This window comes from Marmota monax, unplaced genomic scaffold, assembly GCF_021218885.2.
Source record: "Marmota monax isolate L192 unplaced genomic scaffold, Marmota_monax_Labrador192_F-V1.1 WCK01_AAM20220418_F8-fsc00042, whole genome shotgun sequence".
Classification (NCBI taxonomy): Eukaryota; Metazoa; Chordata; class Mammalia; order Rodentia; family Sciuridae; genus Marmota; species Marmota monax.
Window position 1 is genome coordinate 7994371 of NW_026693008.1, and position 288358 is coordinate 8282728.

Here is a 288358-nt window from a genome sequence, read left to right on the forward strand (position 1 = left end):
TTGATGGGGCTGGGGGTGTGGCTCAGTGGCGGAGCACAAGGTTTTGGTTTTGTTTTTTTTTTTTGTGTGTGTGTGTGTGTGTGTGTTTGGCTTTGGTTTTTGCCTTAATGGGGATTGAACCCAGAGCCTCCCATATGCTAGGCAAGGGCTCTACTACTGAAACTACATCCCCAGTCCCTCTTATTTCATTTTGATATAGGGTCTCACTAGATTGCCAAGGCTGGCCCTGAATTTGTGATCCGCCTGCCTCAGCCTATAGAGAAGATGGGATTAAATGTAGGACGACAGATTTGCACCACCATCCCTTGCCACCAGGACATCCCCATTACCAAAAGACAAAAAAAAAAAAAAAAAAAAAAACTTGCATAAAGGACTTTCTGAGGAGTGACTAAAGAATCTAGAGTGACTTGAGGATAAAAGTTCCCTCTGTAACTCTGCAGATACAATTCTGAGAGAGGCCTAGTTGACCAATTTATACTTCCCAATCCCTTTTGGGAAAATCTAGTGAGCATAGTCCACAGTTTGGTTTTGAGCATATTACGGAGTTGTAAATCTAATATTTTCATCTTTGGGTCTTTTATTATTGAACAGAAAATTGTGTCCGGCCTTTCCAAAAGGTCAGTTTGAAAGGAAAGCACAGGTACCAATGAACACCAGTGAATATACCCATGTGTCTAAAATGTCCAGCATTACTTCAAAAGCAACCTCTCCACTGGGGCCTGTGATTGCGCTGCCTTCCTGGCTGGGCTGGCCAGAGTGGCTGTACAGATTCACTCTTCCTTTTGGGTTATCTGTGCATATGAGGCCCAAGAATACTGTCCTTTGTTTAGGTCCCCACCATCCAAATTCTGGTTTCTCTTTGTGTCATTGTTCCTTCACCTGGATATCACCTTTGGCTTTGTAATTCTGACCCTGAAATCTGAAGGTTTTCAGGGCTGAGTGCTGGGGGAAAGGGAACCCATTCAAATCTTTATTCAGAGCAGGGATACAGGAATCCCTGGAGACTGACCTCTCAAATTCATGGGTTTCACAGGGATTCTGGGGCTGTCAGGGAAGTGCTCGGCATTCCTGGACTTTGCTAGCAGGAAATAGATCTCAACAGCAGGTGAGGGAAACTTGCGGGGTGCCCACTCCATACCTTGGGAACCATCTCTCCATTTTCAAGATAATGAGACAGAGGCCCAGAGAGTAGAGTCCATCTCTAGGCAGCAGTCCCCAAATTTATGACTCTACCTAGCCTTTAGGTTCCAGGTTCCTATTCCTTTCCTGGGTGTCAGCTCCATTTGAACAACCAACAATAAAAATTAAAAAATAAATAAATAAATAAAAGATAAAGCCAGCTCCATTAGAATGGACTGACTTCCCTGCCTCTATACAACAGCCTTGCCCCAGGCTCCTCCTCTGCCCCATCCAAAACCTTCACAGCAATTCTATTGATTCCAGCCCCAAACAGATCTCATTCCTGTCCCCTCCTCTAATTCAGGGCTCTTTCAGTCAGACTCCTGCAGACTCCCAGGTGTCTGTTTCTGCCTTAGCTATCCCATCTCCTATTCTCCCTTAGCAGCCATACCGATCCCTTCTGATCTAGTGATTTCCATACCACAACTGGCTCCCCCAGAACCCTTAGATTTAACACAGCTTCCTCCTCACAGCCCACAAAGCCCTGACTCAGAGATGGCTGACTGGTCTACAAAACGGAATGTTTGGAATGTCTTGGGAAAGGACAGAGACTTGAGTCCCCACCCAAGAGCCAGACTAATGAGCTTCAAGAGATTGCCCTTGTTAGGCCTTTGGTACATTCCCATTAGGTTTGCTATCAATTCACGCTGTTGTCACCTCCTTCTTGGCAAGACCTCCAACTTCTACCTTAGGAAGCAGTGAGGAAAGATTGCCCTTTAAAATCTGACTGTCCTGCCAGGTGTGGTGGCACATGCCTGTAATCACAGCGATTCAGGAGGATCTCAAGTTGGGGGCCAGCCTTGGCAATTTAGTGAGACCCTGTCTCAAAATCTTAAAAAAAAAAAGGGAGGGAGGGGCTGGGGATTGTAGCTCAGTGGTGGAGCGCACCCCCCCACACTTTCATCCTCAGCAAGGAAACAAATAAAAAATAAATAAATGAATAAAATCAGTTCTAAATTTAAACTGCAGTTCACACACCTGAAAATGGAGACAGTAACCCTTTGGAATCACCAGAGGGTTATTGTGCCCAGTGAGCTATAAAGCACACATCACAAAACTTGGCACACATTAGGCGGGCTTACTATGTCAATGAAAGCTATTGTTTTCACTTTAAGGAACCAACAGCTGGGCGTGGTGATTCATCCCTGTAATCCGGAGGCAGGAGGATCAAGAGTTCAAAGCCAGCTTCAGCCAAAGTGAGGTGCTAAACAACTCAGTGAGACCCTGAGCAAGCACAATCAAGATTGGTGGCCGGTCGCGGGGTGCACGCCTGCAATCCTAGCTGCTCGGGAGGCTGAGGCAGGAGGATCGCGAATTCAAAGCCAGCCTCAGCAACATCGAGGCCCCAAGCCAACTCAGTGAGACCCCGTCTCTAAATAAAATACAAAATAGGGCTGGGGATGTGGATCAGTGTTCGAGTGCCCCTGGGTTCAATTCCCAGTACTCTCCGCCCCCCCAAAAAAGAACCAACATCGCTGTCCAGAGTCCAGGCTCACTCTACAGCCTTAAGTCCCCCATCACTAGTGTGTGTGCAAGCACTACTTGGTGCCCAAAGGATCCCAGCACCCGCAAGGGGCGGCCTCTTAAAATCCCTTCAGCCTCACGCCATTGCGCTCCTCACAGGGTGACTCCCAGTCTGCTCAAGCACCAGCAGTCAGAGGCGTGTGCCCTGCGTGCATCCTGCGTGTGCGCGGCCAACCCGGGCGGATAAAAGTTGAGCCAGCCGCAGAGGGAAGACAGCGCATCCTACTCCACCCCCGCCGGGGGCTCGGCCCCGCGGCCGGTGGGCGGAGGGGCGGGCCACGCAGGCGCCGCGCCCTGCCATTGGCCGCGCCAGCGGGGGCGTGGCCTACCTCGTCTGCGGCCGCTCTGTGTTGTCATTAGGCGACGGCTAGAGGACACGGTCAAGATGGCGGCGGTATCGGGGCTGGTGCGGAGACCCCTTCAGCAGGTAGGCAGCGGCTCGCGGCCCCCGCGACCCTGCGCGACCCATGCCCACCCAGCGACCTCTCTGAGTGTCCTTCTCTCCCCCGCCCCAGGTCTCCGGGATGCTGAGGAGGCGCTTTCATCGGACCACGCCGGCCGCCCTGCAGGTAACTCGCGCGGGAGCTCCGCAGGGCCTGGAGGGAATCCTTGACCCGGGACCGGGTCTGGAGACGCCGGGGTCGCGCCTGCGCCCTAGCTGGTCCGCGTCTCGGAGATAAGTGGCCTTCGCAGGCTCTGGGGGCCGCGGAAGGACGCATCCTGCGTGGGGCTCCTGCTGCCTCTATCGTCGCCGGGCACTAATCACACTGGCTTGTCGCCCTGCGAGGCTGGTTGGGATCAGATGAGCCATCGAAGAAAACTAGTGGCTTCCTCTATCAACCCCACCCCCATCTTTCTTTTTTTTTCTTTTTCATGTGACAAAATATGCTTGACATTTACTCCTTTAAAGTGATAATTGAGTGGCATCAAGTACATTCATCAAAAAAAAAAATATGCAACCATCACCACCATACATTTCCAGAACTTTTTTTTCATTGTCTATTTAGAAACACCATCCACTCCCCGATAATACCTTAACCACCACCACCCCCTTGTAACCTCTGTTGTACTCTGGGTTTGCCTCTTCTAGAACCTCACGTAAGTGGAATTCATTTGACCTTTTTGCGCCCGGCTTATTTCTCTTAGCACAGTATCTTCAGGGTTAATACATGTAGGATACAACAGAATGTGTTTCCTTACACAGTCTGAATAGTATCTGTTGTGTGTATACACTTATTTCATTCATTTATGCAAAGATAGGCATTTGAGTTTCCACCTTTTGGATTTGTGAGTAATGCTGCTATGAATGTTGTTGTGCAGGTATATATTTGAATCTTCCTCTCAGTTCTTTAGGGTATGTACCTAGCAGCAGAATTGCTAGAGTGTATGATAATATCCACCACCACCCCCTTTTTTTCTTTACTAGAAGTTTCTGCCATGCTTTGTATTAAAATAACACCTTAATTCAAAGTGTTTGGCAGTGCCTGGCACCTAGTGAGTGCTCAATACTTAGCCTTAGTTAAGCTTCCCTGATTTTCTCTGCCCCTTAGCCCTCTTAACTGCAAACAACATGTACATCAAGAAAAGTATTAAGGCTGGGCATAGTGTCATACACCTGTAATCTCAGCCACTCAAGAAACTGAGGCAGGAGGATCACAAGTTTGAGGCCAGCCTGGGCAACTTGGCAAGACCTGTCTCAAAACATAAAAGGGCTGGTGATATAGCTTACTGATAGAGCACCCCTGGGTTCAATTGCCAGTATGGCAAAAAAAAAAAAAAAAAAAAAGTTCAGTAAGCTTATAACTGACATATCCAGTTTAAGATAGCAATATAACTTATTTAAGAATTCTTGGAACTTTTAAGGAGAAGCCTGTTTTAATTTTATGTTTCGTACCGTGTACAGCCTAGGTAAGTGTAAAGGAAGAGAATCTCAATGGTATTCTAAATAATCCTCTAGTATATTGATAGTTTTTCTATTCCTGTGACAGATGACAGTTCGCGATGCTATCAATCAAGGTATGGATGAGGAACTGGAAAGAGATGAGAAGGTATTTCTTCTTGGGGAAGAAGTTGCCCAGTATGACGGGGCATACAAGGTAACCAAAATCAGTGAAAGTTATTCAGAACTGAAGTGACCCTTCACCCCAACATGTGCTTAAAAGTAATGGGTTCATCTCTTAATTGTAGGTTAGCCGAGGCCTGTGGAAGAAATATGGAGACAAAAGGATTATAGATACTCCCATATCTGAGGTAAGCCCTCCTGTAGGAAGTTGATCTTTGAAGGGCATATCTATCTGTGTTTCCTATCCTGATTTTTTAAATCTTTGTCTTAGGCTTGTGTTTTACTTTACAGATGGGCTTTGCTGGAATTGCTGTTGGTGCAGCTATGGTATGTAATAGGCTTATCCAAAGAGACTTCTTTTATTAGGATCTTTTAAAAACATTGCATGTTGGAGGAAGGGAGAGGTTGTTTGCCACTCTTCATTGCTGTTTCTATTCTTTTTTAACATCAATGTTTTTGATTTGACAGGCTGGTTTGCGACCCATTTGTGAATTTATGACCTTTAATTTCTCCATGCAAGCCATTGACCAGGTTATAAATTCAGCTGCCAAGACCTACTATATGTCAGGGGGCCTCCAGTGTGTGCCCATAGTCTTCAGGGGGCCCAATGGTGCCTCAGCAGGTGTAGCTGCCCAGCACTCACAGTGCTTTGCTGCGTGGTATGGGCACTGCCCAGGCTTGAAGGTGGTCAGCCCCTGGAATTCAGAAGATGCGAAAGGACTCATCAAATCAGCCATTCGAGATAACAATCCAGGTCAGCAGAGTGACCCCTGTGTCTCTTTTTGAACTTTAAAAAAAGAAAATGAAAGCTGGGGACAGTGGCACACATCTGAAATCCTAACGACTTGGGAGGCTGAAGTAGGAGGATTGCAATTTGCAGGCTAGCCTCAGAGACATAGTATAGCTTTAAGCAACTTAGTGAGGCTCTTTCTCAAGATAAAAAAAAAAAAATTGAAAAAGTTGGGATATAGTTCAGTGGTGAGGTACCCTTGGGTTAATTCCCCAGTATGAAAAAAACTAAAAACTCCTTGCATCGAAGGAATCATTAAAGGCCTCTACTTAGGATTAGATATATCAAATACTAATGATTTATAGATAATAGATATGGTAAAGATAGTAAAGAATGTAGTTGTTTTTTTAGTTCCAACTAAAATGGGAGCAGTTAGGTAAAGGTGACATTTACTGCACACTCCACAATACTGTCTTAACCGCAGCAGATAAAATTATATTGACCAAACTACAACTGTAATGACATAGACCATCCTTAAGTTATTGGACATAATAGAAACAAGGCTTCCTAATAAACACAGTGAAACTTTTCACATGATAAATGATGTTGTCCATGCATTTTTAGTCATTATGTAGTTAGTTAATTTTTGCTTAAATATTTATATTTTGCAGTGGTGGTACTAGAGAATGAATTGATGTACGGAGTTCCTTTTGAATTTCCTACAGAAGCTCAATCAAAAGATTTTCTGATTCCTATCGGAAAAGCCAAAGTAGAAAGGCAAGGTAAGACTATGCATTTAATATACATTTAAACATTATTTTTAATCCAGCCCCTTTATTTTTTTTAAGTCAAATGAAGTCTAGAAGGTATTGCCATGTATTTTGACTAAAAAGTAAAGGTGAGCTTAGGTTAAGAATGTGTGGAGCTGGGGACGTAGCTTGGTCGTGGAGCACTTGTCTAGCCCGCACAAGGCCCTGGGTTCATTCTCCAGTACCACAAAGGGGGGAAAAGGTATGATGTGTGATGCCTGATTTTTCATACAGTTATGCTTCTCAAATCTCAGTCCAGTAGGTGTGTATTTCATTTTTAGGAAGGCGGCCACATTCCTTGGCTCACTGGAATGAAATTGAGGACTTGACAGATGAACAAGAGCCACAGCTAACTGCAGACTGGTACCGCATCTTTATTCTCAACCTGACCTCTGACCTGTGACCATTCTGTTTCAGGGACACATATAACGGTGGTTTCCCACTCCAGACCTGTGGGCCACTGCTTAGAAGCTGCTACGGTGCTATCTAAAGAGGGAATTGAATGTGAGGTGAGTGGACATTCATTTGCTCTTAAGAAATCAGAAAGCCTCTTTAAATATAAGACCTAGAAATGGGAGTTTGAGTTCTGTAATAGGTTAGTTGGTTGTAAAATCTTGCTTTGCCACTTAGTTCTGTCTCTCCTTAGACCTAAGAACCAGCTTGCTTATCACATAACTTAGCTTTTTACCACTCAGGTTCTAGGTCTTTTAGAATAGTACTTGCTTTCTCAAGACTTAGCCTTTGGGGCTGGTCTTAGGCACAAACTCAGAAATTAATGATTCTAACTTTCTCTGTAGGACCTGTGCTTACTATTTACACTTGGGCAAGATACATACTCCACTTCTCATCAGCTATAAAATGAGGATAATGTAAATACTACTCCATCGTGGGATGGCTGTAAGCATTATACTGAGTGTAGGGCCTGGTGCATGCTAAGCTCTCCGTGCAAGTTGGCTATTATTTATTTTGCCAAGATAGAAGTTAGAGCTGAGGAGGAAAAATGAATTCTATATGTGAACAGAGCTGCTGAGAGAAGAGATTTTTGCTTTAATTACAATTTTCCTTTTACATTTTGTACATTCATTAACAAGAAACAAAAAAAGGAAGTTGTTATTATAGGGTCCAGGCTATCTTTGTGCTGCAGTGCTTCCATAAAGCGTATTTATTATACTGTCTGTTTAGGTGATAAATATGCGTACCATCAGACCAATGGACATTGACACCATAGAAGCCAGTGTCATGAAGACAAATCATCTCATAACTGTGGAAGGAGGCTGGCCACAATTCGGAGTAGGAGCTGAAATTTGTGCCAGGATCATGGAAGGTATTTCAGAGAAACTGGTTCTAGAATGTAGTCAAGCTATAATAAAATTAAAGCCTTAATTCGTACTGGATAAAGAAAGAAAAAAAACTAGGGATGGCCAAAAGACTTGGCGATTCAATTTGTCATTTTGGCATTTTTTCCTTTGGGTAAGTGTTTTAAAAAGCAAAGCCAGAAACAGTTCCCCACAACTAGAAATTCTTCACCTATGTTTTCTTTTCCTGGGTAACCACATCTCTGTGTTAAAGTGGGTAGTAGTCAGCTGGCTTCTGTCGCCTCTCTCAGGAAAGCCTGCCTTCTCTCCTAGGCCCTGCATTCAATTTCCTGGATGCTCCTGCTGTTCGAGTCACTGGTGCTGACGTCCCTATGCCTTATGCAAAGATTCTAGAAGACAACTCTGTACCTCAGGTCAAGGACATCATATTTGCCATAAAGAAAACATTAAATATCTAGTTTGTACATGAATATCAAGTCACTGAGATTTACTTAAAATACTTGTTGGGACTTCACCTGGATTGTACTGTAAGACCTTACAATTCAACAAGTTCTCTCTAAGGCAGCAACAGGTGTTTTGTACTGGTGGGATGTTTGAATGTGTTTGAATGGGGAAGACTCCACTCTTCTGCCCTAGACTCCATGCTTTCACTGTTACGGTTGTCCTGTTCTTTGAATGCATTAATGTAAAATTTTACCTCTTTTGCTAGAAGGACAAGGTATGAATGTGGCATAGTACTGATGAAAGTTATATCCAAAAAAGATAACTTATATGTATAAATAAAGTGTATAATCTACATTTACTGTTTGATTGTTTTGATAAGGAATAAAGGAATTCCTGATTATATTTTTTATATTCATGAAATGATTAACGTGGGTGGAAAATTCAAAATTCTTTACGAAATTAGCCATGCATATTGCATTGCCTATAATCCCAGCAACCCAGGAGGCAGAGTCAGGAGGATAGCAAGTTTGAGACCAGCCTCAGCAGCTTGAACCTTAAGCAACTTTGTGAGATCATGTCTCAAAATTAAAAATAAATAAAAAGGGCCAGGGATGTAACTCAGTGGTAAAGGGCCCCTGGGTTCCACCCCCAATACCCAAAACAAAACCCAATGCTGCCTCTTGTGGTGGCACATGTTTGTAATCCCAGCTACTCAGGAGGCTGGGGCTGGAAGATTACAAGTTCAAGGCTAGCCCGGGCAATTTAATGTCTCAATTTAAAAATTAATAAAAGGTCTGGATATATAGCTCATATGTAAGAGTGCCCCTGGTGTCAATTCCTAGTACTGCAAAAAAGAAGAAATTGATGCCAAATGGAAACAAAGCTGGTGTACAAAATCATTTTCATTTTTGGCAGTGGTGTTCCTCTGGTGCTGGGGATCAAACCCTGGGCCCTGTGCATACTAGAAGCTCTGCCACTGAGCTCTGGCCCAGCTCCACATTGCTTGTTTTTATTCAGTATATTTAAAACTTTATGTAAAACAACAAAGCTGACTTTAGAAGGCCCACAGCTACCATCAGGAACAGATCACCTAGACTCCATCACACTTGGAATGGGATCTTGTCCACACACTCTTCAAATACCTGATTCTAACAGGTTCCTTTTAAAATGAAGACAAAATTTATGTCAGGTGTTTTTCTCACTACCAAAAAGACATTGTCATACATTACCCTCATAAGTTGAGATGGAGAAGATAGGTTTAAGTCAGTTAGTGAAGAATATTTAAATTATCTAATGTCGAATTTAAATACTAAGATGTAAATAATGATTGTTAGTTCTTATTAACAAATGATAGGACACAAAAGAATAAAGGCCGGATAGGTAGGAAGGAAACTTTAGATATACTGTGTTAATGTAAGCTTTATATTTACAAAAGATGCTGTAAAAAGTTCTCATTTGAAACATGTAGCCAAGCTCCAGACAACATGTTTTTCTTGACTTGGTTTATTTTAATAAAAAATACAGCTGAACATTTATCACAGATTACATGAAACTATACACAATGACATTCTCTCTGCATAGTAACCAACACTGATGTGTGTACTTGAATTTTAAAATGGATTATTTATAATCCTTTAAAGTGCAATTTATTTAAAGGTTTAAGCAAATCAGGATAAAAGATTTCTAATAAATGAGTAACATTAAAAAAGATGATATGTTCAATAAGTCTTTCAAAAATCAGAATTGATTTATATAGATGCCAAATTTGCTTGTGTTATAATAACAACCACCCAGATGACTTTGCTGTTGAGGACTACGCAGATCCTCTAACTAGCTAGCAAGAGCTTTTTTGTGTCTGTTTCAGTACATTCTAACTAAAATGAACTAGGAATCCACAGAGTAGTTGTTCTCACAGCCCCAAGTTCTACAGCCAAAATGGGATTCCTGGTGGAGCCTGAGACTGTTAGGAACTCCCCCATTTTATTTGAGGGAAGAAAAAAATGTGAAGAACTCAGTGGCTTCTCTGACTCAACAACATAACTGTGCTTTGGGCCACAGTATTAATGTCTGAGGTGAAATAAAAGTAGCAGAAATGGGAATTAGCTAAGAAATAATGAGACAATGCTTCAGAGAAAATAAGCTATGAGAGGAACATTTCTGATGGGGTAGGAGGGATTGCAACAGAAAGGCCATTCACTATGGTGACGGAACATTGTCATTGCTTCTGTCTCTGTCCATTTCCTTTAAATAGTGAAAATATTGATTCCAATATGTGGCTGCCCCCAAAAGATGTCCATTAGCAGACTACCAGACTCCTTCACAATGCTGACAAAGGAACAACACATTTCTTAAGGCAGCAACGCCAGCTCCACTTTATTCTATTTGGAGGACGGCTCCCTCCTAACAGGCCTCTTAGCCGAGCATCTGCAGAACAGTGTGCGGCTGTACTGATTCCTCAAGGGCTCATCCAGGAAGAAGGGTCTTTAGTGGGTAGGAGTGGGGCAGACATGAATTCTTCCCTCAGTGTAAACAGGAAGCCTCAGCCAATCTTAGGAGCACTGTGGTCACAGGTTTCGGTTTTTCTCAAAGTTCCCTTTTGGAAATTCTGGATGGAGCTGAGCAAGGCCCCTCGGCTCACACCATTCACAGCCTGGGATGAGAGCTGTGCAGGCACCTCTGTGCTCACAGGAGGCAAGGGAGCTGCTGGCGGTGGAGGTGGAGGCGGAGGAGGTGGAGGTAATGCAGATAGCCCTGTGGAGGCAAGGGGACAGTCAGTATCCACCTCCCCCCCAGCCCTGGGCACTGCTGCTGCTCAGACCTGGGTGGAAAGGACTGAGGGGAGACTGCAAATGTTCTCCTCAGAGGGATCAAGATACCCAGTACTGTACCACTCTCTAAAACACTGAACAGAAAAGCTGAAGCATCAAAGGGGAATTAAGATTGTCATTTGCCTCAAATATCAGATGAGAAGACTGTTGGAACAAATATCACAGATTACATGGCAACATACACAATGACATTCTTTTTTCCTTTTTTTAAATTTGAGAGTGGGTCTTGATGTTGCTGAGCATCTCACTAAATTGCCAAGGCTGGCCTCAGACTTTCAATCTGCCTCAGCCCTACTGAGTTGCTGGGATGACGGGCATTGGCTACCATGCCAGGCCACAGTGATCCTTTGTCTACATAAATACGGTGCTGATCTCATTTTCCAAATTTAAGTAATGGTACCAAAAGAAGAGTTCCATCAGCCACTTTAGCCAGGTATGGGGCAGCCCCACCCATTCTGAGTTAGATGTGTGATGCAGACATCTTTCTGCACAGCACTGAGCTACCTGAATGCCAATTACTCAAAGGGATGACTAGTTCAGTGGTTCTAACGTGCAGTATTTTGACGGATGTGATTTAAAATAAAATGATAAACCACTGAGGATTCTCAGCAAGGAACCAGCACCTGCTGGGTTATGCATTCCCCGAAGGAGTCTGTCTTGAAGAGTCATTTTCTACTGGGTTGGGTTAAAGAAATATAAAACACTAGTGATTGTGAGCAGTGTAAAGCAAGCACTTAAAGGGGTCTCTCCTTGGCAATGACATTCTCAGGGAGAAGTCTCTTGTCAAGTGCTGTTCTTTCCACGGTAGTCCAACTGAGGAACTGAATGGAACTGTACCTAGACATGCATCTCTGTGGTGCATCAGGAGGGGCCAGAATGCTGAGCTCTACTTGGCAAGGAGGGGAAGCTAGACAGGTATCTAAAACATGCCCACCTCTAAGGCACATGGATATTTGCAACTTGAATTTCATATTTTTGAATCAATGAGTGAATTGTTCTCTCGGGACAAAATAAATACTAAGTACAGAAATAGCACTACCTTACAGAACTTTCCTATGCACAGGGTTAGTGGGTTTATGTCCTGTGAACCTGTGTCTCCCTGGAACTCTACTATTTATTGCTGCCCTGTCCTCTACCCCTGCTAGGGCTACAGCAGGGAGACATTCTGCTGGATGGCTCCCCACACTGTGGTGAGCTACAGTGAGAACAGGAAAGACACCTGTATGGATGAATTTGTATGGATGAATGGCTTGGGGTGACCCAGAAAATATTCAAGTTAGCATATCCTTCCCACCAACTGTGACAGGCAACAGCTGAAATCTTGTAATTCATAGAAAACCACTTACCTTCCTTTATATCTTTTACCCCAACCTAAGACAGTTAAAATTGAAGAATGACACAAATACATACACCCATGCTCTGCAGCCTTGGGATTCTCAGTGATCAATACAAATAAAGATTAAATACAGACAAATGAACAAAATGTAACTTTCATTGATCTATTGGATAACAACTAATGCATGAAGGGCAATTACGTTCTGTGCTGGCGTCCATTGTGGGAAGATGTTCCTGACTTTATGTCACAGGGTTATAAAAAGGGCTTTAAACCTGAAGTGACTGTTGAGATGAAAAACCCAGGTGGAATGAGAGTGTGATGGAAGTGTTCCTCTGAAGAGGACTTCTGGACGTGACCAGTGAAATGCCAGGAGAAGGGAGCCCTGCCCGCTTAGGTGCCAATGCCCCCTACCAGACACTCTCACCCAGTGGCCAGAAGAGAGGACTCCAGGGTTTCTTCCTTTCAGCTTTGTGCTCTGACCCCTGGCAGAAGAATCACTGCAGGGTTAAGAATGAGAAGACAGAGTCCGGCAGTCCAGAACTGGCCACCCAGAGACTGGTTATTCCTGAAGCCCAGGATTCTGGAGGGCTAGAGACGGGACTTGGGGAATGGGCTTATAGGTATGGCTGGCCATCCTGGCACAGAACAGAAGTGCCTGGCCTCACAGGGAACCAACCCTTAACTTTGGCCTCTTTGTCCAACATTGACATTAAGAGTGTAAATTACTACCAGAGTTTGGGAGTTGTGGGGGGAGTTCAGTAAATATATCTTCATTTTCCCAGGAAAGGCTGAAACTTGCCATTTTGATCACTTTGAAAAGGTAGATATTGGAAATAAACAGACTGTTGAAAGTGCTGTGGGGTGATTTGTGCCTGTAGCAAGGATGCTAAGGGCTGTGTGAAAGGAGAGCTGCCCACCCACCCCTATGTCTGCTCACAGAGGGTCAGACCGGCATCAAAGGGCCACTCTTCCTCACTAGGCCTGCAAGAACTAGGTCTTGATGTATACAGTCACATTCACGGAAGGCCAGAGCCCACATTACCAGCTCAGAACCCCCTCTGCAAGGGGAGGGGAGGCCTAGGAGTCAGAGGTCAAAACAGAAGGAGGCAAACTGCACTCCAGGGATTGAGTCTTGACAACAAGTTACATCTATTGTCCCTGGTCTTTTCTTCTTGCCTTTTTAAGGTCACAAGCTTCCTTTAAAGGTCTGTTGGGACTTAAGCTACAATATACTGGTAACAATGGCAGGGGTGAGGTGTGGATGGGGTTCAGGAACTATGAGGCCTGTGACAAACCTAGGAACAACTGCCTGATGTGTGCTCCATGTCTCAAATGCAAAAGCTCCTCCTGCAAAAGGTCCCAGATAGTCCTTTCCCCAGGTGACAGAGTAGGCTGGCCTCACGTTATGCATCTAGGATGGGAGATAGTCAGTCCTGATCTCTCCCAGCTCCCTTTCTCTTAGAAAAAATCTCCAAGACCAGTTACTCTACCCTTCCTGAAATCCCCTCCATCAAACTCAATGGGAACCAGGCCGTCCAGTAGAGGAAAGTACAGGCTGCTGCCCCAAGAAAGTAGGTGAGACGTAGGGAGGAATGCCATTCCAGAAACACCCTAGACAGCCTCATGGAAAGGACATCTAAATCCTCTGTCCTCAGGCCAATTTTAGCAGAGGGTAATTTACAGGTCTCTGTGGCTGAGTTCCTTTCTGGTCCACACACATAGGTGGGAGGCCAAGTGGCCACCAGACCACTCTAAAGCCTTACCAGACTACCTACCACTCTCAGGAGAGAGTGGAGAGCCCCAACTCCTGGTCCCCAGGTCTTGGGAACCACCTTCACTTTGACCTCAGGCAAAGAAGGAGGCTATTCCTAGGTCCCGACTAGAGAATTTTTAAGGATGCTTTAAAAAGAACTGTTCCCGACCATCATCAGTTACGCAAGCCAGTAAGCTGTCTCCCTGGAACCCCAAAACCCTACATCCTTTTCCTAACACCTTTTCCTCTAGATCAGAGTGAGAAGGGACCAATATTTCTGTAACAATAGGACTTTGAGAGTCATGGTTTCCAAAATTAAAATACATCAAAATGCCATGCAGTCAATTAGCAGGTTTTAGAGCTGTATTTTATAACGAAAATCAGAGTGAAAATGAAGACTTTTGAAGGTCGTGATGGAAATGAAATGAATATAGATGAAGTCATTTGGGTGCTTTTTAAAGATGCTGTATTTCATTGAAATGTTCCAGTAAGGACACAGTCTCAAATCTGCTCTCCCACGTGCTCATCACCTTAGTGATCTAGATACTTTGGGTTCTAGTCACATACAGAAACAGAGCATCTTTAAAGTTAGAGAAATTAGCATAGCTTACTTTACCGAAAATTCACGTTCAAAATGGTGCATGCTCTACTGAAAACAGCAAAGAGAAAGAAAGAGAGAGAGGACACAAGTCATTATTCAGGTTTTAGTGTCATTTAATCAAACAGTAACAGACAGTAAAATCAGACAGTCTGAATCACATGCTAATTAATCTCACTGCAAAACTAGGAGATGCTCAAATTAACCACAAAATGCCCTGGTTTTTAAACCTGATTGTGACCCTTTTAGGACATGGGAAATCTAGTAATAGAGCAATCAATGAGTCACTTTCCTCTTCAGAGTCTTTCTCTCCTGAGCCAGTTAGGTGCTATTTTTATTTCTTTATAAGCACAGTGCTCACTTCAAAAGAGCCAGGGAGGTTCCCGGCCCTGAAGAGCATCAGCAGTGTACTTCATTCTATTTCCAAACAAAGACCGAGGGGAGGAAAGGAAAACTCTGCACTTTTTTATTTTATTTTATTTTTTTGCAAGCAAGACTTGAAGTGTCTAAAATAGAGACTTTCTGAAGTTGGGAAGAGAAAAAGCATAGGGCAGGTCCAAGGTGAATCGCCTGGGTGGGAGGCCTCCCAGGCAGAGATACGGGTCACCTTCCCTTGGTAAAGCATGAATAAGGCAAGAAAGGAAGGAAAGAAGGAAGGGAGGAAAGGAAGAAGAAAGGCAAATATTTTTCTTGTCTTCTTTTCAACTGATAAGTTTCCAGTTTAATGTGAAGGATAATGGTTTTCCAGAGAGGGAATCCCAGAGTTCCTAAGGAACAAATTCCATACACTGCCTGGAGGAAAAATCCCCTCCCTGGAGGTGGACCAGGAACTAGCACCCCCTGGGCGGTACAGGCTGACCACTCACACCAGGATGGTCTGGAAGACACAAAGGATGCTGGGAACACCTGCCCACCTCTCCTCCCCATTCTAGGAGAGTACTCTAAGGAGGAGGTCATATACTAGGAGCTGGACTTGCAAGAGGAGGAGGAGAGCTGAGAATGGCCACAGCAGGTGGCAGCAGTGGGCAGGAGAACAGAGTCAACACGTGCTTCAGAGTTTGGCTGCAGGGCAGCCCTGCTCATCCCAGAGAGTGCGCCTTTGTGTATGTGTGGTTTCTGAGAGACAGACAGACCATTCTTATGGCCAGACACAGCAATTTTGAGTCTACAATGAGGTTTTAGGCTTTGATTTGATTAAGTAAATTTTAGAAATTTCAACATTCTAAATAAAGTCATCTCTTTCTTTGTGCCTTAAGTCTTCTTTTCCTCCTTATTAGTCCTTCACTTTCTGTCCCATTCTTTAAACCCCTAATCACTCTTCATGCCCACGAGGCTCTGCTTTGCTACCTCCAGCTCTCTGGAGTCAAAACTTCTCTTTTTCTCCACTCATTCTTATAGACTGGGTTTTCTACAAACTGTCAGATCTCCTTCCTCAAAACGATTGCTTAAAATTAAACTGTAAGCAACAAGGGCTAAAATTCTCTGATGACAGACACTTAGCTATGGCACTTCATTGCTTATAGCTTTGCTGTGTACAGCATCTACCTAATAAGGTGCAGGAGTTCTTTTAAAAGACAGTTTCAACCGGGCGCAGTGGCACACACCTATAATCCCATAGTTCAGGAGGCTGAGACAGGAGGACCACAAGTTCAAAGCCAGCCTCAGCAACTTAGCAAGGCCTTAAGCAACTCAGCGAGACCTTGTCTGTAAATAAAATATTTTTTAAAAAGGGCTGGTGATGTGGCTTAGTGGTAAAGTGCCCCTGGTTCAATTCCTGGTATTAAAAAACAAAAACAAAACAAAAAAAAAACAAAAACAAAAAAAACCAGCTTCAAAGAGTGGAAATTATTTGCCCAAGATCACAGCAGGCAAGTGATAGAGCTAGGACTCAGGACTCACTTCAGGTTTCCTGATTCTATATTTGGGATTCTTTCTTATTTATCAATCACACAGGAGTGCTTTACCACTGAGTCCTTTTTATTTTTTATTTTGATATAGGGTCTTGCTAAGTTGCCCAGACTGGCCTCAAACTTGGGCTCCTCCTGCCTTAGCCTCCTGAGTGGCTGGATTATAGGTGTGTACCACTGTGCCTGGCTTGGGGGTCCTTCTACACAAGCTGAGAAGTGTTTAACAGCATAGGCCCAGCAGTGCACCCTGAAAAAAGCAGGCACTCAATAAATCAGTGGGGCAAATGAACAAAGGTAGAACCAAGCTCCAATCCTGACCCTAGCACTCCCTACTGTCTGACCTTAGCCAAGTTCTCTCAGCCCTACTATAGCCTCAGTTTCTTTTTCTGTAAAATGGAACTCAACTGGAGTCAACTCTCATTGGAAAATATTCATGGAGAATAAATGAAACAGTGGTTACAAATCATTTAGAATAGTACCTGACACAAAATAAGTGCCCCAAATATGTTAGGTGAGATTATTAAAAACAACAGCTTAGGATCTCCTGCTTATTTAGGTTTCCTAAAACACTCGTTTACTAATCTACTTAAAATAATTTAAAAAAAAAATTGATAGCAAAGTAACAGAACTTTCTGCTCCCTAAGTGGGGTGGAAGTGAGAACTTTTAACCCGCTCAGCTCTATGAAAACAGAGTATAAACACTAGTTGGTGGCATTCACTATGACACAAGTCAGGATAAAGAATTTTAAAGTTCTTGAAAGACTGACCTTCCTAGGGCAAGAAAAAAAAAAAAATCTTTAGAAGAACAAAAAAATGTTAGGAATGTTCTCACTGAAAAAAATAGGATCATAGTAAAAGTATTAGAGAATGCCACCCTGCCCAATGGAACTGCCAGCCTTAGGGAAATTATATTCCTCCACCAATTTGTTAAGGAACTCAATAGACCCCAAGGCAGGAGCTACAGAGAAAAGGGAGTAGCCCCTCCATTTAGAAACATCTGCCCCATCCAGAAAGTAACCGAAAATTAGGTCACACTTAGCTACCTTAAATGTACCCGTAAAACTGAGGCTTTCCAGAAGAGAAGCACTGCTGCCTGCTCAGCTCACCTAAGCTGACCTATTGCTGTTGGTCTCTAGCTGAGTGAAGTGCCAGAGGGCAGAGTCCACACTGGGTTTAGAGTATGCAGATTAGAAGGAACTGTGACATGGTCTCTTCTAACTTTTGCTTTTCTGTCATTTACCGAGGAGGTAACCAAAACCCAGCAGTGGAAACTGACTGGTTCCAGGCCTTGGTAACTAACAGTGAACAGAGGAACGCATTTGCCTAAACTAGATCTGCCAATCTAGAGCTCCTGAGATGCTGAAAAGGTGACTCCATGAGGGCTGGGACCTTGTCTGCCTGTCACACAGCCCCTGGAAATCACACGCTCCCTAAAATGCATCTTGAATGAAGAAACTCCCTGTGGGAACCCCATTTGGGGCCTGCAATGCTAGGTTGCTAGGCAAATGCTAAATATTATTTTTTTATGAGATGTATTACAAGAAATGCCCAGCAGAGGTCAGAGTACTGTATTTGGGGTGACATCAATAATTTGATCAACCCTGAAAAATAGGAGTCCCTACTTGCTGGGGACTTCCCATCTCTGTCAGTTATTGTGCTTAGACCTCAATATTTTCCCTCTAAATCCTCAAGATTCCCCTTCAGGGTAGGTACTGTCAAATTCACCGTATTGCCTCCTGCCATTTCCACTCACCTTAGAGGAAGTTTTCCCAGTACCAACTCTAATGACAAAAGATTCCCCTTTTTCTTCTCACATTCTAAGTTACCTCATCTCATGCAAACATACTACTGTGTTAAATAGCTCCCATGTAAAGCAGAGGTAAATTAGAGACTTCTTCCCCCCAATCCAAACAAATTGCACATTTTCTATGTCATTTAAAGATGAGAATTAGCGATGAACTGTCCAGACACATCTAACACACATGGTGAGGTGCTCTGTGCAGTAAAGAGACACCTCGCTTGTTAAAGGAGAGCTCATAGAATCTCCAAGTTAATGTTCTTCATATGTCCAAGTGGTATAAAATTAATATTCTAACTTTTAGAAATTAGCTCAACAATGTGGTCTGGACAGCGAATCTCCAGAAGTCTGTGATCAACCTAAACAGATCACCTCATAAAAGACACATCAACCTGGATCAGTATTTGGGAGTTTCTTTAAAAAACAATCTGCTGATAAAGACAAAGACAAGAATATCCTGCTATGAGCCAGGTTCTTCATTACTCCAGAAAAGTCCTGGCCCAGAATATTCTACATAAGCCTCTGGTAACTACTCTTAGCCATCAGGAAGGCACATACCAGCCTGAAGCAGGGGGTTCAAATTAGCTCCCTTGTATTTGCTTGTTGTCATTTCCTCAGGAGGGTCAGGAAGAAGTATTTGAGAACAACCGGAAAATGCTCTTGGTAGCTCCTGGATACTACCCTAAACAGTAATGAATGTGGTATTGTCAACTCCTGTATCAACCTTCTTTCAGAAAGTTGTAGGAACCTTTCCAAGAATCGTTGATGAGCTCTGAGTGAAGAGCCAGCTCCTCAGACATCTAGAACAGCTGGTTCATTTAAGAAGTGAAAGGATATATGCTGCTCCAGAGTGTTTCCACTGGGCTTGCAAAATGCTTAGAAAGATCTTTGTTCAAAGGGAAGAAAGCCAAGAAAGTATTATGAGACCATTCTGCAGAATCAGAGTTCTGTAAGTAAGCTCCCAAGCTAAACTCTCTCTCTCTCTCTCTTTTTTTTTTTTTTTTAGTTGTAGATGGACCTTTATTTTATTTATTTATCTTTATGTGGTGCTGAGGATCAAACCCAGTGCCTCACACATGCTAGGCAAGTGCTCTACCACTGAGCCACAACCCCAGCCCCCAAGCTAAATTCTTTTTAAAATTTTCAAACAAAATTCACAGTATCTGATTTAATTCACATAGGTGAAACAAAGGCTAATGATAAATTACTATCAGAATAATTAAATGCATTACAGAGTAGAATAGAGTGCAAGTAGTTATCTGGAAACCAGAAGACAGTGGTGGGATTTCGCACCTCACCTAGACAGCTCACCATTTCTGCTCTGACACAAAACTCAGATCATGAATGGGCTCCCTAAGGAGAAAGCTCCCGTAGGACAGGGCCCTGGGCAGTAGTGCATTTGTTTTGTCCCAAGACAAACTCTGACCCAAGGATCCTTTTGTGAGGCTTTGTAGCCAAGAGAGCAAGCTTGAGCCAGAGTGGTAAGTGGCCCCGAAACCAGTCCATTTCCTATGAACTCAAGCTTGGAAATGAAAACCCTGAGCTCTCCTGGAAGACACAGCTAATCTGCATTCCCACTGGTCTTCCCAGGAGAAGGCAGTGCTACCTAATATTGAAATGCCTGGGCCAAGGCACGAGAGAAAGAGCCCGCTTCTCCCATGGGTGGAGAGGAGGGAGTCACATGACCTTACCCCATTACTGACCTGCTGTAGAGGGTGGAGTCGGCGACGATGGGGATGTGAGAGGTGAGCTGGCCCCAGATCCTGCTAAGATAAAACACAGGGAAATCCTCATGGGGGACCAAAAACAGACATTTGGAATTTGGAATAAGCAGAAACCCATCGCTGCCTTGTGGGCCTTGTAGAACAATGTGATAAAGGACAGAAAATTCACAAACTGGACTCAAGGGCAACAGACTTTCATCCCAGTCCAAGGTCTGCTTTCTTCCCCAGGTCCTCAAACGCCTGTTGAGTCCCGCTGCCCCCAGCAGCTTGACTAGTTTGAAACCAACTTTGTTTAATCAAAATAGCTTTGGAAGTTGGCAATAACTTCTCTTCCGGACCCAACCTCATCTCTGGGTAATGACAAATGACAGTGGTCAGAGCAATACAGGGAACAGGGAGGTACAGAACAGCCTGATGGGAGCTTCTCCAAGGAAAACAAGAGCTCCTCACAGAATCCACCTAGCATTGCTTTCTATAGAAAGGTACATTTCTGAGTGGGTACGATCAATTAGACAGGGTCCAGCCTGCAACCTATGGATTTTCCATGTTTTTTCTTACATGACATTCAGTAAATACAGTAAAACAGTATTTACAGTAAAACAATGTGCAAAATTCCACACATTGCATGCTTTTCCTGGGTCAAGTAGCCTTGTTATATTTCAAACACTCCCAAGTTCTCAGCATCTCCCTGTAGCTTAGACATCCCTAAAAAATAATCGCACTGGATGGACAGGGACGCAGCCCTAGAAGCAGATGGCAGTTCCTACATAAGCCTCTTCTATAAAGACAAGAAGCCCCACCTCCCTTGCACATGGAGTTCCTAACCAAGAGCCTCCAGGGCTGATGGGCACACACCCCAAAAAGGAGGGCCATCACCTTTTGCTGTTGTGGTTAAGCTCACAGCCATGACCACACTCCCAATCCCCTCCCTCATGGATACTGCATGCTGAGAGACATCCTAATTAAGCCATGCCTTCCTCTAGCTTCCCTTATTCGCAATATTCCTTTAGCTCCCTATAAAATATGAGCTTTCTACTGAAATAGGAGGTAAAACTCTGGGCTGGGGATAGAGCTCAGTTGGTAGAGTGCTTGCCTTGCACAGAAGGTAAAATTCACACTGTTTGTAGTGCTGACAGATTTTCACCGAAAGAAGACCAAACTTGGGTCCCAGTAGTGTCTCCCGGTAATCTGTACATTTCCTTCAACAACCCTTACTTCACTTTTCTCTCAGTTTTTTCTCCAGCCCAGGCAGATATCCTCTTGGCTGACTTCACCCAGGAGAATGAGGCATGACCTGTAAAGATCCTCACTTTCCTCCACCATTTTCTTTTTTTTTTGGTGCTGGGAACTGAATCCAGGGCACTCAACCACTGGACCACATCCCCAGCCCTCCCCCCCCCCCAGGAGAAAGCATATTAATTTTATTTGATGTTAATTCTTTTAAGTGGCATGGAGTTTCCATAGAAAATAAATGATAAGCCCAAGAAAGCTCTTAGACTTAGGGATTTATATACCATTTTAACCAAGGGCAATAAATCGTGGAGAAATGACTAGACAAAAGAAAGGAATTTCAACTTGTAGAGATGGCACACCAAGAGAAAGTGACTCAGAAATACATGGGGGAATTAATGAAAGATAAGTGTTGTTTCAATATGGTTTTTTTCCAGCTGCTTTTGTATTTTATTTAGAGACAGTCTCACTGAGTTGCTTATGTCCTTGCTAAGTTGCTGAGGTTGGCTTTGAACTCAGCCTCAGCCTCCCGAGCAGCTGGCATTACAGGTGTGTACCACCGCACCTGGCAAGGCCTACCCCTTTGAATCATCTTGGGCTTTCTGGAATGATGCTCTTGCCATCCTCACACACCACTGAGTCCTTTCCTTAATCTATGCAGAGAAGCCCATCCTTCCACCATGTGGGGTGCAGAGCAGAGGGCAGGATTAAGGGTTCTTTCAGTTAATGAAGCCTCTACGGAAAGATAGGATTCCTTGCATTTTAAGTAGGGTCTGTTTTACTTCCATGGCGAATGCTCCTGTGTAGGTGGCTGATTAGCCAATGACAATGAAGAAGCAGAGCTACCTAATAACCTCTGAGATCCTCTAGCACTTGAGTTCTGAAGCCATGAATGCTGTCACAATCCTTCAACAGGATCAGAGTTCTTCTGTTTTCTGTATGGGTGCCCAGTCTACGCCCACAAGAATCCAAAACCTCTGGATCAACCACAGGCACCTGACCTTGACCTCTGACTCTTGGGCCCCACTAAAATCTATAGCCAGTTACCTGAATTATTAGAGTTGCTGTACTTTGCTGAATGCTCTTCACTATTTTCAATAGCAGATTGTTTCGACTTCTTTAAAAGAAAGAAGGGAGCAAAGAATAAACATGCTGAAGCTGAGAGTTAGAATAAAAAATTTTCCAGACATACAGTTAAACTAGCTACAAACAAGGTCATATTTGGCTTCATAACTTAGCACAGTGAAGAAGCCACAAGCCAAAACTAAAGAGGGAAATAAAACCCAGAATGCTGACTTCACTATCTCAGGCCGATCATTTCCACCAATTACATTTTGCCATAACAACCTCAGTAAGCCAGGAAACTATATGGTCCATTACACTGCTGATGTTATGTGGCTTTTAAAAAGCTCCAAACCAGTCATCTGGAAGTACTTTCAGCTTTCAAGGAGATACAGCACAAAGTCATTAAATGTTCACCTAGAACTTTCCTCACACTAGTCGAGCATTCACCAGGAACTCAGAGATGCCAGGCTTACCTTCCGAGCTAAGATCTTTCTCTTTTTTCTTTCTTCTTCAGATCCATGATGTGACTGAGCTCTTGTCAGTCTTCGATGCTGGTGAATCTTTAAGAGATCACAATCCACCACAATGTAAGCACATCCTACATAAGGCATTTTCCTAAAGAAAATCTTCTCCAATATGCTTTGCTAAATCAAATTATTTGGGTAAAACAATCAACAATCTTGTTTTTTTTTTTGTTTGTTTGTTTGTTTTTACTCAGCCTGCCTGTCTCCTGGCTTGGGTCTGAATGTCTGGGAGGAGAGTATGCCAGGTGATGCACAACTTCTCACTCCCCAGGTTCCTCCCTGCATCTTAGTTTTATTAATTTATTTATTGGTATTGGAGACTGAATCCAGGGCTTCATGCAGCTAGGCAAACACTCTTTCAACTGCGCCACAGCCACAATCCTTTTCATTTTATTTTGAGACAGGGCTTCACTAAGTTGCTGAGGCCAGCCTCAAACTTGTGATCCTTCTGCCTCAGCTTCCCGAGTCACTGGGATTACCAGTATGCACCATCACAGCTGGCCAGTTCCTGGTATCTTTAGGGCATGGACTACACATACCCCTAACCACCTAGCATGCCCTGATCATAAAGAATGACCACCCTTTGTGCCATGTGTTTTCCCCCCATAGACTGAGCTGCTTGTGGGTAGGATTGTGAATATTTGGCCCTTTGTCCCAGTAGCCAGCTTGGAATGTGGTTGAGAGCAACCAAGCACAAAATGTGTAGGGCATGAAAAATCAGTCAAAACTCAACCCCTGGCCAGGTGTGGTGGTGCACACCTGTAATCCCAGAGGCTAGGAAGGCTGAGGCAGGAGAATCCCGAGTTCTAACGCATCCTCAGCAACAGTGAGGCCTTAAGCAACTCAGTGAGACCCTGTCTCTAAATAAAATACAAAGATACAAAGCCAGGCTGGGGATGTGGCTCAGTGGTCCAGTGCCCCTGAGTTCAATCCCCAGAACCCAATAAATAAATAAGTAAATAAATTAAAAAAAAAACTCAACCCCCTGGCGAATACCATGGCAGAGGATGCAGACACTAAAGACCAAAAGGTGATGAAGAACTGTGACCAACTTACCTGTTTCTGTTCTTCAATTAGTCTCTTTTCTATACATTCTTTGGCAATTCTCAATGCCTCTTTTAACTTTGTGGGAATCTGAAAGAAGAAAAAGTACATAATTTATTGAATGAAGGGGCTGGAGAGTCTCCTGAATCCTGGAGTCCATGAGGAGTACCTGATTACCCAGAGGAGTCTCTCTGGAATAAAACCAGTTCGAGCTGTCCACTTGAATGCTATCCCAGCCACATTTAGTGTCCCTAACACACTCACCTCTTGGGCATTTTTTAGCAATGAAAAATAAAAACATAAAACTAAAACAGAAGCATAATCTACAGTTCAAGTAATTCAAGTGGATCTCAAACTGCCAAAATAATCTTGAAGAAGAAAAACAAAGTTGGAAAGCTCAAACATCTTGAGTCTGAAAATAATGACATAGCTACAGTAATCAAAACAGTGTGATGCCAGGTGAGGTGGCACATGCCTGTAATCCCAGCAACTCAGGAGGCTGAGGCAGGAGGATCATGAGTTCAAAGCCAATCTCAGCAACTTAGTGAGGCCCCAAACAACTCAGAGACCCTGTCTCTAAATAAAAAAGGCTATGGGGCTGGGGATGTGGCTCAAGTGGTAGCGTGCTCGCTTGGCATGCGTGCGGCCCGGGTTCGATCCTCAGCACCACATACAAACAAAGATGTTGTGTCCGCCGCAAACTGAAAAATAAATATTGAAATTCTCTCTCTCTCTCTCCCTCTCTTAAAAAAAAGGGGGGAGGGCTAGGGACGTGGCTCAGTGGTTAAGCACCCCTGGGTTCAATCCCTAGAGCAAAACAAAAAACAAAAAAACCCTAGAGTGATAGTGATGTAAAAACAGACACCTAGAATAATGGAACAGTACAGAGAACCTAAGAAAAAACCCTCATATGCAGTCAAATGATCTTTGACAAGGGTGCTAAGAACATCCAATGAGCAAAGAACTGTCTTCAATAAATGGTGCTGGGAAAATTGGAAATCTACATGCAAAGGAGTGAAGCTGAACCCTACACCATTCATAAAACTAATTCAAAATGGATTCAAGACCTAAATGTAAGTCCTAAAACCATAAAACTAAAAGAAAACACTGGATAAAAGCTTCATGACATTAGATTTGGCAATGACCCCCCCCACACACACCCAGTACTAGGGATTGAACCCAGGGACTTTTTTCCACTATGCAAATCCCCAGCCCTTTTTAATATTTTTTTCTAGAGACAGGGTTGCTGAGAGCCATAGCTGAGTAGGAATGACGCATGGCATTTTTAGTTGAAAGGTGACGCCAGCAAGCCATTGAGATGATAATGGTTATGTTAAGATGTATATTCAATTGGATATCAGACCCCTGCTGTCCGCCTCGGCCTGCTACTTTGGAGCTCTGCGGGGACTCCCAGAGAGTTCCCATTGGTTGGGGAAGTGTGGTAGGAGGGATTTCCGGAGGAGGGATTTCCTGTTGGTGTGGTGTGTCCCAGGAGAAGGCCGGGTGCGTGGCATTCGCGGGAGTTTTGGAAACAAAGTTTGTTCCTGCTTGAGTGGCTCATGATTTTGTGCCCAGCCAGACTGCGGCACAGGGTCTTGATAAGTTGCTCAGAGCCTCATTAAGTTGCTGAGGTGACTTGGAACTTGCAATCCTCCTGCCTCAGCCTCCCAAGCCACTGGGATTATAGGTGTGTGCTACCATGCCCGGCCCTGTTATTTCTTAATTTATTAGCTTTTCAAACCAGGAGGAGTCCAGACCTGGAAAAGAGATACCCAGAGCATGTTGAACTTTTTGTCTTTTGTTATTGTTTTAAAAATTAAAATTTAATTTTTTTTTAGTAGGTCATATAGTTAGTTCAAAATCCAAAAGGTGTAAAAAGGTACATACACAGTGAAAAGTCTCCTACCTCACTGCCCTCCTTGGGGTCAGCGAGTGTCACCAGTTTCCTGGTTAACCTCCACAGTCAATACATCTACAGGAACTTAGTTCTGCTTTTTAAAATCATATTGTTTTTATGGAAAGGGTTGCTGGCTTAGAGAAGGAGTGAAATCTAACACTAATCCCCAAATCCTAGGGACTAGAAAGTCTGGCTGGGAGAGAGTATATTTATTGAAAGCCTGAATTAATACATTTCCTAAGAGATTTCAGTGAAGGAGGTGAATTTATTTTTATTTCTTCCTACCTCAGAATCCAAAGAAACCATTTACTCTGTGGGGACTGCTCTGACTAGCTGTAAGGATGGCCTTAGGCCTGAGCCTAAGTGACTCCATTTTAAAACTCCAGTTTGAAACCTGCAGTCTCTCTTGGCACACCTACGGAGCCCTCCAATATGATCATCAGGAATAGCCCTGACATAAACAAGTCACTTCTCCCCACCCTGACAAGCTCAAAGTGAAGTCTCTGCCATGTTGTCCTCACCCCATAAAGGGAAGAGGCAAGAAAATCAGGGTGGGGATCACCAGACCAGATGCTTTAACCCCAGGGCAAATGATGTCACTGAGAAATCTGATGGCCGCTGACAGGGATTGGAAGGGTGGTCAGAAGCCCCCCAACTTAGTATAAGTGATGGAGCAAAGGAACAGACATTCAGCCAGACACTGATGCACTCACGCTGAGAGCCTGATGACGGCCTGGACTGACAGCTCAGCTCTTCTCATCGTTTGCCTGGTCCTCTGCATCTTCCTCACCTCTTTCAAACTCTACAGTCATATCTTGACGGGGTGAGAGGGGTGACTTGTCTCTACGACCCTCTCCTCAACTGGCTGTCAGCTCCACCCCAGGAGAAGCCTGCCTTGGTTCCTCACCTGATCACCACGGTCTGAGTGAATGTGCATCTGCTGGACTTAAAACCTAAGGCTGGAGACTTTTGTTCTGACGCTTGAGCTTAACATGCAGAGGGAATGTTTGTCTGTCGTGAGCCTGTCATGATTGTGTTTGCAGTGCTTAGAATTAATCTAGAATTGTTTGCTGTGAATTGATCATGTCTATTGCAGTGCCTAGCATTAAGGATTGTCATTTTCTTGAGTAAGAACCTATAGAGTGAAATTGTATTGAGCGATTTGAGTGAATAAAGCATTGAAAAGGGCAAAAGCATGTGGACATTCTTTATTTCTCCCCCTCGACTGCATAAGTTGCACCTTTTGACCATCACAACACTAGCAAACAGAGAAGAGGGAAACATTTCTCACTTATACAATCTAGCTTCACCTTGGTTTTCTTTTCTTTGCTTTGTTCGTTTTCATCATAATAGCATGACATGTTTTTTTGGAAAACAGAGAGAAGACACAAAATTACATGTCAGCCTCCCGCCCAAATCTGCACGCAGGTGAGAGATGGGACCTGAATGAGGAGTGTGCGAAAGTAGTCTCAGTTGACCAATGATGACAGGCTGGTATTACTCCCCAGTGGGACACGCAAGTAGACAGCAACTAGAAGGTTAGATACTTGCCAGTGGCCACTTGTCAGTGGCTCTCAACTGGGTGCAGTTTTGTAGACCCTTATCTGGAATGTCTGGAGACACTGTCATGGTATTTTTGTTTTTGTTTTGACTTTCTTTCTTGTTCTTTTTTTTTTTTTTTTTTGTGTGTGTGTGTGTGTGTGTTTGTGTGTGTGTGGTGCTGGGGATCAAACCCAGGGCCTTACACATGCCAGGCAAGTGCTCTACCACTGAGCTACATCCCCAGTTCTTGCCTGGAGACATTTCTGGTTGCCACATGAAGGAAGGGCCTCTGCTTCACACCCTGAAGTGCACGAGCCGGGAGCTCCCACATTAAGGAATTATCCAGCCCAAAAATCAAATGCCACAGTTGAGAAGCCCCGCTGTGGGTAATGGCTGGTATCCTATAAGCAAAGCATTACTCTGGTTTTTCATGCTCTTCCCATGACACCACACCACTGCTTCCCCCGCGACTTCCTTCCAGACTTTTCTCTAGACACAGATATGTGGTTTTACACAGTATATTTCATACCCAGCTTAAAAAAACAAAACAAAACAAAAAAAAAACAGCCCAAATCATAATTGCTTTACATACTATTACAATGCCTTAATACATTTCATTTTTATTGGATTTACTCTTTTTTTTTTTTCAAATGAATGTACTGGAGATGATAAAACTAGTTCCTAATTATAGAGTATTTAGATTACTTTCAATTTTTCCCTATTGTCTACCGTTTCTTATATGACTGAACAAAAAGGTAACTTTCAAGGCTAACTTATTTGTGTTACAAACAAAAAAAAGATATAATCGCTCGCTTTACCTTAAACTGTGGCTTTTCAGAAGTGGTTAGTAAAACATCACTGAATAATCTGTAAAGAAAAGAAAGAAACAAAAATCCTTTTTAAACTAGGTATATTCCCAGAGTAGGATCAAGGCATATTAAGACACCTATAATACCTGAGGTCTCCCTTCTCCCACCACATACTCAGCCCCAGCCAAGCTACCACTCCAAGTTTACCCACAAAGGCAAAGCAATTTACAGGCCACCCAGTGTGATCTCAGGAACTCCCTCCCCAATGGCTCAGGGGTATTAGGGAGCACTGGACCAGCTGTGTGGGGGAGATGGTTTCCCCACCATGGGGCAATATAGTATTTGGAAAAAAAAAAAAAGTATTTTTGCAAAAATATGACAAATAATACATGCAGTAGATATTTCTAAACAAAATATCTGTTATTCTTTTTATTTATTTATTTATGCCTCAGAAAAGGACAAAATTTATTCTAGAGCCCAGCAAAATAAAGAGGAAGTGGAAAAGAATTGCCCTGATTGGAATCTAAGAGAAATATATGTTTTTTCTAATGTTTCTCATGCATAATTTTAAAAAACAGCAGCTTTTGGAGAATAGCAATTCTCTCTTCCAAAGCCAGTCATTAAGAATGATAGCATGGGGGAGCTGGGGTTGTGGCTCAGAGGTAGAGTGCCTGCCTAGCATGCATGAGGCACTGGGTTCAAGCCTCAGCACTACATAAAAATATTATGTCCACCTATAACTAAATAAATATTAAAAACAAAAACAATAGCATGAGGAATTCTGAACTGCTTTGATGAAAATGGCTGCTTGGATAGTGCCCATTTGACCATTCCCTGCTTTGTAAAGACAGGAAATTCATCCCAAGCAGAAGCCACAGGACTGCCTTTTCCTCAGAGGACTCCCCAACCTCCTGACCCTCCCCTGCCAGGCCTCTATTTACTTCCAAAAAACACATTTAATTGAACATATATTACCCCTCGCCCTGGGCTCTTGTCAAGGCTGAAGCCCACAGGATGGAGACTTGGGTGAAGAAAAATATATTTGGATTCACTTTAGAACTAGAAGCCTGGGAGGAAAATGGAAGTGCTTTGGAGAAGAGAGTACAAATGCAAAATCAAGTAAATGAACAGGCTGCCTCCTCCCTACAAATGCATTTTGTTATAAAACTTTGGGTGGAAATTACTTGGGTTTTTTGTTTGTTTTTCTCTTGATACTGGGGATTGAATCCTGGGGTACTTAACCACTTCGCTATATACCCAAACCTTTTTATCTTTATTTTGAGATAGGGTCTTGCTAAGTTGCTGAGGCTAGCCTCAAACTTGAGATCCTCCTGCCTCTGCCTCCCAAGTTGCTAGGATTATAGGCATGTACCACCATGCCCAGGTGGAAATTACTTTGCTTTCTCAACTGGATCCATTTTTCCATATGCATGCATATTTTTATTAATGGCTGTGGGTCTGGACATAGATGCTCCTGGATCTGTGGAATATTCCAATGTCACATCCACAGGGCAGGTTTGTTTCTACCATTCATCTGTCTCCCCAGGGACCAGGACTGCTCCTGGCCTACAGAAGATCCTTTCTAAACACTCATGAGAATAATGAACAAGGAATCTGAAGTTATACACCTTCTTTGAACTTTGCTGCACACTCTTCAAATTGTCCCTTGCCTCCTTTGCCTCTGTTATTGTTTCTGAATCTATCTGTTACACAACAAGCTGGTACAGACAAAGCAATGGGCCTGGGAAACTCCACTCCCACAGTTTCCCAGGTGGAAGTGGCAAAGCTGGGATCCACCTTAGGTCTGTCTGACTCCAGCCACATCCTCCTTAACCTTAGCTCAGCTTCTTCTCCATAAAGGAATAGAAAACGTACCTAAAAGAAAGGCCCCAGAGCACTACATCAACTGCTTTGATGAAGTAATCTCTCAGGAGGTTGAGGCAGGAGGATCGCGAGTTCAAAGTAGACTCAGCAACTTAGCGAGGTCCTAAACAACTCAGTGAAACCCTGTCTCTAAATAAAATATAAAAAGGGCTGGGGATGTGGCTCAGTAGTTAAGTGCCCCTGGGTTCAATCCCTGGTACCAAAAAAAAAAAAAAAAAGTATTGTTAACTCTGTTTAAAGGAGAACGTCTTCTGAATGCACAGCCCTTAGCACAGTGCCTGATACAGGCTAGAAGTTCAACAAATAGTACCCAGTGAGGAAATGAGCAAACAAAGCTCAGAAGCCCAGAAATACATTGCCTTCTCCTAAAGGGCAAACCTCCCAAGGCCCTGTGCTTGCGAACTACCCACAGCTGGGTGCTAACTGACACGCTCAAACAGGTTAGCAAGGAGAGGGGCTTGAGAAGGCCCTCCTTTGGCATTCCTAAATTTGGGGCTTCACATGTATACACACACACACACACACACACAATGCTAATGTTGACAGAGGAGAGACACACATAAAAGAACATTAATGTTCAAGGGCAACATGAGAGAGTGGGGAGGTCATGGTATCATGCTGCAAGTGACCATCAGCAAGCAGGTCACTTCAACTCCACCGGGACCACAATTCAGTCCTTAGTACAGTACCAGGCACAGCAGTCTGGTGTTCAACAGTTATCAAGGTGACAAGCAATGCATATAATTGACTTACGGCATCTGTAAGAGCCGGGAGACGGTAGGCATGCCATTTTTACAGGCGTCACAAGACAGCGTAGACTCCAACACGGCCACTTGAAATGAACAGATACACATTTTAGTTCCACAGAACACGTTGGCAAATCCACTTGGTGATGAAAAGTTTGACACCGCTTTGTAATAACTGTCTGCAGGCTGATCAGGACAGTGTCAAAACTCTTCACACACAGACAGATGGCATACATGGGGGGAGGGGGGATGCTGGCAACACTCGTGTTCCCAATGATTCAAAAGAAATGCCTCAGGAGCCACACGCTGACAGAAAGCCAAGTGTATTCCAAAGATAATTGGGACTCATTCATAAAAAGTGTTTATTCTCTCAGAAAAGAAGTAAACCCTACACAGAAGCACAATTTGGAACTTGAAAGTCATTTTGCTGCTTGCCTGATTTAAATCAAAACCAGCACACGAAATGCCAGCTGTTGATACCTCATTATCCAACACCTTGGGTGGCATCAAAAACAGCAGAGACTTTCTACCTGAAGGTCACTGTTCAGTTTTGGCTGTTCAAACTCAACACAAAATAGTCTTGGGGGCCTGTTCTCTCCACATTTTTGGAGTGTTGACTTGTATATTCCTGGATGATGGTCCAAGAGCCACCCTGCTCTCCTCTCTCCGCTCCAGCTGAGTTCTCAGCTGGCTGTGGAGAGAACAGGAGGGCCCCTGGGTGAGTCGGCTTCAGTTCCTGTAGAAGGGAACTCCCACCTACCCTTTGGCTCTCCTGGGCCTCCTCAGGTAATGCTGGAAGAGCTCCTGGATCCAGAATGTTTGTGACCCTGCACCCCTGGCTGGGCCTGCTGGGCTCTTCTCTGACAGGCTTCTAACCCATGGCTCTCGTGTTCCAGTCCTGCTCCAGCCTTGTTCTGACTCCTGACACCTGCCAGTGTCCCCAAGACTGGCTTCAAGTTGCTGGGCCCTGGCTTTTGCTTCTGATTAAGATTCATGCTGGCTATACTTCTCTTTATGTCCCTCTACTTCAAAAATGCTAATGCATGGCTGGGGCTGTAGCTCAGTGGTAGAACACTTGCCTCACATGTGTGAGGCACTGGGTTCGATCCTTGGCACCACATAAAAATAAAGATATTTTTTTTAAAATGTTAATGCATTTTACAAGAAGTTTCCTGAAGGTTTCAGATGGCCTCACCAATTGTCAAGCCATCTGAATGTTTGCTGAAGTGTATTTCTGGTTGTGGAGGATAGTAACGTCCTCTAGGTCCTTCCTGGACTCTGGAAACAGAGTGAGTGGCTCTGCCTGAGCCCGGGAGATCCCTCCAAACCCTATACTGACCCACAGCCATGGATGGTGCAGGAGGAAAGGAATCCACAGGCACTGAGTCTGGCGGTCGTCCATAGGTCATTTCATACAGTAAGTGGCCAAAGCAGTGGACGTCCACACTTTCCAACGTCTGTGGAAGAAAGAGAGCAGTGCCACATTCATCCTCCATCTAGACCCCCTGTTCCTGCCCAAAGCTTTCACTGAGAAACCAGGCCCAGGGGCAGCCCTACTCCCAATTGGCAGTAAAAATGCAATTCCAAAGCCTTTCATGAAAGCTCACAAGGTATCATTCTGACCAAACGTCATGGTCCTACCTCTGTGATTTTCCAATTAATGATTTCACCCCCTTCCTTGCCCTATCCAGCAACGCTCCCTAGGAGAAACAGGGCCAATGAGTAAGGCCCACCTCAGCTCTGCCTTTCCCTGCTTAGCACTATTTCCTACATGGGAAGATCAGGGGTCCTGCTACTGCTTCATTGCTTTAGTGACTTACATTGATTTTCCTGAACTGTGTGAAGTAGGACCGGTAGAAGGAAGGAAGGCCCAGTAAGGAATTCTCGAGGTCTAGCAGCCGGCAAGTGTCCCCATCTAACATCACGTTGGAGGCATGAAGGTGCCCATAAGGGAATCCTTTGTCATGTAGAAACTTTAATACCTATTAAAAAATATGCATAGGTTACATTTTCCTCCCAACTCACTTGGATATAAGAGAGGTTATACTGTGTGTGTGTGTATGTGTGTGTGTGTGTGTGTTTTATTTTTGGCTGGGGGTATAGCTTAGTGGTAGAGCACATGTTTAATATGTACAAGGTCCTAGGTTCAATCCCCAGCACTGAAAAAAACAAACAAAAAATCAAAAACAACCTGGTTTTTCTTTTAAAGTCAATATGTTTTGAAACAATATCAAACAGGTCACTGGGGCGATTCCTAAAGAAAAATGTGACCTCTGTCCGTTCCTTTGGAGTCATGCTGAATGCTCTCAGGCTGTGAGTCTGAGAGGCAACATCAAGTTCCCTTTTCCAAAGAATAGAGAAGGGTTGGGCATGGTGGCACACTACTGTAATCCCAGCAGCTTGGGAGGCTGAGGCAGGAGAATCTCGAGTTCAAAGCCAGCCTCAGAAACTTAGTGACACCCTAAGCAACTCAGTGAGACCCTGTCCCAAAATAAAATGTAAAAAAGGCTGGGGATGTGGCTCAGTGGTTAAATGCCCCTGGGTTCAATCCCGGTACCAAAAATAAACAAAAAAGAATAGAGAAGAGTTTTGAGCAAATAGCTTTGAAGCCAAGAGACTTTGATTTAAGTGGTTTCTGATCCCAACAGTCCAGCTCTCTCCAGGGCAGTCCCGATTCCTTCTGCATTAATGAATGAAGCTGTTTTCTCAGCACTTCTGACAGGTACTTCAGAAAAGGGACTGACTTGCAAACGTCTTTAGTCCAATCTCTTCTCAGGACACATGTGACTGTTTATTAACAGAAACATACAACAGGCTCCCATAAAAAGAAGCAAACTTTTCAGCTGCCATTTAAAAAAAGTGGCTTGCCCCTAGAATAGAGATGCCACAATACAGCCCTGCAAAGACCTGGCGAGTCACAGCGACAGCGGTTAAAGGGGGCTGCCCAGGTCAGTCTACTGAGGACTGAAAGAAAATATCACAACTTCCCCACTGTTGACTTTATTTATTTATTTATTTATTTTCAGTTGTAGATGGACACAATACCTTTATTTATTTTTTTAATGTGGTGCTGAGGTTTGAACCCAGTGCCTCATACATGCCAGGCAAGCACTTACCACTGAACCACAACCCCAGCCCCCTACTGTTGACTTTTAAACTCTTCACCTTTTTTAACTTACAGTGTGTAAAATATATTATGAGTAGTACATGTATGTAATATATATAGTTAAATATACACAATGGAGGTTTATGCTCAAGTCTTTTTTACTGATAGGGCTGCACAGGTCAGGAAGTCTAGAATAGAGAAGGGTTGGGCATGGTGGCACACTACTGTAATCCCAGCACACTACTGTAATCTATTCTATTCTTCTCTATTCCATCTAGAGGATGATATGGGAAAAGGCTTTCCTTTCCTTTCTTCTTTCTTTCTTTCTTTTTTCTTTTTGGTGCTAGGGATTGAACCTCAGTCTTGTGATGCTAAGTACACACTTTACCACTGAGCTATATACCTCCAGCCCAAATGGGAAAGGCTTTCAATACTGATTATACTTCTGTAAGGGAGCCACATGGGTATATATCCCATATAACAAAACAAAAGTCTTGGCACAGAGATGAAGGTCAACCAAACACAAAACCAGGCATCCTCATACCAAAGTTCTTAAAAGTCAGACACCAAAGTTATTAATAGCTAACACTTTTAGAATTTTATAAATGTAAATTACGGCCACCTTCATCACAAATATTTGCTTTTGGGGGTAAAATATAGCAATGCCATTAGTTTATAAATATTCAGACAATGTCAGCAGTTTTGGATATTGCCTGAAAACTTTTCCATAAGAAGAATATAATTGTGAACAAAACTCCAGCACCACTTAAACAAAAACTGAATACCTCTTACCTCTAAAATCTGCCGTCCATATGTTTTTATTTGCTGGAGTTCAAGGCCCTGAATCTTCTTAGGGTTGCAATATTTTTTTAAGAATGGGTCCTTTGGTTTTGCCTTTTGAAAAGAACAAAGTGCACATTAGAAAGTGTCAGAGGAGCCTATATCTGCACCTGAGCTTCCTGAACACGGAATAGCCTACAGACACTGGAGGTTCCAGAGACGGCCAGCCCACAGGATGTGGGTTTAAAAATACAAGAGTCTGTGAAGTGGATAGAAAGAGAATGACCTGGGTTCTGTCCCTTCTCTTTCCCAGGGATGATGTGCCTAGTCAAGGCCTTGGTAGTCCCCTGAACCCTGCATACTGTCAGGACTCTTCAGAACTGCTTGGTTACGTTCTAGACACTTTAAAATTGACCCAAGCCTACAATGAAATGGATACAATCATTAAATGTCCTATCTTTCCTCATGTGTGAAAAGAAATGCTCTTGGGGCTGGGGCTGGGGTTCTGTAGTAGAACACTTGCCCTGCACATGTGAGGCACTGGGTTCAATCCCCAGCACCACATAAAATAAATAAATTAGTAAAACAAAGGTATTGTGTCCATGTTCAACTAAAATAAAAAAGAAAAGAAAAAAAAAAAAAGAAATACTCTTTAACCACACTGTGTAGTCTTTCCAAATAAAAGGAAAACTAAAATAAAATCCTCAAGGACTAGCTTCTGGAACCTTAGGTATCGAATATTAATAATGAGATCTAAAGGAACTCAAAAGAACTTTGTAACCATGATCATGTACATTTACCTTGTAAATCAGATCCTTCAAAGTTCCTTTTTCATTAAATGTCCTGATTAGCAATGCAGAGGATTCATTAGCAGTGGCAAAGGTAACCCGATAGATGTAAGGGTGCTGCCAAAACAAAAAAGAAATTCATGTTGATTGGCATGAGAATCAGGGTCCAGGGCCTGCTTATGCAGAGTCAAGAGCCACCTTGGTAGTTTGGTTGCATATAAATGTGAGGATATTCCTGAACGGTGGTAGTTTCAAGTTATTTAGATGATCAACTAGTTCCTGTTCCTTCCAATGGGGGAAGGGAAAGAGATGTTATTGACAAGAGGAAAGTGGATAATGAACATGGTGAACTCCACCTTGAAGGTATCTGCACTCTCTTAGTTCAGGCAAAAGCCTGGTGGAAGACAGGAAATGTGAGTTTGGGGAATATGGTTTTGATATTCTGCCTCTATAAATGGACAAAGAATACAGCCAAATCTCAGCACAACCAAGTGGGACCAGGATCAATGTGCCTCTGCTCGCAGGTTGGCCTGGTATTCCACGCTGCTGTTAGGGTGCCGAGCCAGGGAGCACGGCAGCCAGGAAATAAGCAAAAGCAGTATAGTTTGGCATCTTTGTTCCCTTCCAAAGCTGCTGGCATGGGTCACCCTGCTGTTCCATAGACATTTGCAATATGATGATTCACAGTGTCCTCCTCAGATGGGGACACTGACGTCAACCAAGTAGGGTGGGGAAAGGACAAATTATTTAATGACTGAGAAGAAAGTCCTCAAATAACCTCAAATTTTGGTTGCATGAACAAACTGGCTCCAGATTGGCATGACAATGCCCAACAGCTCACAGGAATTCCATGAAAATTTAAGACAGCAGAAGCTGAGCTGCCCAGGGCTAGACGGTGGAGAGGCTGGGGGAGGGTGGAAGGTTATGCCCAGAAAAATACAGTAATCAATCCTGAAAGTTTCTCCTGATCATCACATCAGCATGGTGGCTGCTGACTTTTTAACAGCTTTATTGATACATAATTCACATGTCATTACATTCACCCTAACCATTCAATGGTTTTCAATATATTCAATGGTAAGATATCACAATCTAATTATAGAACATATCCATCACCCCAAAAAGAAATTCAATGAAATAGACAAAGGGGAATGGGGGGAGAGTGAGGGGGCGGGAATGGGAAAGATATAGAATGAATTAGACATAACTCTTCTATGTTCATATGTGAATACATGATCAGTGCAATTTCACACCATGTACAACCTCAAGAATGGGATCCTAATTAGAATATTAGACTCCATGCATGTATGATATGTCAAAATACACTCTACTGTCATGTATAGCTAAAAAGAATTTAGCCAGCGCATGGTGTATGCCTGTAATCCCAGCGGCTCAGGAGGCTGAGACAGGAGGATCAAAGCCAGCCTCAGCAATGGTGAGTCCCTAAGTAACTCAGTGAGACTCTGTCTCTAAATAAAACACAAAATAGGGCTGGGGAAGTGGCTCAATGGCCCAAGGCCCCTGAATTCAATCCATGGTACAAAAATAAAAAATTAAAAAAAAAGAAGTTATAATAACTTGTTTCTGAATAAAAATAAAAGTTATTACTAATATTAAAAAAAATTCAATGAGAAAGGCTGGGGATATAGCTCAGCTGGTAAGACTGTTTGCCTCACATGTACAAGGCCCTAGGTTCAATCCCCAGCACCACCAAAAAAAAATTAAAAAAAAATTCAATGAGTAAAATAAAAACCCTCGAGTCCACACTGATATGACTAAAAGGGCTGGAATATAGCTCAGTGGTAGGATGCTTGCTTAGCATGCATGAGGCCCTGGGTTTGATCCCCAGCACGGAAAGATTAAAAAAAAAAAAAGGAAAGCTCTTTCTTATGATCTAATAAATACAAAAGGAATGATGAATTAGAAATCACACTGAAAGCTAAAACTAGTAGATTTGATAAAGAACAGGATATTTCATGTAGTCTCAAACTATCTCCCAAAACATTATTTATTAATTCTAGGTATTTATCTTAAGAAAACAGTTAAGGATGGGCACAAATGTTTAGCTAAAATTGCTCATTGTGACTTCTTTTCTGTTTTTCTTAATCTAATAAGAGAAAAAAAAATTAAATACCTAAATGCCTGATTAGTTGAGTAAACTAGCCAATTAAAATTCTATGCTACCATTAATAATAATGTTGCATTGTATTTATTTATATGATCATGTTTACATGACTAAGGGAAGTTTTCAAACAGCATGTAGATGGTAAAGTGGTGCATGCCTGTAATTCTAGTGACGCAGGAGGCTGAGGCAGGAGGATCTCAAGTTTAAGACCATCCTGGGCAACTTAATGAGACCCTGATTCATAATAAAAAATAAAAAGGGCTGGGGATGTTGCCCAGTGGTATAGCACTCCTGGGTTCAATCCCCAGTACCAAAAACAAAACAAAACAAAAAAAGCAGTATGTATAAAATTTCAAAAAGTCAAATAAAGTTCTAAAACTGTAACAACTCAACATTTTGGTTCCTCCTTCTGGTTAGTTGGGATTACAGGTGAGTTTTATTTTCTTATTTTTGCTCATCTGGGTCTTATGGCTTCTCTACAATTAACATGTACCTCTTATATATGCTACTTTAAAAACAGAAAAAGTACAGCCCATTAAAATAAATTTAAAACTGAACGCAGACAGCATACCGTACAACCTGCCAAACTCAAGGCCACACCATTTTTCTTGGTCACACATGATACCTTGTAAAAAGCCTGGCCTTTTATAGCATGACAAGCCACTCTGTCTTTAAAAACGAATGTGTTAACTCAACTGGACAAGTCAGCATAATTTTGCTCAGCCATTAAGGAACTCCTACAACCTCATGCAGACAACAGATAAAGAACATCAACATTTACTCAAATTTCTGGCCAGATTAGTCTTTACTGAAGATATTCTCCACCTAGCTTGAAATATATCATTGTGATCCTTTCCAACAAAGGCCTTATATTAAACCTGTGCATTGCATAAGTAGTGCTAATGAAGGTCAACTAGTAAGCCTGTGAGAGTAGTAACAGACAACAAAATGGATATTCTGCCTTCTCTTTACCCAGCTTATTGAAATTCTGTCTTCTGGACTAGAAAGAGATCTTCCAATTCCACTGATACATACACCCTCACCAAGAAAAAGAGACTCAGAAGAGTAGTTGCTTTCCTAATCTAGTATCTGTTTAAAATACAAGAGCTAACCTGAGCATGGTGGCACACACCTGTAACCTCAGCCACTCGGGAGGCTGAGCCAGGAGGATTGCAAGTGTGAGGCCAGCCTCAGCAACTTAGCAAGGCCATATCTCAAAATAAAGTGAAAAGGACTCAGGATGTAACCCAGTGATAAAATGCTCACTTCACATGTGTGGAGCCTAGATCTAATTCCCAGCACTACAAAACCCAAAAAACTAATATAATTTAAGGTTATATTTAAATTATCACATTTCATGGGTTGTGCAGATGTCATGAGTGTCATTTCAAATGGTCTGTGATCCTTGGGAGGAGCCCTGCACAGTTTCTGTCAGGTCTGAAATCCACCTCTCTCTCCATTCTCGAGCATTTCTGCTCTTCTCCTCATGTTCACACTCAACACTATGAATCTGGGATCAGCCCTAAGAATAACAGAAGGACATGTACTCACCAAACAGGAAGGCAGGAGTTTGATTAGACATTGAAAATCTTTATCTGACAAGTACTTGTCTGGGCCAAGGTCAGCCTGAAAACATGGGAGGAAATATCAGTGTACAGTCTTGGTCATCAAAAGAAAAATTCCTTAAAAGTCTTTCCCTTTCATTTTATTTGTCCAAATAAATGGTAAATCAAAGATGACAATCACGCTAACTCTTGTTGCCTCAAGGTCTTTCTGTCAAGGCAGTGTATAAACATACAAAAACCAGGATTTAACTGTGATCACATCTAATTCTACTGATCAAATGTATCACTTGAATGCCCAAAGTGAAAGACTCTAAGTAACCAGGTGTCTGGAGGCTGAGGAAGGAGGACAGCAAGTTCAAGGACAGCCTCAACAACTTAGCAAGACCATCTCAAAAAATTTTAAAAAATTTTTAAAAAGAAAAGCAAGCACTGGGGATGTAGCTCACTGGTAAAGTGCCCTGGGTTCTGGATTCAATGCCCCATATTAAAAAAAAAAAAAAAAGATAAAGTACTAAAACTGTTAAGATTATTTTAAGGTGTAGATATTTCTTTCCAAATGTTTACTAGGTGACTAAATATAATTACACCTATATAACCAAACACACTGCAAAGAGAACTTAAAATGACTCTCCTTTGATATGGGACTGCAGAAGCCCTGACATCAACATTAATAGTGCAGTACGATTTTGTAATTCTCTTGTCAAATCTGCTTTCAGAAATCTATCTAAATTTCCTGAAATAAAATTGATGCAATAAAAACACTAAAAAGGAAAAAAATATGTGAAGCAAAAAAATTAGCTTACCCAGCTTAAGACTAGCCGTTCCTTTGGTTGATTTTTAATCTTCATCAAAAAATATTTCTTCCTTATCCTCCAGCCTGTCATCAAAGCAGAAATGTGTTTAGAGCTGCATCATTTTTACAATTGCTCTAAGCTTCACTGACTAAAAGTAATTGATCAAAATTAAGCTTGGCAAAATTACCCATAGTAAGCACCAGTAAAAAAGCCACTTGATTATGTTCACATGGTAAAGGGTATACCAGAGAGCAAGCAAGCAAGGTGGAGGGGAGGAAAAAGGGAGGGAAGGAAGGAAGAAAGGAAGGAAGACAACAGGGTGGCTGGGAGGCTGAGGCAGGAGGATGGCGTTCAAAGCCAGCCTCAGCAACTTAGGGAGGCCCTTAGCAACCCAGGGAGACCTCATTTATAAATAAAATATAAAAAAGGGCTGGGGATGTGGCTCAGTGGTTAAGCACACCTGAGTTCAATCCCCAGTACCAAAAAAAAAAAAAAAAGAAGAAGAAGGAGGAGGAGGAGGAGGAGGAGGAGGAGGAGGAGGAGGAGGAGGAGGAAAGAAAAAAGAAATTATTCATGGAAGTAGTAAGAGAATGGATTAAGTGAAAAAGACAGATGAAAACTGGATGGTAGCTGGGGATATAGCTCAGGTGGTAGAGTGATTGCCTCGAATGCACAAGGCCCTGGGTTCAAACCCCAGCACCAAACCAAACAAAACAAAAAACCTGAATGGCGGGGGCTAAGGTTGTAGCTCATGAGGAGACTGGTTACCTAGAGCATGTGAGGCACTGGGTTTGATCCTCCACACCACATAAAAATAAATAAATAAAATAAAGGTATTGCATCTATCTACAACTAAAGTTTTTTTTTTTTTTAATTAAAATAAAGAAAAAGAGTGATGGGTGCAAAAAGTTACTACCATCCAAATCCTAAGATGCGTTAAGTAGTAAAAGTTAAAGACCGCATCCTCAAGCATTAGGAATGCAAAAAGAAAAAGGAGTCCCAGAACCTAAGAAGAGTCCTAGGACATCTGGGGATATCTGACAGAAAGAGGACCAAGAATGCAGGTCTGGGACCTGTCTCCTTAATGGATCGAGCTGCCGATTTCTCACCTATGTCTTTCAGTGGCTCCACCACCTCCCACTTTGGCTCTGATCGGAAGAACATGGAGACCTGTTGTAAGGCAATCTCTGCAAAGACATGTGGAAACTCATTAGTCAAACACATTAGGAAAAGGGCCATATGCTCCAGATATTATTCTCACAAATGAAAAAATTACAAAAAGAACAGGAAGAAGAAGGAGAGGAGGAGGAGGAAGAAGAGGACAACCAAAAGCAATGTGGGATTTTAGACTGGACCCTAAAACAGCCAAAGCACATTAGTGGAAATACTGGTGAAATCTGTGTAACACATGTGTTTAATAGCAATAAGAGAGCTGGGCTCAGTGGAGTATGCCTGTAATTCCAGCGGCTCGGGAGGCTAAGGCAAGAGGATGACAAGTTTGAAGCCAGCCTCAGCAACTTATTGAGGCCCTGAGCAACTCAGTGAGACCCTGTTCCAAATAAAAAATAAGTAAAAAAGGGCTGGGAATGTGGCTCAGTGGTTAAGTGCCCCCGAGTTAAATCCTCAGTTAAAAAAAAAAAAAAAGTAATATGATAATATTAATATATTTTGACAAGTGTGTCATCAGATATTAACACTGAAGGACAGGAATATACGGAAACTCTTTGTAATACCATTGCAACATCTCTGTAAATCTAAACTCATTCCCAAATTAAAAGTTTATCAAGCAGCAAAAACAAAATGTAATTATTAATGATATAAAAAAATAAATGCGTATATATTTTTTAACTGGAAAATCTAAAACATGTGAACTAGCTGACCTAAACCCTGAATTTGATATATGCCCCAGACCACAACCAAAGCACAAGACTCAAAACACATTCTAAGGTCAGACTGGAACAGCACTGAATGTTGTTCCAAGTGATATTTATCCCATCTTCATTCCTCATGGAATTATAGCTTTCACCAACAAAGAAGTGATTAGCCTTAAATAAATACTGGAAATAAAAGCCAGTGTTTTAGAAAACATCTATGTTCAGTAACAACATGGTTCTATTGTGGGAAGTCACTGAGTGCCTGTTTACGGGAAAATTAAAAAAAAAAAAAATCCATCCTTTCTCCCCTCCTCTGGTGTTCACTTATCATGACAATGTTTTCCCCCTTGAAGAAGACAATGAGAACAGGAAGTTCTTTAAAGTCCACTGTATTAAGAAACCATCAGAATAACTGCTTTTTACATTTCCTGCAAAAAAGCAACATCTGTAAGTTGCCATTTCCTCTCAATGCAGGGAGTAAATGAAAGTAGTTCAGATCCCTGAAAGCTAACAGCCATCATCTCAATGCACCGTGGAATTCCACCTCTGCTGAGCACTAACTGCTGTCCAAGGAGACTGGTGAGGCCTGAGGGATTCGCCAGAAATACTCTCCGTATGTCAAAATGACCCCATCTCCAATTATGCAGAGAGCTTGACAAACAGCATTCTACTGATATGTTTTACTGTACATTATGAGTTAAGAGAGACAGGGAAGAAAACAATTTCCTAGCTATTTGTTTATTAACTCAATATGTAAAGTGTCAATGACATCCACTCAGAAGAAAACACGGGGTGCCCAAATCAAAATTGGCTCGATTTACATTTGTTGTAACTACCCCAATGCACAATGAACCGTTTACAAGCAGAAGCATATAAATTTTTATTATCAACTCTGGGAACCTTGCACCTTTTCTATAATTAATGTTGCTATAAAGCGTTTTTAGTATTTCCAAAATAACTTGCAAATAAGCAAGCATAAAAGGAAATTAAGTGAAAATTATTCATATCAACTTTGAGAAGGATCATGAGAAATAATTTTCCAACACAGTACCATGTCATCCCAAAGACTGGAAAGGACAGTTGTGCAAAGCTAACAGTGACTCATAACTCCCTATAACATCATTAGTCAACAATATTTATTTATGCTACTGCATACCATATGTTGTTTAAGGAGTGGGGACATAGGCGGGAACAAATAGAACATGCTGGATTTGTTAATGATAAATTGAGGACTAGGGAACAGATTCTCTTTTTACCTTAGGAGCAGAAAGGACACTTTCCTCTCACTGAACTGTGATGTATTGTCCAATAAACCCCATGGCTACCATGCTCCCAATCTTAACACCTTCTCTCCCCAGACTCAGGCAACATGTTTCAATCCTAAATAGCACTCCTCTGTTTAGAAGCCTTTACTGGCCCCCACTTCCTTACCAAATCTAGCCCAAGCTGCTAAACATCGTGTTTAGCCTACCTCTGGCTTACCTCATCTTTCTGGTCTTTTCCCCCACTATGTTCGAGGTCTCCTACTCTGCACCCCGAGGTCTGCCTCCTGTGGCCACTAAAGGCTGGCCTTCCCATGGTGCCTCCCCATTTTTTACCTGGCCCATCTATTCCTCAAGGCTCAGCTCAAATTTGCTGTCCCTAGCCAGGACTTGTCTGCACGCTCCCAGTGCGCTCTCTGTCCCTTTCTTATGGAATTATCCATAGTCTGTCCTATATTAGGGTGACTCTCTTCCACCAGACTGTAAACTGGCTGGAAGGGAACTCTTAATCTGGGTAAAATCCAGAGCCATTTACTACTTCTCTTCCCCTTGGGGGGCTCTGCCTGAAACAGCGGCCACTGCCTCTCAGCCTGGCTCACTTCCATTAGCCCTCAGGTCTCACTGCAGGTAACAGCTGCTCTGGAAAGCCCCCTTCCATCACCAGGTCTGGACTATCTGCTCTTCCCAACCTTCACCCCATCCTTCCCTCAAGGTGCTGCCCAGTGTTCACCTGCCAAGATCTTCACCTGTCAATCTCCCTATGTAAGTGCCTTGGGTTTATGGATGAGTATAGGTGGAGGGACTACTCCTTTCTCCTTGCTGAATGCTTAGCACCTGGCATATAATAGGTGCTCAGTAAGTAGTTGATGACATACAAATAATGGTTCATTATATGGTTGATAGATGTGAACCATGGAAAGGAAGGCATCTGTCCTCTATTTCCTTAGTACTGACATGTGGGAAGCCACATGCTCACTGAGTGCTGATGAACAAGCCCAATATAGGAAATGCAGAGCCAGACCTCTGAGTCTATCCTGGGCTTCCCATGAAGCTCAGATGTACCAGGTGCCCCCACTGTGTGCAGTCTTTGAACTCTAGATCCAGCCCTGTGGGATGACAGCAGGGAACAAACACGAGCTCTTCTAGCCCTGCTACTGAGCTTCAAATCTCCAGTCTACCAGGCCGGCAGTGTCATGTCTCAGAGAAGCTTGTGGCCTCTCCCAGACACTCTGCTTTTGTCCTGAACATCATAGCCCAGCCCCAGCCCCCAGTCCCCACTCCTTGTACCCTCCTATTCAAGGGATTCCTGGGGTCTTAGGACTGGACGGACTTCAGCGCTGCCTGCCCTCCTCAGGCCTGTAGTTTTGCAGGTCAGGATCCAGAGCACAGAGAGGGGAAATGCTGCCCGCAACAAAAGTGGCACCGGGGCCCAGGTCTCCTGATTTCTGGTTCAAGTGACTCTTATGTGGACATTAAAGTCTTCTCTGGGGGCTGAGGATGTAGCTCGGGGGTAGGGCACTTGCCTAGCATGCACAAGGCCATGAGCTCAATCCCCAGCACCATTAAAAAAAGCAACAGCATTTCTTATTGTGAGGAGATGAGCAGGTTTGAGATGGGAAGATGGCTACAGCTCAGAGGCTTCTAAATGACAGAAGGGGCTTGTCAACAAGATGGATACAAGCGTGTGTGTGTGCGCGCGCGCGTGTGTGTGTGTGTGTGTGTGTGTGTTCTCAACACAAACTCCTCAGGTCTAGGAGACACCTCTCTTGTACAACAGCTGGCCCAAGCACCTGACAACCCTCCCACGGAGTATTAAGGGCCTACAGTTCCCTTCTGTGGATGTGGTCATTTGGAAAAAGCCAGAAAAGAAAGAAAGTCCCACAATCCCAGGCTGGGGACTCCAGGAGGCCATGAAGCAGCTGCTGGTGTCCTGAGAGCTCCTGAGGAGCCATCCTGGGGAGCTGGGTGGGCAGCACAGCCTCCTCTAATAAGCACTCTCACCCCAGGCAGAGCACTGAACAGGAAGAACGGCCGCGTGGGTCTTTCCACCACTTGAACACAAAACTCAAATCCTGCTGCAGTGAAGTTGGGTGGGGACCACGGACCATTAGAAAACTGAGGAGAGACAGGGCCATTATCCACACTCAGGGGGAGAAGTGGCCCTGAATAGAGAAGTGCCACTGTTGGGTGGTGCTCTGCGCCCTCTGGGAACCACGTCAGACGGTGTATTTCAGGAATGGCTCCGTGGAGCTGGTGTGGGCTTCCTTTTCCCGGTGCCGTTGGTGAGTCAGCCTAGAGCCAAGACAAGTTCTGACATTTCATTCAAAGGCGGAAATTAATCACCATCTTTCTGAAAACAGCACCCCTCACCTATTGCTTCATTATAGGACTCTGCCCTCTATGAAGCAGCTGGACTCTTGAGCTTTTGGATTCTGGTGGGAGTTTCTGGTGGCCTTTTACACCCCTGCCCACATCTGCTTTGAACCCTGACCACCTACCCTGCTGTGGTGTTGGGAAAGATGAAGAACAGTAACAGCATGTGGGGGAGGTTCAGTACAAGGAGAAACCGAGATCAAACAACCTTCCAGAAGCTAAATAGAATTTTAACTTGAAAAAATTCAGATCAGACTTAGTCACACAAATGTACAAGACTGGATCAGGCTGTCCCTCTCTGGTGACCTTAGTTTCCTCATCTATAAATAAAAAGATTAGTCTTGGTGCAACAGCTCTGGGATTCCTGCTGGCACAGCCCCACTGTGACTCAATGCCCCTATAGAACGAGCCCCCTGAGAGCAGAGAGTGCGCCTGCCTCACACCTGCCTCCCCGACACTCGGCTGATACCTGTGGGCTGTGTGGGCTGAATGGCTTCTTTACATGTGCGCTACACCTTGATGCCTGCCTGCAGGACAAGAGCCACAGACACTCAGGAAGTGATGCAGACAAACACACATAGGACAGAGTTGGGGCTGATTTGATGAGCCAATCTAGATGACCGGCTGACCATGGCTGGAACTATCGAGGTGCAGTGTGGAGAAATGAAAGCTGCAAATGATGCTACTCTGACAAAACTGGAGCTGTCTTGAGAGCCCCAGTCCTGCTTGTGATGTCTTTTCTCCTCTGTATGCCAAAAAACAGCAGGGAGAAGAAGGGAATCCTTATAACAACCCAACGCACGATTTTGTAAGTTATAGTAAATGTGAGTTTGAAATAAACTTTCCTTCTCTTGGTTATTCTGAAAAGGCATTTTCCTTAGCCGTGTATAGCACTTCAACTGGAAGATGGCAAGCCTTTTCTAGAGCTAGATGTCTCCCACTTTAATGTGCGCGAGGTGTACCCGGGGACCTGTTCAAGGCAGATCCTGAATCAGCAGGTCTGGGATGGGGCCTGAATTCTGCACTTTTGACAAGCCTGCGTGGTGCTGATGCAGTCAGGGTGGCCAGAGAACCATACTTTGAGTAGCCAGACTCAAGGGCTGTGGTTTTCCAACCAGGCTGGGTACTGGAATCACTCAGACAGCTCTATAAACCACGAGCCCCACCCGCAGGGACTGTGATTTTATTGGCAAGCATGCGGCCTGGGCACTGGAACTTTTTAAAGCCCCCAAGTGATTCCACTACACAGAAGAGTTTGGTGCCCAAGAAATAAGCCTCAATTCCCCCTCTCTGAAATAGGAATAAAAAGTGCCTCCCTCTAATTATTTTTAAAGTAATGTTTTGAAGACCCAATAATCTGACAAAAATCTATTCTTTTAGCAAGGAAATTAACAATACCCAGAGTTCCACACAGAAAGCTTCTAAGCAGGGCTCGGCTTTAATCAATCAGTTGAATTTGGCTCATGGGTTCAGGTCTGCAATGGTTTCTACTGGTCCTTTAAGTCCACACTAGAATGTACTTAATATCTTGTTCCTCCTTCCACTGGCATCAGGCTTGGGCTATTGATACTGCTTTGTGTGTAATCAGTATTGGAAGAGAAGCCATTCAACTCAGACCCCTGGTAACATCCTGATTCAGGTACCCTCTATGCTTTGCACTGGAGGGGCTCAGGAGCATGGAAAAAAATAAAGGACCCTTCTGAATCATTGCTGTGTTTAACATAAATCCCTGGAAAATACAGATACACAATGTATTGTAAATATAAAAACAGAGCCAAACTGCACGTGGTGGCATATACCTGGGATCCCAGTGGCTCAGGAGGCTGAGGCAGGAGGATCAGGAGTTCAAAGTAAACCTCAGCAATTTGGTGAGGCCATAAGAAACTCAGTGAGACCCTATGTCTAAATAAAATACAAAACAGGACTAGGTATATGGCTCAGTGACTAAGCATCCCTGGGATCAACCCCCAGTACCTGAAAAAAAAAAAAAAAAAAACAGAGCCAAATACCAAAAGAAATTGAAATTACTGTATTACTGTGTACATCACTGTGGATTATATACTCTCTGTTCTGTCAGAAAAGATAAGAAAGATTGTGAGTATTAGACATGACAATTTCTCTTCCCTATTTTTCTATGCAAACATTTTACAAGTAAATAAAGTTCTTATAAATCTAAATTATAATCAAGTAAGTCTTTGTAAATAAATAATACCTTATTACAAATGTGCACATTTCCCTGTTTAGAAGTAGAGCTTCCCCCATGTGCTAAGTATAGTGCCCAGAGTGACCACAGCGGACAGATCCCTTGGCTTACCAGTGTAGTTTGCAGAATAGTTGTTTGGATCTAGAAACTTCTTAACCAGTTCACAATTAGACAAAATATGATTTGTGGTGATAACATTGAGATAGTTCTGAAGACCTTTCTGCCTCTCAGCTATGAATTCACGATCCATGTTGCCAATCAATTTTTTGGGAGGAAGAGGTAGACTTAGTCCTGCAATCTTAAAAAAGAAAATAAAAAGGTATTATACTTATGTCATCCACTAGTAAGATTCAATATCAGAATCCTAAGCCATCATAGTTCATTAAATTTCAGATAACATAGATTTTAAGATGCATCCTAATTTTAGTGGTATTATAAAAATGGGGAAAAAAACTATGTATCTTGGAACTGATAAAATTCTGTATGAAGTATAGTAACTTTAAAATTTTAAAAGGGCTGGGGATGAAGCTCAATGGTAGAGTATTTGCCTAACATGCGTGAGGCCCTAGGTTCAATTACACCACAATTAAGTAATTAATTAATAAGTTAATAAATTAACTAATTAAAAAATTTAACCAAAGCTATACATAAACATAATGCAAAGAACCAATAATTTTTTTAAAATTATTACTGGCAGTTCTGTGGTACTTTGTCTCCCACTCTCTCTGCCACCAGGTGAAATCCCTTCTCCACTACCCTGAAACAGCCACATTCAATTCTTTCTGCGAATCTTTTGGCAGTGGGGAATGCTCATATTGCTCGGTCTTCTATGTCTTGACTTCTCATTTTTGGGAAATTTCTGTACTTTCCCATTATGGAAAAATTAAATTTGTTCTTTTTCATAATTCTTACCTTACTCCACACACATCCAATCCCCATCTGTACATATGTGGTTATAATTTTAGTGTATCATTATCATATTTATATTAGGTAAATTATATTCATAATAGTTATATTCATAACAATTGCTAAACCTTTTGGAGGTTCTGTGATGTAAACTAAGACCTTTTAAAATTATCTGCTTCCCATCTCAAAATTGTGCCTTCCCCATCTGCTTCATGAGTGAGCTCTCAGCTATTGGATTTTCGACCTAAAATATTTTGTTGTGGTTTTCTTCTCTGTTATTATATTTGTCCTTGAGATGGTATGTGCGTGTGTGTGTGTGTGTGTGTGCACATGTGTGTTTATAAAACCAATTGACTATTGTCTAGAGTGGTTTGGTGAGGAAAGAAAAGTAAATGCAGGTGCTCAACCTAATATCATTTTCCAGATCATTTAAAATGTTGAGTCTATTTTTCAAACTTAAAAAACAAAGTATCAAATTGGCATTTTAATTCGGGGAGCAAAGTCACTTTCAAAGAGTGGCGCATTCAACGTGAGTGCTTAGATCAGAGCCACGTGGTGTGCATTAATGATGGAGGGTCTGGAGGGCACCTTGAATTCAGAAAAGTAAGTCATCTGGACCACTCGTGTGGGCCAGCCTAACTGCAACTGTGCCACTCTACAGTTTTCAAATAATGATGCAGCCAGATGAAGAGCCTAAAGTTGATACTGGATGAGATGAAAAGGCTGGCTGATTGCCTATTTCTCCAACGTAATTATGAGAATACATCAGAGCAAAATTAGAACGAATTTTCTATCGTGGCACAATTTATTGCCAGAGAACAAACCTATCAGTTTTAGGTTGGTTTCCTCTTTCATACAATTAGCCTTTATTGAATGACAGCTTCTTTATTAGCTAAATAAAAATGCATCCTCATCCAGCTATCCCACATCCAAGGCTCATCACTTCATTTTATTTTCATCAGGGACATGAAGTATTAACCAAGGGTAATACATAACCCAAACGTAGCAGATGTTTCCTCTTATATAGCTATTCTATGAAATTGCAGGATATAATCTTATTTTGAGTGTGTGTGAGCATGTGTGTAAGCCCACAGATAAGTTTATATAGGCACAAAAATTGTCTGGCAGAATTCACACGGTGGCTTAACAATAGCTACCTTTTGGAGCAAGTTAATTATTTTTTTTCAGATAACTACATAAACACAGTTTTATTCATCTTTCAGAGATCATCTTTTAGCTAAGAAAATTATGCAAAACAATGAAAAATAACTATGATTTTTGCTTGAAAAAGTCTATCCTGTTTGCTCGCTAACACAGTTATTAGCTGCAGTACACAGAAGTCCCAGGACACACCACTAACACACAGGCCTTCTTTATGTGCTTGAGGAAGACATGGGAGTATTTGTGGACTTTCCCAATCTCTGTTAAGCTAGCTTTTGCAGTGAATGACTTGGAGAATACAGCACAAAAAGCTGCCGAACCTCTTTTTCTTCCAACTCTCTACTTATCTCTTCAAAATTCCCTTTGTGGCAACAAACGCTCCCAGGGGTCTGTCCCTGCTGAGAGTGGCCTTTCTCAGTGGAGAGAGCGCCATCCTCTCTGTCCATTCCTTCAGCTTAAGCTCTCTCCTTGAGCTTTTGTCTCCATCCTCTGACTTCTTTTTCTTATTTACCTTGTTTTCTAGGTTAAAATGAGCAATCTTATCACTTTTCTCTGTGATACACTTTAGCAGTGAATGACTCCTCCTGGCTGAGAGCTTCCCATCCTCAGTGTTAACTATGCCTCTTTCCCCGCTGCTGCTGCTCCTTGGCCTGGCTTCCTCCTCCATCACACAGTCAGACCCAGGAAGGCGCAAGAGGGCAGAAAGAGGTGGCTGCATCTGGGAGTGATGGTGCATGCCTGTAATCCCAGCTGCTCAGGAGGCTGAGGCAGGAGGATCACAAGTTCCATGTCAGCCTCAGCAACTTATTGAGACTCTAAGCAACTTGGCAAGACCCTGTTTCTTAAAAAAAAAAAAAAAAAAAAAAAAAAAAAATATATATATATATATATATATATATATATATATATATATGTATATATATAAAGGGCTAGGGATGTGGCTCAGTGGTTATGCATCTATGGGTCAATCCCTGGTTGGGGGGGGGAGTTGGGGGGGCGGGTGGCTGCCCATCCGGTCAGATTTCCTGTGACAGTCTTAATTTTTATTTCTTTACTATGATGCTTATAATGCTCATTCACTACTTTTTCCTCCCAATTAAATAACAAGAAAATACCTTTTGCTTCTCAAACTGATTATATGGGAAGCAAGGATTTTTTTTTTTTTTAATTACCATTAACTAGTATTAACCTACTGGCCTGCACCACCGCATACCAGCACCAACTGCATCCTACCACACCCAGAATGGATATATATCTAATGTCATCAGGTTCAAACACCAATATTTTCACCTACGGTGGGGATGTAAGAAGGCATTTGTTAGCTGTCTTGAATTGTTAGGTTTCCAAGCTTCAACCAGTCTATTTTTCTAAGCTTCATTTTACTCTAGGAAAATGTACTGATCTGCCTAAACCTCCCATGACTTTTTCCAAATCATCAGAGTTCTTTTGCCAACAGCTGCAATTACAGTGTCCCTACTATGTCAGATAGGCTGGAGGTAGTTTTTCTGCCCTATGTGAAGATCTCAGGTTAATATTCCTAGAAGTATAAAACTATGCAACATGTGTCATTTTAAAATGCCTTTTGCCCAGTAGGGTGTCATAGGCCTGTCATTCCTGCTATTTGGCAGAGGCAGGAGGATCACAAGTTGGAGGCCAGCCTCAGCAACTTAGCAAGTTTCTGTCTCAAAATGAAAACAAAAAGGGCTGGGGAGTAGTGCAGTGATGAAGTGCCCCTGGGTTCTATCTCCAGTACCAGAAAAAAGATAAAATACTGCCTTTTATAGAAGATTAACATTCAAGAGACATTTATTTTCTCTTACAGCTTTCTCTTAGACTTTCTAGAATGCTTCCCAATCACAGAATATAAAATCTAGAATGCCAATGACTAGAAGGGAGGGGAAATAACACTAGCACAGACAGTGATAAAGTCATGGAGCCCAGATTTCCTAGACACCTCACAGGGCCTCAGCACCTCTCTTTCACTACCTTCCCCTTTAACTAGCCCTCTGAATTGCCCTGAGTTCCTTTCAGAAAGAAAGGAGAACAGCAAAGCCCAGAGATAAGTCCCGAGTTCCATTCACAGTGACAGCCCGAGGTGGGGCCCGGAGCCCACAATCTGACCGATGCCTAGTGAGGCCTCTAAATGACACAACAAACTATACCACAGTGTCAAGAAAACTAGCTTGGATCTGGATGAAAACAAAACATCCAACATTAATCGTTCATCTCTCTCACTTCTATCATCAGTTCTTAATGACCTGCCGACTACCTTCAATCATCTAGTTAGTATTCTAGGAAGTTCTAAGCTCTCAGTGGACCCTTAATTTGTCCCAATTTCCTCCCAGTGCACAGTAAGTCTCTCCAAGGTCAATGATGGGCAGGAATATTCAAATCACAAAACACTGGTGTTATGTGAGACCTTGGAAATCACCAGGTTCAACCCTTTTCAGATGGAGAAAAAGAGGCTAAGAGGAGCTGGGCATGGTGGCCCATGCCTGTAATTCCAGTGACTCAGGAGGCTGGGACAGGAAGATAGCAAGTTCAAAGCCAGCCTCAGCAACTTAGTGAGGCACTTGCAACTCAGTGAGACCCTGTCTCTAAATAAAATATAAAAAAAAAGGGTTGGGGATGTGGCTCAGTGATTAAGCACCCCTGAGTTCAATTCCCAGTACCAAAATAAGACCAAAAAAAAAAAAAAAAGGAGCTAAGAGAAGAAATGACAGACAGAGGTCTTCTCAATGTTAGTAAGGGGCAGTCTGGGTTCCTCCTCAATTCTAAGGGACAAAGTTTGTGTTCCTTCCCTCTTTGCCGGTTCCCATCATCTCAACCACCTGCTCCTTTGTCTTTGTTTTATGCTATTTCCTTAGATGGTTGCTGATTTGATGTTTATTTGCATTTATTTAAGATAAAATGATTCATCTTCATTGTTACCACAAAATATGTTCACTTACAGAATTTTTGGAAAATGCAGACTTTTTCTATTTTTCTCCTTATTACAGCTCACAGGAGCTTATTTATAAGGAAAAGTATAAATAACATAACGCATAATCCCACCACTTGGGGGTCACCATTGGCATATTCCTTCCAATCTTCTTTTCTTGACTTTTCATGTAACCATATTGTGTGGCACGTATAATTCTACTTTGTTAGTTTCACCGAGGTATGTTCCTGTTGGATTCAGACACCACTCCACCAGATTATATTTCTCTTTTTTCAGCAGAAACTCATTTGTCTGTTGAATGAGTAATTGGACACTGAAAATCCTGGTCACAGTTTCATCGTGCGGTTCTGGTGTCTTTTTGGTCTGTTTTATGGAGTTTGTTTTGAAATTATTGTGTTGCCAAGAAGCTGTATGTTCTTTCTTCTGTTTGTTTACTTGGATCAAGAAAAACCTCCCACTGAAAGGCTGTCTGGCTGTGTTCTTCGCCACACAAGCCAACATCAATACATGTGGGTATTTGCATTTGAAATAAGATGCACATTGAAAGTGCCCATTTTAAAAGAAAAAATTACACTGAAACAAAAATAAAATTCTGCTCCATTAAAAAGGCCACAATTGAATATCATGGAGATTCAAACTTATATCCCCAAAGTAAGAGAAATAAGACCTAAAAATCCTCCCCACCACCCCTGTTCTCAGAGGCTAGGTGGAGTCAGTTTCAATTTTTGGAAATATTTCTCCATAATCTTTACTCAGCTGTGACAAAAAGACGCTGTATAAAGATCATTCAATACTGGGCAAAGATTCATTTGTGAATAAAGATGGAAGCACGTGGTAGGACCAGGGTTAACTCCCAAGATGCTCACATTACTGTATGGCTGCAGGGGGGGAACTTGATGGGAAAATCTGCCCCTGGAATCAACTGCACCTTGGTGGCTTATCTGCAAAGTCACCACAGGCCTAGCTTTTATCTAAGCACAAAGAATACGCTATTAAAATCCACAAATGAAACCAATTAAGCCCATCAATGAGGAGAATTCAATCTCTGCCAATATTCTATCAAGAGATTTAAATTAGCCATACTAAAATTAAAATTAAAAAAAAGACAGGGACTGGGGATATGGCTCTGCGATAGAAAGCTTGCCCAGTGTGCCCAAGCTGCTGGTTTGATCCCCAGCACCCCCAACCCCCGGAAAAAAGGACAACATGTGTCAAATGTATGACAAATATGGCAGTTGCTCACAGGTTTGCAGATAGCTGGGCCAATTCTACCAGAAGGAAAATAAGGCACTTCTGCTTTCGGCAGTAAGTGTTGTAAATAACGGTAAAGTTCGGGCTCTTAAAATGCTATTTTCTGAAGTCTAATCAATAAAAGGTGGCCTTTGGAAGGAGAGAAGCACCACGGTCCCTCCCTGCCAGCCAGCCAGCCATTCTCCTGACCTTTGAGAACGGCATCAGCGGTCACTCAGGAAACAGGCTGATGGCCAGCTCGCCCATGAACATAGCAGCCCTTTGCCTCCCAGCTGAGTTGGCCAGACCGTGCTCTCTGGTTCAAGATAGAGTGGCTTGTGTTACCACTCCAATCTGAGGAATGACACAGGCCCCGTGGTCTCCAGTAACCCACCATGCTTAAAGACCACCCTGCCCGGGATGACACAGCTAGTGCTTCTAATGGTGCTCAAGCCCCTGCAGGACCCTGCCTGCAACCACTACAGGCACTGGCTGTTTGCAGACCGAGACTTTGCAGCTTATCCTTTTTTCCATTATGGCCACCAGGTTAGAATATCCACGTCAGAGAGATTTAGAAATACATATTTAAGAGAAAAAAGTTAAACTGAAAAAGGCTGTCTCTGGTGTTAATCTGGGAGGCTAAGGTGTTGATCTGGGAGGCTAACTATACAGCCCAGTCCAGGGGAGACTTTGAGGGTCCCAGCTCAAATAACCAGTCCTGATCTGTGAAATGGGGATGCTACATCAGCACCTATGCTGTATTAAGGATATGGTCTGGCACAAAGAGACTCACTTTCGAGGGGACTATTAATTATAAATCACAAGTCCCTTCTCAAAAGTTTATTTTTAGAGCCACACGTCATCTCTTTAAAGTATGAATTGATTTCCTTTGTCAGGAAAATTTGTTAATTTCTTGTTCCTGATATTGCTGTTTGCTGTAGTTTGGATTGTGAATGTCCCCCAAAGGTCTATGTGTTAAAGGCTTGTCCCCAGGGTGGCACTGCTGAGAGGTGGTAAAACCTTTAAGAGGTGGGGCCTAGTTGAGAGGTCACTAGGGATAGGCTCTTGAAGGGGAGTATGAGACCCTGCCCCCCTGTCATGTTTTCTCTTGTCTCCCGGCAGTAAGGCAGGCCAAAGCAATAGGGCCAACTGATTATGGACTGAAATCCCCCAAACTGAGAGCTACCATAAACCTTTCCTCTTTATAACTGATTATCTCAGGTATTTTGTTATAATGATGGGAAGCTGACAAACACACCATTTCCTACCAGTTTCTAAGATACCCCAAGCAATGTGTGTCACTAGAGTTTCAAAACACTTACCTGCAAGCTGTTGTTCAGTAAATCAAAGTCACTGTATCTTCTAACAATCTGTAAGAGACAAGACAACAGTGTTTTGATTCTGCAAAGACATCTCTTTCCATTGCCTTATGAACTATTTACTGGCATTCCAGTGCTGAGGCCCTTATGCTAAGAGGAGGAGGACCTCCTGGGCTTCCTCTGTTTTATTTGACAGGCTCAGAAAACAAGCCCTGAGTTGGCTGGGCTATGGGAAACTGGTTAATGCCAGGCAAACTTACAAGACATTAACAAGTACATGAATTAATGATTTTCAAAATTAGTAAATAAATGAAGTTTTACTAAGCTTAGTCTCAAAACGAAGGGTACAGTTCTGAGGCCATATTATCCTTCCCCTGGATCAAACTCCCAAGGAGATAGCCTATCACTCTGGAGACTGGATTACACCTGCAGGAAAGACTGCCACATCTCACCTGATTTCTCGGGCTTTCCCTCTTGGCAGACAGTCCACCTTTCATTGTCTACATTCTTTCTTAGTTGTACTGATGCCACTAGTCATTCCAAGGTTCTTGGTAAGGGATTATTTCGCTTTTGAATAGATCCACTCTCAGCCTTTATTGGGGTTGTCAAATGTTGGTATACAGAAGAATTGCCTGGGAAAGCCAGAACCTCTCTCAGGAATAATCTAATTCAGTAGGTGTAGAGTGGGCCTAAGAGTCCATTTTCGCCCAGCTCTCCCAGGCTGCTAATGCTTTGGATCTAGAAAACTGCTTCCCCGCATGATTTTTCTGGTAGGACCTTGCTGTTGGTACTGCTTGCTACATCCACATGAAAAAGTTAAATTTAAGGCCATCTCTGATAAGAGCAAAAAATCAAAAATTGTACAGTGGCTGCCCCCAGAGATTATGCAAAATTCAAACCTATTCTGCCAAACATCTAAGTGTGACCTTGGACAAGTTACTTAAGCTCTCAAACGTAAAAAAGGGGTAATTCTACTACACAGGACTGGTTTTAAAGGATTAAGTGAATATTAAGGCATTTGCACTTGAAGCAGTCCTGAACCCTTAATATGCTCAATAGATGTTAAATGAAATAATTATTTAAAGAAACAGCAATTTAAAATTCTAGGCAAAGGAAAGATTTGAGTGTGGCCACTGTGGTCAGACTGCATGGGAGGAGACAAGAAACTGCATGAGGGGGCCTGGGGTTGTGGCTAGTGGCAGAGCGCTTGCTTAGCACATGCAAGGTGCTGGGTTCAATCCTTAGCACCCATAAAAATAAAATAAAGGTATTAAAAAAAAGAAAGAAAGAAAGTAAGTAACTGCATATGGTGGAAGATCAAGTTCAAGCTGAGCTCTGAAGGACAAGTTTACATTTTTGGAAAGAGGTGGAATGGTACATATAACTATTAAAACAACAGAGGCTGGGGACATAGCTCAGAGGTAGAGCAATTGCCTGGTGTGTCCAAACCCCAACACTGCAAAACCAAGACAGAAGCAAACAGGAAAGAAATGGCCCCATTCAGAACGACAAGTCAACTGGAATGGGAAAGACTTCTAGATCTGTCTAGGAAATGTTTTCTTTCTGAAGCCACCATTGGGGACGGTAGAGCTAGGGGCTCCAAGAAGACCCTCCCTTAGGGACAGTGGGGGAGCTAGCACTAGGAGTGGCCCAGGAGTGGACTTGGCCATCCATAAAATGCAGTGACCTGACTGTACAATAGTCAGGACACTGACTCCCCTTTCTGTGAACTAAACTCCCTCTAACCCCACCCACCTGAATCATGGCTGTAGGGGTCCTGCTTGTTCTGGTTTGAGCCAGAAAACAAATTCCTAGATACTCTTTCTGGCAACACTGTATATAATATAACCAAACAACTGGGAACAGAAAAACTTTTTATAATACTTATTTTAAAGTCAAAGGTTTCCATTAGGGTAGAGGAAGGGTACCTAGGAGACAGGATGGGAGAATAAGGGGGAAGTACTTATTTATATGCATATCTGAATATTCCACCATGAAACTCACTATTCTGTATAATTAATAAGTAGCAATAAAGAAAAAACATTTAAATGAAGGAAAGCTAACAGCTTATAGCTAAAAGAATATGATTTATATTTATAAATGTTCTGCTTTTCTAGTTTTTATTTTTTAATTTTTTTAATATTTATTTTTTAGTTTTCGGCGGACACAACATCTTTGTTTGTATGGTGGTGCTGAGGATCGAACCCGGGCCACACGCATGCCAGGCAAGCGCGCTACCGCTTGAGCCACATCCCCAGCCCCTTTTCTAGTTTTTAGATGGCCTAAGTCAGGGTTTTGGTGACAAGTTCAAACATATTTCTAGTTGATAAAAAGTGCTTACCTGCCAGCTGTTTTCTGCAGAAATTCCTCTTTGCACCCGAATGATATATTCCTAAAGATGGGGGAGAGAGGAAGAGCCTCAGTTATAAAACCATAGAATCAGAAACAAGTAAAAATGTCAAATAAAGTAGACTTCAGAGCAAAGAAAACAACAAGATGAGCTATTGCCTGCAAATCTAATATCCAAAATCTGAAACTTTGTGAGCATCACCATAATGTTCACAATCTTTCCGCTTATTGGACAGGAGATGTAGTTGAGTGGTACAGAGCTGGCCTAGCATGGGCAAGTCCCAAGGTTCAACACCAAGCACTGAAAAAGAGAGCGAGCCAAGTGCAGAAGGGCACGCCTATAATCCCAGTAGCTCAGGAGGCTGAGGCAAGAGGACTGAAAGTTCAAAGCCAGCCTCAGTGACTTAAGGAGGCCCTAAGCAACTTAGTGAGACCTTGTCTCTAAATAAAATATAAAAAATGGTAGGGATGTGGCAGGAATAACTAAACAGAAAACCAGTTAAGATATAGAAAAACCTAAGAATACGGTCAACCAACTGGATTTAATTAGCATTTGTAGTACACTCCATCCAATAACAGAAGAATACACATTCTTTTCTTTCAAGTGACCATGCAGCATATCCAATACAGACCACATCCTGAGCCTTAAAAAAAAAGAAAAACCTCACCAAGCTTAACCAATAACAAAGATAAGGAAAAATCTCCAAACAGTTTAAAACTAAATCACATACTTCTAAATAATCCAGGGGTCAAAGATGAAATCTCAAGAGAAAAACAAACAAACAAAAAAAAACCACTGAACAGAAAAATAACACAATGTTTGGGCTCAGAACAAGACACCCCAAATTATGGTGCCTTGCTCTATTAAATACTTTGAACTGAGGGAAATGACCAGAAGCAAAATCTGTCTCCTGCCCTTTTCCTCCCCGAGAGGAGGCCACAGAAACTAGAGCCCCTCTCCTCCAAAAGCCAGTTATAAAACCTAAAAATATTACACCACCCTTCCCCTAAATGTTTGTGTGGCTGTAAAGAAATTCTTTGATCTACCTTGTCTAATAATAGCTCACAAGATCCTCATGTCAGAAGGGTTCAGCTCTTGACCTGGGAGGGAGGAATGCCACAGAGAAAGGCTAAGAAGGATCTGAACTAAGCCTCGCAGGGCTTTCCCATTTAATCTTTTACTATAGAACATATATGTCCAATCACATGCCTAAATGGCTATTCATTCTTCATTGAACCTAATCATAAAAATAGTTCTGATAGGCACAATGGCCCATGCATGTAGGAGGCTGAGGCAAGAGATTGCAAGTTTGAGGCCAGCCTCAAAGACTTAAAGAGACTCTATCTCAAAATTTTTAAAAAGGGGTGGGGATGTAGCTCAGTGATAGAGCATCTGGTTCTATCCCCTGTCCTAGTGTTGAGGGTAGGGGAAGAGTTTTCCTTGAGACTTTGAGTCTTCATTTTTCCGAAGGCTCCAGTGTCATGTAAAATGATTAAACAAATTTGTTATGTTTTCCTATTAATTTGATTTGTCAGTTTCTTCAGACATAGTCAGGAACTCTAGGAGAGCTGAAGAAACTTTTCCTCTGCTACAACAACAGAGCAAAATTTAGGAGACCCAGCTCAAGTAGTGCTGAAAGGAAAATTTAAGCACTAAATGCTTTTGTAAGAAAAGAGAAAAAGTATCAAATCAATACTCCAAGCTCTGCCCCAAGAGCCTAAAAAAGGATCATAATCAACTCGAAGCAAGGAAAAGGAAGAAAATAAAATACAGATAAAAGCAGAAATCAATGAAATTTGAAAAGAGAAAACCAGTGAAATGAAAAACCAATTCTTTGACAAAACCAAAAACTTGACAAACTTCTAATAAAGCTGACAGGAAAGAAAGAGGTAAGACACAAATGACAGACATCAGGAATGAAACAGGCTGTCACTCAGACTCCAGACTCTGCAAGGATCAGAGGGTGACATGAACACATCTACCCACCGAAATTCGACCACTTAGATGAAACAGACTACTTCCTCGAAACCACTAAGAACCACAACTCACCCAATATGAAGTGGATAAATTTGCTATCTTTATAACTAATAAGAAAGTTGAACTCATAATGTAAAAACTCCACCCAAAGAATTATCTCGGCTTGAAGCTTTCATGGGAGAATTCTGCAAATGTTTAAAAATTCACACCCATTCTACACAAATGCTTCTGGAAAACAGATGTGGAAGAAGTAGTTCCCAATTTATTTGATGAAGCTAGTATTACCCTACCTCAAACTAAAGATGCTACAAAAAAGAACTATAGACCAATATCATTCATGAACATAGGCTCAAAAATCCTTACCAATTTTTTTTTTTTTTTTTTTTGTACCCGAGATTGAACTCAGGAGCACTTTACCACGGAGCCACATCCCCAGCCCTATTTTGTATTTTTTGTTTAGAGACAGAGTCTCACTGAATTGCTTAGAGCCTTGCCCTTGCTGAGGCTCATACTGAACTCATGATACTCCTGTCTCAGCCTCCTGAGCTGCTGGGATTACAGATATGTGCCACCATGCCTGGTCTTATCAAAATATTAGCAAATAGAACTTAACGATATGTAAAAAGAGGTTTGAGGAAGTAGCTCAATGGTAGAGCACTTGCCTAGCATGTAAAGAAAATATATGTGTACATATAGACAGACATACATATATTATACGAGCTTATTCCAGGGATATAAAGCTGATTCATTATTCAAAAATCAATCAATAAAATCTGCCATAATGAGCTGAAGAAAAAAAATCACAACTTAGATGAAACAGACCACTTCCTCGAAACCACTAAGGACTCACCCAATATGAAGTGGATAAATTTGCTATCTTTATAACTAATAAGATGATGCAGAAGCTGGGCATGGTGGCACATGCCTATAATCCCAGCAACTTTGGAGGCTGAAGCAGGAGGGTTGCAAGTTGGAGGTCAGCCTCAGCAATTTAGCAAGGCCCTAAGCAATTCAGAGAGACCCTGTCTCAAAATGAAAAATAAAAAAGGGCTGAGGATGTGGTTCAAGGATTAAACACCCCTGGGTTCAATCCCTGGTACCAAAAAAGAAAAAGAAAGATACAGAAAAACTGTTTGACAAAATTCAGCACCCTTTCATGATAAAAACTTTCAGAAAAATAGGAATAGAGGATAACTTTGTCAATCTGATAAAAAGCTTCTACAAATCTCCTAGAGATAACACACTGGATGGTGAAAGACAACATTTCCCACTAAGATAGGAACAAGGCAAGATGTCTGTGCTCACTGTTCTCATTCAACACAGTTCCAAAAAGTATATGGATCAAATGGAAGAAATAAACAGGTTCTATTTGCAGGTGGCATGATAATCTATGTAGAAAATCTCAAGGAATCTACAAAAAACTTCCTTAAATTAATAATTAATTTTAACAAGGCCTCAAGGTACAAAAGTCCTTTGCATCAATAAGTAAGTATATGCTGGGTATAGTGGCACGCCTGCAATCCCGGTGGCTAGGGAGGATGAGGAAGGAGGATTTTGAGATCAAGGCCAGTCTTAGAAATTTAGTGAGACCCTAAGCAATTCAGTGAGACCCTGTCTTTAAATAAAAAATAAAAATTACTGGGGTTGGGGCTCAATGGTTAAGTATCTCTGGGTTCAATTCCTGGTACCCTCCTCCCCAAAAAAGTAAGTATATGAATATCCATTATATATCTATATTCATAGTAGTTTGACTACTGATAGTGCCCAAGGAGAAACAGACAGACCTTTCTCAATGGGTGGTTAAATTCTGCTATATCCATACCATGGAATACTACACACAAACATGAATGAAATATTGATACACACAACTTGGATGACTCTCCAGAGAATTATGCTGAGTGAAGAAAGCTAATCCCATAATGTTATATTCTGAATGATTCAATTTATATCATTTTCTTGAAATCACAAAATTATAGAGATGAAGAACAGAGTAGTGGTTGCTAAGAGTTAAGGCGAGGATAGGGGCTAGGTGGGTGAGGGAAGTGGATGTGTCTGTAGAAGGACCAAATGAGGGATGGCAATGTTCTCTATTTTGCATCGAGGTCAATATCGTGATTGCGTGTCATACTATAGTTTTTGGAAGATGCTATAATTGGGGGAAATTGAAGTATATGGGTATATGGATCACACTGCATTATTTCTTATAGCTGCACATGAATCTATAATTATCTCAAGTATAAAGTTTAATTTAAAACTAAGCAAAATGCAGACATTCAAAACTAGATGTCTATTAGTCAGAAGACTATGATTTTTAGTGTTCAAAGTATGCATTTCATATCCAGTCAGCTATGAAAGACTATGATTAACAAGTAAAAAGGTATAATAGATATGCATCAAGGCCATTTCCCAAAGAAAACAAATCTCCTGACCCTCAAACCTGCCCAATCATAAAAATCACCAGGCAAGGTGGTGTATTTGAATATATTCCCAGGCCTGCATCAAATCTGTTAGATCAGAATCTCTAGGAAACACACACACACACACACACACACACACAACCTAGGTATTAGAAGTTTTAATAGCCTCCCCAGGTAATTCTTATTAATAAATAAGAAAGAAACCCAGACTCAGTACAACCTCCTACAGAGACAAACAAGGATTTCACAAGGTATGGATTAAATCATATAAAGAATGTTAACATTTTTTGTCTTCAAATGCTCAGAACTGTTATACTAATTTTGGGTGGAATGAATTAGGCATTACTTAGTCACTACTCAACAAATGTTCAATACAGTACTCCACAAATCTTTTCTACTGAATTAATCTCACTGACTTAAGTAGATTATTTAGAAAATAAAGCCAAAGAAGCATTGTTAACCTGGCAACTGGATTTTAGAACTGACCTTATTACACTACCATTCATTTCCATTCTATCAGCAAAGGCTGATAAAGTCCACAGAAGCAGAAACTTCTGCCTATGTGTGAAGGACAGTATAGCCAGGTGCAGTGGCAATCCCAGTGACTTGGGAGGCAGAAGCAGGAGGACTTCGAGTCAAAAAGTCAGCCTCAGCAACTTAATGAGGCCTTAAGCAATTTAGTGAGACCCTGTCTCTAAATAAAAAATAAGAAGGGTTGGGGATGTGGCCTAGTAGTTAAGTGCTGCTAGGTTCAATCCCTGGTACCAAAAAAAAAAAAAAAAAAAAAAGGTATATTCAACAAGATTCACTCAATTATTATGAGTGAAACAACAACTGTGTACCTGGTGCCACACTTAGTGGGTTTCATATGGGGTTATAAAATAATTATTTCAAAACTGATTTGTGTAGTATGGCAAATTTCTTAAGCAACACACTAATGCAATTAATTCTGAATATATAAAAACAAAATGCTAAAAATATCTGACAGTCTTCACTGGGAAATCAGTCCTTTGGCTTTGAACTGTTCTCTGCTCTGGGCTGTTACACTGCCAAATTTTCTGACCTTTTATATTTCTAATAAGTAGAGATCTAAATTAGCACATTTAATTGAGTAATTCCTAACAATACACATAGATTTTTCTTTTGATGTCTAAAGTAGGGGGGGAGATGGTTGGGGTGGCACATGCCTATAATCCCAGCTGCTCATGAGTCTGAAGCAGGAGGATGACAAGTTCAAAGCTAGCTTCTAGCTACTTAGTGAGGCCCTAAGCAACTTAGCAAGACCCTGTCTCAAAGTAATAAATAAAAAATAAAAGGGGCTGAGGATGTGGCTCAGTGGTTGAGTGCCTCTGGGTTTGATCTCAAGGAAGAAAGGAAAAAAGAAAAAAAGAAAAGGAGAGGGAGGGAAGGAAAGAGAGGAGGAGGGAGGGGATAATGGAAGGAGGGAATGAAAGGAAGGAAGGATGGGGGAGGGGGGAAGGAGGGAGGAAGGAAGGAAAAGGGGAAATATTAAATCTCAAAAATTAGTTTGAGCATAACCCAACTGAGTCAAATGTATGAAAGATGATATATCATGAGCTTTGTAATGTTTTGAACAACCAATAAAAAAAAAATTAGTTTGAGCATCCATTGCTTCATTTATCAGAGGAATATGTGAATTTTTAAAATTCCAGCTCAGTGTTGGGCAGTTGGTAGGTGTTGGCTAGGCATTGCTGGCCTGCCTTACTTACTTTTCAGTTCAAAGTTTGGACATGTGTTTTATAAGATGTTGTTACCACCTGTGAACGTGAATAAAGGACTCTCATGTTCACAGTCTGAGCTTGGTTCATGCTGGGGATAGAACTCTCATCAAGAAATGTGTAGTCTATCCAGAAAGGCACTGCAGGCCGCTCCTTCCCTCTCCACACATGTAGTTGAGGTTTTTTAAAAATATAAACTTGGCTGCAAAATAGCCCCCAATAATGATTGGGGCAGTATCTGGCAGAAGGGAAGCCGTAGCTACAAACAGTGCTTGGGTCCTTATGTCATGCTGTGACGTCCCAAAATGACATTCTAGTTACTGTTTCTGCCAAGAGACTCAAAATATGTTTAAGTCAGTGTCCTCAAAAAAAAAGGGAGTAGGGGAAGGGTGGTAAAAAAAAAAAGGGTGATTCTGCTCCTAGGTGACATTTAAAGACTCTTTTTTTTTTTTTTTTTTGTATTGAGGGTTGAAACTAGGGGTGCTTAACCACTGAGCCATATCCCCAGGCCTTTTTATTTCTTATTTTGAGACAGGGTCTCACAAAGTTGCTTAGGGCCTTTCTAAATTGCTGAGGCTGGTCTCCAACTTGTAATCCTCCTGCCTCAGTCTCCCAAGTCACTGGGATTACAGATGTGCTCACCACCACACCTGGTGTCTGGAGAAGTTTTTGATTATCATGGTAGGGGAAGGGAATATAAGCTGAGGCCAAGAATGCTATTATACAAATAGGACAGCCACCATAACAAAGAACTGACCCCAAATGTCAAAGTGCCAAGGTCCAAAATACCAGTTCACCTCAGTCTACAGAGGCCTAGGCCACAGGATGAGGTTAGGAGTCACTTCTGTCATCAGCTGCCCTTGTTCCACAGTCCACAGGCAATACCATCTATAGCACATTCATATCTACCTGTGGAATGCACTTGGCTACTGGTGGTGTATTTTTTTTTTTTTTTCTTTTTGGTACTGGGGATAGGAACAAGGGGCATTTGACCACTGAGCCATATCTGCAGCCCTATTTTATATTTTATTTAAAGACAGGGTCCTGCAGAGTTGGTTAAGGCATGGCTAAATTGATAAAACTGGCTTAAAACCTGGGATCCTCCTGCCTCTGTCTCCCAAGCTGCTGGGATTACAGGCATGTACCACTGTGCTCGGCTACTCAGATATATTTTTATTCCACTTCAAAGGGCAAGTTGGTCCCTAATAATAAAAACATTTGATTTTTTAAGATTGCTTGATACCACTGTCCATACTGGCCAAAAGGAAATACTTTCATCTCAAATTTCTGCTGAAAGAAAACAGCATGACTGTCTACTGCTTGCAAGCAGAGACAACTCTGAGGAAAACTGGAGACCAGTAAAACCTAGTCTTTGAAATCAGGCCTCCATGTCCCAAACTGGAGTCAGCAGCCCAGAATCCTCCAGTGAACCTGCCCATCCTTCCGGCCCTCTTTGATGTGGAACAGAACCTAAGATGTGTGTACAAGAGGACTTAAACCACCAGGGACCAAGACACAGGAAAGGGGAGCTGTCAGCCCCGCAGGGCAGCCCTGAGTCAGAGGTATCTAGGCGTCACCACCACCAACTCTGCCCCATGCTGTCACTTCCCCAAAGGGCCCTCTCCCTCTGGCTCCTCTGACACCACATCCTTGATCTTGGCATGCCAGGGAGGCCTGAGCATGTGGGTCTTTTGACAAGTCATTGTGGTTTGGTGCTGAAGTTTTTCAAATTGGACCTGCACTAGTACCATGTGATTTCTGACTTAGAGGAAGAAAGAGAAGGGAGGATTAATGTCAAAGGAGCACTAACCACACGCTAAGAACTTTGCTAAGCATCTAACCAAAAGCTTCTTATTCAATCCTTCCGCTCCTTATTCAATCCTTCTCAGCAGCCACCCAAGTGGGCAGATCTCTGCTCAGCAAGATATAGTGAGCTGCCCAATGTTGCACAGCTGAAAAGCAGCGGATTGGGAACTGGAATCCAAGTCCTGCTGACTCCCAAGTCCCTCCAACTTTCCAAACAAGGCTGGTGACCCCCCACTGACCTAGGCAGCTGTGAGGCCAGTCTCTTTCTGCAGCCCTAAAAGACAGGGGTCCACACTAGTGCATGGCATTTGGCTGGTTCACCTCTGATGATGCCAACCTATTGACCAACCTGAGGGTGCAGGAGTGGGGGCATCATTTCCACAGCTGATGATAAATGCTTCCAATACAGGCCATTTTCCAAGTAAGTATCCCCATGAGCATTTTGTGTTTCCTGAGCTTCCAAATGGGGATTTCACTGTCTAGTTGCTCAAAGATGCCTTGGTTTGATGAGATTTTTGGAAAACTTTAGTGAAGTTACAAACACAGATCCCTGTGTGTGTGTGTGTGTGTGTGTGTGTTGCTGGGGATCAAACCCAGGGCCTCACACATGTTAGGCAAGGCTCTACCACTGACCCTCACACAACCACTTGGAAAGAAAGGTGTTAGAGAAGCTAGTTCCAACACTTATGTAAACCTACAAATCAGCCTAAATCTCATAATTCTCTCTTCCCTTTCAGCACAGCTATCAGATTTAGCCCAAGACTCAAAATACAGAAATACATGGTATGGCTGTTCTGAGATGTTTTACAGATAATTCTCGTTGTACCCACCTCTACCTAAGCAGGACATCTCAAAACCGGCTGCATTCTACGGAACCCAGACCACACACATACATACACACACACACACACACACACACAAAAATTCCCTACGCTTGGGCCCTGACTCCCAAAGATGCAAGTTTAATTTGTCTGGGGTAGGGCACAGGTATTAATAGGTTTAGAAGTTCCCCAGGTGATTCTGATGTGCAGCTGGGGTAAGAACAACTGTTTTCAAACCTTTCAAAATCGGAAGCAGCTCCACACTATGAAAATAAAAACCCTTGCACAGAAGGAAGGAAACCAATGAACCAAGCACTCGCCACATCTCACCGGACTCCTCCCCACTCACTTCCTTCCCTCCCTGACTCCCACTAGGGCTCAACTCTGCTCTTCTTGGGTACACTATGCACCTAACCTGAGCTTCTCATACTTGACCCCATAGTGGTGGCTCCCACAGCACCACCCACAATATCAAATGATGTTGTTTGAGGTGAACAAGGAAGAACTGCTACTCTCATTTGGCAGCTGGGGGAACCGAGTCTCTGAAGGATGGATGCCTGGACTAGCAATGGTGGATCTGGATAGGGCGGGCCTTTTGGTCTTTAGTACCCACCAGCCACACCACTCCTCTGGGGTTACTCTCAAACCCACTTGTTTCCTGGAACCTCCCCTTCATAGGAAAAGCCCCCAAAGAATGCTAAAAGCAAGTCGGGCATGGTGGCACACACCTGAAATCCCAGTGGCTCAGAGGCTGAGGCAGGAGGATCCCACGTTCAAAGCCAGCCTCAGCAACTTAGTGAGGCCCTAAATAACTTAGCAAGACCCTGTCTCTAAATGAAATATAAAAAGGTCTGGGGATGTGGCTCAGTTAAATCCCTGGTGTGTGTGTGTGTGTGTGTGTGTGTATAAATGCTAAAAACCTTTCTGGACATCCAGCACCATGCCACTTCTTGGCTCTAGAATCTTCCATGACCCTCACTGGCCACAGGACAAACCCAAACTCTTTAGCCTAGCTTCCACATTTTTCTATCTTCTGATAAAACTGACCTAACCCTTCTTTCTATTCAACCCTCCTCTGTCAGACTCTTTAGAACATAAATATTCTTACTCACCTTGCTTTGCTGCTCTACTTATTCAAAACCTGGGAAGCTCTACCTTTTAAACATTATTGCTATTTTTGTCCTATGTCTGTCTACATTTGGGGAGGGGGATCTTTCCAACTGAATTAAGTTTTTCAAGAGCTACAATCACACATTTCTTTGTGTTCTAAATAACACTTGAACACAATGTCAGGCCAATGGCAGAAGCACAGCAAATACCTGCTGATGGGTATTAGCTGACTGACCCCTTGCATTCTCAGGAGGAGGAAGCCTATACACCTACAACAGGTAGAGTCAAATGGCACTCTCGAGAAAACTCCCATGGGCTCTCCCAGCCTCAGACTTACCACTCCTTTATAAGAATTAGTGCTGAGGGCTAGGGATGTTGCTCACTGCTCTAGTGCTTGCCTAGCATGTGTGCATGAGGCAATCCCCAGCAAAAATTTTTAAAAAATAAAAATAGAATTAATGTTCAAAATCAGTGTCACACAGCACAGCAGCTGCACCTCACAAGCAGAAGTCTGCATCATGCCAAAGGACAACAAGGTTTCTGAAGAAATTCTTATAACAGAATCGGCTTATAGAACTTCCGCTCAGCTCACTGGCCACCTGCCTCTCGGCTTACAGTCTTTAATATTTCACTTCGAATTAATGATTACTTCTTGCTTTGCTAAATTGTCATTATTTATCGCAGTTTCATCTGCAGATTTTCAGTGCTGGGACCTACCTTTGTTCTATAGCCATTGCTATGCAAGCCAGTAATATGTAAAAATGGCCCTCAAACAAATGAAAACATTGGGTTTTTAAAGGCATCCAAAGAATCACCACTAATCTTAAAAAATAAATTCTGGCAGATGAGTGAAGCCAAGTGCATCTCCTTTCCCACCATGTGAAATGAATTTCCTTTAAAAATTCAACCAACCGGATCACAGAAACGTGTGCTCTAACCTTATGCAAAGCAAATCTCCCAGTTTCTTCTCTGCTAGCAGAATTGACACAGAACATATCACAAACACACTTTGATCCCTGCAGTGAGATGAGCAACCACGGTCACGCATGCTTCTCCCCTCTGCAGGCCTTTTGAAGTCCAAGCTCTCCTCTGTGGGATGGTCTCCCAGCAGGAGAACTGGTCTCTAGGCTGACTTCAAAGAAAGCTGATGATCCAGCTAAGAGAAATACTGCAAAGAAGCGCTCCAGACTCCCTTGACCTCAGACATAACTATGGAATGGATATGGCATCTTAAACAGCCAGATTCTATAGCATTCTATAGAACAACGACCCTTAAATGATGCCAAAGCAAATTACCTAATTTGCTAAAATGTGAGCCCAATAATTCTATCTTATATCAGAGGAAAGGCGGGGGTGGATTCAAAAAGCCTCAATTAAAACAAAATAAAGATTTCATTTACTTGTGCAATATGCTCTTAAACTGTAGAGATGGATGCAGTATGAATAATGATTAAATATCACCCACTGTATTTAGCTAGAAAAGACTATCAAACATACAATCTCTGTTGCCAATGATGATTTTTAGGTGGGCTCTGGCACCTACAGTGACCAACTCCATTACAACCTTAGCTGGTACTCAAGGGACACCTTCAGGGTCTGGAAGGAGAAGCCAGTCACTGTGTAATGATTAGCCACAATGTGTCACCCCCCCTTCCACACCACAGCCACAGGCTGGGGGGTGGGGGGGGTGGGGAGGAGGACAAAAGCTTTCTATTCACAGAGACCTGGACTTAAAGCCCAACTGCCACTTACTAGATTCCTGGACTAATTTCTCTGGGCCTCAATTTATTCATCTGCAAAATCATCCCTTCCCATTAGGGTTGTGATAAATATTCGATAAGATAGCATATTTAGAGCAGCCAGCATAATGACCAGCTTTGTTAACTGTTAGTTTTCTTCCTAGCTAAGAAAACAGCAAATACAAGCTTTTTTTTTTTTTGTACCAGGGATTGAACCCAGGAGTGCCTAACCACTGAGCCACATCTCCAGCCCTTTTTATATTTTCTTTTGAGACAGGATATCACTGAGTTGCTTAGGGCCTTGCTAAGTTGCTGAGGCTGGCTTTGAACTTGTGATCCTCCTGCCTCAGCCTCCCGAGCTGAGGAATTACAGGCCAACACACCAGGCCAAACACAAACTTTCTGCAGGTGAATGCATTGTGGTTTTAATTGGCAAGCAGGAGGCAGTGGTAACACTAGTAAGTGAGTAAGCTCTATTAAGTAAAAAACAAAAAGTCATTTTCTTAAAACACGGAAACAATGTCCTCAGTCTTTGATTATTCTAGAGTTATTACTCTGTTGTCCCAGGTTCTTGCCCATTTCAGGCTTTTTTTTTTTTTTTCATCCCTACATTTTTCTGGATATCCTCAATGAACATATTACTATTATGATAAGAAAAGACAAATTTTAGTGTTGGTTTGCAGGCTGCAGGCATAGCTCAGTGGCAAGCACTTGCCTAGCATGCATAATAGGCCCTGGGTTCAATTCCCAGCATTGCAAAAAAAAAAAAAAAAAAAAAAACTTTGTCAGTTTGCTGCACATGAAATTTAAAACATGCCACTTGAAGGAATTCTGAGTGATAAGATAAGAATTGAGATTATCTGAGCTTGAATAAGAGCCTGATATGTTATCAATGACATGTGCAATCAATCACTCCTTTTCCTTGGTGAGGAACCTTTTGGTCCTTTTACTGCCCATCAGCACTTTTACTGTTCTGGGAAGACTAGGAAAACAAAAGATGAAAGTCAAGTCAATGAACTCTTCTATTTGTATTAAGGCTGGTAAAACATTTGGTGGGAACAAAGCTTGAAATTCTGGGTGGAAGTCAAGCTGCAGAAGTCCCTACTGGTTTTAATAATGGTTGGTCACCACAGAGTTGATTATACCTAAGTCAATTCTACCAAGCCTCAACATGCCAGTGTCCTCCTGAGTCACTATTCCAATTTCATAACCAACCATGTACGTGATGGCACACTGCACAGGCCATGGGGCCATACATCTCCTGGAAGATACAACTGCTGTGCTTATGGAAGACTTTGCCTTCCGTCCCTCAGCTTCTTTCATCTCCCAACAAAAGACCAAGGCTCAAGAGGGTAGATGCCTCAAGGTTGCAAAGCTTGTATGTGGTGAGAATAGACTGGATTGCAGGCCGACAGGCCTACCTCACACAGGGGTACAGCAGTTCCTACATTCTATGGCCTTGGGCAGAATGCTTTCATGTTATATACAGTCTTGTTCTGATGAATGGAGGTTATCTGGGCAGGCAGAACTGGTCTATCAAGTCAGAAGGAAGCTGAGAATGAAGAGCAGAGTAAGGACATGCAGCCAGGCCCGAGCACAAGAGTTAAGTATAGGGACACAGCTCTCTAAACACCACCTGACCACAGTCTCCTAACTTTAATATCCCCAAACTTTGCAGCCCAGCTCCTTCTTCATGAACACAAACTTCTGGGGTTGATTGGAAACCAGGTAGCACATAGAAATGACAAATGATTTTCTTTCAAATGTTAAGCAAGCCCTGCTATGCAAGAATAAGAAGCAGAGGGGCTGGGGATGTGGCTCAAGCGGTAGCACACTCGCCTGGCATGCGTGCGGCCCGGGTTCGATCCTCAGCACCACATACAAACAAAGATGTTGTGTCCGCCAAAAACTAAAAAATAAATATTAAAAAAAAAAAAAAGAATAAGAAGCAGAAAGGAGCATTTTTATATGAAGATGCCATAAGTGGACACCAGGTTTATGAGGAACTCAACAATTTGAATGGCAGTTAATTTCCGTTGTACAAAAGTGGAACAGGGTCCTTGAGGAGACTGTGTTGTTTCCACACCAAGTTCCTATTAAACTCTCCAAGGTACCAACTGTGGCTGCCCCTTATGGGGCTTCCTTCTTGTGCTTAACTGTTAAAACCATGCTACTCAAGAGACTGAATTTCAAATTCAAGGCCAGACCAGGCAACTTAGCAAGAACCTGTCTTAAAGCAAAAAGGGCTGGGATGTAGCTCAGTAGTAGAGTACTTGCCTAGCATGGCGAGGCCCTGGGTTCAATCCCCAGTGCCACAAACAAGCAAACAACACACACACACAGAAGTTCTAGGACTCAATGCTCACCAACTTGCTGGTCACAGAGCTCACAGGCCTCAGCCCCTCAGGCTTCCTCCACCAGTTTAGCCGTTTGAAGACAGCAGCCATCTAATTTGACATTCAATATGGTAGCCTCTAAGGCCAGGGGACCTCTGAGCTCTTGAAATGTAGCTAGTGAAAGGAAGTGAATTTTTAATTTTATTTAATTTAAAGTAGCCTAGTGGATATAGTATGAGGCAATGTAGTTATAGACTGTTTGCAGGTACTAACAGATATTTATGAAAATGAATGCATACTAAATAGTGTATTATGACTTGCTTTTTTCCCCACTTAATATAACATGGCTCTCTCTCCATATTAGTGCTTTTGAAGATTGTTATTTTTAATGTCTATATCTGTGCTGTCCAGTATACTAGTCATAAGCAATATATGGTTATCAAGTACCTGAAATGTGATTACTTCTGGTTGAAATATACTATAATTATAAAATACACATTACATTTTAAAAAAACTTTGACAAAATGAATGTGAATATAGCATCAATTTTATATTGATTTCATGTTGAAATAATATTTTGGATATACTGAATTAAACAGAATATATTAATTTCATTTTACTTTTTAAATGTGACTACTAGAAAATGCAAATAATATATATGGTTCACAATACCTCTTCACTGGACAGTGATTCTCTAAGGCCGCCACTGTGTGTGATGAATGAACTCCATTCCTATGCAGCCAAGCTGGGAGAATTTAGAAGGCAGCCACCCAAACCATTGTCTGACTCTGTGAGTCAGGGAACACCTCCACCTTGTCTTCTCCTGGGAGTAGGCATCATAGAGCCATTGAACAGGTCCATCAATCTGCAGACCCTGATAACAAATCACTTTGGATGGCTCACAACTTGTATTTTGATTCAAAGTTCACGAGTATAGTATGAACCTTCATCTGCCACTCCCAGCCCTAAGATCTTGAGCAAGTTATCCTTTCTGTACTTTATTTTCTTCAACTGAAAAACAGGGATAATAACAAAACCCAACTCAGAATTGGTATGAGGATCAAATGAAAATCTAAAAAGTCTGACAGTTTCTTACCAAGTTAAACATGTACTTAGCATGTCACCCAGAAACTCCATTTCCAGGTATTTACTTGGGAGAAATGAAAGTTTATGTCCACATGAAGACTTTACCCAAATGTTCATGGCAGCTCTATTCATAATTGTCCCCAACTAGAAACAACCCAAATGTCTACCAATGGATAAATGTCCATTCCACTGTAGTCCATCCCCCCCCAAAATGGAATACTACTTAGCAATAAAAAGAAACATGGATTGGCCTGGGACTATAGCTCAGTGGCAGAGCGCTTGCCTAGCATGCATGAGGCACCGGGTTTGATCCTCAGCACCACATAAAAATAAACAAATAAAATAAAGGCATTCTATCCATCTATAACTACAAAAAAATTTAAAAAGAAAGAAAGAAAGAAACATGGAGTTAGGTGTAGGGGTGCTTGCTTATAGTCCAGCTACTTGGGAGGCAGAGGCTGAAGATGGCTTGAGTCTGAGAGTTCAGGGCAAGACTGGGCAACATAGCAAGATCCTGTCCCTCAATCAATCAAACACAAAAACGTGGGGCTGGGGTTGTGGCTCAGTGGTACTGTACTTGCCTAGCATGTGTGAAGCACTGGGTTCAATTCTCAGCACCGCATATAAATTAATAAAATAAAGGTCCATTGACAACTAAAACAATATTTAAAAAAAAAAAAAACACAAAAACGTACAATATCTTGGAAGAATCTCATAGCTTTATGCTAATTAAAATAAGTCAGACACCAATGATTACATCCTTTAAGATTTCGTTTACTGATGACATTTTAGCAAAGATGAAACAATAGCAATAAAAAGCAGCGTAATAGTTGCCAAGGACCAGAGGAAAGGTACTGACTGCAAAATGATACCCAGAAAATATGTGCAGTTGAGCAAAATGTTACACAATAGGTATATACTTGTCAAAATTTATCAAACTATACACTAAAACTAATAAATTTTATTACATGTAAATTATACTTTGTATTAGTCGTCTTTGAATTGCTATGACAAAATACCTGGGAAAAACAACTTAAAGGAATAGATTCTTTTAGCTCATGGTTTCAGAAGTTTCAGTCTATGTTTGGCTGGCTCCATTATTTTGGATCTGAGGTGAGGTAGAACATCATGGAAGAAGGGTATGACAGGAAAAATTTGCTCACCTCATGACAGCCAGAAAATCAGAGAGAGAGAGAAGGAAGAAGGGGCCCCTGAGACCTACTTCCTCCAACCAGGCCTTACCTCCTACAGTTTGTACCACCTCATAATAATGCTATAAAAATATTAATCCATCCATGGACTAATCCATTGATGAGGTCAAAGCCCTCATGATCCGATCACTTCCTAAAAGCCACACTTCTGAACATTGCTGCACTGGGGACCAAGCCTTTAATACGTCAGACTCTGGGGAACACAACAGATTCAAACCATAACATACTTCAATGAGGCTGACCCAAAAGAGAGAAATAGAGGGAGCGAAAATTAGACTATTGTAACTAGGGCTTGGCACAATAGTAAGAGTTTAAACAATGTTCGCTGTTAGGACAAGTGGCACTCTTTTTTCAGTATTATTCAAAATGTCTAAAGCCAAACTTGGACTCATCATGTTCCTTGCAAGACCAGTTACCATCTTAGTGCCTCTGTGCCCCTCGTGGTCTCTACTTGGCACTTTTCTTCTCTCCCTTCCTTCTCTTTCTCTTGCCATGAACCTGAGATGTGGTCTTTCTAACTCCAGGGCTTCATTATCAGAAGGGACTCTCCTCTTCCCTTCCTCCATCCTTCTAGCCACACCCTATACACCAGCAACAAAGAGCTGTTTAAAACTCTACTTTCACATGCCACACACCTGCTCAACACCCCTCATTGCTGTTTGGGTCCCCTTAGCCTGGCATCCAAGAGGCCCCACAATTGGCCATACTTGCCCTTTTTTCATCTTTTACCCTAGACTAGAATTTTGTAAAATAAACCCTTTTAAAATGAATGAACAAACACAGACAGGGACCAAGTCTATCCTGTTTAGACCTTCATCCCAAGTACTGAATGCCTAGAACCCAAGGCATACTCCCAGCATGTTCTGGAAAAACCCAGTTCTGCTGCATAAGAACAAGCCAAACGTGGAAGGAAATAAGAGACTGAAGAAAGAGGCCAACAGAGCTAAGATTGCATGAAGTGTAATTTATTAGGCACTTATGGACAGAAGTATGTCTTGGGCAGCAGCAAAACAGGAGGATTCCATACCCAAGGCAGGAAGGAGGTGTTTATATATGTAGCTAGATGAAGGTGGGCTGTGGCCAAATGGAAGATCCCTGGCCTTTATCAAAAACTCTTTAAAAAGCTGTAATCCCAGTGACTCAAGAGGCTGAGGCAGGAAGTCTGCAAGTTTAAGGCCAGCCTAGGCAGTTTAACAAGATCTTGTCTCAATATTTAAAAAAAGAAAAAGGACTGGGGATGTAGCTCAGTGGTGGAGCACCCCTGGATTCAATCCCCCATACCATATTAAAAAAAGAAAAGAAACTATTAACATAGGGCTGGGAAGGTGGCTGAGTGGTAAAGAGCTTGCCTTAGCATGCACAAGGCCTTGGGCTTGATCTCCTGCATTGTAAAAAAAAAAAAAAAAAAAAAAAAGAAGAAGAAAGAAAGAAACAAACAAACAAACCTACTAAGATGCCCAAGGTCAGTTAAGAAAGTCTGTGAGTCAGTGGTCAGTCAGCATAGCTAACTATCTCAACAACTTTGTCCTATAGGGTTTGGGACAAGTGCCAGGGTTACCTGGCAGGCAAAATGGCAGTTATAACCAAGATGACTGTAGTCCTGTCAAACTGGATCCCACACAGCAGTGTCTGCTGAAGGAGCTCCTGAAGTCTACAAATACAACCTTGGCTGCAAAGAACAGAATCATTATTCTTCAGTGTTTTTACATTGAGATCCTTCTGGTGAGTTAGTGAATGATGACAAGTACCACTCCTTTTTAGTATCATTCAAAATGTCTAAAGCCAAACTTTAAAGTTTAGAATAGTGTAAACCAGTAGAGGCTTTGCTAGATGTTTCAGGATTGCTGTCTTCTCTGAAATAGCCTTTCCTCATTTCCTAAGCCTTGGGAGGACCTCACCCTTTCTCCCTCTCCCATATGCCCCCCTCATTCTCCCAGGCAGAGCAGCCCTCTCAGTGTCTTACTTGGCCTTTGGTTTATGTGTTCGCTACCTCCACCAGGATGTCAGCCTCCTGCCTCATTCATCTTGATACACAGCACAGTGCCTGGCACCCAGAAGATTCTTGTTTTTGTAAATGTTCCAGAGGTCCAACGTATATGCACCCATGTTGGAACCCCTCCAGGGGTGAGGAAAAGCCAGGAGGGGAAGAGCAGAAACAGGCTAGGAGCTGCCTAGCTTCAGACCAGGCCCCTGGCACCTCACAGCCGCCCACTTGTCCCTTCCACTGCCTCTGAACACTGACAGCCAACTCTGCCTCCAGGCAGGAGAGTAAGGAGACTGTGCTGCATCTCCAGGAGCCTGGCTGTCAAAACGTGTTCCTCCAGGGTAAACAGGTAAAGGCAGGTGTTGGGGGTGGGGGTAGGAGTAGGGTGGGTAGTTGTTCTTTGAGATGTGACTGATCTTTTTTGCCATTTACTAGCAAAGTAGTCACAGGTGATAGTAAGACAAACTTTTAAAAAATTTAACTTCCCCTTTTCCACTCAACATACTTGAGTGCCAAAAAATGCACAAGACACTGAGCCAGTGCCCTGACATGTACAGAGGTAACCGTGGACATGGGCTAGCCTCTCTTCGAATGTTCCAGCTATATGAGCCTATTAATCAGCAACCCTAACATACTCTTACCATCCCGCCTTACAGATGGACAAACTGAGGCTGGAGGGATTAAGCAATATGTCCAAAGTCATTCTGCCTCTCTCCTCATGTTATTTACAGTTTGCACCTGTGGAGGGGGGCATAAATAGAAAACAGGGTAGTAAGAAATAATAGGTATATAAAATGCATGTGTCTATAGAGAGGAAATTTGAGGAAGGAAAATTATGTGTGACTTGATAGGTTAAGAGGTGAAGTAGCAAGACCCAGGAAGGGTGTCCTGAGTTGTATCTTGAATACCTGCATTCATTCAATGACTTCATTTATTCAACATATATTTGTGTTGGATGCTTATTATCCATGTGCCAGGGACTGTTTTAGTTTAAAATTAAATGAAAATAGCAATATGTAAACAAGAAAGGCTGGACTTAGAGTAAAAAAATAACCTTCAAGAGAAAAACATGGAGAGAGGCAGAACGAACTGCCCATGCCCTTTCCCATGGGAAGGGGGAGGGAAGACCTCCAGAGGCACCTCTCTACCCTCAGCAGTAACCTCAGAGCCACCAGAGGAGGGACAGTTCACCACTGCAAGCCTATAGCCAACGCCAGTGCCATCAGAGAGCATGAGCTTCAGAAGTGTCTGCAGAATCCAAGAGGACAACTAGTGAACTTGATCTACAGGGTCACATAGGAATGCTTAGGGCCTGGCGAGGGGCGTCCCAGCTACTCCAGGTACTCTGGTGGGCCAGTGGGCTGCGTGCTGGCCAGACCGTGAGCCTTACACTAGAGGTCGGTGTGAGCGGGGCCCACTTCCAGTTTCATTTCCCTTGGCTTGGGCAAAGAGGAAAAGTGTGTAGGGCTAAAGTGCAATGTGTCCCCTGGGGGAGGGTAGACTCACGAGGAAAAAGGCACTGCATGAACAAGATTGTTTCCCCTTTCACCTCTACAAGTGTTTTGTTTTGTGCTTAACCATTGAGCCACATCCCCAGCCCTTTTTATTTTTTACTTACAGACAGGGTCTCACTGAGTTAAGTTGCTTAGGGCCTTGCTAAGTTGCTAAGGCTGGCTTTGAACTTGTGATAATCAATCCTCCTGCCACAGCCTCCTAAGCCTCTGGGATTACAGGCATGCACCACTGTACCCAGCTCTATGAGTGTTTCTTAGACATTTCGAGATCCAGGATTCTCCTATAACCAATACTCCATTCATTCCCTCCCCTACCCGCAGAAGAAAGCCTCAAATGAAAAAATAAGTAGAGATGACCTATTGCTGATGAGCCACATCAAAGAAATGTGGGCAGACTTGTTTAAATATTATAAACAGAGGTGCTATGACAAGCAGGTGGAGCAAGGAGAGGGCACACATACCCTGTTTCCAGTCCAGAGCCCTTTGCCCTCTCCAGGGCCACTGTAGAAGTCACCAGAGCACACACACTGAAATGAACCAAGCAAGCTGCAAACTAAAGCAATTTGTTTTTTGCCCACAGGACATAATCCATCTATTGTTCTAAGTATATTGTGGTTTCCTTTCTTCCTTTTTTTCCGGCGATACTAGAAATTTGGAAATTGAACCTGGGACGCTCCACTTCTGAGTTGAGTAACATCCTCTTCCCTAGGCTCCCCATCCTTTTATTTGTTTTATTTATTTATTTATTTTTTAATTTTGAGATAGGGTCTACTAAATTGCTGCAACTAGCCTCAAACAAATCCTCCTGCTCCAGTCTCCCAAGTAATTGGGATTACAGGCATGTGCCACTGTACCCAGCTGGTTTTCTTTTCTTTCTTTTTTTTTTCCCTCAGTGCTGGGGACTGAATTCAGGGCCTCACACAAGCTCACCAAGCACTCTACCACTGAGCTACATCCCCAGCCCCAGTGGATTTTCCTAAAGTAGGGTACGTGTGGTAGTTAGCAGAATACTTTTTTTTTTTTTTTTTTTTTTTTGGTGCACGCACCTCACCAACTAAAATAAGTTAATTCTCCAAGTTCACAGTTTTTTAAAAATTTCTAACTGTGATGCTTACCCTAAGATCCATAGGTTGGTGAGGTTCTGAGAAGGTATACAGACAGATATGTGTTTATGGAGAGCAGTTGTCCCTCTGATGAGATTCTTAAAGGAGTTGGACTCAAAGAGTTGAAGAACTTGTTTTGAGATTATATTTTGAGTTTAATTAACATCTTGGAAGGTTATAAAATTTTCCAGGGTGATGGCTGAGGGGTGCTGGGCTTCTTTGGGGATAATGAAAATGTTCTGAGATTGTGGTGATCTATAGCTCTGTTAAATATACTAAAAGCTACTGAATTGTACACTTTGGGTGGATTGTATGGTACATGAATCAGAAAGCTAGTACCAAAAACAAAACAAACACTTTTCCCAGAAGACTCTTGTTACTGCATACATTCCCCAACTTAACAGATAGCTATACTAATAATTAGAAAAGCACCCTCTTAGCCACCAAGAAATAATTACTTAATTATTTGAAGACATCAAAGGCATTTAGGACTTCCTTTAGCTTTCAACTATGCTCTTTCAGGAGGCAGGAGGAAATACTTGATATCTTAATCTTCAGCTAGAAATGGCCAGACTTCCCCCAAGAATGGTCATCAGCAAGGTCAGCCAGAGACTACATGGTCAGTCTCCACAAATGCTTCCCCTCCTGAGGTCTAGGTATTTTCCTGAGATAAAGCACTGTCCCCTAGGACCAGTCAAGTTTCAAAAGGCAAGTGAAGGTTCATTGTCCTCTCCTTTGAAGAGATGTCATATCTTTGTCTCTCCCACTATGTGCCTGGTACTCACAAAAGAAGTCACTAAGAATGACTTTCAGGTTAGGAGAAAAACCATGGAGTTTATTACTCCCTCCCCCATATCCCCCTAACACTTCAGCATTTATGACTTCCAAAACAATCTTCAGGTGCAGCTCCCCCTTTCCCAGGATGCCCAAAGTGGAAACATAAAGAGCTTCAGCCTGCAAGGTGGCGCATGCCTGTAACCCCAGCAGCTTGGGAGGCTGAGACTGGAGTTCAAAGCCAGCCTTAGCAACTGATCTGGAGTTCAAACCAACCTCAGCAACTTATCCAGGCCCTAAGCAACTCAACAAGATCCTGTTTCAAAATAAAATATTTTAAAAGGGCTGGGGAGGGGCTGGAGTGGTGGCTCAGTGGTAGAGTGCACGCCTAGCATGCATGAGGCACTGGGTTCGATCCTTGGCACCACATAAAAACAAGCTAATGTATCCACCTAAAACTAAAGATACATAAATAAATAAATAAATAAATATTTTTTTAAAAAAAAATAAATAAATAAAAGGGCTGGGGATTTGGCTCAGTGGTTAAATGCCCCTGGGTTCAATCCCTTTTACCAAATAAATAAATAAATAGCTTAATTTCATATGAGGCCACTCAAAAATCTCTCAAAGCTTGAGCTGAGCATTTGTTTTACTTGCTTCAAATGAACCCATTTAAACCTTACCAATAATTTATATATTGAACAATCACAATCCATATGGAAGGCATGGCTATTTCTGCAGCTGGAAGGTAGACAAAACACGTTAACTATCTTTTCATCTAAAATAAATTCCAGCCCCAGAATCCTACATTTCCTCCTAGTAACTACAGCAAGTTTCTTATTTGTATTTCTATTATAGGAAAACTTTCTCATGGGATAATCTTCAAAAGAGATGATATATGAGGACTGAGTATCACCAGCCCCTAAATCAGGCGGCAAAACACTGACTTCTTCAAAAGAAAGCAATTACTTATGATCTCTAAATGAACTAATTACCAGTCTCTAAAAGTTTTTAACTAGGGCTTTCTGACTGCATTCATTAAGGTTTCTAGGACAACTAGGCCAAAATACATAACCAGTATGAGTGATTAGAGTCCCAGAAAATAACTGCTATTATTACCTTAGAATAATGGGTAGAAGTGTTGCCAAGTTAGCTGCCATATAGTCTGCAATAGTCTATGCAATCATCTTCAAAGAAAAAAAATCTAAATTGTTCAGTATAACAAGGAATTCTAAAGGAACTGCCCAAAAGGAAGCCCAGATAGATTCTGATACTGAGTTTTGGGTTATCCTAATATTTCAGGCTCTGAAGAAAATGATACCATTTAATTTGGCATCATTTTCGAATAGGTATTTTGGTGCTATATGAATAAAGCTTAAAAGACAATTTCAAAGAAGGGTCACCAATTAAGAAGCCAAACCGCAAAAAAACAAGTCATAAAAAGAATTCCAAATCCACCTGTGTTATGACAGGCAAAGATCCTGGTTGACTTGTATACACCTTGGAAAACAAAAGACCTCCAAATCTTGCCGGTGGCACAGGCCTATAACCCCAACAGCTTGGGAGGCTGAGACAGGAGATCGTTGAGTTCAAAGCCAGCCTCAGCAAAAGGCAAGGCACTAAACAATTCAGTGAGACCCTGTTCTAAATAAAATACAAAATAGGACTGGGGGCTCAGTGGTTGAGTGGCCCTGAGTTCAATCCCTGGTACCAAAAAAAAGAAAAAAAAAAGACCTCCAAATCTGATAGAACAAAAACTCCATGAGAGCAGGTCTATTTCACAGGCCGATTCTCTCTGTTGAATGAATGTTGTTGCATAAATAAACCATGAAGAAATAGTTTCGCAAAAATCAAAAGTTCAAGGACAGATCCATTTCATAAAGATTTTTAACGTGTAATATTATCTTTTCCACGGATTTAAAAACATGTTCTGTTATGCCTCAAATATCCCTAAAATTATCTTTTGTTTCTCAAGAACAAAATGCACCCAATGCAGAGTAAATGGGCCCTGATCCAGATGAACCTCACAGAAGAATATTTAAAGAGAAAAAAACTGAGATGAAAAGCTATCCACATTGTGGAGTGCCAACCAGCAAAAAGCCGATCTGCACATTTGATAACAATCCTCTCCAGAACTGTCAGTTTCCTTTGGTTTCTATTTCAGTGAGGTTAGCATTTTTTGAGGCTATTGACTTAAGTTTTCCCTTTCATGTAGCTAAGAATTCTTATTTCCCTTGTCTTCTCTTATTTCTCCCAAACTTTCTCCTAACTCACCCATATAGCTTTTAACCAGAATTCCTTTTTTTAGAAAACCTTCCCCCTTCTTCTGACTCCAGACAGAAAGCATCCTGTCCCCAAACACTGGCCTTTCTGGTTTTATGGAAGCTTCATTTTCTTGCAGAAGAAGCCTAGTCTATTTCTTATAGCTAAATTCATTGTGCGCCATAAAAAAGAGAATAAAATCATTCAGGCACTGAATCACCTATCAACACGCACTTGGTCAGTTGCTCAACCCAATGTGCTTTTTCTGGTAGTGACCTTGTGTTCCCTTCATCCTTCTGGTGTCTGTATTTTCCCCAGAGAATTTTTCCCTCCCAAGTTCATAAATCCTACATCAGATGTGCTCTAAAATTTTCAGTTAGAAATTGTTTCCTAAGGCAAAACAAGATTGCGAGATGAAAGGAACTATGGCCAGAAAGGAGCTTACTTGGAATAATGTACTCTAAAGTGTTTAACTCTTTGCACATACATTATCAGAGAATGAAGAGATGAAAAAAGGGAGGAAGGCACTTTACAAATACTTCAAGAAGATTATTTCATTTGATCTTCCCACCATAGTCAAGGGCAGCTATGTATTTCTCTCATGACAAAACTAATCACCAAAAATGTTTCAGTGAGTCGGATGCGGTGGCACTCGCCTGTCATCCCTGCGATTCTGGAGGCCTAGACAGGAGGATCACAAGTTCAAAGCCAGCCTCAGCAACTTAGTGAAGCCCTAAGCAACTTAGGGAGACTCTGTCTCAAAATAAAAAATAAAAATAACTAGGGATGTGACTCAGTGGTCAAGAACCCCTGGAATTCAATCTCAGGTACAAAAAAAAAATTTTTTTTTTCAGTGATTTGCCCAACCAATGTCACATGACTAGCAAGTATCATCCCAGCATCCCAGACCTGTACTAAGGCCTTGCCTCTCCCAACCCAAAGGATGTTCACTACTATATATTCCCTCATATATTTCTATCTATGGCCAAGGAGCAATTTCCTAGAGATTCAGTATTTGAAAGAGAAGTTAGACCTCTGACCTTTGAGACATATCTCCCTTCAGCTAACAAGGTGGAAAGCCATTTTCACTCTTTCCAGAAAGCATTGCTTTTCTCTTTTACATACCACTTTTAACTACTGCTTCTTTCCCAATAATTTCCAACTATTCTTGTTTTAAAGGGACTTACTCATAAGACACTAATAGTCCAAAAAGTTTGCATCAGCATATGATTTTCTCAATAAAGTTGAGAGCTGATGCAACATTTCTTAGTCTCAAACTTTATAGCTAAAATGACAAGAACACAGAATAGTCAAAAATTACGCAAGACAATGCTACTTTTTTCTTTTTTAAACTCTACAACATCTGCCTCTATGGGTCTCCTGTGAGTCATTGTCTTTTGTGTTCAGTCATAATTACAAGAACTGCCATTTTCTACCCTAAATTATTTTGTCTTTTAAAGAAAAACTCTGCAATAAAAATGGGGAAAAAAAATTTTTCAATGCCTGGCTAAAGTACTAACTTCTATGTTAACAATTTACACAAATAGGAATAGGCAAGTAAGGTTGCAACTCATTTATTTATTCATTAAAAAGAAAAAACTCACATGTGAAATCCTATCTACATACCAGGGGCTGGGAGTCCAAAGTGAAAAAGAATTGTCCCTCTTACAGCCTGGTGGAAAAGAAAAGCAGTAATCACTGAATAAAATGATGATGTGATGGTGAGCACATAGGGCAGTGCCATCAAGAAATGCTTTCATAGGTGGGGCAGTGGCACCCGCCTATAATCCAATGACTCAGGAGGCTGAGGCAGTGGGATAGAGTTCAAAGCCAGCCTCAGCAACAACGAGGTACTAAGCAACTCAGTGAGACCCTTCTCTAAATAAAATATAAAAACAGGTTGAGGATGTGGCTCAGTGGTTGAGTGCCCCTGGGTTCAATCCTGGGTACCAAAAAAAGAAAAAAGAAAAAGAAATGCTTCCTGAAGGAAGTGGTCAATGAGCATTTACAAGCATCTCTTTATTTTTAATATAAAATAGACTTCAAAGACTCAACTCTATTGAGAGGCTATAAGATTTATTTGCCAATAGTCAAGTCAGAAATGTAATTGAAGAGCAGAATTATTACTGTGACCCTGCCCTAAATTTCAACCCTCAATACTCCCTTACACCAAGTTACAAGTTTCACAAATCCAATTGTCTATGGTGCCTGTCCACATGGCTGGAGAATAGAATTAAAGATAAGCACAATGAAATAAAATGCACTTTTTAAAAAAATTTTTTATATATTTATTTATTTATTTTTAGTTGTTGTAGTTGGAAACAATACCTTTATTTTGTTTATTTATTTTTATGTGGTGCTGGGGTTCGAACCAGGGCCTTGCACATGCTAGGTGAGTGCTCTACTGCTGAGCCACAACCCCAGCCCCAATAAAATGCACTTTTTAGAAAGATAATCATTTTTCCAAACTGGAAATGAACTCTTTGAACAATCCAAGGCCTACAAAGCATGGCTGTCGGAAGAGGAAACTGAGGTTCAAAAAAGTCCCACTTTAATACAAGAGAAATGAAAGGTCTCTTTGAACACCAGAAGAGCTTTGAACAAAAAGAGAAACAGAAGGCTATTGTGGGGCTTTAGCCTCCAGATGATGAACCTCCAAACACACTGCAATAGTAAACAACAAGCCTCTGAGCTGGAATCTGATTTGGTGGCCTGACAAAACATTACAATTTATAGAATCTGTCTCTCCCCATTCATTATTTCCCAAGGTCCCGCTGGCAGGCAACAACTCCCGAGGTTTTTTTTGCTGGTACCTGGGTTTATTGCTTGTAAATCATAATGCATAGTATGACTTTAAAAAAAAAAAAAGGCACAGGCAAATGAAAACAACCATGGCTTTAAAGCCCCATAAAAGACAGTATATGTAACAGAAATGAACAGTGCCTGGGTTTACTACGAGGATCTTACTCTTTCATGCAACTCCAGAGCATCTTAAATGCAAATGAATTCTACCATTGCCCACTGCCGAGCAGGTCCGTGGAGGGAAGGAGCACGTTCCTACACCTGCCTCCGCAGGACCCCTGACTGCTTCCCTCACCATTTCCCTGGCCAAGGCCAAGCAGCTGACCTGCACCTGGGGCTGAGGACCCCAGCCATTTTCTCTCTGCAGTCCCCTAAGTAGGCTTCAGTCCCCTGAAGTCACACTTCCATTGGGCCCGGCATACCCTCATCCCCACCACCCAGACCCCCGGCTGGAAGGAGGGAACCCAGTGGCCCCGACGAGAAGGCTGGCGGCGGGCTGAGAGGGGCCGAACGGTCCCTTCACTATTGCCCCGGGAGGCGTCCCGGGACCGGGGTCCCACCACCTCGCCTGCTCCGAGTCCTTCCCCGGACGCCGCCGGGCTCCTCCCACCCCTCGGCCCGGGCGCCGCGGTCCCCGCCCTCGGCCGCTCCGGCCTCCGCGTCCGCCTGGGCCCGGGGGCCCTGCAGACCCGCCGCCACGCCCGAGCCCTCCGGGCCAGGGCCGCCCGCCGCCCGCCGGCTCCCTCCCAGGCCCGGGGCCGCCCGCCCGCCCGGCGGCCGCGCACCGTGTGGGACTGCAGGCTCTGGCTCGCCTCGATGGCTGCTGTCAGCGGCACCGTGTCGTCCAGCAGCACCTTGCCGGCCGGCGGCTTCTCCATGAAAGCCATCCCGCGCCGCCGGGCCGCCGCCGCCGCCGCCGCCGCCTCGGGTCGCGGGGCAGGAACCAGAGGCGCCACTCCCGCCGCCCGGCCCGCCGCAGCGCCGCTGCTGTCAACACGCGCCGCCCCACGCGCCGCCGCCTCCCGCCGCGCCTGCGGGTCCTAGCGCCGACCTGTCGCGGCGCCGTCGCTGTCATCCCCGGCCACCCTACGCGCCGCCGCCAGCCGCGGGGTCCTAGCGCCGATCTTCCATTGGCCGCCGGCCTGCACTCTGTGCTGCGCGGCGCAGGACTTAGGCTCTCTTTCACCTGACAGCCGCTGTCCACCCCCTGACGACCTCTGTCGTTGCCCTGGGGTTGGGTCTCCCAGCTATTCGTAGCTGCACAGCAGACCCCGGGACACAATATCCGAAGCTAACACCACCAGGGATCCTCAGATGCAAAGATAACTCACTCTATCATGAGCCCTAGAATTCAGGACACTTCAGGCCCAGAGACATCCAAACCAAGCCTGGTAGAATTGGGCTTTTCAGATGAGACCCTCAGAAGCTGGGGCTATCCGGCTTGAGACCCTTACAACTGGGCCTCTCCCAAACTACCATACACAAGAACCACAGGACCTAGAGCCTTCAAGTGAACCCTGTCTGAACCCTGGAGATCCAGAAACTTTATAAAACAAACTGTCTGATTCAGGTTTTACAGAGACCATTGAACCTGGATCTTCAGACAGGAGAACCTTGATTATACATATTGTTTCCTCACCAGATCTCAAACTTAAAAAAAAAAAAATTGTGGGGCAACCTTAAGTAACCAAATGGCCAAAATTGATGGCTTTGGGCACCAAGACCCAGTAGAGGAATATGTGAGAAAAGAAATCATCAGGCTTCATGATTTAGCCTCAAATGAGAACTATTTCCGCATCCCAATCGTGTCTCAATGTGTTTTAAAAGCAGTTTATTGGGCTGGGGTTGTGGCTCAGTGGTGGAGCACTTGCCTAGCATGTGTGAGGCACTGGGTTCAATTCTCAGCACCACCTATAAATAAAATAAAGGTTCTTTAACAACTAAAAATTATTTTTTAAAAAAGCACTTTATTAAAGCAAAACCACATATCATTTAGGGAGGACTCAACTTTTTATTTCCATTTCTTTATTTCAAGGCAAATGGATTATTGCCAGAATCACTGAAATCAAAATCTTGCTTACCATGATGGGATTGACCAAAACAAGTCTCTGCTTACATACTGCTGGTGGGGATATAAAGTGGCCAACCTGGAAGGTATTCATTCATTCAACCATTACTTTCTGAGTATCTACCATCTAATGGGCCCAGTGGCAGGTGTTGAGATTTAATAATACATATCAAGGACTTTAAAATGTTCTCCCTCTGTGACTCAGTATTCTGTGTGTAGGAAGGTCATATTATTTAAAAAAAAAAAAATTAAGGACAAATATCTGATATCCAATAAAGGATGAGACAAATGATGGTATACTCTTAAACTTTTTGCAATTTTAAAAATCATATTGGCGGGGGTGGTGCAGCTCAGTGACAGAGTATATGCACAAGGCCCTGGGTTCAATCCCCAGCACCCTACCCTATAAATCAGATTATTGAAGAAGAATAATCAGAGAAAGTACTCTTCATATATTAAGTAAATAAAGCAATATATGCACCTGTGTGACCCCAATATATTTACAGGAAAAACACTGAAAGGAAACACACAAAAATGTTTCCTCTAGATAGCAGAATCATGAGCTCTTTACACTTCTCCATATTTTCAAAATGTCTCCGATGAAAATATTTTATTTTTATGATTAGGGTCCAGTGCTCTCACAATCCACTGGTTCTGTAAAACAAATTTCTGAGAGTAAGGCTTCTCTGAATCCAGTCAGCTGGAGTTCAGCTCCATTTGCACTATACACTGTGCAAACACCCAATCCAATGCTGCAGTTAAAAAAACCCAACTTGATCACACACAAATAATTTCAGATACCCAAAGAAACTCATTTTGCAATTTTCAAATTAGATGTTTTCCAATTTAAGATTAAATGATTGAAATGTGATACTCTGGGCAGATATTCTTGTCAAATGATGGCAATAGTGCTTTTATTCAAAGTGTTATTTCAGGACTCTGGATGCTCAGTGCAAATGGATGACAAAATGAACAAAATTCTTTTCCTCTAATACTTTTTTAGGAGGATGGAAAGTTTATTACACAAACAATGACTTCAGGGCAATCTATATTGAGTACTGGAACTAAGGTGCCAGTTACCATGGGAGAATAAAGGAGCACAGAGTAATGACAACTAGAGTAGATTGGGGGGCAGTTCATGGAAGAGATGAAGTGTGAGCAGGGTCTTTTTTTTTTTTTTTTTTTGTACCAAGGATTAAACCCAGGGGAACTTAACCACTGAGCCACATCTCCAGCCCTTTTTATATTTATTTAGAGACAGGGTGTCACTGAGTTGCTTAGGGCCTTGCTAAGATGCTGTGGCTGGCTTTGAACTCAAGATCCTTTTTGCCTCAGCCTCCAGAGTCACTGGAATTACAGGTGCGTGCCATTGTACCTAACATAAAACCGGGTCTTTAAGGAGAAAGATCATATCACTTCTTCTTTTAGCAAGCTCCTTGGTGAAAATGCATTACATGCCAGACACTGTTAGGTACAGGGGAGTTAAAGAATGAGACAGATGTCACCTGCTATCAAGCTGCTTAGCCACATAAGGAACTAAAAAAACAAAATTGGATGTGAAGTGATGAGCCAGTCCAGGGGTTTATAGTAGCTCTCAAAAGTAGCAGGGCCCTGTGAACTGGAGGAGCAGACAGTAGGCTCAGCAGGAGATGCCCAGAAGAAGGAAAGAGAAAAAGGAGACTTTCATATGCTGGAATTCTAAGCTATTATACCTTTTCCTGAGAGTGAGTTAAGAACATTCTCAAGAGAACAGATATCCCTAAGTTTGGGGGGAACCATTATGAGATTTCAGGGGCCGCTAATACGCACTTCTTACCTGGGCAGTGCTGTTTCAAAGAGGGAAGCAAGAGGGAGGAGGAGACTGGTATGGGAGTACAGGAGGTAGAGAGGTGGGAAGAGTTTTGCCATGAGAGGAAAAAAAGTCATAATGTTAGATTGGATAACTAGATAAAAGCCAGGCATAGTGCACGTTTGTAATCCCAGCTATTCAGGAGGCTGGAATCACATATTTGAGGTCAGCCTGACGATTTAGGGAAATGCTATCTCAAAGTGAAGAGCACCACTGGGTTCAATCCCCAGTTTTGCACAAACAAAACCCAAAACAAAACAAGAGCCAGGCAAAAAGCTGATTTCTTAAACCTGAGGAGGAAATTACAGATTCCAATTCTGAAGCTACTCCTTGGGTCACACTGCTCCACAGTTTACTGGCAGCCTGATGACTTTGCTTCAGTTCTCCACACCTGTGGAGTGCAGATGAGGACAGGCTCCGCCCCAAAGGATTACTGAGTGGACTGAATGCATTAATGAAGGTAATAGCCTGAAAGAGAGGCTCCTGCTGAGAGAAGGCCCAGCAGGCGGCAGCTCTTACATTAGCAAGGAAATCAGCAGAACCAAATGGGGAAGGAAGCTGTTGGACTGAAGAGCTTTTCTCTCTGGAAAGGAACAGAACTGGAAAGGAATTAAAATTGAAGATCCTAATATAACGACCTCCCCTAAGTCTTCCTTCTAGGGAAAGGAAACTGAAAGCAGAGTCAGAAATCTGGTGTTTGATGGAATAAAGCCAAGGACAAATCCTGCCTGAAACTTCCTCTGTGAATTCTTTCTAAAAGACAGCCCTTTAGAATAACCATCCATATTACTAATTTCTTTTTATCTACCCTGATCAATGCCTATCAACGACCCCCCTAATAATCTTGGACTTACCTAGATTCTAAGATCCAATGGGGACCAGGCCCCAAACACAGGAAAACCTCAACATCCATTTGGTTTTCCTTTTTCTATTTTTATTTATTTATTTTTGAGACAGGGTCTCATTATGTTGGGCAGGCTGGCCCTGAACTCCTGGGCTCACTCAAGCTATCCTCCTGCCTCAGCCTCTTAAATAGCTGGGGAGTACAAGCATGTGTCCATCACTGTGTTGGGCTGTATTTGGCTTTTGAAGTGGCTCCTGATGAATGTGGGGGAACCCTCCCCATGCCAGAGCTGATTTAAATTAGATGTGCTTTGCTTCAAGTCTCAGACTGGGTAAATCTAATGAGGAATAAGGGAACCTTGACTTTTGCCACATACACAACTACTTAGGATCAACAAGAGAAATTTTTAAAAGAAAGAAAAAATAGTTATTTCCAAATATTTAGATGACTATAGGTCGTTTACCTTGCAACCTGACATTTGGCCTGATGACTGAATATGAATTTTAGTGAAGATGCTTCCAGGCGGGGCAACTGCTTTACAAAATCAAGTGACAGAAACCTGTAAAACTGTTTCCTAAGCAGGATGGCCTCCCAACTAAAATGATTTTATTTCTTTAAATATTCATGATCTGGATATTAAACAACAAAATTCAACTCACACTTAAAATTCAACTCCTTATGTCCCTTACATGTTGATATTTTCCATCATACCAAAGAGGACTCTTGCCCAGGGTTATAAGAAGGTCATTCAAGCCACTTTATAGTTAAGAGCCACCTTAGAAATAAACTGTCTCTGGAGTCTACTGTTAATCTTGCTCTGTTTACGTACATATAACTTTTTGCGTTTCTTACAATTCTGAGCTTTAAATGGTTTCTTCTGGATGGTGACTTTGCTTCAACTCCAAATCTCTCTGAAGATATTGTGAATCCATCTCTCTTCTGTGTTTGCAACTCAAATGAAGACAAAGAACAAAGGTAGTAAAACATCTGGAACCCTGGAGACAGTACTCCTGGGTGGCACAATTTGGCTCAGATAAGAGCAATTTAATACATTATGCCAACCTAGGGAGTCACAGTGCCAGTCACTCAGAATGAGTCAACCCTTGGTAGGATATGTTTTAATGAAAACTTAGGCGGTGGCGCATGCCTGTTATCCCAGTGGCTCGGAAGGCGGAGGCAGAGGCAGGAGGATCATGAGCAGGAGGATCCTGAGTTAAGCAACCCTGTCTTAATACAAAATAGGGCTAGGGATGTGGCTCAGTGCCACTGAGTTTAATCCCCAGTAGTTAACCCCCCTCCCCCAAAAAAGCTTAATAGATGTCATTTAATGGCAATTTTCTTTTGAGAGCAAATTGGTCTCTGAAACGTGCTCTAAGAACATGAAAAAAAATGCCTAATAGTTCAGGAGAAAATAAAAGCCTGTGGTTACCTCAGAGGTACTGGTATGCATTTAGCAATTTCTTTTTTCTAGATGCATACAGAAACCAGGTCCACAAGACAATTGGTGGCCGTGGAGAAGCTCTCCCGGACTTGCTGTAAGATTTGCTGCTGGAAAAAAAAAAAAAATGAGTGGCATTCACCAATATAAAAATGTTTCTAATAGAATATAAAAATCTGTTAAGCAATTTTCCAGTACATTAGGCTGAAATTGCTTAAGATGGGTATTTCTGTAGTAATCAAGCATCACATAAATTGCAGTCTTATAATGCCCCTGTGTGGAAAGTGCTAGTACCATTTGGCCTACTTCATTATTTCTGTTCTCCTTCCACATATGACTTGGTATAGTCAAAGCCACCTCTCAATTATCTGGGGGCGCATTTCCTAACTTGAGTGTCATCCAAGTTTTCTTTCTAAGATAGTCATTTTTCAGCAGTTTGCGTGGGGCTCCAAATGAGAAAAACAGCCAATTTTCTTCATAACTAGGTTTAACAAAGCATGAGTGGTTTCAGAATCTTGGCTCTGAGAGAAAATGATGACACCACTTACAGAGAAGTATCAATACCTTCTTGCCTACTTTTCTGTTCCAACTGTAACTGATTTACAGAGATCAAAGACCAGTATTCCTAGGGAACATTAAAAATGTGGAAATGTTCTTGTTGAGAAGCTATTTTTGAAAATTACACAGTGTAGCTAAGAACTGTGGTATACACCTGTAATCCCAGTTACCAGGGAGGCTAAGGAGGAAGGATAACGTGTCTGAGGTCAGCCTGGGCAACTTAATAGGTCCTGTCTTAATTTTTTTTTTTTTTTAAATAAAAAGGGCTGGGAATGCATTTCAGTGCTAAAGAGCCCACGGATTTAATCCCTCATATTGCAGGGGAAAAAGTTAACAATTCAAAACAGTTATCAGCCATATCTGACATCTGCCCCGCCCTGTCGGCCCATACTTGGCTTGCATGTAACTTTTTATTTTTAAGCTAACCCTTTTAGCAATTCTTACTCTGAAGACAATCATTGAGTAACAACTTAGGAAAAGTTGGATTTAAGGTGGATTTGTGTAAGCCACCTAGTATAAAGGGAAACAATAACTGTAGTCAGGAATAAGTTCTAGAACATTCTAAAATGTAAGAATTCCATAGAATGATTTCCATTACTTTAATGGCACACATAATACCAGGAAAAAAAAAAAAACTGATAGTGCTCTAAGAACAGTAATACTGTAAGACCTACAGGGTGACATATGAAAGAAAGTTTTTGGAGCCAGGCAGCCTCAAGCCTGAATCCCAGCTCTACTGCACATTAGCTATACAACATGGCACGAGTCACACAGCCTCAGTCTGTTCCCTTGCCCATAAAGGACATTAGCCTAACTTCAAAAAGTTGTTTCAAGGATTAGAGTAAATGTAGAAAATCAGCTCATTACAAATTTCAAAAATGGCAGCTACTAATATTAATGAACACCTCACAGTCCATTTATGGGCCCACACTTAATAAGACTGCTGTTAAGTCCCAGGGAATGAGTTCAACTTGGTCTCAAGTTCTCTGTTGTTTTGATGTTATCAGAAACTTTCAGTAAGTCTAGTAATTCACCTATAAATGAGTTTTCTTTAGGTGGATCTCGGTCTGCACACGCTGCCTATTCTGTGAATCAGCTTCCTTTGAAGTGAACCTTGGTATTTTCTTCCCAATTTCACAAACCACAGGAAACACTCACTTTCTGTATAACACTGCCCTCTAGTGATTAGAAAAATACTTTTTCTACTTATCTGTTCAACTGCAACCCTTTGTTTAAAAAAATAATAAAGAAGTAAAATAAAAAATTAAAATCTGGTTACTTATCCACCAGCCCAAGAAAAACTTTTCCTGGAAATCTGGTGGAATCAACCAGTTACTCCTGATCTTATCCTCTTAATCAAAGCATCTAACTGTGTCAGAGTTACCATCTAAAACTACAAGAGCACAGGTGGAACACTTGTATGACCAGGGGCTATAATCCCAGTGATTTGGGAGGCACAGATAGGAGGATCACAAGTTCAAAGCAAGTCTTAGCAATTTAGCCACACTCTGTCTCAAAATAAAAAATAAAAAGGACTGGCTCAGTGGTAAAGCAACCCTGGAGTCAATCCACAGTATTGGGGGAAAAAAAGTGTGGGTTGTGTTGGGGATGATCATTTATTTAGTCCGCATTTCCCCTTCAATACCCCAAAACTCTTTGAAGAACTTGGCCTTCTTATACCTTTTATTTCTTCTATTTTTACAATAAAGCATGTATTTGTGTATCTACACAATGTGAACCCACATTTCCAAGGGAGGGAGAAAATAATCTGTCTGGATTGTTAAAATAGAAACTCTGCATTGAAGATTCAATTCCAAGATTAAAATACTAATACAGATTGACTGACAGCCTGAAAGATGGTCTGATGCCTGCTTAATTGTAGGCTACCCTGCTTTAAATGTAAGAAAACTCCTAACCTCACTCACAGAGGAAATGGACAATAGCAGCTACTGTTCACAGCTGAGCCTTATGCTTAACTGTGTATCTGCTGTTCCCAACAATAATCCTGCCCAGTACATGTTATCGCTATTTTCTAGATGAGACACAGTTTACATAATTGAATCCAAGTCTGCCCACAAGCCCTTCTCTGGTAACAGTGACCTGAAAGGCAAGTTCCACAGAAAGATGAGCAAGATGCCATCTTGGTGTAAATAACAAATTACAATAAACTGACCCAGAAACAGAGAGGAAGGTATCTAAGAATATTTACTGGTAAAGGGTAAGTGTTCAAAGATGAGCCAAGTTCCACTGCTGCCTTCAGCAAGCAAATGCTTGACAGTTATAAAAATCCAGTGAGAAACCTATTCTACTCAGATATAGGTAGGTGTTTATCAAACACAAATCTAACTAGGTTTAAATTCTGAAAGTACACCCTTCAGATAAGTAAGCCTCCTGATACTTTCTTTTTCAATTTAAAAAACTTCAACAGCTGGGTGCAGTGGCACAAACCTGTAATCCTAGCAACTCGGGAGACTGAGGCAGGAGGATCTCAAGTTCAAAGCCAGTCTCAGCAACTTAGTGAGGCCCTATGCAATTTAGCAAGATCCTGTCTCAAAAAATAAAAAACCAAAAGGGACGGGGATGTGGCTCAATGGTTAAAAACTCCAAAAAACAACTACAAAAAAATTCTTAACTGATGATGTAGTCATGCATCTACTCAGCTCTGGGTGAAGTTCAAATTGGAAAGTGGACACCCGCTTACCCCTCTAACTGCCCCCCTTCTCTAAGGTAGCTTCTGAGTCTCTTGGCCTTTCCTTGGTGATGAATAGCAAGTGGCCCATTTCCCCAGATGCTCTTAAATAACAATCACATTGGTGTTTGAACTTATAACTTAACACCTATAATTAGGATTTGGGAGCTTCTGGAACCATAACCTTAACCCAGCCTTCCATAACAGTCTTTTTACTTTCTATTACACAACATGACACGGCAATAAAAGCAACAAACCGCTTCAGCTTTTTCACTTCTGCAGAAGCTAAAACCACTTCTCCAATATATAAAGGAGCGGGAAAGTTAATTTCCTGGGAGAGAAATACACAGCCTGGTCCTGGCATTTTCGTACCCAAGAGAGCTGAGATGAGCCCATTGATCAAAACTCCATGTACAATTGTCCTTCCAAACTTAGTGTGTTTAGCGAAATCTTCATTTAAATGCAAAGGATTGACGTCTCCCGTTAATTCTGAGAAGGCAGCCACGTCCCTCTGTGTGAAGGCCCTGCTGAGTTCAGCCCGGTCCCCAACCCTCACGTGCACATGCTGCAGGAGCTGTCTGCTCCACGCTGGTTGACTCAGGCAGAATCTCCTTTGAAGTCCACCCCACGGAAGGCAATAGCTGGATACTACTGGGAACATCTTCAGCATCCTCATATTTCATCCATGGGAGCTTCTAGCCTGCTTCTGTTTTCAAACTATGCAGCCACCAAAAAGTACTTTTGAGAGCAGAGGAAAAGTTTCTGGAATTGAAGACTATTCAATCCAATACTAGTTCCCTACTGTTACCAGATAACGCGAGGAGAAATGGAGAGACCTACAAGAGAATGAAAAAGGTTAATGCGATACCAGGAAGAAAGTGCACTGCCACAGTGCAACACAGAAACACACCCAGTTTTATAGAATGAACAAAGCTGGGGTACTAGCATTTTAATTATCACCTGCAGCACTGGGAGGGAACCCAGGGCCTCACACATGCTAGGCAAGTGACTTGCTCTACCACTGAACTATACCCCAGCCTTTTTTATTTTTAATTTTTATTTTTTGGTAATCAGGGGCACTCAGTCACTAAGCCACATCCCCAGCCTATTTTGTATTTTATTTAGACACAGGGTCTTACTGAGTTGCTTAGGGCCTTGCTAAGTTGCTGAGGCTGGCTTTGAACTCACAATCCTCTCACCTCAGCCTCCCCAGCTGCTGGGATTACAGGCATGGGACACCACACCCAACTATTTTTTGAGTCAGGGACTCACTAAATTGACTAGGCTGGCCTTGAACTTGTGATCCTTTTGCCTCAGCTTCCTGAGTCACTGTCTGGCTGCACTAGCATTTTAAAGAACGACCTTAGTTAAACAAGTAGTCAAAAGCTCTGGATGCGTGTATCAATATAAAACACACTAGGTGTAAACATTATTTTAAAAGCCTTTATCACAAGTGTTCCAACTTTGATTCCCAAACATCTCCCATCCAATCTAAAATCTAAATACTCTGTCTCACATTTTCAGAAGCAATGAAGTCCCACATTTTGCCCTCCTTGCTAGCTGCTAGTAACTGCATGACCTTCATTCAAGCACAGAGTAAAAAAGCAGTTGGTTCACATTCAGTCTCACTTGGAATATGTGAAGGAACAACCTTTACCTGAATCACTCTGAAAGCACATCTTTTGCCTTTGTAGGATCCTAACAGGGTCAAAGAACTCCACAATTTGACTAGACCACTGCAAAAAAATCAAGAAAACAAATGAAGATTTGTCCTTGAATAGTATTTCTGTTTATTAGTACTTTTAAGTCCAGAAAAGTGGGTGGTTTTTATCAGAAAACCTTAATTTAAATGAAAACAAAAAAACAAACAATAACAAAACCTGGGAGTAAAAGCACAGTATATCATAGGCAGAGAATAAAATGAACCCAAGAATATTTCTAAAATATATATTACTGGCTGTCCAACCATGACCATCAATAGGGAATTCTAGCTGTAATCAAACCACGAGTTTTACTCTTTCTAGTGCATAAGCCCCTGATAGATGTTCAGATTCATCTCAGCTTACATTTCCAAAAGTTGCCCAGAGTTCATAATCACAAAACTCTTCTTGTTCTAGAAGCAAACATTTTTGTTGTCTCTCCATCAGTCTCTCTTCCCCGTTATTCTACAATGTTCCTGTTTATCGTACCTGCTACATATTCTCAGGATGGCTGACAAGGTCTTCTCTTCATAGGTCAGGACATCCACAGGTAAGGCAGCACCAACCTACATATGGAATAATGTATTAGCAAACTCTTATCAACATTACCCTTGAACTCATTAGTGAGGTCTAATGAGTTCCCGTCAATGCCTTGTTTTTGAGTTTCTCCTCCTTTGCTGATGCTGGTACTTTCGGGTGCCTGATTAATGCTTCCCTTGCCTGGACTGCTCCCACACCCCTTCATGTGGCTGATCCTCCTCACCCCTTGTTTGAATTGTTCCTTCCTCGATTCCCAAGCTCAGGCTCGATCTGCTTGCTCTGCTCTTTCCATATGGGATTTCCAACTTCCTCTCTCACAATTCTCATCTTGTCACTAATTGACAAATATTCCCATGTAAAAGAACATTAGTCCATGAGACAGAGGCCATGTCTATTTAGAGCTATGTTCCCAGAAACCAGGGTTTTATACCTGACACATAGAAAGTATACAGATCTTCTTTTTTTTTTTTTTTTTTTACTTTTTATTTAGATAAACTATACACTTGGAGGAGATTGCAAAGCAAGCTATATAGGAGGTTCCATGTACCCTACAGCTCCCTCAATGCCAATATCTTGCATTAGTATAATAGGTAATTAGGTAATCTGTATCAGTATAATTTGGAGTTTACTCAGATTTTGCCAATTATACATGTACTCATATTTGGACATGTATCTGTATTTATGTGTAGTTCTATATAATTTTACCACATTAAGTAGCTTCACATAACTACTGCCACAACCAAGATAAAGAACATGACTCCCTGACTCTACCCCTTTATATCACTCCTCCTCACCCCTGACCCCTGGCAACCTCTAATCTTCCTCTATATTATTTAATTATAATTGTTATTTCAAAAGTATTACAGACACAGACTCACACAGTAAGTAATCTTGGGGACTGGTTTTTTCATTCATCTGGTCATTGTGAATATCAACACTTCATTCCTTTTCATTGTTGAGTAAATTCCATGGTATGAATGTACTACAGCTTAACTATTTACCCACTGCAGTACACCTGGGGTGTTTTCAGTTTGGGGTTATTGCAAATGAAACTATAACGAACATTTGTGTATAGGTTGTTTTTTAAAAAAACATTTATTTTTTAGTTATAAGTGGATACAACGTCTTTATTTTATTTTTATGAGGTGCTGAGGATCAAACCTAGTGCTTCACGCATGCTAGGCAAGCGCTCTACCACTGAGCCACAACCCCAGCCAGCCCTGTGTCTGTGTATAGGTTTTTATGTAAATAGAAGACTTCTCTTCTCTGGGACAAATGCCCAAGAGTGCCGCTGCTGGGTCACATGGCAGGTACATGTTCAGTTTATGCTGCAGAGTCCCTGCACCATTTTACACTCCCACAAGCAACGTATGGTGACCCAACTTCTCCACATCCTTGCCAGTGTTTGATGTTATCACTATTTTTTTGTTTCATTCACTCTGTGCTGTATGTAGTAGTATCTGACTGAATCATGTAATTTCCCTAATATCCAATGCTATTGAACTTCTTTTCATGTATTTCTTTGCCAATTATACATCCTCTTTAGTGAAATGTCTGTATGTTTTTGTCCATTTTTTAGATGGACTGTTTGGTTTTGAGAATTCTTTATATATTTTAGACAGTCATGGTGGAGCACACCCATTATCCCAGCTACTTGGGAAGCCAAGGCAGGAGAACTGCAAATTCGAGGCCTGCTTTGGCAACCTAGCAATACCCTGTCTCAAAATAAAATGAAAAGAGCTAGAGAAGTAGCTCAATGGTAGAACATATGCACAGCAAGTACAGGGGCCTGGGTGCAGTCCTCAGTACTGCAAAAATAAAACAAAAAAAGAGGGTTCTTTTTATATATTTAGATATGAGTCTTTTGTCAGATTAGTTTACCAATATTATCCCCCAGTGTGTAACTGACCTTTTTAATCTCTTAACAGTCCTTTGCCAATTAAAGGTTGTTTTTTCAGGGGGTTCTAGGGATTGAACTCAGGAGCGCTTGACCACTGAGACATATCCCCAGCCCTACTCTGTATTTTATGTAGCGACAGGGTCTCACTGAGTTGCTTAGGGCCTCACTTTTGCTGAGGCTGACTCTGAATTCTTGATCCTCCTGCCTCAGTCTCCTGAGCTGCTGGAGTATAAGCATGCACCACTGTGCTTAGCCCAAGTAAAGGTTTTTAATCTCGATAAGGTACATGGCAGACTTTTTAAAATATATATATATATATATATTTTTTTTTTTTTTTCAGTTGGACACATCTCTTTATTTATTTACTCTTATGTGGTGCTGAGGATCGAACCAAGGGCCTCACACGTGCTAGGCGAGCACTCAACCACTGAGCCACAACCCCAGCCCCACATGGCAGATTTGACTTGACAGAATATATGAATCAGGAAATAATATCCTGAGACTCCTTCTTTGCTTTCCCTCTTAACTTCCAAAGCTCTCCTTTGTTCTCAAGTCAATGTCAGGACAAAGAGATGCAAAGTATTGGTCTGTGATAAGACAAGGAGCTGCGCCAGAATGCAAAGCAACAATGTCACTGAGCACATTTTGGTTTTTTTTTTTTTTTTTGGTACCAGGGATTGAACCCAGAGGCCCTTAATTACTGAGCCCTATCCCAAGCTCTTTTTTATATTTTAATTAGAGACAGGGTCTCCCAGAGTTCCTTAAGACCTCATTAAGTTGCTGAGGCTACTTTGAACTTGCAATTCTCCTGCTTTAGCCTCCCAAGCTGCAAATGTTCTACCCCTGAGCTGCACCCCTAGCCCTCACAATGTTTTATAAGGAGACCTTTTCACTAAATGAAGTGATGTGCTGGTTTCTAGTGTGAAGCCCCATCTCTTCAAGATGAGCAAAATAACACTTTGCAGGTTGCCAGCCTAGATCACAGTCTAAGTAACAATGAGCAAATATTTGTCTAACAAGTTTCTTGTCAAATACAAGGCATAGGCCTGGGGTTGTGGCTCAGTGGTGGAGCACCTGCCTCGCACACATGAGGCACTGGGTTCCAAACTTAGCACCACATAAAGTAAGATAAATAATATAAAGGTACTGTGTCCATCTACAACTAAAAAAATATTTAAAAAAAAACACAAGGCATTTTAGGACAAACCTACTGCAATTCATCATCTACAGTTTTCAAATGCTGTCAGAATTCTTTTCTTTTTTTCCCTTTTCTGTGCTAGGGGTCAAATCCAGGGCCTTGCACATACCTGGCAAGCACTCTACCTCTGAGCTATATCCCCATCCCCTACCCCTTTTCTAAATTTCTTACAAAGATCTTAATCTACCAAATAACTTCATACCTCCCCAAACAGGTCCTTTAGGGCAGAAATAAGCAGCTGTTTGAACTGTGCAGCATTCAGACCAACTCCATGATCTTGAAATTCCCTGAAAAAACACATTAAAAAGAAAAAAAGGGACATTAAATTATGTGCTATTCAGATTCATTTTAAAAAGGTAATTTAAAATGTAACTTAGGAAACTGAACTTACAGGCAGACTTTCATGTAGTGGTACTCAGAGGGATTTTTGTAAACTATTCTTTCGTATGTGGTAGCCAGTGCTGGCATCTTTTTCAGTGCTGATCACACCTATAGTAAATCAAAAAGGCTAGTAGTTACAAAGGCACAAGCTATATTTCATTGTTTTGGTGGAGGGGTACTAGGGACTGAACTCAGGGGCTCTCCACCAAGAGCTACATCCTTAACCCTCTCTATTTTGAGATAGGGTCTGCCTAAGTTTCTGAGACTGGCCTTGAACTAGCAATCCTCCTGACTCAGCCTCCTGAGGCTTTCAACTTTTTAATGAGAATTCAACCCATTTGATTTTAAAAAGACCTCTTGACACAGTAACATCTAATTCTGGTCAAAGGTTACCTACAGAGATAGAAAGGAAGTTCCTATGTTTTCAACATGCCAGACCACTGTCCTCTTAATTTTAAGAAGTATGATTTATTCTACATTCTACTAACATAAATCCTGCTTTTTTTTTTTTTTTGGGTACTAAGCCACCCAGCTCTGTGCTAAATATATCACGTGCATTGGTTTCTATGTCTTCAAAATTATCCTATGAAGTAAAAACTATTATTCCTTTTTCCCCCCCAGTGCTAATGAGCTTTACCATGAACCTACATCTCCAGCCTTTTCAATTTTGACACAGGGTCTCACAAAGCTGCCCAGGGTGGCCTAGAACTTGGGATCCTCCTGCCTTAGCCACCCCAAGTACAGAGCAAACATTTACTGGGACTACAGGCATGTGCCACTGTACTCAGCAATTACTCTCACTTTAGACAGCAAGGCTCTTGAGAAGAATAATTCCTGAAACAGCCATTATTATGGTGTGAACCTGACCTGTCCCCCAAAAACTTGTTCTTGACCTTGGATCAGAACTATAAGCCAAAATAAAACTTTTCTTTGTCCAACCAAGGAAAGGGACTTAGCAGAGACTGCATAACAATGTAAATGTACTTAATGACACTAAAATATACACTTAAAAGTGGCTAAAATGACATATATGTTTCATATTTTGTATGTTTTATACTAAGACATAAGAAGGGTTTTTTTTTTTTTTTTTTGGTGGTGTGGGATTGAACACAGAGCCCTGCACAAGCTAGACAAGCACTCTACCATTGAGCTGCATCTCCACTACACAGAGCAAACGTTTTACTGAGCAGTCACTTCTCCACAAGCCAGAGTCCTCAGAGAAGGGGACAGCATTGCCCTCTGCAGGCTGTTCTGAGTTTAAGCGCTCCTGTAGTCATTGCCATCAATGGCCTTTACCTAGGCTTTTAAAAATAATTACAGGGATGCAGGTAAACATCTCTCAGCAGTAGGTTCCATGCCTACTCCCCTCCCCACTCCCGGTGAACCTATTTAAATCTATTCAAGCACATCCCTCCCCTGTTCAAACCCTGCAATGCTTCCTATTTTATCAAGAGCAAGACCAAAGTCCTTGAGTAGCCTGCAAAATCCTAGCTGATCTGTGCTGTTCCTGACCCCCTGTCCACTGGACCCACATCCCAGTTCCTTCTCCTCCACCTGTCTCTCCCGCCTCTGGGCCTCAGCTTCAGCTTTCTTCAAGGAGCCACATGGTTCACTCTTTTGCCTTCTTTCTGGTTTTCTGCTCAATCTGTCTCTGTAGCCTAGTGCCCATCCTAATACTGCATCGCCCCCTCTTTGCCCCGACCCTGTTCTTTTGTCTCAAGGCATTTGCCACCTTCTAACATAATTGTATAATTCACTTATTCTTTATCTTTACTCCCCTAGTAGGTCCACTCCACGAGTCTGGGGTCTGTCTTGTTTGCTGCTGTTTTCCAAAGACCTAAAGCAGTGCGTTGCACCGTGCAGACGTTCCAAGGATAACTCGGGGAATGCTGTAAATCCTCAATACTGCTGAGCACTTAGATTGTTTCCAACTAACAACCACTATTGATTCAGGGCCCTCCTCTGCGCGTGGCACAGGCAGCGCGCCCTGCACAGTGCCACTCACTGCTCGAGGTCACCCTGTGCGGTAGTGACCGCACGCCACGTCGTACAGAGGGCGACCGGGCATTTCTGCCCCCGCGGACCTGTACCTCGGGCTCTCCGGACCACCCGCCAGGTCGCTCTCGCTTTGCACATGCGCACTCGGCGCGCGTGGCGGGCAACAGCAGTGCGGCCGTCTAACACCGATCCCGGAAATAACCACTCTCGTGCGGACTTCCGATTACCCGCTGTCTGTCGGGCTAGCTTGACGCCTCCTCTGACTTCGGTTGGCTGCAAGGATTCGCCAAGGCTTGGCGATCCACGCAGGAGCCAGAACCTGGGTCCGGGAAACTCCTGGTGTGTTTACGTTTGGCTGCTCCCTGACCCCGGATGAGAGGTGGGCAAGCGGATATGAGGTCACCGCGCGGAGTCTCCCACGGAGCCCGATGTGAATCCTGAGCAGGAGCTGAGGACCGCGGAGCTCAGCGCCCTCTGGTGCCGACTCCGGGGAAAGTGCGCGCAATTGTCTGCATAGGATGTTTATTTTGGCGGGTGAAGTTTTAATAGCCATTTGATTTTTCATGGATTCTTTTTTTGGGGGAGCATCCCCAACCTTTTTATTTTTTTTTTGTTTTGTTTTGAGAAAGGGTCTTGCTAAATTGCAGAGGCTGGCCTCAAACTTGTGATCCTTCTGTCTCAGCCTCCTGAGTCGCCAGGATTATAGACGTGTGCCACCGCGCCCAGCTTTATGCATTCATTCTTCAATAAATTTATTTATCTAGAATCTGTTCTTTGTTTATTTCAGTGTTGAGGATCAAATCCAGGGCCTCGTGCATGCAAGGCAACTGGTCTACCACTGAGCTACATCCCCAGCCCTAGCATCTCTTCTGAACATCTCCTGTGTCAAGCACTCTCCAAGGACAGGACCCACTCTGAATGCCCCTTGTGTCTCCCAGCACACTGTAGGTGTTCTATATGGGTGGACCCTGAAAAACCCAGCTTGTCCTATTTCCAAACATAAGCCGTTTCACTTATGCATTTATTTACTAAGTACTTGTTTGAATTAGTTATGTGCTGGAGTTCAAAGCCAGCCTCAGCAACAGAGAGGTGCTAAACAACTCAGTGAGACCCTGTCTGTATTTGCTGGGCACTGTTGTAGGTGCTGGAAACTCAGGAGAATAAGAAGATATGGCCCCTCTCATGAAACATAATGTGTATTTAATAATAACAATAATGGCAGCTAATATTTATCAAGTGCCTACTTTGTGCCAGGCACTGTACAAAAGATTTTACATATGCTTTTATAGGAAATACTTATACAAATCTGTGGTAGCTATTATATAATCAGGCCCATTTTATGCAGGTGCAACTGAGGCATAAAGGCCAAGGTATTTGCCCAAGATCACGCAGTTATAAGTGGTGGAACAGGCTGTCTGATTCTGGCCAGTGCTCTCTACACTGTACTGCATTGGTAACCAAAGTCCAAGGTCAGAGGTCCAGACTCTGGAGATCTCAACAAGTCTGGTCTGGCCATTTGCCCCAAACAATAAATGGGAAAAGTAATAGTGAAAAGGAGGCAAGGAACTTTAATCAGTATTGCTGTATTGGGAAGGCTAAGTAAGCTCAGGAGTCTCAGTTCGGGTGCTGACATGAGTTTTAGGTTTTAAAAGAGGATGAATTGGGGGAGGGCCTGAGACTTGTGCATACTTAAGCAGTCGTGGTCAAGCTGGGGTCTGGTTTATCATTATCTCAGTTCTGGTTCTGCAAGGTGGCTTATCACTTAAGCTCTTATCACTTGAGGAGGCAATTTCCATTTGCTGCTCAGGACATTTATCTAGCAGATATGTGATCATGGAAGGGGACGATTTGGTTTGAATGAGATATTTATTCCTGCAGAAGGACAGGAGGGAGGACATGAAATATTGCCTTTTAGTCCCCTGTGCCTGACACATCTTAGACAAGTGATTTCGCTAGTCTTCCTGCAAGGCTTCATTGTTCCTGAAAAGGTGAGGGGCAATAACTGGAGACTCTCAGGCACCCCTCCAGGGATCTGGAACAGGACGTTGGAAAACCTGGCAGTGGAGTGTTCCTTCAAATCTTGAAAATACCTTAATTATTTTTATCTTAGTGTTGAAGTCTTGGAGGGGGTCAAGATAGGTTAGGTCCGTGTAGGGCTAATAAACCTTGTATTACCAGTTTTTAGACGTACATTCTTTAAATGATTAGCATACTTGTGTGCAAAGCTGAGCAGGGAGTCTGAAGACAGATACAAAATGAAGGCAGAGAGGCCGAACTATCCTGCTTTTAGTTACCCATTGAGTACCTGAAGCCCAAATGATGTTAGTGCTTCAAGCAAAGACAGCTTCTAATTTTGTTATAATATTCCAACCAATTGAGGGGCTGAGGTGGGAAAGGATCCTCAAGTGTAAGTTCTATGAGGACAAGGCCTTGTCTGTGATGATACACCACTGCATTCCAGTCCCCCATCCTGGGCACAGTGGCTCACACTTGTAATCCCAGTGGCTCAGGAGGCTGAGACAGGAGAATCGCGGGTTCAAAGCCAGCCTCAGCAACTACAAGGTACTAAGCAACTCAGTGGAGACCCTGTCTCTAAATAAAATATGAAATAGGACTGGGGATGTGGCTCAGTGGTTGAGTGCCCCTGAGTTCAATCTCTGATACTCAAAAACAAAACAAATTTTTTCTGAATGTGTCAGTTCATACATGAATGTGCTGATTCAGCCTGGTGAGTGGGGGATGGGCAAAGTTGGCCTTTCACAACCAAACCCATGCCCTGAGGGAGCAGAGACCTTCCTTCTCATTCTGTTCTCAAAATGCCACTGTCTGCTGTTTCCTGAAACTTCAGTCCTTGCCCTTGTCCACGCTGTCCAGTTCTGTGGCCCCAGCTTGCCTGCCTTCTCCCTTCATGTCCTCAGAGGGGACATGACTGGTTCCCAGATGGGGAAGTAGGTGGAAGAAATCCACACAGACCGCGGATGCTGCCATTTTCTTTCTCAACAAAGCTTGGATTTTGGAAGCTCCCAGAATGAGCTTCAAATCCATCCTATACCGCCTGCCTGGCTTCCTCCTCACACGGAGAGATCATTAGCCTTCACCCCACAAAGTTATAAGGGAAAATGGTTGATTGTGTAAAGTGTCTGGTGCGTAGGAACCAGTGAATAATGGGGATCTCCCTCAACCAGCCACCGGGCAAACCCATCTATCTTGCCAGCCTGTGCCATATCCCTCCTGCCCCACCCCCCAATAAAAAAGACAAAACCCAGAACAGCTTATGTATTTCAGGGTTCAAAAAAACCTTGGTTAGTTTTCACTCCTTCTGCACCGAACCCTGAAAAGGAAGTGCCTTCCCACCTGCTTGACTTTTCTCAGTGCTGTCTGGTTAATCCAAAGTTGAGGATAAGAGATACCTTGGAGTGGTAAAGATGTTGTTAGTCGACTTTGCTTTTCAACTACACTTTATTTTTTGGATGGGTGCTGTAGGCTTACGGTGTATCATCTCAAAGATATCAATGCAATAAAAAGTAAGACTCCTTCTTACCCCTTCCCAACCAGTGCATCTTCTCTCCAGAGGCAACCACTGGTTTGAGTTGAAGTGTCCTTTCCAATGGGTGGTATGGGGGCTTCTTCCTCTTTCTTCTTCTATTTTTTTAAACCAGGAATTGAATTCAGGGGTGTTTAGCCACTGAGCCACATCCCCAACCCTATTTTGTATTTTATTTAGAGACAGGGTCTCACTGAGTTGCTTAGGCCCTCCCTAAGTTGCTGAGGCTGGCTTTGAACTCTTGATCCTCCTGCCTCAGCCTCCAGAGCCTCTAGAGCCACAGGTGTACGCCACCATGCTCAGCTGGCTTTTCCTTCTCCATGATGCAGTTTAACATCACTCCAAATCAAAGCACACAAAGCTGCCTCAATCTTTATAGAACTGCCCTGAATTTCATTGGGTATAGTCAGTTGGCTCTTTGGGGCTATTTCTGTCATTCAAGGCAAAGTTGTTGGGCAGATCTGGAGGACTGATGTTTCTAGAAGATACGGCAGCTGAGAAGAAGCTAAAGCCACACTTCCTTCCGCTTTGCCGGCCTTAATAACTGATGTCAAGTGGCTTTTGCTAAAGGGGAAGAACTTTCTCAACTTGAAGAAAAGGCAAGAGAGGGGTCCAAGAGGAATTCCAGCCCCACCACTGTCCATCCATCCAAAGGAAATGACGCTCCTTGTGTAAGCAGATTTTGTTAAGATAAGACAAAGGAAGTGAAAATGATCAGAAGCTGAAAGCTATGGAATTGCAGCCACTCCCTGTTTCTGCTGGGGAGAACTGCCAATTTGACAGCTTTTGCTCATACTGTCCCATCGATTGCATTGTCACCGTCATGTCCACCTTTCATAACAGAAGAAAACAAGGCATGACGCCTATAATCCCAGCATCTCCGGAGCCTGAGGCAGGAGGATCGTGAGTTCAAAGCCAACCTCAGCAAAAGCAAGGCCCTAAGCAACTCAGGGAGACCCTGTCTCTAAATAAAATACAAAACAGGGCTGGGGATGTGGCTCAATGGTCAAGTGCCCCTGAGTTCAATTCCCAGTAACCCCTCTCCCCAAACAAAACACACCAAAGCATGAAGGTTAAGTCATGCGTCTTAAGACGCCAGGCTCTGGTGACTAAAAGGCAGTATTCTGTGTCCTCCCGTGTGCACAACTAGGCTGGGAGCTGCTCCCTGACGCCTACCTGAGCATCCTCTCCAAAGCAGCAGCACTGAAAAGCATGCCCCTGCTTCTGGGAAACCGGCTCTAGTGTGAAACCCACGTAGAGAAAAGCAGGGAAGAAGCTAAGCCAATAGGTGGAACCCATAGGTGCCCTGGGGCATAGAGGATGCCAGAAGACTCAGTCTTGTAGGCAAGGGGATGTGGTGGGGCAATCCTTCCTATTCCTCCTCCACCACTGTCACTGGCCAGATTTCATTTGCTAATGAAAACACAGGATGCCCAGTTAAATCAGAGTTTCAAATAAGCAATCAACAGGACATCCTTATACTAAAAATGTATTTATTGATCATCTGAAATAAAATTTTTACTGGGTATCCTGTATTTTATCCAGCAACCCGAGGAGGCAGGAGAAGTTTGGGCAGCTCACCAGGTAAGATCTAACATACCTGAGGCTTTAGCTTAGGTCCAAACCACCTGTGTCATCCAGGGTGATAGTGGGATGCCTGGTTCCTGCGTCAGCACCCACTACCTTGGTTCACTGCCATCTGAGGATGTCTTGGCTCTGTCAGAGACATTTCCTTGCCGTGTGGGCGCTGGGACTGGAGCCAGGCTCTAGATCCTTGCCTCATCCAGGATTTCCAAAATGCATTTAGATGATGGAGACTACCCTTAGAAGTATCTTAGAGACCTCTCCCCTTTCAAATAAAGCCCAGGAAAGGAGAATTTGGGGGGAGAAGATAACCATCCTGGAATAAAGCAGATCACGTCTGGTGGCAGCTCGGATCCTTTCTTAACATTCAGAGATCCTCTGCCAGGCGTTCAGAGGGGTCCCTACACTTTCTCTGCATGCCCGTTAGGGGAACTCAGGAATCTGTGGGTTGGGTCTAGAATAGCCTTAAGGCACAGAAGTCAGAGAAAAGAGCAGGTGGGGTGGACACAGGAATGGCCTGCATGACTCCATTCGTTAAAAAAAAAAATCCACACCACCACCCAGAGGGACCTCTCTGTTCCTAGGTATGCCTGTGTGTATGCACGGCTTTTGCAGCACTGGGGATTGAACCCGGGGCGCTCTATTGCCCAGCCACATCCCCAACCCTTTTTATTTTTCATTTTGAGACAGGGTCTTATTAAGTTGTTCAGGCTGACCTTGAACTTATGATCCTCCTGTCTCCCGAGTCACCAGCCACCATGCCTGCTACATTGTTTTATTTTCAAGTGACAGAACATCATTTTGGTAACACTAATAATTATTATGTAAAATATTGCTACTGACAGGCACAAGAGAGAGCTATGATGCTTACCACATGGAGGTTGCTTCTTTTTAAATGGTAGAGTGCTTGCCTGGCATGCCTGAGGCTTGCTCCCAGGCACCAGTGGGGTGAGGATGAGGGTGTTCTTTCTCAGATAAGCTATTTATTTTTTGTTTTTGTTTTGGTACCGAAGATTGAACTCAGGGGCACTGGACCCCTGAGCCCCATCCCCAGCCCTATTTTGTATTTTATTTAGAGACAGGGTCTCACTGAGTTGCTTAGGGCCTTGCCAGAACTCGTGATCCCCCTGCCTCCAGTCTCCCGAGCTGCTGGAGTTATAGGCAAGCGCCATCCTGCCCAGCTGAAAGAACACTTTTCAAGACAGCTGGAACCTGGACTATACTCTCCCATCCTTTATCAACAATCCTGGGGGGAGGGGGGAATATGGACACCAGATCTCTTGATCTGACACCGACACTTCGTCTGAACTAAGAGTTAGCTCTTTACAGCTCTTGTCCCATTTACTGTGGCTAAGCTTATGTGCATGGCAAAAATACGGATGTGTTTATTTGATCACACATAGAGGTGGGTGTGGGAACATTAAATGGGAACACTTCAAGTCACTTCTGGTCCTGAGAACCTTGGTGAGGGGTTGTGGACCTGGGCTTGTGTTGCTATCTAGACAGATGCAGAAAAGAGCAGGTGGGGTGGTACACACCTATAATCCCAGGAGTTACAGGTCTTCCAGGGACAGTCATCTGCCTCCTGCCCTTCCCCAGCCAGTTTGGCCTTGGATCCGGGGATTGTCAGCATCCTGCCTTCTCCCACGTCCTGCTGTGTGGCAGTGTTCCTATTCATTGCTGTGAGGGTCTAGAGACCAAAGACCCAGGAACCCATAAAGGGAAGTTCCTCCAGGAGCCAAGGGGAAGGGGCTACCCTACTGCTCAAAGGAGAGCCCAGCAGGCAATCATCTTCTCCCTCTCCCAGAGTAGGTGATGATGGTCACTCAAGACCCTTGCGCCCACCAAGGGCTCAGGAAACCCCAGGCTCACACCCTGGTTGTTACCAGCCCACAGGGCAGCAAAACTGGGCCACAGAGCCCTGGGGCATCCGGGAATACCAGAACAGCAGCCCCTGCACCATTGCTCTCTGGTCCTGACCTTGGCAGGTAATTTGAGGACAATGCCCCCTGCCTTAGCCATGACTCCCCTTCACCCTGAAAAAACCACACACACACAAATCTCTACTTTTTTTTTTTTTGGTACTGGGGATTGAACCCTGGGATGCTTAGCCACTGAGCCACATACCCAACCCTTTTTTTTTTTTTTAAATCTGAGACAGGATCTTGCTTAGTCCTTAGGGCCTCAATAAGTTGCTGCTGAAGCTGGCCTCAAACTTGGGATCTTCTTGAGCCACTAGTATTACAGGTATGTGCTACCACACCCAGTTTAGAGATTCCTTCGGATGTGATCCTCAGTGGTATTTAACCCGGAGGACAAGAATTCTTTCACTCAGGAAGGCTGCTGATCTGATACTGATCCCAAATCTGGGGCTTCTTCAGTGATCCCGAGGAAACCATCTCTCACCCACTCAGACCTGCCTAGAAGGACCCCCTCTCCCATGAAATTCTTGGTAACAGTAGGAGATTAGAACAAGTAAAATATCTATGATCTACTTTCTTTTCTAGTCTGTTGATTTTCGTTTTCATCTCTATTATTTCCTTTTTCTTCTGGTTTTGACTTAGTATTTCTTTCCTACCTTCTTCAGATTGAAGTTCAACTTATTAACTTTCTGCCTTTCTTCTTTTTAAATATATGTACTTAAACCTATGAACTTCCCTCTGAATACTGCTTTAGCTGCATCCCACAAGTTTGATGTTACATTATTGTGTCTTCTTAAGATCCATATTCTACTCTTCTCTAAAAAAAATTTAAAATATTCAGACCACTTCCTGAATGCTCATTTAAACTCTAAAGTTCATCTTGCTTTATTTCCAGAACTATTTGGTTGTAGACTCTCTAAAAGGTTTGAAAGACTAGAGCTCCTGAGTTTAGGGTTTCTAAATGCAACAGAAGCGAGTCAAAAGGAATAGTTTGATGATTTCTGTTTTTGATGTAGAATTTTACTTGAATAAAAACTGCAATCATCATTTCTTCCTTTTCTTTTGAGGGACTGGGGATTGAACCCAGAGGTGCTCTACCACTGAGCTACATTCCCAGCCCTTTTTATTTTTTGAGACAGCTTGCCCAGGCTGGTCTTGAACTTGCAATCCTCCTGCCTCAGCAGCCCAAGTAGCTGGGATTACAGGAATGTGTCACCATAGCTGACTGCAAATATGATTTCTTAAAATGAAACTAATCAATCATCCGAGCAAAGGCTTCCAAAGCTTGTAGAACAAGCCTTCCTTTATTGTTATCATTTTTTCCCAGTGTTGGAAATCAAACCCAGGGCCTCATACACCCTAGGCATAGCTATATCCCATAGCTATATCTCATATACCACCACGAAGATATATCCCTATCCCTAATGCCTTATTTTAAAAACATATTCTAAGGTGAACAGAAAATCCACCAACATTGCACTTACTTAGGAGCTCAGAAATAGAAACCACCTGCAAGCAGCTGATCTAGACTTATTTATTTCACATCATTGTGGTCACTTTTACAGCTGTTTAGACTCAATTTTCAATCACGTTACTGTTCACAGAATTCACAGAATTCATTAACAAACTAGTATTTTACATCCAAGGGTTTTCAGTAGCACAGCAAAATAGAAAAGAGGCTCACAAGTCGCTTGTGGGTGGAACTCGGGTCTGATTATTTAGATAGATGTTTAGAACATTATTGCTTTATTAGTCCTATTTTTGGAAATAATAAATTATATCTAAGAAACCCACCCTACCAGGTGCTCTTCCTTCTGCGACTCTTCTGGGTTCACTCCCTGCATACCTGCTCATGGGTGCCAAACAAACCACCCACGTGTTGTTCTGCTGCTCAGGCAGTTCTGAGGGCCGGCCAAGCTAGAGCTGTGGCTCTCTGCACATGCCATTTTCCTCCCTGATCTTGTGGCTCATGGGCACATTCACAGATGGGCCTCTGTGCAACACCTTATCTTAGACCTAGACAAGAGGGTTCGGTGAATGAGGACTAATTCTCCTACAGAAGCCACTGACCATGCAGGGGAATATATCTGAAGCAACAAATCTCTCTCGAGTCCCAGTGTGAGGAACCTCCTAAAGAAAACGTCCTGGATGACAATGGTCCCAGATGGCCTCTTCGAACCTGAAGAATTCTCAGGAGACTTCATGGCTGGGTGTTCTGATTTTGTTCCATGTTAGTTTCCATTTTGGGAAAAAGATCTTGGAGGGTTTCCTTGTGGCCCCTGAAGCTCTGTGGATCCAAGGATACTGGGAAAAGGGGACTGGATTCCTCAGGGACACTGGCGCTCCGACCGCATTTGGGGCAGGATCCCTGAGAGTGGTGGCCGCGTCAGGTTCTGGGGACGGGAGTGGATGCCGAGTGCCGGATGCAGGCTGCAGGCCAGGGCTTCAGTCCAGCTTCTTGTTGTTGTCTGCGTTATGCACAGAAGTGAAAAAGTCGATGATGAGCTTGGCCGTCTTCCTGGGTCTCTCCATCACCACCGAGTGCCCGCAGTTTTCTAGAAGCTCCACTTGGCAGTTGGCGATCGACTTGGCCAACATGTCTGCCCCAGACACATCGAGGACCTGCCCGGAGAGGGAGGGAGAGAGACGGGACACTCTGTGAAGACCATTCCCACTGAGACCTGGCAGGGGTCAGGTTGTTGGGACCAACGGAAGGACCAAGTCACTTCAGGGTGCCATTGATGGCGCCCTGGTGGAAGTGACCAGCATGTCTCCTGTTTGATTCTGCGACCCGGTATCAAGAATTAGCTCACGGCCAATGAGACTTTGGTGGAAGGGACACAGTGCCTTCTGGGAGGAGGTTATGGTCTGGTGGGGAGGCAGACAGGTCAACAAACAAATGCAGAATGATGTGACAGTGGCTCTGCTAGGGGAGGATCCTGGAGGCTGGCAGCCCAGGGGAGGAGCCGAGAAGAGGAAGACATTGTTCTTACTGAATCCTGCAAGAAAGCGGGGGGAGCGGGTTCTTCACGGAATGAGGAGGAGGGCGAGAAGTCATGGAAAGCACAGGGTCAGCCAGGAGCAAGGTGGCAAGACAGAGCATGCAGAAAGTAGGGAGGGGCAGAAGGCAGGCCATCACTCCAGGCACTGAGTTCTGGTTTGGGCACTGTTATGCTGGTTGGGAGCCAGGGGCTGGGTAAAGGGGAGTGACTTGAGCAGCCAGCCTTACAGCTGGAGTAAGGCAGCCCCAACTGCAGGAAGAGGTGAGTGCTTATTACCACGAGCAGGGGGTCCCTCTTTGGAAGAAGCTTCAGGGATCCCCAGGGCTGTGTGACCCAGACCTGAGGTTGATGAATAAGAGGGAGTGCTTTTCCAGCATGAAAGCCAGCACTTTTCCAGGGCTCACGCTTTTCAAACAACTCATTTGCTCTCATTTTCCTCTCCCTTACCTTTATGCCAATCTGGTGATCTCCCTCCCAGCGTCCTTACTTGGAGGATCTGCGTTCACTGCCCCTCTCTTAATGGCCTTCACCTGCAACTCATCCCAGACAAGAGGGCCCCTCCTCTCCAACCTTAATGGCAAAAGCAAAGAGGCCACCCAATTTGAGCACTCTTTTCTTTCTCTGTTACTGGGGATTGAACTCAGGGGCACTCTTAACCACTGAGCCACATCCCCAGCCCTTTTTTATATTTTATTTAGAGACAGGGTCTCACTGAATTGCTTAGGTCCTCACTAAGTTGCCAAGGCTGGCTTTGAACTTTTCGATCCTCTTGCCTCAGCCTCCTGAGCCGCTGGGATTAGGGGTGTGCTCCACCATGCCCAGCTACTCTAGCATTTTTTTGTTTTCGAGCTTTAGTCTCATCCACCCAGATTATTAAATGAAGTTTTTTGTTTTTTTGTATCAGGGACTGAACTCAGGGGCACTCGACCACTGATCCACATCCTCACTCCTTTTAATGTTTTATTTAGAGACAGGGTCTCACTGAGTTGCTGAGGGCCTTGCTAAATTGCTGACGCTGGCCTTGAACTCATGATCCTCCTGCCTCAGCCTCCTGAGTTGTCAGGATTACAGGCCTGAGCCACCACCGTGCCTGGAAATGAAGGTTTTCTACCCACCCAGAAGCAAGGTGGGCAGAAGCCTCAGCCAGGGAAAGGAGCACTACAGAGCACCCAGGGAAAGGATCAGGGAATACAGAGCCCAGGGGGAGGGGAGCAGCCAGTGGAGCTTGGACATTTCTGCTGTGGTCTCACTATTTGGGCAGGAGTGAAGCTCAGTGATATGGAAAAATACTGAAAGGGAATGCAGATGGAGAAGATAGGAACTTGCATCCTGCTGAGAAACCAGAAACCACAACTCAAGGGCAAAATCCCCATGTGAGTTCTGGTTTAGGCACTGTTACGCTAGCTGGCATTACAAAACCAGCATTCTCCACTGCCACCCATGTGAAATTGCTCAATGGGCCCTGATGAGATATGCACAATTGCAGAATCAGAGCAGCAATTTCTCAAACAGATTATTCATATAAATGACAAAGAAAAAAAAAATCTTGCCTCCATTCTATCCTAGGCCAGGGACAGAACGAGGTGAGCCAAATGAGGTATTCACCAGGGGCACAAAATTTAAATGGGCATCAGAATACTCAGCAATCAAGATGAAAAATTTAAAATATTTTATAAAATAAACACATGCAAAAAATGCATGATGAGCAAACTATAGAAATTATAAATATGAGCTGGGAGTGGTGGCACATAACTGTAATCCCAGTGGCTCAGGAGGCTGAGGCAGGAGAATTGTGAGTTCAAAGTGAGCCTCAGCAACTTAGCAAGGCCCTGAATAACTCAACAAGACCCTGTCTCTAAATCAAATATAAAAAAGGGCTGGATGTGGCTCAGTGGTTAAGCACCACTTGGGTTCAATTTCTGGTAAACCCCTCGCCCCCTAAAATTATAATTATAGATAAGATCCAACCCTGGAACTTGCATGATACATCTCTGTCATCTCACCCATGTTCTAACCCTGTCATATATTACAGTGGCTGGTAGATCATAAGCTGCCAGAGGGCAGGGTCCTGTCTTAGTCTCTCCTGGGCCTATATAGTATCAGATATATAGTAGGTGCTCAATAAATATCTGTTAACTGACTTCAGACATGTTGGCAGTTAGCTGATGGGTTTGTCCCTCTGCTAGTTCGTTCACTCACTTTCTTGCTTGCTCACTCACTGTGTACTCTGGGTCTCCTGCCTACTAGGCACGTGCCAGCAGGGAGAAGAGACATAAGGGCGGTCAGGTTCACTTGTGCAGGTTGTCTATTGCCCAAATCCAGGAGGCCCTATTCACACAGATGGCAGTGCACCCAGCTTCCCCTCTGGTTGGGCAGTAGAGCTGCAGGTGATAGGGGTCCAAAAAAGAGAGAGGCTGAATTCAGCCTGACAGGGATGGGTGCTATAACACCAACTATTGATGACAGAGCAGAAGAAGAGCCAGAGAACAAAAAGTTCATGAAATAAAGGGCCCCTGTCCCCTCTGCTGTTTGGCCTCGGTCCTGGGATGGTCCATGAAAAGTAAGGGACTTGATCATATCATTTGTGGCAGACCCATGGAATGCTGGGCTCTTTCCCTGGAGCAAAATGAATCTCGAGAGTCTGGGAGAAAATTCTGGACCATGAGTTGAGGCAAAGGACATGTGTAATAAATCATGTGTTCTTTGATAACTGGAGAAAGACTACTGCAACACACATTAGCTCATGAGAGCCTCACAAAAACCCCAGCAGTGGAAGAGACACCCTCGATTTGGAGGGGCTGGGTGACCTGCTCAAGGTCACAGGCTAATGAAGAGCAAAGGCAGGGCTGGAATGGAGACTTGCTGCCCCCAAGGCCAGCGCTCTGGCTTCTGTAGGACCACGAGTCACAGCTTCTCCCTGCTGGCCCCCCCGAGAGCCCCGATCCACCTTTGAGATTCTCACAATGAAGAAAGGCCTTCATTGTTCTGGTTTTGGTCTCTGATCAAGTGACTCCCTTCTGGCCGAGCCTGGATCCCACTTCTCTAATGAGGCACAAAGCTTCTTTCAGTCCCTTGGCTGCGGCAGAAAGGAGACCCTCCTCCTTTCTCTGCTCCCATTCCTGTGCTGTGCATCTTTGGCAGCACCTGGCTGCCCTGAGACACCATCCCCTGCCTCCTCGCACGCACCATGAGCACACAGCTGACTTCTCCTTCCAGTGTTTTCTGCCTGGGCCATCTGTGCACTCGTGGGCCTCTGGGACTGCAGCCTGACCTCCTATCTTTGCTTTCATAGCCCTGACCGGGCTCACAACGATGGTTTTTATGTCAGAGCCTAATGTGGGTTGAATGTGTCCCCAAAAGTTCATGGGTTGGAAACTTTATCCTGTATCCTCATTAACAAATTAGTATCACTGCCATGGGAGTAAGTTCAGTGCCGTGCGAATAATTTTGTTATAGAGGTGACTTAGGTCCACGTGTGGTGTCACACACCTGAGATTCTAACTACTTGGGAGTCGAAGGCAGGAAGATTGCAAGTTTGAGGCCACCGTGGGCAACTTAGTGAGACTCTGTCTCCAAATCAAATAATAAATAAATAAAAGTGAGCTGTGTCTAGTATGCGTGCTCTGTTCTACCATGTGATACCCTGTACCATGTTATAAAGCAGCAAGAAGACCCTCCCCAGACACTGAGCAGATGCTGGTACCCTGCGTGTGGACTTCCCAGCCTCCAGAATTGAGCCAAATAGACTTTCAGTCTTTATAAACTACCTGGTCTTGGGCAGTTTATTACAGCAACAGAAAACTGACTATAACTTCAATATCCTTTCTCATAATATTCAATAGCATACTGTTGAGCAGACAATATCACTCTGCCTGCATTGTAGACCTTCTAAAGGCTTCATTTCTCATTGCCTCCTCTTGCTTTGCACATTTTGAAGAACTTTCAGTAAGACATGATTTCTAAATAGCAGTTAGAAAAGGAGCTTCTGGAAGTGTCAATCAGAATCTCTTTGCAGAGCCTGTTAATCAGCTGATTGTGCCCCTCACAAACCTATATATTAAAGCCCTAACTCCCAGTACCTTAGAATGTGACCTTATTTGGAAACAGAGACATTACAGATGTAATTAATTAAAATGTGGATACAGGGTGGCCCTAATTCAATAGGACTGGTGGGATTAAACTCAGGGGTGCTTAATCACTGAGCCACATCCCCAGCCCTTTTTTATATTTGATTTAGAGACAGGATCTCACTGAGTTGCTTGGGGCCTCATTAAGTTGTTGAGGCTGGCTTTGAACTCACGATCCTCCTGTCTCAGCCTCCCAAGCTGCTGGATTTACAGGCATGCGTGCCCAGCTACTGGTGTTCTTATAAAGAGGGGAAATTTGGACAGAGAGCCAGCCAGCCACACAGACAGAATCCCATGTGAAGATGAAGGTAGAAATGAGAAGAATGTATGTATAAGCCAAGGAATGCCAAAGAGGCCAGAAAGCAGCAGAAGATTCTCCCTCTGGGCCCACAGAAATTACCAACATGGTTGACACCCTGATCTTGGACTTCTAGCCTCTAGAACTATGAGACAATAAGCTTCTGTTGTTTAAGTTGCTGAGGCTATGGTACTTTGCCTACCAAACTGATAGAACCTATTAAAATTTATTCCCATATTCTCCCCCGCCCTTTTTTTTTTTTTTTTTTTTTTTTTTTTGCAGTAGTGGGGATTGGACTCCTGGGACTGTAGAGCTCCACCCCCAGCCCAGACCTTTTTCACTTTATATTTCAAGTCAGGATCTCGCTAAGTTGCTCAGGCTGGGCTCCAACTCCTAGGTTCAAGGGGTCCCCTGCTTCAGCCTCCCAAGTGGCTGGGACTAGAGGTGATGAAAATAATTTTAAGGAGAGTGAAGGGAGGGGAGGGGGCGAGGGGGTAAGAAGGACAGTAGAAAGAATCAGACATTATTATCCTATGTGCGTATATAACTATAAGACTAGTGGGATTCTACATCATGTACAACCAGAAGAATGAGGAATTATACTCCATTATATATGATGTATCGAAGTGCATTCTACTGTCATATATAACTAATTAAAACAGATTTCAAAAATTTTTAAAAAGAGAATGATTTACAGAAAATAGGTAGAGGTTTAATAAGATTTGTTATTAATAATATAAGTATGATATATAAAAAAAGAAATTTTAAATTGCCTTTTATTTTAAAAATCAAATGTCACTACTCGTGAATCAGGGAACTATGCCCCCTGGCACGTGGCATGGCTATCCGCCGCCTCTCCTGATAGCAGAAAATTGCTTTTCCTCAAGGCAAGTCTTCTGCAGGGCCCTATGACATACCTGGTCCTGTTTCCCCCAGATGATCTGTGTCGGGACCTTGATCTTGTCCATGTTCTGATGAAGAGAATATCTGGACTTTTCATTGACGATTTCTAAAAACACTTGTCAAGACCAAAAGGAAAACGGAGTTAAGTGTATGCCTGGTTGCAAACAAACCAAAGGCTGAATGTTCTCTCTGATATGCAGATGCTGACTCACAAAAGATGGGCTCTGTGTGTGTGTGTGTGTGTGGGGGGGGGGGTGTCACCGTATTGGACAGGGTGGAGTGCGGGTGGGGAGGATGGGAATGGGAAAGACAGGGGAATGAATCAGACATGACTTTCCTATGTTCATATATGGATACACAACCAGTGAAACTCCACATCACGTACCACAAGAATGGGACGTTATATTCTATGTGAGTATAATATGTCAAAATACACTCTACTGTTGTGTCTAACTAAAAAGACCAAATAAAAAACAATTTAAAAAAAATTGTATGCCAGGTTGTGCCTGGGGACACTGCAGTACAGACAAGAGATCATCCAGTCCAGGATACTACCTCCTCTCCTCAGGGGCCCAGGAAACGTTCAAAGTTGCAGAGGTTTAAGAAATGAAAGGCAGCCAGTCATGAAGCGTGACTTCCAGTACGTTCCAAGCTGAAAGCTGGGGCTACTTACACTTTCTGTAGAAGTTGTTATGAGGGATGCGGACATCGACAAGGCCTTGCAGGATCTGAGGATAAAGAGCCCAAAGTTAGATGGCAAGAGAAGACTCAGAGCCGGGGGCGGTGGCACACACCTGTAATCTCAGCTACTAGGGAGGCTGAGGCAGGAGGATCGCAAGTTTAAGGCCATCCTGGGCAACTGAGCGAGACTGGGTCTCAAAATAAAATTAAAATGGGACTGGGGTTGTGGCTCAGCGGTAGTGCACCCACCTAGCATGGGCAAGGCCCTGGGTTCAATCCTCAGCTCCACATAAAAATAAATAAATAAAATAAAGGTATTATGTCCAACTACAACTAAAAAATAAATATTAAAAAATAAACAAATTAAATTAAAAGTGCTGGGGATGCAGCTCGATGGTTGTGTGCTTGCCCAGCACGCACCCTGGGCTCAGTCCCTAGCACTACAAAAGAGGAAGAAAATCTTCACTACAAAAGGGGAAGAAAATTTAGCAATTTACTGCATTGCCAAAGGCAGGTCCTACAAATTCTCATGATGATACAATGCAGTGAGGAGTGGGATATTAAAAGGCTTTTCTTTTAAATTAGGGAGGAACTTGGGTAATACTGTGAAGCCCAAGGTCCCCTGCAGGATAGAAAAGACAGCTAACATGGCCTGACAGCTGCTTTATCTTGAGAAATTCTCTGCTTAGCTCACGATGCAATGAGGATGAATATAATATCAAGGAATTATTCAGTGATATCCAAATATAAAACTTTTTTTAAAAATTGAAACATTGGGGATAAAGGGCTTATATTAACAATGAAGAAATAATCTATTGAGAAAATTCTGGAGAGGGTCTCATACTGCTCTGTTCATCATTTAGCATCATCTTTGCCCTCCTTGCTGAGGACTGGTAAGGGTGGCAGCAAATGTGGACAGGCCAAATCACCTGCACCTAGTCTGCTGACCCAAAGAAGTGGCCATGGCCAGGTTGGGCACAGTGGCACACGCCTGAAATCCCAGGGGCTCAGGAGGCTGAGACAGGGGGATCGCGAGTTCAAAACCAGCCTGAGCAACTTAGCAAGGCGCTAAGCAACTCAGGGAGACCGTCTCTAAATAAAACATAAAAAAGGACTGGGATGTGGCTCAGTGGTTAAGCGCCTCTGGGTTCAATCCCTGGGACCAATAATAATAATATTATTATAGCCAGAAGGAACACAGTCCTCCACTTCCTCTGCCTCAGGAGTCATAGGTAGAGTACAGGGTTCACACGAGCAGCTGCTACTCCTCTCATCTACTTGGGAACATAGCTAGTCCCTCAAATGTATTCTCTCTGGAGTCCTGTGCACTGACTGAAGCTGGAAAGAACCACTCATGGCTGCTTTGACTAAACCGACCTCTTGGAGCATGACTAGAATCTGAATGGTTTTAGAAATAAAAAGGCTGAAGTGAGACCAATGAAAATTTTTTGCACAATACTGTGCTTGGCATCAGACATTTTCTTTGTTCTGCTATTCATCCTGTACCCCTGCCTCTAACCATCCTGCATCCGTCCATCCTTCACCTCTGCTTGCTTGATGGATGAATCCATCCACCCCACTTCCCTGAGTCATATATTCCTGTGTCTATCCCATCCTGGATTCATTAATCCATCCATCTTCCATTCCTGCAGTATCCGCACATCCTGCAACCCATCCAACCAACCATTCAGCCACTAATTCATCTATACGTGCACCTTCAGAGATCATGCACATATAGATCATGCATGAGCTATGTATCCATCATTCCTACATCCACCCATCCACGAATTTTCTATCCCTACATTGTCAAGGCATCCTATGGAAGCATCGGTCAATCCTCTCTATACCCAGGACCTACCTCATGCAAGCACTGTGCTAAGATCTAGGGACAGAACAACCAATTAAGACAAAGTCCCTGATCTTAAGAGCTTAGAGTAGATGACACAGACAAGTGAATACAATCACAAGATGGCACAGCGAGCCATGTTGGGTATTTCTGCTCTCCTGGGAAGGAAAGATTTTGGAAGTGCCATTTATTTTGTCTTAAAAATTTCCCATGCCTGACAACTCATAATAGATTTCTTTTTTTAATTGAGAATCTGATTTAGTCCCCATTTCCCTTTCCAATGTTATCACAACCCATTCTTTCTCAGCTCCAGCCATCTGCTCTCCTTCCCTAGCCCTGAACTTGTATGCCTTTTCCAATACAGCACAAGGGGTTTCCTCACAGAGGATTATTAGAGATATCCATGTCCCTCTGTTTTTAATCAACACACGATCTTCATTTCCTTTCTAAAACTCGTTTAAATTTTTAATTTTTTGTTTACTTGTAGATGAGCAGATGGAGCAGGGAAGCTGGCGTTCACCACCAGAGCCCCACGTAGAGGGCAAGAGCGTCATGCTGAGACCACCTTACCTGCTGGGGCACCTTGAAGCGGACATAGGAGCAGAGCTGGAGCATTTCACTCATCTCTTCTGGGGTAGACGGGATCAAGGGAATCTTCTGCATGGCGGCCGAGTCCTGCAGTTCTTTGAGTCGTTGTACAAACTGATTATCAGTTGAATACTGCAAACCTGTGGGATTTAAACCCAAACAGCTGGACAATACATCTACCTTCTTTTATTTCGGTAGTAGAGATTGATCCCAGGGGTGCAATACTACAGTACTACTGAGTTACATAAACAGCCCCAGTCCTTTTTTTTTTTTCCCTTAATTTTGAGACAAAGTTTTGCTAAGTTGCTTTTTTAAGGCTGGCCTTGAACTTGCAATCCTCTTCCCTCCGCCTCCTGAGTTGCTGGGATTACAGGTATGTGTTACTGCGTCCAGCTCATCCAACCCCCATTTTATGTAGGCAACTTTCAACAGCAGCCAAAAGCTAACACATTTCCAGTTTCTTTCACCAGTAGATTTCTTTTCTTTTCTTTTGCTACAAGGATTGAACCCAGGGGCTCCCTAACTACTGAGCCACATCCCCAGTTCTTTTTATATTTTATCTAGAGAAGGGTCTCGCTGTGTTGCTTAGGACCTCACTAAATTGCTGAGGCTGGCTTTGAACAAGCTATTATCCTGCCTCAGCCTCCCAAGATTTCTTTTTAATTGGCACTGCCATGTGTGTTCAAAGTCAAAACCATGCTCTGAGCAACACAGAAAAAAATAAAAATCCTTCAAGGTATTTTAGGGCTGGTTATTCACACAAGTCCATGCCTCAGGAACATCTGGACCGCCCCCCCCCCCAAAAAAAAATGCAGGAGGCTCAACCTCTTGAAGCAGAATCTGCATTTTAACACTTACATATGACACAATATGAGAACAAGCCTAGAAGCACCTGGCCTGTGCCCTTTGCACACCTGTGTCGTTTAGAGGCTATCTGAGGCACCACAGGTTGGAGGAAAACTCAGGGCTGGAGTGATGGACTGTTCCTTCTTCCCTTGTCCTGGACCCCCTTGGTCCTCTCCCAAAGCATAGGGAGTGTGTGAATCTTCTCTTGAGCTATCCCTGGTTTGGGGCAGAACATAGGCCTTCTGCCTCTAGAAGAGCATTAGGGCACAGCTGAGACTGATTCCCTTTGAGGTTGCCCATTTTTTCCTATAACCCTGAAGCATGACACGAGAGAGTCCACAGTGGCTGGCATTACACAGAAGGGCAACACTTAATCCGGGCACGGTGGCGCACGCCTTAATCCCAGTGGCTCAGGAGGCTAAGGCAGGAGGATCACAAGTTCAAAGCCAGCCTCAGCAAAATCGAGTGCTAAGCCACTCAGTAAGACCCTGTCTCTAAATAAAATACAAAATAGGGCTGGGGATGTGGCTCAGTGGTCGAGTGCCCCTGGATTCAATCCCTGTACCAAAAAAAAAAAAAAAAAAAGATGATCTTAAAAGATGGTCAGAGATTCACCCCACCCTGCTCCAGTCTCTCACAGGGAGGTTCGGCCTCATGACTCACCAGCAGGGCACACGAGACACAGGCTGGAGACATCCGATGGGTAGTAGGCCGCGTACACTCCAGCCACGTGGCCGCCCATGGAGGTGCCTATCAGGTGGAAGGGTTTTTTGTTCAGCTTAAGGCATTCCACAAACTAGGAAGGGAAACGAGAAGGAGGTGGTTATACAGCTGAGACGATGACAAAGGTAATTCCAGTGCAGAGGCCCCCGTCCAACAGAACATGGCTGTGGACAGCTGAGAATGGCTATTGATAAGAGGTCTGACACCCTCCTAGATCCATTATCAAGACAAGCCTGGTGCCTGGATGTACTTCTCTTTACCCAGGGCAAGTGACCATCTAGGTATAAATCTTCAAGGATACCCCTAATTAATAAGCCAGTAAGTTTTTCCATATAGGTCAAGAGAGTAAATATTTTCTGTGTCATGGGACATACAGTCTGTTGTTCCTAGTCTTCAGCTCTGCAGCTACACCACAAAAGCAGTCAGAGACAATCCCTATGCAAATGAACGTGGCTGTGTTCCAGTTTAACTTTGTTTACAAAAACTGTGGTCCTAGGCCAGGAGTGGTAGCACACACGTGTCATCCCAGTGGCTTGGGAATTTGAGGCAGGAGGAATGCAAGTCAAATCCAGCCTCAGCAACTTAGCAAGGCCCTCAGCAACCTAGTAAGATCCTGTCTCTAAATAAAATATAAACAGGGATGAGGATATGCAGCAGTGGTTGAGTGCCTCTGAGTTCAATTCCCAGCCAAAAAAAATTGCAGCCCTAACTTAAAGTCTGTCCTTTCCAACCAACCATCCACCTATTGTCTAAAAACATATTTTGTACAAGGAACTAGGGTCAGGTGCTGGGGATAGAGCAAAGAGTCAAAGAGATAAGGTTCCTGACCTTATTAAAAAAATTTATGGGCTCGGGATGTAGCTCAGTGGCACACAGCTTGACTAGCATGCATAAGGCCTTGGGTTTGATCCCCAATACTGCAGATAATAATAATAAGAACAACAACGCATGGTTTAATAGAGGAGACAGACATTATTAAATCAATATCTTCATCTGGAGAAAATACTTAATGTTAACCTGAAACTTATGAGCTACACAATCCTGAAATGGCTCATGAGACCCCATGACCTTGAGAGCTCAGGGGGAGAAAGCTAGAGACAGATGCTAGGCAGAGGTGCTACTGCTGTTATCATGCAGCTGGTGAGCAGAAAAACAGACCTCCAAACAGGGAAACAGAATTGAAGAATTCTCAACTCCTTTTTCCAAGAGCTGAGAAAATGCTCAGAATGTACTTCTTCACAGACACAGTCCACTTAGAGGAGAACAGCACGTAATTAGCCCAAGCCCTCCACAGCTGACCACGACCTCATCTGTTTGGTTTGTGATCACTTGCAGACAGAATGTTCTGGAGACTGGTCAGGAGTCAGTGTGAAATTCTCTTTCCTGCTCCTAAGGGTTGGGCATGGGATGATGGGCAAGACCCAGTCTTGGAAATTTGGGGGGTGGGGGGTGGGGCGCCTCCTTCTTACCTGATGTATCCTCTTGACTTGCCCATCTATGGACAGGTCATCCAGGGAGGAGCGAGTGGTGCCCTCGTGTCCTGGCATGTCCACGCAGACCAAGTGCAGGTTCTTTGGCAGGAACTAAGGATACAGAGACCCAGAGAATCAGTGTGTGGTGTGTAAAAGGTGTCTGCTCACTTTGCTGGGGAGGTCCCTCTGTCTTGACAAGACCTGGACAGCCTTTCTTGGGCCTGTTTTACCCGACTACTATGAATAAGCATGGTCAGAGCCTCACAGGGAGCAGAGGCCCCCAAGGACTAAGACACAGATGGAAAGGGGCTCGGGGAGGAGTGGGAAGAGGAGACAGAGCTTAGGCCAGCAGGCTCTCTCCCGCTCTTCCTTGACACTGCTGAGCACGTCCACCTTCCTTTCCTTTTCCTTCCACAGTTCACTCTAGCTGTACAGCCACCGAAGGAAACAGGAAGGATGGTTCTATCCTCCCAGAGACCTGACCATCTACAGAGCCAAGAGAAGCAATGTTTTCCCCAAATGATGTCTGGTTACCCTGATGCTGGTTTCAATTTTTTTTTTTTCTTGGCATTAAGGTCTAATACTTTTTTTTTTGGTACTGGGGATTGAACCCAGGGGCACTCAATCACTGAGCCCCATCCCCAGCCCTATTTTGTATTTTATTTAGAGACAGGGTCTCAACCGAGTTCCTTAGTGCCTCACTAAGTTGCTGAGGCTGGCTTTGAACTCGTGATCCTCCTGCCTCAGCCTCCCAAGCCGCAGGGATTACAGATGTGCATCACCGCGCCCAGCTAAGATCTAATTCTTGCGACTATCGTTACCCTAAACCACCTCTTCCATGCAGAGAAGATACCACTTTTAAACAGGAAACTGAGAAACATCAGTTATCAACAATGAACACCCAGTCACATAGAAGATGTTTATCTGAGGTGGGGACAGGAAGTGAGGCTGTCTTCATGGTGGTGTTTGGAACTAGAAGGTACCATTGACCAAGACACTAGAAGCTATGTGAGCCTTTTCCTCTCAGTCCAAATAATACCTGCCGGGGGTGGGAGCCTGGGATGCCGCTGCCCTCCCATGACTTCTGCAAGCTCCAGCCTTCATTAGCTGTTCACTCTTACCAAGTACAGCACGCACCACACCACATACACCTGGGCAAAAAGTGAGTTGGAAAACTATTCCAGGAAGCTGCCAGATCAAGAACATTTCTCTGGCTAAGAAAAAAAAAAAAAAAAAGCAGAAGTAGAAGAAGTGGGGGAGGGGAGGAAGGAGCAAAACCAGCATGAGGCAGGGGGAGAGAGAGGTATCCTGGAGTATAAAATAATAAATGGCTGGGTGCAGTGGTGCACCCCTGTAATCCCAGCGGCTCAGGAGGCTGAGGCAGGAGGATCCGTGAGTTCAAAGACAGCCTCAGCAAAAGCGAGGCCCTAAGCAACTCAGTGAGACCCTGTCTCTAAATAAAATACAAAATAGGTCAGGGGATGTGGCTCAGTGGTCGAGGGCCCCCGAGTTCAATCCCCAGTACCCATTAAAAAAAAAAAAAAAAAAGGAATAAATGGTTTTTTAAATCCCAGCCTGGGTCAGAAACCTTCCTTAACAAATATTCACGAGGTTAAAAGCTTTCTAAGGTTTCACAAATAATATTCAACTCAATCGACTTCTTCTGACAAAAGAGTTTGAAGACGGCACTGTGTTGATTTTGAGACTGAACTTGAACTGCACGGTCCTGGGTTCCCTTTGCTTTCTAGCATTGCCCATGATGTCACATACAAGTGGAAACCCTTTCTATCTGAGAGAGAAGACTTTGGAACTGCACCTTGACCACACTGAGCCACATGTCCTTGTGCGCAGAGAATCCGTGGAGCATGAGGATGGACGGCTTGTGCCCCGGTCTGCCCCGGAAGGAGTAACAGAACTGATAGTCTTCATGGTGCACGTAGCGGACCTGCATGCCCAACGTCCTCCGCCAGTACCTAAGGGGAGATAAAGGTAAACAGAAGGCAGCATGCTCTGGTAAGTGGCTTCAGGTCCTCCCTAGATGTCCTCCTTAGTGGTGGGACAAACTTCTCCCAGATCTTGCTGTCTGGGAGACCACCCAGGACTTCAACCTCAAGGAGCACTAAGAAGGGAAAAGAGGTGTTTTCTTAAGAAACAGGTCACATTTAATAAACCTCTTGCTAAAATACATTTCTGGAGACTCCAGAGGGCTAACTTCTTTCCTGGGAACCGTGTGCACCCCCGTCCTCTGGCTCTGATTCTCACAACATATGGCTGGGGGCTGAAGCTTGGCTTCTGTTGGTTACATAAGACTTGGCAGTGGTGCAGTTTGGCCCCATATCAATTTCAATATGAAATTACCATAGAAACAAACTGAACTCTGTATGTGAAGAAGCTCTCCAAGATCAAAAATAATTAATTCAATCAGAGATTCACTTTGTGATGTACTTTGCACTAAAAAAGAAGCAAAGTCCTGTAAAAGCAAATAACCTTAACCCACTGGTCTTAACATTTGTGTAAAAATAAGGGGAAAGGGGAATAAGGAATTAGAGTCTTATTTACTTGTATCTGCACACAAAAGTGTGGGAACACTAAAAAGGCATCATTAAGACAAGTAGCTAGAGCGGAGGTAGAGAATGAGGTGAGAAGTAAGTGGAACAGAATAGAGGTGGGAGGGAGAGTTTTGTGTTCTTTTTGGTATTTTTCAATGAGTGCATTGCCTACTCAAAAGATTAAAAATGCAATAAAGTTGGCTAGCTTAAAAGCTCTCCTTATCAGGAAGTGAGCATATTTCAAAATTCTAAATCATGGCACCATAATGTGAACATTTCATTCATTCATATCCTGGCTCATTCATTTACTAACTATACATTTTTTTTTCTTTTTCTTTCTTTCTTTCTTTCTTTTTTTTTGTACCAGGGATCGAACTCAAGGGTGCTTAACCATTGAGGCACATCCCGAGCCTTTTTTTATTTTGAGACAGAGTCTAAGTTGCCTGCAGTCTCACTAAATTGAACCTGTGATCCTCCTTCCTCAGCATCCTAAACTGCTGGGATTACAGGCATGTACCACCACACCTGGCTTTAACTATATGATTTTGAACCTCAATTTCTTCATCAACAATATGGGGAAATGTTGCATTGTGCTAAGGATATAGGAAAGGTTAAAAGAGAAAATTCACTGGGTATGGAAGTGCACGCCTGTAATCCTAGGGGCTTGGGAGACTGAGGCAGGAGGATCCCAAGTTCAAAGTCAGCCTCAGCAACTTAGCAAGATTCTGTCCTAAAATAAAAAATAAAAAGGGCTGAGAATGTGGCTCAGTGATTAAGAACCCCTGAGTTCAATCCCTGGTACCAAAAAAAAAAAAAAAAAAAAAAAAATCCCAACAAGATACACCTTTTGTAGCTCAGTGGTAGAGCACCTTCCTAGCATATGCAAGGCCTTGGGTTTGATCCTTAGCACCACCAAAACAAAACAGTCCTCATGCCCTTTGACTTAGTGATTGTACTTCCAGAAATGAGAAAGAAAATGTCTTAAGGAAATAAGCAGAAGTCTTGAGAAAAATAATTTTTTTTAAAGACAGAGAGAGATTTTTTTTAATATTTATTTTTTTTAGTTTTCGGTGGACACAACATCTTTGTTTGTATGTGGTGCTGAGGATCGAACCCGGGCCGCACGCATGCCAGGAGAGCGCGCTACCACTTGAGCCCCGAAAAATAATTTTTTAACATGTTCAAACAGTGTTATTAAAATTAGAAAAGGAATGGGCTGGGGTTGTGGCTCATGGTAGAGCCCTTGCATGTGTGAGGCACTGGGTTTGATTCTCAGCACCACATATAAATAAAGAAATAAAGGTCCATTGACAACTAAAAAAAAATGTAAAAAAAAAAAAATTAGAAAAAGAAGTTGGACATGGTGGCACAGGAGACTAAGGTAGGAGGATTGCAAGTCGGAGGCCAGCCTCAGCAACTTAGTGAAGACCCTCTGCAACTTAGTGAGACCCTGTATTAAAAGAAAAAAAAATACAAAAAGTCTAGGGATGTTGCTCAGTGGTAAAGTGCTCTTGGGTTCAATCTCTAGCATGAAAAAATAAATAAATAAAATAAAGACAGGGGGGCGGGGAAAGGAAACAAAAAAGAAAATAAATAAAATCAGAATGTTAATCAATGTTAATCTTAGTGTCCATTAATAGAAAATGTATTACCTAAATCACTAAATAGCTACACAATGTAGTGTTTTTGTTATTTAAAAAGGTTTTCAAAGAATATTCAATAATATGGAAAAATATCTATGACATCATTTCAAGTAAAAAGCAGGACCCGCTGGGCACAACTGTAATCCTAGTAGCTCAGGAGGCTGAGGCAGGAGGATCAGGAGTTCAAAGACAGGTTGAGCAACCGTGAGGCACTAAACAACTCAGTGAGACCCTGTCTCTAAATAAAATGCAAAATAGGTCTAGAGATGTGGCTCAGTGGTCGAGTGCCCCTGAGTTCAATCCCCAGTACCAAAAACCAAAAACAAAAAAAACAGGACCCAATTTTTTATACTATGGATTCTGATTCTGATTCTGCTAAAACATTTTGAATTATACACTGATAAGGTGGGGGGGGGAGAGGCAGAAAGAACAACAGAGGAATTAAAGAAAATGATTCAAGGGATTATGGGTTCTTTTGTGTTTTCTTCGTTACTTTTTAATAGTCTTCTAATTCTCTAGAACTCATACAGATCAAGGAGGATCTGGGAAGCCCTTCTGGACTAGGCGAGACCTGAGCAAGCTACTGGATACTCAACAAGCATTCGCTGAAGACGTTGGGAAAGGTGTAAACCCGCAGAGGCCAGGGCGTGGCCAGCTAGGCCAACTGAACCCAGGGTGGAGAGAGCCAGGGCTGGCAAGTAAGGACCCCGTCACCAGGTGGAGCTCTCTGGTACTGGAAAACCTGACCTATGGCTCCAGAAACAGGGAGCAGAAGGACAAATATTTTCATTAACTTAAAATGACACCCTCAATGAAAGAACGGCCAAAGGATTCTAAGCGGTTGGTCCAGCTAAAAAATGATGCCAATGGCCCAGAAGGAAAACCCCGTGGCCCAACTTCTTTGGTTGAATGATAATAGTAAATTCTGACTCACAAAGTTGGAGATTAGACTTAGCTGCCACTTTACAGAACAGAAACAACCAGAAGAATTAAGTTGGGATGAATAAATGTCTCAAGATCAAGTTCTTTCCCAGATTTAGTAAAGAAGCCAAACTGCTCCTATTTCAGGGACAGAAGTCATTGAAGACTCTATTGATCTTAATCAAGAAGCCCAAGCTGGGCGCGGTGGCACACACCTGTCATCCCAGCATTTCAGGAGGCTGAGGCAGGAGGATCATGAGTTCAAAGCCAGCCTCAGCAACTTAGCCAGGCCCTAAGTGACTGAGTTGCTTAGGGCCTGGCTAAATTGCTGAGGCTGGCCTGGAATTTGCAATCTTCCTGCTTCAGCCTCCCAAGCCTCTGGGATTACAGGCATGTGCCACCATGCCCAGCCATTTGTTTCCATCTTTTGACTATTTTAAAGATTGCTGTTATGAATATTAGCATATGAATATTGTTTGAGTCCTTACTTTCAGTGCTTTGTGGTATATACCTATGGAGTGGAATAGCTAGATTGTATGTTAATTCTGTTTTCTGTTCTGAGGAAACACTAAATTTGTTCGCAGTCACTATGCCATTTTACAGTCACACCAGCAATGCATAAAGGTTACAATTTCTGCATATCTTCCCACGTTTATTTTTTAAATGTCATGTATATTTTTCCACAATAAAAAGAAAGAAACTCATACTCGATAGCACTCATTTGGGCTGGCCTTGAATTTACCATCCTCCTGCCTTTGGCTTCTGAGTCGCTGGGATTACCGATGTGCACCAACACAACCAGCTTGCGCCCCTCTGCTTTTAAGGGTTAATGTCATTAGATCAGGCCCATGTGGACATCCTCCTGTTTTAAAATCAGCTATATACAACATAACTGTATATAACATAACAACCATGGGAATGGTATGTCATCAGAATCATAGATCCTGGGGATTCGGGAGGGACATCTTTGAGAAACCAACTTAGTAATTCTGCCAACTAAAGGGGTCAAGATTAAGCTGTTTTCCATGGATATCTAGTTAACCCAGTCCACTTACCCCATTGCTACCTTTGTTAGAGATCAAGAGATAGGGCTGGAGCAGGGCGTCCAGGCCTGTAATCCCGTGGTGGCTCAGGAGGCTGAGGCAAGAGGATTGCAAGTTTCAAATCAACCTCAGCAATTTAGTGAGACCCTAAGCAACTCAGCAAGACCCTGTCTCTAAATAAAATATGAAAAAGGGCTGGGGATATGACTCAGTGGTTAAGTGTCTCTGGGTTCCATCCCTGTTACCAAAGACAGAGAGAGAGAGAGAGAGAAAGAGAGAGACAGAGACAGACAGAGACAGACAGGGCTGGAGCACTTTGGTGGAACAGCACTTGACTAGCATGTGTAAGGCCCTGGGTTTGATCCACCATGCAAAAAAAAAAAAAAAAAATCAAAACCCCATATCTCCGTCTCTTGCTAGACTCTCTGGGTCTATCTGCTCCCCTCTGTGCTAATTTCACACGACTTGATTTATTATAACTTTACAAATAGTCTTGATAGCTAGTAATATAAATCATCTAGCTTTGTTCTCCTTCAAAATCATCTTGCTTAATTAGCCCTTTGCTTTTCCTTGTAAACTTAAGAATAAGCTTATTAAAATCCATTAAAAAAAAAAACCTGTTGGGATTTCAAATGCATGTACACGAAATCCACAGATCACTGTAGGGAAATCTGACATCTCTATAATAAGAAGTTTTCCATCCCACAATATAGTCTGTTCTTCTATTCATTTAGGTCATTTTTAAAAATTTTTTTTAAATTGTAGATGGACACAATGCTCTTTGTTTTATTTATTTATTTTTATGGTACTGAGGATCGAACTCAGTGTCTCTCGCATGCTAGGCAAACATTCTACCACTGAGCTATGGCCCCAGCCCTCATTTAGGTCTTTTTAACTTTCTCTCATGAATACATTGTAGTTTTCTGTGTAGAATTCTTCCGTATTGTTCTCTAGACTTAGCCTCAGTATTTTATAATTGTTGATACTATGGTAAATGGTATCATGACACTCTCATTCTCTGTCTGTTGCTGGCCTATGGGAGTGCAACTGATTTGGGGTTACTTATCTTGTATTCAGCAACCTAGCCAAATTTACCTATTAATTCCGATAAATTGTCTACAGATTTTTTTTAGACTTTTTATGCATACAAGCCTGCCACGTGCAAACAGTGTCAGTTTTATTTCTTCATTTCTGACCCTTATCCATTCTTCTCTCTTGTATGTATACAAGCAAATTATTTGCTAAGATTTCTTTATTGCACAAACAAGTTTCTTTGGGAAAGCAAAAAACTTAGAAAAAAATCTCAGTCTTTTTCACCCTGGGAAGCCCTGATATTTTCATTATGCAATGAAAGTCAGTATAGTCTCTGACGGAGCAGAAGCTGCTCATCCACCATAGCTACAGAACCCCCAGTTGTGCTTCTCTGTCAACTCACGGCAAAGCATCTGGCACCTTCTGCAGGAGCAACTACGGTTCACGGTTCCAGTCACTATGGAAACGAGGGACAATTTAATCCAAGGAGAACTGATCTTAAGACTTACTGCGGACTACCAGGGACACCTCTCCCTGTACTCCAATATTCCAGAGGGAGTCAGGAGCGCGTGCTGAGATGACCTCACCAAGCCCTTGTGCTGGGACAGGCAGCAGGGCAGGGTGGGGGTGTGGGGGTGTGTTCGGGTGTGGAGCTACCTCTGCTGCCTGCTGTTCCTGTTTGTCTGGCAATCTTGAAACTTCACCTGACTCACCCAGGTCCGCCAGTTTATTATGGGCAGCTGAGCAGAGGAAGGCCTTTGGGATAGCTGTGATTGAGGGATATAAGGGTAAAGTTGCTCATTCTCTGACAACCACTGCATAAATGTCACCTGTCGTGAGTTTCTTTGGTGGAAACAGGCTGTGCTTTTCGGAACAGCAGAGGAAGCCACTCACAGGACTTCTGACAGCTCTCTGCCATGGCATCCTGGGCGCTATTACTGTCATCATAATCTCCATGTCACAATACCATCTGGCATGATCCGAAAGGTTTTCCAGGATTTTTTCCCCCATCCTTTTCAACCCAGCTGGGACTTCTCGGCCTGTGTGTTTGAGTACACAAGATAACGAGCATTGTGTTTGTCGCTGGGCCACTGCTCTGAGCTGGGTAACCAGAATGGGCAGGCTTTAAGATCACATGCATTGAGCCAGGTATATGCCTATAATACCAGTGACTTGGGAGGCTGAGGCAGGAGGATTGCAAGTTTGAGGCCAGTCTGACTCAAAATAAAACATAAAAAGGGCTGAAGATGCAGTTTAGTGGTGGATTGCCCCCGGGCTCAATAAAAATGAATTTTTTGCTATGCGGTATGATTCACAATAGACAAAACGTGGCAACATCCAAAATGTCCATCAACAGTTGGATGGATAAACAAAATGTGGTAGAATCATATTGTCTTAGTCTGTTTTCTGTTTTTATAACAAAATATCTGACATTGGGTAATTTTCAAAGGTAAGAGGTTTGTGGGGATTTTTTTTTTTTTTTTTTTTTTGGTGATTCATGATTCTGGAGGTGGGCAAGTCCAAGAATATGGTGCTGGCCTCTGCTCAGCTTCTGGTGAGGGCTTTGTCTGCTTCAACTGAGCAAAAAGCAGAAGGGCAAATGGGCATGTACAGAAAAGACAAACATGAGGATCTGCCTTGCTTTATAACAACCCACCGACATGCAATAGCTAATCCAGCTCTTCTAGAACTGCACTAATCCCTCTTAATGACCTAATCACCTCTTAAAGGCTCCACTACCTCTCAGTGCTGTTATGGTGGGAATCAAACCTCAACATGAATTGTGGAGGACAGAAACCACTGCACAGACATTATTCAGCTATAACAGGAATGAACAAACCTTAAAAATACATGCTAAGTGAAAGAAAGAAAGGCCATATAGTGTATGTACATAACAGGCAAATCCCAAAGAGACAAAAATTAGTGATTGCCAGGAGATGGGGAAAGAAAGCAACTGAGCGTGACTGCTAACCAGAATGGGGGTTCCTTTGGGGAGGTGGAAGAGTTCTAGAATTAGATAGTGGCAACAACTGTACAACAACAAAACCACTGAACTATTTACTTCAACATGGTGAATTTTACATTATGCAAATTTGAATTCAACATAAAGATGAAATATTTCCCATGAGTTTATTTTTCCTCTTTAAAAATCAAAATTACTCTGACAGCCTTCTCCTTGAGAGCCTGGGGAGCCTGGGAGTGGAGAGACCAAGGCAGGATGGAGACTGGCCTCCCACGAGGTGGGTGGAATTAGCCTTTTATAATCACACCTCTGTGTGCAGCCATATCCATGGTTACAGTCCACATCAGTGAGCTGCATTCTCAGCTCCAATTAGATTTAACAAAAAAATGGCATTTGTGTGTGGAAGCCCACGGTGCCTTGGAAGGGCCATGAGATGGGGGCACATCCCTGGCCTCCCCATCTGGGGGCCACCCAGAATTCCTGCTACCAGTACTGTAAGGGCACTGCCATTTAAGTAGCTAAAGGCTTTTGCCCATGCAGAAGAGGGTCCTAGATGATCCTCTGAAGAGGTCACCACTCCTTACTCATCCTAAAGACAGTGAAACAGTAAAAGATGAAAAGCTGCCTTCTGTTCAATTAGCTTCTTTTCCAGGATCAGAGCCTGATGGCAGGTGGAAAATTCCACACTCAAACCAAGGGGAGCCAGAAAGAAGGGCTAGTCAACAGCAGTCTTCTGTGCACAGGAGTTACCAAAGCTCCTCTACCTTCCCCAAGTCCCAGTTAAACCCCAGTGGGCTTACCCAGCACAGAGGAACTGTATCCACTTTACCATGGTGGCAGGAGGGGTAGGTTTATTTGATAAATGGACAGGAAGAAAAGAGTCATGAAGAGGTTGCTTCCTTTTCAAGTGCTAACCTGATTCCCCCCAAGGACAAAGGCTCTGTGCAGGGCAGCCCCACCTTTCTGGCCTCTCATTCCAGGTACCAAGGAAAAAAGAGGCTCAGAGCCTTTGGCCCGCAACAGTATCAGGGCTAGAACTTAACAAGGTTCTCTAATGTCACTGTGTTTTTTATTTATTTTTTTTATACTAACTTTCAGCTTATGGTACACAGGGCAAGCTTGCAATTTACAGTGGTGATATTTCTATCACTTTTTTGTTTTGGACCAGGGATTGAACCCAGGAGCACTCTACCTACCACTGAGCTATGTCCTCGGTCCTTTTTCTTTTCTTCTCTTTTTTTGGTACAGGGGATGGAACCCAGGGGTGCTTAGTCACTGAGCTACATCCCCAGCCCTTTTTATTTTTTATTTGGAGACAGGGTCTTACTAAGTTGCTGATCCTGGCCTTGAACTTGTGATCCTCTTGTCTCAGCCTCCCGAGGCGCCAGGATTACAGACTTGTGCCACCATGTCTTGCACATCACTTTTTAAATGAATAAATTTGAGGTTAAAAAAAAAAAAAGGTGACTTACTCTAAAGAAAATACAAAAGAAAAGAACAAGTAGTTCTTTTAGGGCAGAAACAGGTGGAACAAGAATGTCAGACATTTTTGAAATGTCTTTCTTTTTTCTGTCACTTTATAATTTAGAGCAACTCTAAGGCATTCTGCCCTACACATGCCTCTCACTGGTCCTGGAGTTTCTAATACTGTTTTTTTTTTAAGTACCAAGGATTGAACTGACTGAGCCACATCGCCAGAACTTTTTTTTTTTTAATTTAGAGACAGGGTCTCTTTGAGTTGCTTAGTGCCTCATTAAAAGTTACTGAGGCTGGCTTTGAACTCAACAATCCTCCTGTCTCAGCCTCCCAAGCCGCTGGGATTACAGGCATGTACTACCACGCCTGGCTGTAGTTCATTTTTCAGTGACATCGATGCACCTGCCAGGACACTGCTAGGTCAGAATCCAGAGATGAGAAAAACACCAAAGGAGCCTCACAGACATGCACAGTCCTTGCTCATAGCCAGCCAGGGGCTCTGGGGTTGTGATGACCTCAAGAGCAAAGTGTTACCAGAAATCTGTAAGACCAGAAATCTGCAAGAATTAACCTGATGAAAAGCAACTACCAACTCTTCCCAAACCCTCCCAGAATTCAGGAGAGTGCACGTCTTTCAACTTTTCTTCATGCTTGAAATATTTCAGGATCAGATGGTGAACAATGGGACAGGCAGAGGAGATAACATCATGGTACTCTTGAGAACATCAATTACATAATCAACTTACCAATAATAGATTCTTATCAGTGCTGAAGGCCACAGGAGAAAGGAGGCTACAAATGCCAAGATGGGGATGGCCAGCGTCCCGCCCGCGATCACAAACATGTTCACCACATCCAGGTCCATCCTGTTCTTCAAGGTCAGCCAACACCTGCAGGGGCTGGAGAGAGCAATGGTTTTGAAACCTTCTCCGGAGAGGAAAAGTGAAAGATCCACAAGAAAGGAACAGATCAGGAGGAAGCAAAGCAGACAAATGCTTCAGACAGACAAGACAACCAAAGGTAATGAGGAATCCTTCAGAGGGTCTTGTGTATTTTTTTTCTTCTTCTTTTTTTTTTAGGTGCTGGGGATTGAACCCAGGGCTTTGTGCATGCAAGACAAGCACTCTACCAACTGAGCTAGATCCCCAGTCCAGGTCTTGCATTTTTAGAGAAGGAAAATCAAAACTATAAGGTACCTTGTGGGATAACTGGGAAGATCTGAGTAAGGACTAAGTATTAGATAATATTATTCTATCACAGCTACAATTCTGTCTGTGGTACCAGGCATTGAACCCAGGGGTGTGCTACCACTGAACTACATTCCTAGCCTTTTTATTTTGAGACAGGGTCTTGCTAAATTGCTAAGGCTGGCCTTGAACTTGCGATCTTGCCTCACACTCCCAAGTCACTGGGATTACAGGTGTGCGCAGCTACATTGGCTAATGCTGTATTTCTTAAGTATGATAAAGAAACCATGGGGTTGGGGTTATAGCTCAGTGGTAGAGCATTTGCCTCACAAATATGAGGCACTGGGTTCAATCCTTAGCACCATACAAAAAATAAGGTATTATGTCCACCTACAATTAAAAAATAAAATATTTTTAAAAAGAAGCTGTGGCTATATATGTGTGTAGCAAAAAATGACCTCATTCTTCTGTACCTGCTGAAGTTTTAAGTGGCATATGATGGTATCTGCTCCTCACTTTTAAAAGTTCAGAAGAGAAAAGGTAATGTAAATATAAGTGGAGGGGGAGGGAAAGAAATAAAGCAAATACAGGGAATGTTAACCACTAGGGAATCCAGGTGGATGATATGGTATGACTCCTTCTACTCTCAACACACTTGAAATTTTAAAAAATAAAAAGAGGAATTGGGCATGGTGGTACATGCCTGTAATCTCAGCAGCTCAGGAGGCTGCGGTAGGAGGATCACAAGTTCAAAGCCACCCTCAGCAACTTAGTGTGGTCCTAAACAAATCAGTGAGACCCTGTCTCTAAATAAAGTATAAAAGAGGATATGGCTCAGTGGTTAGGCACCTCCGGGTTTCAATCCCTGGTACCAAGATAATAATAATTTTAATAATAAAAAATAAAAAGCACACAGAACCTTAAATAAATAAATGGAATAGACATATAGACATGTGTGCTTATACACACAGAATATCACTGGATGGGTATAAAAGAAACTGGCAATGGTGGTTACATTTAAGGTGGGGAATCATGCAGCTGCATGTCAGGGATAGATATGAGATTTGTTTTTTGCTTTTTAAATCTTTTGAATTATCATATAAATATATAACCTATTGAAAATAATACACCATAAGAAGTTGGGGGAGCAGGGCGCGGTGGCGCATGCCTGTAATCCCAGTGGCTTGGGAGGCTGAGGCAGGAGGATTGTGAGTTCAAACCCAGCCTCAGCAATAGCAAGGCTAAGCAATCCAGCAAACCCTGTCTCTAAATAAAATACAAAATAGGGCTGGAGGTGTGGCTCAGTGGTTAAGTGCCCCTGGATTCATTCCCTGGTATCAAAAAAAAAAAAAAAAAGACCTTCACCAGGCACAAATAAGGCTAGCATGTAGGGTCCACAGGGCAGGGACGATGTCCCCTGAGCTGAGACTAAAGCCTGACATGTAACAGGCCCTTTTGATTGAAATTCAGTTCAATCAAAAGTCCCTATCTAATCCTGTCTCATGAACTCACAACATGGTTCATTCTGATGTGGAATGAAAACTATTGCAAGTCCCATTACCCTCCCTGACACAGAATACAACTCCTGCAAGGACCTGCAAGCCAGGTGTGATGCTCTGCCGTGACACCCAGCTACCTGTGTTAAATCAGAAAGTCCTTAAAAAATGCTGAGGGCCATTGGGAATTCTGACCCAGCTGCCAGAAGTTAATCACACCATGGAACTTTGGACCAGGAATTAGAGCATTTTCTGCCAAAGCCATATATTTCCCCAGAACACACTGCTCCAAGAAAAAGCATTAAGACCCACCAAATCATGGCCTTCCTTATGTTTCCTGTAAAGAGATTTCTCCCACACACCCCTGTCAAGTGATATTTATTTCAATTTTATAATGAACTCACTGACCTCACAACCATCGAACACAAGGTCTGGCAAATGTGTCCCATAAAGGGCCACATGATGCCTGTGTTTGTGCTATGGGCCATGGAGTCTCTGCCACAACTACTCAGCCTGCCATCAGAGTGAGAGAGCAGTAGTGAACAATGTGTGATCAGTGGGTGTGACTGCGTTCCAATAAAACTTTATTTATACAATTAGGCTGTAGACTGCATTAGGCCTACAGGCTGTATTTGCCAATCCTTGATAGATCACACCAACCCTGTCAGAGAGGCCAGGTGGTGTTTCATCACATTTTATAGGCTAGGGAAATCGAGACTCCATAAGGTTAAGTAACCTGCCAGAGGTCATCCAGTTGGTAGATCACAAAATAGGTTTTGAACTTAGGCACATTGCCTTTGCAGGGAGGTCTACTTAATTTTTTTCAAATGGCCTTTCTGCCATCTTTGTAATCACTTTGCTGATAAGAACACATATTCACTGGGCATGGTGGCATATGGTGTAATCCCAGTGGCTGGGGAGGCTGAGGCAGGAGGATCAAGAGTTCAAAGCCAGCCTCAGCAACTTAGTGAGGCCCTAAGCAACTTAGTGAGACCCTGTCTCTAAATAAAATACAAAGTAAGGGAGATGTGGCTCTGTGGCTAAGCTCTCCTGGGTTCAATCCCCAGTACAAAAAAAAAAAAAAAAAAAAAGGAACTCACACTCATCACTCCCAATTTCTCCTGAAGATTTGAACTCTATTTTTCAGACAGGTTTTTTGGCCCCACGAGCCCCTCTCATTTCTGGGATAGACACGAGATTTGTCTTTAACTTTTTAAATCTTTTGTATTATATTGGTATATAAGCTATTAAAAAATAAATAATACCCAGTAAGAAGCAGGGGAAAACAAGCCCATAAGGTGGTATCCTAATGTCTTCCTGAAGACCCAAAAGACCCAGGTGACAGATGCATGGTAGGTGGGTTAGACGGTCCTTTTCCATCTCATGCACATTCTGTCTGGGTCGTGATGACAACTGCCTCCTTCCCAGGGCGCAGCGCCGACTCTGCTTCTCATTCAGCTACCTCTGGGCTTCTTACTATTTGCAATTTTCCCAGCATGCTTAAATTGTTGGCCTATTTCTTCTGGAGCAGAGTTCCATGAGGGTGGGGACAATCATCCCTGCCCTTTCTCAGGGCCAGCTATGGCACAGGACACAAAAACTACAAATGGATTAATGGAAAGTAATTACAAAATGGGCTCCATCCTGTTTAATTTGTTTTAGGAACAACCATTCCCAGTGATACTGCGAGACCTGATGGTTATTTTGTTTTTGTTTTTTTTTGATACCAGGGATTGAACCCAGGGGTACCAATCCACTGATCCATACCCCCAGCCCCTTTTTACATTTTATTCAGAGACAGGGTCTGGCTGAGTTGCTTATAACCTCACTAAGTTGCAGAGGCTGGCTTTGAACTTGTGATCCTCCTGCCTCAGCCTCCCAAGCCGCTGAGATGACAAGCATGGGCCACCATGCCCACCCGGCTCTGATGTTTTATTGCTTTCAATAATCACAAAATTGCCAGAGGAGTCACCTGGTAAATTCTGGGTACAAGAGCTGGGAGCATGGCTGGGTGGTAGAGCACTTATTAGCCTGTGCAAAGCTCTGGGTTCAGACCTCAGCACTGTGAACAGAATAAAAGAACTGCTGGGCATAATTTGTGGCTCTAAGAGGCCTTGCCATCAAGGGGTAAGCAAATTCATCCCGGAGAGAAAGGGATTTGTACAAATCTGAACATCATGGATCTCATGTGAGCTGATGAATGTGGGAAGTGTCGGCTTCGCCAAGACTCTTCCACATCTCAGAAAGTCTTTAAAAAATGCTGAGGGCCATTGCGAATTCTGACCCCAGAGCTGTAGGATGTTAATACACCACTTACCTTTGGACCAGGAATTAGAGTACTTTAGTCCAAAGCCATATATATATAGACTGAAGGACTGAACTGAAGGTAAGATTGGGAAAAGAGAAACCTCCCTGCTTGACAGGTGCCTGCTGTGGATGTCACCCTCAGTTCCAAGGGAAGGTCTACCAGGCTCCTTTTCATTCAATAGCAAAATAAAGTCTTGGGTAGCGCATGATCCCTTTAGTAAAGTTTGGTTTTATTACAGAGAACTGCACACTTTGCCTGATGAAGTCAAATAAAGCCAGGCCCTCACTGAAGAGACCAAAGTGCTTCCTGATGGCAGTGTTTTCATACAGATAAGGAGCAGAGGATCATGCCTATCTCTGCGACATCCTCCATTTGACAAAGGATTGGATCCAGCATTCCTTTAAAAGAGCAGCTCCTCTGCCAGTGGGTATTATTAATAGAGCACTTTATTCTATTAATAAATGACAGTGACCCCCAGGGAAGGCTGAAGACAGAAAGGAACCTGATTCCCTGGGATCCAGGAACCACCAATGACAGAAAAATCAGAAAACCAACTATCGCATGTAACCCAGAGTTTGCCAAACTAGGGGTCTACATAACTGATGGCTTGTGAGATGATTTTAGGGAGTGGGAGAACATTAAGTAATGCTTCAGGGGTACGCTGCATCAGCTCACACTGACATACATTCTAAGACAGCCACCTCTTTTTTATTTTATTTCATTTTATTTTTTGATTCGAGGGATGGAACCCAGTGGCACTTAACCCCTGAGCCACATCCCTAGATCTTTTGATTTTTAGATAAGGGTCTTATTCAATTGTTTAGGACCTTGCTAAATTGCTGAGGCCAGCTTTGAACTTGCAATCCTCCTGCCTCAGCCTCCTGAGCTGCTGGAATGACAGGTGCTTTTCAGTTCAGGTCCTATTTAGGTCAAAGACTAACTCTCAGGATGAGGGTATTACACAGCAATCTGATCCTACAGCCTCTTGGAGGTATTCAGCTAGTTAGTAACATGGTTCCCTTTTATTTATTTTTTATGGATACTTTCAAATATGGTAGACATGCAAATTAATATTAAGGAGAAATTTAAGCCAGGTGCTGTAGCACATGCCTGTAATTCCAGCTGAGGCAGGAGGATCATGAGTTTAAAGCCAGCCTCAGCAACTTAGCAAGGCCCTGTCTCAAAATAAAAAAAAGGGCTGGGGATGTGGCTCAGCGGTTAAGTGGCCCTGGATTCAATTCCCAGCACCCCAAAAAAGGAAAAGAAGAACAACAAGAAGAAGAAATTTAAGTAAAAAGAAAAGAAAGAAAAATGCTAACTAGGTAACACATGGATCTAGGAGAACCATGACCTGGTGTATACAAGGCTGCAGCGGAGGAGCAGATGCACAGGGCCCACTGGGCTGGGGGTTGTTCCAGCCAGCTGTCCCCTACCCGGCTCTTCCACACATCCACTACAAGACCTTGTTTTCCTCATTTATAAAATGAGACCATTCAACCAGATCACCCCTTCTGTTCTTTCCTACTCTTAAAACATTTCTGAAATTATGCCAGACAATTAAAGAGTAGAACCTGGCTTATCCTCTCCAGCATCTTGTCCCCTATATTTTTCACAGAAGCTAAAACAGTACCTAGCAGACATTTGGTGCTTAAATAATGTTCATGCCTGATTTCATAAACTGAAAAAGAAAAACACTCTTTTTTTCCATGGCTATTGTATAAGGTGAGGCCCCCCGGCCCCCCCCCACCCCCCCGCAGCACGGTGTGAAGTGAGGTAATGTCAAGCTGGCCATCGTGGGATGGAAACACGCTGTCACATCCCATGCCAGAGCCTGCCACTCAACCTCCTCTGCCACCTGTTAACATCCAAGCTGTGCATCTGGGGCCTGTAGCTCTGAACACAGGGCCAAAGATTAATTGGACAGGAGATGTTAGTGGATCCTAATAAAACACAGCATGAGAGAAATGGAGTGATTCTGGGGTTAGAAGTCAGGCATGACATTTCACCATTCTCTTTCAATGCTCTCATTGAAAACCGGGGATCTTGAGCTACAATCCCTTAATCTTCAGGGTGTAAAGCAAAACCCAAGAGTAAACACAATGTAGAGCGCTTTCTAGAATCTTGCCCTTCTCTATATGTCTCTGTATAGTCCATCAGATTTGACAAACTGAAGTTTTGCTCCCCCCAAAATAGCAATGGTTGTCATGACAACAACAAAAAACAATAACTGTGACCATCACCAGAGACCTAAGAGCAACAACCTCCGTCTACTGAGGACTCTGTGCTAGGTCCCAGGAAGAGGTTCACATAATCTTCCCCTTTTAAAGATGGGAAAACTGAGACTTAAAGAAGTTAACAAATGTCCTTAGTCTTCCAGTTGGTAAATGCTATGACCTGAATTTTAACCCTCTCCTGTGGATGTCCCCAGTTCATGCTATCTTTGCCTTTGCAAAGCTTGCTGTAGCAGATATTCATTGTGCATCAGTTATGCACAAGGCACAGAGTTCAATGTCCTCATGGGCAATATCCATATTTCTTTAGAACTGTTGCAACAGCAATGAACATGTTAATAACTTTACAATTTACCATTAAGCTTACTCCCTGTTCTTGCTGGTATGTTTTAAAAACTATTGGGTGCAGCTTATAATTTTTTTTTCTTTAATTGTGCAATATAAAAAAAAAATTCTCCCCACAATGTTTTCCACTAGAAAAACAGTATGTTCTTGAAATGAATTTAAGTCCCCAACTGTTAAACAGCACTGCATCTACCCCACACTGATTTCTGGAATGAGTTCTTGGAAGGAAAAACGAATTTCTCAAAACTATCATTGAAGATCAACAGCTAAAAAAGCTGGTGGATCCAGACTGCTGGTTGGTGAATAAAGCTTCCATCTCCCGCTTTAAGATCGACTCGGTGATTTATCGCAATCTTGCCTTAACAATACATCTTCTCCATCATAGACGAAAATCACAGTGAAATTTCCAAACAAGTAAGTTAGTTTGCACCAGTTATGAATGCAAGGGTGACAAAGTCCCCAGGATTACTGTCCACAGGTGCTCACCTCTGCCTTCTTCGTGACCTCATTGTCTCCCTCTCACTCTGGCTGAACCATTTCTCCTGTAATTTGCTGCCCCAGTAACTGCACTGCTGAAGCAAGCCAAGGCTGAGCATGCCTGGCCAGGGTACCACATGCTCTCCTCACTCTCTCCCTTGGATATTCCCATAATGCTCTCCTTAATTCCGCCTCACTTCCATCCTCCAGCTCTCTCCTCTGCAAGATCAGAGCTCCTTCCAGACTTTTCCAAATGCCTGCTTTACCACACCAATGATCCCACGGCCCTGCTATGCTCCAGGCATGTCTCTCCCGGCTCCTCCTGACTCATGGGCCTCCACACCCCCATCACTTCCTCTCACCACTCCAGCTATGCAATAGCGGAGAGGCACTGTCTCTGAAGTCAACTTGTCTGAATCTAGATAAACTGTCATTTAAGTTAAAATTAATCAAATTCAATTAAATCTGAAATTCAGCTCTCATGTCAGATGGAGGACTTCCTAGGAATCTGACAACTCCCCCGGCAGCACATAGGGGCCGGACTCCCATTTCTATAAAAACTATTATTTTACATTTCGCGTTCGTCCACCACCAACTCCAGGATTGGACTGCACTGGTCCAATGTCTACCAGATAAAGTGTGAAGCACCCCTTAGGGTCCCAGCCCCACTGCCCAGTTCTGACTTCCCCATTCTGCCTGCACCAACTAACCAGTTCCTTGCCCCATGCCAGGCCCACACGGCCTCCTGCCAGTGGAGTGCCCTGCCATCCTGTGCATCCAGGGCCAGTTCCAGTACCATATTCCACAGGAAAGCACAGTGGTTCCAGAAGCCTAGGCCTTCTAGAATTCTTTCACATCAGAGCTCTGCTCCAGGTACAGTTTTGGAGAACTGTTTATGGGGCAGGGGTGGATGCTGAAGCTTTTTTTTTTTTTTTGAATTTTAATATTTATTTATTTATTTAGTTTTTGGTGGACACAACATCTTTGTATGTGGTGCTGAGGATCGAACCTGGGCCGCACGCATGCCAGGCGAGCGCGCTACCGCTACCGCTTGAGCCACATCCCCAGCCCAATGCTGAAGCTTTGAAAGCCTCCAGGAGTCCAATCCCCTCCCATCAGACTGAAAGAACCACCCACATAGGTGACCTGTGTAGGGGGGAGGGGGCTCAGAAACAGCCTAGCCTCAGGAAGGGCTACTTTGTTGTCTATGGTGTTAAAAATCCATATTTTCCAGGTGTAGTGGCACACTCCTGTAATCTTGGTGGCTGGGGAGGCTGAGGCAGAAGGATTGCAAGTTTGAGGCCAGCCTCAGCATTTATGAGGCCCTGAGCAACTCAGCAAGACCCTGTCTCTAAATAAAATATAAAAAAGAGTTGGGGATGCGGCTCAGTGGGTAAGTGCTCCTGGGTTCAATCCCCAGTTCAAAACATAAAAATAAAATTAAAAGATCCATACTTACTCTGCAAAGAGCACAGCTTTCTTTCCCAACTGCTACTGGCTTTGACAGGAGCTGAAAATGAGATTCTGGAATCACAAGAAATAAGATGACAAAGCATTAAATCATCTTAGGGAATATGAATGGAGCGCTCAGAGGGGCCAAATGGCTGGCTGAATAGAGCAAAGCTGCTCTGCCTAGCCAGCACAGGGGAGTGCAAACATCCTGTGGCTTTATAGTCTGCCCTAGGTTCAGGTTACCTCCCCAATTAGGCAAAAGCGCATGGAGGGCGGGGCATCTCTGATAAGGAGCCAGGCCTAGGAAGGGTTACAGGTCAAAGAGGAAAGCAGGTGAAGGTCAAGCAGGGAAGGGCCACAGGACAGCCTGGTTCCCTGGGTGGGAAGCACAACAATGGGAAGACCAGATGTACTTGGCTCTAGGCCTACAAACTTAACAAAGAACCTTGGATAAAGATCTCCTTCCCCTTTTGGACCCCGGCTTCCCTAAACATTGCATTCAGGAAGTTATGGAGGAAGGGTGAGAACCAAAGGTCAATAGGGCTATTGGAGTGTTAGGGACAGCACGCACAGGGCTGGCCAGAAGCACAGAGGAACTGGCAAAGGCTCTGTGACAGGAGTGTGAAGCCACAGGTAAGGGAAAATAAAGCCAGAGGATCCGGGGACTGTTTCAGATAGGTGAGTGTTTAACCATGAAACGTCTAGAAGAAATCATGAGAACTCTGTCCTAAAATATCTCCAAGGGGAAGGCCTTTCCAAGAGAGGTATAAAAAACCAGAAGCCATGGGGGGGCTGGGGTTGTGGCTCAGTAGTAGAGGGCTTGCCTCCTGTGTGTGAGGCACTGGGTTCAATGCCCAGTACTGCATATAAATAATAAATGAATAAAATAAAGGTCCATCAATACTAAAAAAAAAAAAAAAAAAAAAAAAACAGAAGCCATGACAAAAACATCACTATTTACAAAATAATTTTTGCATTTTTATTGTCATTACAAAAGAGTAAGAAGCTGATGACATAAAAATGTTTATTGTACTAAGAATCGAGCCCAAGGACTCCCACATGAGATTCTGGGGATCATAAGAAATAAAATGTCAAAGCATTAATCACTGAGGCCAAACTCTGCCAAATGCTCTACCACTGAGCTACATGCTCAGCCCTTCTCATTTCATTTTGAGACGGGGTCTCGGTTGCTCAGGCTGACCTCAGACTTGCAATTTAAATCGTGCAGTACTGCAATGGCTAAAACTGGTTTTTAAACATCCACTCAAAAGTGATATCATCAACAGGATTAAAATATGTCAACACATATCAAAGGTAACAAACTTCCTTAATGTATAAAAGGGTCCTACAAATCAACAAGAACAAAATCCATTAAAGAAAAGATGAGCAAATAATCTGCATAAATAACATACCAGAAAGGAAACTGGAATGACTCTTAAACATAGAAGGTGCTCAATCTTATTTAAAAGAGAGACAGGCAAATCACTTCTACAGGTTTGTGGTGGTCTTTATTCAACAATGCACAAAAAGTTTAGAAACAGACTGTGTATCTGAGGCCATTGTAGAACTAGATGCTCTCATATCATGTACATATTATACTCCCAGCCAGGTGCAGTGGCACATGCCTGTAAACCCAGCAGCTTGGGAGGCTGAGGCAAGAGGATCGAGAGTTCAAAGCCAGCCTCAGCAACTTAGCAAGGCCTTAAGCAAGTTAGTGAGACACTGTCTCAAAGTAAAATTTAAAAGGGCTGAGGATGTGACTCAGTGGTTAAGCACCCCTGGGTTCAATTCCTGATACTAAAAAAAAAAAAAGTACACATCCATCAACAAAGTCCAAATATGTGGCCCTGGGAAATTCACCTGCCTTTGACCTAGTAATATTTTTTCTTCTAAGAATTTACCTATATTTATATCTGAACATGTGTAACAATATATTTGTACAAGGTTATTCATTACAGTTTCATTTATACCATAATAAAAGATAATAAATTCATATGTCCACTTACAGGGAACCTGGTAAGTAAACAATGGTATAGCTTTACAAAAAAAATTACATACAGGCATTAAATACAAATAGAAACTAAATATAAGGCAGTTCAATTTTCCCCATAGGTAATGACCTCCAAGATACATTATTAATTCAAAAAAGTGAGGAACAGAAGACAGTAGATAGAATAACACCATTTGTGCTTAAAAAAAAAGAGATTGTATATGTTATGATTACATATGTATGAAATGATTCTACATGGATACACACACACACACACACAAAAACTGGGACTAGTAGCTGGCTCTGGTGGGAGGGAATGGGATTCTGGAGGCAGAGATGAGAGTAAAATTTTTCACTGATATTCTTTTTGTAAATTTTGAATTGCTACTATACACAGGTATGAAGGGTTTTTTCCTATTTAATTAAAAAATACAATATGAACTCAAATAAAATGGTCTATCTTGAAGCCAGGTATGGAGGTGCACACCTGTAATCCTAGCTACTTAGGAGAATGAAGCAGGAGGATTGCAAATCAACCTGGACAACTTAGTGAGACTTTGTTTCAAAATAATGTTAAAAAGGGCTGGGGATGTAGCTTAGTGGTACTGCACTTGCCTAGCATTGGGTTCAATCTCCAATACTATTAAAAAAAAACAACAACTCTATTCTGTATTGTTCAACACAGTAGCCATTATACATGTGGCTATTTAAATTCATTAAAACTAAATGAAATTTAAAGTTCAGCTCCTCAGCAATATCAGCCACATGTCAAATGCTCAATAGCCACATGTGGCTTGTGGCTACCATATTGGAAAATGAAAATCCAGAACATTTTAATTATCACAGAGAGTCCTACTGGCTAGACATGAATTTTCTTTCCTTTGGTACTAAGGATTGAACCCAGGGACACTTAACCATGGAGCCACATCCTCAGCCCACCCCCACCACCACCACCTTTTTTCTTTGTATTTAGAGACAAGGTCTCGCTGAGTTACTCAGGGCCTCATTAAGTTGCTCAGGCTGGCTTTGAACTCACGATCCTCCTGCCCCAGCCTCTCGAGCCACTGGGATTACAGGTGTGTTCCACGGAACCCAGCCCAGTCCTGAGATTTATATTCATTCAAAAGGCCCATGAGAGGCAGTAATCAAGCCTTAATAATTTCTCATAAGAAGAAATACGAACTTGAATGTGTTACAGTGAAAATTCATCATATCTGAACATGAGCTGGGTGGCCTGAGGCTCGGGACAGACCCTCCTGTCCTATGCCACTTCTGCCTGGCAGGAACTTTAGTCTTTAAGAATCAAAGTCCAGCACTCTAAGATAGCAAATGATAAGAATTTTCCCTTTTGGAACCACATGGCCTGGAATTACACAACCATAAATAGCCATAGATTCCTATCTTCTTTATGGTAGAGAGGGACTGAGGAGAGGGATCACTGTCCTGCTTCACAAAGTACCAGCAACAGGTCCTCTTGGGGTCCTTGCTCAAGAACCAGCTGGCAACTTCTGCCACTAGGGCAGCACTGGGCAAGAGAAGAAGCCCAGCCAGGTTGGGCCTGTGGGTGGAGGATCAGAGAACACCAGCAAGTCCTACTACCCAGTCCTCTGGGAGAAGTCACAGCCAGAGGGGAGAAAAGGCAGATCAATCAGGGGCTCATTTGAAAGGCAGGAGGCTGGCCTATCCTGTGGCCCAGCTTCTAGAAAGTTGTTTTGGAGCCAGGAAGGATGGCACCCATCTGTAATCCCAGCAACCTGGGAGGCTGAGGCAGGAGGATCATGAGTCACAGCCAGTCTCCACAACTGAGCAAGGCCCTAAGCAACTCATTGAGACTCTGTCTCTAAATAAAAATACAAAAAAAGTGCTGGGGATGTGGCTCAGTGGTAAATGCAATGGGTTTAATTCCTGGGACAAAAAAAAAAAAAAAAAAAGACTTATTGGCCACAAAGTAAGACAATAAACCATACTACACTGGCCTGGCTGAGCACCTCAAAAAGTCAGACTCTTGGGCCAAGGTGTGTGGGCTATAACAGTCTGAAAGAACCACCTGCTTGAAATCTTGTCTTCAAGAAGACAGCTGAAATGCAAGCCAACCTGTTGCTGGTTAAAACAGAAGCCAAAGCCACTTGACCCTTTATCTCCAAGGACCCTAAAGTCTTCAGGCTCTAGGGGAGCCCACAAGAGCCTTCATCCCCCGCTCAAAGGAAAGAAACAGCATGATGTAAGAAACTATTTTCCCCATGACTAAAAGGATTAAAATAGCCCTGGATATGCATGGATTATAGCGGAGGCCTAAACTAGAACCTGGGCACCCACAGACATTCTCCCATTGATGCAACTTACTCTCCCAAATAAAAGGAAAAACTAGGAGATGAAGAGTCTTCACTACAGATGGAGCTGGCCTGCAGCCTTTTCTAGCTTTGGAAGCAAAGCTGGTGTTAAAGGAAATCAGGGCTCTGTTAATACAAGGTGGCGAGGTTCAGGGGCAAGATTTCTGGCTTCCTGCAAAAAGTCTAGCATTGGGGGCCCTTTGGGAGTTGGTCCCCACTTTCCTTCAAGCCAGAATCTCCCCCAAGGAGGCTGTCTCAGTTATCCAGGAAAATGGTTAAGAGTGCCACACCCTTTTGTTTGGAACTGTATCAAAATGAATAAAATCAAAAGCAAAATTGCCATTTTAGCAGGGTGCGGTGGTGCACACCTGTAATCCCGGGAGCTCGAGAAGCTGAGGCAGGAGGATTGTGAGTTCGAAGCCAGCCTCAGCAACAGCGAAGCACTAAGCAACTCAGGGAGACCCTGTCTCTAAATAAAATACAAAACAGGGCTGGGGATGTGACTCAGTGGTTGAGTGCTCCTGAGTTCGATCCCAGGTACCCCTTCCTCCCCAGAAAAATCACCATTTTAATAGCAATACTAAACCAAGATCAGGTGGTAATTATCACCCGTGCTAATTGTCAGGAGAGAGAATAGCCTCATGTAGATTAGTTCACTCTATGAAAAATCCTCCCCACTTCAATTTGGCTATGGTGGCCCTACCAGAGAGAGGTCACTTTTACAAACTTATCTCATGGCTTCATTGATTTCTCACAGGTCTGTCAGGTGTCTGTTTTCTGAGTCCCTGTCCCTTCCCTTCCTCAATGGTCGACAGGCCTCACCCTGCTAGGTCCTCTAACGGCCTTGACATGTCCTTCAGGTGACATTTTAGCATCCCCTGCTTTGCGCAGAATCCTGTCTCTTGTAAGAGTCATGATCTCACTTTTCACTGTGTGTCTTCCATTTACAAAACATTCTATGACCTGGGGAAACAGATGCCCCTGGGGTCTGCCTGGCAGGTCCCATGGAGGAGAACAGACAGAGTGGAGCGGAACATAGGACACAGATCCATTAGTAACATCTCCCTGGTGTGAAAACCTGTTTCCGTCTACAACCTGGAAACCCGGGGAATAGGTACTAGACACACTGTTGATCTGACCCTCTTGTGAGTGCCCTGGATGGGCTTTCTGTTTTCCTCCACTGTCCCCACTCTCTTTTGGTGGGGGAGGGTGGTGTACCAGGGATTGAATTCAGGGGCAACTCAACCACTGAGCCACACCCCAGCCCTATTTTGTATTTTATTTAAAGACAGGGTCTCACTGAGTTGCTTAGGACCTTGCTAAGTTGCTGAGACTGGCTTTGAATTCGCGATCCTCCTGTCTCAGCCTCCCAAACTGCAGGATTACGGTGTGTGCCACCTAGCCTGGCTGTCCCCACTCTCTCTACCAGTAAGACACCCTCTCCCTACCCCATCTACTCCTTTAAAACTCTTCTAACAGAGCAATTGGCTCCCTTAGCCTTTCCTGGGTGCCCAGCAACCACCCCCTCATCCTCCTGCCCAGGGTGTTTGCACATCTCGTGACATCTGTGGCTTGTCCCTTGGGGTGGGAACACTGGTTGTGCCCTTCACAGGATGCCAGCTCCTCCAAGTTAAGTCCAACCACATCATTGGATCTGTCTCAGTCCTTAGTATCCACAGTGTCTTGCCCTTGGTGGCATTTGATAAATACCAAAAACCAGGATGGAAAGTCAAAATACCACCAGCTGCTCAGAGTGAGAGGAAACAAGCCATCATCAATGTGGGCTGCTCTATTCTTACAGCCACTGACACAATGAACATTCATCTGAGCAGCATGGTTCGAGACGCCAGTCCTGATGGGGATCTGGGACCCAGAGAGGTTAAGCAAGCTACCCAACATCACACACCTTTTTCCCCTGACCCAACTCACCAGTGGTCCGCCAATGGCCCTCAGCATGAGGTGCAAGGCCACATATGATTTGGTGCCTGTCCATCTTTCAAGTCCCATCTCCCCCCACCTCTTTCCTGGATAGATCTGCAACCCCATACACACTATGCCCTTCTGCACTAGTGCACGGACTCTAATGCACGGGCTCTCCTCTCCAGGCACACAGAATTCCCTCTCACTTAGCAAGCTCCGCGCATCTGCCAGTCCTGGCTGTTAACGTGGCACTACCATCTGCAAATGCTTCTCGGAAGATTCAGTTTTGCACTTCAATAACCTGGGTTCAATCTCTGCTGTGCCACAGGCCAGCCATGGGACCTTGAACCTCTTGGAACATCAGTATGGGGACAAAATGAGACGAGGAGATGGTACAAGGAACCAGTTCAGAGTGGTGACTGGCACATTCTGAGCTCCCTGCTCAGCTGGGGAGATCCCACCTGCCCTCATGGGAGTCAGGCAGCCCTGTCACACCGCAGTCCCCTGCCCTACACTGCTCAGGAACTGTCCAGATGCTTGAGAGCTCTGTGGGCAGCATCTGTGCCACTGTCTCTATAATCAGGAGTCTCACCTATCAAACGCAGTCCCCAGATGTCACTATACCCAGGGCTAGCATCCAAGTCTGGGTACATCATTCCATGCCAACAGTCAAACAGCCAAAGCTTCTGGAAACTGCCTCAGATAAAGGCTGCTATTACTTTAGGTGATGACTTAAGATGAGGATCCCAGCCCGCAGCAGCGTCAGGACCTTGGCCCGCACCCTCCGGAGCCGTCTGCTCCCCTGAGTCAGCAGTTTGCTGGGCACAGCTCCAGAGTACCAGTGGAGCCCAGGACAGACCCAGTGCATTCAGCCACAGGCGGCGATGGCCACCTGGGCTCTGGGACGGGGAAGGTTGGACTGGTCCAGAGGGCTTCTCAGGGATTGATCTGGGGAAACATCTTCATCTACATTCAAGGTCAGAAAGAATGCTGTGGAAAACACACGTGGCACAGGTTTCTCTATTTGGCACAACTGACCATGGGGGCCAGTAATTGTTGTGGGGCTTTCCTGTGCATTGTAGGACATTCAGCAGCATAACTGGCCACTGATGCTATCCACAAGTTATGATAATCAAAAATGTCTCCAGCAGGCACGGTAGTGCATGCCTGTAATCCCAGCAGCTCGGGAGGCTGAGGCAGGAGGATTGTGAGTTCAAAGCCAGCCTCAGCAACTTAGTGAGGCCCTAAGCAACTCAGCAAGACCCTGTCTCTAAATAAATATAATAGGGCTGGGGATGTGGCTCAGTGTTTAAGCGCCCCTGGGTTCAATCCCTGGTACCAAAAACAAACAAACAAACAAAAGTCTCCAGACTTCCAGCCACTAATTCTTTTAGAGGAAACAAAATCGCTCCACTCTGACCTGGTCTCATCACTGTGATAAATGTGACAGACATTATAACCACTCACACCATCTACCCCAAAACACCGTCTTACAGTCCACAAGGATTTTTGTTTAAGTTCACTGTCTTAAGGCAGTTCTTCTCAACCCATTTGAATCCCCTGGGGAGAGCTTTCACAAAATTCTGATCTTTGGGCCTCAGGAGGCTGAGGCAGGAGGATTATGAATTCAAAGCCAGCCTCAGCAACTTAGCAAGGCCCTAAGCAACTCAGTGAGACCCTGTCTCTAAATAAAATATAAAAAAGGGCTGGGGATGTGGCTCAGTGGTCGAGTGCCCCTGAGTTCAATCCCTGGTACAAAAAAAAAAAAAAAGGAACTTAACTCCATCATCCAGCAGCTTGCCCATGGCCTTAGTGAATACAAAATATGATTACTTCTGCTTGGCCTGAACTCCCCTGCCTGCCTCCTAAGTAGGGTCGATGTGAGCCGTTTATTAATGATTTAACAGAGTTCTTGTGATTCAAAGTAGTGGTCAACTACTGCTGCTCTTCATAATAGCTGGCTGGTGTTTATTGAGTGTCTACCACACACTAGGCCCTGTGCATTATTTTAGCTAAGGATTACCACTACCCTCTGAAGTAGGTCCTGTTTCCAAAAGCTGAGGCTCAGAGAAGTTAGGTAACTTGTCCAGGGACACATAGCTATAGCAAGTGGTAAAAGGGAGATATGGGCGCAGCCTGCCTGATTTTGTGGTGGAAATCCTTTGTGTTATAAACAAAAGCAAATATGCAAGGTTACAATGGTAGACGCCAGGCGAAATAACTTTCCCTGAGATCAGACTGAAACTCACTGAGGGGGGTTGGTGATGCAGGGTTCATAAATCCTGGGTCTATTTTTATTTTGGGACCCACTGCACCTGCTGTGGTCCTCCCCCTGCCCCTTCTCTCTCACCCTCTTTCTGTCCTGGGGCTTGACCAGGTAGGTGGAGAGAGGGGCCTTGGGGAGCATTTCTGATCCTGCCAACACAACTGCACCCAAGGGACAAGACAGATGCACACAGCAGAACTTTCCAAGTGCCACCATGGGAGTGGGAGGCAGGAAAAGCTTTTAGTTGGGGACAAGAGAAATCAGGGAAGTGTTCCTGGAGGGATCCGCAGAGCTGCCGAGCTACACCCTAGAGGGCAGTAAGAGTTAGCAGCAGAGATTTCTGGAAGGGCCTAGGCAAAGGCAGCCCGTGGAGAAGTGTGTTCCCCTCTTGGGCCTCAGCAGAGGAAGCCAGGAGGGAGGAAATGGTCTCCAGGAGCCTAGGCAAAGGGACCAGAGCAGCAGAGGGTGCCCAGGAAGCAACCCATGAACCATCCCAGAACCTGTTTGCATTCCAGCCCTGGCACTTTCCAGTTGTGTGGCCTCAAGCAAGTCCCTTCTCTTCTCTGGGCTTCGATGTCCTGGAGGAGGGCATCGAAGACCCCTTGGTCGTCTGAAAAATGAGCTAATTAGCTAATTTATTTATTTATGTAGTACTGGGGATCAGACCCAGGGCCTCAACCGACTAGGCAAGTGCTCTACCACACAGCTACATCCCCAGCCCCAGAACCTAATTTTTGAAAATAAACTGGTGCCAAGAACACAAATTATTTCTAGTTTCCTATGTTATAAAAATACTGAAAACGTACAAAGCCCTGGGTTCAATCCTCAGCATGCAAAATAAATAAACAAACAAACAAACAAACAAACAGGGGGCCTTGGCACAGGAGGCTGAAGCAGGAGGATCACAAGTTCAAAGCCAGCCTCAGCAAAGACAAGGCCCTGAGCAACCCAGGGAGACCCTGTCTTTAAAAAAAAATACAGGGGGCTGGGATTGTGTCTTAGCGGTAGAGCGCTCGCCTAGCATGCACGGGGCCCTGGGTTCGATCCTGAGTACCACATAAAAAAATAAATAAATGAATGGAATAAAGGTATTGTGTCCAACTACAACTAAAAAAATAAATATTGAAAAAAAATACATAAAAGGGCTGAGGGGGCTGGAGTTGTGGCTCAGTGGCAGAGTGCTCACCTAGTACGTGTGAGGCACGGGGTTCGACCCTTAGCACCACCTACAAAAATAAATAAAATAAAGACATAATATAATAAACAAGTACTGAGTGCAGGTAATAATCCCTTTTAAAAGATTACAGGCATCTACAACTACAAAAAAAAGAAAAAAGAAAAAGAATCTAAAAAAAGTTTTTAAAAAGTGGGGGCTGGGAACGTGGATCAGCGATGAAGCACCCCTGGGTTCAATCCCTGGTACCAAAAAACTATAAAATATAAATGAATAATAAAGAGCAAAATGTTGAGAAGGATTGATTAGTTAATACTGGGTAAAAAGTCTAGTGGTTCACAGTGGGGAACTGAGGTCACTCACTGTGTCCTAGGAAAAGACCACCTCTGGAAGCTTCCTATACCTCCCCTGTCAAGTGGGCCTAAAAGTGGCACCCACCTCAAGGGGCTCTTGAAGGGAGTAAGGGCTATAATCTTTTAAAGGGGATTACCACCCGGCACTCAGTACTTGTTTATTCTATGTTAGCTATTATTAATTATAGCAATTTTTATTTTCCTTTTTTGGGGGGTGGGTGGGTATGGGGGGTTGAATTCAGGGGTGCTCTACCACTGAGTTACCTGCCCAGTTCTTTTGTGTGTGTGTGTGAGGTAGCCTCCCTAAGTTGCCCAGGCTGGCTTGCATCCTCCTGCCTCAGCCTCTGGAGCCGCTGGGATGACAGGTTGGGCCACTGCACCCGCTAATTATACACTATTTTTAACTGGCAAGGCAGGTGCAGCCAGCCATGAGGGATTTCTGGGCAGGTAAGAGGGTGACACAACTGCTGGCCTCCAGGTCTCTGCTTGGGCAGGACCTTCCTCTTATTTCCTCTTCTCAGCTTCCAGGGCATCAAAACAGGTTCAAAAGATGTGTCCCCCGGACGCCAAGCCTCTGGCTCCTCCGACACCCTCTTCCTTCCCCATGCCTCCCGGTCAATTGGCCTCCCCAGGCGGCTGCAGGCTGGGGACGAAAATCCTGCACGTGCTCTGCCCTGCAGCCGGCATTACAAAACCCGCACCCGGGAAGCCCGGGTCCGCGCAGGCGGGGTGTCAGGGATGCCGGCGGGCACCGGGCTGTCGGGGTGGGTGGACCAGCACCCCGCGAGTGGGTCTCCGGGAGGGCCAGGGGCAAGGGCGCAAGGGCGAGGGAGTTGGGGCGGGCGGGGGTGAGGGTTGCCGACAGGCTGCAGTGGAGAGGTGTTCAAGGAGAGCGATGTCAGGGGGTATGGATGGACATGGGGGCGACGCGGGGGAAGTGACATGGAACCTGCTGTAGTCTGGGAGGGCGACTGTGACCTTTCTCCAGGCAGGGGAGGAAACTGGAGCGCAGGACCCTAGCCTTCCAGGCACTGGGGTGTCCGGGCTGCTGCGGGCGCGGGAGGTGGGAGGCGGAGTGGCCGGAGGGTACGGGACCGACCCCGACCTCGCCCTGTCCCCGGGCTTCGGGAGGGTGGCAGCTCGACCCGGGAAGCCTGGTGATGGAGATGCACCCGGGTTCGGGAGTCTCGGGCCCTTCCAAGCACCAAGGAGGAGGACAGATGCCACCGCGGGGAAACGGACCAGAAAGGGAGCTGCGGATCCAGGACCCATTTGCACCCAGCGCGTCGCAGGAAGGGGACAGCCTGGACTCGGAAAGTGGGGGCAGGTCACGGGCCACTGGGGCTCCCCCCAGCCCTCTCCTGGGTGCTCCCCCCCACACACACACACTCGCTCCGCTCACCTGACCGGCCTCAGCCGCCTGATCCCGCCGCCCGGCCCGGCCCGGCCCGGCCCTCGGTCCCCAGACCCCGGCTCAGCTCGGCCCCGCCGCGCACGCTCCCGAGCCGCTCTCACTCCCGCCCCTGCCGGCTCGACTCCTTAAAGGTGCAGCGCATCGGCCCTTGTTCGCCGACAGAAAAGCCGGCCCCGCCTCCAACAGCGCTCGGTCTAGGGGATTCCCGGGCGTTAACTCCGGCTTCTCCGCGACCCCGGCTCAAAACGTTAAACCCAGAGAACAAGTTGATATCCTGCACAACCAGACCCCAACAGCCTTTCTGCAAAGACCTAAAGCCAGGGTTGCTGCACAAGCACCTACTATGTTCTGGATGTCAGAACTGAACATTACTCTCCCAGAGGGTGCACAGTGGGGCGGGGTGTAGTCGGAAGGCATTGCAACCCAGGAAGCAGGATTCCACAAAGTGAGGCCAGAAATCGAGGGGCCGAGTTTATTGAACATCTACCATGTACCTGTTGCTACTGAGCGCTGCATTCACCGAAGAGACTCAGCCAGGATCTCTGTCCAAAGAGGGCTCCAGGAGAAAGAAACGGAACTGATATGGGTTCACAGGCCAAAAGAGTAACGCTACTTGAGTTGTCCTATGTCATCCTCTGAAGCAGACACTGGTACTGGCTTCCTTTCTCAGAAGAAACCCAGGCTCCCGCGAACAGCGAGGGCTTGCCCAGGGGCTCTGCCTGGAAAGGACAGAACAGGGAATTCCAATCCAGGACAGCCTGACTCCAAAGCTGGGGAGCATCTGGAAAGGCCTTTAGACAACCACTGGTTAAATCCCCATTATGGTCTTTTCTTTTAGGGACATTTAAATCTCATCTCAGTCTGGCTGCTCCTTTCTGTTTACACATCTTAATTTAATGTCACTTCCACCAGGAAGTCTTCTCTAAGGCCATATTGGGCTCACATTGCACTGTGGGGTTTCTTTCATCAAAGCATTCATTCAGTTAACAAGGAGTAGTGAGCTCCTGCTGTGTGACCTCATCTGGGTCTTCTGGCTGCACCGAGCCTTGCCTCCCACTTGAGAGGGAGCCTCTTGACCACTTAAATCCACCACAAGGGAACCTTCCAGACCTGTGCCCTCCAAGCCCTCCAGACAGGTGGGGTATATCCTGGCTGAGTTAAGCATGTTCCATTAAGAATGTGCCATGGGCAGGAAGCCTCAGAGACACAGCAGAGGGGCATCTCCGAGGCCACTGGTGAACGAACACCCATGCCTGAAAGAAAGCTCACTCTATCAGGGCTTCTGAAATTTATGCTGGCTTTGGGCCAATCTATCTGGTTTGGGCTGGAGCATCTTCCTCCAAGTTCTTGGCCGCCTCTTCACTCACACCTCAAGTTTCAATTCCCAGTCCCCATGATAATTTATTCCTCAAAGTCTGCTTCCTTAGTCCTCCCTCTTGGTTTTATCTCTCCTCACTGCTAAACTTGCACCTTTCCAAGCCAGTTTATCTGCCACAGAGAGGCAAGGAGAAATAAAACTGAGCTGCCCTTTCTTCTCCGTGGGCCACGTATTGGTCCTGCAGTTGTGGCATTATGGTTTAGACATGAGGCATTCCCCCAAAAGTTCATGAGTGAGTCAATGAAAGTAAGTTTAGAGGGGAAATGATTGGGTTATGAGAGCCTTAACCTAATCAGTGCATTAATCCACTGATGTGGATTAACTGGGTTCCGCAGGTAGGGTATGGCTGAAGGAGCCATATTTTGTTGCTGGTGAGCAGACCTCTTTCTTTGCTTCCTGATTGTCTTGTTCTGAGCTGCTTTCCTCCACCACAACCTTCCACCATGATGTTCTGCCTCACTTCGGACTCAGAGAAATGGAGCAGCTATCTATGGATTGAGACCTCTCAAACCATGAGTGCCAAATAAACGTTTTCTCCTTGTTAATTGTTCTTGTCAGGTGTTTTGGTCACAGCAGCAAAAAAAATCTGACCAAAACATGTGGGCTCTGGGAATATTCATCAGGTGAATAAATGAATAAAGGAATTAAATTAACAAATGACTTTCCGGGAGGTCCCAGCCTGAAAGCTGCTTAGGGCCTCCATAAGTTGCTGAGGCTGGCAATGAACTCATGATCCTCCTGCCTCAGCCTCCAGAGCTGCTGGGATTACAGGCATGCGCCACAGCACAGGGCAGTTCATTCTTTCTTGTAACTCACAGTCTGTGGACTCTCCCTACCCCCAGGACTCACAGGGCCTGGAATTTCTTTATCCAGATGAGGTTTTTCCCTGTCACAGTTTTATTATTTAGACATACTTAGGTGATCTCCAGGGATGAATCATATTCTGGGTGACTCTTCTTCACCCAGTGGATGACAAGAAAGAAGTTTTAATTAGCTCCAGTTTCACAGCATAGCCAAGGAGGCAGGAGGAGATGGGGAATTCACCTCCAGCTCTCCCTGAATCAGTGACTCCCCTGAGACAGGTGGGAGGCCAGGGATCCTTCCCAGGTGCACTCTCCTTTCTGGGTGGCAGATAAGAGAGAGAGGAATTCCTTATCATCAGACAAGTCCCAACCCAGCCTTGGCAGAGTTCTGAAGCCTTCTCCTATCAGCCACTGAAGCAGAATGCCTAGGCTTCATCCTGCCCAAGTCTGCAGATATCTCCCAAATGCAACAGCACATCAGCCAGACCTGAATGGTGCCTACAGGGACCACTGTCTAATGTGCACTTGTTACTAAACCCACTTTACAGACAGAAGCACGGAAATGCAGAGAGGCATGATGATCTCATAGCCAGCACATGGTGGAGCTAGCCATCAGAGGTATTCATTCACTTGTTCTTTTATTCATTCACTCATCAAACATGACCCACTATGTGTTTGGTACTGTTTGTGTGAACAAAGACACATTTCTTGCCTCCAAAGACTTAGAGTTTATCTTTTTTGGCGGGGGGGAGCACCAGGGATTGAACCCATGGGCGCTTAGCCACTGAAACACGTCCCCAGCCCTGTTTCACATTTTATTTAGAGACAGGTTCTCCCTAAACTGCTTAGGGTCTCGCTAAGTTTCTGAGGCTGGCTTTGAACTCACGATCCTCCTGCCTCAGCCTCCTGAGCTGCTGGGATTGCAGGCATACGCCATTGCACCTGGCTTAGAGTCTGTTTATAAGAAGAAAATATGAGATACTATTTGATTAGGGAATCCCACACAAACTGTGATAGAATCAGACAAAGGCCGTATCGGCACATGAGAATGTGTATAAGAGAAAAAACGGATAGCACAAGACACCGTGAGTACACAGATGCCGCTGGACAACACCTCAGGGCTTAGAAGCCATTTGCATGATCCATTCCCCAAGCAGACCCCGCAGGACAACTCTAAGCCAGCCACCGAGCCCTCTGCCCAATCTGCAGCTCAGTGGCCACCACCTTGCAGCAGCCTTATCCAGGCAAAATTAATTGTTCCATCACCCACAGCCCTGCAGCCCATGGTACATCATGGGCATTTGTTCTCTTGGGTGGCTCTTGACTCCACCAGGCTGTGACCTTTCCCACCTCCATCACCCCAGGGAATAGGATGACGATGAGTGGCAGGAAACAGGCAAGTATCAGTTAGCTGTTCCTGTGTAGTTCACCTTGCACTCCGTGCTTTATGTCCATCATCTCATTGAAGCCACCCAACAACAACTCTCCAAGATGGAACTCTTAGTCTCCACTTGACAAATGAGGAAATTTTTGTGGCTCAAAGAGGTTAAACGACCCACCTTAGGTCTCACAGCTCATCAGGGATACTGCTGATACCCAAACAAAGTTGTATATATCTGAACAAAAAAAAATCCATGTTCTAGCCAGGCATCTTGACACACGCCTGTAATCATAGCGGCTCAGGAAGCTGTGGCAGGAGGATCATGAGTTCAAAGCCAGCCTCAGCTATGATGAGGCGCTAAGCAACTCAGGGAGACCGTGTCTCTAAATAAAATACAAAATAGGGCTGGGGATGTGGCCCAGTGGTTGAGTGCCCCTGAGTTCAATCCCCAGGACCCCCCCACCCAAATTTATATTCTAATCACTAAACTTCCTGCTTTCGTAACAAGTAACGGAATTAAATGTGTAAGCTATAACAAAGTGGGACCTTAAAAGAGCTTGTACCCAGAAATCTATGAATTATCAATACTTTAGCGCCCCCAAAAAATATCTCTTCAAATGACTCAAAATATTGCTTCTTCATTTATTTGTGAGTTAAATATTTATCAAGCATCTAGTTGTGCCTAGGACTCAAGCTATGGAAGATACAATTTGACTCCTTCCTGCAAGGAGAACAAACTAAATTATAGGATGACTTTCATACACATGAAAAAAAATTACATCAATGCAAGAGTCAAGTAATAAGAATATATTCATGTTGGGCGAGGTGGTGCACGCCTATAATCCCAGCAGCTTTGGAGGATGAGGTAGGAGGATCACGAGTTCAAAGCCAGCCTGGGCAACTTCGGAGACATGAGTTCAAAGCCAGCTCTAAGCAACTCAGTGAGAAGCTGAGGGATGGGGATGTGGCTCAGGGGTTAAGCACCCACCCCTGGGTTTAATCCTAGTTCCAAAAAAATAATATATCACAAGTCAACATATGTCAAAGTGAAGTATATGATCACAGAAAGACGAAATAATAAGGAACTTCTAAACTTGGGATTCTTGCTGTATGGATTCACTTGTTGAAAATGCCAGTTGCGCCCAGCCCTGGGCCTGGGAGTGTCTTGGAGGGGAAGGACAAAGCAGACTTTGAGGGAGTAGTTACTCAGATAAGCTCAGATTTTCCAAGCACCTGCGTGGAAGTTGGAAGGTGATGGAAATTTTCCGACTAACCTGTACCATTAAGGAGAAGCAAAGGAGACTAAGATGCAGAAGGGTTGGCACTCAAACGCTAGACAGAAAAAGGTCAATTGAAACCCAGATTTGGATCGAGATGAATAAAAAGGGATTTCAGCATATGGTATGTTAACAGGCAGCAGAAGGAAAGGAAGACTCCCACTTTCCTATTTTACTTCATCTTCTTAGAACATCACGCAGAGAGAACTTCAGCTCCAGATAGGAAGAAAGATGGGGAAAGAGCACTCAGCAATTTATACTGATCCAAGTTACCAGATCAAGAGAAATTACCAGAGTACCAAAAGCATCTCAGAAGTGTACATAGTGTTGTGTTTTGTTTGTACCAGGGATTGAACCCAGGGGCTCTTGACCACAGAGCCACATCCCTGCCCTTTTTAATATTTTATTTAGAGACAGGGTCTCACCAAGTTGCTTAGGGTCTCTCACTGTGGCTGAGGCTGGCTTTGAATTCACCATCCTCCTGCCTCCGCCTCCAGAGCCACTTGGATGTGCACAGTGATCTTTGAGAATGATGGAATGATGAGTGAGGCTCCCATTTCAAATAGGGGAGATAGACTGATGCACAGATCCAGAAACCAAGAGGTATGGTGTCTATTCCCAGAAAAATTCTGCACCTGATTATTTTTTTAAAAAAATATTTATTTTTTTAGTTGTAGGTGGACACAATACCATTATTTTATTTTTATGTGGTGCTGAGGATCGAACCCAGTGCCTCACGAATGCTAGGCAAGCGCTCTACTTCTGAGCCCCAGCCCCAGCCCTCTGCACCTGATTATTAAACTCAAGCACAAGAGGTGAGTACCCAGAGCTAGTGTTGGTGCCCTGTGAGTAATTACACCACAGAATACTTTACGCAGTGACTGCCATGAGTAGATCTTGGAAGCTTGATATCACATACAGAACTTAGACTGTAGTAGGCTTTGGACAAAGCGTTTTATGATCTGTTTCTGGGCAAAATTAAGACATCTAATCTGCTAAATATCACATTTTGGTGGATTCATAAAAGGCTAAAAACAGTGACTCAATTTTATTTAAAACAACAAGTTCAGGCTAAAAGCAATTTTCTAATGGATGCCCCAATTCTCTGTCCCTAAAATTAAAAAAAAAAAATTAGTTATAGATGTACACAATACCTTTCTTTCTTTTATTTTATGTGGTGCTGAGGATCGAACCCAGTGCCTCACATGTTCTAGGCAAGCTCTCTGCCACTGAGCCACAACCCCAGCCCCTGTCCCTGAAATTAAAAAAAAAAAAAAAATTTCAATGAACATAGATCTGGATGTCTCCTAAATTTTATTTAATTCATTTATTTGGTGCTGGGGATTTAACCCAGGGTCTTGGGTATGCTAAACACATCCTCAACCACTGAGCTCTATTCCCAACCCCTTCATCAAATTTTAAAGCAAACAAAGCTCAGAAGAAAACCGGGGTTCAGTTGGGCATGGTGGCAATCCCAGCAGCTTGGGAGGCTGAAGCAGGGAGGATCATGAGTTCAAAGCCAGCCTCAGCAAATTAGTGAGGCCCTAAGCAACTCAGTGAGATCCTGTCTACAAATAAAATTCAAAATAGGGCTAGGGATGTGGCTCAGTGGTCAGGTGCCCCTGAGTTCAATCCCTGGTACCAAAAAAAAAAGAAAAAAAAGAAAGAAAGAAAAGGGAGTTCCAAAGTGTTCCAGTCATTTGGAATATGCTAAAAACCTGCTGGTGACTTTTAACAGTCTCACCTTTAAGCTTTTAAAATTCAAATTGCATCTCAGCATATGGTGGACCAGATGAACCCTTTTCCAAACACCTCTATCCTGGATAAAACAGGTTTTGCCATGTGTTATTGGACTGAAAGCATGTCAAAATTAAAATAGGGCCCAGTGAGCAACAAATAAATTGGAAATACAGGGTTGTCCTGAGACATAGCACTTATTAATAGCGTCAGGAGACTAAACCTTGGCCAGCTGTAACTTGAAGGAGCTGAACCTAAGAGCCTCATATTTAGCCAAAACCTGCAAATAAGCTATGATGGTCTCAGGTGGACAGCCTTCCTTCAAACCAAGCATGCACAAAGAAGGGTGCTCTGTAAGGAGGAACCCAGGATTCCCATAGATCATGATGAACCACATCTGAGCTTACTGAAAGATGCCACATACAGCAGAAGAGATGAGTTGTATGAGCTCACTACACAAAGTCCCAAAGCAAGAACATTCTACTACCCATATTTAACAAGGCCCTAGTTATCTTCATTCCCTTCCTTAACTCCAATCCCTCCTTGATAATTTATTGTTGTCCAATATTTTATTTCATCCTTCTTCCAAACCCACAAATTTTATGTTAATGTCATTGTTATTATTGTGCACTGACAATTTTGCTTCAATTTACTGTACTTACCAAGTCCCTACTGCTCTCATTGCATGTCTTCTTAATGGGATCATTCCAAAAGGTACTCCTAAAACACAGGAATTTGAACAGGTTGAAAGGAGAGGTGAGGGGAAATGATACACCTAGCAAACACTATGCCAAAGAAAGCCAGTGTAGCCATATTAAATTCTATTTATTTATTTACTTATCGGTTCCAAGGATTGAACTCAGGGGCACTTAACCACTGAGCCACATCCCTAGCCCTGTTTTGTGTTTTATTTAGGGTCAGGGTCTCACTGAGTTGCTTAGTGCCTTGCTTTTGTTGAGGCTGGCTTTGAACTGGAGATCCTCCTGTCTCAGTCTCCTGAGCTGCTGGGATTACAGATGTGCACCACTGTGCCCAGCAACCATATTAATTTTAGATAACACAGGTTAACAAAAAATACTGTTCAAGATGGACAGGATCACTACCTAATGATAAAAAGTTCAATTCCCCAGCAAAATATGTCAGTTTGAAACTAGAGAAAATATGCATTCTAGAATTATTAAGGAAATTGATGAAATTTTGAAGTGGTCCTAGAAGCAAGTTGTACTAAACTTTCAAGCAATTGATTATTCTGTTCCATACCTCTTCTGGTATGGAATATATCACAACTCACTCTATGATGTCTGAACAAACTCGATATCAAAACAAGACCAGGGCTGGAGTTGTGGCTCAGTGATAGAGTGCTCACTTAGCACGTGTGAAGCATTGGGTTCAAAATAAATTTAAAAAAAGAAGTAGTTATTCTTCAAAAAAATTAAAAAAGACAAGATCAATATCACCAAAAACACAGAAAATCCCAAGTTAATATGATTACATGACCTGTGTAACTCTACATCATGTACAACCCGAAGTATGAGAACTTATACTTTATTTATGTAGGATGTGTCAAAATGCATTCTACTGTCATGTATAACTAATTAGAACAAATAAAAAATAAAATAAATAAAATGGAAAAAATTCTAAGTTAAATATTAGTAAATACATTCTATCAAAATATAAAAAGAATGATACATCATAATAAAGTTGGGTTTATCCCAGGAATGCCAGTATAATTTAACATTAGAAAATACATATTCCTATAGTAACCACATTAATATATTAAAGAGCTATAAGACAGTCTCAATAGTTGGAAAAATATTTTTTGATAAAATTCAACAACCTTCACGGTAATAACTCAGGGCAAACTAAAAACAGAAGAGAACTCCCTTATCCGGATAAAAGGCATCTACCAAAAACCTAAAAGAGCCAGGTACAGTGGTGCCGACCTGTAATCCCAGCTGCTCGTGAGGCTGCTTTAAGAGTAGATTGTTCCTATGTGGCAACTCTAAAGGCTGAAAAAACTTCAAGGTGGATCATGAGTTCCAAGCCAGCCTCAGCAAAAGGAGGCACTAAGTAACTCATTGAGACCCTGTCTCTAAATAAAATACAAAATAGGGCTGGGGATGTGGCTCAGTGATTAAATACCCCTGATTTCAATCCCTGGTCCCCCCCCCCCAAAAAAAAAAAACTAAAATAAATATTTTGAACAAATATAATGGAAATAAAATGAAAAGTTACATTGCTTCCAGTGTCGTCAGAAACAGGACAATAGTCATCAAAATTTCAACTGGGGTTTTCTAAGAAGTTAAGGAGCTTATTCTACCATTCAAATGGGAAAGCAAAGTCAAGAAAAGTCAAAACTAAACTAAAAGAGTGAAAACTAAAAAGATGATGTCAAGCCTTATCATAAAAGAAGAATCATTAGGATACTATGGTGCTTATGTAGCCAAAGACAAAAACATGAAACACCACAGACATCACTGAAACAGACTCAGGTGCACAGGGGAATGATTTATCTCAGAGATGACATTTCAGACACTGGGAAAGAAGGGAGAATCTAGTAAAAAGTACTAGGACAACTGAGGATCCACATAGAAATGCAAAGGGTATAACCATTCTCTCACCTGCCCACCCAAACAACCCAAATCACGATGGATTGCAGACTTTAATTAAAAAATGTTTAGCCTTGGGCTGGGGTTGTGGCTCAGTGGTAGAGTGCTTGCCTAGCATGTGTGAGGCACTGGGTTCGCTCCTCAGCACCACATGAAAATAAAATAAAGATATTGTGTCCACCTATAACTAAAAAATACAATTTGAAAAACTATTTAGCCTTTTGCTTTTACCCTGGGTTACATGAAGACACGGCAACAAAGCGCCATCTTGGAAGCAGAGGCTGGGCCCTCACCAGGTACAGAACCTGCTGGCATCTTGGCTTTTGACTTCCCAGCCTCTGGAACTACAGTCGGCTTTTAGAGTAGATTGTTCCTGTGGCAACTCTAAAGGCTGAGAAAGCTTCAAGGCTAAAACAAAATCCTAATCACTCAGAAGGTCCCTGACTATTTTATGAATCGTGATAGTGTGACCTTAACAACCAAAGGAGAAGTTGGTGATTCTGCTAAATGTTGTGGTTGAAAATAATCTAGTTATTGATGGTTTGGGCACCGTTGAGGGAACCTGGGCTTGTCACCTCATCTTTAAAGATTTCATATCTGAGAAGTTAGACACAATCACTGATGAGGAGAATGGCAGGCTGGATCTGGCTGAGGGACTCACAGACAGATCACGGCTGGTGGCCAAATCTGTTCCACCAAAGCTATGGACGATACAACTGCTCCAGTACTGGAAGCAGGGGCTGATACCAGACAACCTGTTGACAAAGACATGAATTCCTGAGCTAAGAGGGAAGATTTCCATGAAATTTTACCGATTTTTAGAATTAACTCTTTTTTTTTTTTTTTTTTGTACCAGAGATTGAACCCAGGGGCACTTAACCACTGAGCCACATGCCCAGCCCTTTTTACCTCTTATTTTATGATAGGGTCTCACTAAGTTGCTGAGGCTGGCCCTGAACTTGTGATCCTCCTGCCTCAGCCTCCCAAGCCACTAGGATTTACAGGTGTGTGCCACCACACGATTAATTCTTAGTATAATTGAAAACACTGGGTGAATGGATATATTATTATGACTGGTTTTACCATTTTGTTTTACCTTGTTTACCTACATTTTTGTATTGTTGAGCATATACAATTTTTGCTTTGGTTAAATTATAAAAATATTACTCAAATGTTAGAAAAGAGCTGATATGATAAAAATCTTATGTACTTGACTCTATTTTTGTTTAGTAACTTTAACAAAATATTGCCACATAAACTTGTGTCTGCTTGTCTAGAAAAAGGGTTAAGAAAAGGTACCCCTGTTTGATGTGGGTAAAGGCAGAGATCTAAATTGGCTGGGCCAGGGTCATTTAACCAGAAATTCTGTTCTAGAACCTGCATCTTCTTATTGTAAGTTTAATGTTCAGACCAAAACTGGAGAAATTATGGACATCTTATTTATAGCAGTTATTTAATGTAAATGTTTTGTTTTGTTTTTTAACTTTTAGAAGACAACAAGGAAACCATCTTCAGGATCTAGGGGCCATCTCTGTCAACACCTCGTAAGATTGGAGCTTTTCTCATCAAGTGGGTGTGAAATGGAAACTCTGTGTTCTTAATTCTTGTGCCCACGACTTAGGATCAGGTGGAGCAACTTTCCATTTGTTCATTTGCCATTTGTGTTTCTGCGTTAGTGGAATATCTGCTCCTGTCATTTCCCCATTTCTCTCTCTCTCTCTCTCTCTCTCTCTCTCTCTTGGTATAGCTATTGAGCCCACAGGTACTTAACCACTGAGCCATATCCCAGCCCTTTTTATTATTTATTTTAAGATAGGGTCTCACTAAGTTGCTTAGAGTCTTGCTAAATTGCTGAGTCTGTACTCAAACTTTCAGTCCTCCTGCCTCAGCCTCCTGAGTCACTGGGATTACACTGTGTGCAACATTGCTCCTGGCTTTCTTATTGTCTTAATGGTCAGTAGTTAAATATGCAGCAAATCTCTTTTCCCAGTTGGTGTTAATATAGTCAAATTATCCTTGATGTTTAGTGCTTTTTATGGATTGAGACTAGGGGAAATGGTGGACCAAGGAAACAGGGTTTAGGTGCTGAATTTGTAGTAAGGGGGCTGAGTGGCAGAAGAACAGCAGGCAGTTGCGAAGGGGAAACAGTTCCAAGGATTTGAATCACTTGAACACGTCTCAGGAGAAATCTGTGCACTCCAGTTTCATAAAGCCTCCCTCTGCCGATAGCTGTTCAACTCTCCAAACCTCAGTTTTCATCTATAAATAGGGGATGATAATGGCATCCACCTCACAGGGCTCTGAGATCAAACTAGGCATTTGGGGAGTGGGGGACTGGGGCATTAAACCCAGGGATGCTTAACCACTGAGCTACATCCCTAGCCCTTTTTAATATTTTGAGACAGGGTCTCACTGAGTTATTGAAACTGGCTTTGAACTCGTGATCCTCCTGTCTCAGCCTCCTGAGCCACTGGGATTACAGGCATGCGCCACGGCGCCCGGCTGATCGGTATATTTACAGATTGGCAGAGGCACGGTGCACCACCTGAGCTGCTCAGCATCCTTTCTGTTCCTACAGCAGGCATTTACAGGGCTCACTGGGTCCTCCAAGGATCTGAAAACTCCCTCAATGATTAAATTTTGGTTGTAGAAGAGATTGCAATGACCTCAAACGTGGAGAATCATTGGGTGAAGCCTACCAGCAGGTGCACACACCTGTGTATAAACTCAGGGCAGAGTTGTTCTTGCAGAGAAAACACAAGACTCCCAGGGCTTCTTGCTGGATGCCTCACAAGCTTCATTTCAGTCTCTATATCACCCATGGCATTGTACCTGGACCTCTCCCCCTTAGCTGTCCTTGGTGTCTGGTGTCTCTCCCGGGGCTCTTAAAGCACCCTGCCATATTGCCACTTAAACATGAACATCTTGATGTAACTTTCAGAGATGCCGGCTACTTTATGCCAAATAAATCACGATGCTTTCTAACCCACCTAATTCATCACATGGATAACACATCCTCATTTTTTTCCCCCATCTCCTCTCTTCGATGAGTTGCTAAGGTCATGTGCGTGCAGGGTTACATATTCATAAGGATGGGTCACAGTCTGGTCACCCTTCAGATGGTGGTCCTGGTGCATGGATTGAGCTTCTGGGGATAAGGAGTTCTGGAGACCCATCAGGGCCAGGAGCAAGCACAATCAAGATTGGTAGCTGGGTGCAGTGGTGCATGCCTGTAATCCTAGCTGCTCGGGAGGCTGAGGCAGAAGCATCTCGAGTTCAAAGCCAGCCTCAGCAAAAGTGAGGTGCTAAGCAACTCAGTGAGACCCAGTCTCTAAGTAAAATACAAAATAGGGCTGGGGGGTGTGGCTCAGTGGTTGAGTGCCCCTGAGTTCAATCCCAGGTACCCTACCCCCCAAAAAAAAGTAGATCGGTCATGTATTCTCAGAGGTCCCAATGTGGCTGTGGCTGGGAACAGTCCAAATAGTCAGAAGTGGGATGGCTGAGCTAGAAGAAGAAGGAAGTAATGGAGAATCGACTGGCATGCCATCTGCTCCTTCGTGTCAATTCTCAAGTGGGTTGTTCTCATTTAAAGACTCAGGGTGGGCAGGTGGCTACTGGCAGCTAGTGAACGTTTCTTCCTGGATTGCTCTGGGCCTCGCATTGTGCTTTTGGGACATCATCCCATTTCTTTCCACCTTCATGACAGCTGACAGCCGTTGAGTGTGAGTGTGACTACTTCCACCACTGAACAATGAAGAAACTCCGAGGTTAGGTAACTTGCTCAAGGTCACCTGGCCAGCAGCTGGTGGAGGAAGAAGTTGTCCCTAAATCCATGCTCTGAGCCACTCTGTCACTTGGTACTCGATGAGCACCTCCTAGGGCTTTGTGCTGCCATGGAGACTCTCCTGAAGCAGCAAGCAATGGCATGCGCATTGTGGGGGAAGCTCGGGAAATCGCTCCAAGAGTCTCTTCCTTAAGGACTGCACCTCATTTTAGGGACGGAGGCTCCTCACTGCTGTGGCTACATTTGCACACAGCCTGGCTGGAGATGAGTGGGTATCCATGGCAACACATCTTCCACTGACTTGTGATTCCTTAGGAGTCTGCTTCTGGCCTCTGAGAATTAATTTCAAATATAGTTTCAGGACTTTATCCACACCACATTTACATAGGGCCCGGTAAGGCAGGGAAGAGTAATGGGGGCGGGGACACAGATTTGCACTGTGACAGGCTGGACTCTGCCCCTGACCGAGTGGACATTTCTTTTCTTTTCTTTTCTTTTTTTGGTGGAGTGGGGGGGGGTACCAGGGGTTGAACTCAGGGGCACTTGACCACTGAGCCACATCCCCAGCCCTATTTTGTATTTTATTTAGAGACAGGGTCTCACTGAGTTGCTTAAGGCCTCGCTAAGTTGCTGAGACTGGCTTTGAACTCGTGATCCTCCTGCCTCAGATTCCTGAGCTGCTGGGATTATAGGGATGAACCACCACACCCAGCTCCAAGTAGACATTTCTGACAAGTGATTTACCTTCTTTGGGTCCAAGTTTACACTCCTATAAAATAGAGGTAACACCGTATAAATAATTTGCTCCAGGTGTTACTCAATTATCAAATTTCCCAGCACCAACAATAAAATTAAAAAGGAAGAAAAAAGAAAGATAAAAATCTTAAAATACACATTAGTAATGATTATTCCTCTTTTACCTACCCTTTCCCCTCCTGTTCCCTCTTCATGTCCCCTGTTCCCAACACTAGGGTGACCAATCCCTGCTGGTTTGCTTGGGACTTATTCTGATTGGCCACTGAAAGCCTAAACTTGAAGTTAGGTAACTTGCTCAAAGTTACCTAACTTTGGTGCACCTGGGAACACCCTCCTCGCTGCTCCTAGTTTGGGCAAACCAGATTGGTTGGTTGTCTCCCCCAATACCGCAGTCAGAGAAGTCGTAATAGTCCAGATCAAACGGAGGCCCATGAGGCTCAAGATGGTTTAAGCCCAAGATTTACACTGACAACTTAAAACTGTGACAGTTTCAAAGCCCTCGGTTACAGAATGATAACTCAGAGGTACAGAAAACTCAGTGAAACCCAAGGTGAGCCCCATCAATTAAACTAATTTTGAGTCTTCAATGGCAGAAATTGTCTTATTCATTTTTTAAAAAAAAATATTTTTTAGTTTTAGTTGGACACAGTATCTTTATTTAATTTTTATGTGGTGCTAAGGATTGAACTCAGTGCCTCATGCATGCTAGGCGAGGGCTCTACCACTGAGCCACAACTCCAGTTCCTCTTATTCATTTTTATACCCCCCCCCCTTTGTATATTTTCGGTTGCTATCACAGATTATCCAAGACTTGAGTAATCAATAAAGAAAAGAGGTTTATCTTGACTCACAATTCAGGAGGCTGGAAAGTCCAGGATCAGGCAGTGTGTTGGGTGAGGGCCCGGTCTGCTTCAGCTCATGGAAGAGCAATGGAAAGGAAGCAGGTGCTTTGAAAGGCCCAGAACAAATTGGTGGCCTTGATTTTAATAACCTGTTTTTGTTAGAACAGGTCCCTAAGAGGGAGTAATGCCTTGCTCACAGAGAAAGGCATTACTCCCTCTTTAGGGACCTAATCACTTCTCAAAGGCCCACTACCTCGCAACACCATTATAATCAGAATCAATTTCAACATGTGTTTGGGGGGAGGGGGGCAAACCACATTCAAATCTTAGCGCCGTTCACCCTTAGGAGGGTGCATTGTTCAATGAATAAATATCAAATCTAAAAACCCATCTTGCAAAATGATCCCAAGTCCCATACCAGGAGCTGCTTGTTCCAACAATCTAGGGCTGACTTCTTAAGAACACATGTCATGAATGACACTGGCTTGCATCCAAATCCAGTTGGGGGACAACTTTGCAGCAGGCTCTGCCTCTGGTGGGGGAATCCCTCCCTGGGGTGTGGGAGAATGCCTGGAGAATTACTCATGAGTCACTGTTTGTTAAGGAGTAACACCTTCTGGTCAGACCTGCTCTCCTCACCCGGCCTTGGAGACTGGTGTGGTTTCTTTTTTTGTTGTTGTTACTGGAAATTGAACTCAGGGGCACTCGACCACTGAGCCACATCCCCAGCCCTATTATGTATTTTATTTAGAGACAGGGTCTCACTGAGTGGCTTAGTGCCTCCCCGTTGCTGAGGCTGGCTTTGAACTTGAGATCCTCCTGCTTCACTGGTGTAGTTTTCCGCAGATTGACAGACTCACGTCTCCTGCACGATGACTCGGGATGGGGGTCTGCTCCCAGGAAACCCCACACAATCCCTGGAGCCCCTTTTCCCAGCCAGGATTTTCTCATCCCTCGGACGCCTCATAGGTGCAAAAGTCATCAGAATCGAAACAGCATCCCTTACCCTAACACAGAAGGAAGCCAGGAGGTTATGAAGGAAGCTTGTCACGCACCACTGCTGATGGCAGCTATCACAGGCGACTCTGCCAGAACCCCAACTTGCACAAAGGACATCGCCTTGCCCAAAAATACTTCTGCAAGGTTGTCTGCCTGGCAACATGTCTGCTTGACCTCAGACATGGTGCCACTTTTGTTAGTGGCCTTGTGGCCAAGGATTAGTGTTTCAGAATATCTTCCGTAATCCCCTCATTTTACCTTGAAAAACTTCCCCTTGCCTCAGCCTCTTTGGACATGCCCATGGTTTACTATAGCACACATATTCCCAGTGTAGGACTCTGCTAGTCCTAAAATAAACGTTGTTATTTTTTTGAGAATCTCTCTCTCATTGTGATTTAGATTGACTAAGCAGGGGAGTTCCAGAATATAGGGAGAAATCCCCATCTGCTGGGAATCTGGGGGGTGGGGCGGGGCATGCATTGTTCTCAGTGTTCTGAGATGGAATGGTGGCCTGGCAGCTCCTGTTAACCTGCAGAAGAGAAATGGTTAGGAGGCTAACCCGGTGACCAGGCTGTGCTGTCAAACATCCTGGCTCTGCCTCTTACTGTGAGATCTGGGGCAGGTGATTTACCCTCTCTGAGGCTCAGTTTTCTCATCTGTAAAATAGGGAGGATAATAATTCTCAGGCTTAGCTGGGCACAGTGGCAAATGCCTGTAATCCCAGCGGCTTGGGAGGCTGAGGCAGGAGGCTCCCGTATTCAAAGCCAGACTCAGCAATGGTGAGGCACTAAGCAATGCAGTGAGATCCTGTCTCTAAATAAAATACAAAATAGAGCTGAGGGTGTGGCTCAGTGGTTGAGTGCCCCTGAGTTCAATCCCTGGTACAAAAAAAAAAAAAAAATAGTACTCAGGCTTAAAGGACCCAGTGCATCTAAAAAGAATATGGGATGTGGTGCCTAATATGACTCAGTCATCATTATTGTTCTATAATGTGGTGATCCAACAGAAGCACACCACACGACATTGTTCCAAGGGGAAAATATCCCCCAAGTCATCAAACAGAGTGTCAAATACAAGCACTCATTAACTGTCAGCTAGTTTAATTAACAGCTTTCAAGTCTGAATCAGCTTCCTGTGACTCAGAGTCACCCAGATGCTCTGGCAAGGACAGAAGATGCTTACTTAAGAAATTCCTACCGGGTGTGGTGGAGCACACCTATAATCCCAGCGGCTTGGGAGATGGAGGCAGGAGGATCGCAAGTTCAAACCCAGCCTCAAAAACTTAGAGAGGTCCTAAGCAACTTAATGAGATCCTGTCTAAAAATGAAAAATAAAAAAATGGGTAGGGGATATGACTCAGTGGTTGAACACCCCGGAGTTCAATCCCTGGTACCCCACCATAAAACAAGATTTTCTTCAAGATACATCTTATAAGCAGTGTTACTGCCCTAAATACATCCCTTGAATTCAATCATGAGGAACCTCAGACAAAGTCAGATGGAGTTAGATTCAGCTAAATCAATGGTGTGTACAGTCCAAAAATGTCAAAGTCATGAAAGATCAAAGAGATGACGGAGAAATGTTCCAATTAATAGAGAGCCAAAGTCTGCTAAATCAATTTGCAATCTTGGATTGGATCCTGGACCAGAAAGAAAAAAATTGATAAGACATGATTAAAACAGTTGGCAAATCTGGAATAAGATTTATAGCTTTGGTAATGATTTTAAATCATGGCTCAATCTTCTGGTTTGGATCAACGTCTAGTGGTTATGTAAAAAAATGTAATTGTTCTTGAGAAATACAACCTGAAGTGTTTACAAGTAAAGAGTCACAATGTCTATAACTTACTCCCGAATGAGAAAAATACGTACAGCAAACTAGTGACAAAGCAAGGTGGCGAATGTCCCCTGGAATCTGGGTAAGGGGGTATATAAGAGTTCTTTGTACCATTTTTCCCATTTTTATGCACACTTTAGATTATTTCAAATTAAAAATTAAAAAAGTAAAGTGAGGCTAAGAAACGACTAGATTCTTCGGAGAATAAGAAACTGACCTGCGGTAGGCCCACCAGACAGCTGCTGTAAGGAGCACCCCCACTCTAGGCCGCGCCTCTTCACTGCGCCCTCTTGTGGTCAGCCTGATACGAACAGGCTGCTTTAGGATCGCCACGAAAGTGGTGCGTCCTGCGCGTGCGTGCGTGCAATGGGCGGTAGGCAGTGGATCCAGAGTGGTGCAGCCAGTGGAAAGAGATGGGGTGGGGGCTCCAGTGACGTCGTTTGACCTGCCCGCGCCCTTTTGACCTAGCTGTCTCATGAAGGGTCAGAAGTGTTGTAGAGCTGTGTTGGGGACAAGAAAGGCCAGCCTCGCTCCAAGGAGAGGAGCGGCGCTCCTCATCAGCCAGAAGAGAGCGCTGTCTCTCCCGCTTCCTGCTCTGATTGGCCGCAGCAAGCTTGGACACTGGCTGAGAGGTTCCACAGATCTGCAGATCCCAGGGGCAGGATCAAGGTCAAGTGCAAGGGCAGGATTGGATGGTGTCTTTAAAAACGTAAATACTCTATTCGTCATGGATTTTTTTTTCTGCATTGATTTTTTTTCTACAAAATTAGATTATTGATCTTGATTGAGTTGTTTGACACTCCCTTAAGTTTGCTGCTTGAGGTCAGTGTTCTAGTTCTGTCCTGGCAGATCTAAGGATTCATTCATTGCAACAATACCACCTCAGAGCTTGTAGTTGGTCAAATAACGTCTGAAGTTATATGCACCCAAAAGCCTGGGAAAATAAATTAGTCCTGAAAACCCAACCAAATGCCCCTGTCTTCGAGGTCACTTCACAGCCATCAGCCAGACTGACATCTTTATCTCCAAGTCTCAATGTCTTCATCTGTAAGATGAGGATAGCACAGTTAATTCTGAAGACAGACGATCCACCTGACTGAGTACCCCTAAAGACCACTGTGCTAAATCTGCCCTTTCATTATCAACTCACTAAATATTCACAGCTCCAATATAAGAGGCTTTATTATCCTCATCTTAAAGGTGAGGAAGTGGGCACAGAGAGATTTGTAATTTTTCCAAGGTTGAACATTCAGTAAGTGGAAGTGAGTATAGTTTAACTTCCAACATTATCAATATAGAGTGAGCCCTCCTGTCCTGGATTCACATTTGGCCATGTTGAAGACAGTTTTGTTTGTCCAACTAGGCAACTAGAGAGTAGAGACCTAGGATGCTGCTAAATATGCACAGATGACACTCAGAACAACCCCCTACAACAGAGAATGATCTGGCCCTACATTAGTCAGTCTTCCATTACTATAACAAACCCCTTAGATAATCAACTTATAACAAAGAAAAGGTTTGTTTTATTTTATAGCTTTGAGCTCATGGTCAGTTGACTTTTTTTTTTTTTTTTTTTTTTGAGCCTGTGGTGAAGCAGCACATCATGGTAGGAGCATGTAGTGGAACAAAGCTGCTCATCTCCTCACTGAGGTGCAAAGAAGAGAGAGGAAGTGATGGATCCTACAGTTCCTTTTGAGGGCACAGCCTCAGTGACCACACCTCCCACCAGACCCCACCTCCTAAAGTTTCCACCACCTACTAATAGCTGCAAGCTAAGGACTAAGCTTTAACACGTGGACCTTTGAGGACATTCCAGATCCAAGCTGTAGCAGGACCCAAGATGTCAGTAGGGTTAGGGTTAGGGTTAGGGTTAGAAGTCTGCTCTATGCTCTACTCCTGAATCAGGGAGTTAGAGCCAGAGTTGGCACGGAGAGCTGCATAAAAGGAGGCACTATTGTGGCTGTTGTCACTGCTGCCTTTTGTGGTGTGTGTGGCAGGTTCCCTCTCCTTACTCAGGGAAGCTGAGTTCCTCTGGCTCAGCACCTATGTGGTGGTGGAGAACGTGGGCTCATTTTTTTTATCCAGTATGGGGATTGAACCCAGGGGTGCTCCTCCACTGAGCTACACCCCCAAATCTTTTTATATTTTGAGACAAGATCTCACTAAATTGCCCAGGCTGGCCTTGAACCTGCAATCCTCCTGTCTCCACCTCCCTAATAGCTGGGATTACAGGTGTGTACCACCATGCCGGCAAGAACCTGGGTTCTGAAGTCAGAGAATTACATCTTGTATTCAACAGTGACTTAGTGAGCACCCGCTCCATGCCCAACCTGTCCTGGTCAGCAAGACACATCGAGGTGTCCCTACACCTTCCCCCAACCCAGCCGCCTCGCAGGGAGACAAGACATTAGGAGGAAAAACACACACACACACACACACACAAACACACACCGATACATTATGAGCTGAGGGGGCCAGGAAGACTACTGAGGGAACAACTTAAAGCCAACAAGTGAAAACAGAAGACACGTACAGCACTGCAGGTAGGAGACAGCTAAGCAAAGGCCCTGATGTGGGAACTGAAAGCTGGGCAGTGTGACGGGAGGCACTGGGAGAGGAAGTGGGGAGGGAGTAGAGCACATGGCCTTGACAATGTGGGTAGGTAGAGGCCCCATCAAGGAGCTCAGTCTTTCTATAATAAGAGCCTCTGAAGAATTTTAACTGGAGCAGAGACACATTCAGGCCTGCCCTTCATAGAATGTCCCTCTTGAGGTCCAGGCATAGTCCCATATAAAAGATGCTGTGTGAGGCTGAAATCCAGAGCCTGTTTCATGAACTGAAAACCATCCTACAAAGGTGAAGTTGTCCCAATTACACAACCTTAAATAATGCACCTTCCTCACCCCAATGCCACAAGCTGGTTGTGAAACATGACCACGGAGCAATCTGCATGCATTATGAGATTATTGCCGGGGCTCATTCATCATTAGACAGAGGGCAGCACCCGTCACTGGAAACACCTGTTTGGATCACATGGCCCATCCCTGCTAGTAGTGAGGACTTTCCTGCCAGCCCCTTGTTTCTTTGCTGCTTTTGAGTGACTTGGCCTGTGACACTTTTGCTCCTCCTGGACTCTGTATCTTCCTCAGATTCCAAGGTACCCGTCCACCAGGGCCTGGGCAAATGGCTGTGGCTGCTGGTGATGTTTGGGGTCATGTGTCTTAACTCTCAGCCCTCATTTCTGCCCATTCACCTAACATGCATAAGACTTACCAACAAGAACAAGAGCTTGAGGCTTTGAGGTCATCTGATTAACCCTGCACAATCAAACATCTTTCCCAAGGTGGATGTTGCTCAAAATATTCAAAGCAATCTTGAAGAAAAAAGTACAATAGGACTGGTGATGTGACTCAGGGGTAGAGCACTCGCTAGCATGTGTGAGGTCCTGGGTTAAGCTCCTCTAGCCCCATGGGGGGAAAAAGGGAAGTAGAAGGACAATAAATTTGGAACATCCTGTCTCAACTCATTTAAGCAACTTTTTTAAAATTACAGGTCATCTCAGAACATTTGATGCACTAATAGGCATTGTAAGTCTCTTGAAAGGAGAGATACATATTTATCCTTTATTCCATGAGCATCCTGCACACTAGTGTTTGAAAGTACATGCAGCAGGAAATGTCATGCACAGCCACTAAATGACAGAAGTAAGGAGAGCCTAGAATGGTCTGTGAGGGTCAGGCCAGTGTCTAACTTTCCTCCCAGGTTCTCAGCTGTCAGGGAACCCTGAGTCCCAGCACTAGGACCCAACTTCAGAGCAGGAGGAAGGGCTCCTCTCTCCCTGGGCCCCCAGGACTACCCTGTCCACTCAGACCCTCCACCTTCTCAGTGACTCCTGAGAGCAGGAACTTCTTTTGACTCTGTGGCACCCAGAGACAGAAACGTGTTTGCATGGGCATAGTTAGTATGAAAAGTTAGTATGAAAAGCATTTGGCCTTTGCTTCTTTCTCTTCAATGACTAAAGTACATGTGTTGGTTTAAAGAAAAAAAATATATATATATATATCTCAAGCAATACACATGCACATAGGACATATGGTTGTGATCAAAAGTGGAATCCTCCTGCTTCGGTCTGTCAAGCCACTAGGATTACAGGTATATGCCAGGACATGATGAAGTACACCTGTAATCCCAGCGACTCAGGAGGCTGAGGCAGGAGGATCCTAAGTTCAAAGACAGTCTTAGCAACTCAGGGAGGTCTAAGCAGCTTAGCAAAACCCTGTCTCAAAATAAAATATAAAAAGGGCTGGGGATGTGGCTTAGTGATTAAGTGCCCCTGAGTTCAACCCTCAGTAACAAAATAAAGAAGTGGAAGTCCCCTGTTCAGCCCCTTGACCACAGTGTGGGCGGTTCTGGGAAATGAATCTTTGGAGCATGAAAACTCTCCTCTGAGTCAGAGGCACTGGGTTTGAATCCCAGCTCTACCTTGCACGAGCTTTGTATCCTTGGTCCTGGGCAAGAATCGAGTGACCTGAAACAGCCTGGATGTAGACCAAATTGGAGTCAGTTAAATTTGGACTCAGGATTTTCTTCCAGAATCCAGGCACTTTTAAGAAAAGCCTAATTTCATGAAATGAATGGTGTCCATCTCTTCAGACTGTTCATGTCAATTTTAAGTCCTAAAGGACAGCATTGATATACAGAAACCAGTATTTAGAGATTTAAATTTTTTTTTTCAAATGAATATTCAAATTACCAAAGTTAAAAATGAAGAAAAACCAATCAGTTAACTCTCTATATCCTACAGGCTAGCCTGGCTATTTATTTATTTATTTATTATGTTGAGGACTGAACCTGGGACTTCACACATGCTGGGTAAGTGCTGTACCACTGAGCAACATTCCACCTAGGGTTTTAATTTATTTATCTGTACCATGGATGATCCCAGGGGCACTAAGCCACTGAGCACATCCCCAGTCCTTTTTATTTTGAAACAGGATCTTGCTAAGTTGCTTAGAGACTTGCTAAATTGTAGAGGCTGGCCTCAAATTTGCAATCCTCCTGCCTCAGCCTGCAGAGCTGCTGGGATGACAGGTATGTGCCACCATGCTGAGCTGGGTTCTCTCCCAGTAACAATGAAATTACAATTCTGCATGTCATTCTACACTGAAAGTTTTTCCAGGACTCTTACAAAGTACCACATATTAAAATTCAGCTTACAAAAGTTCAGACACTTTTTATCCTTCCAGCTAGGATTTCCATATAAAATACACATTGCTCAATTAAATTTAAATGATCTAAAATTCAAATCTCTCTACTATTCTGTATTTTCATTTGCTAAATCTGGCAACCCTAAATCCAGAAATTTAAATGGTTACTTTTAAGGGGTTTGGAGCTGATTTACACATATTCTAAACAAACTTCTTTTACAAATTAAATATGCTTTACCTTACTTCCTTTTTGAAATTCTTCAATTGTCTCATCCAGTAACAACAACAACAAAAAGCCACTTTTTAAAAATGCTTCTAAGTTTAATAATCTCATAAAACACGGCTAGTCCAAAGTCTTTAAAGGATGTGTCCCAAATGGTACATACACTTCGCAAGATTTCAACTTAGTCACAAATCTAATCAATTGATCCGCCTAGTTGCACATTTTATCTTGGAGTTGCAACATTGTCCATTTAGCAGGCCAGAAATCTCTCAGCTGTTACAAGTTCATAAAATACCACACATGCGCAGATTCCATCTTTTTTTTTTTTTTGGTACTGGGGATTGACCCCATTGGTGCTTAACCATTGAGCCATATCCCCAGCCATATATATATATTAGAGACAGAGTCTCATTGAGTTGCTTAGGGCCTCGCCAAGTTGCTGAGTCTGGCTTTGAATTCGAGATCCTCCTGCCTCAGCCTCCTGAGCCACTGGGTTTAAAGGCGTGCGCACCACACCTGGCTCAGATTCCATCTTTAAATATGAAAAATTTGTGCTGCAGCTGAATCTCTTTGAGCATTTCTACATGTCATTCTACATCTTCCTCTGGCTGGAAGATACCCATTCATGGAGGGAAACACCAGAGACTCAACCAGGCCTGACTCTGAGATTGCAGACACGCGGCAAATTCATCTTACTGAGTTCAAGAAACCATTATTTCCTCTCATGTACTGTTCAGGGTTATCTCTCAGAATTCCTGGGTGTGTGTGGCTGGAACGCTGACGTATGGATTCAGGTGATACGCCTGCATTTTCCCCTGGGGCTCCAGCCACAGCCCCATGTCTTAATTCAGAGGGGTGGCCCAGGGATCCCAAGGCTAGCTTTGAGTTATTTCACTCCCTTCACTTTTCTTGCAGAATTGTCTTTGTCAAAGTCCAAAAATACAGACAGACTGGATTTCATGTTTCTTTTGCTTTACAGATCGTCATATTTTCCTGCACAGATGACTAAAAGTCATTTTACTTGGGCTGTGCCATGCTTTGGTAAGTTACTGAACTTCTTTGTGCCTCTTTTACTCATGTGCAAAATGGGGCTCATGTAGAGCCACCTTCCTGGGATGATTAAATTAGCTCATGCACATAAGTGGTTGGACAGTGCCTTTTGTGTAGGCATGATCAATAAGTGCCAATGGTGTCTACAATTACTAAATGAAAGGGAGTTATAATGGCAGGTGATGGTCCGAGGGGCCACAGATGAAGGATATAGAAATTGTACCCCACCCCCTCCCTGGGCCCCGGCCAAGACAGTGTATGACCCGGGAAGAGCGAGGAAGAGAGAGCCCAAAACTTTGATCCTTCCAATAAATCATTTCCCAGTGACAAAACAAACCCTGGAAAGGAGATAACCATCAATCAGAAAATAGAAGTCCCTGGGAAGAGGGATCCTTTCCCAAGTAAATTCTCTCCCAGTAACAATGAAACTACACATTAATCTTGTCCCCCGGAAAATACAATGACCCCTGGAGGTCAACATGAGCACTGAACCCTGAACTCTGAACCTTCCATCCATGCCCTGTAAAAACACTGCCTAATAAAAACTATGCCAAGTAAAAACAAGTTCCAGATGTTTGCAACTTTTTGAGCACATCCTGTTAAAGTCTTCAAGGACTAAGTCACCTCCCAATGCAACCTACATAAACCTATTACCCCTCCTGTAATCGGAGGGCCATTTTCTACCCAGAAAGTGAGCCCCTCCGATGCCTGACTCCACTGCTGAATAAAAGACATAGCTGATCCATGAAGTCTGCTCCCACCACGGGTATTTGTGCTTTTCATTATGGTGCTGAAACTGGTTTGGTTATTTTTGCTTACAACAGCTACCACTGATACCCTAACTCCTGGCCAGGGAGCTGCTAATCTATTTACATGTGCTATTTCATTTACTCCCCAGAGAACCCAGTGGGGTGGGTACGATTACTGCTTCCCTTATAGCTGGGGGAACTGAGGCACAGAGAGGAAGGACCTGCCCAAGGTCACCCAGACAGTAAATGGTTGAGCCTACATTTAACCTGGATAAAAGCCAGTGCCCTATTCTTAGCCCCCTCAGTCTTCCTTGGAGTGGCCCATGTCAGTTTTCAGGAGTGTGGGGGACAGGTGGGCTCCAGGCAGCTCCCCTCAGTCAACCTAGGGCAAGTCTTCCCACCACCAGTGCTCCCAACCTGCCTGGACTGAGCCATGCACTCCAGGGAGAGACAAGCCTCTCTCCTCTCATTGATTTTCTCTGTCTCTGTCTCTCTGTTCTGAGGATGGAGCCCAGGGCCTAAGCTACCCCCCCAGTCTCCAGCACATCTCTTCTTCCTTCCCAAAGCAGGAGGGGCCTCAGTCACCTCACGGCTGAGTCACGGAAAAGTATTTCGCAACTTGGGCTGAATTCAGGAGAGGGCTGGCCTTCTAAACTGATAGCTCAATAGAATCTAGCATCCTCACTCTTGGGCTTAGATTACACACACACACACACACACACACCACACGCACGCTCGCACACACACGTGCATACACAAACATGACTTCTGTGAAGCTGTGATGCTAATCAGTATAGGTCTCTTTCTGTTAAACTTATTTATGTTACCCAAGCGTATGAACCTCCGAAGATGCAAAACTTAGGAGAACACTTTGCAAGGCTGGTGTCCTCCAAACTCACGTACTGGCAAGGGACAGCCTTTTTCATTTTGTGTTGTGTGCTCCTAATTATCATGATTGTTGTCTTTGAGCAAAGATAGTTAGATATGCCTAAACACTTGGTACCCCAAACAATGCCACTTGGATAATTATAAAGATTGGACATCGGCCACCTGGGGGATATATTTATAAACAAGTATATTTGACTTTATTTTAAAACCATTTTATTTTTTCTTAAAAGACAAAATTAAATGGGGATTTATTTATTTGATTTAATATTTTACAATTGGCTAAAAGTCACCTGTTATTGGTCAGTTATATATGAAGAATTGTGTTATTCTTGATGTTGGGGTAGGAATTTCAATGTATTTTTGGAAAAGAAAATAGGGAAAGCCTGATTGATTTAAAGCTTAAAGGTGAAACAAAAAAAAGGCTTATCTACTTTTTACATAAAGAAAATTAAGATCTCTTAGTCTTTCTGTTTGATTCATGTTTCAGGTGTGATGTTATTGTGCTAGTCTTCAAATGGACTCAGGAGACAATGTATAAAACCTTTGTTTTATTCATTTATTTTTTTTTTTTTGGTACTGGGGATTGAACCTAGGGGCACTCAACCACTCAGCCACAACTCCAGCCCTTTTAAATATTTTATTTAGAGACAGGGTCTTGCTGAGTTGCGTTTAGGGCCTCACTAAGTTCCTGAGACTGGCTTTGAACTCACGATCCTCCTGCCTCAGCCTCCTGAGCTGTTGATATTACAGACTTGCGCCACTGTGCTCAGCCTTTGTTATCTTATATTCCTAAATGGAGTGATGTTTAGAAAGAGGCCTGGATTAGCTTCAAATGTAAAAATTGCAGCTAAGATCTGTCAAAAGGCCAGCCTCACCCGGGATAATGCTCTGCCTGTTGCTTGCGCCATGTTAGGACAGCCCTCCAAAACAGGTTGAAATTAAGCCCATTTAAGAGTTCTGTTCAAAAGAATTTTTCCCATAAAGATTACTGTGATCCCAAAATAGAGAAAGATATAGTGCAAAGCTAAATAAGAGTTTGGGTAAATTATAAAAGGTATTTCAAGGTTATGAAAGGGTTCCTAAAATAAATAGAACTTGTAAAAGATTTTATGTGTGATGGGGTTGACATATTTTGAGTTTCTACAGAGGCTAAGTAGATATCAAATGTTTATTAGTGTTATTATAAAAATTACGCTTCTTGGTTCAGAACTGTTTATACAAACTGAATATGCTTTTGGCTCTTGTTAATTTTGTTTTGTATTTTTCTTGGAAAAATTTATAATTATTGCCTATTAGTGTTTGGCACTTGTTAGAAGTACAACTTATAACAGAGAAACCTGATTTGAGATAATAAGCCATTACCTACAGGAAAGATATGTTTCATTGGTTCATTTTTTTTTTTGAGGAGGGGTGTGGGGGGATTTCAGGGGATCAAACCCAGGGGCTCCTTACCCCTGAGCTACATCTCAAACCCCTTTTTAAAAAGAATTTTTTTTTGTAGTTGTAGATGGACACAATAGCTTTATTTATTTTTATGTGGTGTTAGGATTGAACCCAGTGCCTCACACTTGCGAGGCGGGCGCTCTACCACTGAGCTACAGCCCCAGCCCCTTTAAAATTTTTTTTTTTTTTTTTTTGCAACAGAGTCTCACTAAGTTGCCCAAGTCTGGCCTTGAATTTATGGTCCTCCTGCCTCAGCCTCCTGAACCCCTGGGATTACAGGTATACACCACCAAGCCAGACTCCTGGGGTATTTTCTATATCCTGAATAATTAAAATAGACCATGATTTCCAAAGGCATTCTCAAATGCATAATGTTGGGTATCCTTCATCAAACCATCATCCAGAATGCTTCAACCCTGCCCCCTGAACCCACTGGCCTGTTTATCATCTCTGTAGTTTTCCTTCTTCCGGCGTATCATGTGAAGAGTGGGTCATGCAGTGAATAGCTTCTTCAAACTGCCTTACCTCACTCAGCAGTATGCAAGCAGGACTTATTTATGTCTTTGCAAGGTTGACAGTTCATTCCTCTCCACTGGATATTGCTGAATATACTGCACTATATGGATGTACTCTGATTTGGTTGTGCATTCAGCTGCTGAAGGACATTCTGATTACTTCAAGTTCTGAACAGTAGGAATAGAGCTGTGGTACATAATTACACGCTGGTTTATATTTAGACACAAGTTTTTTAAAGCAGTTGTCTAAATATAGACCATTTAGGGGTGTCATTATTGAGTCATAAGGTTAGACTTGTTTTTGCTTTGAAAAAAACTGACACACTGTGTTCCAAAGTGACTGTGCTCTTGTGCATTCTACCAGCAATGATTGATAGTGCTTACTCCCTCTGTCTTCTGACAATTGGAACTGCTGGGTTTTTTGTTGTTGTTGTTGTTGTTGTTGTTTTTTAAAGAGTTTACCAGTTCTAATAGGTGCCATTAATCATACCAGAACAGGCCAGTTCTAGTAGCTGGGCCAATAACCATGCAAGAAGATGCTCAACATCATGTATCATTGGGAAATTGCCAAAATGTGATGATGATTATTATTTTGGATACCGGGGATTGAACTAAGGGGTATTTAACCATTGAACCACATCCCCAGCCCTATTTTATTTAGAGATCTGGTCTCACTGAGTTGCTTAGGCCCTCAATAAGTTGCTGGGCTGGCTTTGAACTCTTGATCCTCCTGCCCCAGCCTCTCAAGCCACTGAGATCATAATGATATATGATGTTGACCACCGACTTTGTATTTTCCTTTGCTCAGGTGTCTGTTCAGAGATTTGCAGTTTTACCTAAAACGGTGCTTGTATTTTGCCCAAAGAAAAACTCTCACAACTAATCAACACATAACCTCCAAGTCAGGAAATCAGCATGGTTTCTCCATGACAATCCAATCCACAGGCTCGCTTCACTTTCACCACCTGCCGCTTCTGGGAGAAATTCTTTTTCTATTTGGATCCAGATTTATTTTTTGGAACTCTTCCTGAGCCTGTCCCTCATTTTAAAGACCATGACAGATGAAAAGAATGCATACTTTTTTGTTTGTTTGTTTGAATACCTGTTTTCAGCTCATTTTTAAGTTTTTTGTATATAAAGAAAAAAAAGGTTTGTGTGTTTCAAATACGAATTCTTTTTCCGATCCATGTTTTGTAGATAATTTATTCTCCTCTGTGACATGTCTTTCTTCTCTAAACAATCTTTCACAGAGTAGAGCATTTAAATTTACCAAGTCCAAGTTATCGGTACTTTTTCTTTTGCAAATTGGCTTTTGTTGTTGTATGTTAAAATTCATCAAGTCCAAGGTCTCATAGATTTTCTTTTTCTTTTCCTTCTAGAGTTTTAAAAGTTGTTTTTTCCTCTAATTTGTTTAAAGAATATTTTTAGTAAATAGTAAATATTTTTAATAAATTAGTGTAAACTTTGAAGTTTGTGTCTACATTACTTCATTCCAAATACTTGTTCCATCATCACTTTTTGAAAAAGGAATGGGAGTGAGTTTCATTTCACTTTGAATTTCCAAAATTATGGCACTGAATAATCTAAATACAGTAGGGAAAGAATTTGTTCCATTTGCAGGAATTTCACTGTACCTGTTGAATTTCACTGTACCTGTTGTTAAGATTTGTTTTTAGGGGGTCTAATTTTGTTTATTTTGGCCATCTTTTTTGTCAGTTTAACTAAGGGTTTGTCAATATTATCATTTCAGCAAACCAACTGTTTCATTGATGCTGTCTATTATTCTTTTAGTCTCTAATTCATTTATTGCTTTTCTGATCTTTACTGATTTTTTTCTTCCATAGATTTTGGGTTTTGTTTGTTCTTGTTTTTGTAATATTTTGTAGTATTATGATTAATCATGATTTTTTTATTTTTTAAAATTTTTTATATAGGCATTCATTCCCATAAATATGCCTGCTAGTACTGAAAAAAAAAAAAAAAAAAAAAAGAATTTGTTCCTTTTGCAGGAACGCCAGGAGGGGGCGCGTGTGCGCCGTTGAACTACCAGCAGCCTGTGCTGAGGCCTTGTGGCCACCAGAGGGCGTGAAGTACCTTTCCTGACTCACTGCAGCCTCGAATGGTGTAGAGATGCAAAGCGCTGAGCCGTACCCCCAGCCCCATATGATAAACTCTCATTACTAAGACATTATTTCCCCAGTGTCCTCTAATATTAACTTATTGTGCACACAGTGGCCACTAATACATGCTGTGGCCTTTAATACTAATATGCACACAGTAGCTACTAGGGACATTTTCTTTTTGGTCCGGGGGATTGAACTCAGGAGCACATCCCTAGCCCTTTTTAATTAATTAATTAGTTTATTTGTTTTGGATACAGGGTCTTACTAGGTTGCTTAGGCCTCGTTAAGTTGCTGAGGCTGACCTTGAAGCTTTATTATAGTGGCCACATGTACCCAAATCCAATTCAGCCCAAGTTGTAAAACCATCATCCTTGTAAGAAAATCTGAGTGGTGCTTTATAAAATGGAGTAATTCAGGTCAAGGAATGGACTATCAACCTTGCAAAGACACGGATAAGTCCTGCTTGCATATTGCTGAGTGAGGTAAGCCAGTTTGGAGAAGCTATTCACTGCATGACCCACTCTTCACATGATACCCTGAGAGGGAAAACTAGAGATGATAAACAGGCCAAAGGGTGCAGGGGGTGGGGTTTGAAGCATTCTGGATGATGGTTTGATGAAGGATACCCAACATTATGCACTTGAGAATGCCTTTGAAAGTCATGGTTTATTCCAATTATTCAGGACATAGAAAATACCCCAGGTGGCATCCATCTATAATCCCAGTGCCTCTGGAGGCTGAGGCAAGAGGTTTAGAAGTTCGAGGTCAGCCTTAGCAACTTAAAAAGACCCTAAACAACTTAGTAAGACCTTGTTTCAAAAATGCTTTTTTAAATTTTTAAAAGGGTTGGGGATGTGGCTGTATTACATGCTCCTGAGTTCAATTCCCAGTACCACAAAGAAAAAGCAAACTGAATGTCCCTAGCAGCTACTGTGTGTATATTAAGAGGTTATGAGTGGGCTGGGGATATAGCTCAGTTGGTAGAGTGCTTGACTTACATGCACAAGGCCCTGGGTTTGATCCCCAGCACCACAAATAAAAAAAGGTTATGAGATCTGAGATTTAATTTGTGGGAGCTGGTCCTATTTCAAGATAGACAGTGTCAGGATTGTGTTGAGCTGCAGGACACCCTGCTGGTATGCTGAACTGAGAAGTTGGTTTGTGTGGGTAGCCAGCTGTGCCCTGCTCTGAGCCTAGACCTGAGTTACTCCATTTTATAAAGCACCAGTTTGTCCCAAGCTATTCCATCTTGAGTTCAAGTGCTAAGGCAGAATGACTTGGTAACTTACCTGAGCAAGCAGATAACCACCAGATATTAGTCATACAGAACCTACTTAAAAGAAAAACCCCAGCTCCACAGCACAATCAGAAAGCTTAAAGCTGATTATAAGTAAATTAAGTATGCTAACAAAAAACTATCACCTGTGCATTTATCAAATTAAATCAGGGATATGTGGTTGCACGGCCATATCAAACCTATGACAGAGAAACTCAGCCTGTCAGCATATCAAACTCACTGGACCTCTGATTGATGCCTCACTGAAGTACATAAAAGAACGTAGAATTGGCAGTTCACACCAGCCCATTTTGTTACCAAGACTACTTGGTGAATGCAACTTGAGATCAATAGGTGACAAACTTCCAACTGTCCCTAGGCCTTCAGCTTAGCTTTATCTTCCTGCTTGAAGCAATCCTCTTCAAAACGGCCTCCCTCCAGATCCTTACCTTGAACAGCTCTAAGTGCCGGGTTAACCTTTTCTTAGGCATTCTGGGCTTTATGAATAATCATGTAAAGTCTGCTGTGTGACTTGATGTGTGAATTAAGATTGGAAGGGAATAAAAGAACCTGTGATTGCCACAGTCATGATACCAAGTGACCTGTGAGTACTTGGTGAATTGAAGCTGATGAAGTTGGCGCAGCTTGTGAATTTATTGTTATTTGATAAATTCTGACATTGTGGAAAGACACGAACATACCCTGTCTGTGTGCTGTAGTTCTGCTCACAATGATTTGTTTGTTGCTGGTCCTTAAAGCTGAGATTCCTTTCCTGCCTCAGCCACTTGAGTAGCTGGGATGACTGGCAAGGGCCATCGCGCCCAGCTACTGTGCTTCTATTGACTTTCTTGATTGAGAGCCAACTCAGTGAAGGGACCTGTATGTGGCTATGTGCTGAGGAGGAAAAAGAATGGAGGTGTCCTTCCAACTCAAACATGCCAAATGTTCAGCTGCTGCTCTGCTGCTGGACTGCTGTTTGTATCGGGCATTTGGCCCTTCTGTTTGTGTGGCAACTGAAACCTAGATTGCCTAGCCTTCTGTAAGAGGTGGAAGATACACGGTTGGGTGCAATAGTGGCAGTCCCTTCAGAAGCACTCAGCCCTAGGTAGATCACTGATTTTTGAAGCAGCTAGGTGAGACTCTAAATATGTTTCTCATTTGAAGACAACAATCCTTGCCTAATTGGATGGCTGGGAGGAATTAATGAAGTTTAGTAAAATCCCTACTGAGTTTATGATTGTAGTAAATGCCCACGAACATATAAACCTGGCTCTTGGAGGTCAATCTGGGGGTTAGCAGGGATTAGGGCACCATACATCATGTTTGAACATGATGTTGTAGGAACAGACGAGGCAAGACACCAAAGGTAGCAGGAAGCATATTTATTGTTTATTTGTGGTAGCAACCAGGTTTAGAGGGAACAGCTTTCACTGCAAACAATTAGTCCCCCTGAACTGCGAAGTTCAGGTAGTTTCAGAACTTTATACCCAGTGTGTAGGGGGAGGGGCTCAGAATTTCACAATCTGCAGAAGTTCACTCAAAAACAGCTCCTTCTTTCACTGTTTTGGGCAAGTTAACCCGTCAAGGATAGCACAAGGGGAGAACCCCACTCCAAAACCAACTGTTCCCATGGAGCCCAATTAGTAACATCTTCTCTTTGAAATTGTGAAGCTCTGGCCCAAGGCCAGAGGCTTCTTTAAAGAATCTGTCTTTGTAAGGTCCTTGCTTAGCATCTGGATGGCCATCTTAAATGAGTCACCATTGCGCCCAAGGGATTTTCCAAGAAAGGCTCAGCACCCTGTCATACACCTTTTACCCCAGCATTAGGACCTGCCCCGCCCGGCTCTAATCCGTAAGCCTGCCCAATAAAAGTCCTGAACCCTGTTTTCCTGTCTCCGTCTATGGAGAGCTGGCCTTTGTCAGCTCTGACATATAAACTCTTGTGTGTATCTCTGCTCCGTCTCTGTGTTTCATTTCTCACTCACCCACCTCCCGGGTCCTTGCTTTCCCTTCATTTTGGTGCTGAAACCTGGGATCCGGTTCCCAGGTGTGCCTGCTCCCCTCTTCGAGGGTCACTGAGCATCCCCAGATCCTGATCTGGATTCCATCATGGGACCAGGCCCTCCATTCTGCCGAACGCCCTTTCTGCACCCACCACCGGACATTTCATGTAAGACCCTTGTCTCCAGTCAGCCTATCCATCTACAGGTCCTGGGCCATATGGTTGGGGGCACCTCCAGCCACAGCTTTCACAGCTACAGCTGATCCCTACTGTCGACAGGGTCTATAGGTGTTCTTTTATTTGGGTCCTGGGTTTTAAGAAAAACCACTGAGGGTGGTTGGGGGTTGCTCCTGGTGAGACCTCTCCACCTTGAGTTAATCTCTACGGCTTCTGCCTCTATGTAGTCCCGGCCAGGCACCCAAGTGCCTCTACAGGCCCTGCCCCTGACTCTTACTCAGCGGTGGTGACGACCCCCTGAGTGTAACCATCCTCTTGACTGGGTGATATTAGAGACCGGGGAACACCCCACCTCTAACCTCACCTCCTAGGTCTCACCATGGGCAGCTCCTCATCCATTCCTTCCCATAGTCCCCTGGGCTGCCTCCTGGCTAACCTAGGGTCTCTCTCTCTCACCCTGGACCTAAACCCCCCCAAACTTATCCGTTTGTGCAATCAGATCTGGCCTCAATATCCTCCAGACTCTAAATGGCACTCTAGATCCTGTTAGCTGCAGGGCAGGCTGAATAAATGTTAGCTGCAGGGTGGGCTGAACACTGACCCCCAACAGTCTGGTTCCTTATCGCTTGTTTGCCTCAAGGCTAAACACTCAACCCCCACCCTTCTCGTGCAATGGAAACAAACATCTGAACCTCCTGCCCGGCCTGCCTGAGGGCAGAAGATGATACCCTTAGCAACTACTGTGTGATCCAGTCACTGTATGTCAACAAAGCAGCTTGCAGACCCAGAGACCTCGTTAGATTTTGGCTATAAAAACTCTCTCCTGCCAGGCCCTCTCCACGCCCCCCCCTTACTTTGCTCTCTCCCTCTCCCTCCCTCTCTCTCTCTCTCTTTCTCTTCCTTCCCTGTCAATCAGACACCGCTGCGATAAAGATCTCTTGGTTGCTCTGAATGTCATGGTCACGTTCCTTTCATTTGGTGCCGAAACCTGGGAAGGTATTGTCCGAGTACATGTCCCCTCCTCTATGGCTCACCTTTCCCAAATTGAAAAACAACCAGGCTTATATACTACCAACCCAGTCCTATAGACCAAAGAATTCCAATACGTAACACAGGCCAGCTCACCTTCCATGATGTCTATGTGATCCTCTCCAGTACTTTACTTCCTGAGGAGTGGAGATGGGTTTGGGAACAGGCTCGTACTCATGCAGACGAGATCCTTCAGACCAATCAGCACATCCCATTTGGCCCCAAGCAGTCCCAGGCCAAGATCCCCTCTGGGACTACGAAACTAGCAACGGCATCACAAACCGAGATCACTTCACCACTTGAATTCTAGCAGGCCTAAAAAGGGCATTCCAGAAAGCAGTTAACTTTGAAAAACTTCAGGAAATTATCCAAGATAAACGCGAGAACCCACCAGCCTTTCTGGACCACCTTACTAGGGCTCTCCTGCAATACACTAATTTGGACCCAGAAACCCCTGACAGCCAACAGTTACTGATGATTTATTTCTTTGCCCAAAGTTTTCCTGATATTTGGATCAAACTTAAAAAATCAGAATGTGGCCCCCTCACTCCCCAGACTGAGATTCTTGCTACCACTTTAAGGTCTATCATAACTGAGATGAGAAGGCTAAATGCCTAAAGTCCCAAATGCTGGCTCAGGCCTTCTGTGGGCCTTCCCAAAACTCATCTCCTATGACACGAGGCCATCCCCCAAGGTCAGAACCCCCTGGGGCTTGCTTTAAATGTGGACAAGAAGGACATTGGAGCAAGGCCTGCCCCAATCCAAGGCCACCTACCAGACCCTGCCCAAAATGTTCCACGATGGGCCACTGGGGCTTCAGACTGTCCTAGTACCCAAAGGGGTGCACGGCCAGATCCCAGCCCTCATAATCTTTCAGGGCTGACCACCGCCGATTGATGGGGCCTCAAGTCTCCTGTCCCAACAAGCCAATCACCATGCTGGAACCAGGGTCTAAATGATGGTTGATAGTTGCAAAATCTTTTTTTTATTAGACACTGGAGCAACATTCTTGGTTTTACAGGAGTTTTGGGGACACTTACTTCCCTCTCAGTCCTCTATTGTTGGGGTAGGTGGACAAACAATATATCCCAGAACCACCCCACCCCTACCCTGCTCACTTTCAGGCCACTTGTTCTCACACTCCTTCCTGGTGATGCCCCAATGCCCCATCCCCCTTTTGGGCAGAGATGTTCCATCTAAGTTTAAGGCCATGATTTTCTTTCCGCTGTTTTCACCATCCTCCCTCCCCTCAATTATAGCCATGGCTGCCCTACAGGCTACGTCAAATCATTTCCTTCCACTTCTGCAAGTTCAAGTAAACCCATTAGTCTGGGACACTGAGACTCCATCTTGGCTCAATGCCCCCCAGTTGAGATCTACTTAAAAAAACATCCATCACATTCCAAACAAGCCTCAATATCCCCTCCTGATGTCCAGTCAGAAGGGACTACAACCCATCATTTCCAGCCTTCTCACAAAGGGCTTCCTTAGACCACACATTCACTATATAATACTCCCATTCTTGCAGTCAAGAAACCCAATGGGACCTGCCACTTGGACCAGGATCTCCGTCTCATGAATGAGGTGTCAAACCCATCCATCCACTCGTTCCAAACTCATACACTCTCTTGTCCCTTATTCTGGCCTCAACTTCCTATTTTTCTGTTATAGATTTAAAGGATGCCTTTTCCACCATTCCTTTGGCCCCACTTTCCCAAGACCTCTTTGCCTTTACCTGGACAGATCCAGACACTCAACAATCCCAACAATTAACAGGGACTGTCCTCCCTCAAGGCTTTAGAGACAGCCCACACATTTTTGGTCAGACGTTGTCTGCCGATCTAAAGGGCCTCAACCTCCCTCTTTCAACTCTCCTCCAATATGTAGATGACTTACTCCTCTGCCCCTCAGTATTTCCAAGACTGATACCAACACACTTCTTAACTTTCTGGCTGACAAGGGTTACTGAGTGTCTCCTTAAAAGGTACAATTATCACAACCCCAGGTCACCTACCTTGGAGTCCAACTCTCCCAAGATTCCAAGGCAATCAATCACCCTAGATCGGAAGGCTTTAATTCATGACTACCCCATCCCCAAAACTAAGGAGGAAATCCTATCCTTCCTGGGTCTAGCAGGATATTTTAGGACTTGGATTCCCAACTTCTCACTCCTGGCCAAACCACTACATGAAATGGCCAAAGGACATAAACAGGAGCCCCTCCCCTCGTCACCTAAATCTCACTTTCTCTCTGTACAACAAGCCCTCCCCCGAGCACCAGCCCTTAATCTCCCGGACATCCAACAAACCTTTATTCTTTATGTTCATGAAAAAACAGGCTTAGCCCTTGGAGTGCTGGGTCAGAATAAAGGGCCCACGTTTGCTCCGGTTGCTTACCTTTCCAAACAACTGGATCTGACAGTTGGGGGGTGGGCTCCATGCCTGTGTGCTTCAGAGGCAGCACACATTTTACTACAGGAGATGAAAAAGCTGACTTTCGGAGTGAAAAACCAGCCTCTATCTCAGAGCAGAGCCTGTCCAAGGAAGGGACATGACCTTAGTCCTTGGAAAGACCCACAGAGCACTCCTAAGCACATTCCCACCCTGCTGAGTTGTTTATCTACAAATAACAGGAGAGCTCTGCTGCACCAGGTGTCCCTGACTCAGTCAGGCTAGGTGGGGATCCATAGCAGCCCCCTAGCAGCCACCAATTAGCATGAGACAGGGAAATACCTGGGATGCCAGATGACCCTCCCAGTAGTTTATGGTGGTTGATAACATGTTGGGAAACCATGTAGTTCAGCACGTACACCCCTCTTGGCTTAAACCAATCAGTTCAAATGAATACCCCTTTTGTACTGACCAATCACCCCTACCCAACTTGTTCCCGCCAGTGAATGTGCTAATCATGTTTTAGAGTTGTTATTTGATTTTCTCGCAGTGTGTGATGATTTGCTAAAAGAGGCTATGATGTATGTGAAGTCCCTGCCCTCTCCAAACAATGTATAAAAATGCTGCAAACCCTGGGTTCGGGGCCTCTCAACCATCACCAGTTGCTCTGTGTGTGCGTGGAGGACCGAGCTAGCTTGCAATAAACACCTCTTTGCTGCTTGCATCGATCTTGGGTCTCTGGTGGTCTTTGGGGGTCCCGAATTCGAGCATAACAGGAGCATGAACTATTATCATTTCCCCTCACACTCTAGAGGATCTTCTCACTTACAGAGGCTTACAGACCCTCCTCTCTTGCTGCATCCTTTCCCTTCTAGTCTCATTCCTCCATGATCCCTCCATTTCCTTTAAGGCCTGCTCAGCCTTAAACCCAGTCACTCTCCCTCCCAAGACTGAAGCACCTCCCTCCCACCACTGCCTCGAAACACTAGAGAACCTTATGCCCTGCCCCACTCATATCCATGAAGGGCCTTTGCCTGACGCCACTTACACTTGAGTCACTGATCGCAGCATCTTCACCTTACATGGCCACCACTACACAGGATATGCTATTGTCTCCCTGACTGACCCACTCGGCACAGAATTTTCTACAATGGAGGCAAAATCCCTGCCTCTGCACACCACCAACCAGCAAGCTGAATTAATAGCCGCCACTAGGGCATTCCACCTGGTGGCTGACCATTTCCTAAATTTATACAGAGACTCTAAATGTGTTTATCCCATAATCCTCTCTCACTCTGCCCTATGGAAAGAGAGAGGACTCCTTACAACTAGGGGCTCCGCAGTCACCAATGCTAAACTCATCACCAGTCTCCTAAAAGCCTCACTCCTTCCCACTAAAATTGGAATCACACACTGTCGCTCACACCAACATGACTCTTTACCTGTTACAAGAGGCAACTTGAGGACTGATCAGGAAGCCCAACCAGCAGCCCTGGCCCCATATTGTACCCTAGCACCAGTTATCCCGCAATCCAAATCCTCAATGTCAACCTGATCCATGCTCTCATACGTCCATTCCAACTTTCACACTAACTCCCGAGCTCACTTCTCACACTCAGACCCAAGGATGTCCACTTTCTGCAACAGCTAACGTCTAACTGCTCCATGTATCTGTAAAAGAACAAATCCTCAAACCCCTTTGAAACCAAGAACCTTCCCCACACATCAAGTGCGGGGCCACATTCCAGCAGCCGTTTGGCAGCTAGATTTTACCAACATGCCACAAACTTAAATACCTACTAGTTCTAGTAGATACCTTCTCAGGATGGGTTGAAGCCTTCCCATCTGCCAACAAGGGGGCTACCAGAGTCGCCTCTATCCTCATTTCTGAGATCATACCTGAAAGAAAAGTGACCACAACAGTTGGAGCAACCAAAAGATCTTTATTGCAGCAGTGCAACAAAGAGAAAAGAAAGAAGGAAAGAAGGGGAGAGAGAGAGAGAGAGAGAGAGAGAGAGAGAAAAGAGAAGAGGAGAGATGAAGAGGGAGAGACAGAGAGCGCGCAAGAAAGACAAAGAGAACAAGAGAGAGGGGGGCCTGGCAGGAGGGAGTTTTTATAGCCCAAAACTAATGGGGCCTCTGGGTCTGCAAGCTGCCTTGTTGGCCCAAGGGGGGGGGCGGAGTTAAGTGTTCAGCCTTGAGCAGGGTTGAATGTTCAGACTTGAGGCGAACAGGTGATAAAGGACCAGATAGAGGGGGGTTTGAGTGCGTGGGCTATCTTGCAGCCAACATCTGTTCAGCCTGCCCTGCAGACAACACAGTTCAGCCTGCTCTGCACCCAACAATACCCAGATTTGGAATACCCACCTCTTTTCAGTCCAACAACGGACCCGAATTCATTTCTCAGATTACGCAACACATTGCTAAAGCTCTTAACATCCCATGGCACCTGCACATCCCTTATCATCCACAATCATCCGGAAAGGTGGAGCGTACCAATCGAACAATAAAAGAAATTTTAACCAAACATACCCTTGAGATTCACTTAGATTGGACCAAATTCCTTCCCCTCGCTTTATTTTGACCCAGGGTATTACCAAGGAAATCCACCCTTCTCTCCCCATTTGAGGTCATGTATGGCCACCCTGCCCACCCCCCACCGGCGTCATAGCTTCTCCGTGGACTCTACCAGAAAGTCTCTCTTTCCCTCTCCTCTCCTTTATACGTTCCCAACTCTGGAAAAACCAAGAAACCCTTATCCCAGACCCCAGGAGGTCCCACGCTTCTTTTCCCCTGACGCCAGGAGCCTGGGTATTCTTCTCTCCCCCACAACTCCAAAGTTCTCTGTTGTCACCAAAATGGGAAGGCCTCCCTACAAGTTACCCTATGTACTCCCATGGCCATGAGGCTTCAGGAGTCTCCAACAAAGCCAACTTCCTGGATTCACATTTCCAGGAAATCACCTGCATCAGCTCCTGAGCCTGAGTCTGCGGATACCTCTTCTTCTCCTTCACTGGTATATGTTACAGCCCCTCTCCCACCAACTCACCGAAACTCGGTTTCACCAGGTCCTCCAAAAGCAATGACTAATTTCCAGATCCGGGTCTACCTTCCTTGCCTCCTCTTAGCCTACACCTCCCTTTTCCATATTTCCTTTGGGTCCTACATGTGGAGGTTCACAGTAGTTTGATCAATGGAAGGATGGATCCATATCAAAAACCGAACAAATTGCCACTTATGAATTCCCCTCAACTCAACCGCCCCCATTACCATTTCTCTTGCAAATTCTCAGTTCTACAAAACAGCCTCGATGGGACCCTAACTCTGCTTTCTATTTGATCAGACCCAAGATTACTGCAAATGGTGGCCAGACACTTATAAATGCTGTCCTTACTGGTCATGTAAAATCCATCACTATGACAGGAGACTGGAAACCAGTATGTTCCATATGGTACCTGAGGAGATTTGGCAAGAGGCCAGAGCACAGAGCAGATGGTGAAAATACCATTTTGCACTGAAAATCTAAGATCCGGCCCACCCATGATGGGCCTTGGGAGTCACGGGTGCTGCCTTCTGGGCGAACTACCAGACCAAACCCTCTGGATATTTATGGATAGGGAGGAGCATAGTAGCACAGGCCCCGTCCAGGTCAACGATCCTAACCTCAGACATACAGACTCCGAAAAGGACCTAACTAGGCAGTTAGAAGAACACCAAGGTGCCTCCTCAGACCTCTCCAAACCCGGTTCTCAGATCCATACTTGGATCAAAATCATCCAAGACACGCTGACATTTCTAAACACGACAGTCCCCACTCTAAATCCCCATACTGTTTCCTTTGTGTCTCCCTGGAAAGGCCCCTCCTAGCCACAGTCCCCCTCAAATTCTCCTCATATGATCTCTCCTCCACCGGCATTAAAATGCAACCTGCATCAAACATCCCTTTGTGGGAACCCACCCCCAGTAACACCAATTCCTCTTCCTTGCCCCAATGGCTCTGCATTAGCCCTTCGTCCCACACCCAACACACAGATGCTCACATTACACGATCGCGTTCACAAATAACTACACAAGCCCTGGAGACTTTCTTTGGTGTGACAGAACCTTGATGATCCACATCTCTGACAATATAACCGCTTCCTGTTTCATTGTCCAAGTAACCCCCCAACTTGCTTTATATAGCACTGCAGAGTTTGAACTCTTACTCCCTCACCCTAATTTCCCTCACAGCAAGCGTGCATCCTTTCTGCCTATTTTGATAGGAATCTCCCTAGCCGCATCTGCAGCAGCAGCTGGAGTCTCAGGAAGAGCTATCGGACACTCCATCTGGACTAAAGATGTCCTTCACAAAAGTCCGTGGAGTCACTCTCCTCCCTCCAGACACAGGTCACCTTGCTGGCTCAGGTGGTTCTCCAAAACCGAGGAGCTCTAGACTTATTGACAGCCAAAAAGGGAGGTACTTGTCTTTTTTTCAGGGAAGAACCGTAGCTATTATGTAAATGAATCAGGCCTAATAGAACAGAATGTCAACAAACTCACTGACCTTGAAACCCAACTGACTAAAGCTACTTCCCAAACTGCTTCTCTGGGATTTTTCAAAATCCCTTAGTCACCTGGCTCCTGCTCCTCCTAGGCCCACTTATAGGCATATTGCTCTTCTGCACCTTCCTCCCAGGCACAATAAAATTCCTGCAAAACCAGATGAACCCAATTTCTAACCATACCTTTAACCAGCTTCTTCTCAGGGACTACCAACTGCTTCATAAACTAGATGACTCCAACTCCCCTCGCGAAGCCCTCACCCATGTTGACAATGCAAAAACAATGGCCAGTGGACAGTGAGAGACGATGCACCCAGGGATCCTCTTGACCTGTCATCCTGGATTTTTGAGCCTTTACACCCTTTAAGCCTCCTCGTGGCCCTTGGAACTCCTGCCCCCAACGGACCTTTGCTTTAATCCTCACCCTGTTTTTGCTTGCTCTGATCCTCTTCAGGTGCTGGTGACACCATGTGGAGACAATGCTTTCAATATTTCCAAGAGTTCCTACAATAGGACCGATGGCTAATACCAAGGATCTCCTCCGCTCAGGAATGGTTTGATGCCTTTGACAACTCATGGCTTCAACGAATCTTTGTGGACTTTTCCCCTGCTGAGATAACTGTCTACAGCCACTGAGTGCTATCTCTAGCTGCCTTGGCATTCCCAAGCCTGTCCCCAAATATGCCCACCCTCTCAGCAGGAAGTAGCCAAGTGAATTTGGGTCGCCCCCACGCCGCCGCTTAGAAAAACAAAAAGGGAGGAATGTTAGCTGCAGGGTAGCCTGGGCACTCAATTCCATTGGTCTGCATCCTTATCACTTGTTTGCCTCAAGGCAGAACACTAAACCCCACTCAAGGTTGAACGCTCAAACCCCCAATACCTCCACCCCTGCTCTAGGCTGAACACTTAGCCCCTCTTGCGCCAACAAGGCAGCTTGCAGACCCAGAGACCCTATTAGATTTAGGCAGCACAGCACAGCAGAGGGCTATAAAAACCTTCTCCTGTGAGGGCTCTCTCTCTCTCTCTTTTCTCCTCTTTTTCCTGTCGATCAGACACTGCCGCAATAAAGATCTCTTGGTTGCTCAGAGTGTTGTGATCACTTTCCTTTCAGATCCCAATGTTATCAGGGATGTTTCAACTATTGTGTTCAGGAAAATGGAAAGAGATATCATACGTTCAGGCCTTCTCTGTATATTCTAAGCCCTCTCTCTGCAACTCTTGCTCTCCTGCACAAATCCCCTTAGCTCTCACCTCTCCTATGCCTGCTTCCAAAGGGACAGAAGATCCTACCTAGGACTCCTCCTCCAAGGACAGAGCAGATGAGCCCCCACCAAACCACAATTCTCTTTCTGATGAAGCCGCCACAGCAACTGTCCCCACAGCCCCTCCACCCTTCTCTCATCCTGCCATATACTCATGGGCTGCGGCTGCCCAACCCACATCTCTGTGTCCTCTCTGAGAGGTGGCTGGGGTAGATGGTGTAATCCGGATTCATGTGCCTTTCTCTTTCACAGATGGAAAAATGGCTTGGGTCTGTACTTCAACCCCACCACATATATCAAAGAGTTTCAATATCTGACCCAATTATATGATTTGATCTTCCATAATGTCCATATGATCTTGTCTACCGCCCTCCTGCCCGAGGAGTGCAGGGGAGTTTGGGAACGAGCTAGAAATTATGCTGATGAGGTACATCAGACCTCCCCTGCCCATCTGATTGGCACTGAAGAGGTCCCTGATTGGGATCCCAATTGGGATTATAATTCACCTAGATGAGTAACTAGTACTCTTTCTAAACCAATTCATTGCTTGCCTTATGGTAGTAAAGTGGCACCCCCTTTTCTCCAAAGAAAAGCCCTCTTCATCATGGCTGATTTTAGGACTGTCAGCAAAAGAGTGTCTGCAAAAGAGTCCTATGTAGATAAACTTCCTATTTTCATGTCACCTTGTTTACTTGGCCACTGGCCGAGAAGATACCAGCACTCCAGGTGCTGGACACCCCCTTACTAGTTTTCACAAACGTATCCAGTATAGTACTTTGAAGAAATGTGCAAACAAGGCCTCTGGACTTGAACTGGGGCTTCACAGACATGTCTACATTTTTAAATTAAGTTACAATTGGGCTCCATGGTAACAGCTGGCAGGGGGAGGATAGAAAGGGGAGAAGAAGCTCTCCCCTTCTCAGGTGTTGTCCTTGAAGAGTTAACTTGCCCAGAACAGTGAAAGAAAAAGGCTCTTTTATTTTTTATTATTTTTTTAATACTTATTTATTTTTTACTTTTTGGCGGACACAACATCTTTGTTTGTATGTGGTGCTGAGGATCGAACCTCGGCCGCACGCATGCCAGGAGAGCGCGCTACCGCTTGAGCCACATCCCCAGCCCAGAAAAAGGCTCTTTTATGTGAACTTCTGCAGACTGTGAACTTCTGAGCCCCTCCCCTTACATGCTGGGTATAAAACTCTGAAATTATCTGAACTTGGAGTTCAGGGGATTGATTGATTACAGCAAAAGCTGTGCCCTCTGAACCTGTCTGCAGACAAATAAAACTGTTTCCTGCCTTGCCTCATTTGTCCCTACAACAGTAGGACTTAGAAAGGCAGCCTATAAGGCTATCAATTATGAAAAGCTCCAGGAAGTCATCCAAGATAAAAATGAAAACCCTTCAGTATTTTTATATCACCTGACCAAGGCTTTATTACAATATACTAATCTGGACCCTGAGACTCCAGATGAGAGACAACTACTAATGACCTACTTTTTCTCCAGAGTTTCCCAATATTATGGCCAAACTAAGGCACCTCAAGAGGGGGCCCCTAATTCCCCAAGCTGAAGTTCTGGGAATGGCCTTTAAGGTGTATAACGAGAGAATCGAGAAGGCCCAGAAGCAGAAATATCAGATGCTTGCTCAAGCCATCCATCCAGACTCAGCATCTGTCTCTGGTTCCACTGGCCCGTGGAAGGGTCCCTTGGGACCACCCAGACCCTGTTTTAAATGCAGTCAGATGGGTCACTGGGATTGTACATGACCCAATTCTTACAAGCCTCCTGGCCCTTGTCCTAAATGCCATCAGGAGGGACACTGGGATGTTGACTGTCCCTGAGCCCATAGCGGCCCCTGGCCATCCAGCCCTCTGGTTCCCCTTTCCAACTCTTGAGACTGGCTGCAGAGGACAAGCTCCCTATCACCCGACCACTACCATCACTCCACAGGAACCCAGGGTAACTCTGCATGTTTCAGGTAGGCCTGTCCTCTTCCTCCTAGACCCCAGGGATACATATTCAGTCCTCAAGGAGTTCTGGGGGCCTACTACCAACACTTATAGACACCTAGCCTATTTGCACTTTTGGCTCTAATTTTTACCCACTCCTTTTTGGTCATTCCACAGTGCCCTATTTCCCTAATGGGAAGGGACATCCTCACAAAATTGGGGGCTATGCTTTCTTTTTCCCCTCATATACGCTTCTGTCCAGATCCGCACCCTTACCTTAGGACCATCCCCTATTCCTTCTGCCAGGGCCTTCCCATTACCCCCTTCCGAGGTGGATCCTACTATCTGGGATGTTTCCTTCTATCACCTCACACCATGAGCCCATTCACATACATCTCAAAGACCCCCTCCATTTTCTGGCCCAATCACAATACCTGCTCTCCCCCCTTGCTGCTGCTGTCCCTCTCTTTTTGCAGAGCAGCCTTGTCAGGCTCCTGACAATAAACCTGCTTCTTATCCCAGCTGTGTGTGTGTGATTAGTCCTGTGCCACTTTTCTTTCATTGATGCCAGTGACTTGATCACGTTCTCCCATCAGCTTTGCTCTCCCCTCCGGAATTTGAGCTACTTTGGGATCCTGGCCTGAGGGCCCAGGACAATGACACACCTTCTTCCATTCACCTAGCACTCTTCTTCATCTACACTCTGGCATCATTTGAGTAAGTGGCTTTGCCCTTCCCCTCTCTTCCTCCTCCCAAGTCTACTCCCTAGAGACAGCAGTGACAAGTCTCCTCTTTTTTTTTTTAAAAAAAAAGAGAGAGAGAAAAAATTTTAAATATTTATTTATTTTTTAGTTCTTGGCGGACACAACATCTTTGTATGTGGTGCTGAGGATCGAACCTGGGCTGCATGGATGTCAGGCGAGCGCGCTACCGCTTGAGCCACATCTCCAGCCCCAGACAAGTCTTTACAACTTAGATCTTGGCCCAGCGCCAAGATTCTCACCCATCCCTTCCCCTTGATGAGTTCACTCCTGTTTTAGGGATAAATGAGGCAGGGCACCAAAGATAGCAGGAAACAGTTTTATTTGGCTGCAGCCAGGTTCAGAGGGTACAGCCTTTGCTGTAATCAATCAATCCCCTGAACGGCGAATACAGGGAATTTCAGAGTTTTATACCCAGCATGTAAGGGGAGGGGCTCAGAAGTTCACAGCCTGCAGAAGTTCACACAAAAGCAGCTTTTTCCTTCACTGTTTTAGGCAAGTTAATACTTCAAGGACAACACCTGAGAAAGGGAGAGCTTCTTCTCTCCTTTCTTTCTTCCCCTGCCAGCTGTTACCATGGAGCCCAATTGGTATCTTCTTCTTATCTTAAAAAAATGTAGACATCTCTGTGAAGCCCAGCTCAAGGCCAGAAGCCTCGTTAGCACATTTCTACAAACTACTATACTGGATACATTTGTGAAAAATTATTAAGGGGGTGCCCAGCACCTGGAGTGCTGGTATCTTCCTGGCCAGTGGCCAAGCTAAACAGGTCAACAGGAAAATAGGAAATTTATCCATATTGAACTTTTTCTCAGAGACTCTTTGGCTGACAGTCCCAAAATCAGCCATGGTGAGGATTCCTGGAGAAGCCCAGTTAAGACTTTTTCTGTGGAGAGAGGGGGTGCCACTTCACTCCAACTCGCCATGGGGAACTCCCAATCCCTTTCTCTTGGCGAGTTCACTCTTGGGTCTTGGTTCTCAGCTCCTCAGCAGAGCTCATGAAAGCCCTGGCCAGGCAACCAAGACGCTGTATGGGCAAAGCCCAGGACTAGGGAAGTAGCAGGTGACTCCTTTCTCTCAGTCCCAGACTCCAACTTTGCCATGGGGAACTCCCAAATCCCATCTGACTCACCTCTTGGCTGCCTCCCTGCCCACTTAGCCCCACTCCGTTTGGCTCCTGATCTAAAGGCCCATGGGTCAATTGAACCTTCCAATCTTCATAACTTTTGTGAGTGCCTAGGAAAATGGAAGGAAATCCCTTATGTGCAGGCTTTCTCCTTTCTCCATTCTAAGCCTTCCCTTTGCTCCTCTTGCTCCCCCCCATCCAGGTTCTATTCGCCACTTAAGCTCTGGATTCCTCCAGAGACCCTACTTCTAGACAAACAAGGGACCTAGAACTCTCCTACATTGTGAAGCCCTAGGCAGCCATCTCCCTGGCCAGGGCCACACAGAAGCTAACATTGAAATACAAAGGACAGACTCACCAGGCTTGATAAGAGGCCTACCGGAAAAAAAAGAAAGAAAAACAAAGTGTCAATTTAGCTTTCCCCTTGGCTACAACACAGAAGGATAACTTCAAAACTTTCTCTGTCCATCTCCCTGATCTCACATGCCCATTTCATCTTTAAGTGGCTGAAAAGCAGGGATTTGCTCTAGGGGTTCTCCGACACATGCTGGGGCCAACCTTTGCCCCTGTGGCTTTTCTATCAAAGGGTCTTGACTTCTGGTCAAAGCCTCTCTACTCATTAATGAGTCAAAGAAACTCACCTTTGGGGCCCTTCACCTTTGGGGCATTCTGGCTCCCCATCACCTAAAGGAACTGCTCACCTACAAGGTCTTTTATTCCTTATCCCCCTGCCACCTTTTATCTCTACAGGTTTCCCTGGTGGAAGATCCCAGTTTTCCACCAGTTTCCCGTGTGGAAGATCCACACGGGCTCACCTTTAAGCCCCGCTATTCTCCTCCCTGCTCCTCAGGACTCTTCCGTCTCTTCTCCTCTTACCCATTCATGCACTGAAACTCTGGAGGAGCTTCTTCTACATCCCTCCAACATACAGGTAAGGGTGAGGATCAGGGGAGCAGCAGGTGAGTCTGGATGGAAGCATATATGAGGGGAGAAAGAAAGCATAGCCCCCAACTTTGTGAGGATGTGCCTTCCCATTAGGGGAACAGGGCACTATTCCATGTGTATGTTGCCTGGAGCAAGGAAGGCCCCTTGCTCCAAGCAACATACACATGGTTTACAGATGGCTCTTCCTTCCTTCAAGAGGGAGTTTGTTGGACAGGGTATGCTACAGTCTCTAACCCTGGGTGTGGAAGTCGCTCCCCTCCCCAATAATACATCCAATCGGCAGGCTGAACTGGTTGCCCTCATCAGAGCCTTGATTTTGGCAAAGGGAGCCTCCCTCAATGTCTACACTGACTCTAAATACTCTTTCCACGTACTTCTCTCCCACTCTGCTATTTGGAAGGAGCACGGCTTCCTTACCACCAAAGGAACTTCAATTACTAATGCCCCCTTTATCTTCTATCTCCTTCAGGCCTCAAAGCTTCCAACTGCCATTGGAACTGAAGGATGGAAGCTAAGTAACCCCCTTCTCCAGTGGGCCCTTCCTTTCCTGACCTCTCTCCTTGTCATAGGCCTTTTGCTAATGCTTGCCCCCTGCATCATTAGATTTATTCAAGACCAGATTAAAAGGATCTCTAACCAAACCGTGAACCAGCTTCTGTTACAGGACTTCCAAGCCCTCAACAAAATTGGGCCATCTGGAGTCACCATCACCCAGCACCTCCCGACCATCATAATTGCCTCATTGATGCCCTGCACCCCTAACAAGTGCTCAGAAGCCACTTTTTCCCACCAGGAAAAATCTACAGAAGATTGATCTACACCTCTGTCTCCTGAGAGGCCCAATAACAAACAAGAAAAGGGGAATATAAGGTCCTTGCTTAGCATCTGGACGGCCTTCTTAAGTGACTGCCACCATCTTAAGAAAAATTTTGCTTTCCCACCCAAGGGCCTTTCTTAGAAAGGCTCACCACTCCCTCATAGCAACCCCAGGCTTAACTGCCTGCATTAGGACCCACCTGGCTCTGATCTCTGAGCCTGCCCCATAAAAGCCCTGAACCCCAAGCCTGTTTTGCCTCTCTCTGTCTATGAAGAGATGGCCTTTATTTATCAGCTCTGACAAATAAACTCTCCTGTGTGTCTCTGCCTGGTCTCTGTCTTTCATTTCTCACTCGCCCATCTCCAGGTTCCTTGCTTTCCTTTCAGTCTTCCTTATCACACTTTGCATTTCCTGATTGAAAAATTTTACAAACTATTATATATATTGTTAATATTACTAGATAGTCCACAAATGTTTTTGAAAAACTAGTAAAGGAGCGTTCAGCACTTTTTCAGGCCCGCGGCCAAATTATTTTAAGAGAGAGCAACAGGAAATAGGAAGCTTTCTACACTGAACTCTTTTGCAGAGATCCTTTGGGTGATAGTCCTAAGATCAATTGTGGTGAAGATTTCTGGAGATGCTTAATTAAAATTTTCTGTGGAGGAAAGGGTGCCATTACATTACCAGAATTTCCAGTGACCATTACAAGTTCGTGTCTCTGGGACAGTTATTTCTGACAAAAAAACAAACAAACAAACAAACAAAAAAAAACAAAAATGGAGACCCGACACTTTAGGGGACTCTGTTCCCCTACTCGTTTTAGACCATTTGTAAGGTGAGGCTTCATAATTTATCATGATCCTGATGAATTTTAGGAAATCCGCCAGTTCTAGTCTTCATTTATTCTCAGGTGAGGCTGACCTTGAAAGATATGGAAAATAAGTCCAAGGACATTTTCCCTAAGCTTTTGTCATTTTAAATCCCAGGCCTTAGCCAGAAAAGGAACACAAAAGGAACTCTACCTGTTTGGCACCTGATCCCCCACCCTAATGGGTCACCTGATGCCAATACAATAAGCCCCAGGAAATTCCCTATGCACATCCCTGTCCCAGCCTAATGACTGAGCTGGACCCCTATATAATGAACGCCAGGAGTTGCCCTCCTGTCCCACCCTAAATGAAGCCTATATAACCCAGGTCCTTGCTGCGACCCACTGCCATTTTCTGCCCTGAAAATGAGCCATGCCAGGGTTCCACCAATTGACTGGGCTGCTAAATACTGAATAAGGAAAAGCCTTCTGATCAGTGGTTTGCTTCCCATCTCTTGCCTTTGACATGTGGGTGCCGTTTGTCCTTACAGACCTGACCTTACTTTAAGAACTAGCCTGGCATTTGCCATGTCCACGATTAACACCTTCCCATTTCTGGTATCCTGCAGGGGTGGAAATACACTGCATTGCGCATGCGTCTTGTCCAGAACAGTTTCTGTGTAGCTGGAGCCAGATCTCATTGGTGCTGGGAGAGTCTGGAAAGGATTTCCTGGTGATTAAGTAACAGAAGGGTGTCCAGATGGCAGTCTGACTTGGGAGCTTGTGTTAATGTGGTAGGTGCATTATGGATGGAAGAGCCTGAGGATCTTGGAGAAGCTGGCCTTGGGACAAGTGTCTTGCTTTGGAATTTCAGAATGAGGGAGAGCTGGAAGGGCTTAGGCATCCAGGGCAGGTGCGGGGGGGTGGGGGGGGGAGAACAAAGGAGCACGGAGAGGGTCTTCTGATGAGGTCAACTTCCTGCTTGATAAAAGTGTTCCGAGGGCACAAGCCAGACACTTCCAAATGTATGCTCCTAAGTAGGGGAATCCAATAGAAAAATTAAAAACTCGTGGACAGAGGGGGCATCAATCAGTAATGGTGGGCAAAGTGTGGAGAGGGGAGGAGCTAAGGAAAGGAGGAAATTCCAGAGACCATAAAAGACCATAAAAGACCATAAAAAGAACAGGCCAAAACTTCCCCACCAGATTTCCAGCTCTGGGGTCCCTTCTGTTCCAAGAAGTCTATCTTTGTATCTCTTTCACTTTTGCAGTCAACCCACTCTTGCTTGCTATTTCTGTATCCTGTTCTTCAATTTGCTGAACGAGGCAACGAACCCAGCACCTCTAGATGGTAATAGGGGCCTAAGGCCTCCTTGCTAGTCTCTCAGTCACTTAGTGTGTAGTATCAGGCTGTGCTTTAGGCTCTGCGGCTACAGAGGCTAACTGGACAGCCTAAGTCTCCGCTTTGGTACCCTATTTTTCTACCATTGTGTCCCACAGGGCTGTGGGGATTAGGCTTACTTATTGCCCAAGGATTGTTGAAGATGTGTCTCTGCTCTTTCTGAACATGATTAGACTCTCTACTCCAGATGGGAGAGGACTTTCTGGCTGCCTGCTTACGTGGGCAGGGACTGTGTTGTAGACAGCGCTGGGTCACACTGTGATTGGCACTGTGCTCACCTTTTTTATTTGCAATATCTTGTTCTCAATACAGTCTGTGAACATAGTAGGCACTGCTATATCCATTTTTTTTTTTAGACAAAGACATTTAAGTCCTCAAACGTAACATAACTTGCCCAAGGTGCTTGGTTTTAGGAAGTTTTAAACTACACTATACAGAGCATTGTGAGCCTCCTGAAAAAACACACCAGGAATCACCCATGAAATAGTTTTTCTTATAAAAAAGTGAAGCTGAATCCATCAAGCCTCTAGATTCAATACAAGAAATACACTTAAAAGGGGAATACAGCCAGGCACACCGGGCTGAGTTAGGAGGACTGCGAGTTCAAAGCCAGCCTCAGCAACAGCCAGGCACCAAGCAACTCAGTGAGACCCTGTCTCTAAATAAAATAAAAAATAGGGCTGGGGATGTGGCTCAGGAGTTGAGTGCCCCTGAGTGCAATCCCTGGTACCAAAAATAAATAAATAAATAAATAAAGGGAGAACATATTAAATGATGTGGGTAGGATGCGCTAGCAAAATTCAAGCTGTGGAAAACTCTACAAGGCAAACAACCATTGTCTTCAACAAATAAATTACAAAGGGGAAGGAAAAAAGAGAGTATAATATGAAGAACCCCAATTAAGAGATTTAAGAGAAATGCCAACTTCTTTTTAATTTTATTTTTTTTTATTGTAGATAGACACAATACCTTTATTTTTATGTGGTGCTGAGGATCAAACTTAGGGCCTCGCTCATGCTAGGCGAGCACTCTATCGCTGAGCCACAACCCCAGCCCCGAGAAATGCCAATTTCAATGTGTGGACTATTACAATTTTAAAAGTAGGACAGTTTGTGAAGACACTGGAAATTCAAACATCAACTGCATACAGACTTTTAAAATTTTTGTTTTAGTTGTCAATGGACCTTTATTTATTTATATGCAGTGCTGAGAATCAAACCCAGTACCTCACACATGCTGGGCAAGCGCTCTACCACTGAGCCACAACCCCAGCCCTTGGATACAGACTTTTGATGAAATATATTTTTAAATGAGATACATAGGAAAATATTTGTGGATAAAATCAGATAGTGTAGGGATTTGTTTCAAAGTTTGATGGAGCAGAGTAAGGGTGATGGATAGGGTTGACCACAATAATTGTTGAAGGTGGGTGTTAGGTACGTGGAGGTTCATCATCTTGTCTGCTTTTGTATATGTCTGAGCATATCCATATAAAATGATAATACAAACTTGGGTGATTCTACAAACTCAAAATAGAGTCCAAACTCTTAGCAAGACATAGAAAGTCATGCATAATCTAGCCCCAATCTGCCTTTTCTTGGCCTTATTCACCTTATGACCTAGACACATAGGTGCATGTTTATTTCTCCCTGAACAAGACCCATACTTTCAAAAAAAAAAAAAGACCCATACTTTCATACCTTTCTACCTTTGCACATATTGACTTTTTTTCCTCCCTCATTATCTTCTGAATGAAGTTCAGATCAGATGTCATCCAAGCAGCACCTGCTTCTTTCTCCCAGACAGTGATTTCCCTCATTGGTTTAATATTCTATTCTTTCCAGTCATACAGCAGTGACTTGGACCACCGTACCATACATGGTATAGTATAGGTGCTTAGAACAAGCAGGGCTCTATTAGAGTGAATTCCTGTACTAAGGATAGAGATGTTGAGCAACTTGAGGGCAAGTCCAACACCCTTCCTATTTATTATTGCAGCAAGGACAATGCCTGGTACATATTAATTATTTTTCTCAGGCATAAATACTCAAAGATGTTGTATATTGGCAGGTTCTTACATAATACAGATAACTTGATGATATACTCGGCAAAGTCTTTGTTTTTAGTGCTCAAACTATTCAAAGGATTAAATCTCCTAGTGGTTCATTTATTCTACTTTAATTCAATTTCAGGATCTCATATCCTAATACTAAAATCAGTGCTGTCAAAGTTATTAAAATCTGTACTGTTATGGTCCACATTTAGGTTCCAGTGTTTCAAATGAAAAGTACAAAGCTTGGGTACATGATGTTAGAGGGTGGCTTTTGGTTTCCTAATGAAACCATAAGCCAGGGTATGAGGGCAGAGGCTATGGAGTCAAGCCAACCCAGTCTAAATTCTCATGCTTTACTTAGTAGGTAAAAGGCATTGGTGAAATTACATAACTTCCTAAATCTCAATTTTCAGGATTACAGGATTAATCCACTTCATCTGGATGGAGTTCAGCTGACCAGAACAGGAAAGGTCCTCACAGCAGTTCTTGAGAGTTTGTTTCTTTAGAGAACAGGCAAGGCTTGTAAAATATTTACACATCGGGGTGTCACCTGATTAACAAGGAAAAAAAATGAACCACTGCTTTGTGGGTGTGTAAAATATCAACTGACATTTATTTTTGTTTCAGATCTTAAAACCGATGTGTACTGAGAGATGTGCTAGAGGAAGATGTGGCTTGAAAAGAAAAATATTAATAGAAAATACCAGAAAACATCTCAAGCACTGACATGTAGGAGGAAGAGGGAACCTGCCTCTCCTACCTCTTCCCACAGTTCCCAGGTGGGATCTGGTGCCCCAGAAGTGGGCGGCCACCCCCAGGGGGAGGTGGTCCTGTGTACATGCTCTGTGGCCTGTGGAGGGCGGGGCTGCCATGTGACAGCCAGGGCCCACTCACAAATCACACACTTGTCCTAGTTCTTCTCATACAACCGCCCATAAAGAGCTGCTGTCACCAGACCAGAGGACAGTCCACGCTTCCTCAGGAAATAGTGGTCATTCTCCCAGCCAAGCTGGTCAGGGGATTCCAGGGTCATCCCTGAGGTCAGAAAGAGAGGAAAGATATAGGAAGTGCTGAAGTTGCCCCACAGGTAAAACTCGAATATCCCCGTGGCCTCTGTGATCTCCTGCCCACAGGTGTGGATGTCAAGACCCCCACACTTGACCAGGGCGCACACTTGGATGTAGTAAGTGCCGTGCACAGTGTGGAAGCCATCAAAGACCCCCAGGGCATAGAGCTCTTGGGACAGGGTGGGCCTGTCATACAGCAAATGGCAGCAGAGGCTGTTGGAGCAGACTTGGAGATAGCCTTCCTTTCCCCAGACGGGGACCAGGGTAAAGTTGTCATACATCATCTCAGAATGAAAGGTGGGAGGAGCATCCATGTTCCACTTGGCGGCTTCGCAGTGGACTTCCTGAGCATCCTTTTCACAGTATGGCTCACCTGACACGATTTTTAAAAACCTACTGTGGGAAGGGTCTGTTTTACCTGTTGCGTTTTCCGTACCAGCAAGACCCAGTGGATTTTTGGCTACCTGGGCAATGATAAGGTGACCTTTGGGGCTTTCCATGTCATGGTACCAGAAGGACTTCAGAGGGGTGTGTATGCCACTCCCTGTCATCCCCAGAGATGGGTGGTGGATGTTGGCCGCCAGGACGTTGACACCAAAGGCAATGGCAAAGGCTTTCTGAATCTCGATGGCCGCCAGGAGCGGGAGCTGGTTCATCCAGGCGCTCGGGTACACCACGTGCTTCACCTCGGGGTCTCTCAGCAGTCTGAGGGCAGGGTCGAAGAACAGTATGTCAAAGCAGGTGAAGATGCCAAACCTGCCAGCAAAGGGGGTATCGAAAGTGACGTGATCCACTTCAAGAGGGGTATCAAAAGCTGCCTCGAAGTAGAGGTTGTGTTTTCGGTAGCGGTCAACAAGGGTTCCATTATTGCTGAAAATGACATTTGTGTTAAACTGGTATCTCCCATCATTTGGGCACCCTGGGTCATTGCTATGACATGGCTGTTTTGTCCCAAGGTTGGCCACTAAGAACATCTCTCCCTTGGTGGCCATGCAACTCAGGCGCTGGAGGACCTGGGGGAGGGGGGAGAAAAAGGGCTTAAATACGTGGATTTTAAATATCCTGCCTTTTGTCTCATATTTTTAATAGAAAAATTCCTCGTATTCACAATATACAGAGAGCTCTCATAATAAGAAAAAAAATCACCACTGAAAACATGCAAAGGAGATGAACAGATGATTCAGGAAGAACAAAACAAATGGCCAAGAAATATCTGAAAAGAAGCTGAACCACATGAGTTACAGGGAAATGCAAATTAAAACAACAATGAGACATTATTTTTCACCTTCATTAGATTGTCAAAAATTCTAAAGGTTATTCTATCTTGCATTAATCAAAGGGTAAAGAAATAGGCCTTAATGATTATTATTGGGGATAGAAAGTGAAATTAAAAATCTGTTGAGGAAGAAGTTTGGTACTCTTTAAAATAATGTAAAATGTGCACAGCCTTTGAGAAATCCCATTTCCAAGAATTTCACCTTACAGAAGCACTTAACATGTTTCTGAAAATATATGTACAAGGATATTCATTGAATGTTGCTCTTGATATCAAGAGTTTAAAGAAAATAATAAGCATACCATGTTAAAAAAGGATGTCAACAAATATAAAATGCATAGAAAAGGGTATAGTTGGATAAGCAGCAAATGGATATGCTTCTCTAGGAAAGGAAGTGGGATGAGAATGGGCTGTGGTGAAGGTGAACTTTTACTTTGTTTTTCTTTCTTTAACTTCTGTTTGGCATGTTTAAGTTTATATTCATGTATTTCTTGTGTAATTAATAAATTAAATATCCATAGAGCAAATGCTTTACAATAGCAGAGTTTCTTTTTTCCTTTGCAGTACTAGGTGTTAGGTCGGCAGGTTTCCCTGACCCCTCCCCTTTCTTGGCGGCTGCGGGGCGGGACTTTCCACCTGGCTGACCCGAAATGGCCAATCAGAAGCTGACATGGCAACGGACCCCAACCAACACGGTTCTCGCAGGCAGAAGCAATTGCCCTGTCAACCCAACCAGCCCTGACCAACCTGCCACCAACAAGATCCCCCTAAACTCGGCCGGCCAACCTGCTGTCGTAGCTGCAGTTTAGATGGCCTGGGCCCTCCCCCTCCAGTTCCCTTATTAGCACTGTTCTTGCCTTTCCCGCCTGCGGCTTCCCCGGCCCTCACCCTTCGGTACACTGGTGAACCTGGCCCGGGAGTGTCCCCCCAATAAACCTTCTTTTGGTGCCTCATTCTGGTTCCATGGTTCCTGATCTCGCCCGCCCCTTTCTGCTTTACACTAGGGATTTAACCCAGGGCGCTTGACCACCAAGCCACACCCTCAGCCCTTTATATTTATTTAGAGACAGCGACTCCTTATGTTGCCAGGGCTGGCTTCGAGAACTTGCAGTCCTCCAGCCTCAGTCTCCCAAGTTGCTAGGATTACAGACAAGTGCCACCACACCCAGCTCTAGACAGTCTTTAACTGAATGTATAGCACATGGAGTTTGGTTTTGGTTTTGGGGGTCCTTGGGTCTCCTTTATATCTCAGCATGCTGTGGCTTTCAGGCACTCACTTGGTTCACCTTGGCATGCCCTCTGTTATGGGCCAGGCTATATGGGCAATGACCAAACAGACTCCATTTTACCCAGAGACTCTATATCACTTAAGAAATACTTCTCCCATGGGAAAGCCCTGCCTCTATACCCATTAATAGTTGCCTAACATAGCATACTTGGCAACACACAAAATAGCAATTCTTATACAACGGAAAATTGTTCTCTTTGGTTTCCATTTTTCTTGGGCAATGTACCTTGTCAGAGATTGATTGTCTAGACTTTAGTAACCATTCTCTAACTTGTACTGAACTAGGGTCATTTTGACTCACTTCCCTTCTGCTTGCTTGCTGCTATGCCAACCTGGAAAGTCCCATGGGAAAAAACAATGTGCCCATGGCATTGTCTCGCTAACTGCCCAATTCACCTTCTGTACCTGCTTGCTTGCAGCTATGTCAACCCAGATGTGTTTTTTGCCTTTAAGTATCCTAAAATGCTCAGGCTCAGGGCTGTTCCTTGCAGAGACAGTTATGGGTCTTGTGGGAAGCAGTCGCTGGCTGGCCAGCTAAATAAAGACTCTTCAATTTGGACAAAATTGGGACTTGGTGTGTTTTCTGAGCGACCTGCCCCACAACACCCTTGGCCTGCTGAACAGGAAGACTAAGGCCCTCAAGTACCTCTGTGTCATTGAAACGGTGGGGCTCCAGGCACGGGTTCCATTTGACCAGCTGGGGAGATGGCATGAAGTCCAAAAATGGGTAAATGGACGTTCTTGTGAAGTTGAAGCCGTGGATGCCATCTTCTGGAAACACTATGATCTGCGCGCCCTGCAAGTCAGAACAGCACAGTGTAGTCTGGTATCGGACATCGAGAAGCACCACTTCATTCACTAGCTCACACCCTGGGCAACCACCAGGGTGTTAACTATACCAGAGCCAGAGATACAGAGCTGGTGGCTGGACTCTCATCAGGGATCCTAGTGTTGGGGATGCTGGCTTGCTTAGTCCAACCCTAAAGGCACAAAGACAAAGTCCTCCAGGAACAAGCATCACTTGTGCCTGGAGTGTGTCAGGGAAGGAGGGCGAGTAAGCTGCTGAAGGAGCAGGAATTTACCAGGAAGGCTACTAGAAGGGGTGTGGAGTTCTCGGTGGTGAAATTGGAGCTGCAGCTGATTACAAAGGGCCTCAAACTTTGGACCCATTAACAGATGAGGTGTTTCTCTACTCCAGTAGTTCTCAACTTAATTCTGTTCTAAATCAGTTGGGGATTTTTTTTTTTTTAACTAGGGATTGAACTCCAGGTGTGTGTGGGGGGGTGCTTAACCACTGAGCCACATCCCCAACCCTTTTCATCTTTTATTTTGAGACAGCATCTTGTTAAGTTACCTTGGGTCTCAATAAGTTGCTGAGGCTGGCTTTGAATTTGTGATCCTTCTGCCTCAGCCTCCTGAGTGGTGGAATTACAGACATGTATCACCACACTTGGCTAAATTTTAAGTTCTTAGCACACATTGTCTAATAGCTTTCCAGAAAGGTCATATCAATGCATAGCACCCTGTGAGGCTGACCCATTCTGAGTAGTGACTATGTAAATAAAAAATCATCACAAACTTGGAGTAAGGTAAGAAAAAGAATCCGTATATTTCCAAATTATATTGGGGTATTGATCAACAGGCTCACTCAAGGATTATTTAATTATCTAGAGAATGTGTCACTGTTTGTACTTAAAAGCTCACCTCAACTGTGTTATCCTATAGGACCTTTAAAGTCAGCTATGTATCTATTAGCAAATTCATTTCACTATTCCCTGAGCTGCTGATAGACACATTTCCATTCTTCAAATTCTCCTTTGAATCAGTTTTACCATGTTACTGGTTCCTTCATTAGTTAATGCATTTAAATAAAAATTTTGTTCAATCATATTTGTATAAGAGTTATGCTTTTAACTTTTTAAAATTTACACATGGACAAATATTTTCCTTTATTCAAATCAAAACTGAGAGCACTGGATAGTTCCTTATGGATTTATGTATACATATTAGATTAAGATGAACATTAAATTGCATTTCCTGAGTACACAGCAGCCAGGAATGAGGCTGGGAACCAAGCATGAGCTGGGCAGAACTTTGGGTCTGATGTGAGCACTCCCGATGAGCACCACCAGCCATTTTCTGATAGACTTTGCTGAGATCAAGAATTCCCTCTAGGGGCTGGGTTGTGGCTCAGTGGTAGAGTGCTCGCCTAGCATTCACAAGGCACTGGGTTTAATCCTCAGCACCACCTAAAGCTAAAAAATAAATACTAAAAAAAAAAAAAAAAGAATTCCCTCTAAGGAACAAAGGTCACCAACCAAGTGCCTGACCACACTAATTAGCTGTAAACTCCTCCCTCCACCCCTACCCCAGTGCCTCCAACAAGAGAGCAACACTTCAGTTGGCTTGTTTAGGAACCTGTGCCCTTAAAGCAAATCTGATGGACAACTCTGACACATGCTCCCCATCAGTTTGTCTAAGCAGCTGCTTTAACACACGCAGCGATGTAGGGCAGCTAAGCAACCAGTGAGCACCAAAGGGATCCTCTGATCAGCTCCATCCCCGCTCCTGGACCACTAATAATGGAATGGTATCTTGCAGCCTGTGCAGGCTCCTCAAAACCATGGCACCGGTTTCCATTAAAACTGGAAAGCTGGGGAATCCTAGTCACAGTCTCTGGGTTTCAGTGTGGCATCTGCTGAATGTCCCAGGATGGTCTTGGGAACAGGATAGAGAAGCAAGAGAGGGTGAAACTGAGGTCTGGACTCACCGCAGTGCAGCAAACACCTCCACCCAAGGATTGCTGCCCTTGACTGGATCGGGGGCAGCAGGTCGTCTGTGGGCATAGCTGGGATTTTTTTTTTTTTTTTACACTGACTTTAGCAGAGACACAAATGAGGTTATGTACCAAAAGTGTGAATGATGTGCAGGAAATTGATATGTGGGAGGTCCAGTAAAGATCCCTAAATCACCTTTTGGACTGGAATGATGACATTTAATGACATTAGTGTAAAGGCTTGCTCTTGTGCTCAATCAGCTTCCTAATGGCAGGTAATGGCAGCACATGTGTCTGTGTGAGAGAAGGGCACAGGAGTTTTAGTTGACAGCAAGAGCTCTGTGAATCCACAGAGAGAAGTCACTGCCAAGTTTGCAGGGGACAAGGTCTGGAATGAGGGAGGTGAGAGTGGCCTGCAGCCTGCGCCATCAGCTAGCACCTGGAGAGCAGTACACAGCTGTGAGCACAGGGCTGGAGATGGAAGCCCCCAAGGAACTGGGATGGGACTGGAGATTAACAGCCTTGGGATGACATGCAGGGGGCCGGGGCAGTCAGCCTCAAGTGTGAAGAAGATGGCACTGTGTACGGGACTTGGGCTCTGCTCTTTAGCTCCAGGACAGAACTGCTCACTGAAAGAAAGGCCTATCCAGAAGTTCCCACCACTGGACGAGTGGACCTAGGAACAGTGAGTTCTGGGCCCCTGAAGGTGTTCAAGGAGAAACTAGAGTCAGCTGGGACACAGAGCAGTGCGTCACCCATCAGAAGCTCCCTTCCAACATCAGTTTCAGATATGTACACGTATATATGTCTCTGTGTATTCTAAGTATATGTACTCTAGGCTAGAATTTTTTTTTTTAAACAAGCACTCTACTGACTAAGCTATATTCTCAGCCCTGATCTGTAATCTTTTTTTTTGTTTTAATATTTTATTTACATTTTATTGTTCGGCAGACACAACATCTTTGTTTGTATGTGGTGCTGAGGATTGAACCCGGGCCGCACCCATGCCAGGCAAGTGCGCTACCGCTTGAGCCACATCCCCAGTCCCTAGGCTAGAATTTTTAAATGAAGCGACAGATGTCTTTCCAGGCCATCCTGACCTGCTTAAAGAGAGGGGACCTGCAGGGCAAGACCTCTTAGCAGGACCGGGTCTGCCCTTTATAAACCCATGACAACAGAGAAGTTTTTACACCCATGGAATTTACTTCACCTTAAACTTCCCTGGAGGCAGAGCAGGGCCTTCTGAAGCAGCAGGGCTTGGTCCAGGGTTAAAGCCCAATCTCCTCTGGTTATGGGTTTCCCAGAAGGGAATTGCTCACTTCTGACACTGACATTCCCCTCTGCCCTATGGGGCACCTCTCCTCCATCCTCAGGCTTCCTGGCAGGAGGGGAATGAGGCCAAGCAGGAAGCCTTTACAAAGGCTGACACTGACCTGCCCTTTGTCTTGGAGTGAGCTCTGACTGGGCGAAGGTCTCAAACTGTTTAGTCTGGCATAAGAGATGAAGTGAGCCCCAGATAATCTGTAGGCAGCAAAAATGGCAGTTCTTTGGACAGTGACTCTTTCAGGTGAGCTGTGAATGCCTCACAAATTGTGGTGCTCATCATGCTCAGTGGTTTTCAATTTTTTTCTGCACATTAGAATCCCCTGGGGAGATTGTTTTAAAAAATTCCAGTGCCCAGATCACACTCCATCTGGACCATCTGGACAATAGATTCCTAGGGATCCAGGAACCTCTAGTGTTTATAATTGGCCCAGTGATTCCTGCCCATGGCCACATGGAGAACCTGTGACTGAACCCAGGGCTTCTCAAACTTGAAGGGCCTCATCGTCTGATGATCTTGCTAAAATGCAGATTCTGATTTGGTGGGGCCTAAAATTCTGCATTTCTAACAAGTTCTCAAGTGCTGCTGATGCTACTGGACCACAGACCACTCCCCGAGTAGCAAGACTCTAGCCACCTAAGTCAAATCAGGCTTACTTGCTGGACTGACTTTCACAGAGGTTGTAGGAAGCCTAGGGTCACCCAACCACTGCTTAAGGGTCAAAACACCCTTTGTTCTGTTCTATGAGAGGAGCCCAGGTCATAACCAAGGAGCGTTTCTTGCCTTCTGGGCTGCAATCATCACTTGCCGTTCGTAGATATCGAGGTTCTGGTTCATGAGCTCCAAGGCCTGTTGGCGGGTGGTGAGAGCTAGAGGGTTGGGACTCAGGATCGAGTGGTGCTCATACACGGCCGCCATGTAATATTGAGACCCCTGATGGTCAGCCACGCAGTACTCCCCGGCCTGGACTCCCAGGGCAGCGACATAACAGATGAAGAGGAAAAGAGCAGGCTTCCTGCTGGCTCCAGACATGATACAGGCCGTAAATCTGGAATGTAATGGGGCAAGGGAAAAAACAGATGAGTAAGGAATCCGCCAAGATTCCAACATTTGTTGAACATGTTTCTTTCCAAACACGAAGCAAGCTATGTTTAAAATGGCTCACTGTGTTAATAATCGTCTCTTTTTAGAATATTTCCACAACAGACTTGATGTTCGCCATGATTTTCTTACCCAGTATCAGCAAGGCTGTAAGGCATCACTATTCACTTTCCTGGCTGTCACTTAAATTTTAGGCAACAGTAATTATTCTGTTTATCAGATATAATTTCATGATATATTTTACACTCCTCCTGCTCTCTGTGATCAGACGAGATAGGGCGCGTTCAGGGTGGTATGGCCGTAGACTCCTCCTGCTCTCTGTGCACACAAATGCACTATAGGTCCAACATCTACATTAGCTGTGTTTGTCATGAGATCCTAACAATACAGCTCTACTTTCCCTGCCTTAGAGTAATAATGAATACAATGGAAAACTTTCATGGGAGGAATAGACAAACTCTAGATAGGGCAGAGGGGTGGGAGGGGAAGAAAGGGGGCAGGGTGGTTAGCAAGGATGGTGGAATGTGATTGGTCATCATTATCCAAAGTACATGTATGAAGACATGCATTGGTGTGAATATACTTTATATACAACCAGAGATATGAAAAATTGTGCTATATATGTGTAATAAGAATTGTAATGCATTCTGCTGTTATTTATTTTTTAAAAAATCACCACATTGTTTGGGGCCAAGAAACTGCAGACTTCCACTTAAATGCCACTTACACTCTCTGTTACAAAAGCAGCCTCCTAATCAAAGCACAGCACTGTTTCCTTCTCGTACTTGAGAAATGCCATCACACATTTCACTTTCTCAACCTTCATCTCTGTGACTCCAAATCTCTTGCTCAAAAGCAATACTCTTTTGGAAATAAAATCCTATTTGCAGTGATAATGTAGAATTTTCTAGAAGATAAAGTGGGCTTTTCTAGAATGTAAACTCCACTTTGTGGTTTCCACCATCAAAGACTAGAAGTGAATGACATATCTGTGTATCCCTCCCTTGAGTCTCCAAGAATAGGAATGGCTACTTCTTTTTTCTTTCACATTTTCCATTAATTTCTATTTAAAATTTTTTTTAAATATTTATTTTTTAGTAGTTGGACAGAATACCTTTTTATTTTATTTACTTATTTTTATGTGGTGTTGAGGATTGAACCCAGGGCCTTGCATATGCTAGGTGAGCGATCTACTGCTGAGCCACAATCCCAACCCTAATTTCTATTATATTAATGCATATTAATTATACAAAATGGGTTTGTGAAATGTTCATACTTATATATATATAATGTACTCCCTATTATCTTTTTCCCCACCCACTTCCCTCCTCCTGGTCCCTTTCCTTAATGGTCCTCTTCTACTTTCTTGTCTTTTTTTTCTAGATTCCACATATGAGAGGAAACATGATACTTGTCTGAGCCTGGTCTATTTATTTATTTATTTATTTATTTTCATAGTTTTATTTTTTTTATTGGTTGTTCAAAACATTAAAAAACTCTTGACATATCATATTTCATACATTAGATTCAAGTGGGTTATGAACTCCCATTTTTACCCCAAATACAGATTGCAGAATCACATCGGTTACACATCCACATTTTTACATAATGCCCTATTAGTAACTGTGGTATTCTACTACCTTTCCTATCCTCTACTATCCCCCGAGTCTGGTTTATTTTGTTTAACATGATGATCTCCTTCTTTATGGCTGGACAATACTCCATTGTGTGTGCGTGTGTGTACATATGTGTGTGTACTTGTATGTGTGTGTGTGTGTGTATACACACACACACACATATATGGCCTTTTCTTTATCCCTCTGTCTCTTGATGGGCATCTGGGCTGATTCTGTACCTGGCTATTGTGTATGGTACCACATAAACATGGGTTTGCAGGTCTCTATTGCATGCTTTTATTGCTATAGCTGGTCATATGGTAGGTTCTATTTTTTTTTTGATAATAAAACTACTAGTTCATGGCATAAATACATATACAACAGCATGTGACAAAAATACAAAATATATTTCACTTCTGTACAGAAATATCCACTACAGGACTTTTTTAGATTAGATTATAATATTATAAATAAAGTTGCCAGGCGCAGTGATGCATGCCTATAATCCTAGTGGCTCTGGAGGCTGAGACAGGAGAATTGCAAATTCAAAGCCAGCCTCAGCAACTTAGCAAGGCCCTAAGCAACTCAGTGAGACCCTGTCTCTAAATAAAATATTAGGAAAAAAAAAAAAAAGGGGCTGGGGATGTGGCTCAGTGGTTAAGTGCCCCTGGGTTCAATCCCTGGTTCCAAAATATAAAACAAACAAACAAACTACCGCACACAGGACCAGTGTTCGATAAATGGCAACTACTTTTTTGGGGAGGCAGACAGATAATACTTAGGACTACAGGCTTGGGAGTCACTCAGGTCTGGATGTGAATCTTGAGTGGCTTCTTACTGCCCTAGGAAAGTGGCCTGTTTGCTTAGGACCTCATAAGCCAGGAAATTGGGCTCTGGTGGCTTCAAAAATGCATGATTTTTTACTGAGATAATCATGTTTAATTCTCATTTGCTTGTCTACTCTTCTAGTGACTTATTTTTTCCTGCGTGCTTGCGATTGTATTTGTCTTGCTTCTTCTTTTGAGTATAGGATTCCTTTAATTATCTTCCGTGGTGATGGTTTTAGTGGTCATGAATTCCTTCAGTTCATATTTATCTTGGAAGGCCTTTATTTCATCTTAAATTCTGAAAGATAACTTTGCTGAATATAGTAATTAGATTAGCTGTTATTTTATTTCAGGACTTGAATACATAATGCCATATCCTCCTGGCCTTTAGTTTCTGCTGAGAAATATGCTGTTATTCTGATCTGTTTGACTTTATAGGTGACTTGGCACTTCTATTACAGTTTTAAATACTCTTTGTTCTGTACCTGGGGCAGTTAATACTGTCATGGAGAGGTCCTTTTCTAGTTATTTCTATTGAGGGTTTTGAATGCCTCCTGTACCTGGATATTCATATCTTCTCCAAGGTTTGGGAAATTTTCTGCTATGATTTCACTAAATAGGTTTTCTATTCCTTTAACCTACATGCTGGCTTCTACCTCTAAACCAATTTGTAGGTTTGGTGTCTTAATTGTGGACCATAAGTTTTGAATAGTCTGTTCATAATTTCTTCTTCTTTTTCTTTATTACTGCCTGAATAGGATAATTCATCAACTTTGTCTTCAAGTTCTGGTATTCTTTCTTCTGCTTGATCTAGTCAATTGGTGAGGCTTTCAATGGAGGTTTTTAATGGACTTATTAAGCTTTTCATTTCTGTGATTTCTGTTTGATTCTTTTTTCAGAATCTCTATGGTATTAACTCTTTTGTATTCTGTATTGTTTTTCTTAGTCCATTCAGTTATTTATTTGTATTCCCCTTGAAGTCATTGATCATTTTAAAAATTACTCTTTTGATTTCTTTGTGTAGCATTTCATCTATTTCAGTATCTTTGGATTCAATTAGTGAAGAGTTATGAACATTGGAAGAGTCATGTTGCTTTCCCCTCACATTTCTTGTGTTTCTATGTTGAGATTTGAACATTTGTTGAGATGAATATCTCCTCCACTTTTATATGAGGGTCTTCTTAGTGAGTAGCCTTCTTCTGGGGGCTCCATCTCCAGTACCAGAGAGGAGAAGACAAACTTCACTCACAATGACAACACAAAGATGAACAGATGTAGGAATACAGTAAAAACCACTTAATACCAACAGCTACATCACCAATAACAATAGAAAATGATAGCCAAGTAGGTATGACAATTTCCTTGCCAGCGTACCCCATGTTGCTGACATGTTGCAGTGACATTGAATGTAGATGACCTTGCTCAAGGACCAAGGCAGATTAGGGTGTTCCTGGTTTTAAGATAATGGTGTTTAGGGCGTTCCCAGTTTAGGTTCCAGGTTTAAGGTTTAAGATTATTCCTGCTGGGAATAGGGCGTATCCTGCTGCCTGAGTTCCCCTTGAGTTCTCACGGGATTTAGACAGTATATTTTGGAGATAGAAGCCCAGTGGAGGTGGATTTGGGCAGAGAACGTGGATTTGGGAAGAGAACGTGGATTTCCCCAGAATGTGATTGTAGATGGCTGGTGTGAGTTCGGGAATAAAGAGTTGCTGTTTGAATCTACAAGCTGTGTGGTGGCTCGTGATTGTGTGCCCAGCCAGACTGCGGCAAAAGAATATGGAATAAACTAAAAAATTAAAATTTAATGAAGGTAAAAGTAGTACTGATAAAATAAAATTTTAAAATAGGGGGCAGGTAAAGGGGACAAAGAAAGACGCAGAATTTTTTAAAAAAGGAAAACAAGAAAGAGCAGGAGAAGAATGTGAAAGATTTTTTTTTTAAGTCCAATTAAAGAATAAAAGAAACTGGGCATGGTGGTGCATGCCTGTAATCCCAGCAACTTGAGTGGCTGAGGCAGGAGGATTATAAGTTCGAGGCCAGCCTCACCAATATAGTGAGGACCTAAGCAACTTAGTGAGACCCTGTCTCAAAAAAAAAAAAAAATGTAAATAGAATTAAATAAAAGTAAGAAAAGGAAAATAACAAGGAAAGAAAAACAAGTCCATCTTCTTTGCAGGTCCTGAAATACTGGAATTTACCATATATGGGGAACAGGGAGAGTCATAGCTGGGTCTGTTGTGATTCCTCTTTGCTCCCACAAAACTGGTTGGTGTTGTATGTAGGTTGAGCCCTGTCCTGTGTTTTCTGCAGACTGGGCTGGCTAAAGATATGTGGCAAAGTTGTATTCACTCCAGAGGCTTTCTTTATCATATGCTGCTAGCCCCAACAGGTGGCCTACAGGTGCTGCTTGCTCCAGGGGCTCTCCAGTCTGTGGTACCTGGGGTCATGGTAAATGTCCAAGCCCATGACTTTTCCCTTAAAGCACTGGAGTGGGGGAAATAAACAAACTTTTGAGTTCTGCACTGGAGCAAGGCAGATGAGGGAAGTAAGTAACCTGTTAGCCTTAGTTTTGGTGCCTTCAGACCAATCCCCTCAGTAAACCATGCACCATGGGTCTCACTCCTCACCACCGAGGTCAGTGCCACCGACCACTGTGCTCTTCGCAGTCAGAGCTCCCCGCTGCTTCTCAGTGGGTCTGCAACTGATCCTCCCCTCTCCATGACTGTCTCTTGTGGTCACCTGCCACCCAGTCACTGTGGCTAGGTGTCCCTAGGGACTCTGAATTGTGACTGGTCCATGTTTTCTGACCCCAAAAGTACCTCTTCAAAGTTATGTTGATAATATTTCCAAAGTATAAGTCAATGATTTAAGATGTGTGGAAATTGAGACTGGGGTAGAGGTCAATGAGCCAGTCTCATTAGGAGTTCCTGGGGCTAATAGTGGCACGTATAGGACCTTCTGTTCTCAACAGAGAGCTCTGTACCAAAGATTCATGAACATAGAACATTTATTTATTTAATCTTTATCTTATTTATTTATTTATATGTGGTGCTGAAGATTGAACCCAGCACCTCGCACATATTAGGCAAGTGCTCTACCACTGCGCCACAACCCCAGTCCAAACAGAGCATTTAAATCTAAGAAACTTGCAATCCAATAAAATAAGTAAACTGGAATGAACAAGATATCATATTCCTTTCTATTTTGAGAACATAAGATCTATATTATTTATAGAAGGAGCCAGGTAGGAAAGCTGTAAGTGGCAATCATCTGTGCAGGAACAAAGGTAGGTCAATTAGAAGAGGCTCTGCAGATTTAAGCAGGTATTCGTGCTTGAATGTTGGCAAGTTTAATGAGGCAGGAGAAAATGAATAATTACAATAAAAACAGGCGCAACCCTTTGCTTACCCTAAATGTCACTGGGCAGAACTATAACCACTTGTACTTCATAAATACTCAGAGCTGAACTTGCAGGAAAATAGGTATGTTTTCTCTCATATGTGGAAGCTCCAGAGAAAAAAAAGGAGGGAATCTCATGAAAATGGAAGGGAGACCAGTGGAGTAGAAGAAGGAGACCAGGGAAGGGAGGAGAGGAGGGAAAGAGGAGGGTACTGGGGAACGAAACTGCTCAGATCATGTTGTGTGCATAGGAATATGTAATGAATCCCACTATGTACTGATAATTTTTTAAAGACAGGTTTTATTCAAAGCCAGCTTTGAAGGAAGATAGAAGAAACTACTTTATGTTTCAAATTTCTATTTTCAGGAAAACTGAAGGCCAGGAAATCTTTTATAAAGGAAGAGGCTGCATCAGATTTGCAGAGAAGGCTGCGAAGTGGGACAACAGGCAGGAAATATACATATGCAGATGCAGTTAGCCTGTGGGACAGAGAACTGTCCGTGGAGTCAGGCGGGGCAGGGGTCATCCTCACACTCAGTTTCCTTGCTGTCCTTTGGGCCAGGCAGGTGGCATGGGCAGCCCGTTAGCCTTTACTCTTGGTATGAGGAATGACAGGATGCAGAAAACAACTTATCAGGAAGTTTCCCTTAGTTTCAGTCTGTCTCACAACTGGTGAACCAGGAGATATTTTAGCTAAGGCTGTAAGGCTGGTGTGCCCTCTGTACTTGGCAGCAGAAGGGGGTGTTTAGTTTTAAAATGGCAGTGTTACAGAGCAAGAGCCCACTACAGAACTGGGGTAGCTACTGTGGTTTTGTTCTTGCGATAACACCAGAAAGATTTCAGACATAGCAGGCGTGAGTTTACAAGGGAAAAAGGAGACACACTCATGGTAGAGAATGGGTCCTCCCAGAGAGGAGAGGGATGGTGCGTGCCTCCTGCCTTCCAGTTTTATTGAGGGTGCCAGGCCAAATTCTTGACTTTTGACTGACAGCAGGATTGTATCAGATTTCCAAGTCCCACTGTACAGGGTCTTACCCCATGGAGGGGAGACATGCTAAAAATCCAAGGCAACCATGGGTCACTTTGGCCCACGCTGACCAGTTACAATTTGAACTTGTTCTTATAGATTTTATGGTTAGGGGGCTTGTTTCTAACTATCATCATCTCCCTGAGTTCCTGAATCTGGTCTGCATAAGTCACAAAAATCTTTTCAGGGTAACTTTATAGAATTATCCCCTTAACCTCACGTTCCCTCCATTTACATCAATTACCTATCAGCAGGACTGAAGGAACTGGGACAACCCCCAGACTGTTATCACATGGTACTTGGCAGCAGAATCACACACAGGGTATTGGGAAAAACCAAACCAGGTTGGGGCAAAGACTTTGAAGGGCTAATCAGGCAGCAGAAGCGGGTGTTTAGTTTTAAAATGGCAGGTGCTAGCTCAGGACAGTATGCACAGGCAAATTAGGGTACAAGGCTCCCTGGGAATAAGGTGTTATGAAGTTGTTAGGTAGTAGACAGCAATGAGCAGAGAAATGCATGGTAAGGTCACAAGCGTTCTTTTAATTATTTTAGGGTCTCCTTTAAACTAATTTCCGAGAAAGCATTGGGTGGTAGTTAATTTATAGAAAATAAACAGAAGTAAAGGAGCTAATTGGAAAATATGTTAAAAGGATTAATGGGACTAACTCTTGACAGGGTCCATTGAGGTTGATGTGACGCTAGGAATTATGGCCATAGGTGTCTCCATTTGTGTAGGAAGGAGGATTTCTTTAGTAGCACAGGGGCACTAAGATAACTTCTGACCAGCTACTGACCCCAGAGCCCACATTAACATGGGATTGACTTGTAGACGAAGCCCCCCTAAATAGGATGGCCACCATGACAGTTCCGCAGAGGACCAACTAAGGTCAAAACCTCTACCGCCTGATGTGAAGGAGGAGTTGGACAACTGAGAAGCATCAAACAGTAATAGTTTAGATACAGTGTTGGCTCCTTTGTCATTCCTCTTGCTTGGAGGCGGCCCACTCTCTCTGCTTGACCCTTGCCTTGCTTTTACTTTTACCTCACTTTACTTACAATAAAACTGTCTTGCATATTTTTTGGTGTCTGACTTTAAGTTTTCTTTTGTCAGAACACAAGAACCAAGGTTTAGAGTTTCAGCTCCCTGTTTTCCTATGACAGAATCAGCGATTTTTCTTTTCTTTTCTTTTTTTAATCCAAGTGACTCATCTTTAGAGCTGGTTGGGACATGGACCCTAGAGAAAATACTGACTGTGGGTATGTGTGCCTGGCCTGGCAAGGCAGAACATAATCTGTTTCATTGAAAGGCCTCTGATATAGGAGACTGAGCTGTAGGGAGACCTATATAGATGCAAAGTTGAGTGACAATGTGCTTATTCTCTGCAAGTATGCTCTGTTCTTTTGGCTTGTGATGTGCCCTGAACCCCACTGCCAGGAAACAGCCGGGCCAAGGCTTGCTTCAGACATCCACGAACACCCACTTGAGCCAGGTTCAGATTTAGGTGTTGAAACAAACTGAATTTGGAAGCCTCCCCTTCCCAACCTCCTGAAATTAGGAAGGTAAAGATAGTGGCCCAAGTAGAGTGGCTCCTTTGGGTATAAGGAGGTTCCAAGAACCAGTGAAATACCTGTGATACTGCTTTTAGAACTAAGAAGGAGGTGGAAGCTGTGGGAATCCTATCTTTGTCCTAATCTACCCCTTTTCCCCTTAAAACCTTTCCTTGTCCCAGAGCTTTTCAGAGATGGAACTGTTGAAACAATGAAGTTTCTTCCATCTTCCTTCAAAGCTGGATTTGAATAAAACCTATTTTCCTACCAATCCGACTCTGAATATTTCTGGAGTAGAGAACATTATGGCCTAGTCTGCTCCTACATGGGTGGGATCTTGTGCACCTAGTAATAATATGACAGCGGACAAGATCCCTCATGAAGCTCAGTCTGCACAGACCAGGAGGCCAGGCATAATCAATGAGATAAATACCTACAGGCCAGATGTTGATCAGTGCAAAGGAGGAATCAAGGCAGTGAAGAAGGTATGTGAGGGCTAGTGGGTAGGAGGGGGTATAATTTTCAATAGTAAGGTTGGGAAGGCTTCAGTGAGATGGGGATACGTGAGCAAACAGCTGAAGAAGGGAAGAAAAAGGCATGCAGGTATCTGGAGAAGCATTCTAGGCAGAGGGCCTGAGACCACAAGGAGAGCAGTATGGCTGGGGCCAAGGAAACAAGGAGGTCAGTAATGCCAAATGGAATCACAGAGAGAGAAATAACGGCCACCCACCATTCTCCTAATACCTCCTGGCCCTTGTCCTCCTCTAGTCTAGTGTCATCAGAGGAGCCAGTGAGAACTAGGAAAACCTGAGTCAATCACTACACCTCCTGAAAAATCTTCCAGTGACTCTCCATTTCATACAGAGCAAAACCCAAGATCCCTACAATGTGCCAATAGGAAGAGTCCAGTGGATGGAAGTGATTGATGGGGTGGGGGGAGATGCTGGAGAGGCATCTTTAGGTGAGCAACTGATCTTTGCAAGGCCTACAGCTCTGCTACTCAGTTCATACACCAATCCTGACTAGGGAGGTTCTTTAGATCTAGGAGAAAATAAGTCAAAGTTGAAATTACATAGAAATCTATTTTGTGGAAATCTGGTGGCTTGTCAATCACTACACAAGGGATTTCTTTTCCCAGCTTGTTAAATGATTCATCTCATAATTAGCTGTGTTTCCTTGCTAGCCATGCTTCTACAATAAAATAAAAATTATATGTGGCTCTATTTATCTTTATAATGAAAGATCTTGTCACTCTTTACTCACCAGGGAGAAAACAGTCCCATGATTGGAAAGGGAGGTGAGGAAAAGCAGCAAAGGAAATGTCACATCTGGAGGAACAAAGCCCGAGGGACCTGCTGAGGCATCAGGATCTGCACAGTCTAAGTGCCTATGTATAGCTGGCACGATGCCAAGAAAACACTGTAAAGTTCCAAATACTTTAAGAACTATTCTTACAATTTTGTGATTTCCTCCTCTAATTCCTTTATGTAAGAAGTAGAAATAATGTCCATCTCCACCTAATTTACATAATCTCAGTGTATAGAAATAAGAGATCTTTTATTTCCCAGAAAGCCTCATAAATGCCTCTTATCTTCTGGTTTTCCTATCTGAGAATGCTGGCCATGAGCTTGTCTGTGTCTTGTCCCTGGATCAGTTTTAGCTTGGACAGCTTTGTTCAGAGCCACTAGTGAGACTTTTGACATAGCAGCTGGAAAGGTCAAGTGTGAACACTCATGAGTGGTAACCAAGGCCGGGTGTACAAGGAAGAGTAAGTAAATTATAGAGCCTCTGGGTTGAACTGGTAAATTGTGTTTTCACTTTAAAAATAAATTACAGCTGTTATCTTCAAAAAGGAGACTGATGGACAGAAATAACTTTCCACTCTGCCTTTGATTAAGGCCAATTTCTGCTCCATTAACAAGAATAATCTATCTTAAACTAAATGAGCAATTAAAGGACAAGTTAACCTAAATGTCATATTTCTTTTCCTCAAATGGGAAATTATCTTCACAATTTAAATCAAATAAAACTTCTTTGTGGGCTAGGCTTGTAATTCAGTGGTAGAACACTTGCCTAGCACATGTGAGGCCCTGGATTCTACCCCAATACACCAAGAGTCTTCCTGAGGCTGGGCAATGACTGTAATCCTGGCAACTCAGGAGGCTGAGGGAGGAGGATTTCACCCACATCTATAGCTTTGGCAACTTAGTGAGGCCTTGTTTCAAAATAAAAGATGAAAAGGACTGTGGATATAGCTTAGAGGTAAAGTAACCCTGAGTTCAATCTCCAGTACCTAAAAAATAGTCTTCCACAAATGCTGAATTGTTTTACGTAAAATGTAGTATTTGTATACAGCCTTAGAGTCTATTTCACTTTGTATAGACAGAAAGAACCCCAGCCCAGGCTGACTCTACAAGTTTGCTACTGCCATTGTGGGCCAATTGAGGATCACAAACTCAGTAGGTATTTGATCTTGACCTAGCCAGAAACAGCAAAAGGCAGGCCACTGGGTCCTGATGGTGTCAGTTTCCTAGCACCTACAGAGGATGCTCTTGACACAGGCATGGTGGGAAGATGTGAGGACACACAGCATACTGCAAGTGGTCAACGGTGTTTGGTTACAGAGCAGAACACAATCAAGAATGACAGTGACCTGTCCAGACCTATTCACAAAGTTGGCAGACTTCTTCCCTCACAGCATGGCAGATGTGCAGGGAGATGGTTAGCACCTCCGTCTTGCTTCTCTTCCTGGAGGCACTGAGCATTTTTGTTCTTTTCTGTTTGGTTAAATTGGTAATTGCCACTCCTCCAGCAAAGGTCCCCGCTCAGCCATAGCTGCCTTCTGGTTATAACACAGGTCCCACTGCCCTATGCCACCCAGACTCACAGCAAGGCAGACATCTGACAGGCTCTCTACGTACCTGGCACAAGGGTCCAGGTCCTCAGACTTGGGACTGACTTGAGGGTGGTGGGAACACAGGGCTGGTATGGAAGTTTCAGTCTCTTCCAGGATGCTGTGCTACCATCCTCAGCACCAGAGACAAAGCACAGGAGTATAGTCCAGCTTCTTTTTGGGAAGAGGTTATCCTAAAACCAGAAGGGGAATGATATCCAGAGTCAGAATTTCACCCACATCTATTCTGTTCAAAAGCCCTGTCTTTTTATGCCACCATGCTCAAAATAACGGGGGGAAATGTTGAATAAGTAATATTGAGATGACTAAATAACAATTTAGAAATACATTTAAATACCTTAGGACATATATAAAAGTAAACTCAAAATCAGGGGTTCAATATATCATGAATTAGAATTGGGCATCACACTTGATGGAACAACTTTCTAAAAGTTGAGGCAACTAAAATAATAGGAAAAAACAGGCCAGGTGTGGTGGTGCACATCTGTAGTCTCAGCAATTTGGGAGGCTGAGGCAGAAGGATGGCAAATTCAAGGCTAGCCTCAGCATCTTAGTGACACTCTATTTCAAAATAAAAAAATACAATAAAATAAAAAGGACTGGGGATGTGGCTCAGCGGTGAAGCACCCCTTGGTTCATAGAGCCCCCACAGGCACAAAGCTCTGGGTTCAATACCTGGTATCAGAAAAAAAAGAACTCATCAAATTTTCTCATTAACTTTTCTTAAAAAAGACATTGATAAAAAACTTCTGCCAAGCAAGAAAGGAACAGAAAAATTATAGCAAGAGCCTTCAATAAAATAAATATGAGGAGTATGTTTATAGAACACAATGCAAATATTACAAACTCTAATGATGTTGAAATTACAAAACCAACAAAAGGTGGCAAGAATAAGGGGAAAAGTTAATATAGGACTGAAGAGAGAAGGAAGGAGAAAACAGAAGTGAAAATTTAAGTTAGAAAATTTTAAACATGGTAGAACAAATAAGCCTAAGAGTTTGTTTTTTGAAAAAATTACGAATTAACCTAATTAAGGGGGAAAAGAAATGTAAAAATTAAGTAATTATCGGGGGCTAGGGTTGTGGCTCAGCGGTAGAGCTCTCACCTAGTATGTATGAGGCCCTGGGTTCAATCCTCAGCACCACATAAAAGTAAATAAATAAAGGTATTGTGTCCAACACTACTAAAAAATAAATATTAAAAAAGAATTATCTAAAATACAAAAGAAATTAAAATAATGAACAATCTACTTTTTCAATTCTGTTTATTTTGAAAATTTAAATAAAATGAATATTACATTCTTAATATGTATTCATTTTACTACTGAATATATTCAGTATGTTCATACATATATATTCATTTCCCATTTGGTAAAATAAATTTTCCAAAAACTTCAGATAAAAGAGAAAACCAAACCCAGCCAAGAAACACAGAAGAAATACTTACCAAAAACCACTCCCTCTCATTTTCCAGCCTCAAAAGAGGCCCAGATATTCCTTGCCTAGCATGCGTGAGGCACTAGGTCCGATCCTCAGCACCACATAAAAATAAAATAAAAATATTATGTCCACCTATAACTAAAAAATAAATATTTAAAAAAAGAGGCCCAGATAGGTTCTACAGGAATTCTTCCTAACCTCAAAGGAGCAAATAATCCCAATGCTACTTAATGTGTCCCAGAATATAGTAAAAGAAGAAATTGTCTTCTTAGGAAATGATAAAATTCTGATGACAAAACCTGACAGGTGGGAGCTCCAGGACTTTAGGTGACACCTGGGTCCTCCTCTCTTTCTGCTTCACTGTCCTTAGCACGTGTCTTCATCTTTAGGGTCGCCTCGTGGTAGCAAGATGACTATATAACTCCAGTTACCCTGCCATGCAGAGGTGGAAGGGTATCTGGCAGCTCCATCAGACTTCCACAAAGCCCTGCCTGGTGACCTTCATTTAAATTGCTTTGATCCACGCGGAGACACATGACCTCCTCTAGCTACAGGGAGGGTTGAGGCAGGTAAACCCCCTCTTGAAAATCGTGCTTTGCCAAATATAATACAGGAGGCCCAATTAAATTTGAATTTCAGATAAATAAGTATGTTAGAACATACTAAAAAGTTATTACTATTAATTTGAAATTCACATTTAACTGAGAATTTGGGTGTCCTATTTTTCTGTTTTTGTTTTGAAAAACCTGACAGCCTTACTCATAAGTTATCAGGTATTCGTAACTCTGGCTCTTATTGTCATCATTTCCTTATGTTTTAAAAATAGTTTTGTCACCTGTTGTGCATCTCTAGACATTATTAGTCTTGCCCATTACAAATTTAAATCTCTTTTAAGTCTCTTTTAATATATCTTTAATAATCTCTTTTAATCTATCTTCCATTCCTTCCTTTTCCTTAAAATGAATACAATAGACAAGATAGTTTCAAAAGAGTGAAGCAGAAGGACTATATATATATAGATAGATATATAGATAGATAGATAGATAGATGACATAGGTATATAGAGATAGATATGGAACTTTGATATATGACAGGTCACATTGTGAATAATTCATTGGAATAAGAATGAAATATTTTAAATGGCATTTGGACAACTGAGTTAAGATAAACTGACTACTACAAAAACAGCCAGCAATTATTCCCCGCTCTGTATGTAGGTTTCCTTATCATGTAACTTTAATGCCTTGACTCAGAGCCTGAGGTCAGCCAGGCCACTTGCTGTGGCTAATGGGATGCTGCCACACATGACAGGCAGAAGCTTCCACAATGGGGCCTGTTCCCTTTTGCATTCTGTTGAAATCATATGAAGAAATCGGGTAGGTGGGCAATGAGGGATGCCTGGCTCAGTGGCAGATACGTGGGACACGTAGGTGGACAACCTCCCAGTAATCAACATCCAGAGTCAGAGGAATGTAGGTGACTGGCAACTGACCACAGGACCAGGAGTGAGCTCAACCTTACTGGAGCATAAGTTAAATAAATAGGAGTTGTTTTAAGCTACTAAATTTTGAGGTGGTCAGTTATACAGCAAACTAGCAGATACAAGTATTACATGGAAAAATATGAACAAAACTCTGGATTACTACCTCCCATTTTACGTGTATGTGTGTGTAATATTTTTCTATTTCCATATGTATCCAGGTAGGTTAGATGTGTCCTAGACATGTATCCAGGTAGATTAGAGACTTAAATATGACAAACAAAACTTAAACTTTTTGACAGAGAAAAGAACATTATGACCTCAGATTAGGGATGTTTTTTAAGCAAGATGCAAAAAATACAAAACATAAAGGAAAAAATTATCACATGTAACTTCAAAACATTTGCATCTCAAAAGAAACTAAAAACAAAGTTAAAAGACAAAGAATTAGCATTTGGAATATATAAATAACATATAGAAATCAATAAAAGTTAAATAATCCAATAAATAAATGGGCAAAAAATATAAACAAGTAATTCACAGATGAAGAAATCTGCATGCTTGTGTGTGTGCGTGTGTGTGCATGGACACACACACACGCACACACACACATAACTTAACCTCATTAGGAGTCAGGGAAATGGAAATGAGAAGCCATTTCATATCCATCATTGGCAAAAATTTTCAAAATTCCCATTTTGAGGACTTGGAGGGGATTCTCAAAAACCGATGGAGGGGATATAAATTCATACAATGACTTTAAGATCAATTTGGCATTTTCTGATAAACTTGATAATGAGTTCCCCATTCTCACACACACTCACACACACCCACTCCCCCCCCCCACACCCACCCACCCACACACTCTCTCTCTTTCTCACATAAATTCTCACACATGTGCACAAGGAGATTCACAAGGATGTTCAGGATCTAAATGTCTGCAATGCTTTAAGCATGTCCCCCAAAATGCCTGTGTTGGAACCTTAATTCCTTACTGTAGCAGTGCAGGGAGGCAGGGCCCGGGAGGAAGTGTCTGCTTATGGAGCTAAGCCCCTGTGAATGAATTCATGTTTTTCTCTCATGAGTGGATTCACTATCTCAGGGGTTCTGCCCCCTTATCTCTCTTCCTCATGCATCTGCTTGTCCTTCTGCTATGAGGCCCTTACCAGAAGCCAAGCAGATTCCAGCACCATACTCTTAGATTTCCTAGCTTCAAGAACTATGAGGAAAAAAATCCTCTTTCCTTTATAAATTACCCAGTCTCACGTATTCAGTTACAGCAACAGAAGATGGATTAAGACAATGTCCATTGCCTGAAAAAAAGGTAATGTGGGAATTACAAACATCAAATTCAATGGGATAGGGAAGGCAGTGCAATAGGAAAGGGACATGCAGGAGGCTCATTCAATTTCAACATCATATTTATAAAGATAGTAGCTGTGTGTATCAATGTGTTTCTTTCATGTGCCTGAAAGATGTCATAAATGTTAAACGTATGGAACAACAAATCACATCTAAGCTCTGAAAAGGAACTTAAAGGTTGTGATGAAGAGACAAATTCACAGACCTAAGTTTTCATAATGAAGGTGTCATTCACTTGGAGATGTACCTAGTTCAACCCTGCACCCTGCGAATCACTCAAGAGAGTCTGCCCTAGAGATGACTCTTTGTTTTGCAGACTCAGAGAAGAGATGTAAAGCAAAACAAAGCAATAAGGTACAACTTTTTTTCTGGGAGGTGGGTATGGGGATTACACCCAGGGCCTTACATATGCTAGACAAGTGCTCTACCACTGAGCTATATCCCCAGCCCTTTTTATTTGATTCTGATACAGGCTCTCACTAAGTTGCCCAGTCTAGCCTCAAACTTGTGATCCTCTTGCCTCAGTCTCCCAAGTAGTTGAGATTATAGGTGTGCAACACCTGCCAGGCAAGAAGGTACAATTTAAAAAGCTAAGCAAGGCATGGTAGTACACACCCATAATCTCAGCTACTTGGGAGACCAAAGCAGGAGGATCCCAAGTTCGAAGCCAGCCTTAGTAACTTAGTGAGACCTTCTTTCAAAAATTCAGAAGAGCAGGAATGTAGCTGAAAGGTAAAGTGCCGGTAGGTTCATTTTCCAGTATAAATAAATAAATAAACAAGTAGCTAGCTAAAGCAAGGGGCGGTAATGATACTAATGGCTACTTAGAAGAAACAAATGAAAACAGAAATTCTTTCAATACTGGTGATACTGGTACCATGTTTCAAAACACACATGCATCACCAAGAGGAATAATATGACATGACTTCCAAGCCATTTGAAATGAATCTCTTATGTCCTCACAACACTACATACAGTTATCACCATTTCCTGGTGTATCTTACACAAAAAAACATTCTTGTCAGTGATGTTTACCACTGATGTCAAACTATACCAAATTTGCTTAAAAAAAAAAAAAAAAAAAAAACCAAAAACCCCAAACTCCATAATGGATGAATCAAAGCTAGAACAGGGAAACAACATTCCTCCCATCTTATTCCCATAATGCTCCCTGCTCCAGTCCTAGGTCTCACTGGCATCCAAATGCAGGGCAAAGGTTAAGGGCTTGCCAATGTAGGCCATGGGCAGGAATCCAACCTTTTTCTAGGTCAGAGGGCCCCCGAGAAAAACTCTCAGTGACTGTCAACCTGTAAAAGGCACTGGGAGTTTTTATTATTTAGTTGCTATTGAGCTGTCCCCTGATGGCTCCATAATAAAGGAGCTTTTCACTGGTTTTGCTTCAGGCTTATCTCTTGGTACTTTGCAGACTATAAATTTAATAAGAAACAAACAAAATCAATTAACCTGTTTTATTCAAAGAATCATTTTATGATATTATGTCCTCATCTCTGTTGACATATTTCCTATAGCACATTTCCTTTGTATAGTTTTAAGTGTTGTTTTTAAAAATAACATGCCACGTAGATTTTCTTTCTTATTCCTTTTGTTGGGTTTTTATTTAAGACATTCAGTTGTAATTTTCTTTTTTAGTCATTTTATAATGTATCCTAAATAATCCCATTTTTTCCTTTCTTTCTTTTCTATTTTTTTTGTATTAGGTATTGAACCAGAGGTACTCTACCACTGAGCTACATCCTAGTCCTTTTTATTTTGATGCAGGGGTTCACTAAGCTGACCAGGCTAACCTTGAACCTATGATTCTCCTGCCTCAGGCTCCTGAGTCACTAGGATTACAGGTATGTGCCACCACATCTGGCTCCAATTTATTTCTTCATTTGATAACCACACACTTCATAATTTTGATAAAACATGTCCATGAGACTATTTCTTACAGGTCCTGCTAGTGTTGTGTTTTAAAATAATCACAAAGATTCTTAGCGTCCTTGTTAGGTTACTGAAATTAAAATGTACAATCAGTGTTTTGGAGTCTAAGGAGTCACTGCCTGTAGAAGCTGCAGTCTTCCAAGAGTATGTTTTCGCCAGACGCTAACTTACCTATTGCCTAGATATTCTCTTCACCAAGGTGGGAGACAGCTGTCAAACAGCTTCTTTTCATAATCTCAGATCTAGAACCCTTGAATAATCAGCATGCAGGCTGGATGAGTAGCTCTGTTCTTTGGAGAGCATATTATTAATTATTTAGTCTTTATTTTTAAAAACATTAGGCTTATTCCTTTTTGATGAATAAATAAATTAAAAAACAAAACCAATAAATAAGCAAAAACAAAACATCCAGCAAATAAAATTCCATGCCTACTGCCAACAAAAGTAATAAAGAACATGGTCAGTGGTTACAAAGTCCACACAAAGGGCTTCGGATAAATTCCAGATCCTGGGGTCTTTTAACTACAATTGGACTGACAAGGAGTTGCTCTTTGACCCTGTGAATCCTGGGGCAGGACTGAGCACTCCTGCTGAATCATCAGAGACTAGTGAATAGGGGAAGGCTGCACCCTGAACTGAAAGGGGTAAAGGTGAAAGCAAGAACTCTCTAATGGCTTTTCTCTTTGCTAACTGGTAGAATCTAGCTTGTTGAGGATTTATGCTTTTGCAAAACCACTTAATTTGAATTCTAGGGAAATTCCCTCTGCACTTCACATTGTCAGTGATTCTTTTGACAGGAAAGCAGACACAAGGTCCCATGAATTGACTACCATCTATGCAGCTTGTGCTGTTAATGTCAAACAGGTTTAGCCTTGAACCTATAAATCCAAGTTCATCAACTGTATTACATTGGTAATAGTTAGGCAATCAGACATTTAATTATTACCACCAACATGAGTACAGAGCTAGTGGTTCTGAATTTGGGAAGAAAATAAAAATCAGGTGTGGTGGTATATGTAATTCCAGATGAGGCAGAGGATTCCAAGTTTGAGGCCAGCCTCAGCAACATGGCAAAACTACATCTCAAAACAAAAAAACAAAGGCTGGGAATGTAGCTCAATGGTAAAGCACACCTTGGTTTCATTCCCTAATACCACATACACACATGCACAAATCAGGTAGCAGCTTTAAAAAAAAAATACAAGTGCCTAATATGTTCTAAGATGCTAATTCATGGTGCACACCTGTAATCCCAGCAGCTTAGGAGGCTGAGGCAGGAGTCTTGTGAGTTCAAAGCCAGCCTCAGCAAAAGCAAGGCACTAAGCAACTCAGTGAGAAGCTATCTCTAAATAAAATACAAAATAGGGCTGGGGATGTGGCTCAGTGCCCCCAAGTTCAATTCCAGCCCTCCAAAAAGATGCTAATTCAGGAGATCTGAGGTAAGGCCAAACAACTGTACTTTCCATGTGATTCTGATGCAACGAGAATCATGCAAGCACTGTCATGCAAGTATCAATATAAACTATAGCACATAATGGAAGGGAGTTAATCAAATAGAGGTAGGAATCACTGTGCTAAGGACTATTCAAAGCACAGAAAGTATGTTTTACATCTTTCTGGAACATCAGTTTTACTTGGCAGGTAAGCAGCTTAAGATATCATTTTAATTTTGGGTGATAGCTGCATAGGTATACATAACTGTCAAAACTCATATATTTAAGATCTGAGTATTTAAGCCAGGCACATTGGCACACACTTGTAATCTCAGAAACTCAAGAGGCTGAGACAGGAGGATGGAAAGATGCCAGCCTCAGCAATTTAGCAAGACCCTATATAAAAGTAAAATTTGATTGTGCTCATTAAATCTTAAGAAACAAAATGCCATTTTATATCAAAACATGGATACATTCTGGAGTAGAAGCAAAATCTGCATTTACTGTTTAGATGAACCTGAGACTTCAAAGAAATCTCCCTCTTAGATGGGATCCACAGACTCCCTCATAGCTAGGGAGGTTACCATTTCACTCTCCATTGATTGGGGTGAAGAGAGAGGTTGAAATAAAGAGAGGAAGACATTTTGAAAGGGCCTGGACTACACTTTAAAAATCTCTAGGTTTAGAATTCCTTTCATTTCCAATACTTCTCATTTATTTCACTACCCATGATTCTGGCTCCTTGTCTTCTACCTATAACTTTTTAAGCAGATTACCTATTTATTTTTAATTTTTACTTTTGTTCCGAGTAGGAGGTGGTCTGAGGATTGGGGCATAGCCTCAGAAATTGCACACTGCAAACATCTTTCTTATTGGGAAGTGTTTTGAAAGGCTTTGAAGAGCAGGGCCTGGTTATGGGAAGGGACTGATGTAAAAACTGAAAAGCTGCATGTCCTGATTTGGAAAGACAATAATGGAGAGTAATGGTCAGCAGCACAGGTTGAATTTCTCGAGGTTCATGGGCCAAAGAAGGACAAGGAACCGGAATAGTCTGAAGCTGGTCCGGGCAAGTTACTTTCTCCCCTGCTTGGAAGCCAGGTGTCACCTATGAAGCTGGGGTAGCTGCTTGCGGATTTAAGTAAGGCGCATTAGTATGATTTACGGAGTGCAAAGGCACAAGTTATGAAATCAGAGGATTTAGCAGTATGACAACACGACCCACAGACTACTTTGCTCTTCGTTAGATGCGCTTCTGCCACCCTCATTCCTGCAGCCTTCCTTCAGCCTGTCTGAGACCCCTCAGCAAGCTGCCCGGGCGGGGCGGGGCCGGAGCCACGCCCCCTTCTCTCGGGAGCCCAGCCCGCCTTCCGTCCCACGTGCGCATGCGCCACTTACGGTGCCAAAGAGCGTCGGGACCTTGGAGGAGTCTTGGGCAATGGCGGGAGGCCTCCGAGAGGCGGCTTCTTACCTGCTCGGCGTAGGTCGCGGCCTCCAGCTAGTCCTGCCTCCTTCTCACACTCTGTGTCTGCAAATGGGGGAACCGGGAAGAGGGCTGTTTACATTCTCACCTCACGCGGAGCGGGCTAGTTTAGCCCCGCCTCTTCCGTCCTGTTATTTAAAAGCGGTTGGCTGCCCTGCTGTGCGTCAGAGGCGCGGTTCCACTGGCGGCGTGCGGGGTGAGGGTTTGTTTTGCCGCAGGCCGGTGGCTGCGAGAGTTCCTTGAACTTTTAGGTGGAAGATGCCGGAAAGTAACTTGGCAGAGCGGAATGACAGAAGCGAGGAGCAGGTGTCTGGTGCTAAAGTCATCGCCCAGGCCCTGAAGACGCAAGTACGAGGGCCGCCTCTGAAGTGAAAGGCTCCTACGGTGGCCGCACGGGACCCAGGCGTTGTCATGGGGACGAGGAGAGCTTGGGAAGTTGGGGGTGGGGTCTTTTGGGGTTTCCTTTTGGTGCATGGGCTGGAGGCTACTTGGGGAGGGGCCGGGCGTTTGTTCACTTGTTCTCCCGCCGGCAGAATGTGGAGTACATGTTTGGCGTCGTAGGCATCCCGGTGACTGAAATCGCCATTGCAGCCCAGGAGCTAGGCATCAGGTACATCGGGATGAGGAATGAGCAAGCGGTGAGTAAGGACTCAGCCGATGCATTATTGAGAATGATGGATAATCATAGCTGTTCATTGCAAACACTCAGTGCTTACCACTGTTCTAGTGCTTTGCACGCATCAGTCCCAAATTTAATTATTGTTAATCTTAGTTGACAGATAGGAAAAGTGAGACACAGGTGAATTAGTGGCAGAGCCTGGATTTAAATTCAGGTACTCTGGCTCCGAGAACTTGGTCATACTAGTATATTGTGTTGTGCTCTGCCAAGTCTAAATTTCAGGATTGGAAAGGACAGTTCCTGAATGAAGTCTGGCTTCCCTATTAGCCTGTGAGCTCCAGGAGAGCAGAGATGTTATTTCTTCACTACACATCTATATTGCTATCCTGGTGTGTTAGAGGTGCTGAGAGAGTAAGTACCTGCGGGGTGAATGAGTGAAGGCCAAGTCTCATGTTACATAATAGGTGTCAGGGCAGGGTGAAGGATATCACAAATGGTAAAGCCATGATTGAAACTCAGGTTGCCCAAATCCTGGTCTAGTGCACAGTATGCCACCTCCTTTCTTGGAGTATTATTTGGAAACAAGGAATATAAGCTAATAAATTTTGTCAGCCCACTTCTAGTGCTTCTTCTGCCATCCCAAACTTGCCCTTCTGTCAGCAGTGCTGTCTTAAAAGATCAAGAATCCACTTTTTTTGGGAATTGCCTTCTATTATCTTTATGACAAGGTGAAGTTTTTCACCTGTTAATTGCATTTGTTTTTTATTGTTTTTCTGGAGATGTATGTCTTCTTTATACAGGATATTGGGTATGTACTGTATGCTAGAAACTATGCTATATAACTGGTGCTAGAGAGCAATATAAAGAAGGAATTAGGTTTAATCTTAGTCTTCAAGTTGATCACAGTCTGTGACCATGAAAGCAAGACATACAGAAAAAACTTATCCTATATAATAACTCCCCCAATAGATGTACAATATATGGACTTTGGTGGCACAGGGAAGATTGCTTGTAGAGGTATTGTTTGTTCATGGTGCATCAAGATAGTTTGAAGACATGGTTGACTGGGAAACTGGATAGGTAGGCCAAGGAGGATGTAAAGAATCTTCTCTAGCTGGAAAAGTTTGGAATTTTTTTTTTAACAGTAGGCAATTGGGGAGACTGTAAAAGTTTTTCTAATTAGTAAGAGACATATTTAGGATTTTGCTTTAGAAAAATTGTATTCATCGTAGAATAAAGTATGGACCAGCAGGATTGGTGGTTTAACTCAGAGTTAAAATACTTGCGAGCATGCATGAAGCCCTGGGTTCAGTTCAATCAATAAACGAACAAATAAGGACCAGGTTAGGAGCCAGAAGACAGACTCCAGCTTGACTTTTTTTTTTTTTTCCAGTCTTAAAAGCTTAGTTGAGGGTTCCTTAGGTTTAAGGTGCTATGCTGGGCACTGGATAGAGGGAAGAGCCAGTTTGGAGGGGAAAGATGATCAATTTGATTTTGAACATTTGAGTTTGAGATGTGTGTGGAACATCCAGCACATATGCCCCTCAGGCAGCCTGAGTCTTGATGGTAGTCAAAGGAAGACTTAGTGCCTGAATTAAAGTAGTGACAGGATTATTCAGAAGGAATAGGAGAATAAGTTCAGAAGGATTTAGGATCTTGTTTGTGCTAAAGAGAAAGGTGTAGTTGGTTATGACTTGTTTTTCATCAGTTCTTTACAGTAACCAAGACATATTTGGTCAGTTAACCAGCAAACAGGCAGATTGTCAGAAAGTCAGCTGCTTAGAGTTTATTGTGTACAGGCACTATTCTGAGTGTTTTACATTGATTACCTGATTTTATTCTCACATCAGTGCCCTGAATTACATTTATTTTGTGAAGAAGCCAATATACAGAGTAACTTGCCAAAATTATGCAGTAGAATGTAGGGGAGCCAGGCACAGGGCACACATCTATAATCTCTCCCACTCAGGAGGCTGAGACAGGAGGATCATAAGTTTGAGGCCAGCTTCAGCAAATGAGGGAGGCTCTAAGCAACTTTGTGAGATGCTTGTTAAAATAAAAGATAAAAAGGGCAGGATATAGTTCAGTGGTAAAGCACTCTTGGGTTCAGAGGATTAATACATTTGATAAACCCCTCATGAGACTGATGAACAATCAAAGAAGGATAACACAGCTGGGTGTGTTGGTGCACGGAAGGTGACTCAGGAGGCTGAATGAGGAGGATTCCAGGTTCAAGGCCAGCCTCCACAATTTAGGGAGGGTGGTAGAGTGCCCCTGGCTTAAATCCCCAGCCTCTGCCCACACACAAAGAAATGAAACAAACCCACAAATTACCAGTATTAGTAATAAGAAAAAGAGGACATTTCTATTGATCCTGAAGATATTTAAGCAGTTTTAAGTAAGCAGTTGGAAGAGGATATTATAAATAACAGATGATAAAGATTAATTCTTTGAAAACTGGAGATTAGATACTTTTAGGTACTGTTTAGCATTATTTGAAATTTGCGGGTAGCACATTTCTCATTTTTAAAATGAAAAGTGTTCCAATTCCTCTTTTATCATTTAAATTCTAGTCTCTTATTTAGTAATAAATTTTTCTCATATGTACACTATGAGAATCCCAATATGCTTGATTAAGTTCCAGTGTTCTTACTTTGTAGGCTTGTTATGCTGCCTCTGCAGTTGGATATCTGACTGGCAGGTAAGCTAAAGTCTTTATTTCAATTACATTAATTTGATCCTTCAGTTAAAGGATCATTTGATTTGAAAATATTACAGAAGATGGTATTGATAGAAACATAAGAAATTTAGAACTCTCTGAGTCATATTGAAAGGATCATACCAGAAAAGTGTTTGGGGTAGAACACATTTCCATTTTGTGTAGTGAATTGCTAGTGAACAGATACTGACATTCCTTGTCTTACATGTCCCAATTGCCCTAGCCCACTGAATATAAAAATGCTAAGTTCAAAAATGAGATTGTTGAGACTTGATTCACTTATCATATTTTTAGTTTGTATCTATATTAACTAACTATTCACCCCTCTTTTATTATTAAAAATTAATACTTTTTTGGGATGCAGATATAGTTCAGTTGGTAGAGTTCTTGCCTCACATGCACAAGGTCCTGGGTTCAATCCCTAGCAACACACATACACGCCCACACATAAATAAAAAAAATTAAAAAGTAAAAATTAATATTTTTAAAAGTGCTCCATTTTAGGGCTGGGATATAACTCAGTTGGTGGAGTGCTTGTCTAGCATGCACAAGGGTTCAATCCTCAGCACCACAAAAAAAAAAAAGGTGGGGGAGAAAGAAAAAAGGGCCCATTTTAGAAAATTTGGAGAGTATAGAAAAGTATAAGGAAGAAAACTAATATCACCTCTAATCCCATACTGTTAAGAATTTGTAGTATTTTCTTCCAGTTATTTTTCTACATGTATTTTTTTAAGCAGAATTTGGACTCCTACTGTAATTTTTATCCTTTTTTTTACTTATATTATTAATTTTTTTGTTTCCAAAAATGAAATAAGTAATTAAACTGCTAAGAAATATAGACAAATGTGGTTCTCAAAAGTCTAGACCTCACCATAGTCCCACCTCTTTGAAGGGGACCTTCTGAACTTCAGTGCAAAAAAAAATAGGCCATCCAAAAAATAATATCTTTTTGCCACTTTCTGTCACATTATTTACATAAACAATATTTGATCTTTTTGTTTAGCCCAGAAAACATTTAAATCATAGTTACTGATGCCTTAATTTTTAAAAATGCTGGAATGATGATTAAGAAACAGTTAAGTTTATACTTTCAAAGATTTTGTTATTTATTTATTTTTTGTTTACCTATTTGTTTATTTGTTTTTGGTACTGGGGAATTGAACCAAGGGGCAATTTACCACTGAATTACATCCTAGCCTTTTTTTTTTTGTTATGTTTTTTTATTTTGAGACAGGGTCTCACTAAAGTTTCTGGAGCTGGCCTTGAACTTGAGATCCTCCTGCGTCAGCCTCCCAAATTGTTGGGATTACAGGCTTGTGCCATCATGCCCAGCAAAATTTTGTTTCTTTTAATGAACTTCTGGTACTACATTGTTTATTATACTAGCTACTAGTCATGTGTGACTACATTTAAATTAATTAAAATGAAATAACATTTAAACTATAGTTTCTTATTTATGATGGCCACATTTCAAGTGCTCAGTAACCATCTGTGGACTGGCTGCCATATTGGACTGTACAAAAAGTTCTGTCAGTACTGTTGTAGAAGTTTTAATTTTTGGTGATAAGTTAATGCATTTTAAAGTCTGTCTTAGGGCTGGGGATGTGGCTCAAGCGGTAGCGCGCTCGCCTGGCATGCGTGCGGCCCAGGTTCGATCCTCAGCACCACATACCAACAAAGATGTTGTGTCCGCCGAAAACTAGAAAATAAATATTAAAAAAAATAATAAAAATTAAAAAAAAATAAATAAAGTCTGTCTTAACGATTCTTAAGAAATTATAAATGTTAAGTGGCAAACTCAATGTAGAGATACCTTTTTCTTGAGTGCTTTAGGCTTAGAAAGTCATTTCTAGGGTAAAAAATTGAGCTTTAGTTGGAAAAGAGTTTTGGTAGAACATGATGTACAAAATTACTTTCCTCTCAAAGGTCAGTTGACTTTTTTTTTTTTTTTATTTTTAATTTTTTGAGGTTGTAGATGGACAGCATGCCTTTACTTTGTTTATTTTTACGTGGTGCCAAGGATCGAACCCAGTGCCTCACAATTGCTAGGCAAGCGCTTTGCCACTGAGCTATAGTCCCAGCCCCTGAATTGGCATTTATTTGTTAAGAAATGGGAAAAAAAAATCACCTTCTTCATACAAAATATACCCATTTCCAAAATGCTTCTCTATGCAGTCAACTCATTTTAGCCCACATGAAATGGGAGCAAAATATGAAGAGGATGGAGAAATTCAATGTGAAGATGATATGTGCTTTATTTCTTATAAGAAGGCTTATGTAATCATCTTTTTTATTACAAATATTCTAATAATTTTTCTACAATTATAATAAAGACCTACTTATTTGAAGTTCATGAAGATTGCTGCTGTATTTCACTCTAAAGTGATCTGAATCATTTGTTGTTATGGACCAAAAATATTTGGTTCAAAAATGAGATTGCTAGATTGGGCACAGTCGTACATGTCTATAATCCCAGCTACATGGGAAACAGAGGCAGGAGGATCACAGATTTGAGGCTAGCTCGGGAAACTTCGTTAGACCCTGACTCAAAGTGAAATTTTAAAAAAGCCTGGGCATGTGCTTCAGTGGTAGAGCATTTACCTGGCATGCGCAAGCCTTTGGGTTCAGTTTCCAGTTCTGGAAAAAAAAAAAAAAGATTTTGGGGGCTTATTCTGCTTGTTCAGTTGTAAATTTGATCTGATTTTAATAAAATAAATTCTGTTTTGCTTCTAGGCCAGGAGTATGCCTTGTTGTTTCTGGCCCAGGTCTCATCCATGCCTTGGGTGGTATGGCAAATGCAAATATGAACTGTTGGTAATCAAAGTTTCATTACTGAAAACATTTTCTTAAAATGTCCTCTGTAATCTTACTAAGTAGAACTGATCTTCAGTGGAAAGACTGGGAAAAATCCTCTAATATATAGAAACAGAAAGGTGATTAAGGGAAAGGGGGTAGGTGAGAGGTGAAGGTCAAAGGGTATAAGGTTTTAGTTATGCAGGATAGATAAGCCTAGAGTTTTAGTGTACAACATAAGGACAATAGTTAATGTTGTGTTGTGTTAATTAATAGAATTGGATTCAGGAAACTTGCTTAGGAGAGTAGATTTCAGGTTCTTTTACCACACACAGAAAAAGTATATATATGAAATGATGAATATGTTAATTTTACTGTAGCATACTTCATTATGTGTTTGTGTATTTTTTAAACACCATGTTGTATACCATGAATATGGGCTGTTTTAAAAGGTATAAGGAAAATGAAAATTATTCTTATTCCTTTACTTAGAGGTGGACACTGTTAACATTTTAGAGTTTCTTTCCCTCTCTCTGTATGTTTATTTGTATATGTGTGTGTATGTATATGTTTATATAGTTCTGTTTGCTTTCAGTGAGGAATTACTTTTTAAAGATCCCAGCTTAGTATTTTAAAATGTCTAATTCTTCACTTTGTGTAGTTAGCAAGGCAGTTGAGATTCTTGTATTTGAGTTTGCTTTACAAACTGCTTGGTACTTATTCTCTAACTTTGCCTTTGGCCCATCTCTGGTACTTTACCAATAAGATCAGGTTGAAGGGGGTTATGTTCTAATCAATTTATAGCATGTTTAATTTCCTCTCCTTCCTTCCTAGTCTTTCCCTTTATCAGGATCTGATATTTTTGAGTACCTTTAGGTTTGCTGTGATTTTTTTTCACCTTAAGGGTTAAAAGTTTTATTGATGAGGAATGTCAGTCATTTTGCCATTTCTAAATAGATTTACCTAATAAAGTATTGAATTTCTCTTTCCCCTATCCCAAAAACAAGAAGAAGAGCATAAAAATTTATTTTATTTTTCTACCCCTGTTAGTTTAGCATCAGCATCCAGTAGGGGTGAGGCAGGAGTAAGGAAAAACATTTACTATAAATGTTGCATTTTTCTGAAATTGAGGAAGGGTACTCTCACCACCTTGCCTTCTAAGTATTTTTTAACCTATAGTTTCTAAGGGAGGATGTAATCTGTTCTGTTTCTCTGTTTCTCATTAGCATTATTGCAATGTTATACATTGAATTCTCTGTAGAGGGTTTTACATAGTCTCATTTGTAGTTATCTTTTTTCAAAAATTACTATTTCAGGCCATTGATTGTGATTGGTGGTTCCTCTGAAAGAAATCAAGAAACAATGGGAGCCTTCCAGGAGTTTCCTCAGGTAACAACACAGTTATATACTGTAAGAATTATGGACAAGATATAAGAACTCCTGTCTGCAAAATAAAACAATTTAAAAGGCATAAATTAGAGGTGCCTAAGGTAATTTTCCTGAACAAGACAATCTCAGGGGAATATTAAAAAAAGGGCTTATTCCTGCTTTGAGATCAGGCTTTCAAGAAATATACCAAAATTGATAGGATTTTTAATTTTGAAAATAAGTTCTTGTAAGAGTCAAAAGTGGGAATAAAAACGAATTTGGACTATGTTTCCTAAACTTCATGGAAATAAAAAGTTGAGAGGATAATTCCTAAAGTGATTATCAGAAGACTCTGGACAAATTTATATTTATTTTAGAAGGAAGAGAGAAGGAAGAAGGAAAGTATTTCAAAAGTAAAATTAAGATTTTTTTTCAATAAAATATTAGTTTTAAAAATAGTTGTAGAAAGCAATACATAAGAGTGAATGATGGATACAATATAAATATATTTGAGCATTTGTAGGATAAAGTAAAGAGCAAAGTTAAAACCAAATTTTGAACAGAATTTTTAGAAAGATTTTCTTGCAGTGCTAGAGATCAAACCCAGAGTCTCACATAGGCTAGGCAAGAACTTTACCACTGAACTACACCCACAACCCCAAACAGAATTTTATAAATGATGAACTAATACAAAATTCTATACTTTGATATAATTTAATATAAATGTTATGTTTTTATACACTTAAAAGGGACTTGAAATTTTACTTGTCAAAGGAAGATAATTATAATTATTGCTTATTTAAAAGATTCTGATATAGCTGAAAAAGAAAATGGAGCAGATAAGTTAATTAAAAGGAAATTAAGGTTACTCCAAAAACAATCATTGAGAATAAAAAAAGAATACTGACCATCACAAATATTTTTTTTACCTAATAAGAAAACTAATAGCAGCTTATTAGAGAAAATTTTAAAATTGAAGAGAAAGATCACTGATTTAAAATCCAAGTATCTTTTTGTAGAAGTCTTTAAAACTAAAAGACATGACCATAAACAGAAATTCCAGGGATTAGCTTAATTCTCTCTCTCATGCCGATGGCACTGAGGTGTCCAAGGTTTTCATAGATTTCATAGTTTCTGGGATTTCATACCAGAAACTCAGGAGAAACAGTTGATATATTATGCTAAAGGTACATTAAACAGTGAGAATTTATCACTACTGAATTCACATGTTCTAAACAGCATAGCAACAAACATAAAAGGGGAAACTGGCAGAAACATAAAAATAGATAAGATGTAACAGATGAAGTTGTGTATTCCTAGCTGTGGAATTGCTAGGCTCAGGTTATGTTGCTGATTTTTTTTGTAGACATTAGTAAGCCTTCTTTTCTATTTATGTTCTTACCAGAAGTTATGAGAGTGCCTGTTTTCCTGTGCTGTGGTAGATGGGTGGGTATTATCAAACTAATTTTTGCCAGTCTGAGAAATAAAAAAGGTCTCTTGTTAGAAATTTGATTATGATTTGAATAGGCCTTTAGGACATAGTCTTAAAATGCATTTTCTTTATCTTCTAAATGTAATAGAAAGTAATAACTTAACACTTTGTCTTACTTGAGAAGAGTAATATGATTATGAGCTGAATGTTTAGATAATTTTCATTTTCTATATAGGTGGAAGCTTGTAGACCATACAGCAAGTTCTCTGTCCGGCCAAGTAGCATAGAAGCTATTCCCACTGTTATTGAAAAGGTACAGTATTTAATAACACTCTCTCCTTTGCATTAAACCCAGGGCCTCACACTTGCTAAGCACATGCTCTAACACTGAATTACACCTTTAGCACTGTTATTTTTACTCTCAATAAAATTAATGATAATTAGGAGTATATCCAGACTGGTAAAAATGACCTCGTTACAAAGCTTTTTACATTTTAGTGTTCACTATAACTACATTTAATTATAGAAACGTATAGGTGATGAAGTAAGTTATTTTTGGAAAATTTTTTTCCTGTGCTTCACTTTTTATAATTATGTTTTTAATTATGCAAAAGTGAATATAAAGGTATAACAAACCCCTGGGTACTCCTTGCTTTTGCAAAGGATTATTTTTGAAAATTGGGACTAATGTGTAAAAAAACTCTCTTCAGTTAATAAAATAATTTTTAATAAGCTATTTTATCTATCCATCATTTATTATATACACATTTGAACCATGTCAAAACCACGAATTATAGAAATTATATTATACATATTACAACATCACAGCTTCTGAAAACTTTGCCAGATTATTAGGATTAAGAAGCAGGTGAAAGTACACATTACAATGTCAAAACTTGGCATGCAGAGTATAGTGAATAATTTCTGAAAGTGGAATAGAACATGAATTTCAAAGCCCTAAGTGAATACTTTCTTTCTTGTCTCCCCCACCCCCTTTTTTTCAGCACTGGGGACTGAATCTAGGGGTGCTCTACCATGGAGCTACATCCCTACCCCTTTTTTTAATATTTATTTTTTAGTTATAGGTAGATACAATATCTTTATTTTTATGTGGTGCTGAGGCTCGAACCCAGTGTCTTGCACATGGTAGGCGAGCACTCTACCACTGAGCCACAATCCCAGCCCCCATCCCTAGCCCTTTTTATTTTTTGTTTTGAGACAGGGTCTCACTGAGTTGCCCAGGCTGGCCTTGAACTTGCAATCCTTCTGCCTCAGCCTCCTGAGTCACTGAGATAACATTGTGTACCACCACCTCCGTCTAATCTCTTTTTTTAAACAAGAAATATCTTCTGAATTATGTAGACTTAATGGAGGACATTTCAATTTTAATTAGAGTTTTTTTTTCCCTCCAACTAAGGATGTCTAGAAAAATTAAAATAGCATTTATTTTACAGTTTTAAATTATCCTCAAGTAAAACAAATAAAATGAATTATCTTTAAGTAAAATATGATAATAAGGATTGAGATTTTTTTTAAAAAAGCCTTCTTTTTTGATAAACATAGGCAGTAAGGAGCAGTATCTACGGTCGTCCAGGTGCTTGTTATGTTGACATACCTGCAGATTTTGTGACCCTCCAGGTGAATGTGGATTCTATAAAGTGAGTAAAAATTTTTTTTGGTACCAGGGGTTGAACTCAGGGGTACTTAACCGCTGAGTTGCTTAGTGCTTCACTATTGCTGAGGTGGCATTGAACTTGTGATCCTCCTGCCTTGGCCTCCCAAGCCCTGGGATTACAGGCATGTGCCACCGTGCCCAGCTAATGCTTACCTTTTAAAAAGAATTTACCTAGTAGTTTATAAACTAATCTCCAGTTGTATTAACTTTTCACAGTTTAGTAATTCAGCTGAGTCCTTACCAAATGGCTTAATTTTCTTAATTAAAATGGTATATTTCATAACTATTTTAAGGTTCAATTACTAAATCAATTACATGGAGCTTTCTGAATTTCTCATTTGAAATTATTTCCCTGGTAACCATAAATATATATTCCTAGTGTAAGCCAAAAGATGAGGTGATTGTTGAGAAATTATTGCGACGCAGCATAAAAAATGTATGTCTAACTCTCTGTATGGTTTTAAAATGTTCTAACATAGATGTTTCCATTATTTGTCATATCCTTTTATTTCTTAAACACTGAGTGAAAAGAAGTACAAAAATCCTTTTTTCTCTGGTTTCTCACTTGGCCATTTAAGGATGGCACTTGAGAATTATTTAGTGCATCAACTTGGGAATTATTTAGTGCATTCCTGCTATTGTGGACCTGGTGCCTTAATGATATTTTCTTGGTCTTACAAGTGAAATGTGTTTTTTTCTATTTTGTGGGGGGGAAAAAGTCAGAAAAGTAGAAATCATTTCAGCTAAGAATTGACATTTTTAACACTATTTTTCTATTCTCTTTTCGTGCATATTTTTCATATTGTATTCATACTATGTAGTTTTATATTCTATCTTTTTTACTTGGCTTTATCATGATAATTTTTTCATTGTTGTGATCATTTCCTGGCCTAGGGATGGATGTAATTCAAGGTAGAGTGCTTGCCTAGCATGCAAGAAGCCCTGGGTTTGATCCTTAGCACACAAACACACACACAAAAGTCCTAATTATAATTTTTGTGGACTTTGTTATTGTGAAAATGGTTCTTTACTGATTGTACAAAGTGGGCCTCAGGGGTATACTCAGTATACCAAGGGTGATTGGGAGAGTCAGACAAAAAGACATTTACTCTGTATAATTCCTGAACGTGATAATCAAAATAATATTATGGAGTGAGAGAGGGTGAGGCTCAGAGAAGTTGTAACTATTATAAGCTGCCTTTTATATTTTTGTAAAGGTTGAATATTCCTTTTTTAAAAACAAATATTTCTATTAGTTATTGATGGATCCTTATTTATTTGCTTATATGTGGTGCTGAGAAACAAACCCAGTGCCTCACACATGCTAGGCAAGCGCTCTACCACTGAGCCACACAACCTGACCCTTTGCATATCCCTTTTTATTAGAATAAATTAATCACAGTGAGGAATTGTCCAGAAATGCTTACCTGGGACAATTTCATTAAGTTCTTTTGCTAATACATATTGTAATGCTATACAGTATTGTAGTAGGGGACAGATGAGACAGGATACCAAACAGGAAACAGGAAGCAGGTTCATTTGGCTGCAGCCAGGTTCAGTGGGTATAGCTTTCGCTGTAATCAGTTAATCCCCCTGAACCCTGAGTTTCAGAACTTTATACTCGGCATGTAAGGAGAGAGGCTCAGAAGTTCACAGCCTGCAGAAGTTCACACAAAAGCAGCTTTTTCTTTCACTGTTCTGGGCAAGTTAACCCTTCAAAGACAACACCTGAGAAGGGGAGAGCTTCTTCTCCCCTTTCTTCCCTTCCTCTGCCAGCTATTTACCACGGAGTAGTTGATAACCTCTTCTCTTTGAAATGTAAGCATCTCTGTGAAGCTTTGCCCCAAGGCCTGTGGCCTGGTTAAAAGAATCTGTTTTTCATATAATACTCTGCATTTGCAATCACACTTCTACAAACTGTTATATGTTGTTATGTATGTTAGATAGTCCATAAATATTTGTGAAAAACTAGTAAAGTGACATTCAGCACCTGGAATGCTGACCTCTTCCAGGCGGTGGCCAAGTAAGATAAAGCAACATGAAATGGGAAGTGTCACTACATTGAATTCTTTTGTAGAGATTCTTTTGCTGATAGTCCTGAGATTAATTATGGTGAAGATTTCTGGAGAAACTTACTGAAGATTTCCTGTAGACGAAGGGGTGCCACTACAGTATTGACTTACCTAGGGAGTGGAAATAGTGAGTGCTGAGGGGAATAATGAAACATAACTGGAACTTAGGAGACAGAAAGAATTGTTTAGTGCAGTCTCTGTCCTGTGCCATTTGGGACCATGGTTAAGTTACTGTCTATGAGTCTTTATTCCACTGTGGTGAAACTAAGGTAATAGTAATACCTCTCTTTATTGTTTTGAAAATTAAATGAGAAAAAAATGGCATATAGCATTAAATAATTGGTTTTAGTATGGTATTTACTATTACGACAACAATAACTACTACTATTGCTGTTACAGTGCAAAGCTGTTGACCCCTGTCTCCTGTCAATGAATTCCTGTTTGGTTACTAGATATTGGGGAAGAACTGTTAATTTACTAGATGTGATAAGGATATTATGTTTGTGTAAGAGAAGGTTCTTCTCTTTTAGAGCTGCATCAGGAATTTTTTAGGGTGAAATGTCTTGATTTACTTGTAAGGGTCCGGCGAACGTCGGAGGAAGAGACCACCAAGAGACCGGCTCATGCAACAGCAAAAGGGGTTTATTGAGGATCCAGTCCAGCGCGCTGGGGCTCCGTGCTCACTCAAGAAGGGAGAGCAGCCCAGAGCCCCGAGCAGGGCTTGAGCAGTGTTTAAGTACACTTTTTGGGGAGGGCGGGACTTTACATACATCACAGTCTCCTTTAACAAATCATCATACACCGCGGGAAAATTAAACAACAATTCTCAAACTTGATTAGCACATTCATTGGCGGGAACAGGTTGGGTGGGGGTGATAGGTCAATCCTAAGGAGGGAGGTACATTCAAACTGATTGGTTTAGGCCCTGCGATGCCTACGTGCCAGGCTGCACAGGGTCCTAGGTTATTAAACAACCAGATGGTCAGGGGGAATATTTACTGGGCAGTTCCAGGTATTGTCCTAATAGCTACAGGAATTTCAGGTTTTGGGGTGTAGCATAGGAACTTAACAATACCTGGTCCTTTACTTTTTAACTCAGGCCTTGCAGCTTAGAAACTTTACAATGCCCGGTCTTTTACACTTTAACTTTTACACTTTAACTTCAATTTCTTTTACCCCTACATACTTAAAATGATTGGGTGGGGGGAGCTGGGTTGTGGCGCAGTGGTAGACCGCTTGCCTAGCATGTGTAAGGCACTGGGTTGGATCCTCAGCATCACATAAAATAAACAAATATTTATTAATGTAATGTGTCCATCTACAACCATATATATAAATGATTCGGAGGAAAAACATGCACATGTGTGAGTGAAGCAAAGGTGGTAAGCTGGTATCAATTGTTAAATCTACATGGTGAGTTTATGGAGTTTATTGTACTATTTTTCTACTTTTTTAAGGGGAGAGTGAGTACCAGGGATTGAACTCAGGGTCACTCAACCACTAAGCCATATCCCCAGCCCTATTATATTTTATTTAGAGACAGGTCTCACTGAGTTGCTTAGGGCCTTGCCGATGCTGAACTCGCCATTCTCCTGTCTCAGCCTCCCAAGCTGCTGGGATTACAGGTGTGCAGCATTATGCCTGGCTTCTACCTTTTTATGTATTTGAAATTTTCACAGTAAGAAATTTTGGAGTTGGCCTGTTTTAATTAAGAGAGCTGTTTATTTGCAGGTACAAGGAGTGCTGTATGCCACCTCCTGTTAGCATGGCAGAAACCTCTGCTGTGTGTATGGCAGCATCTATAATTAGGAATGCCAAACAGCCCCTTCTCATCATTGGGAAAGGTAACGTTGAATAGGACTAAGTCTTGCGAGGCATTTGAAAGAATGCTGATTCTCTTTAGGAATTATTTTTATTTATTGTCTGCTCTAATGTTGAAACTGGAATAAGAGTTTTCTTCATCTTCATTTTACATTATTAGTTTTCAGATCATAGAATTATCCTTGATTGTCCAGAGATCTCTTACAAGGAAATTATTACACTGCTTGGGACTTAAGAGTAAAATGATTTTTTTTCCTATTATAAAAAATTTTGGGAAAATCTAGAAATATAGAAGAAATCTCTTCAACCAGTGATTTTTAACCCTTATACTTTTCTATTCCTTTTTTCATTGTAACATTTTCCATCATCTTAAAATTATTTTCTAGACATAATTCTTAATGTCTGTTCACATACATATTAATACTTTACTGGTGAATATTTACTGTTAGTTTATAGTAGCTGTGATGAAAATATCCGTGCCTAACGCTTTTTTTCCTGTTTAGGATTTAAGACAGATCCCCCCAGAGAGAATCGACTAAGTCAAAATATTTTTAAGGCTTTTGGTATAAACTGTTAATTGCTTTCTCCTGAGCTGTGGTAACAACCAATTTATACTCCTATCAGAAATTTATTATTGTAAGGCTGTTGGGATCACCTATGACCATGTTAATCAATTATACATTACTTAGATATCACATAGAAACTAAAAATAGTTTTAAAGAAAATGGTGAACAACTGAAATAATTCTGAGTTGAATGCATTTTATGATGTATTTTGGCAAGCATTTGCTCTGAGTCTCAATATCTCACTTGTAAAATAGGAATATTAACTCCCTCAATAGGGTATAAACAGCAACAACATACGTGGAAAGCACTTAGTGGGTGCTAGTTTTCATTCTTCCTTTAATAAACACTTGATGAGTACTTATGATAAGGCAAGGATTATAAAACCATTCATGAGGAATACAGAAAAATAATGATTCCTACCTAGAGGGGAATAGGCCTGATACCTGATTACATGTAAACTCTTAGTGTGTAAAGAGAGGCCGAGGTGGCTTCTCCAGGAAAGCAGCAACAGTTTGCCTTGTGTAGGTGGTGCAAAGACATTCCAGAAGGCATGGCACAGCAGCTATGTGCCATGTGCCTTGACAAACTGGGCAATAGTTCACTAAGTTTCAGGGAGAACAAAGACAGTCTAGGAAGAGAGACTGAGTGTACATCGACATAGAGGTAAGAAGGAGAATAAGGAAACTTGCTGCATAAAATCTAAAGTATTTTTCATTGTGTATATATGAGAAAGGAGTCAGGGAGATTCTGTAGGGGGAATGTGATATTGGATCTGAAAGCACACTATACTATTTAATAGGATTCAGTAAAGAATTTAAATTCCAAATATTGATAGAATTCTGCTAACCATGAAAAAAGTATAAAATTAAATAGCTAAGAATAATAGTGGCCTTGATCAAATTAGAAATGGAATCATTCCTATATTTCATCAAACATTCAGTGTCTTAAATGTCAAAGACATGGTTACTCTTCAGGCATATAGTTGTAAAAAACAGATATATATCCCATTCAAGTTAGCCCTGTACAGTCACAGCATTGTAGAACCTATAGAAAGATCTGGGGAGCCTTAGGAATTTAAGCCCCCCTAGACTAGTGCAGACTGGATTTGCTGGTGATGGAGAGAGATGTGTGAAGATAGAGGGAGCCTTTCTCTTTCAGGGCAGAGCTCCTCCTGCCCACCTGGGCCTCCCAGTAGATACAGTGTATTTAGTAAATTGCCATTAGTAGTTCAGCAGGATGATGGCATGGAACAGGTAAGTGATGTATCAACAAGAGATGCATGGTGTAACTTTTGTTTATTCTTCAGATTAATCTAGAATATTATTGAGGGGAAGTTAGAATTATTGCTTTCTTAAGCACTTTAAAATACCAAAGATAAAAACCATAGTTAGTTTATTTTGTTTTTAAGCCCATGTATAAGCAGAAGGAAAGTATTTGAGGTCTAAAAGCAATTTCATGTGAACTATTTTTACGGTCCCAATGCCAAACTTAACTAAATCATCTAATACATTTCCATTTCTTATAGGTGCTGCTTATGCCCACGCAGAAGAGAGTATCAGGAAGTTGGTGGAGCAGTGTAAATTGCCATTTTTGCCTACCCCAATGGGAAAAGGTGTTGTCCCTGACAACCATCCAAATTGTGTATCTGCAGCCAGATCCAGGTATATGGCATTACACATTTTAAATACAATATCATGGCAAATTTTAGGCTAACTTAAATTGTTTTGTTACCATAATGCATCTAGAGAGAAGTTCTGAAAGAATCATGTAATTCTAAGACTACTTGATTCTTTTGGACTTTTCAGTACTTTAAAGATGATACCGAGTCTCCTCAGGCTCTTGTGGGTTTAGTCGAAAAATCTGCAGTCATTTGAATCTTTGTTCTCTTATGTAGTAAGTTCTTTTTATCTGTCTGCTTTCAAAATTTTTCTTTATCTTTGGTTTTTAGCAGTTTAATTATGATATATCTGGACATGATTTCCTTTGGGTTCTCAGATCTTTTTGAATCTGTAAATTTTGTCTTTATCCAATTTTAGAAACTTTTTTATGGTTATTTCTACACCAATTTTTTGCTCCTCCTAATGGAACTCCATTGATACAAATATTATACATCTTGATTTTCTCCAAGTATCTGTTCACTTGTTTTCAACCCTTTTGTTTCTTACATTTTATGTTTCTTTGCCCAGAATTTCTATCTTTAAGCTTATTTCAAGAATATTTTTCTTTATTCTTCATGGAACATAGTTATAATAGTCTTTATTTAGTCTTTATTGCTTTAAAGTCTTTATTTAGTAATTCTAACATCTGAGACTTCTTGGATTAGCATGTATTTTTTTTTTTTTGAGAATTGTCACATTTTTCTGTATTGAGTAATTATGGGTTATATCCTAGATTGGTTAATAATAGGTTGTGAGATTCAGGGTCATATTAAAATCCTTTAGAATGTTGATTTGTTTATTTGTTTAGCAAGCAGTCAACTGATTAGGTTAGGTTAGGTTCAGACTGTAGATTCTCTTTTACTTAACTCGGGGCACTAATTCCAGAGTCAGTTCTGCTTCAGAAACTTTGCTATTATGTTTTGGGTCTGTTTGCAATTGCCTTGCTTTTGGGGGTAAGCCCAGACACTTGCTGGTTCATATCCAGAATTGGGGATTTCTTTTCTCTTCTCTCTAGGGTCTCTCTGGTTTCCACCTCCACTTTCTTTTTTCCCAAAAGTTCCTTTCCCAGGCCCTTGCTGCAGCCTTATAATACCACACAGCTGGGCAAGCAAGAAGAAAAAAACAATGGAGACTGATCCCATACTTTAGACCATGGGGGTGTGCTTTTTCTAGTTCCTTTTACCTGAAAAATGAGATTTATCTTATATTTTTGGCTGCTGGGGAAAAACCACAATGAAGTTCTCTCTAGCTTTCAGTGTGAAGCGAAGCAAGTGAGAGAGAGAAAGGTGTGTGTGTATGTGAGAGAGAGAAAGAGGGAGAAACGGAGAGAGGGAAGGTGTGTGTGTGTGTGTGTGGGTGTGTGTGTGGGTGGGTGGGTGTGGGTATGTGAGAGTGGCGGTGGTTTGGTGGTATCCTGATCCTCTGGCCAAGAGGACAGTATTTATTTCTAGGTTTTTGCCATCTGCAGTTCTGTAATTAGAACTTCTGTAAGCAGCTTAGCAAAACCCGTCTCAAAATAAAAAATAAAATGGCTAGGGATGTGGCTCAGTGGTTAAGCACCCCTGGGTTCAATCCCTGTACCAAAAAAGAAAAGTTAAATGTCATATTTGCTGCTTATGTTTTTTGTTTAATGCTATTAGATCATGCTTTTACTTTTTACTCAGTGTACTTAGGATAGTAATCAAATTCTTATGTATAGTAGTCAAATTAATTCTTATACTAGTAAGTGTGTTTAATATTGTAACTTAGTTTGAACTGAAGTTTATCTTCATTCTAACTAGATTTTGAGAAGATAACATTAAAGACATAAATAGTGTAAAAAGTATTGCAAAGGATTATAAATAATTGAATTGATAATTTAAAGAGTTGTAGAGTATCGATAAGCTAATTCATCCTGCAATTTGCAGTTTTTATCTGTTTGTTAAATTAGTTTCCCTAGGATTGACACAATGTATGAAGATGCTTTTTTGAGTAAATACCTGATAGCTGAATTTCTATGAAAAATTGCATTCAGCACTGAAGAAGACAAAAGCAATAAAAATAGATTTTGTACAGCAAGAGGAAAGGGGAGTCAGCCAGAAATCAGGACAATGAGGAGTAAAAACAAAACAAACCTCATTGCAATTATGATAATAAAGTGTCTCAGAAAAAGGCAGAAACATTCTGATTGGATTAATGACAGCAACTATGTGCTATAATAGCTATCAAAATGACACAACTTAAACACAAGATTGAGCAAAGATATATGAAATAAACATAAAGCAAGAGTGGTATGTTAGTATCAATGTGGATATCAAAATAAAACTCATTCAAAGATTGGAAGTTATATTAGAATAAGTTCTTTATTAGAATCTAATAAAGATTAGAAGTATTAAGGTGTATAAAATAAAACTATTAGTAATACACTTGTATAATATTTTGGAAAGTAATTCAGGAATATTAATTGATAGTCTTAAAAATGCCTACTTCTAGAGTGCTGGGAATGTGGCTCATTGGTAGAGAATTTGCCTCGTGTACAGTAGGCCCTGGGTTCAATTCCTAGCACTGCCCCAAATAAAAACAAACAACCCTGCTTCTAGGAATCATTGGGAAATGTGCATTAAGATTCAAACATAGATGCTGGTGTTGTGGCTCAGGAGTAGAGCATTTGCCTAGCATGTATGTTGCCTGGGATTTCATCCTCAGCACAAGGGTAGAAGGGAGGGAAGGAGAGAAAAGATGTGCAGTCCCGCAGTGGAGAACATTAAATAAATTGTGGCATATATGTTCAGAAAAACATGTAACTTTTAAAAAATTTTACTTAGGAACTTAATGATAAAGAAAATGTTTATGATAAGTGAAAATATGTGTGGACTGTATTATGTAAGCTCAGTTATATAAAAATATGCTTACATAGAAAAAAAGACTAGATGAAAATATGCCAGGATATGCCTAATAGTTTACAATTAATAATATTATTGAGATTAACTTGGCTTTTTTTTTTCCCCTGGGTTTTTTTTTTTTTTCAAGACTATTTACAGAGGACTTATGTTAATTTTTCTAGTGATAAAGTAAATGGATTGTAGATACAGCTTATAATAATATTTATTCTACTTAATTTATCTTTTAGATTACTATTTAAATAGAATGGCTTTATAAATTATTTTAGCTTGGATGATCAAATTTACCCTGGAAGCGAATTCATAAGTTTAATATAAACTCCAAATTATCTAGACATTAAAAATACTTCCAAAATTAATTTTAGAATAATTTAATTAAGAGGGCTGGGATTGTGGCTCAATGGTAGAGTGCTCACCTAGCATATGTGAGGCACTGGGTTCAATCCTCAGCACCACAAAAATAAATAAATAAATAAATTTAAAATAAAGATAATGTGTCCACCTAAAACTAAAAAATAAATATTAAAAAAAGAATAATTCAAATAAGAAATATAGATGTACTCTTTGTATTACATTCTTTTTTTTTGTTTTTTCTTAAATAGGGCTTTGCAATTTGCTGATGTGATTGTGTTATTTGGTGCTAGACTGAATTGGATTTTACATTTTGGACTCCCTCCAAGATATCAGCCAGATGTGAAGTTTATCCAGGTACTCAGAAAAGATTTCAGAATAGAGCTGTCTGTGGTTCATCATTCTTCCTCTCGGCCATTATCAGATCTGCTTTCTTCTTGACTTTTGTGAAGAACCTTTTCTCTTTTTACAAAGGAAGATTTTTAAAAATTGTCTAACATAATTAAAGGCCCTAAAGTTATCTGCCTTTTTAAACCTCTAAAACATCATGTTCCAGTTTACTTCTGACCAGAAAACTTTTCAAAATAAAGTTTTGAAAAGCAAAATCCAAGTTCAAGTATATTTAAAGGTTGAGAATCGAAACTCAATAGGATGGTAGATAAGAATGAAATATTCAGCATTGTTATGGAGTGAGTTTTTCTTTTAGAGCCAAAACTTTCACTCTTTGGTTGGAAATCTCTAAACTACTCTGCTTTTACCTATGTCATTAAACCGTGTCTGAAAAATACTCTTACCTCTTTTTGATTCTTCTATCATTCTGACCCTCTTTATAATCCAGTTTCTATACTATAGGAAGAACTACCTATCTAGTGACATGAGTGAGCTCTATTTGCCCTATACAGATTGGCCTCATTCCATTTAATGTTTAATGACTCAGCTTCAATTATAATTTTCTCCTAGCCTGCCATTCAGTTTTTTAAATTTTATTTGTTCCTTTTAGTTATATATGACAGAACATATTTTGACATATTTGCCATTTACCTCTTAAGGAGTCAGCTTCTAGTAGTCCTTTTCCCACATGGGTCATTAAGAACTAAAAATCACGAACAAGATTGTGGATTATACCTGGAAGATGCTGCCACCTCCTGACTGCTTGTCTTTTTTACCAACTAATCTCCTTCAGGGTAGTTAAATTGTTCCTTCTTGCAAAAGCCATTTTCACTTGTTCCTGGCTGTCCAGAAATGGAACCTCTGAGTAAAGGGAAAATAATCAGGCCATGCTTTAGGAGTGTTTCTTGGAGTGTGTTCCCTGAACCACCAGCATTGGCATTGCCTAGAAAATCTGTTAGAATTGCACATTTTTGTACCCCATCCCAGACTTAATTAAGTCAGAAAACTCTGAAGTAGACTTCTGCAATGTATGGTTTAACATGTCCACTAGGTGGTTCTCATACATGCTCAAATCTGAGAACCTCTTCTCTAGATTGGAATCTTAAGTGTATTTCATTCGAACCCTATTATCAATTAGATTCAAAAACTGTAATTGATCAGCTCAAATGGATTCCTGTGGGTATAATGGGACAACACCAGAATTCCATAGAGAATATTTTAAAATGAGAAAAAATGAGGAGGTTCTCTATACTAGCTATGATACTTGGAATAGTTTTATGGGTTTTTACTTTTATTGAGGAACTTTTTGAGTTGAAAATCAAATTTTATCATTTATGCACAGTCCATTTATTCAGCTTTAATTGACTTAAAGATTTTGAAGAATAAACATGACTTGTTCTTCAGCCTTTTTTCTCTTTTAGGTTGACATCTGTGCAGAAGAATTGGGGAATAATGTGAGACCTGCTGTGACTTTACTAGGAGACATAAATGCTGTTACTAAACAGGTAGGAGCTTTTGCCTGGATTTAGTTTATGTGGATTGAAAAAGTCAGTTCTTGAAAATATTAATCTTGATTACCTTGGTGACAGGTCTGTTAATATCTGTTTTAAGCAAAATTTATGATGGAAAACTACTCTTTTTCTAATATTTATTTTTTAGTTGTAGATGGACACAATATCTTTATTTATTTATTTTTATGTGGTGCTGAGGATCAAACCCAGGGCTTTGCACATGCGAGGCGAGCGCTTTACCACTGAGCCATAACCCCAGCCCCAGAAAACTACTCTTAATGTAACTGTGAAATTTGTTAACTCTAACTTCTTGAGCATAACTCATATTCATGTAAGTTAAACATTTTGGGAAGGTACTTTAAAAGTACCTTAAAGTCATTCAGTAGGCAAACAGGGATTTATTAAGTAAGATCTGGCTCTACACACTGGAAAAAAAATTAGGGTGTATTTTGTTTTTGTTTTGTTTTATTTTAGTTAATGAAGAGCATTTTACTATCCCAAAGGCCTGTAATCAATGACTTGTCCAGGTTCTTATTATTTGTATATAACATATATTCCATTGTAACAGGAGATAAAATATTGTCACATTTACTACTTGATTTTAGAGAATATTTGTTATCATAAGTACACAGTATTAAGATACATCTCCAATCACATATAAAATCACTGTGGAGTCTATTTCAGAGGACTCTGGGTATTTACCAGCCTTCCTATAAGGATTCTAGGTAGGGAGTTAATTTCCTTCAGTGTCAAAGACTGAAAAGGCTTAAGAGCCCTTGCCTGTGAGATGTGGAGGAGGTGGCACTTCACTCTGTCCTACAGAAATCCCAGCATCTGGCAGAAATTCATACTGACCCAAACAAAAGCTTACCATCTTACCCATTTATCAGTTGTTTCCTGCCTAGAAGAAAAGCAGAGTATGAGCAATGTGAAGGGTAGAATTGCATAGCAAGCAATGTGTCTTCTTCAAGAAGAGATTTTTAATTTTAATAGGTGTAGATGGTCAGGATGCCTTTGTTTTAGTTTTTTTTTTTTTTTTTTTTTTTTTTTTTAATGTGGTGCTAAAAAATCAGTGCCTCACACATGTCAGGCAAGCACTGTGCAACTGAGCTACAGCCCCAACCCAAGAAGAGATTTTTATATTAATGTGATTTAAGTTTATTTTCAAAAAGGAAAGAAAACTTTTATTTTTTTTTTATTTTTTATTTTTTATTTTTTTTAGCTTTTAGAACAGTTTGATAAGACACCATGGCAGTATCCTCCAGAGAGCAAGTGGTGGAATACTCTGAGGGAAAAAATGAAGAGCAATGACGCTGCATCCAAGGTAACGTGGGACCCCCTGAAAGTCAAGAACACCTCAGGTTCATGGCTGACTTAGTTCTGCCCTAAGTCACCATGCTGTGCAGAATCATAAATGAAAACCACAGGGCTTGGAAAAAGGGGTTAAACTCACAACTGTGAAAAACTTTGTGAAACAAAAATAAGGTAGGAGGAGCCTAATACAAATGGTAGCAAAGTTTTAACCATGTTTATGTAATAGATAAATATATAAATATGGGTACTTGAAAAAGACATGAAGTTTCTTGTAGAATTGGACATCATCTTGGCTTGCAGCTTGTCAGTTACTGTGAAGTGGTAGAAGGAGGGTGAAAGTTATAATAGCAGATGCAGGTGGATGTGGCTTATTGCCCCTCAGTTTGATTTTGGCACAGAACATCAGTTTAGTGATCTTTTGAAACCTTAAGTCCTGGGGCATGTCAAGTCTTGGTTTTCTGCCTTTAAGTTACAAGTCCTTCAAGGCATGCAAACATAATAGATAGCTGTTTCATTAAAACTGAAAATTTGATCCACATATTGCCTTCTTTTTTATTTAACTTTTGTATTGCTGCTGAAAATTCTTCTGTGGTTTTCTTCTCTGCACTGATGGTTATGCCTGACAGTGAAGGCTTTGGAAGGGAGTCTATCTATCCATTACTATCACTAAAATGAATCATTTCTTCTGGATTTAGTGATTTCTGTTTTAAGTGTTTGTATATTATTCTTTGTTGTGCTTATTCTTTGATTATGAAATAGGTTGTTCCTGAGGTGTTCACTATTTTATGTATTCAAATGTGTCTTGGTTCAGCTGGGTGTGGTTTTCTGTTTACCTAGTGTTTCTTGCTGGTGGAATCATGCATTAACACATAACACATAAGAAAAGCAAATTAGGGCTGGGGAGGTGGCTCAAGTGGTAACGCACTCACCTGGCATGCGCAGGGTGCTGGGTTCAATCCTCAGCACCACATAAAAATAAAATAAAGATGTTGTGGCCACCGAAAACTGAAAAATAAAATATTAAAAAATTCTCTCTCTCTTCTCTCTCTAAAAAAAAAAAAAAAAGCAAATTATGCACATTTAATTCCCTAATATGTTCATGGTCTTGGAAAAAATTCACATGTTCAAAGCAAACAGAGCAGAATTGATTATACCTGATTTTGTCTTACATCGGAATTTTAATCAGTAACTATTTCTCCTATCAAGAGCTAGTCTCAGCCCTATTTTCTAAACTGTGATATAACTAATCCCTTCTTTTCCCTAGGACTCTCCATAGTTTAAGATGAATGGAGCTTGACTCTCTTCTCTGGTGTAGGAGTACAGGAAGGTCCTTAGTCCATCTTGGTATAATCTCCAACAGAGCATAGTAGCCCAGGCAAAGAGGTAGTGCTAGGGACAGATGAAACTTGCTGCTAAAGGCCCAGGTGGCTTTCTGTCCGCACTAGAAAGCATATGGATATACAGAGGCATTTGTAACTTGTGATTTTTGCTTGTTGTTTTCCCCCTCCATTCAGAACTCTATAATGGTGGATGTAGTACATCTCCTTTAGTCTCCAGTGTATGGGGAACAATCGGATTTTAGCATTGTCTTCTGTATTCCTAACATTTTATTTTTAAATTTAGTGCCATATTTTAGATGAAAATATTCTGGAATAAAAATTTTATAAATAAAAAGTTTTTGTAAGGCAACATTATCCTAAGAGTGCTTAAATAAGATTGTTCAGGTTTTGTTTAATTCAGTGTATCTTAGCTATCTTTAATGTACAACTTCTTAGAGTCTTTAATATGCTCGCCTATATTGTGGCTCTCCAGGAAGAAGAATATTCCCTGGTTTATTTGATTGTATCCCAAATTGGGACTGTGGGATACATTTTTCTTAGCATATTGTCACAGGTTATTTAGCTCCTGAAGAGTAACCATTGTACAGCCATTTGGAAATTGGGTAGCCTCTAATGATTAACTATTTCCAGATAAGTTTGTTAGTAGATTATGGATACTGGTTATTTTCATTGTGTCCCAATCTAATTTAGAGTATATTTCCCTCTACTGTTTTAGGAATTAGCTTCCAAAAAATCCCTGCCTATGAATTATTACACAGTATTCTATCATATTCAAAAACAACTCCCCAGGGACTGTTTTGTGGTAAGCGAGGGAGCAAACACCATGGACATTGGACGCACTGTGCTTCAAAACTACCTACCTCGTCACAGGTAAGACTTTTGAGAAAGAAATTATAATTGATTATGATGTGTTTAATTTGAAACTATCATAATGTAGATTAAGAAAACATTTTAGGGAGGGCAATGTGGTAGAATAGAGGTACCATTCATTTGCCTGCTTCTCCACCAGATGGAACAAAAACAACAGGTATATAGCTGCATATTGAGGTGGGTGGCCATGGGAGAGCACTGGAGTTCAACAGTGGAGACAGACCTAGTAAAACCAGGTTTTGGATAATAGAATATCAAGAAAAACAAAGCATCCCAGCTTTTATCACATGGCAATATGACTTGAGGAGGGTTGGGGGAGTATACCCTTAGCAGAGGTATAGGTAAAAGAGAATCCCAGCAAACTATTGATGCAAAATTTGAAGCCTCACAGAAATAGTCTAAACAGATAAGAGACCTGGAATCAGCATGGTGAACTAGCTTTGGAGAAGGAGTTCACTGCCTCACCCAGCAAATTCTCAGGGTGCTGTAATCAGGAGCCATCTTAAGAAGGGTCCTGTCGGCTGAGCTTTTACTACTCTGGGAGTCAGCAATCCCTGAATCTTCCCATCTCCAGGCCATTCTACTGCATTACCTCACAGGTGGCCACCTCATAAGACAGTCTTGGCTCAGGAGAGTGACTTTGACACAAACCTGCTGAGGGTTCTATCATGTGGGAAATGTAGACTGTCATGCAGAGGAGAGCAAAAGGTGCTTCCCTGTAAAATCAGTAGTTCAGGGAACCTGCCCTCTGAGTGTTAGAGAGTGAATAGATGTGTGTTTCATGAGGGAGTCAGGACTCAGGACATCAGGATCTTGAGGGTTTACAGATCTTTGCAACCCTGTTGCCCCTCTCATCCTTCAGAGGTGATGAGACACACTGCAGCACCATCAATTGACTCATAACTCTTGGGAACACTGTACCTATGAGAGTTCCCTGCATCAGAGGCACTTGTACCCTATCAGCTTATTCATTGCTAATAAGTGAATATGATGCACAGGTGGGGGACTTTGATCTTGGCCCATGCCTCTCCCTGTGAAGCACCAGGAACTGAGCCAGTGAATAAACAGAAAGCAAGAACTTCATGCCATTCACTGTGATTGAACAACAAGTATCAGAATCTCTTTTCAAGTAACAGATCCAATATCAACAGAGCCTGTGGGAGCCTCCATCACCTGAAGGGGGCTTCTACTCCCATGGTTGGAGTAACCACAGAGGGCACACCCCACATATTCTGCTCTCTATACCACACCTGACTGAGTTACCAGAGGACTTATACTCTTGAAAGACCTACAGAAGCAGTGGGTTCTTCAGAGTTCCTCAGACTCTGATATGGTATGCACTGTGTCTATACCTACTAATCACAGCCAAAGAAACCACAGGGAGATTGCACCATGGAATCCAATTGAAAATAAACTCAACTTTACACTACAGACCAGTACCTAAGAACACAGCATTAAAAGAAAGCTGCTTACTAAGAAAACCAGCATATAAATGAAACAGAATCCATCCCAATAGATGTGTAAATCTCAACATAGAAACACAAGATATATGAAAAATAAGGTAATATGACATCTTGTAACATTCTTAACTCTCTAGGAACAGATTCTGACAATGTTGATGTAGATGAAATTCTGGATAAAGAATTCTAAAGATTTTCTGAAAGCTCATTGGAAGTCTAGGAGAATAGATAAAGAATTGAATGAACTAAGGAAAACAATGCAGAATAGGAACTGGAAATTCAGTAAAGAGGTAGAGATTCTGAAAAAAGAATCAAACAAATATCTTAGAAGTGAAAAGTTCAGTAAGTCAGATAAAAAAACTCAATTAAAGCCTCAAAAACAGATTAGATCAAATAGAAAAAAGAATATTGGAGCTTGAAGACAAGTCTTTCAGTATGTTATATTTAAATAGAAATTTTAAAAAGAATAAAGGAAACTTACAAGATCTCTGAGACACCATTAAAAAAAATCAAACATCTGGCTCAAAAGCATACCTGAAGGTCAAGGGCATGAAAAACCTGTTTGCTCCAATAATAAAAATTTCCCAAGTGTTGGGAAAGAAATGAACATTCAGGTACAAGAGGCATTTAGAACCCAAGTAGAGATAACCAGACAAGAACCTTTCCATAATTTATTGTAGTTAACTGCCAAAAATACTGGCAAGAGAAGGAATATTAAAATCTGTGAGACGTTCCAAGCCACCTTTAAAGGTAGACCATGAGACTAAAAGCAGATTTCTCAGCAGAAACTCTGAAGGCCAGGAGGGTACAGAAAGACATATTTCAAGTCCTGAAAGAAATTAACTGCCAATCAACATTACTATACCCAATAAGGCTCTATCTTTCAGAATCAAAGGAAAAAATAAAGATTTTCCAAGATAAGCATAAACTAAAGGAATTCATGACCCTAGACCAGCATGATGCTTAAAGGAGAGCTTTTGGTATGATATGTTCTGCTTTCATTTTTGTTTGATTCAAGGACTTTTTAAATTTGCTTCCTATGCCCAGAAGAGGAAGAAAGATAAACACCATCATGAGAGTATGAGAAAGAATACATCCCATTAAAAGGGTAGCTATGCCTATGAGACTTAAGAAAGAATCAAACATTATCAGTAGAGTAAACCATCAAACTTCAAAGATGAATAAGAGAGGAGAAATAAACAAAAACTCAAAACCACCAGAAGACGACCCAACAAAATGACATGAACAAGTACATACCTTTTAATAATAACTCTTTTGTTTAATTGAGGTTGAACACAATACCTTTATTTATTTATATGTAGTGCTGAGGATTGAACCCATCACCTTACACATGCTGGGCAAGTGCTTTGCTGCTGAGCCACAACCCCAGCCCCTCATTAGTAACTCTTAAATGTAAATAGTCTGAATTCTTCAATTAAAAGACAAACTGACAGAATGAACTTTTTAAAGAAGACCCAGCAGTGTGGAGTCTACAAGAAACTCACCTCACCTGCAAAGACATACAGATTAAATGGATGGAAAATTATATTCCAAACAAATAGAATCTGAAAGAAAGTAGGAGTGGCTAAACTTATAGCCAACAAAATATTCTTTAAGACAACATCAGAAGAGACAGAGAAGGTCACATTGTTTTATTATATGTCTGGCTTGTTCCTTAGTTATTTTAAAACACTTTTGTAAAGTATTAGCATTAACATGAAACCTTTTATGAAAATTTGTAGCTTCTTCAAATGTAGAGAAAATATGTATGTCATGTGTAGTTTTATCTGCTAAATCATTGCCTAAACTAAGGGCTCCAGGCAATCCTGTATGTGCCCTAGTATGTCCTATAAAGAATGGATCTTTTCTGTCCCAGATTAGATTTTGTATAGTGGAAAACAAAGAGAAAACAGTAGAAGAAGGGGAAATCCTACCAGCATCTTCAAGAGATACTATAGCATTAACTACATACTGACTATCAGAAAATAAATTAAATACAGAATCTTTAAACATCACAAAAGCTTGTAAAACCGCATTAAGCTCTACCTTTTGAGCTGATTGTTTGGGTACTAAAAATGTAAAAGTTTGATCAGGGGTAACTACTGCTGCTGTACCATTATTTGACCCATCAGTGAATATATTTGGAGCATTCATGATAGGTGTTTTTCTTGTCATTTTAGGAAAAACTACAGGATGCTTAGACCAAAAAGACAACAAAGGATTAGATGGTAAATGATTATCAAATGAAACATTAGATTTACACATGATTATTGCCCAAGTATTTAACTCATTAGCTAACTCATCAATTTGATCCATAGTATATGGAGTAATAATTTTATTGGGAGAAATTCCAAACACTCCCTTCACTGCTTTTATTCCTTTGAGTATTAATTGTCCTACAGCCTCAGGATACCTAGTAAGAATAGTGTTAGGAGAATAAGATAAATGTATCCACAATAATGGACCTTCTTGCCAAAATACTCCTGTAGGAATATTTTTTGTTGGTAGTACAATAAATAATAAAGGCAAACTTATATCAATTCTATCCAAATGCATATTTTCCATATATGTTTCAATAATTTTTAATGCCTTTCTTGCTTTAGGAGTTAACATTCGGGGTGAATTTGGATCTGATGGACCTTTTAGAATATCAAATAAAGGTCCCAACTCTCCTGTTGGTATACCTAGATAAGGCCTTATCCAATTTATGTCTCCCAATAACTTTTGAAAGTCGTTAAGTGATTTGAGTTGATCTACTCGTATTTGAATTTTTGGTGGACGGACCATGGTTGAGGATAATAGAACTCCTAAATAATTAATTGGAAAATTTAATTGTACTTTATCTATTGCTATCTCTAGATTATAATTTTTTAATAAGCTTGTAAGTGTGGCATAACATTCCAGCAATATGTTTTTATCTTTATGTGCCAATAATACATCATCCATATAGTGAAATATTTGTAGTTCAGGATTTTGATTTCTAAGTGGCTGGATTGCTTTGTTAACATAGATTTGACACATAGTTGGACTGTTAGCCATCCCTTGAGGGAGTACTTTCCATTCATATCTCTGATCAGGACCTTCATGATTTAATGCAGGGATAGTAAATGCAAAACGTGGACTATCCTCGGGATGAATTGGAATTGAAAAAAAGCAATCTTTAATATCTATAGCTAAAACATGCCAGGTTTTTGGCAAAGCAGACAATTGAGGAATCCCTGATTGAGCAGGTCCCATAATAACCATCTCATTATTAATGGCTCTTAAATCTTGCAATAATCTCCATTTACCAGATTTCTTTTTGATGACAAAAATGGGAGTATTATGGGGAGATATGGAAGGTTGTATATGTCCTTCCACTAATTGTTGTTTGACCAGATCATGGGCTACTTGTATCTTTTCTTTAGTCAGGGGCCACTGAGGAACCCACACTGGTCTTTCTGATTTCCAAGTAATTTTGATTGTCTCAGTGGCCCTTTCTGAAAATCCAACCCATGTCTGTCTGTTCCTTGATCTATTTGTATTGGTGCTGCTATACCTTGCCCTTGTTTTCCTAATCATTTTTCTTTCCTAAAGCCTTGTCTAGCCCTAGTAGTGGGCACATTAGGATTGATGTTATTTGTTAACGTCAAACCTAATTGATCTAGGACATCTCGTCCCCATAAATTTATAGGAAGATGATCCAATACATATGGCTCTATAGTTCCTTCACATCCTTCAGGATCCTTCCAATCTAATATCATAGAACTTCTATGGGGATTAGTCGCCACTCCTAGGCCTCGAAGCGTTTGAGTGGCTTGTTGTAATGGCCAATGTTTTGGCCATTCTTGATGAGATATGATGCTAAGGTCAGCACCTGTGTCCAGTAGCCCATTAAACTCATGTCCTTGAATATTTAGTTTTAGCATTGGGCAAGAATCTAAATTTAAAGACAACATAGCCCAATCTACACCTGTGGAGCCTAATCCCCTGGAACCTCTTTCTACACTACGACTAGGAAATTTATTATGTAGGCTGGGTATTATTAACAACTGTGCTATTCTATCTCCAGGTGAAATTGCTGATATACCCCTTGGAGAACTAGCTATAATTTTTATTTCACCTACATAATCGGGATCAATTACCCCAGGACTTATCATAAGTCCTTTTAATGTAGATGAACTACGTCCCAATAATAAGCCTACTGTTCCTTGGGGAAGAGGTCCTTTTACTCCTGTGGGAATGATTTGAACTCCCATCTCTGGAGTTAATACTGCTCTGGCAGAGGCACAGATGTCCAACCCTGCGCTCCCTCGGGTTTGTCTGATGAGGGATTTAATGGACAATGTGTCCTGGGCACTACCCTGATGGTGTTGCTGGGTTCCTCCACTGCCCCGTAGATTTGTGGTTGTGGGCCCTGGAGCATTGGGCCCCTCTGTCCGTTTTTTGGCAATGGAGCCTGATGCCTTTCTCCACGATATCGTGGATAAAATACCTGGTCCTTGTCCGTTTTTTGATAAGGGAGTACCCTCTATGGTGGTTTGAGAACGGCATTCATTAGCCCAATGTCTCCCTCTACGGCATCATGGGCAAATACCCGGTATTCTATTCCTTTGATACCTATTTTTGTTAAACCCTCCTCCTATAGGGCAATTCCTTTTAAAATGTCCTGTTTGTTCACAATTGTAGCATGTTTTTGGCCTGGCATCTAAAGCCTGTTGTACTGCAGCTGCCAAGACTTGCCCTTGTTCATTAATATCTCTACATAATTTAATATATGTGTTTAAATCTTCATGTCTCCATGGTCTAATAACCTCTCTGCAGCAACGATTTGCTTGGTCATAAGCCAGTTGTTTTATTAATGGCATTGCTTGTTCTGTATCCCCCAAAATTTTGGCAGCCGTTTGAATTAGCCTATCTACAAAGTCAGCGTAGGGTTCATTAGCTCTCTGTATTACCTTAGATAGCTGACCTTGTAAATCTCCATGTCCTTGTAAAGTCTTCCATGCTCTAACTGCGTCTGCAGCAATTTGTGCATATATAGCAGGATCATATTCAGTTTGTTGCCGTTGACCCTCATAAGGTCCTTTTCCTAACAACATATGTAGATTTCTTTGAGGGTAACCGGCTGCTGCATTTCGCCTAGCTGTCTCCGTGCAAAATTCCTCATTGGCAACCTTCCATAACAAATATTGTCCTCTATTTAGTACAGATTTACACATGCTAGCCCAATCTGCTGGCGTCATGTCCAAGTTAGTAATGGACTCGACCATGCTTACCGTGAAGGGAGCTTGGGGACCATAGGTTGTTACAGCCTCCTTTAACTGCTTCACTGTTTTAAAATCTAAAGCACGGTGAATTCGCTGCCCTCCTACCTGTTCAAGTACAGGGCATGCTAATCTTTGAGGTCCTGTCTCAGGATCCCATTTATCAACTACGGGGTTTGAGGGCCACTCAGCTGTCTCCATCGGTGGGGCTGTTGGTTGAATTACGCCCTCTTGTGATAAAACGGAGTTAGTAACAGCCTCCTGTTGTGGCCTTTTTCCTAACAACCTCTTTTCCTTTAAATTTTCTTCCTCTGTCTGACTAGCTCGAGAGACCTTCTCTTTTGCTTGATCTAAAATGTCTTTCTCCATGGTCTGAACCTCTAACAATTTACTTAACATCTTTTCGGTTTGTTTTTTACTAATTTCTAATCTACTATAAAGATAACGCAACCCAATAAGATAACACAAAACAAAACCGAAACTGAATGAAACAAAAACGGAATAAAAAATCGTTGTATCAATTTTCTCTTCCTCAGGGCCGACAAACTTCAAACCTTTAGTCAACCATTTTTTCCAGTTTGCCTGAGAAATTTCTAGGGATAGGCAGCTTGAAACAAAACCAAAATAAATCAAAACAAGAACGCACTGTTTTTTTTTGAAATGGTCACCCATTCTTTTGCTCTTCCTCAGGGACGAGCAATTTCACTTACCTCCAAGCTTCAGAAGTTCCCCGCACAGGACGCCAAATGCCGCAGTCTGGCTGGGCACAAAATCACGAGCCACCACACAGCTTGTAGATTCAAACAGCAACTCTTTATTCCCGAACTCACACCAGCCGTCTACAATCACGTTCTGGGGAAATCCACGTTCTCTGCCCAAATCCAACCCCACTGGGCTTCTGTCTCCCAAAAAATACTGTCTGAATCCCGTGAGAACTCAAGGGGAACTCAGGCAGCAGGATACGCCCTATTCCCAGCAGGAATAACCTTAAACCTGGAACCACCCTAAACCCGGATAGTCCTAAACCGGGAACGCCCTAAACCCGGATCCGCCTTGGTCCTTGAGCAAGGTCACCTACATGCAATGTCACTGCAAAATGTCCTATTTCCACGAGTCCTTCCACTAAGCAACATGGGGTACGCTGGCAAGGAAATTGTCATACCTACGTGGCTAATGGCTCCCAGCAGGGAACAGTTCATCAAGAAGATATAATAATTATAAATTTATGTGCACTGAACATCAGAGCATTCAGCTTTATGAAACCAACTCTACTAGACATAAAGGGAGAGGTAGGCCCCAAAACAATAATAGTGGGTGACTTCAGTACTCATTCTCATCAATAGGTAGATGGTCCAAACAAAAAAGTCAGCAAATACCAGTTAAATTACACTAGAGAACAAATGGTCTTAACAGGCATTTATAGAATATTCCATCCAACAGCTGTAGAATGTACATGGAACTTTTTCTAAAATAGTTCAGATATTAGGACACAAAGCAAATCTTAACAAATTCAAAAGAATGAAGCAATATTTCGCATTTTCTTCTTCTTCAATCATAACGGAATGAAACGAAGTTAACAAAAAGCCAGTATATGCCTATAATCCAGGGACTCAGGAGGCTGAGGCAGGATGATTATAAATTCAAGGACAGCCTTAGCAGTTTAGTGAGACCCAGTCTCAAAAAAATAAAGGATTGGGTACTGTCAGGGGTAAAGTGCCCCTGGGTTCAACCTCAAGTAGCAGCGGGGAAGAAATCAACAACAAACGAGAGACTGAGGAAATTATAAAAACTACATGGAGATTGAACCAATACACTTTTTGATCAACTAGTAGATAATTGAAGAAGTAAGAGGGGACATTTTAAAATTTCTTTGAATCAAACAAAAATGGAGAGAACACTGAAACTTGTGGGGTGCAACAAAAACGATTCTAAGAGAAAAGTTTGTAGCAATGAGTACCTACGTTAAAAAAGAAGAAAGATCTCAAATTACATTATGATCGCAACACCTTATTTTTTCCAAATAAGAAAAAAAAATCATATCAGCAGAGGAAAGAAACAGTAAAGATCAGACACATAGACCAGTGGAAAATAGAGAACTCAAGCCAGGTGCCATGGTACATGGCTGTAATCCCAGTGGCTCTGGAGGCTGAGGCAGGATCATAGCCTCAAACCAAACTCAGCAATTTAGTGAGACTGTAAACAACCTGGTGATACCCTGTCTCAAAAAAAAAAGTGTGTGTGGGGGAGGTTCTGAAGATGTGGCTCCGTGGTTAAGCACCCCTGGGTTCAATCTCTGGTACCAAAAAAAAAAAAGAAAAAGAAAAAGAGAACCCCAAAATTAAACCCATATATCTACAGCCAACTGATTCTCAACAAAGGTGTCAAAAATGTACATTGGAGAAGGTTCAGCCTCTTCAGCAAATGATGCTTGCTGGGAAAACTGGAAAATCACATGCAAAAGATTGAAATGTGTTCCCTGGCTTTTCCCTTGCACAAATTTCAACTCAGAATGGATCAAAGATCTTAATGTAAGACCTGAAACTTTGAAACTACTGGAGGAAAACTGGGGATACTGGCACAGTTAACAATTTCCTGAATAGGACTTCAAAAACAAAAGCAAGAATTGACAAATGAAATTACATTCAATTAAAAAGCTCTGCACAGCAAAGGAAACAATCAACAGTAAAGAGACAGCCTACAGAATTAAAGAAACAGAACTAAACAGAACCAATAAGACTTAACATCAAAAGAACAAGTAATCTACTCAAAAAATGGACAAGTAATCTCAAGAGATACTTCTTAAAAGTACAAATGACCAAATAGCTACATGAAAAAATGCTCAATATCTTTAACCATCAGGGAATGCAAATGAAAGTCACTTTGAGATTCAACTTTAGCCACGTCAGAATGGCTCAAAAAAAAAAAAAAAATCCTGGTGAGGATGTGGAGAAAAAGAAACCCTTATACACTGTTGATGAGATTGGAAACTAGTATAGCCACCACAAAAAAACAGTATGGAGGTACCTCAAAAATAAAAAATAGAGCTTACCATATGATCCCACTCCTGTGTGCATACCTGAAGAAATGAAGTCAGCACGCAAAAGCAGTATGTGCAGCATGTGCAACCTTTCTTTATCATGGCACTATAAACAATAGCCAAGTTATAGAATCAGTGTAGGTGCCCAACAGCAGATGAATGGGTAAAGAAAATATGATAACTATACACTGGAGAATATCATTTAGTCATGAAGAATGAAATCCTGTCATTTGTAGGAAAATGGATGTAACTGGAAGAACCTGTTACATGAAATAAGCCTTACATAGACAATTATCTCATGTTTTCTCTCAAATGTAAAAACATAAAAAACAAGAGAGAGGTGACCTGAAAGAAGAAGAGGGACTGTTAGAGAAAAGGAGAAAGACTAGGGGCAGGGAAGAGAAAGGAGGCCAAAGAGGGATGGATGGACATGATATATGTGTGGATAGAAATGTCACTGTGGATTCCATTAATTTGCACAACTAATATGTGTTAATCATGATAAAAATAGGAAGTCACCTGAATGTTGATGAATGGAAAAATAAGTTAGCATCTCTTGATTTGATACTCCTTTTTTTCTTTTTGTGGTGCTGGGGATTGAACCCAGGGCCTTGTGCATGAGTCAAGCACTCTACCAACTGAGCTATATCCCCAGCATACTCTTCAACAATTTAAATGAATATACTAAAGGTACTTGAGTCAGCATGAACACATATCAGAAATGTAATCTTAACTGAAATAAGGTACAGTCTAATGCCATCTATATAATTTTAAAATAATACCAAATGCATGAGATTAATAAACACCAAATTTAAATTAGTTATTACCTGTGGAGAGGTAGGGATAAAATGGCATCAAGGAGAAGTACAGAGGAGGCTTTAACTCTTAACAAAATTCTACTTCTTTACAAACACAACTAAGGGATGAGGTGGTGGTTCTCTGGAAGTGGAGTGTCCTCTGGTGCACAAGGAGGCTGATCACTGGTTGCTTTGGAACCCCACTGGTCACCAGTGCCCACAAGCCTTATTTTCTCCAGGACCAGCCTACCCCAGAGTGGGTTCGAAGTCTGTTCACTACTGGACTGGTTAGAGTGTTGTCAGTGTTTTGCTTCTGAGCCTGCATCGAACTGCTGATTTTAGTCCTTGCTCTGTGATGATCTCCCTGGCTGCAGCCTCCACTCTCCAAGTCAACTAGGCCTTGGACAAATTCTTTCTGACTATGTCCATGGACTTACATGGCAGAAAACTGCCAAGGCAGGTCTTTTGACACTCTCAGCTTTAATCTTTGCTGGGTTTTGTTAATTCCAACTATGCAGTGGATGCTCTGACCTTTTTAACTTAATACCTTAAGAATTGATTGTGGGTCTGAGGTTGTAGCTCAATGGTAGAACGACATGTGGGGCAGTGGGTTCGATCCTCAGCACCACATAAAAATAAACAAAATAAAGGTATTGTGTCCATCTACAACTAAAAAAAATAAAAAGGAATTGATTGTTCACCTCCTTTGCTCTGTCATTGCCATTTGACTGGCAATAGGAGGAAATAACAGAAAAGTCCAAGTTGAGACAAATCTTCTAATTACAGTTATTTTAATAATTCAATTATAAACTGGGACTTAATTGTCAAATATATTTTTGTTACTTATTCTAAAATAATCTGTCTACAAATATAAAAGTGTAAAATAGTGTAACTTTTCTATTGCAAAAATCTCTAAATGAAACTAATCTATGAAAATAAAATTTTTAAGAAGTTAAATGCTGTAGAAAAAAAGTTTGGGAACTGTATGTGTTTATAGTATAAGGACATATAAGTGAATTCTTGGTTGAGTTTTTATATAGAGTTTTTATGCTTGATATATGATTATCATGTGACAATTTACATGCTTATTGTTCTAAGGATATCTTTAAAGTCCTCTGAGCAATCATGTAGCTTTTTCCTCTCATGTTCCTTATTCTTGACAAATCAGTTCCTTCTAGTCAAAAACTTTTATATTAAAGAGAATGTTTTTACATTTTCTTATTTTCCAATGAGCCATGTAAATATAACTAGAAGGTTTGTGCCAATGCCACCTTCTATGACATGCCCCAGAGATTTTATTTTGGCTTTGTTCCCCAACAGGCTTGATGCTGGTACTTTTGGAACAATGGGAGTTGGTTTGGGATTTGCTATTGCAGCTGCTCTAGTGGCTAAAGATAGAAACCCTGGGAAAAGGGTCATCTGTGTTGAGGGAGACAGTGCCTTTGGGTTTTCTGGCATGGAGGTGGAAACCATCTGCAGGTAAGACACAGTCCTACAGCAGAGCATTTTCTTCTCCTAAATGTGAAAATTTACACACAAGACCCCCTTGCCTGACAGTTCCCAAGTGTTCCCCATATTGCCAGGTGCCCTGAGCATAGCACTGGTAGATAACACAGTGTAAATAACCTGCAGAGTGGTGAGGTGTAGTTTTGAGGTCACTGAAAAAGAAAAATGGGCCTGAGAGAAGCTTGTTTTCTGCAGGGAGATAGAGGAACCTAGTGGTTAAGAGCATAACCTCTGGGCTAGGTGGCCTGGATTTCAGTACTGGTTCTACTCTGTCAGGCCAAGTGATTTTATTTGTGTCATTTAACCAAGCCTCTCTCTTCCTCTCTAAAATAGGAGTAGGAATAGCAATAGTTCCTGCCTTAGAGAGTGATTGTGGGGAACAAATGAAATAATCAGGGTAAATTTTGAAGTGATGCCTAGTGAATATGAGTCATTCAGGTTATATTTTTAGTCATGAGGAATCATGGAGAAACCCATGAGTTGTGGCTCCTACTGAAGGATTAAGGGGACCCCCTATCCCCAGCTATATTTAAACTGTAGTAAAGCCATTCGGTTCTTAGGACTCTTATTAGGACTTCTGTGAACATGTTTTGGGGCTTTTGCTTTTCTTTTTGTGGGTACTGGGGATTGAACTCAGGGGCACTAGACCACTGAGCCTCATCCCCAGCTGTATTTGTATTTTATTTAGAGTCAGGGTCTCACTGAGTTGCTTAACACCACTTTTGCTGAGGCTGGCTTTGAACTTGAGATCCTCCTGCCTCAGCCTCCCAAGCTGCTGGGGTTACAGGTGTGTGCCACTATGCCTGGCTGTTTTGGGGCTTTTGAAGCTTTGGTATATTCAAGATTGGGGGAAGATACTGCCTGTTAGAGTGTCAATATTGACAACTAAGTGACACCAAAAAAATGATTTATGGGGAGTCAGCTTTCTGGAGAGTAACGATTCCCTTTTAACCTGGAGAGTAAATAGTTGCCACAATCCTATAGTATAGCAATGTGTGGTTCAGTTTTGGCTTCACTGCCTATCCTAAGAAATTAATCTGTTGGAAATAAAATCCCTATTCTTTTTCTGTAACTAATGAAGTTTAATCAGTTGTTTGTTTTGCTTTTTTTATTGGTCTGTTTTCTTCATTGAAGACATTGTTAGACACTCTTTCTACTGATTACAGCAGCTGAAGCATCTCTGATTACAGGTAGAAGTGTGAGCACAAACTGACTTTGCCAGTTGCTGTGTGCCTCTCACAGCATCTAGGAAGGACTGATTGCCTGTGAGGAGCTCAGTGAATAGAAAGGCATTTTCTAAACAGTATTCCTAGCAACTTCTTCAGAAGACGTGCTTCAGAGGATATTAAGTAGAAAGGTGTTGCCCATGTGGTGGCACATGCCTATAATCCCAGCAACTTGGGAGGCTGAGGCAAGAGTTCAAAGCCAGTCTCAGCCACTTAGTGAGGCGCTAAGCAGCTTGTGAGACCTTGTCTCTAAATAAAATACAAAACAGGGCTGGGGATGTGGCTCAGTGGTCAAGTGTCCCTGAGTTCAATGTCTGGTACCAAAAATAAAGTAGGAAGGTGTTATTTTTTTTCTGCCACTCTATGATGTTTCTGTTGATGGTGTAATATTCTTTATTAGGATAATAAATGCTTGGTTTTTAGTTTTCCTCTAATATTACAAAATGCCTATAGAAAACTGATTTTTAAGTTAACATTTACACCAAAAGAAAAGATTGAAGAATGATTTCCTTCTTATTTTGTTCTCATTTTGAGGTACAATTTGCCAATCATACTCTTGGTGGTGAACAATAATGGAATTTACCACGGTGTTGATAAAGATTCTTGGAAAGAAATGTTAAAATGTCAAGATGCTACTACAGTGTAAGTAACCCAGAACAGTGTGTATTTGCTTTCTCTCATCTCTCTCTCATTCTCTCTTTAAAGAGTTTGCTGTATTGGAATGTGCTTGTGTCATGTGAATATTGTTTGTTTCTATTGTCAGCCCCTTTAAAGGATAGAAACCCTGCCTTCATTGTTCCTCTTTGCACAACTCTCTGTGATTAGTGCTTTATAAATAGTTTATAGCTGATGAAGACTCACGAGTGTATGTCTAAGCTTTGCTAATGACAGGGCTTATTGCAAGGTCCCCAGTCTTAATGTTCCTACTACACCAGGGAGGGACATGGATGTTTACATATTGTTTATGATCCAGAGGTCTTCCTTCCTTTTACTACTTAGCTAAATCTTGGTCATCTGATGGCAAAGCCAAACTAAGACTGTTACAGCTGGCCATGGGGTTCAAGATGTGAATTTGTGAGCCAGCCAGGATGTTTGTTAATGCCTCCCAGACTTCATGTGCTGCTTTGTTGTTGTGCTGTGACCATTCCTTTCCCTTTTGGATTCTAATAGTTGAAAGTATAGCCTCGGCTGTCTGGCATAGTAGCCACTAGCCGCATGTTGCTACTTATATATAGTTAAAATTAAATGGAACTAAAAATTCAGTTCTTCAGTTTACTCACATTTCAAATGCTCACAGCACCAAGTAGCTGGTGGCTGCCATACTATCTGTAAAACATTTCCATCATCACAGGAAGTTTTCTTAGGTATTTCTATAGACAATAAAAAATATAAGGAAAATTTCATGTTCTGATAGCTTAAGTTTCAAGATCAAAGAGTTAGATATAAAAGTATGCCTTTCAGCTCAGCTTCAGTTTTTTCACTGATTATTTCAGAGAATGATTTTTTTTTTTTTTCCCTAGAAGCTTTAAGGTTTAAATTTCATTGACCCGTAACGTCTTTTTCAGGGCCCCTCCGATGTGTCTCCTGCCAGACTCACATTATGAACAGGTCATGGCTGCATTTGGAGGCAAAGGATATTTTGCACAAACACCGGAAGAACTCCAAAAATCCCTGAGGCAGACCCTGGAAGATACTACTAAACCCTCTCTTATCAACATTATGATTGAGCCACAAGGCACACGGAAGGCCCAGGTAAAAGCATTTGCTAAGCAGAAAGCAGGAAATGCATCTGCTCCTTCCTCATCTCCTTCCAGAAAGGAACACTGTTACCCAGAGTTCTTTATAAACATGTCTGAGTTTGGCAATTTTATCAAATGTTCAGTGAATATTTGTTGAGATATCTTTAGGTGTACTGTGTTAGGAATAGCATGGTGAGCAAAACCAGGCTCAGTCCTCATCTCCATGTAGCTTAAACTGTTTTGCAGGGGAGAGGACAGTCCAATAACCTCACAGCTGAAGGTTGCATGATCCACCAAGGTAACTGCTCAAGAGGAAAGGGAGCCAGTTCTAAGCAAACACACAACAAAGGAATCTGATTTATATTGGAGTTATAAGGAAGGCTTCTGGGAGGAAGTGATACTTAAACTGAGATATGAAGGATGAATAGGGAGAATCTGTCAAAGAGGAATGGAAAAAGATGTGCAAAGGCTGTGTGGCAAGAGGGAGCAGGCCACATCTGAGCAACTGCAAGAAGGCCAGAGCAGCTGGAAAGGAGAATGGAGGACGCACAGTGGGAGATGAAATTGTAATAGGATAATTAGTGCAGTAACATCCAATATTAGTTACTTTGACCTCTAAAGCAAAACTACACTGTAGATTATAGCAGTAATATAATGCCAATGCTACATGATTAAGTTGCTTTTGCTCTTGGTTTTTCACGTTTAATTTTGCACTCTGGTCCTGTCACCCACCTGCTCTTATACACCTGTCCTCCATGTTTCCACCTGGTATGTCAGCCACTCTTTTCAGAACAGATTTTTTTGAGTGCTTTCTGTCTTGGTTCTTAGACTGGCATCCACTATAGAATCTCTTCCTTTGTTGAACAAGGCAGAACACAAAGAGACATCTGGATGATTAATGAAATATAGGGAACTAATTTAAAAACTTAAGATATGTAGAATTGTTTGTGTAAAAACAGACATCAGAGACTGGAATTTACCTTATAGCCAAGAGACGGGGTACTCAAGGTGAAGTCTGGTAATGAGGAAAGTGAGCACAGACAGACTGAGTCAGGATGGGGATGGGCAGGTAGCATTAGCACGGATTTCTGTGGAACAAGGAGGCAGACTATTTTGAGATTGGGTCAGCCACCTTGAAAAATGTACCCCTGTGGGCTTATTGATTGCCTTTTCTTTTGTTTTCTGGTGCTGAGGATTGAAACCAGGGCCTTATGCATGCCAAGCACGTGCTCTACCACTAAAGTACATCCCCCTTGCCTTTTTTTCTCCTTGAGTTCTATTTGTTGAAGTGATTTTTCTCAACCAGACACCCAGTGGACAGGTTCTTAAATCATGACATTTTATTAATTTATAACTGGGTATATACTTTCCAGTGACTGGGGTGTTAGTTTTGTAAACCAGGATGCCCTCTTCCTGGCATCAGGGCATCAGAGTACTAGGGAAACTAAAGCCACTGTAAGACCCTGACAAATACTATGATAAAAATGGTCTTGATCTGTGTTAGTCATGGAAGAGCCTGGTGACTTGCTCTTTCCGCTAGTGAGTTCATCCTTCTAAAGAAATGCTTCCAGTGATCCATTCTATTATTTTCTCTATGAATTTTGTTCAGGTATTTCTGGGGAAGTTCTTATCCTTGTCTTATAATTCTGTGAGGATTATCCTTATATATCTTGCATTTAATCACTTCTGAATTATCTTCCTCTCAAGAATATATATATATATATCCATCCACTGTGTATATGTACACACACACACACACACACACACACACCATAGTTTTCATGTTATTACTTTTCAGTGATGGTCCCTTAGCCATTTACCACTGAGTCACAGTGTAGCCTGGCTGCTTCCTGCTTTAACACAGGCAATACCTAAATCTCTGCAGTGTCCTGTGTCCAGGCCACATGTGTTGGATGCTGTTAGTCCTGGAAAAGGTTTCCATGCATAGTTCTTTTTGTCCTTGTTCTCAGACCCTGTAGCTCAGCCCTCCGTGGACCTCCATCCTCTCTTCTCTCCTTTTGAGTTATTTCTGCTTCTTTCATTCTCTAGTTTGTTATGCCCTGATTGCAGTTTGAGGAAGAGGACCCAGAAAGCCATGTTACGTTGTTTGTAGGGACAGGCAACAAGGTTCACTAGTGGATTGTTAGCTCCTTTTTGGGAAAGCACTAGATCAAAGACAGACCTCATTGATAAAAGTCCCTTGTGTGGGACTTTTAAATTATAGAATAAGCAAAACAGAGTACAGTTTGAGATGAATTATTTCTTCTGACTGAATGTCTTTTCTTTTCTAGGATTTTCACTGGCTCACCCGCTCTAATATGTAAATAAAGATGCCAGTAGGTGTTCTTGAGGAATTTTTTCTTTCCTATAAGGTTGAATTTTGTTTTCCACAGCAAAGTTACTACAATTATAATGGTGCAAAGAAAAATAAAATAATATTTTAAAATAACATTTTATAATAAAGGAATTAATTAAACACAGAAAAGTTACATTGTTTGTTTCAATTTCAATCATAAATGTCCCCCCAAGGTCCGTATGTATACTCAATGCCTGTCGCCGACCTGTGGCACTGTTGGAAGGTAGTAGAACCTTCAGGAGGTGGGGCCCAGAAAAAAACGAGGTTAGGTCAATGGGGACTTGCCCTTGAAGGGGATATTGGAATCCCAGTCCCTTCCCCTCTCTCTTGTTTACCAACCACCATAAGGTGAAGAGACCTCCTCCGCCACACACCCCTGCAGTGCTGCTGCCTCACAACAGGCCCAAGGGCCATAGGGCCAAGTGATCGTGCCAGGAAACTTATGAAATCCTGAGCCAAAATAAATCTTTCCTCTTTTTAAGTTGATTTTCTTAGGTATTTTGTCAGTGACAGAAAGCTATCCTAGTGTATTCTACCACAGAAGAAATAATTTACAGGTGAAAGAAGAGGAAGGGTTCTACAATTGCATTGTAAGTGTCTTAACTGCTGATTTACACATCCGTTTTCTTTTATGTAAATCCATTCTGAAAGTTAAACTTTACTTTGTAAAAACCTTTGAAGAAAAAAGCTGTTAAGAATTGTGTAATATGGGCTGGATTGGTGGCTCAGTGGTAGAGCATGTGTGAGGCTCTGGGTTCGATCCTCAGCACCCCATAAAAATAAATAAATAAAGAGATTGTGCCCAATTACAACTAAAAATTTAATATTTTTATTTTATTTTTATTTGTTTTAATTTTTGTTGTTGATTGTTCAAAACATTACATAGTTCTTGACATATCATATTTCACACTTTGATTCAAGTGGGTTATGAACTCCCATTTTTACCCCGTATACAGATTGCAGAATCACATCAGTTACACATCCACTGATGTACATATTGCCATACTAGTGTCTGTTGTATTCTGCTGCCTTTCCTATCCTCTACTATCCCCCCTCCCCTCCCCTCCCCTCCCCTCTTCTCTCTCTACCCCCTCTACTGTAATTCATTTCTCCCCCTTGTTTTTTTTTTTTCCCCCTTTCCCCTCACTTCCTCTTGTATGTATTTTTGTATAACCATGAGGGTCTCTTTCCATTTCCATGTAATTACCCTTCTCTCTCCCTTTCCCTCCCACCTCTCATCCCTGTTTAATGTTATTCTTCTTCTCATGCTCTTCCTCCCTACTCTGTTCTTAGTTACTCTCCTTATATCAAAGAAGACTTTTGGCATTTGTTTTTTAGGGATTGGCTAGCTTCACTTAGCATAATCTACTCTAATGCCATCCATTTCCCTGTAAATTCTATGATTTTGTCATTTTTTAATGCAGAGTAATACTCCATTGTGTATAAATGCCACATTTTTTTTTTATCCATTCGTCTATTGAAGGGCATCTAGGTTGGTTCCACAGTCTTGCTATTGTGAATTGTGCTGCTATGAACATCGATGTAGCAGTGTCCCTGTAGCATGCTCTTTTTAGGTCTTTAGGGAATAGACCGAGAAGGGGAATAGCTGGGTCAAATGGTGGTTCCATTCCCATCTTTCCAAGAAATCTCCATACTGCTTTCCAAATTGGCCGCACCAATTTGCAGTCCCACCAGCAATGTACAAGTGTACCCTTTTCCCCACATCCTCGCCAGCACTTGTTGTTGTTTGACTTCATAATGGCTGCCAATCTTACTGGAGTGAGATGGTATCTTAGGGTGGTTTTGATTTGCATTTCTCTGACTGCTAGAGATGGTGAGCATTTTTTCATGTACTTGTTGATTGATTGTATGTCCTCCTCTGAGAAGTGTCTGTTCAGGTCCTTGGCCCATTTGTTGATTGGGTTATTTGTTATTTTATTGTTTAATTTTTTGAGTTCTTTGTATACTCTGGATATTAGGGCTCTATCTGAAGTGTGAGGAGTGAAGATTTGTTCCCAGGATGTAGGCTCCCTATTTACCTCTCTTATTGTTTCTTTTGCTGAGAAAAAACTTTTTAGTTTGAGTAAGTCCCATTTGTTGATTCTAGTTATTAACTCTTATGCTATGGGTATCCTATTGAGGAATTTGGAGCCCGACCCCACAGTATGTAGATCGTAGCCAACTTTTTCTTCTATCAGACGCCGTGTCTCTGATTTGATATCAAGCTCCTCGATCCATTTTGAGTTAACTTTTGTGCATGGCGAGAGAAAGGGATTCAGTTTCATTTTGTTGCATATGGATTTCCAGTTTTCCCAGCACCATTTGTTGAAGATGCTATCCTTCCTCCATTGCATGCTTTTAGCCCCTTTATCAAATATAAGATAGTTGTAATTTTGTGGATTGGTTTCTGTGTCCTCTATTCTGTACCATTGGTCCACCCGCCTGTTTTGGTACCAGTACCATGCTGTTTTTGTTACTATTTTGCTCTGTAGTATAGTTTGAAATCTGATATCGCTATACTGCCTGATTCACACTTCCTGCTTAGAGTTGTTTTTGCTATTCTGGGTCTTTTATTTTTCCATATGAATTTCATGATTGCTTTCTCTATTTCTACAAGAAATGCCGTTGGGATTTTGATTGGCATTGCATTAAACCTATAGAGAACTTATGGTAATATCGCCATTTTGATGATGTTAGTTCTGCCTATCCATGAACAGGGTATATTTTTCCATCTTCTAAGATCTTCTTCTATTTCTTTCTTTAGGGTTCTGTAGTTTTCATTGTATAAGTCTTTCACCTCTTTTGTTAGGTTGATTCCCAAGTATTTTATTTTATTTTATTTTATTTGAGGATATTGTGAATGGAGTGGTTGTCCTCATTTCCATTTCAGAGGATTTGTCGCTGATATATAGGAATGCCTTTGATTTATGCGTGTTGATTTTATATCCTGCCACTTTGCTGAATTCATTTATTAGCTCTAATAGTTTCTTTGTAGACCCTTTTGGGTCTGCTAGGTATAGAATCATGTCACCTGCAAATAGTGATAATTTAAGTTCTTCTTTTCCTATTTTTATGCCTTTAATTTCTTTCGTCTGTCTAATTGCTCTGGCCAGTGTTTCGAGAACTATGTTGAACAGAAGTGGTGAGAGAGGGCATCCCTGTCTTGTTACAGATTTTAGAGGGAATGCCTTCAATTTTTCTCCGTTCAGAATGATGCTAGCCTGAGGCTTAGCATAGATAGCTTTTACAATATTGAGGTATGTTCCTGTTATCCCTAGTTTTTCTAGAGTTTTGAACATAAAGGGATGCTATACTTTGTCGAATGCTTTTTCTGCATCTATCGAGATGATCATATGGTTCTTTAAGTCTACTGATGTCATGAATAACATTTATTGATTTCTTTATATTGAACCAGCCTTGCATCCCAGGGATGAATCCTACTTGATCATGGTGCACAATTTTTTTGATATGTTTTTGTATCCGATTCGCCAGAATTTTATTGAGGATTTTTGCATCTAGGTTCATTAGAGATATTGGTCTGTAGTTTTCTTTCTTTGAAGTGTCTTTGTCTGTTTTAGGAATCGGGGTGATGTTGGCCTCATAGAATGAATTTGGAAGTTCTCCCTCTTTTTCTATTTCCTGAAATAGCTTGAAAAGTATTGGTATTAGTTCTTCTTTAAAGGTTTTGTAAAACTCCGCTGTATACCCATCCGGTCCTGGGCTTTTCTTAGTTGGTAGTCTTTTGATGGCTTCTTCTATTTCCTCAATTGATATTGGTCTGTTTAGGTTGTCTATATCCTCCTGACTCAATCTGGGCAGATCATATGACTTAAGAAATTTATCGATGCCTTCACTATTTTCTATTTTATTGGAGTATAAGGATTCAAAATAATTTCTAATTATCTTCTGTATTTCTGAAGTGTCTGTTGTGATATTGCCTTTTTCATCCCGTATGCTAGTAATTTGAGTTCTCTCTCTTCTTCTCTTCGTTAGCATGGCTAAGGGTCTGTCGATCTTATTTATTTTTTCAAAGAACCAACTTTTAGTTTTGTCCATTTTTTCAATTGTTTCTTTTGTTTCGATTTCATTAATTTCAGCTCTGCTTTTAATTATTTCTTGCCTTCTACTTCTTTTGCTCTTCTTTTTCTAGGATTTTGAGATGAAGTGTGAGATCATTTATTTGTTGGTTTTTTCTTTTTTTAAGGAATGAACTCCAGGCAATGAATTTTCCTCTTATTTTTAAAAAAGAATTATCTAATGTAAGCTGGGTGTGGTGGCACATTCCTGTAACCCCAGCAGCTTGGGAGACTGAGGCAAGAGGATCAGGATCGTAAGTTCAAAGCCAACCTCAGCAAAAGTGAGGCGTTCAGAGACCCTGTCTCTAAATAAAATACAAAATAGGATTGGGGATGTGGTTCAGTGGTCAAGTGCCCCTGAATTCAATCCCTGGTACCCACTCCCCAGAAAAAGAGTTGTCTAATGTAGAAACATGTTCAGTAAGTAGGGGAGCATAGGCTGTATTTTATGTTTTATCTTGTGATGACTTAGTACCTTAGTTTTTAGTGGGACTTGTGCTATATTTGAGTTGTTTTTGTTTTGTTTTTCCCCCTGTAAAGAACTGACTGAAGAGCTGAGGTTGTGGCTTAGTGGTAGAGCACTTACCTAGCACATGTGAGGCTAGGTTCAATCCTCAGCACCACTTAAAAATAAGTAAATAAAATAAAGGTATTGTGTCCTTCTACAACTGAAAAAAAAAAAAGGCAAAACAAAAATCTCACTGAGCCACAGGAGATGTAGAAGCACACTAATAACTGCAGGGTATATTTGGACTAGCCACCTCAGTTTACACAGGCCACATCAAGACCAATAGAGGTGGCCTTAATGTGCAGTCATGCACCATATGACATCATTTTGGTCAGTGACAGATCATATATATGACAGTGGTCCCAAAGATAATAATGAACTAAAAATTGCTATCACCTAGTGTGTCGCAGCCATAGTAGCTCAACAGCACAAGGTATTACCCTTGTGTTTGTGGAAAAGCTGGTGTAAACAAATCTGTACTTCCAGTTTAATAGAAGGATAGCACATAAAATCATATATACTGTAAAAAAATCATATATAGTATGTAATACTTGATAATAAATGTTACTGATGTATGTATTCATTCTATATCCTTTTTATATGTGGGTGTGTTACTGGGGATGGAACCCAGGGGCACTGTGCCACCCAGCTATATCCCCAGCCTCTCTTTTAATTTTATTTTGAGATATGGTCAAGTTGCCCAGGCTGATCTCAACCTTGCTATCTTCCTGCCTCAGCTTCGTGTTGCTGTATATATTTTTATCAGTACTTTTAAACCGTATTCCTGCTTATTAAGAGAAAGTTTGCTGTGCAGCAGCCCATACATCTTGTATTTCCTGAATCTCTGGACTGCGCCATTTTCTTTTGTACTTCATGTAATCTCGCGTTGCTGTGTTCATTGTAGCCTCAGGAGCCAAGAGCCGTACTCCACACACAGCATACAACCTAAGTGTGTAGCAGGCTATTCCATTTAAGTGTGTGTAAATACACTATGATAACTGCACAATGATGAAATTGCCTTAATGATGTGTTTCTCAGGCCACATCCCATTGTTAAATGGGATGACTATATAAAGAAATATTGTAAACTAGGCACAATGGTGCACACCTGTAATCCTAGCAGCTTGGGAGGCTGAGGCAGGAAGATTATAAGTTTGAAGCCAGCCTCAGCAAATTGGTGAGACTCTGTCTCTAAATAAAAAATCAAAAGGGCTGGGGTTAAGCACCCCTGGGTTCAATATAGATACCAAAAAAAAAAAAAAAAGAACTGTTGTAAATAGGAAGTTTTAATGTACCAGTAGAAAAAAAGGAAAAGGTCCCAAAAGATCACAGAGGTAACAGTAAAAATACAAATGGTAGTAAAAGCATGAGTCTGAATAAACATGGATATGTTATATATTCTGAAAATCAGTTCCTTTGGCCTATCCACCTGGCCAAGCACTTTTTAAATTATTTAGTTCAGGTAAGAGTGAAGTGAAACTGAGACTCCTGTGCTGCCATTGGGAGGTGAAATTGGTGCAACATTTCTAATTAGTAATTCTACGAGAGTTTGCCTTTGGAATCTTAAAAATGTTCATACCCCATGCCTTTTGACCCAGCGAGTCTACCTAGGGAATGGATCTTAAAAAAAGTAATAAAATGTTTGATCAGGTACTCTGGGTTCAATCCTCAGTACCACCAAACCAAAATGAAAAACTCAGTGGAGATTTTTTTTTTTTTAATAGTTACTACACACATGCACCTTTGAAGTAGCTCAGTTTATTATATGACACGAATACCTAGATAATGGGGGAAACAGTGCATTCCGGTGAAGAAGTGGCCTGGGACTGAAATAAATGGAAATTTAAGAGTGACTGCAGTAGAGTGTCATATGATTGTATGAAAAGTTAGAAACCAGTTGAATTCCAGGTGGGAAGTATGACTGGGGAACCCTGATAAAGCTGATGGATGGCCTTCTGCTGTGGAGAGTGAAACACAGCTGGAATTGGAATAATCTGGTGTCCTGTAGTTGCATTGGCTGCTACGAATCTGAATAAATTGAATTATGTGGAAAGAAGAAATTGACAATCCTATAAATCCTACCCTTACAGGAATTGGAGATAAAATTAGGCCTTAGACTCAGCCCTGACAAGCAGGGCTGCGTGTACCCCTGGATTTCACTGAGTAATCTTGCATATTCCCTCCTCTTCAAGGCCTTTCTGTCCAGGAGAGGGGCCAGCTGGTCAGCAAACTCAGAGCAAATCCAGGTTGTATGGTCTCCCCTCCAGTTAGGGAGCAGAAAAAGGCACACTTGGAAACTCCTGGGTCAAAGTTTGAAGGGATTGCTTTAAGGGACTCAGGACCTAGAAATATCCACAGAAATGGCAAAATCCATTATTTTTATCTTTTGTGGATAGAGCTGGTCTTTGGAACTGATTCTGTGCAATGTTAATCTACAGCCACGTGGTTTGGCCCAAGGCTCATTCCCCTGGTCCCCCTGCCCATTCCCAGGAATGGCCTCCCCACTCCATGGTCATGGCAGGTTCAGAAAATCAGACCCAGTTTCACCTTAGCCCTGATCTTGCTCTTGCTCTTCCTGCTGGGGTACTCTACGCATCCTCACACATTCTCCCCATGTGAATCCGCTCCCCCTCCCCAAGGCCCAGCTCCACAGTCCCTTCTTCCATTGAAGTCATCTTTCCTGCTGGTTCCCCTGACATACCCTGTGTGCACCTCTGTTACTTACAATATATGATATTCATGGTGAGTTGAACTCCCTACTCCCCCACTTGTCATGAGCACCTGGATAACCCAGATACTACCCACCTCACCCCACCCGCTGCCAGCCTTCCAAGCCTGCACCCTCTTGCTTTTTTTTGGCCAGTGCCTTGGAGAATTCTCCCCTGAAAAGCCTGCTTCTGCTTGGCAGATTGCAGTACCACATCACAGAGATTATCCTGGGGTGGAAGTGATCTAGGAGGGCTTTTCTCACGCAGGACACAGCAGACAACTTTAACCAAGATGCAGGGTGCACAGATGAGCCACCAAGGATCAGAAACCCAACCAATGCCTGTGTATTAAATAATTCTAGAGCAATGCTGGGGATGGGGGTTGGAGACCTGAGGCCCTGAAATGATTGAAACTTAGTTTCCACCCTGGCAGAATGGAAGTAAAAATTAAAAATAGATTCAGTTACTGAAAATAATTTTTCCTTTCAGAACAGAGTGCTGTGGACTGAGATTCATGTCACTACAGTCTTAAAGCAATAGTGTCAACCCTGCCCCATTATCCTTCATCAGCCACTCCGTCTATCCCCTTGCCTTACCACTCTGCATTAGTTGTTCAGAATTTTCACATTACCTTTATTTAGTTATTTTTCTATATTAACTTTAATAGCAAAAATAAATCTGGTATTTTAATTGGAGTAGGTCTGGGGGAAGCACAGGGGGGAGGTACCCAGAGTGGAACCCAGGCTGGTCCTTGCACATGCTAAGAAGGCTGTCCACCACTCCAGCCCCTTGGGGTGTGTCTTAAAGTTGATTGTATCAACAGAAAAATGTACTGTTTGATAAAGCGAGCATATCAGGAGACAAATGCCATGAAAAGTTAATTGTTAGAGTTGGAGAGTAGAAGGCACTTCACACCACACCTCACAGGGCTGCAGGAGGCACCACAAAGGCTGGTCTCAGAACTAGTGGGCTGAGGCTTTTATTGCAGGAAGAAAGATGAAGGATAGGCTCCAGGGTGGTGTGGGGCTGTCTCTGTCCACTTGTGGCCCTGGGGTAATTAAGGCAGGAGAAAAGTGGCCCAGAAAGTGGGAACCTGATAAAGAGGGAGGCTGGAGTTTTTGTTTGTTTGTTTGTTTGTTGGGTCTGGATTGGTTAGTTTGCATATGAAAAGCAAGAATTCCAAAAAAGAAAAAGACCTGGTTAATAGTATTGACAGAATATTCATATAACCATGAGATGGATAATTGGAGAACTGGATCTTAAGATATTATTTGTATTCAAGAATAAAGAATCTTTATTGAAACTGTTTCTTCGGGGAAAGTGCTCATCATATTTGCTCTACTCTTCTATTTAATTTGTTCCTAGAAGTGAATCTGTTTCATTGCTGTTGTAAATACATTATCAACTTCCATTATGTTGTATATGTAGCTATTGTTTGCATATTTTGAGTATTGAAGTCTATACCTAACCTCTTTTTCCTTTTTTTTACCTAGTGGCATTGGCCACTACTTCCAGAACAATTCTCAATGATATTGGTGGGCATGCACTATTTTCCTTCTGGGTGTTATTAGAATCAGCATATCTTTTATCTACTTTCCTCCTTGAGGAGGAGGAAAATGAAGAGGAAAAAATGACAAGAAAACCTCCCCAGGAGGATTTCCTGAGGTTCCAGGACTGGAATGTTATCATGGTTTGGATCTTAAATGTCTCTCAAAGTCTTATATGTTAAAGGCTTGGTTGCCACATGCTGTTGGAAGATGGTGGAACCTTTAAAAGGTGGGGCATAATTGGAAGAAGTTAGGTCACTGGGGACGCCTCCATGAAGGAGACCTGGAACTCTGGCCCTCCCTCTGTCTTTGCTTCCTAGCTGCTATAAAGTGAGCAGCTTCGCTCCAGCACACACTCCCCGCGGTAATGTCCTGCTTCACCACAGACCCCAAACCAATAGAGCCAAATGACTATGGATCAAAACCTCTGGAACCATGAGCTAATAAGCCTTTCTGTTAAGTCTTCTGTGGTATTTTGTCACAGCAACAATGAAATCTAACAAATGTCTTCCCCAAAGGTACATAACAAGATCAGAAAAAAGTACCTACTGTTTCCAAGGTGGGGCAACTGCAATAACAGGTGATTTCTTGGCCACTTGATTATTGCTAGGCAATTGCTTTTTTACCTAAACTGCCTTCCTTCAACACATTGAGACCAAGGATGCCTTCCCCTGGGTTTTCACCTTCACCATCAGGCCAGCTTTCACTTGGTGTCAGCAGAAGGTGACCTCCTCCTCTCCCCTTCTCCCACTGGTGGGGGCACCATTGTGGAGGGGCACCACTTTAGTCAGGGTGCTAGGAGAGGCAGATGAGATTAAACGGTAAGATGACCGTGAGAGGAAACAGGGAAGGAGCTGAGA

At 42.5% G+C, this 288358-nt stretch overlaps 7 protein-coding genes and 1 long non-coding RNA gene across 22 annotated transcripts; 2 read left to right on the top strand and 6 right to left on the bottom strand.

The window, feature by feature from the left end:
- The first annotated feature begins 3026 nt into the window (after nucleotides 1-3026).
- Nucleotides 3027-8466, top strand: Pdhb (pyruvate dehydrogenase E1 subunit beta). The gene is made up of 10 exons (XM_046452991.2): nucleotides 3027-3130; nucleotides 3219-3272; nucleotides 4692-4799; nucleotides 4891-4953; nucleotides 5057-5092; nucleotides 5234-5519; nucleotides 6167-6277; nucleotides 6722-6813; nucleotides 7487-7628; nucleotides 7933-8466. The coding sequence occupies exons 1-10, from the start codon at nucleotides 3089-3091 to the stop codon at nucleotides 8076-8078; spliced, it is 1080 nt and encodes a 359-aa protein (XP_046308947.1). The 5' UTR covers nucleotides 3027-3088; the 3' UTR covers nucleotides 8079-8466.
- A 1083-nt stretch (nucleotides 8467-9549) lies between these two features.
- Nucleotides 9550-85180, bottom strand: Pxk (PX domain containing serine/threonine kinase like). 8 transcript variants are annotated; one of them, XM_058582102.1, is made up of 19 exons: nucleotides 84993-85180; nucleotides 57518-57568; nucleotides 55180-55227; nucleotides 47731-47917; nucleotides 41017-41094; nucleotides 39917-39990; nucleotides 39100-39174; nucleotides 35436-35540; nucleotides 34648-34749; nucleotides 32570-32731; nucleotides 32089-32206; nucleotides 30757-30835; nucleotides 28129-28177; nucleotides 23884-23961; nucleotides 22777-22863; nucleotides 22286-22355; nucleotides 19988-20047; nucleotides 14598-14627; nucleotides 10678-10815 (listed from the first exon to the last, which is right to left on the bottom strand). In XM_058582102.1, the coding sequence occupies exons 1-18, from the start codon at nucleotides 85092-85094 to the stop codon at nucleotides 14611-14613; spliced, it is 1542 nt and encodes a 513-aa protein (XP_058438085.1). In that variant the 5' UTR covers nucleotides 85095-85180; the 3' UTR covers nucleotides 10678-10815; nucleotides 14598-14610. The 8 variants fall into 8 exon arrangements, with proteins under 8 accessions (XP_046308941.1, XP_046308940.1, XP_058438085.1 ...); XM_058582100.1 differs by having other exon boundaries at nucleotides 14598-14630; XM_058582101.1 differs by having other exon boundaries at nucleotides 19988-20050.
- Nucleotides 85181-92629: 7449 nt separating this feature from the next.
- Nucleotides 92630-94329, bottom strand: Htd2 (hydroxyacyl-thioester dehydratase type 2). The gene has a single exon (XM_046452988.2). It carries the CDS (start codon nucleotides 94327-94329, stop codon nucleotides 93808-93810), a length of 522 nt encoding a protein of 173 aa, XP_046308944.1. The 3' UTR covers nucleotides 92630-93807.
- A 21-nt stretch (nucleotides 94330-94350) lies between these two features.
- Rpp14 (ribonuclease P/MRP subunit p14) lies at nucleotides 94351-101776 on the bottom strand. Of its 2 annotated transcripts, none has more exons than XM_046452989.2 (6): nucleotides 101598-101776; nucleotides 99383-99480; nucleotides 99194-99278; nucleotides 95843-95919; nucleotides 95311-95389; nucleotides 94351-94489 (listed from the first exon to the last, which is right to left on the bottom strand). In XM_046452989.2, exons 2-6 carry the CDS (start codon nucleotides 99457-99459, stop codon nucleotides 94433-94435), a joined length of 375 nt encoding a protein of 124 aa, XP_046308945.1. In that variant the 5' UTR covers nucleotides 99460-99480; nucleotides 101598-101776; the 3' UTR covers nucleotides 94351-94432. The 2 variants fall into 2 exon arrangements, with proteins under 2 accessions (XP_046308945.1, XP_046308946.1); XM_046452990.2 differs by lacking the exon at nucleotides 101598-101776 and adding an exon at nucleotides 101463-101589.
- Nucleotides 101777-109940: 8164 nt separating this feature from the next.
- Nucleotides 109941-154570, bottom strand: Abhd6 (abhydrolase domain containing 6, acylglycerol lipase). 2 transcript variants are annotated; one of them, XM_046452967.2, is made up of 10 exons: nucleotides 154465-154570; nucleotides 143037-143101; nucleotides 134280-134432; nucleotides 124723-124879; nucleotides 122904-123017; nucleotides 121375-121507; nucleotides 119848-120005; nucleotides 117424-117478; nucleotides 116765-116865; nucleotides 109941-111042 (listed from the first exon to the last, which is right to left on the bottom strand). In XM_046452967.2, exons 3-10 carry the CDS (start codon nucleotides 134396-134398, stop codon nucleotides 110866-110868), a joined length of 1014 nt encoding a protein of 337 aa, XP_046308923.1. In that variant the 5' UTR covers nucleotides 134399-134432; nucleotides 143037-143101; nucleotides 154465-154570; the 3' UTR covers nucleotides 109941-110865. The 2 variants fall into 2 exon arrangements, with proteins under 2 accessions (XP_046308923.1, XP_058438086.1); XM_058582103.1 differs by lacking the exon at nucleotides 154465-154570 and adding an exon at nucleotides 152722-152753.
- Nucleotides 154571-160158: 5588 nt separating this feature from the next.
- LOC124098215 (uncharacterized) lies at nucleotides 160159-182104 on the bottom strand. 2 transcript variants are annotated; one of them, XR_009227568.1, is made up of 3 exons: nucleotides 181964-182104; nucleotides 161715-161772; nucleotides 160159-160570 (listed from the first exon to the last, which is right to left on the bottom strand). It is a non-coding gene; the product is annotated as an uncharacterized LOC124098215 (long non-coding RNA). The 2 variants fall into 2 exon arrangements; XR_006853504.2 differs by lacking the exon at nucleotides 181964-182104 and adding an exon at nucleotides 177324-177448.
- A 25091-nt stretch (nucleotides 182105-207195) lies between these two features.
- On the bottom strand, nucleotides 207196-236140 carry Btd (biotinidase). 4 transcript variants are annotated; one of them, XM_046452713.2, is made up of 6 exons: nucleotides 235904-236064; nucleotides 228224-228307; nucleotides 226785-226950; nucleotides 215128-215392; nucleotides 210891-211040; nucleotides 207196-208693 (listed from the first exon to the last, which is right to left on the bottom strand). In XM_046452713.2, the coding sequence occupies exons 4-6, from the start codon at nucleotides 215374-215376 to the stop codon at nucleotides 207524-207526; spliced, it is 1569 nt and encodes a 522-aa protein (XP_046308669.1). In that variant the 5' UTR covers nucleotides 215377-215392; nucleotides 226785-226950; nucleotides 228224-228307; nucleotides 235904-236064; the 3' UTR covers nucleotides 207196-207523. The 4 variants fall into 4 exon arrangements, with proteins under 4 accessions (XP_046308669.1, XP_046308670.1, XP_046308668.1 ...); XM_046452714.2 differs by lacking the exon at nucleotides 228224-228307 and having other exon boundaries at nucleotides 236004-236140; XM_046452712.2 differs by lacking the exon at nucleotides 228224-228307.
- On the top strand, nucleotides 236124-278789 carry Hacl1 (2-hydroxyacyl-CoA lyase 1). Of its 2 annotated transcripts, XM_046452710.2 has the most exons (17): nucleotides 236124-236263; nucleotides 236449-236553; nucleotides 239195-239235; nucleotides 241987-242067; nucleotides 243363-243435; nucleotides 245082-245159; nucleotides 246410-246504; nucleotides 250325-250437; nucleotides 252506-252641; nucleotides 256120-256225; nucleotides 257680-257763; nucleotides 258992-259093; nucleotides 261139-261293; nucleotides 273154-273312; nucleotides 275100-275207; nucleotides 276131-276317; nucleotides 278596-278789. In XM_046452710.2, the coding sequence occupies exons 1-17, from the start codon at nucleotides 236174-236176 to the stop codon at nucleotides 278626-278628; spliced, it is 1746 nt and encodes a 581-aa protein (XP_046308666.1). In that variant the 5' UTR covers nucleotides 236124-236173; the 3' UTR covers nucleotides 278629-278789. The 2 variants fall into 2 exon arrangements, with proteins under 2 accessions (XP_046308666.1, XP_046308667.1); XM_046452711.2 differs by lacking the exons at nucleotides 236124-236263; nucleotides 236449-236553 and adding an exon at nucleotides 236580-236945.
- Nucleotides 278790-288358: the final 9569 nt, after the last annotated feature.

Bases quoted from the DNA above. Each gene is read 5' to 3' on its own strand.
- Abhd6 (XM_046452967.2), bottom strand. From the start codon at position 134,398: ATGGACCTGGATGTGGTGAACATGTTTGTGATCGCGGGCGGGACGCTG. The intron at 123,018-124,722 runs GTGCAGTTCCAA...CTGTATCCTTAG, and splicing joins TGTGGCTCAGTGTGGTCAAG to TTCCTGCCAAAGAACCTGCA. The intron at 117,479-119,847 runs GTAAGGTGGTCT...CTTTATCCTCAG, and splicing joins GCTTCAAGGTGCCCCAGCAG to ATCCTGCAAGGCCTTGTCGA.
- Pdhb (XM_046452991.2), top strand. From the start codon at position 3,089: ATGGCGGCGGTATCGGGGCTGGTGCGGAGACCCCTTCAGCAG. The intron at 5,093-5,233 runs GTATGTAATAGG...TTGATTTGACAG, and splicing joins TTGCTGTTGGTGCAGCTATG to GCTGGTTTGCGACCCATTTG. The intron at 5,520-6,166 runs GTCAGCAGAGTG...TATATTTTGCAG, and splicing joins CATTCGAGATAACAATCCAG to TGGTGGTACTAGAGAATGAA.
- Btd (XM_046452714.2), bottom strand. From the start codon at position 215,376: ATGTCTGGAGCCAGCAGGAAGCCTGCTCTTTTCCTCTTCATCTGTTAT. The intron at 211,041-215,127 runs GCAAGAAACGCT...TCTGACTTGCAG, and splicing joins TGATGATTGCAGCCCAGAAG to GGCGCGCAGATCATAGTGTT. The intron at 208,694-210,890 runs GTACTTGAGGGC...CCCCTCCCCCAG, and splicing joins ACCGTTTCAATGACACAGAG to GTCCTCCAGCGCCTGAGTTG.
- Htd2 (XM_046452988.2), bottom strand. From the start codon at position 94,329: ATGAGGATGCTGAAGATGTTCCCAGTAGTATCCAGCTATTGCCTTCCG.
- Hacl1 (XM_046452710.2), top strand. From the start codon at position 236,174: ATGCCGGAAAGTAACTTGGCAGAGCGGAATGACAGAAGCGAGGAGCAG. The intron at 246,505-250,324 runs GTGAGTAAAAAT...GTTTATTTGCAG, and splicing joins GTGAATGTGGATTCTATAAA to GTACAAGGAGTGCTGTATGC. The intron at 250,438-252,505 runs GTAACGTTGAAT...CATTTCTTATAG, and splicing joins CCTTCTCATCATTGGGAAAG to GTGCTGCTTATGCCCACGCA.
- Pxk (XM_046452984.2), bottom strand. From the start codon at position 85,094: ATGGCTTTCATGGAGAAGCCGCCGGCCGGCAAGGTGCTGCTGGACGAC. The intron at 30,836-32,088 runs GTCAGTATAGGG...GTTCATTTCAAG, and splicing joins TGCACCATCCATGGCTGTGG to TGGCCGTGTTGGAGTCTACG. The intron at 23,962-28,128 runs GTAAAGCGAGCG...TTCTTCTTTCAG, and splicing joins CTGAAAAGCCACAGTTTAAG to ATTCCCACAAAGTTAAAAGA.
- Rpp14 (XM_046452989.2), bottom strand. From the start codon at position 99,459: ATGCCAGCACTGGCTACCACATACGAAAGAATAGTTTACAAAAATCCC. The intron at 95,920-99,193 runs GTATGAAGTTAT...TTCCATATGTAG, and splicing joins TAAAGGACCTGTTTGGGGAG to GTTGGTGCTGCCTTACCTGT. The intron at 95,390-95,842 runs GTACGATAAACA...ATTTTTTTGCAG, and splicing joins ATCCTGAGAATATGTAGCAG to TGGTCTAGTCAAATTGTGGA.